This window comes from Salminus brasiliensis, chromosome 23 (genome assembly GCF_030463535.1).
Source record: "Salminus brasiliensis chromosome 23, fSalBra1.hap2, whole genome shotgun sequence".
NCBI lineage: Eukaryota > Metazoa > Chordata > Actinopteri > Characiformes > Bryconidae > Salminus > Salminus brasiliensis.
In genome coordinates this window covers 31,767,742-32,027,741 of record NC_132900.1, presented here as the reverse complement: position 1 = coordinate 32,027,741, position 260,000 = coordinate 31,767,742, and the positions used below count along the sequence as shown (strand labels likewise).

Below are 260,000 nucleotides of genomic sequence, written 5' to 3'. Positions count from 1 at the left end.
TGTGATGAGAGGAGGGCAGACGGGCCTCAGCGGTCGCAGGCCAGCCCTGCTCCACTAACAGCTCTGCTCTCCTTATTTCATTTCAGCTTGATTTTACTGATTCTGTGCCATCTTTAATGTTGCCAAAGTGAATAACCAGTGTTGCACACCAACACACACACACACACCAACACACACACACCAACACACACACTACTGTCATTCACTGATTCACTTCTTCCATTATGTCGTTATATAAGACCTCGCAATTGTCTCTGCGTTTCATTTGAGTCGACCAAATGTTCCTAATAAAATTACTAGTCTTGCTCAAATGTTCTGCCACAAAAACCTATACAATTACATCACCCCTGAAACCCTGCAGCCCGACAGAGCTCCCCAGCATGGCCAAACACTCCCGCTATGCGGCAGAACCCTAGACCCAGGACAAGACCCAGGACGAGCAAACTGGATCTCATTACTGGCAGTTTGAGAGTTACTTACGGCCACGTAATTACCCTAAACTCTCCTCTTCATCAAACCCGCCTTTCATTTGTACTTCAGCTCAGCTCCTCTGCTAAGCTAATCAGATATATATACATATATAAACAAGCTAACAGCTCGCGCGTGTTTTACTGCTAAATGCATTTACACTCTTTTAGTTTTAAAAGAACAAAGCTGAAAAGTGTCTCACTGTCTTGAAAAAGCATTTCGAATCCTCGAACCCATTTTCTGAAGCATCCACATCACCCACAGTACAGTTTTCTCGAGCCACAGCTGCAAGCAGACCAGTGAGAAGGGTTCGCTGGAGCCTGTTTACACCTGAAGGTAACATGTGATTTGTATCTTGACAGTGTCTGGATGCACTTTGACCAGATTCTGGCTCAGGTGTCCCAATACTTTTGTCCATTTGTATGTACTGCCCGTCCTACAGCACCCAGACTAATGTACGCATTTATTCACATTAAGGTGCACCTCCATAAAAATGCAGGCCTTCCCTAGGGAGAGAAGGTAAATGTTAGCTGGAACCAATCAAAGAAACAACAGGTTGGACAAACTTGCCTGGAAGGTCTACACAAATAGTGTGATAGAAATAGCCTCGGTCATACAGAACTGCTAATTGAACTCAGAAGATAAAGCTAGTTTGTTAGCTAGCTAGCTGGCTCTCTGCCTGGAAAGGTTTGAACATCACACATCAGCGTCCGGCCATGAAGCATCGGCTATTACTAATTTATCTGACCAATTACTGGTCTACTAATGCCTTTTCTGGACTGCTCTAGCCTTGCTTTGGCAGATGTGATGCTGCCATTGCAGCATTGAGCTGTTAAATCACAAACATTGCTTAGTCACACTTTCAAATACCAGGGATTTCCACAAATTCCCCACTTAGGGATTTCTTTCTTAGGATAGCTGTCAAGTCTATCAAGCATGTCTTCGTGGTAGCATTGATAACAGATGGTGCTATTTAAAGGGGCTGGGTTTAGATGGTAATCTAATCGATAAAACACATCAGAGAGTTTGTAATTATGTACAGTCAGAACCCAGTTACAGTCAAAGTGAAAGTTCAAGTTCAGTAGAAGTTCAATGGGAGATGTGAATCATCACACATATGGCAGTTGACACGAAAGCTAGTAATACTGGAGTAAGGCCTGGTATTTTTTGTGCCTTTATTAAAAGCCTCAGACACTACATTTCCAAATGATAATAAAAAAAACAATAATAATAATAATATTTTATTAAGTACTCCTATCATAAAGGTTCATTTTGTAGGTCCATCAATGGGATGGAATCACCACAGGACCACTGCACTGGAAAATATTTGGTCATGGATCATTCTCAGCACAACAGTGACACCGACATCGTGGTGGATTGACAGAACAGTCCGGCAACCAAGAACACCCAGCCAACAGCTATGGTCAGAAACCAACCCGTGATGACCATAGAGGCCTAGAGGATGAGTAATACAAATACAGAAGTGTTTCTAATAAAGTGGCCAATGCTGCTGTGCCTGACTACCATGTCGGTGTCACTGCTGAGCTGAGAATGATTCACCACCCAAATATGCTCTGGTTGAGGGGCAGCTGATGAACTGTGATGCATCTAGTGATCTGCAGTAAACACCGAACCCCTGAGCTCTGAGCCTCCTAATAATAAAACACCAGACCACAGTATTCAGCACTTGCCCTCACAGTAAACACACTACTGGATAATGTCGTGGTGTGTTTAATATTGGGGTTGTGGGTCGACCCTAACCGATGTTGAAGATGTGAAAGACCACACAGGGTCGGTTTCACCGCTGCTGCTTTGGTTTTGACAGCCCCTACACTGCTGCACATTCACTCAGACTAAAACACCACACACACTCTCAGATCAACGCCAGTCCTGACTGACTGCTCCTAACGGATTCTCTGAACAGTCTGAGCACCACATTGTCACGCCATCGGTCATATCTGTGGGCATGACTGTGGTGGAATCGAGGGCCGCTTCAGAGCAGTTCTCGTAAAAACCAGGAATTACTGATCATCTCTCATCGCTCACAATAATGAGAGGACGAAAATACCACAATGAAATCAACTGAAAAGCCATCAAAACCCATGAAGAATATTTAATAGAAGAATTTATCTTAAATACATACATACAAACAATGGGTCACAAAGCCATGATTGGCTAAAAGGACTGATTATGGCCAAAGGTCACAGTGTAGAGGAAGTAACTAAGCATACGGTCACACAGGTCTACTAGCAGTGGGAGAAATCCCAGCCTACAGGCCGTTCTCCTTATTCTCCTCATTCCTGAGCAGAAGTGAGCGAAGGCCTCTTGCTGCTCTGCTCCATATATTGATGGTCTGCAGCTCCCTGTGGAGAGTTCTTTCTTCCACACACCTGCAGATTCAGCTCCATCCTCCACACTGTGGCCTTAAGCCCAAATGCAGTCACTCCTTTTAGCCAATCAGTAACTGTATCTGCTTCGTGCCCCATTTTCCACACATCCACAAGACCCTTACTGCACTGCACCACCTCTTCTCAATCTATGAGTCCCGTCACTCACACCCCGCAGGTATTTATAGTCTGAGCATCCTCGTACATGCCTACACCAGGCTAAGCAATAACTGGGCCTGGGCACATCTAGAAGGCCAATCAGCCTCAGAATAGGCCTGATTACTGTTTAGCATGGTTTAGACCATCATCTGTCACAGAATTTAGAAGCACTGTTTAGTTTGAGAAGTCTGAGCAGTTTCTATTCATCTGAAAGACCTGCAGGAACGAGGAACATCCATTACTACTCACTCGGATGAGCTTTCAATAAGGATGTGTGAATTTATTAAGCTGTGTACAGTTTTATCTGCCCTCATATCAAACAAAGCAAGATACTTGGATACAAAAGAAGCCGTCCCCCAAACACCACCCCTCGTCTCCCTCGTTGGCGTTCCAGCTCTCTCATCTCTCCCCTTTCCTTTACACTCTTTCTCTCTGTCACACCTGCACACTTTATGGGAAGATGGCTATCGCACACTTGCTCGGCAGAGCGTGTCTTCTTCTTCTCCACCCCCCTCTCTTTCCTCACCCCTCTCGTGCAGGTATGGCACTTTGAAGACGCTCCCTGACCCTTTGTCTACCAGTGCACACAATACATGATAGGGGATGAGCAAGAGAGAGAGGGAGGGAGAGAAGGAGGCAGAAGAAAGGAGACCAGACCACACACACACCTCCACCAGATGCCAGATGACCGCAGGGAATTTGTTTATCTATGTTGCGTGATTTATGGGACGGGAAACATGAAGGATTAATGAAAAGCATATTATGTAGTGTTAATGGGTCACGAGCCCAGTTCTCCCTAGCCAGTTTAGGGACTAACCAGTGTTGGTCATAGCGGCCATCGTTGACTCTTACGGCAAGGATCAAAGTGATGTGGCTTTGATCATCGGAGAAAGGAAACCAGAGTCTTCACTTCAAAGGGCAAATCAGAGAGGAAGAATGCTTGGAGTGTGATGTGTGTGGTGTGTGTGTGTTAGTGTGACTTGCCTTAGGACTCTATACAGACGCTGTTTAGCATATCAAGATCCTTTTAAGACTGTGTTGTGCTCCATGTCTGCTGAGGTTATGCAAGTGTGGGAACGGGACTCTGTTGGTCTAGCAGGGCTGAATTTCTTGGTTTTTTTTTTTTATCACAGATGGTCAAACACAGTACAACCAGCAGTGAAATGCTTTGATATCTGCCCACTCACAGGAAACAATAGATACAAACTAAAGACAGCACACATAATACACTAAATATAAAGATAAAAACAAAGAGGTCAAATAAACAGTGTATATAGAATTTTTAGTGCTTTCAATTTACAATAGGCCTAGAACAGAGATGCCATTTACTGTAGCCCTTTGCACATTTTTGTAATGTGGATCTTAATCTCAAGTGGTAAAGAACCTGAGCTTTGAACCATTGCAAGGTTCTAGAGGCATAACTCTATCCAATTCCCAGTCCTGAGTTTTGTCATCCCTAGTAGGCATGACTCTACCTGGCTAATCAATTACATTAACTGTTCCCTTAACTCCCAGTGAGAACTAAATCCAGGCCAGATTCAAGGTCCAGATGTGAAGACCTGGTTTCTGTGGCACTGCTCGAAGAACCTCCTGTAGCATCTTTATTTTTAAGAGTCTGCTTGAGAATTGACACCTCTCCAGTTTAGTCACTGTCAACTCTCACCCACCTCTTTGAACTTCACTGGTTTGTGAATGTATTGTATGTAATATTTAGTTTATGAATGGTTTGTGAGTGGATTGTTTGTAATATTTTGTTTGTAAATTCATGAATTCACAATAATGACAATAATAAACAATGAATAGATTTACTAGATTTTGTGGAGCGCCACATGGTTCTATTTTAGGGCCTATAATAAAAGGTTATTTACTGGTTAACTGGTGATATTATTGGTGTGTGGGCCTACATACACAGTTAAAGAGTTTATAGGGTTAATCTAACCAGACAGAACCAGTGTGTATGCGCTCTCAAAATAACTAACAGTAACTGTTTGAGCAAACACAACTACTGTATCTGTACAGTAGCAGCACTCTGTTCCGTAAATACTGTTTCCACCTTCGGTTGTTGTACTGCAGTGTGTCTGACACCTCAGCTGGTGTTTATCGTATGAATGTGTATTTTTAAGACTGGAACTGGGGCTTGTGTTGTGAGTCAGCTCTGAGCTCGTCTGGCTCGCCCGATGTGCTGAGAGGTCTGGTCATGCGTGACTCATTTACTGGGCCTCAGTGAGATCGGTTTTCTAAAAAAAGAAAAGGACGATTGCAATCATATCTGTAGAGCGGCCGTCTCTCCTCCAGACTCCTCCTCTTTCTTTCTTCCCTTCCAGCTGGAGATTCTCCCTGTCTCTGTTTTTCTCTCTCTCCCTTGAGAGAAGCGATGATCACTGGGACCTCGGGACACACTCACAAAAAAAATCTGATTTAGGACTCATCTACTGTTCCATGAGACTAAAGCCCTGTGGGCACTAGGGCGGCAGGGTCGGGGTGGGTGGGTTCGTCCAGGCTCGCGGGAGTCAGGAAATTCCCCAAACTGCTGAGTTTAATTTCTCCTCAACCTCAGTGCTGACCTTCCATGACCTTGACCTTCTGACTGGAGTTCGACCAGGCTGAAATACACTTAGTTATTCAGTGTCTGCTTCTAACACCTACTAACTAACATTGCGACATATTCAGCAGCGGTAACCCTGGGGGAAATACGCAAATCAGTCATCTAGCAGTCAGTACAGACTGCTTTATAGCTGTGTGTGTGGGTGGGTGTGTGTGTGTGTCTGGAAGCCATTCTTTTCAGTATGTCATACATATCAACACTAGTAGCAAGAGATAAACAGCACACCATAAACCTGTTGACTCAAAAAGGTGAAGTTACTTAAAGTAGTTCTGCAGCAAGTAAGGTTAACTCAAGAGGATAAGAATTCAACTTAAAGCATCAATATGCAGCATTTTCCCATTAAATCAGCAGCCTGACTGTATCAGGGAGGACAGCGTCTCTAGCGCTGCTACTCCGGGCTCAGAGAGCTGCTAACTGCACTATGGAGCTCTGGTGAAGCGAGCAGGACGGCGCTCTCCAGAACTGTGAGCGTGACGCTGCGTAACCCATAGAGTCATATTAGTGTCCAATCCTGTAGTATTACTCTACCCCCTCAGTCCACATGCTGCTCCACCTTTCAGTGACGCTTCTGCAGCTCTCAGCTTGTCTAGAAATGCACGTGTACAGCCTGTCCTTTAGTGGTAGAAGCAAGAAGCAAGAGAAGCAAGAAATACCAATTCTCACATACTGCTGCTTTAATTGGGCTGATAATACTGAACCTTTTCTAGTTCTGTAAGTTCACTTCACGCTTTGATGCACAAGTTTAAGATGAATGTTTGCAAGCTGATAAACACAGTTTATGTTCATGTTACAAAAACCTGAGCGTGTTTTTGCTAGTTCCGACCGCGCCAACAGCATATGATGATTTAGGAGGAGTCTGGAGAGAGGGGAGAGAACTCTGAGAACTTTGGGTTGGAGTTCAGCAGTTTCTGCTTTGTGGTAGGAAGCCAACCCCCCTCTCTAATAAGTTGAGCCAGAAATAGGAGGTGACGGGGTGGTGGAGAGGTTGTACAGATTTGTCAAAGACACATGATCAAGGGGGAAATGGCATTTACAAGATGTTAGATTGGCAGGAAGGGCTTTAGGCATGTTCACCCTCCTAAAGTTTTGTTACTTCATAACATTTTGCAAAATAGAATAAATGTGTATTGAGTTTTTAATTGAACTTGGAGTCTGAAGCCATTGAACTGAAGCCATGTCCTAATTTTAGTCTTAAAATCTTAACTTACGTTTAACCTTTAATAGCTAAATATGCAATTAGTTAACCATATTTACCTTTTTAACATAGCCTAACCCTGCGTTAGCCACCTTAATTAGTTAAGTTAAGGATTCATCCTGTACAGAACAGACAATACAGTACATTTAAAAGCACAATTAATTTGCTGGAATCTACACTTTGGGGAGAAGTGCTTTCATGTACAAATGTCATGACACATTCAATATGCTATGTAATTTTTTTTATATTATTTTCCAAAATGTCAGATTCAATCAACACTTAGTAATTATGCTCTAAACCTGCAGAAAAGCCATATTTAGGTTTGCCTCCTGTAGAGATTTGCAACCTTGCAAAAGCTTCAACACTGATTGATCACTGGTGTCCAAACTTTCACTGTGCTTAAAGTTGTAGGACTTAAAACACCTTCCTGTACTCATAATAATAATAGTAGTATATAATAGTAATAATAAAAAAATATATAGTAATTAATAGAATAAATCATGTTGATAGTAAGCAAATACTTTAATCACTTTACAAACACTTGGAGTATATAGTGGTTAATATTCTATATGTGCAACGTATAGGATAAGTGTAAGGGTAAGCTTACAGTAGCTGAGAAATCTGATGTTCAGCAGTGACACCCAGCATCTTACTAACACTTGGAGTATATAGTGTTTAATATCCTATAAGTGCAACGAAAAGCAACAGGAAACCCACTGAGTGCAGAAGGAAAAATGTGCAAGGATGATGAACAGCCGTAAATCTCTCCTCTCACACAAATAACTGAACCAGACCTGTCTAATTTAAAGCAGTGCAGCATGCCGGACAAACAGGGAAAATATTTTGCAGATAAATAACTTTTTGTTTGTTTTATTAATTAATTAGGTCATTTAATCTTAATTAATTTCATTTGATAGAGGTTTAGTAGGGTCAACACCACACAAAGGTATTTTTGGTGCAGGGCTAAAGATCATTCAGCAGCCAACAAAACCGCTAATCAGCGTGTAAAGGCCAAAATAATACACTTTATCTGCATTGTCTTGCCTGTGGGGCCATTCGAAAGTCTTCTGGAGATCGAGTCACATGGAAACCCAGCGAAAGCCCTTCAGCTCTCTATGGGCCTCTAAGCTATGTTGCTGGGTCAGGGGTTTTCACAATAGAAGCCACATGTCATTTGGGTTTATGGTTCGGTATAAATGCAAGGGTTAATCCAGGCACAGTATCAGCTCACCAGTCGGGAAACGGCTCTGACTTTCAAAGCATTGGCTTTCAAGAGCGCACATCAGCCACGGCCATGGGCAGGGTAAGCAGCGCAGACGCCGCTCTGAGGCTCGGACAAAATGTAAACAACAATCACTTCAGTTGTATGGTCTGACCCCACTTGACCTCACTCGACAAAATGCGTTCTTCTCACCCACACAGATCATCTTCTACGAGGACAGGAACTTCATGGGCCGCTCCTACGAGAGCAGCAGTGACTGTTCCGATATGTCCTCCTACCTGAGCCGCTGCCACTCCTGCAGGGTGGAGAGCGGCTGCTGGATGGTCTACGACCGCCCCAACTACATGGGAAGGCAGTACTTCATGAGGAGGGGCGAGTACGCCGACTGCATGAGCATGATGGGAATGACCGACTGGATCAAGTCTTGCCGCATGATCCCTGTGGTACGAGCGTTCTCAGTGTGCTCTTGAGAACAGGGGTACAGTTTTGGTTCTCTAAAACAGATGTACTGGTTCTCAAATCAGTTCTTAAGAACCCTGGGGTTCTCTGACGACTGGTTTGAGCACTGCCCAGAGGACTCCTTCATTAGCGGACAGTTTCCAAACACTGCAGTGGGGTGTTGCTTTCCTAGACTGATGTATAGACTGATGTATATCCTCCTCTTCCCAAACAGCACAGGGGATCCTACAGAATGAAGATCTACGAGAGGGAGAACTTCATGGGCCAGATGATGGAGGTGACGGATGACTGCGAGTCCATCATGGACCGCTACCACTGGTCCGGCGGCTGCCAGTCTTGCCACGTGATGGACGGCCACTGGCTCATGTATGAGCAACCCCAGTATCGAGGCAGAATGTGGTACTTCAGGCCTGGAGAGTACAGGAACTTCAGAGAGATGATGGGAATGAGCGGCATGAGGTTTATGAGCATGAGGCGCATCATGGATTCCTGGTATTAAAGGCATCCCATCCCAACATTCTAGGCAACACATTTCAATAAAAAAGCTTAAAAATATAAAAAGTGTTATTTTTTCTTTTTTAAAAGGGATGTGTAATGCAATAAAAATGGCAGGTGTGGGCTAGAGGGGTATAAAGCCCCCAGCATTGAGCTGTGGAGCAGTGGAGGTGCTGTGTTCTCTGGAATGATGGTGGTGGAGCTCCATCCAGTACTTTTGGATGGGATGAGTTGGGGTGTTGGGGATGATGAGGTGGGGTGTTGATCATCATCCAACATCCTGACTTCAATAACTCTCTTGATGCCGAACGCAATCAAATCCTCACAGTAATGCTCCTCCTCCAAAATCTAGTAGATAGCCTTCCTCCCTGGACAGTAGTGATAGTCTTGATTTCAGAAGAAACAAGGTTAAAATCAAGTGTCCCAATACTTTTGTCTTTACAGTGTAGCTTGAACTTACAGTAGCTGAGGATTCTCTATCTGATGTTCAGCAGTGACTCAGGAACACCCAGGACTGTGGTGGTTGATCCCTTTCAGTGGAAAACTCATGCAATGTCCGATTAAAGCAATAAAGTGTGAGCAGTGACGTTACTGGACGAGCACAGCACTCCCACAGCGCAATTTCATTTTACGCTCAGTCACTTTTGACTACTCTACTTCTTTAATTAGCTCAATTACAAAGCGTCCCGGCATGCAGATTTGACCATGCCGTGACCCACAGCGTCTGACGTCATATATGTGTAACTGACTCCAGGGGTCATGCTTCTAAGAGTAAGACTGATATGGGATCAGGTTTTGCCTCACAGATATTCTCGATTAACTGGAGAAAGAGCAGGGTGGTTTGAAGGTCTGAAGGACGTTTTTACATTTATATCTAGAGCATTTATCAGACGCTCTTCTCCAGAGGTCTTACAGAAGAGCTTCACTGTTTACTGAAGAAGATCCTCAGCTGGTTTAAATAGACTAAAATTCAGATCCTCTAATCTTAGACTCTACTAAACACAAGTCAATATGGAGACCATAATACTCTTCTCTTCGCCTGAGTCCTCTCAGAAGAGGAGGGTCTTCAGTCTGGGTTTGAGGACAGTGAGTGTTGGACTCTGCTGTTCGGACACACAGGGGAAGTTCATTCCTCCACTTCGGTGCAGGACAGAAAAAAGTCTGGACGCTCGTCTTCTGTGGATCTTAAAGGATGGCGGGTCGAGCCGAGCCGTACTTGAAGCTGGAAGGGCTCTTGGTGCAGATCGGCTTTTGACCATCGCCATCAAGTACAGAGGGGCTGGCTGGTCCAGTCTTGGCTTTGTAGGCCAGCGTCCAGGGCAGCAGCTACAGGAAGCCAGTGAGGAGAGAACGCAGCAGAGGAGGAGCTGAACATGGCTGAACTTAGTAACGTTGAAAACGACCCGGGCTGCTGTGTTCTGGATAAGTTGCAGGGGCCTGATGGGCCCAGGCCTATATTTCAGATTGTGTTTGAGTGTGTTATGCAATTGGACCCTCTCGAGGAACACCAGGGGGCTAAGAAAGGTGGATGGAATGCGTCTGCTGGTTCTATTAGCCTTTTGGTATCACATGTTCTTTGGCCTGCCAGTCACTGGCCCTGTAGTGGAATTGATGACCACAGTGAAGGATGTGAGGTCAGTGTGGGCCCCCTTTCCGCCTACGCACTAAAAGAAAGTCGTTCAGTGAATTTACTTTCATTTAAATGTTCGTATTTTCACATTAATAAACATATGACATCAACACTGTAACTGCTGCTAGTAAGAGACTGAAAGACTGAAGGGTGCTGATATGTTTTTTATTTTATTAATGGGGTGAATGAAGTCATTCAGTGGACTTTTTTTAGTGTACTCTCTCTCTCTCTCTCTCTCTCTCTCACTCTCTCTCTCTCTCTCTCTCTCTCTCTCTCTCTCACTCTCTCTCTCACTCTCTCACTCTCTCTCTCTCTCTCTCTCTCTCTCTCACTCTCTCTCTCTCTCTCTCTCTCTCTCTCTCTCTCTCACTCTCTCTCTCACTCTCTCTCTCTCTCTCTCTCTCTCTCTCAATTCTTCTTCTACTATGTCTCCCCCTTTTGTGGGTTTCTCCCAGTTCCCCACGGATCAGTGCATTCCTTCTTTTTCCCAGTCTGTTCAGACATGCTGTCCTTTTATCTGACCGCACAAACAACTGTGTGTGTGAGTGTGTGTGTGTGTGTGTGTGTGTGTGTGTGTGTGTGTAAGCTTAGGAACATTTTTTTAGACAAAACATACTACATATAGGTGTTTCTGGTATATTATAAAATACGTTTATATACACTACATATAGGACCAATTATTATATGTATATTATAATTTATAATGGACATATTACATGTAGGTATGTACATATATGTTTAATGATTATGGTAAATACGGCCATTATTAATAGCTTCTAATACATGTATTATAGACATGCACACATATTACATACACACACACACACACACACACACACACACACACACATATATATATATATATATATATATATATATATATATATATATATATGCATATCAATTACATATAGGACCAATATTACATTTATACAACATATGATATTATCACATTTAGGTATTTAATTTTGTAATATTGTATATTTCTGAGGCAAAAACTGATATGAGGTTTTGATGTCAGTGACGAAATGGTTTTGATATGGTTTCTTGACGGCACCTGAAAATTGTCTCACACCTGCCTGCATATAGCAAAGCAGCAAACCCAGCTGTGTCCTCGCCATCCCTCACTGAAGGGGAGAGACTCTGGGGCAGCTGGATTTAAGAGAAGGGAGAGAAAGGGATGGGTGGAGGAGAAAGCTCTGAGTCATCTCCAAAAGAGTGGGGCATGTGTTTCAGAAAGAGAGTGAGAGAGAGAGACAGAGAGAGAGGCTAAAAAACAAACAAGTGGTGGCTCTAATTAAAGATGCCCTGGCAGGGGGAGGGAGACTGAGTCATGCCTGATGGCTGCTTCCTGCGAGAGGGCAGTCCGGAGGGGACGAGGGCGCTAACTTTGTGCTTATAAACCTCACACGCACACAGAGACTCACACAGATTTGAGAGCGTTTACACACTGTTATTCATAAAGATACCAGTTGGACCCCCTTAGGGCCTTTGAGGCCTTCAGAGAGGGCCGCATGATTTCTGGGAATTAGACACAGCAGCTCAGGTTTATTTTAGTTCAGTATGATGATGCTCTTCTTTTCTCTCTGTATGATTACAGTACCAGTCTTGCTGCATTATTTCTGATCAGGTTTGTTGGCAAGACAAGGGTTAAATTCATAAAACACTAAATAAAGACTGTCTACACTAACATACTACTAGAATCCCAGAGGCAGGCCAAATGAGTTCTGCACTTCTAATTAGATGTGCAAATGCACACACACAGCTTGTCTAGTCCCTGTAGAGAAGAAGTACTGCCAACAGAATAGGACCCTCTGGAGCAGATCAACATCATGACCCTATTGGCTCCATGCTGCCTAATGCCAGGCGTGGGCTAGAGGGGTATAAAGCCCCCCCAGCATTGAGCTGTGACACCTGCTCACTCACTTAGAAGAAGGCGTTCTAATAGATTTTGGAAGAACATTGCTGTGAGGATTTGATTGCATCCAGCTACAACAGCATTAGTGAGGTCAGGATGTTGGTTGATGATCTAATTGAACGATTAACAAAGCAAATGAAAAGGTTTCCATGTTAAACACTGCTGTGTAACGGCACTCATGGCTAGCAACCAAAAAATAACAGGACTTGGACCCCCCTCTGTTTGGAGCTGGACCGATCTGTATCCCAGTCCAAGAAAATTGTGAAAGTTGGCAGCCCTGGATGACCGAACTTGTCAGCTACACTGGCCTCACAGCTCCAGTGCAAAGAAGCACACTGTGGACACCAAAGATGACTTGGCTGACCGCCTGCATTTGTCGTACGGGGAAAAATGGGTAAATTTGATTTTTAGCCCAAGTATCTTAAGGGGCTACGCTACTTTTCTCTCTTACTCACACACACACACACACACACATGAGGAGGGCCTAGAAAGGGAGAGCTAAGTAGACCCAGACCTTCACGTTGGCCTGTAATTCAAGCCAGTCAGTGGATGCCTCAGCAGAGCAAAGCAGCCCTGAAGCTAGAGTCCACTTCTCCTCTGGTCTCCTCACCATGGGCCAACACACGTCTGTGGAATGGCCTGGAACACTCCTGAACATCCATAAACAGCTCTACAGAACCTCAGATGTCTCCAGCATCTCCCGTGAGCAATGCATGGACTCGTCAGCACTTTATTGGTGTTAAGGACGGCTTTCTGTGAGCTGATCGGTGGAGAATGCTTCACATTCATCACAGTTTATGTAACGCTGATGGTTCGATGGAGGGGGGTCCAGAAGGGCTTCATGAAAGTAGTGAATTCAGGCTAAACTCAAACATGATCTGCCCCATCTGTCTCTCGTTAGTTTGCTTTTACTACCTTAACACCACAAATATATGTGACGTACGTTAAGCAGCGAGAGTGTTCTTGCTGAATTTCTCCACAGAACTAATATAAACGCCGTAATCTGCGACGTAAGGCACGGGGGGGGTCCTATTTGATGAGTCAGTGGGTGATGAACTGTCTCAACCTTCTCAGACTGATAGTCCAACTATGTTGACAATGAGTGCAAAGTTTCCCAGCGTACTTTTAGTGGTTCTTCCACAAGCGCCCTACTTTTAGGCCACCCATGGAAGAGGAAGTGACATCAGGGAGGCAAGATGAACAAGTTTCTCAAGAAGCTGGTTTGACCACAATTCAAACATTGTGCACAAGTGCTAATAGACTGCACCCTTTGACACTAATAAGCAGCATCACCTTTGGCTTTTACAAGGGAATTCCAACAAAACCTAGTTATTCTGAGTAGATTCATGTAGAGGAATGTACTGTTTCAGATTTCTTTGTAGTAGAGTTTAACCCTTAAACCCTTTGTCCTCCGTACGTAGACCCCCACTTCATTACTATTCACATTTATATCAGTCTCAGAGGCCCTAAAATAGAACCCTGTGGGACTCTGGTCATCAAAACGGTTGTGAAATCGTTTTTCTGCTTTAGGATTAATAACTTCATTATAAACTGAGGGTTTAAAGCCCTTCAACGGTTCTAAGTTTAACCATGTTCAGCTCCTCTGCTGCGTTCTCTTCAACCCCTGACTCTGTAGCCTTGACACCTTTAGAGTTTACTGAGGTTCTGATATCTGGAACCGAGTTCCTCCCATTCAGTGTCTATGCCCTCTCCACGTCGGTGGCCAGCTACACACTGTGTGATTAGGGCCGGGTATGGGAGGGCAGCCAGCAGCAGCTCTCTCTAGCTATGGAGCTACACTGGGACCTTCCGCTTCCGATGGGCGCCTGATGTGAGGGATGACTGGACTTATTAAGTGGCTGCTCCCACAGTCGCAGCTTGAGCTTTAGGTTTAGCCTGGAAGAGAAGGCAGAGCTACGGAAGCCTTTTGATTGGTTAGTTGTATGCTGACGTAAATCTGACCCACTTTTAGAACTTCCCATTCCACATGGAGAGGAGAGCCATACTGGTGAAACTTTGGAAAGATCTTCATACGACTTTGTACATTTACACTGGGAGCCCAGAGGAGCCTGATTACTACCTAACTCAGATTTAGGTTCAATGGGGCTTTGAGGGGTTGGAGACCAGAAACCAGAGATCATAACTTCATTAATATATAGATTGTATTTATTATCTAACCTACCAGTGAACCTTCTACATGATTGACAGGTATGAAACTATTGGGTTTCAATGTGTAAATAAGGTTTTATTTGGGGACTATTTTGTCTTAAATAACTTTTAGCATGTATTCCTCCACCATGAATAGATAAACATGAAATCAAAAGACAAATGTCCAGGGCAGACAGTGTATTCAAAAGCCAAAGTTTTAAAGTAATAATTGGGTCTGTGAGGCAGCGTCTAGACGGATTGAACTCAGACGTCTGTCCTCTACTGCCACTGTTATGAACAAATCAGACTCTGTTAGCTTCTCTGGAACGGAGCGGTACTCTTCAGACTCACTCTGTTGACCCTGTCTGCAGCCTAATGACTGAATTATACAGAAATTTTACAAATTCAGTGGAATTCCCCTTTAAGACCTAGAAGGTTCTTTGTTTTGTGCTGCTGTGTTTGAGTGCTAACCTGACACAGTAGGAAGTTCCATGAGGCTGAGAAACCGGAACAGGAAAACACACCTCCGCACTTCATATCCTGTCTGTCGGGGGACAGCGTCGCTGTGTGAGGGTGACTGTAATGCAGAGACAAATGTTTTCTTGTCTCATCTGTGTCATGAACCGCGGCCGGTCTGCTGGCTAATAACACGTCTGAAAAATCCCTGCAGAGGGGTCATTTCCTCATGGCTTTCCTGCACACTCTGACTGAACAGTCTGGGTGCTGCGCTAACTGAGCGTGGCCTACGCGCGGCCTTTACTCAGTCTCTGTGTGGGTTCTTGCTGTGGGTTAGGTAGACCATGTGCTCTTTTGCCACTGCTCATTGCTCATAAACAAATAAACCCAGCGCTAAAAAGCACATTTAAATTACCACCACACACACACACACACACACGGCGGCTACTGTTAAGTAGCGTGAGAAATAGCGACCGCACTCCCAGATAAACGAAGCAGGATAAAAGTGCCAGCTCGGCTTCAGCGCACTGTGGGGAACTCGTGAACGTGGCCATTTTTATGTGCTAATCACTGGCAGCTGGTGATCCAACACATTACTAGCACTGCCTACACATCCAATATATGAAAATAGCCAGTAAAAAATATTTAATATATTATATTTTTTAAAAAAACTGAAAGAACTGTGTTCTCTGGAATGATGGCGGTGGAGCTCCATCCAATACTTTTGGGATGAGTTGGAGATGATGAGGTGGGGTGGGGATCAATTATCCAACATCCTGACCTCACCAACACTCTTGTTGCTGAATGCAATCAAATCCTCACAGCAATGCTTCTCCAAAATCTAGCAGAAAGTCTTCCTCTCTGGACAGTAGAGACAGTTACTCCAACAGAAGCAGGATCAGCTCTTTTTAGTAGCCTTGATTTCAGAAGAAGCAGTGAATGAGCAGTGTCCCAATACTTTTGTCCATACAGTGTATGGAATTTTCCAAGCATTTTCCAATGCTTAACCTTAAGTGTATGCAGTTGAATCGGGCCTCCACTGTCCTCAACGCGAGGTGTATCTGTGTATTTAAATGTATAAAAATACATGTCCATATATTTTCTTTTTCTTACGGGTAGCGTGGAAGCCAGAGCGAAAACAGGCCCTGCCCAGTGGCAAGGAGGACAAACAAACAGTGCAGCGTCTGCCGTGTTTGGGATGGCAGCGTGTCCGTCTCGGGGAAGGTAAGCGAGAGGTGGCTGGGTGTGGCGCTCTGCGTCTGTGGACAGATGCGGCCTCTGTGCGGCAGTGGATGCTAGTCAATGGATAATGTCAACGGGAAACCTAGGGTGGTAGTTAAAAAGACCACTCCTATTCAGGGCGTCCATCAAAAAGTGTGTTATTTTAGATTCCACCATAATATGACAGTGACCTCTCATTCCCCAGATTTGGTTCACTGACCTTTTCATAGTCCTGCAATTTGACCTTCCTCTGTTATTGTGTCCTTTTCCTTCACTTTCCCTCCCTAAGCAGCACGCATGCTCTTCCAGGCATCGGCCAATTCACTTGAATTTCTCATTTCCTGTTTGGGGTGTGTATCCTATCCCTTGTTCTTTTGCCCAACACACATCAAAGACGGCCGGGTTCGAGAGAGAGAGAGAAACGGAGGACGTTCAACTCAGAGAGCTTAAGAAAGAGACGAGATGTCACGATGTCATAGATTCAAATGTGGTGGACGTGCAACTATATCAGCCAGAACATGAATACCTCCAGCAGATCTGACTGTTTGAGGCATGGACTGCCCTCTGTATCTGGCAGCAAAACAACATGAGCAGATCCTTTAAGTCCTGTAAGCTGTGAGGTGGGCGGGGCCTCCGTGAGCATCAGTGAGACTTTGGGCGTCCATGACCCTGTCACCAGTTCACCGGTTGTCCTTCCTTGGAGCACTTTTGATAGGAACTGACCTTGACTGCATACCGGGAACACCTTACATGACCCGCCAGATGTTTTGGAGATGTTCTGACCCAGTATAATATTGCATAGTAATTGTTAATGGAAGAATACAGCAGAATACATCTACCAGTAGAGAGGCCTGGACTGTCTTGGTTTTGAGGGTATGAACTAATTAGTATGATTAGCAGAGGAGTTCGTCACAGTTCGGCTGTCTAACAGCACCACTACAACTACAACTGTTTGATGGATGTTACATCACCCAGCGCTAAGTGGGAGTTTGGGAAAGAGAGTGAGAAAGAATGGCAGTTGCTGGGAGTACAGGAAGCCTAAGGGAGAGTAAGGGAGCATGGTGTAGAGAGGGGGGCATCCAAGCCAACACTGACAGCGTTACAAAGAGGAGGAGGGTCGGAAAGGACAAAGTGAATGCAGACAAAGCAGCTACTGAAGCATGCAAGGGGGAGCCATGAGAAGCAAGTGGAGGAGGACAGGCGGGCAGAGAGGAGACGAAAGCAGGGGTAAAGATCAGGAAGGTTTACTGTTTCCCATCTTTTCTCCACATGAATTCCTGATAACCTCACCAGGCAGACGGCAGGTCTGATGAGCTGATTAAAACGCTCCCAAATCCCAAATAACGCTCCCTTTCCCATTCACCTTCACGCTGAGTCTTTACCAGAAGCAGCCTACTTTCTCTTCCACTCTGTTTGGTTTATTTACGCCGATTATACATTTAACCGGTCATTTTCTTAATCCACTTTAATGAGGCTGTGGTGCCAGACGATCTGGAGGGGGTTCCGGACTCGCTTAATCCAATAACTCTGAATCCCTGCGCTCATTTCATTCAGAATCCACATCATAGCTTAAATTAATGCTAAGTCCAGAAGTGTGCTCAAGGGAGAGAAGGATTTTGAGAGGTTGAGTGGAGGATTCGTCCCGGGTGTCCATCCAGGACAACTTACACATCCATGGGGAACCACAAAAAGGCCTGCAGAACCAGAAGGGAAGGAGCCTGGGGAGCAGTTTTTTTGTTTTACTGGTGGAAAAAAGCAGTTTTTACAGTTGGGAAGGGACATTTATGTCATTTTGCTGAGAGCTTCATGGGAAATGATGCACTGATTGTGAATCTCTACCACAGAAAGCGTTTCCTTATATGACCCTGCTCTTCTTCTCTTGTCCCATAAACAACAGTCTATAAATATACTGTATATCTATACCTGTTTAGTTGTTCTTTATAATGTATCATGATTTCATGATGAATAGACCAATAGAAATGCTCCAAAATGTCTCTGAATATTTAAGTTAAGAGGTTTTCTCTTATTAATGTTGATATTTTGGAGATTTTTCATGACATATTTATATATATTTATATATGTGTATTTATTGTTGTTGTCATGCAAAACTGAATGTGTTTAGTGCAGTGCCACTATGGCCCAGTGGTCAGGAGTTCAAATCCTGTGCTATGCATTTTTGCCATCAGCAGCCGGAGTCTGAGAGAGCACAACTGGCCGTGCTCTCTCCGGGTGGGTAGATGGCGCTCTCTCTCTTTCCTCATCACTCTTAAGCGATGTTGGCCGGCACAGGGGTCTGTTAGCTGGTGTGGTGGAGCTGTGGAGCTGGGGACCCGACACCTGCCCAGTGATGCCGCATCGACAGCAGTAATAAAAGAGGTGGTGGCTGACATCAGAGGCTTTCAGAGGCGGGTGTCAAGTCCTTACCCTCCTGTGTCGGGGGCATTGCTAGTGCTAGAGGGAATTACAACTGGTGGGTTAATTGGTAGAACCAAACGGGGGGGGGGCATGCCTGTGTTGAAGTTTTCACAAACCACCACCCCGTCACGCTCCCTTAACTAAGTCATATCTCTTAGTCGAGCTCCACCTATCAGAGGGTGCTGGCCGGTCTGAGTATCGTATGATTAAGGAATGTTTTAAAATAGCAAAAACATAAAAATCAGAGCTTAAAAAAGAGCTTATGGTTGGGGCTTTTTGTTATTTTTTCTGTTTGTTTGTTATTATTATTTTTTTATTATTATTATTATTTATATATTATGATACCTCTTATACCCTCTTTGTATGTGACTATTATGTGTTTTTTTTGTCATTTAAATTGCAAAAAGGAAAAATATATATAATGTATGAAAATACTTTGTCTTATGACTTAAAACTAAATTTAAAAAAGTTCAAATTGAAAAAGCTGTTTATTTATTTATGTTGTCATGGCGACGCCCCTGTATTTAAATCACTCCCTGATCAGACAGAGTAGCTTTTTCTCCACAATAAAACCATATTTATATACAAAGTGTGAAAAGAATATGCTCTGGCTTTTTTCAAATTTGAGCTCACTCTGTTATCTCACAGTATAATGAAAAGGTGAACCCAGTTGTTAGTCTGCAACAACCATGAGCAGCAACTCCAGCGAAGGCTGTGGTTTAAGGAGAGGCAGTGGATCCCAAATTAGAATAAAAGAGCAGCTTCTAGTTCCTGTGTATCTTATTCACTTAATCGCTGGACTATCGTGGAAATCTGCCTCTCCAAGCACTGCCCATTTGTCAGAATGGCCTAATCGGTGTGTAAACCCCACTGGACATGAGGAGTTAGAAGGTTTAGAGAATTTTAGAGCATCCAGCGAGGGTAAATACCCTGCGCTACGTCTTAAACAGCTCCATGAGAAATGTAAACAGACGCTCGAGAACCTATAAACACTCTCTTTCTCTCTCGCCCTCTCTCTTCTTCTGTCTCCCTCTGTCTCTCTGTCTTTTGGAATACAGTGTGTGTATGTGTGTGTGTGTGTGTGTGTGTGTGTGTGTGTAATAAGGCCTATATGAGGAAAGGTAAAGCGGCAGTGTTTTCAGTCAGGTATGCATTCTGTAGTTTTTTCCACTGCATCAAATTTCCACTCCCCTCCCCATCCCTCAAAACAACCCCAGTGAACTTGTGAAAGTGGTATTTCTGAGTGTTGGTTGGTTTACGTGCCACCCCTTACCACCTATAATGGGGCATGGTGAGGGACATCACAACCCCCAACACATTCATATTAACCAGAGCCAACAGAGTCCGACTGTTCTTTCCGGTTTGTTTTAGTGTCAACAAAACTGGCAGAACCGGTTATACACTAAATACATTTTTACATAATACACTATACGGACAAAAGTATTGGGACACCTGCTCATTCGTTGTTGCTTCTGAAATCACAAATATTAAAAGAGCTGATCCTGCTTCTGTTGGAGTAACTGTCTCTACTGTCCAGAGAAGAAGACTTTCTACTAGATTCTGGAGCAGAGCATTGCTGTGAGGATTTGATTGCATTCAGCAACAAGAGAGTTTGTGAGGTCAGGATGTTGGATGATGATCACCACCCCACCTCATCATCCCCAACTCCCCAACTTATCACATCTAAAAGTACTGGATGACCATCATTCCACCATCATTCCAGAGAACACAGTTCCTCCACTGCTCCACAGCTCCTCAATGCTGGGGGGCTTTATACCCCTCTAGCCCACGCCTGGCATTATTAGGCAGCATGGAGCCAATAGGGTCATGATGTTCATCTACTCTAGAGTCCTATTCTATTGGCGGTACTTCTATACATGGACTAGACAAGCTATGTGTGTGTGTATGCAACTATAAAAAAATAGCTGAATGCATTCATTAGAAGGTGTGTCCACAAATATTTGGACATTTGGACCATTCAGAGAGGTTTAAGTTTGATTTTGTGGACTAAATGAAGTCATACCGTGTTCTGAGCCTCACTGATGTGTCTGCGCCAAACAAGTGAAGATCTAGAGCTGGTGTTTTTAACAGACATTTTGGGCCTACAGACCTACAGAGATTAGATTGGTGAGTCTGTTAGCAATGTTAGCCTAGCATCTCCAGATCTAAAGTAAAGAAGCACACTTTAGGTAGCAGATATGTCCTGGTTGATTGACTGGATCTGATTTTGCTGTTGTTCAGATTGGTTTGTCAGTTCCTGAGCGTGTCTGAGAAGATGTTCTCTGTGCTGCGGAGCGATTTAGAAAGGAAATGAACAGAAAGTGAGAGGGTGGGGGTTGGGGCATGAAAGGAGAGGAAGGGCGTGACCGGACGAATCGGCATGTATTTACTCAAACAATGACTTATCTCAATTCTTTTTGAAGTGCCCATTCCTGCCCACCCCCTCCCACCAGTCCCAAGCACATGTGGTTGTAATAAATGCCCTCTGTGCTCTGTTGCCAGATCTCCAGTGGACCCCCTGTGGTCATCTTCTCATTAGCAGAGAGGAGGGAGGAGGAGGGTTCTGGATGTTCTCACCCTTATAAAACAAAATGAAAGATGTCAACACACCAGTATGTTATTAATATTCAATATTTCATTTAAAAATCAAGTCTTTAAAATACAGCAAAATACAGGAAAGGGAAAAAAGCTTTTAAAGATTTTATAGGCACTTTGGAGCATTTCTATTGGTCCATCCATCATAAAAGTCTGACACAGTATAAAGAGCAACTTCCGGCTTCCCCTCGAAGTCTTTCCTCCAGATTTTGGAGTGTGTCTTTGGGAAGTTGTGTTCCTTCAGTCTGAAGAGCCTGTGTGAGGTCAGGCTCTAGGATATTTGACAAGAAGGCCTGGGGGTTGAGATCATGGGTCTGTGCAGGCCACTGCAGCCCCCCACAACTTCACTCATCAAACCATATCTTGTCTTTATGGTCTTCTATGGCTTTGTGCACATGCAGGGACACAGTCATGCTGGAACAGGAAAGGGCCTTCCCCAAACTGCTGCCGCAAAGCATATTACTGTTAAATGTCTTAATTACAGCATTATTATTACCCTTCACTGGAACCTGATCAGGGACTGGTCCCAAAGTCTGAAAGCCAGCCCTGACCATCATTCCTTCTCCACCAAACTTCACAGCAGCTGCCAAACCTAGATTCAGGTGTCAGACCGCCAGGTAGTGAAGCGGAATCCATCCCTCCAGAGTTTCTACAGCAATTTATTGATAAATAGCCAACAATAACCAATCATCCAGTCCACCAAACACCAAACCAGTCAATGGCAGAATAAAGCTGTTTGGCAATGGCGGAAAGGATTTGGCCAATTTTGTATGGGCGCAGCCCACATGTTCAGCTCTGCTGCTCATCCCACAAATGCATGTTCCTCACAAATGTGGCTCCATTTAAGAGGAAAATTAACAGACTTTCCAACGGTGTAAGAGTTATTGCCAAGAAGCAACTAAGAAATTACTTTTTGTGCTAAGTTCAGTTCAGCTCGGGTCAAAGTAGGCATATATTATTTGTGCCACTGTTATGATCCAGCATGTTGGGCTGTGCATAAACCCAGTGTGTGTTCTGTTACATGGCTTGTGGAGATGCCCAAACTCTGTGTGTTGTTGTTTTTTTTGGTTTTTAAGTAGTGAAACTGTAAGAGAGAAGAGGAAGAAGCTAACCGAAGAACCACACCCCTGCTTTCACACACCACTACAAAGCACCGTCGGTTATTCCAGAACAGACACAGGGATGGGGTAATGTGCTTTCAAGGGCCCAGATTAACCAGCATGTCCACAAACAGCCTGTTCAGATGTGAAGAGTGTTGATCTGGTGGCCCAAACAGTGTTCAGAGTCAGGAGTGTTTACAGTGGTGGTGAAACGAACCAGACATCTGCCTCTGTGTTTAATGCCTGTAGAAGCTGCATCACTGACGGGTATCACACGGATGGGTAGTGAATGTGTTGCGTGATGCCTGAGACTGTGTGTTATGATGACGGTTTTGGCTTCGAGCATGTTTTTAAGAACTGTAGCATAAGTCTGAACAGCAGAGTCGCTCACTCACGCAGACTGAAGACCCTCCTCTTCTGAGAGTACTCAGGCCGAGTGTAGAGTAGAGTGTGTGGAGGACTGTGTCTCCAGACTGACTTCTGTATTTAGTAGAGTCTAAGATTAGAGAGGTCCTCTGGATTCTACTTCAGTAACAGTGAAGCTCTTCTGTAAGTAAAATCTGCTAAATGCCTTAAATATAAACGTAAATGTAATCAGGACAGAAATCCAGGAATTTCTAACAGTTCAATTACTTTACCTTGCACAGAAGACCCAAGTAAGTTCACTGTCTATTTGGATAGTAAATAAAGTGGCTATATTTATGTTGTAGACATTAACTATGGTTACGTCCACACAACACCCCGAGTCCAGCTAGTCAGTTTTAAGAAAACATACCTAATTAAGACCACTGAACCCTGCCCTTGAACCCTAGGCTTATTATTCAGTTATCAAATTGTCCAGTTTTCCATGATATGGGCTTTTTCATAATTGTTGCACATCTAATTATGTTAATAAATTTCACAAAAAATCTGTAAAATCAATATTAATGACTATTTGCAATAGTCCTTTTATTGTGTGACTATGACATGGGGGAAAGTGTCTAATGAACTTTGACATAAAGTCGCTTAACAAAACTGTTGCCAACATTTAATAAATAAATAAAGTAGCTTCATTATTTATACAAGGTAAGCCTTTCCATCTGGAGAAGGAGAGCTACTGTTTCACAGTGAATCAATTAACCACAGAGGCGCCGGCAGCCAGATTAACTACTGTCTTCCTTCATGAAGCGAGCATGAGCTAAACACTCTCAGTTTCACTGAAAACTGAACCAGATCCAGATGTAACGCTCACAGCGTCAGGCTGAGGAGCAGCGGACCTTTGTTTTATGAAGTCATGGAGCTCAAATGCCTGTGAGGTGAGTGGGAGTGGCCTTTGTGATCAATCAGCATCAGTACCTGACCACACTAACACTCTTGTGCATCAATGCAATCAAATTCTCGCAGCAATGCTCTGACATCTAGTGTAAGGCCCCCTGCAAGAACAATAGTAGGGGTTACTGCAGTGTTAGGTAGCATGATGTGTGCATTCAGACATGTAGAGTAAGTCCTGTAAGTCTGTAGGATGTAGAAATATCGGCTCCAGTGCGACTGTACACACCACTGAGCCTCTTCTGACAAACCAAAGCTGACAGTAGTGAATAAAAAAGTCCCTTAGAGGAAGAGGAACCTTGAGAGGAACCAAACCCATTTTAGCTTATCAGTTGTTGCCCACTATAAATATAAACTCACGCTCTCCACAGATCCTTTTGTTGGTTGGTTTTAAAAAAATAAAAAAATAAAAAACACACCATGCTGCCTGCCATCAGCAGCCAGAGCCTGAGAGAGCACAACTGGCCTTGCTGCTCTCTCAGGCTCTTTCTGAAATCAACATAAAATGTTAAAAAACATAAAAATATTTTAAAAATCCATACACCCACTTAGATTATGTCTTTTAATGTCTGTGATCTTGGTAAATGGTGGCCGGTGTGGTGTGGTTGGTGTGGCACAACAGATAACACCACTACCGGCCAGTCAGCTACCACACCATGTGGGAGACTGGGGTTCGATTCCTGGTCTGGGTGACTGTGCTGCTGCGCTACATTAATAAGAGTCCTTGGGCCAGACTCCTAACACTGCATTGGCCCTCATCTGTAATACCAGTAACCTTGTAAGTCTCCCTGGTTAAAAGTGTCAGCTAAATGCTGTCAATGTTATCTGAGAGCTCAATTTTTTGGAGTGCCCAAACTTTTGCATGGTGCTTCTTTCCCATTTCACTCTAAAATTGTAGAAAACTAAAATGATTTTGCTTAAAATGTTAAAAAGAAGGTTTGATCTTTATTTTATTTTTTTTGTGTCTTCTGGAGAATCTCTCCATCCTCAATTCAACAAGCTATTCACAGTTCCATTCATTCTGAGCAGGGTTGCCAAATATTTAGTAATAATCCCGCCTGCTCTCTGTCTCTTTTATTTCTGTAACTGTCATCCACCCACTCCGTCTGTCCCGCTCACTGCTTTCACACCACGTCGGCATCATACCTTCCTATGAGGAACTGTTTCCATTCATTTCTCTCTTCCTGTTTCTCACCTGTGCTCACCCCAGGCCCCGGCGCTTTCCGTCCTGCCGAAGGGAGTGAAAGCCGGGCTGTGATGTCACTGGGGCAGAGAGACTCACTCCTCAAACACTGGTGAGTGAAAGTTCGCTCACATTTGAACATTCACTTCTGGAGCTGTTTGATGAGGCCTGTGATTCACTCCTGCTGCCTGGCCTCTGTTACTCCGACGCGGGACGTCCCGAGTGAGTCAAACCACCAGACACGACCCCCCCCCCTCCTCCTCCCCCTCTCACCACCCCCTGTACACACACATACCCACACCAGCACCCCTTCTGTTTGGATGACTGTCTCAAACTCGTTTGGCTTTTGAGTCATGATATCAGTCCACTACAGTCCAGGAAGGTGCTCCGTCTGACAGCAGCTGTCCAAGAACTCCAGGCTCTCAGTGATTCAAAGGCTGGAACGTCTAATTTAGTCAGACCCTGGAAAAATGAGAAAGAGGTTCGAACACTGGTTAGTGACTCCAGCATTACCCAAGTACTCTCCCCCTATCCCATAACCCCCCCCCCCCCATATCACATGCCCCCAACACTGAGAGGGTGAGGACTGAAACATGCCTCCTATGCAACCAGCCACCGCCTGTATTCAACTCCAGGCAACCGCCAGATACCCAGATCTCACGCACCGACCAGCAGACACTCGTGCCAGCTAGCATCACACTGAAGTGATATGGGGAGAGAGAGAGAGCCATCTACCCTTCCGGAGAGAGCCAGGTCAATTGTGCTCTCTGTGATTCTGGCTGCTGATGGCAAAGAGCATGAGCCAGGTTTTGAGCTGTGCGATCTTCGGGACATAGCGGCAGCGCCTTAGTCCACTGGACCACTCGGAGCCAGTAGACCTCCCCCAGTTTGTTTCCTGTCCCCCTTCTCTTTCTTCCTTTCTGTAAAGCATAAAGCATCATCTTGTAAAGCCACCTCAGGATTGTGAAAGATGCTATAACAAAAAAAATATTATGAATAATAATAAAAAATAAATAATAAACATAATAATAAGAAGAAGAAGAAGAAGAAGAATAGTTATTATATTATTATTGTTGTTGTTGTTCATGTTATTATTATTATTATTGTTGTTGTTATTGTGTTATTGTTATTATTATTATTATTATTTATATTATTATTATTATAAAATGTGTTGTTTTAAAGTATTTTATCTACCTCCAAACATGTCTTATTCTATTAGCAGATCATTTTGCTTAATTATATATATATATAATTTAGCTTTTGTCAAAAAAAGGAATGCTTAAAACTAAATTAGACAAATAAAACACTTTGAATGGCTTCAATGACTTAAAAGAAGCAAAAGTAAGTTAGTAATCAGTTGAATAATCTGCTAATATTCTTACAACAATGTAAAAATAAGTTATTTCAGATATTTAGGCTCCATCTAACTCAGATATGGTTGTCCGCAGTGAGAGCCGTGCTGTTGTCAGATGTGATACGCACTCAGGCCTCAGGACAGATGCCCTCACTGAGGCTTTGTGAGCTGGCATGGTTCTAATTTAAGGTTGGGTGTTGTTTTTGCCAAGCGCTAGGTGAGGGCGGGTGTGTGTGCGTCAGATGGCAGGCCTGTGTGTGAGTAACGTTACACACACCTGCGTTACACTGACTCCCCCTGGATCCCATATTGCTTTCTTACTTCCAAGAAGTCCACATGCTGAGAGGAGCTCTACACACAGCACAAACAAGCCCCAGAGCAGCCGGAGACGCTGGTCAGCACATATGTAAACAATCGGGTCTCACTTCTGAAAAGCTCCTCAGCCTTTCAGCCCATGTTTCATGACAAAGTACAGGAGGGGGCGACTAGTGTGTGTTTGTGGTCTCACTAGGAATGTTTTGAAAGTCAAGCTACATGCTAAACTGTGAAAGTTTGCGGACACCTCTTTTAATTAATGCATTCAGCTACTTTAAGATGCACCCATTGCTGACACAGATGTGCAAATGCACACACACAGCTTGTCTAGTTCCTGTAGAGCAGATCAACATCATGACCCTATTGGCACCATGCGGCCTAATGCCAGGCGTGGGCTAGAGGGGTATAAAGCCCCCCAGCATTGAGGAGCTGTGGAGCAATGAAGTGGTGATCATCCTGTAAACATCCTGACCTCACTAATGCTCTTGTGGCTTATGCAATGTTCCTCCAGAATCTAGCAGAAAGTCTTCTTCTCTGGACAGTAGAGACAGTTACTCCAACAGAAGCAGGAGAAACTCTTTAATATCTTTAACTTCAGAAGAAAGACTGAATGAGTGTCCAGGTGTCCCAATACTTTTGTCCAAATAGTGTGCACGTCCAATACTCTTGTGTTCACTTGATCTCTCCACTCTCACAAGCTCCCATAAACTTCACTTTAGCTAATAACAGCCCTTAAGATGGCTTCCGGGATTCCCCCGAGGGGAAATGGCGAGGCCAAGTGGACGAGGGCTTGTTGAATCTGGTGTTGAAACAGGGGCATTCACAGGGAGTGTGTTCCCCTTCTGCTGCAGAAACAGACTTTAGTCTTCTGGGAAGGTTTTACATCAGATGATGGAACATTGCTGTGAAGATTTTGCTACAAGAGCATTGGTGAGGTCGGATGATGGACATGGTGACCTTAAGCTCATACAGCAAATTAGAATAGCTACATCCAATAACGTAAAGGGTGTCTAGATACTTTTGGATATTAAATAGATAGATACACATTATGATCGATGCTGAGAACCCAGACAACATGTGGGGCTCACAGGGGTGTAATGTGGGCTAGGTGGGTTCCAGGTGGGGCTCTGGGCTCTGAGTGGGTTTGTACATGCGTTGTTACTGGGACCCACTGAGCTTACCAAATGGCTCCCACTGCAGCAGCCCACCTTATACCATCCAGGCCCCATGTGCAGCGTACAACCCAGATAGGACCCATGTTTAACCCATCCTGGTTCCATCACTGACCCTGGTGGGCATCAATATGTGGGGTCAACATGGAACCCATGGACAAAACTTTCTGGTTCCCAGTTGAGCTAACCGTACGGGCCCTGCATGGACATGTCAGCTGGGAACAGCTGGTAAAAATAATGGGGTTTTAGAAAAGCATAATAATGATAGATGGTCAGGCCTGTGACCAGACTCTATAGGCCAAGCAGGACAGCCGGTTTGAGATGGTCAGGAAAAAGAAGCTTTCCACAGGCCCATGAAAAATCTGCTGTACTGAGCAGAGATGGCCACCTAGAGGCCAAGGTGAAACATTACAACAATTGTGCAAATAAACGACATTCATAAAAAAACAGGACCAGAAGTGTGTCTACCTTATATCTAATATAAATTACTATTATAACATTTAGGATCCCATTAAAAACATAGTCTTTATATTGTTGGGGGATTAAATTTTACAAATTGTATAAACCATTAAAAATAGAAATTAAAACAGGCAATAGCCAAAACTGTTCAGCTTCCATCACTCTTAGCATTTATTTTGGTCATACTGATAGACCAGTTAATATACTGGTTAACCAGCTGGCGTACCAGTACAGGGTATGTTGTACCAGTTTGACCATCAAAAACAAGCTTAGTTGGATTTTTCAGCCAGGATGTTTAATTACTAAGTTTCTCTACTTCTTCTTATTTATGTCTTGATTTCTTTGTGTGTGTGTGTGTGTGTGTGTGTGTGTGTGTGTGTGTGTGTGTGTGTGTGTGTGAGTGTGTGTGTGTGTGTGTGTTCTGCTGTGCATATGACAATAAGCGTATTGTTCACAGCAGATTTTTTTAACTAACTAAAACCTGCAGAATACAATTTAGAAATATACTACAAATCTGTATGTATTTTTCTGGTGCGTGCAGTGAAAGGATGGTTCGTTATTATTTATTTTGTTTATTATACATAATTCTTATTATTTCTATATTATTTAATAACGGTTTAAAATATTAAGGTATTTTACTATCAAACATATATTGTAGAGGTCTCAAAAATTCAAATATGTATCAAATATGAAACACTTGCCATTTAGAAAATACAGAAAAAATATATTTAATCATTTCTGGAACATGAAACCTTTTCTGCTGACTGAGGTAACTGGTGTAATGAACATGCAAGTGAAAAATATATTATACTAGATATAATATATAACTTATTAATATTATGTATGTTAATAAATGTTTATATCACAGAAGCTCTCAATTTGGTACAAATGGAAAGGGTAAAAATGTAACATTTAGGCCAACGCTGGGCCTCATGTGTGCATGTACGTATTCTTATATTTATTTTAATGTATTGTGAATTATCAGGAGTAAACCATGATCTGCATGTGGTGAATATTTTTAATACACATTATTGAATATGGATTATTTTATGGTTTAGTTTAACTGAGCTGAAGATCGTGTTTATGGAGAAAACTCTTGTTTTTAACTATTTTTGTCTTGTTTATCAGGGTTAAACAGGGGTCAGATTGAGCTGGGGTCAGTTGTGCTGTTGCTGACCGCTCCGGACGGTCTCACTGCCGGTTAGTCCGGGTTCTCTCCGGGTTTCTGGTAAATTCTGTCCCACAGGGGAGAGGAGCTGGGGGCTGAGCTGAGGGGAAATCTTTGCGACTGCAGGCTGGGGTGTGATGACCGGCGGTGCGGATTACGGCAGTGAGAAGATGGCGGAGGAGGAGAGGAGCGGCTCGGCTGAGAAACTGAAGGAGAAAGCCAACCATTACTTTAAAGGTAAAGAGGAACCGCGGCTCAGATGCAGCGGGACAGCGCTTCAGCCTTCGCTGTGTGTTTTGCGGGAGGGCCGGGGGGATCGTTGTGCGGAGCCGCGGCTGTGAGTGTGCGCTCGGGGTGGAGTGGTTAGCTTTAGCAGCGGAGCTTCTACACTGATCCGCCCGCGGCGCGGACTCGGTTCAGCGGGGAGAAGCTCCCCGACAGCGCGGTCTTCGCCGAGAGCCCTGGCAAGTCTGCGGTGTTGGTGGTTAATGCAGGATTTTGCTCAGTGATGGTGGTGATGGAGGTGGTGGTGGTGTTAGCCGATGGGCTAACCACGTCATGCTGGTTGGTGTGTTAGCTTAGCCGGCTAGTAGTCCTAGAAGTTCGATTCATTTTACTGAACCGGTTCTTTCGAACGGGAATCAAACGTTCAAATCTGCAGCTATTTGATTCCTTGTTCAAATAAACAGTTGTGTAACGATTCGTATGTATTTATTTATTAATTTTTTCATTAATATTTCTTAAAATGTTCCCTACATTTAATAAACACGTTTCTTCGTAAAACAAATTTTCCTAAGTTTAATAAATCGTTCCCTCAGTTAAAGTGCAGCCACCTCTATCTATATCCTGATGGAACTGCGATCAGCATGTTTCACTTGTTGACTCGTTCACTTTGAATAACACTAATGTCACACTATAGAGGGCAGTTTTAGTGCACAATTGGTCTAAATAGGTGATTTTTTTGGTCGTTGATTTAAATGAAGTTGTCAAACGATTCAATTTGACTCGTGAGTCGAAGCGACTGGTTCTTGTAAACGAATCGGATCAGACGATCGACTCTGAATCGCTACACTTTAGCCGGCTAAGTAGTTACAGCGTGAGTTTGAGATCGGGAATCTATCTGTAAACACAGCGATCCTGAGCTCTGTGCTGGTGTGTAGTCCTCGGAACCAGCCTGTGGACCGAGTCGGAACGTAGCTAAGTAGCGTAGCGAGCGGAGTGAGCTCCGAGCGGCTGGCATCCATTCATTCATTCATTCATTCATTCATCCATTCATTCATTCATCCAGCACATGGGAGGAAGTGAGCTCACTTTATTGTTCCACGTTTTTCTGCGACGTTCAGGCTCGTGTTCAGCATGTTCATAATACACTCTTATAAACTGTAGTTTCTGACGTGTGTGTGTGTGTGTGTGTGTGTGTGTGTGTGTGTGTGTGTGTGTGTGAGGGATTAGCCGGTCAGTGGTGCTGGTTAACAGACCGGCCTTATAGTCAGGTTACAGACTTCAGTGATGTTCAGCTTCTCTGTGTTAAGAGCTGATCCTGCTTCTGTTGGAGTAACTGTCTCTACTGTCCCGAGAAGAGGACTTTCTACTAGATTTTGGAGGAGGAACATTGCTGTGAGGATTTGATTGCATTCAGCAACAAGAGCATTAGTGAGGTCAGGATATCGGATGATGATCACCACCCCACCTCATCATCATCATCATCATCATCCCCAACTCCCCAACTCACCCCCCCCAAAAGTACTGGACGGAGCTCCACCACCATCATTCCAGAGAACACAGTTCTTCCACTGCTCCACAGCTCCTCAATGCTGGGGGGCTTTATACCCCTCTAGCCCACGCCTGGTATTGTTAGGCAGCATGGAGCCAATCTAGTTTATCTGGTCTTGCGTTTGCTTTGACTGAAGTTCAGTAATGGAGTCAGTCAGGAAGGGAGCACACTGTATCGCACTGTAGATAAATAACAGAACATTTACCAGTACATTACATACAAATACATTCATCGGTTTATTAAGAGGTCACTTTGTGCTTGAGTTTCACCCGCAGAAACATCAGAACAGTATAATGTGTAAACGAAAACTGCCGTTAAAGAAATACTAAATACAGGCAGGGGAGTCTGAGGAAATTCAGCAATATGACACTATTTTATTTTATTGTTAACAGTATGCTTTTCTAAGCATATCGAGAATTTCGTCAGTGCTTAAAGAACACTGATCAACTGCACGCTTCATTACAAACAGTGTAATTAGTCTAATGTAATTGGTATTAAATGCAGCATATTAAAAATGAGTAAAAAATCACTGTACTCAGTACGGGAGAGTATTTGAATAGTAGTTTTTAAGACTGTCTCTAACAATTTTTTTTTTCTATGAGCATGTGTACCGCAATTACCATGAAAACGTCTTTAAATATCTCAATACATATTTTTGCCATATCGCTCAACCCTAATTGCTTATATTATATATTAATAATAATAATAATAATAATAATGAAATAATAAAAAAACAGGAGTAAAATAAACAATATTGGGCAGATATAATGCATAGATATGCCCATTGCACCTGACCTTGTGCATCCTGGGACGGGACTATTGAGCAGTGCAGGCTTTGCACTGGCTAAGCTAAAGCAATATACTGTAATAAACTGAAATGTACAAAAAATAAACTTTCTGTGGCCAATTTCATTAATACCCCTTTGACACAATCTCAAAAAGTCTGCATGATATTGGAAAAGCTGACATTGCAACATATTTTTCTGCAGAATTACTCTTATTGCAATATAAAAAATACAGGAACACCAACTCACAAGATTTCACTTGGTTTTGGTGTTAATGCCATGATATTAATAATAACCTCTGTACTGATGATCAGAGTAAAATGAAGAATATTGGGATTTTCCTTTTGTATCAAACAGTAAAAAAGCAGGACCTGTTTGATTTCATGTGCCTTATGTGATATTCTCCATCAGTGATGTGACTATTGCACATGTGCACATTGCGCTGACGATGCTGAGACGATATACTGTGCAGCCCTAGTCTCAACAACGTCTCTACAGGCTTCACACCATCTCCTCCACTGAGGGTCAGAAAAGCCATCCTTCTGGCCACGCTTCTTTGTCTGGATGGACCGAAGCCCTCAGACCACACAGCCTGTCCGGCCTCGTATAATGTTCACTGTCCTTTTTCTCTAGACCAGTGAGAGCAGTGCCACAGCGGAGTATTTCTTTAATACTAGTGTTCAACAAGTGATCAGTCGGGAGAGGAATTTGATAGGGCAGCAGTTTGCTTTAGCCTCACTGTTCTAGTCCTGCTGCTCCTGCTGCTGCTGTTTACAACGAACTTGCTGACGAGCAACATCAGATGTGTGGAGAGAATCAGAAATGTCCCACCGGTCCTGGCTGTTGGCACCTTTGTCTGTGCTGAATGTTCGTTGCATCAGCAGCAGAATCATTTCGGGAGTGGGGTGACTGGCCTGTCGAACTTTAAAGTGTCTGTTAAAGAACAGAGAAGAGAGACAATGGATATAATAGTGTGATAGAAAAGTGATTTTCTGAATTTCATTTATTGTAATGCATTCGTGAGGGTGTAATGGAGTAGCAATATATCACAATATATCGCAATATTATGTTTTTCAATACTGTATCAATTTTCAAACAGTATGAATTTTTAGTTAATATGTTACAGGTGAAGATTGGTGTTAATTTGATTAGAAAAATTACAATATATCGCAATATACTAAATCATAACCCCAATATCATGATCTATATTGTATCACCAGGTTCTTGCCAGCTCAGTCCTGCTGTTATTTGGGGAACTTTAGTGACGAGAGTCACTAAAGTAATGAGAGTAACTAGTAATGAGAGAAGTAACCAAAGCTGAACTGATTGCAGCAGAAAACATAGGCTGGTAATACAACTCATGAGCATATAGCAAGGTCTTTAAACCAGTCCTCAGGACCAGTCAGGCAACAATCTTAATAATCACATTTTGGAAATGTACAGTACCAAATACAGGCTAGTAGTTTAACCCAATTTCAAACTGGCCATTAAAGATCCCTACACACAGGGATATAGTAAAAATGTGGACGCGTTTGGAGACTCTGAGGATCGGTTTGAGAACCATTGCTTTAACTGATGGACTATCCTAAGTATTGGATGGGGCACCAGAACTATAATGGTGTGGATTTGAGATGGTGTGATCTGATTCATGTGTTAATGGTTATGTTTTCAGAGAAAGATTATGAGAACGCAATCAAGTATTACACGGAGGCGCTGGAGCTAAACCCATCCAATGCCATCTACTACAGTAACCGGAGCCTGGCGTACCTGCGCACTGAGTGCTATGGCTACGCCTTGGCAGACGCCACCCGCGCCCTGGAGATCGACAAGAACTACATCAAGGGCTACTACCGGCGGGCCACCTCTAACATGGCCCTGGGCAAGTTCAAAGCTGCCCTCAAAGATTATGAGACGGTAGGTTTAATGATCGTTCACTGCTTTGACTAATTTCTACAATTATGATTTCAGAATGAGCAGTGATCAGATTTTGAGTCATAAAGACTGTTGTTTAATAAAATGAATGTACGCACCGTTTCTGGGCATGCCAACAGTCTATACCTCACGCAATATGAAACTATTGTTGGGGTCAGATGGGCTGGTCTGAGTGTTTGTAGAACTGCTGATCTCCTGAGATTTTCAGCACAACAGTCTCTAGAGTTTCTCAGAATGGTGTAACCACTCCATACAGTTGTGGAGAGCAGAAAAGCATCTCAGGATGAACAACAACTCCAACCTTGAGCATGAGCTACAACATCAGAAGACCACATTGGGAACCACATCTGTCAGCCAGGAACAGAAAGCTGAGGATGCAGTGGCTCAGCACAGGGTCACCAGTCTAGCCTGGTCTGATGAATCTGGAGTTCTGCTGAGACACACTGATGGTAGGGTCAGAATTTGGTGTCAACAGCATGAATCTATGGACCCAACCTGCCTAGCGTCAGCAGTCCAGGATGGTGGAGGAGGAGGAGGAGGTGGTGGTGTAACTGTGTGGGGATTGGTTATCGGTGCCTTTCTGCCCTGTTAACACCAATCAATCATTGCTTAGAAAATTGCTGATCATGTTCATCCCTTCATGACCTTTGGGATGCGGTAGAACGGATTATTCACAGTATTAGTTCTCTTGAAAAATCTCCAGGACTTGCGTAACTCCACCATGCCAACATGGACCAGTACCTCAAAGGAATATTGTGAACTTGTTGAATCCATGCCATGAAGAATGGAGGCTGTTTTGAGAGCAAAGGGAGGCCCTACCCTATGTTAGATTAGTGTTCCCTTAGTTGGGTGATGACTGATGGGTTGTAGAGGTGTAATGATGTATTTAACCATAGTATTGGTTGTTTTCATCTTCACAAGGCAGGATGATCTTTTTTTAATGTGAGCATTCAGGTCTTTCCAGCTGGAACACTGTTCCATTAGTGCTTTATTTAAAAGATCAGAACCTGGATTAACGAGTAAGCCGTCGATAATGCCACTTGGATCCACCATGAGGGCGTTCCAGAGCTAATTTAGTCTCTCTTCTCTTTGCCATTCTTTCCCTAAGGATAGTAAATGCTCTGGTGTGGAGGAGGACATACTGTTCTCTCTTTGTTTTCCTGGCTGCTGGAAATGGTGGAGTTCTATTTTGAGCTCAATTGGTTCTGTAATTTATTTTACAATAATTAAGCTCATTAAAGTGTGTGTGGGGTTATAGTGCACCTCTAGTTCGTTTAAGTTTTAGGTTCAAATTGAGATGTATTTTATTTTTGAGCAGTTTAAGGTCGGTTCAGTATCTCAGACAGCTTTACCTGATGAGAACATTAGGCCTTGTTCAGCAGCATCCTCCTAAGAATGTTCTGAAATGAAATTGTTGAGGAAAGTCCTAACAGAATGTCTAGGTCAGATTCCTGATGTGTTCTAAAGAGCACTGAGAAGAGAATTGATCCCACTGTCCTCCTAAACTCAACCCATCCCTAATAGAAACACTGGAGAACGGCCGAATCTTCTAGGAAACTGTGTAAGTGGGGTTTAAGAACGGTTGGTGAACATCTGAGTGTACCTAGCCAAAAAATGTCTTCACCTTCCCCCTCCTCTCTTGCCATGAACAGGTAGTGAGGGTGCGTCCCAATGACAAGGATGCTAAGATGAAATACCAGGAGTGCAACAAGATTGTAAAGCAGAAGGCCTTCGAGCGAGCCATTGCCAGCGACGAGCTGAAAAGATCAGTGGTGGACTCCTTAGACATCGAGAACATGAGTGAGTGGATCATAAAGCATGCAGATCATCTGTATGAACGGAACCGCATGTTTACTGTTCGGAGATGCATGTATAAATAAAATATCTCCGCCATCCTGCAGCAATTGAGGACGAGTATACAGGCCCTAAACTGGAAGATGGGAAAGTTACGCCAAAGTTCATGAAGGAGTTGATGGACTGGTTCAAGGAGCAGAAGAAACTGCACAGAAAGTGTGCTTACCAGGTGAGGTCAACATTTAGACCGTTGTGGGGTCTGGAATTTACAGGGATGACTTTGGGAGTTCAGTTTGGGTAATGCTAATTAATGGGGTTTATGCTACATTAGCTGTGTTAGCCTTTAATATTTAAATGATGTGCCTTTTTAAAAAAATCTGCTTTTCAGATGCTGGTTCAAGTCAAAGAAGTTTTATCCAAGCTTCCAAGTCTTGTTGAAATCACGTTAAAAGAGGTAAGACTACACTTAGTCACATGAAAGCATTTACAGGGACTCCGAGTGGCTCAGTAGTCGAATGTGTGACCACCATGGCTCGGGGGTCGCGGGTTCGAATAACGAACCATGCCGCTCTGCCATCAGTTGGCACAATTGACCATGCTTTCTCTGGGTGGGTAGATGGCGCTTTCTCTTCTCATCACTTCTAAGCAATGTTAATCGGCTCAGGCGTCTGTTAGCTGGTGGGTGAGGCTGGGGACCCAGCTGTCCTGCGATGTTGGAAGAGAGGTGGTGGCTTCACATGTTTCGTCGGAGATGTGTTAAGTCCTTACCCTGCTAGTGTCAGGAGCATACTACTAGTGATAGGGTGAGTTAATTGGCAGAACCAAATTGGGAGAAAAGGGGGGGGAAATCAAAACATATCATTTAAAAAAACTGTTTCTTTTTCCAGACTTTAAACTTCCTCTTGATGTAGAAACTTTCTTCTTTTCTCTCTCCCTTCTTTTCTTTTTTTAGACAGAGAAAATAACCATTTGTGGGGACACGCATGGCCAATACTACGATCTTCTAAACATCTTCGAGTTGAATGGTTTACCATCTCCGACAAATCCTTATGTATCCTTTCACATTTGCTTAAAGCACTTTGGGCCGATATGTATGATAATTAAGGTAAGGTGTAAACTCCAGACACCAGAGGTCCAGCCCTGGTCAGGTGAATAGTTTTAAAGGTTGTATTTGCAGCTCAAATTAACCTGCTGGTTTCAGGGGAGTCTTATTAATGCATGTAATCATGGATAGAAGTTATGTAGTTCTGAAACACTGGAATTATAGCCTCTTCGGTGAGTTGTACGTTAGCCTTGACCACGGTTTGCAGCTGTTCAACGGTGACTTTGTGGACCGCGGCTCTTTCTCAGTGGAAGTTATTCTCACACTATTTGGTTTCAAGCTGCTTTATCCAGATCATTTCCATCTACTGAGGGGTGAGTCCTGCCTTCAGCAGTACTTATTGCCTGTGAGCACCAACAACACACTCTGCACACTTGCACTACAGGGGTGCATTTAAAGCATCATTATGTAGCACTTATACCCTAAATCAGCAGCTTCAGGATCACGGTGCTGCTCCACTGACTGTATCAGGGAGGACAGCGTCTCTAGCGGTGCTACTCCGGGCTCGGAGCGCTGCTAACTGCACTATGGAGCTCTGGTGAAGCGAGCAGGACGGCGCTCTCCAGAACTGTGAGCGTAGCGCTGCGTAACCCATAGAGTCATATTAGTGTCCAATCCTGTAGTATTACTCTACCCCCTCAGTTCACATGCTGCTCTACCTTTCAGTGATGCTTCTGCAGCTCTCTCAGCTTGTCCAGAAATGCATGTGTACAGCATGTTCTTTAGGGTGACTCAAAGCACAAATTTTACCTCCTAACGGTACGGGCAAGGAACACCAGTTCTCCATACTGCTGCTTTAAACTAAATAGATACTCCAACAAAAGCAGAATGAACTCTTTTTAATACCCTTGAAGGAGCAGGTGTCTCAATACTTTTGGTACATAGTGTACATCAATACATGGTACATAGTGTATGTATTGTTACAGCCTGATTCACTTTCCTAAGAGTAATCTCCTGGTATTCCCCAGGTAACCACGAGACAGACAACATGAATCAAATGTACGGCTTCGAGGGTGAGGTGAAGGCCAAGTACACAGCGCAGATGTTCCAGCTGTTCAGTGAGGTCTTCCAGTGGCTTCCACTCGCTCAGTGCATCAACAGCAAAGTGCTGGTGAGCAATAATTTCCAGCCTGTTGTGCAGTCTGAAAGTGTGGCCTTTGTGTTTTTTGTGAGCATGCATCATCACGCTGATCAATCCTATGATGCAAGAAAGATGCAACTCCTTTCATTCCTGAGGTTTTAATCTCATTAGCAGTCACACAACAGCATGACCAGCGAAGGTTGACCAGCATAGGGTATAGTTAGATGGTTTAACCGATATACAGGCATGAGCAGCCTGACCAAGCTAGACTACCAGTATGACCAGGCTTGACCAAACTGGTTAACCAGCTTTACCAAACTAGTCAACTGGTATGATCAGTTTGGTCCAGTTGGTGGTTAAAGCAGGCTTAGGAAAGACAATAAACAATTACCTAAATCATATTTGAGCGTCAGTTTGTAAATAAATATGATAATATTCTGAATAAAAAAAAAAGGTTTATTTTTAGTGACCCACAGAATTAAGATTTAGACTTTTAGGTGTTCGGTGTCTTGGATGCCCCAGACTCAAATTTTACTCAAAAATTACTACTAAAATGACCTTTGCCTTTTCTTTATAACATTTACCTGCTGGTCAGTTTATTATTAATAATTATTTTATTTAGCCTTAGGAAAATAGATATTGCTGGGTAAATCTGAGATCTGTGCCTCCATAGACCTCCTTATTGTTACGTGATGTAGTTAAGTTTGTGGTTGTGTGTGTGTGTGTGTGTGTGTGTGTGTGTGTGTGTGTGTGTGTGTGTGTTCTAAAGACCTGTATTAAATGTGTATTAAAGACCTGTATTACGTTTCAGGTGATGCATGGAGGACTGTTCAGTGAAGATGGTGTGACCTTAGATGACCTCAGAAAGATTGACAGAAACAGACAGCCTCCAGACTCGGGTAGGAAATCATCCATCTCTAATTAGACACGCAGCTGCTTTTGCGGTTATTTAGTAGAAGGTCATGAACTCGCAGCAGAATAAGAATCTGGTTTAGTTTGAGGCTTTCTCCAGTGAGTAAGATACTGTATCTGTAAACCTGTTGTGACTGAAGATTTATTGATGATTAAATCTGAGCTCATTCCTCTTCATTTCCTTCCCCTCTGACTCTCAATCTGTCTCTTAGGTCCAATGTGTGATCTCTTGTGGTCAGATCCTCAACCTCAGGTCAGTCTGGCTGCTCTGCTAAACTCTTGCACATATACGTAGTGATGATAATAATATTAATAATAATAACACTGCACAATAGTAACACTAAACTGATTCCAATCACAAAACAAAAAGAAGCACATAAGTACTGCCAATAGAATAGGACTCTCTGGAGCAGATAAACATCATGACCCTATTGGCTCCATGCTGCCTAATGCCAGGCGTGGACTAGTAGAGGGGTGTAAAGCCCCCCAGCATTGAGCTGTGAAGCAGTGGAAGAACTTCCCTGGAATGATGGATGGTGCTCCATCCAATAATTTTAGGATGAGTTTGGGATGGTGATCAATCATCCAACATCCTGAACTCACTAGCGCTCTTGCAACTAAATGCAATCAAATTCTCACAGCAATGCTAATCTAAAATCTAGTAGAAAGTCTTCTTCTCTGGACAGTAGAGACGGTTACTCCAACAGAAGCAGGATCAGCTCTTTAATACCTTTGATTTCAGAAGAAACACTGAATGAGCAGGTGTCCCAATACTTTTGTCCATATAGTGTATACTTGTATCTTCACGCAAATTGCTAAAACTGTAGAAATGAGCTGTGCTCAGGTTGCTGAGAGACTGTATATGGTGTTTATGTTGGCATTGTTGTTGGTTGATTGACAGTTTAAATAGTTAGGATCTCCTAAACTGGATTTATTAGATGTAAGTCTTAAATGTTCCTCTAATTTGACTGACTCTCTCTCGCTCTCTCAGAACGGGCGGTCCATCAGTAAGCGGGGCGTGAGCTGTCAGTTTGGGCCCGATGTCACCCAGCGCTTCCTGGAACAGAACAAGCTGCAGTACATTGTGCGCAGTCATGAGGTGAAGGCCGAGGGCTATGAGGTCACTCACTCAGGGAAGTGTATCACGGTGTTCTCAGCGCCCAATTACTGGTACGTCCCGCTGTCCGATGATTTAGCTGACTTCAAAAATCACATAAAACCTTGCTCCATAAACCTTATTCATTTTGTTATCAGGGTTAGAGTCTCCTTCACAATTATTGGCACCCCTGGTAAAGAGGAGTTAAAAAGCCTATAAGAAATGAACCTTTTGGTGAATTGGCTTATTCTCCCAAACTTTCATTTGGAGTAAATTTATTCTGAGAAAAATAAAAACTCTCAGTAACTGTGGGGAGGGGCTGGATGTGCAGAGACGGGCTTTGCATTGCACTCTGTGATTCTGTAATGAAAATGAAAGATTATCATAAAACCTTGTATCTCTGAAATAGAAGTGGATAAGGTTCTTAATGTAATGTAATGAGAATTGATTCTTTATTTGTATTGTTCCCTATAATGAGTGGCAGTGCATGTAGTTACATTTTTATTAATTTCAACATTGTGTTAATAATGAGATCTGACTGAGTGTGTAGTACGTACTTCCACTTCTATGCACTTGAATTTTATCTGAGTGTCCGTTATCTCTCTCCTGCCTGCAGTGACCAGATGGGTAACAAAGGAGCCTACATTCACCTCAGGGGATCTGACCTCAAGCCTGAATTCCACCAGTTCACTGCTGTGGTCAGTATCATCACACTGACATTTCTGACAGTTTAATAGCAGTTAATGACTTTAATAGCAATTGCTGATCATTTCTACAGTGTTTTTACCTTCAGCGGCCCTTAAATCAGGTCCACCTACCAGGTGGGGGCACTTTTTGTATAATGACAATTCTCAACCCTGGCATGCCCTTGATGCACCTGATGGGGTTTTCAAAGACCTGAGTGTTGCTGATGATTTTACGGTATCAACCAAAAATATCCAGCCCAGCACAGCACTGGAGTGTGCAGATGGAGCGTAATCAGCAGTGATGGGAATTTCCTTTCAACTGGACACCACAGCGCCCTCTGCTGCACATCCTGTAGTTGACTTTAATGCACCCACAAACACAAATTCTGACACAAAGCAACTCGTCATGAAATATACACTTTTAATCTAAATTGTAGTGGCAACAGATCATTTCAGCAGTTGAAGCTGGTCTCTAATTTGCTGATTGTTGTTAGAACGTTGCGTTCCACTTTAACGGTGCAGCTTTTACATTCTGCTGCCAGTTCCATAATTCAGCTAAGCTGACTGAAGAGTAGCTAACTCTAGTGTTGCTGGAATGAGGGGAATCAGTTTTTATTTTTTAGCCGTCAAAACTGAGGCTGGGTATCACAGCGGATTTCCTGGATCGATTTGTTCCAATTCGCAAGGTCCCAATTCAATTTGATTTGATTTAATATTGATTCATTTAGGGATATTTCAGTTGGAATATGAAGAGATTTTCAGAGAACTAATGTTGTAAATGTACAAGGAACACTAAACCTACCATTATTAAAAAATATTGTGTTAATATTGGGGGGGGGGTGGCGAGTCTGCGCATTTTGAAGATCGATTTCTGGCTTCTATACGAATTGATTCAAATTCATTCAAATGAAGATCGATTAGAACCGAAAAATCGATTTTCTAAACACACCACTATTCAAAACTAGAACTACAGCTAAATAAAATATAATAATAATAATAATAATGATAATAATAATGATGATGATGATGATGATAAATAAATAAATAAACTTGCAGGCTGTTTTGCTATGCAGTCTTTAGCAGAATGACTGACTCGTGGTTTCAGTGTTTAGTTTATGATTTAAGTATAAAATATGTTTTGTTTTTATACATTCATTGTTTAATGGTCTAGTTTTGAGTTCATGTATCATTGAACTGGGTAAAGCATCTGTTAGTCGATGCCAGTGGTGAACGGTAACACTGTTCAAATGAATAAGAGGGATGTGAAATTTACAGCTACAACAGCTGGTATTTGTTTCATATCCCTGTTTTTAATCACTTCCAGTTGTGAATGACTTCAGATAAGAGTTCTGCTAAATAATGTAAAATATCACCAGGAAGTAAACATTCAAATTATTACATAATCACTCCTTTTACTTACTGACGTATCCGTATCACCAGCAGAACAGTGATGATTATGGGTTATTGTATCAGTCCAGTTTCTGCATTCAAACACAAACGAACTAATGTGCCAAAACCAGGATTCACTGCTCTGTTGAGAAAGATCCAGATAATCTAGTTGGTTATGATCTCAGCTTATTGCTTATGGGTGAGGAAGTTATTGTACATCTACAGCATGCGCAGATGATCTGATATAACGACCAGTGTTTATAGTAAAGTGTGTGTGTACCTAATAAACTGGCCCTAATATAATAATCATAATCTATAAGAACAGTCCAGCATTTATCCCTCAGGTGAGTGACCGACTGAACCAGTGAAACTGAATGTCCTCTCTCTCTCCGTCTCTTCACAGCCTCATCCGAATGTTAAGCCCATGGCGTACGCCAACTCTCTCCTGCAGTTGGGAATGATGTAGAGGCTCCGGGTCGTCCACCAGTCTCTCAGCAGCTGTTCCTATCTCAAGTCCACACCAAACCCTCCAGACACGTCACACACTCGTCTCATTCCTGTTTTGCACAAGCGATTAGTCTCTCGCAGGCAGGCGCTCACAGTATTCGGCGTACATGTGGTGTAGCAGGGAGAGAGCTAGAATTACAAGCTGTGAGAAAAAAAACACAAAAAAAAAAAAAACGAGTGAGGACAATTTCCTGTCCGTAAGCCCCTCCCCCCTCCAAGTGTCAGTCTTGGGTTAGAAGGAAGCCACGCCTCCTCTCCCCCGCTGCTAGGTTTTTAATTAAATAGAAGTGGTTGATTCTTCAGCTGTGGGGGATTGTACCAAAGACCGGGGACCCTGCGTACCAAACGACTCGGAGAAAGAGGACTGACCGAGAGGTCCGTTGGTCTTGCTGTCAGAATGACTGACTACCTCCGAGTTGGTTGAGACGCGATGGGTCCTGAATTTGAACCGATTTAGAAATGTCACCCCTCGCCCCGGCCTCCCAAACCAATTTGCATTTGTCAAACCCCGCCCCTTTTAAAGCTTCGTTGGGAGGGACAACAGTGTGTTCCTGTGATGCCGTAGCAGTGAAATCTTCATCCTCGTCTTCAGCATTCTGTGCTGCTTAGTTTCGTAGCCGGCCACCTCGACCCGTACGCCATCTCTCTCTCTCTCTCTCTCTCTAGCAGAGCCACATAGAGGTTCATAGGTTCCAGAAGCTGTCTCAGGAGACTTCACTCTTAATGTCTAGTAGTCCGACTGTTGTCCGTCATACAGGTGTGGTTGAAACCTCACCAGACAGCTGTACAGATTACATCGCACTGTAACTTCTCTTCTATTCCCCAGCACTTACTGCTTCACCCTTTCAGCTCTTTCCCCGCCTGTGTTTTCTTATATGGGGAGGGAGCAGTGTTGTAAAGCTCGGTAAGTGTCAGTCGTACTCCATTCCGTTGGAATTCCAGCTTCCACACGTTTCTCTCCCAACTCGCTTGACTGAAATGCACTTGAGATGTCTGTGGTCCCCTCTGTTCGTCCGTTCGTTCGTTTGTTTGTTCGTTTAGCTAAACCCTCCTCCGCCCCCACCTCCCTTCCCCTCCCCACCCCGTGTGGATTTGTGACAGATCATGGCAGATGTTCAGAAAACCCATTTTCCTCTCTTTAAAAAAACGCACAGCAGCCATACCCCCATGCCCTCGACTTTTTAGATAATGTTATACACAAATGTGTATGTATATACAGTATATACTGTAACATGAGAAATCCCTGTGTACATGTTTGGAAAAAAAGTTATTGAATAAAAAAATTCCAGTCCAGTTTCACAGTCTTGGTCTTTTTTGTTTGTAAGGAGAGGTGTCTAAGCTTGGATCGGACAAAAGCGTTTCATTAACAATCCTGATATTAGTGTTTATTTGATCTTTAAAAAAAATAAATTAAAACAATAATGTTGTATAGAGAACCTTTAAATCAAATTGTATACAGGATATATATATATTGCTTATAGCAGGTTTTTTTTTTAAACAAACTAAAACAGAACATGAACTGTTTAGCCCCTAAAACTCACTTAGAAACCTATTTTGGTTATTTTGTCTGGTGCTTACAGTACACTGATAATCCAGCAGGGGGCAGGAAATGTAGTGGATTTAATAATTTTTGTTTTTCTGTGATTTATTATTTATTTAATGCCATTAAATATATAATGTCTATTAATATATAATAATGGTTTAAGAGATCAAATATTCAATTTTTACTAAATAACCTGATTGGCATCCTTAATTCTGGCTATGTATATATATATATATACACACACACACCCCATATCCCATGTATATGTATGTTTATTAGAAGAAAGGGAACTATGTAATTGATTTCAGTTTACAGTATATTATTTACTAAGTCTGCAACAGCATAGTAGTCTAGCTCAGCACACTCTCTCACACACACACACTCCTGAATTCCCTGTTTTACTGCTGTACCATGTTCTACCTATTCTGCTGCTCTACAGCCTGTATGTTAGTATAATAATAACACAGCTGACTGGAACTGAAGACACCAGGGTGAGATGGAATAATGCAGTGTCTTAATTTAACCACCAGAGGGCAGAACACCTCTGTAATCCGTCTGAACCACCTGAGCCCAGCAGAAGCTCAGTAATTCTAATAGAAATAACAGCTACACGTTATTTTATTCATTTCTAGTGATTTTATAGTTTTATTTCATTCTAATAACACGCCCTATTTATCTGTGATGCTACTGCAGATGAACTGAGTCTCATATTTACATTTTATAAAGGTTTATGTTTTTGGCACTTGTGTTTACAATACAATACAATTCATACAATGGTATGAAAATTAATGCATATGATGTCTCCATATGCTTATTATTATTATTATTATTATTATTATATAATGATAAAACAACCGACCAGAGATTCCCACCAATTTCTTACTATTTTCAGAATTTTGTAAACTAGTCAATCAATTAATAGAGAACATAAGTCAGCAGATTAATCCATTATGAAAATAATCATTAGCTACAAATGAAATAGCTTCATAGTTCAAAATAGCTTCACCTCATGTGTAGCTTTTTTATTTATTTATTTCTATATGAGTTATCTCATCATAAAGAAAGTAAATCTACATATACTTGCATTATAAAATATAGTATATGTTTAATATATAATATAGTAAAGCATTAAATCCAAAAAATGTCCAATTTCAGACACCAAACAACCCTCATCTGATTGGCTAAGCCTGGATTGAGGGAGGGAAACTGTATCATGCCTTTAATTGTGTTGACCCGTGTTCTGTTCAGCTCAGTCAGGCCCTGAATGAAGGCCTCTTCACTGGCCTCCCTCACGCAGGCCTTCATCCATTCATTAGAAGGCTGTAAACTGTCCGGCGACAATGGGCCTCTTGATGTACACGCTTTCACTCTGGGGTTTCTTGCCCCATGCCATATGCACAGACGCGTGGGTCGCCCGGACACAATGAGGGTGCCATGCGTCGGGATGCCGCCTCCTTTATTCACACGCCACTGGTTCTTCTCCTAAACAGCTTTTTATACGCTGACCCCTGACCTGTAGAAAACACCCACAGCACATTTACATACCCCCTCAAACAAATCCCAAACGCTCGCAGGAGAGGTTCAGGCTGAGCCAGGCCGGGCCATTGTCACTTGAAAGAGAACCAGAACCAGATGCAGGTTTAATGAAGGGGGTTGGGGGGGTTGGGGGGGGGGGTAATTGACCCTCAAACTGAAGCTCTAAGCCTCTTTTCCTGATCTGATGATTAGGATGGATAAATGCTCTTATTTTCTTTACCAGTTTTTATCCTCAAGACAATTAATTGACCATGAGATTGGACTGAAAATCCAATTATGGGCTTTATCTGACGAGTCTGAAGTTCATGTTTACTAGGGTCGTCCACATTTAGCTCACATATAGTTACTTTAGCATAACAACTAATACAATCCATGGACAAAAGTATTGGGACACCTGTTTATTCACTGTTTCTTCTGAAATCAAGGGCATTAAAAAGAGCTGATCCTGCTTTTGTTCTGCTAGATTTTGGATTCGGCTACTAGAGTGTGTCCATGAGGTCAGGATGTTGAGGATGATCACATCCCCACCTCATCCCAAAAGTACTGGATGGAGCTCCTCCATCATCATTCCAGAGAACACAGCTCCTCCACTGCTCCACAGCTCCTCAATGCTGGGGGGCTTTATACCCCTCTAGCCCACGCCTGGCATTAGGCAGCATGGAGCCAATAGGGTCATGATGATGATCTGCTCCAGAGGGTCCTATTCTATTGGCAGTACTTCTTCTCTACAGGGACTAGACAAGCTGTGTCAGCAATGGATGCAGATTAAAAGATATCTGAAAGTATTTATTAGAAGGAGTGTCCACAAACATTTGGACACATAGTGTACCTAGAGGTAGTGTGACAACGTTTCGAGACAACGTAAACAGCGCCACCTTCTGGCACCGTTGTAGCAGCGTTGTAAGTAAGCCGCCCTGCTCCTCCTCCTCCTCCTCCTCCTCCTCCTCCTCGGTACAGCAGGCTGCAGGTGACAGCCCAGCCCTCCGTGACTGATGGAGTCCTCCGCCGGGCAGGTTCATTCCCCACAGCGCGAACAGAGCAGCATGTAGCCCGGCCACCAGGAGCAGCTCCACAGCCCGAGACCTGAACTCACCCCGCGCTCCTGCAGCTCACCCTCGGGTCTGATTAGGGCACAGCCATGAGTCGAGTGGAGGAACTTTGTTATGAGGCTCGCAGAAAGGAGCTGGAGGAGGAGGAGGACTTCTACCCGTACGAGTTCGACCCCGAGGAGGAGCTGCCTGCTTACCGGGACGGAGAGGAGCTCCTCGCCGCTCTTCGGCAGAAAGAGGAGGAGGTTCTGCTCGCAGCTCAGCTCGGAAAAGCTCTGCTCCTGGAAAACCGGCAGCTGAAAGAGGAGAGGGGCAAACTGCACGAGCAGTACGCGGACAGGGTGGAGGTAAGGCGGGTGTGTGGAGCAGGAACACTGCCGGAGAGCCGAGCTATAACAGAGCAATACACCTCACTTATCACATCAAAACTTTAAATACTTTACATTTTAATATTAAACAGCTGGAAAAGATCGGGTTTCTTTTCTCCTCATGGTACAAACATAAACCTAATTAACATCTAATTAACATCTAATTAACATCTAATTAACTATAACCAACATTAACACGTAGAGCAGCTCACAACTTCTACATAGCTAATTAACACCAGCTGGATTAGTCCATTAAATAGCTAACATTAGCTAGAGTAGGTAACATCTAGGCAACATTAGCTAGAGTAGGTAACATCTAGCTAACATTAGCTATAGTAGGTAACATCTAGGCAACATTAGCTAGAGTAGTTAACATTTAGGTAACATTAGCTAGAGTAGCTAACATTAGCTGGAGTAGTTAACATTCACTCAGCTCGAGTAAGCTAGAGTATTAGCCATTGCTATTAGCTAGAACATTATTAGCTGTAGAGTGTTAGCTAGAACGTTAGCTGTGCCGCAGACATTTGTTATTTACCTCTTAAGAGAGGAAATGGAAGATAATCAAGAAACACATCTAAAAAATGAATGATTAGATTTACAAACAAATGTCTGATAAATGTTAAGATAGTGACCCTTTTTATGTTTGTCATGAAGAGTGACGTCCCGGCCTTATCTATCAGTTCTAGCAATATCCATCAATACACAGCTGATTAATCAATAACCAGGTCCTGGTTTGTTTGAGGCGTGAGCTTTGCTTCTCTGGCGTTTATCTTCATATGATTTGATTATCTGAGATTGATCGTCTTTAAGACGTCAGTGTTACATCAGATGAACAGCTCGCCCGGCGCTACAGGACTGGGTGTGTAGTAGCTGAATGCATTCATTAGATGGGGTGTCCACAAACATTTGGACATGTGGCGTATTAATCCGCACAGCTGAGCGGTTGTATGGAAGTGCTTTAGAGACTGGCCTCAGTCACCCAGGCTGACTCTCCGGACTCATGGCCTCCAGACTCAGGGACTTCAGACTCAGGCTGTGACGCTCACTGAAGTACTCAGCGTCATCACGTCTGCGAGGCCACATGGCAGGTTGAGCTGTGCTGAAAAAAATCTCTTTAGCGTCGTGTAAATATCTGATATTTCTCATTAACGTTGATGTAATAATATCATAAAATTATTTACTTATTAACTTATTAACTTACTTTAAAGTCATTTTTTCTACTGAAAGTTGATTCTGGACCTGAATTTTCCATCTGTACCACATGGGTACCACAGCAACTACTTGTCATCACCCTAGCAACCACCTGAGACTCCCTAGCAGCCACATGGGGCACCACAGCAACACCCTAGCAACCACTAAACAACATTACAGTCAAAAGAAGAAGAAAACACAGCCAGCACCTAACAACTCTACAGCAGCCATCTAGCAACCTCTTAACAAAATTAGAACAACCTCCTGAATCACCATAGCAACCACCTGGTGTACCATAGCAACCACATAGCAACACCATAGCAACCAGCTAACAACATTAAAGCAACCACCTGGAATGCAATTGCAACCATGTAGCAACACCATAGCAACCACATAGCAACAGCTTCGCAACTGCCTGGAGGTGGGATCCACTGAACCTGTGCTTCCGTCCTGCGCTGCGTATTTCCGTCCCTCAGGAAATACACTTCTCTAGTTCTTCATGTTTTTTGGACCAGAAACCCACACAGATATACAAACTTCAGGGGGAAGTAGAGCGGACCTGGACCTTTAGTAGAAATATAGGAAAGCGCTGCGTGTCCTGAGTCAGCACAGCTGTACTGAAGCTTCTGTTTTTTCAGGACTTTCTGATTAATTATCCACTGAAGCCGGTTAGAACTCAACCCAGCGCCTCTGAAGTAAGACACTGAGCCACCTCTTAACTGCGGTTCTCTTCCTCAGGAGCTGGAGCAGGGAAGACACGAGCTGCGGCTGAAACTGCAGGGCTGCCAGGCTCAGTGGGAGAGTCAGGTGGCGGAGCTGGAGCGGGACGTGCGAGAGCTCAGGGCTCAGGTGGAGGGGCTGACTCGGGCCCTGAGTGAGGCGGAGAGAGAGAAGAGCCGTAACCAACAACAGCACTCAGAGATCAGCCAACAGCTCAGAGAACAACTGCAGGCAGTGAGTGATCAACTCTCTCTCTCTCTCTCTCTCTCTCACTGTCTCTTTCTCTCTCTCTCACTGTCTCTCTCTCACACTGTCTCTATCTCTCTCTCTCACTGTCTCTATCTCTCACTGTCTCTATCTCTCTCACTCACTGTCTCTATCTCTCTCACTCACTGTCTCTATCTCTCTCTCACTGTCTCTCTCACTCACTGTCTCTATCTCTCTCACTCACTGTCTCTATCTCTCACTGTCTCTATCTCTCTCACTCACTGTCTCTATCTCTCTCTCACTGTCTCTCTCACTCACTGTCTCTATCTCTCACTGTCTCTATCTCTCTCACTCACTGTCTCTATCTCTCTCTCACTGTCTCTATCTCTCACTGTCTCTATCTCTCTCTCTCACTGTCTCTATCTCTCTCTCACTGTCTCTATCTCTCACACTGTCTCTATCTCTCTCACTCACTGTCTCTATCTCTCACTGTCTCTATCTCTCTCACTCACTGTCTCTATCTCTCTCACTCACTGTCTCTATCTCTCACTGTCTCTATCTCTCTCACTCACTGTCTCTATCTCTCTCACTCACTGTCTCTATCTCTCTCTCACTGTCTCTCTCACTCACTGTCTCTATCTCTCACTGTCTCTATCTCTCTCACTCACTGTCTCTATCTCTCTCTCACTGTCTCTCTCACTCACTGTCTCTATCTCTCACTGTCTCTATCTCTCTCACTCACTGTCTCTATCTCTCTCTCACTGTCTCTATCTCTCACTGTCTCTATCTCTCTCTCTCACTGTCTCTATCTCTCTCTCACTGTCTCTATCTCTCTCACTCACTGTCTCTATCTCTCACTGTCTCTATCTCTCTCACTCACTGTCTCTATCTCTCTCACTCACTGTCTCTATCTCTCACTGTCTCTATCTCTCTCACTCACTGTCTCTATCTCTCTCACTCACTGTCTCTATCTCTCTCACTCACTGTCTCTATCTCTCTCTCACTGTCTCTCTCACTCACTGTCTCTATCTCTCACTGTCTCTATCTCTCTCACTCACTGTCTCTATCTCTCTCACTCACTGTCTCTATCTCTTTCTCACTGTCTCTATCTCTCACACTGTCTCTATCTCTCTCACTCACTGTCTCTATCTCTCACTGTCTCTATCTCTCTCACTCACTGTCTCTATCTCTCACTGTCTCTATCTCTCTCACTCACTGTCTCTATCTCTCTCACTCACTGTCTCTATCTCTCTCACTCACTGTCTCTCTCTCTCTCTCACTGTCTCTATCTCTCACTGTCTCTATCTCTCACTGTCTCTATCTCTCTCACTCACTGTCTCTATCTCTCTCACTCACTGTCTCTATCTCTCTCTCACTGTCTCTATCTCTCACTGTCTCTATCTCTCTCTCTCACTGTCTCTATCTCTCTCTCACTGTCTCTATCTCTCACACTGTCTCTATCTCTCTCACTGTCTCTATCTCACTCACTGTCTCTATCTCTCACACTGTCTCTATCTCTCTCTCTCACTGTCTCTATCTCTCTCACTGTCTCTATATCTCTCTCTCACTGTCTCTATCTCTCTCTCACTGTCTCTATCTCTCTCTCTCACTGTCTCTATCTCTCTCTCTCACTGTCTCTATCTCTCTCTCTCTCACTGTCTCTATCTCTCTCTCTCACTGTCTCTATCTCTCTCTCTCTCACTGTCTCTATCTCTCTCTCTCACTGTCTCTATCTCTCTCTGTCTCTCGATTCAGTTTAATTCAGTTTAAGACTGTGTTGACGTGACAAATCTACATTTCAACATGTATGTCGAAGCACTGCAATCATACATTAAGAAAACAAAACAAATAAAACATCTGATATAGAAATATACAATAATATTAATAAAAAAGAAAGTCTCTCTCTTTAACCCTCTTTCATTTCCACGCAGTTTCTCTCTCTCTCTCTTTCTGTGGAATAAACAATGGAGTAAGAAATTCAGCAGAAGTGTTGGCACACTGTGTGTACAGTAGTGTGTGTACGGTGCTGTGTGTACAGTAGTGTGTGTACGGTGCTGTGTGTACAGTAGTGTGTGTACAGTAGTGTGTGTACGGTGCTGTGTGTACATTCAGGACTGAAAAACACTAAGTGTGACAGACTCAGATGCCGCTCACTGTTTGCTCATGTAAGAATAGTAATGAAGCAGAACAGACAGGAAAACTAACGCTCCCTCTGTGTGTCTCTGAGACGTCCACGACTCCGGGTCGGAGCAGCCCTGCTCCCGGATTTACCCCCAGCTTTACTCCCCGCTCACCCAGCTGCACCAAAGCCGCAGCAGACAATAGATAAGGAGTGGCGTTACACAACCCTGCTGCTGGCTGAACTCACTTAAACTGCGTCAGAGTGATATTTGACAATAGCTGTTAAAAGGCCTGAGACAGACCTCCCAGATCAGCAGGGCCTAATACACTGTCCTCCCCCTGATTACATACAGACAGGTTTGTAGGACAGGGGGTTTCTGAATGTAGTTCTGAGATTCTGTATCAACATCAAGCTCGACTCGGCTGCCGGTATGGGTCAGTTTACTGTCGACACTGCAGCTCCTCTTTTTTCCTTCTTCCTTCCTGAGTGAGAGAGCATAAGCTGAGCGAGAGGAGCACGTGACCCAGACAGGAAAACAACAACTAAATACTGTATAGGTGGAGCTCACTGTGATCAAAACAGAAGCTGCAGGCCAGCACCTCCAACACCAGCAACAGCACACTGAGCCAAAACCCAAAGTCTGGGCTATTTAGCGCATATTCATACAAGTGCTTTCATAACTGTCCGCTCACATTAATGTATAAAATATATAATAAATATATAAAAAGCTAAAATAACGATCTAATCAAAATAAAATAATTATTTAATATGAAAAAAACATTTACACAGATAGTAACTAAACTGTGTAGAGATATGAATTGCAGTATATACACACATATATGCACAATATAGAAAACAACCAGTTATAATCATCTTTTATTTTAGATTTATTAGATTAGAATTATTTTCCCTCCTCTTTCATCCCAAATGGTTTATTTACTTTTGAATTTATAAAATCATAAAGATCATACTATTTAATAATCTTTTTTTAAACGTAGTAACACTGTTTCACTGGTGAATTCTGTTCCAGCTCAAAAACCTCTTAAGAAATTCATACTGTCCTCAGGTATGAAATAGTCTGAAATAGCTGTTTTGCAAAAACCTTGTATCTTCATTTTAGACGTTGATAGTTCAGTTTGGAGTTTTCCCAACAACTAATTTCAGAAAAGTCTTAGTAAGAATTTGGAGAATGAGGCCCGAGGTGTCCGGGTCAGATTCCTGATGTGTTTTAAAGCTGCTCTTGTACTGATGATCCCACAGTAAACTCATCACATCCCATATAACAAACTCTGGAGAACAGCAGAATTCTCCTGAAAACTGCATTCGGTGGGTTTTAAGGAGACGTTTTGTCTTAAGAACACACAGTGAAGAAGGTCCTGAAAGCAATTCTCAAGTTCTTCACTATTTTCCTAAGATAGTTTTTATCAAGCTGTGTGTTTTTAGTGTCATTCTTCAGTAAATCTTGAATACTTTGGAAAGAAATATCATTCTTCAGACCCAAAACAGCTTCATTATTGTATTGATTATTTTCTGAAGTTCACCTTAATTGTTTGTCGTACCCCAGCACTGCATCCTGATTACACTGTCTGTATAAACAGACCATGAACATTTGAACACTTGAATGGTTCTTTGCCTGGTTCTCTGCTTCTTCTCTATGATGGAAACGTCTTGTATATGGTTATTATAAAATGCTTTAAAAACTGGTTCACTAAAACAGGTTCTGCTGTTGTCAGGAAGCTCTTTCTCTGTGCTATATATTACCCGTCAATATCGTGTTACATTTTATGGCTTGCCATTAATGACACCAGACACTTTTTTGAGAGTTTGCACCTGAGGGGAAGAAAGAGACTTCCTTCATGTTGATGCAGTGCATACTTTAGAGACATGGCTCATGGGTACAAGGATATGAATTTAATTTAAACACTGTTGGCATTAAATGGTCATTAAGTTTAATCAGGGCCTGAGGACAGAAAAACATTAAGATTGATTGTGGGGAAACAGGACCAGGAGGAAAATCCTTTAGGGCCTGAATTAAAATGTATTTTTAGTGAAACTTAGTGAAGGCTGCAGTTTTACCTTCCAGCTCTCGAAGTTTAAGTGGCTGTAGAGTTACGAAATATTTTTCTAATATTTGATGTTAAAAAATAATAACCATGACGCATTTTTGAGATCTCACAGTAGACTGAATGGTAACCCCTGTGTCATGATGTGTATCATACTGCCAGGTTCTTGCTGACACACAGCCCTAATCTGGACAACCTGTTTTACAGCCGAGCAAGTTCAGGACAGAACTGACCAGCACAGATCTCACAGCAGACGTGGTGAAAATTGCATTGGCAGTCATGCTGCTCTCCCTTCTTTCAGCCTCTAATCTAATCTCCCAAGTTTGCGGCTTCCCAAGGTCAGTTGTTCAGAACACGGAGTTAGCAACCAAAAACTGCTCGAACTGAGGAGGACTTCTTATCTGTGTTATTATGCGTACCAGGAATAGATATGCAGTGTTAAAGGTGACAACCATCAAGGCTGAGCTTTCCGCTCTGGCAGCAGCCTTGCATTGTTGTGCTCCTGGCCTGGTGTAATATCTAACTCAGCCCCCACCCTTTAACTCCCTGCCGTCCGGCCGTGGGCAGCAGCGGCGGTGGCCGGCCCCGTGACCAGCTTTTTCCAGAAATCAAAGTTCAGGGAAGAAAGGAGGAAAAAACACGTGTTTACAAGAACTACTGGTCCATCTCCACTCCGAAGGAGAAGGAAGTGCCTCATTCGGCTGCTGCTTTCCACCATGGATGAGTCGCTGCTCTTGAAGGGGGTTAAGGAAGCTTCAGACACTGCAGACAAGGCAGGTTTGGAGATGCACTGGGTCGCAGACGTGCCTTTGCCAGACGTGGTGAATGGTGGCTCCTCGGTTTCTAAGCACGCCGTGCCTCCAGCGGTGAGTTAGCGAGCTCAGGGATGTTTGGTGTGTGGTGGCATGCTTACGTATATATGTGCTTATTGGGCTAACTGAGGTTTGGCAGCAGTGGCCAAACTCCTTATCTGGGGCAGCAGTGTGAGGGAGGATGGAAGGATGGGAGCGTGGGAGAAGCCTCCTGAAAACAAGCAGCCGCAGTGCCAGGAAAGCCGTGCTGGGCTGTACCAGCAAGCTCAGGCCCCAGAGGATCTGCTGGTGCTTTCGTTGGCCTCTCGTCCCGCAGATGTCGGGACGTTCGAGCGTCTGAGCTTTTCTGTCGCGCTGTTAGGTTCAGGCTGTTGTTTGGATTCTGTGGGAAAGGAAATGGATGCTGTTATTGCCAGCTTGTGTCAGTTTGTGTGCCTGATAGCAGGTCAGCAGGGACACAGTTCACAGCTCATTTGATGGAACTTATTTGCAAGTCTGTCACAAGCAGGCGTGTCAGGATGTTGTCGCAATTGTAAGAAAGGCTCCTACCGCTGAAACGGTGATGGTATAGTGTAAAATAAGGGCACATGCAGCCTAAAAATATAAGGGACTATTCTATAGCTCTTTAATTAGGGTTGGACAGATTTGGGATAAGGGTTAGGCTTGAAGGTTAGGATTAGACAGATTTGGGGAAATACTTGCTATTAGGGTTAGACAGAACTAAGGTAAGGGGATAGACAGGTTTGGGGTAAGCATTTTATTTACGGTTAGAATTTGGGAAATCTGGCAGTGTGATCTCTATAGGAGTTCCATAGTTGTCTCTGGGCTTTAAAGTGTTCAAGTTCTATGTGTTTTACTTGTGTTTACTTTAGTAAATGTTTGACAGGTGACTAAAAAAGTGGCACTTGGGCAAAAATTAGAAACCTGCTTTCTCACCTCTTTTAGCAATTGCCACTATAGTCTTCAGAGTGAGACTTTCCGGTTTAAAGCCTAGGAAAACCCCCTCTGATTCTGTATTTTGAAGGTGGGCGGGTCTTTTTTTCTCTTTTTCTGAGGGAAGCTAATAGAGGATAGGTCATAGATATAATATCACTTACTTTAGAAACCTTTCAGAAGACACAGGATCACAGTAATTATTTGTAGTAATAATAAATTGGAATGGACGGAAAAGACAAATACAGCCATAAAACTATACAATAGGACTTATTATTGGACGTTTTTACACCCTACACCGCACCAAATCCAGTTAACTATGACTAATCATGCTCACCTTATAATCATATATATCTTTTTTTATCACTGTTTATTCCAGAGGAACGTCTGTGGGCTTCTTTATCGCTGTGGTGGGAAATGGGAATGAGAGAACACTCATGGACGAAAACTCAAAGAGGATATACGATGCTAAGTTCTGAGAGATACAGTGCTGACTAATAACTTATTAAATATTAGTTTCAGGTTTTCAGAATGTCTGAATGGAGCTTTAATGGTGCTCTAAGTCTAACCGAGAACTATAAAACAGGCTTTATTGTCAAGGAAGAAGGTGGTGCTTTTACAAGGACAGTAAGCTTTTAATAGCTCACGTTTCCTTACTGCACGTCTTCACCACCACCTTCTAGGAAGTTTACAGAGTTCCAGGCATTCAGGGCGGTTTAAGGGAGTTCAGTCAGTCCGGAAGCTAAGAATGAAATTTGTTGAAGATCTTCTCTCTTGTTGAGTCTCTTCTTCCCTTAAATCAGATCAGTTATTCACTGCTGTGTCGTTACAGAGTCAGTATACAGAAGCTAATGCATGAGTTCAGAGCTTAGCATCTTCCCATAGGACAGAAACCTGACTTGAGACGCTGGTGTTCGCTTTTCTGTGGGAACTGTCAATACCCATGTAGCGTGTGTAATAATGCAGCTTTGGCATGAAAGCTCTTAAGCATAAAATGACTACATGATGACGGGTTCCTGTCTAGCTGAGGATTTAAAGCAAGCGTCTAAGCTGCTTCTGTTGCTGTTGATTAAGCCACACCAGGAGGTCTCCAAACTCGGTCATTCTGGAGCACTGCTGGTCATTTAACATGTAGTACCTCAGGAACAGTGCTTGCAGAGTTCAGCAATATCTGTGAAGCACTTCCAGTGTGTCTTTAATTTATTTAACCAGGGTTTCCAGAACTGGGATTAGGTTTAATCTGAAATGCTCGAATCTAGAGAAACTTGCAGAGGCATGATTGCTCACAGTGGTGGTGGTGGAGGGAACCAGATGTTCTGAAGTGTTTAATGCCTCTAAAAGCTCCTTTAAGAAGCACTATTACCCAAAATAAACATGGATACACTACCTGACGTCTGAGACACTGTTTACCAGAGATTTGAGATATTACGTATTTCATACACTTTCATATACATATTACATATATACATATTTCTTTAAACATAATTTTTTAAAGCCATCTGTGGTGTTTGCTGTTTTGCCAGCTGGCTATTATTAAATGATAAATTATAGATTGTAGATATAGATGAAAATATTGAAAACCTGTTATCATAGGCGCTGAGACCTGCCTATAATAAGAGTATAACACTATTGTGCTCACATTGACGTTAATGTTAAATTAGTAAGGTCTCTCATATCCCAATTTAACCCCTCCCCTAATCTCATTAAGAGTGGCACAATTAAATCTTAATCTTAATTAATTCTAACGACCCCCCCTACATCCACACCCTATGCTTGGTCATCTCCTCCTCTTCTTTTCTTTTCCTGCCTCCCCGGGGGGCGACCGTGGTGGGGGTGGGGAGACTACTGGGACCCCACAGCGTGTTCACTTTAACCACCATATTGAATGACCCCCAGCCTGGGTCACAGCGTTTAGCCGACTGTCCACCTCTACCACAAACTGACCCGCTGGCCTCTACCCCAACCACACACGCCCCCGCCACGCCCCAAACTGTGCCTAATGCAGCGTGATGATGTGTCACTGCCAAGACCAAGATGCCACGCTCCATCTGCTGGGCCTGCCTTTGATCCTCCACCAAGCGTGTGTGATGGGACCTGACGCGAGGTCCCGCAAACTGCTGAATCAGGCCGGCCGCCGCGGACCTTTCGCCAGACTCCTAATCAGCCGCTTTTGTTGTGGTGTTGACAAGCGAGCATAACTCTCTCTCACTGCTTGGTCACTTGGTAATTATTTATTATTTATTTTATCAGAAAAATGCCGTCACTTAGTGTCCGCACAAGTGACTGATAGAGAAACTGACTGATGGGGGTCTTAAAAAGCATCGAGCTGAAACTGAGGACCCGAGTTGTGCTAGCCGGTGTCGACCAGAGGAGGATGGGTTCCCCTTTTGAGTTCCCCTTAGCTCCTTTCAAGGGTTCTTCCACTTGTTCTGAGGGAGTTTTTCCTGCCACTGTTGCCTCTGTCGGCTTACTCAAAAGAGGCCTCGAACCTGGATCTCTGTGAAGCTGCTTTATAACTACATTCATTGTGAAAATCGCCATAGAAATACATTAGAATTTATTTTCAGTGAAGCGCTTTAGTTTTCGAGGGTTTTAGAATTTCGGAATTGATTGTAAATAAAATGGACGGTAAAAAACAAATATAAAAATCTAGCTAGTTCTAAATACTAAAATATTTGGTGCATATTTTCTGAATTATCAATTAGTGTCATAATGCGTCCGGTCATATATGTGTATTTTTTTATATTATGATTCAGAAAAAAATAAACAATAAAATTAAAGTGAATCATTTATCAGGTCCTTATCAGGTCAAAGATGTACACCCTGTAACACTGACTATTACTGGATAGCCTATAGTGTACACCAAGACTGGCATTAAATCCTGATTGGGCCTGTAGGGCCCAGTTCCCAGGGGCCTCAGAATGGTCTCCACTATTAAATCACATAGTGATGTCAGTATGTGTGAGATCATTTCTGTTTATTACATTCAGATTTTAGACCATGAATCAAGTTAATAATATAGCATATAAATATACATACATATCCATTGAATTTAATACATAACTGATGGACAAAAGGCAACAATACTAGTAAGATATGATGCGTTATGAATAATAAAACTCAATCTACTGTGTGTGTGTGTGTGTGTGTGTGTGTGTATATGTGTGTGTGTGTGTGTAGGCTATGGAGGTGGAGCGAACAGTCACAGCTGAGCTCCACAGCCTAAAGCAGGAGCTGAGAGAGCGAGGCCATCCCAGACCACAGGACGAGGAACTGCTCAACGCTCTCAGAGAACAGGTGAGAAACATATCTTCACACATCTACTCCCACACACACACACACACACACACACACTGTTGCTTCGGAGTACAAATCAGTGCACGCAGAAACCGTGTATTGATTTTCATGATGTATGGACCAATAGAAATGCTCTAATTGACATCCGCTGAAAGTGCCTTCATCATTACCACTAATCCAGCTCTCCAACTGCGAGGCAATGTGAACATTGTATTCCATAACACTACCTGTCAAAAGTTTTAGAACACCACCAGGATTTTCTGTCACTCCCAGTCAGTATGCTGCAGCTCCAGGTCTTCTTCTCTTCACAGCTGAAACTCAGACTTGCTCCAGGCTTAATCTGCTGAGATACAGGGTGTGGTCATGCGAGTCGCCCATCACACAAGCAGCTGTTGACTCTCAGAAACTGGTCTTCCGGTGCTGTTGTGTGGATTTGAGTGGGTCAGACCTCTTCTTGTACCAGACCTCTTCAGCTTCCTCAGAATTTTCTCTAAAGGAAGGAGCTCCACTGAGTTCCACTTCAGAGTTAGAAGCTGGATCTGTGGTTCTGTGTTTAGACTGTTTCTCTGGTCATTGTGGGAGCAGTCTGAAGGTGCAGTGTTGGGTAAATGCAGGAGCACAGTTTTGTATACAATTTATACAATTTAGAGTATTTTTCAGTTTGTAGTTCATTTTTTTTCTTTAAATCTTTGACAGTTTACCTTTGTACCATTTGAAGTCACTGGTCTTTAACCTTTACAGGTTATTCACTGGACTTGAAGTGCTTAAATGTCAATAAGTGTTCTAAAACTTTTGACGGGTAGTATATATCATGGATATAATGTTTATTATCAGTCAAATGCATCACAACAGTTATTACTGGACCTTGCTGAAGGACGGTATCACAGTGGTAGCACATTGATACAGCAGTGTAGATGACACACCACACCACACAGCACTAACTTATCTGAGAGCTGTAGCTAATAAGTCAGGTGCCTGCTGGACCCAGAACACACTGTGCTCTAAAGGGAGGTCATTTATTTGTGTCAGTGGTTTAGTGGCAGTAGTAATATGTGTGTGTGTGTGTGTGTGTGTGTGTGTGTCCAGGTTGCGAGACTAACACAGCAGGAGCAAACTCTAACTCAGCGTCTAGAGACAGTGTGTGAGGAGAACGCAGAGCTGAGGGACCGTGTGTCCTCGCTACACACCCGCCTGGCCCTGCAGGAACAGCAGAGTCATACACAGACCCAGCAGGTACAGTCCCTGTGTTGTCAAATACACACACACACACACACACACACACACACACACACTTCTGGTTGCGGTAGTACTGTTTGTTTTTGCATGCAGCTCAGCTGCTTACAGTTTCCAGTTATTTGGTTTCGAATAAATAACACACACGCAGTTTTCCTCTCGTGCTGTGTGTTCTGCACACTGAGACCTGAAATGCAGGATTCCATGCCGCCGTGTGGTTCTCTGTCAGAGTTTCTGTGAGCTGTGTTGGTCTGGAATCTGGTGCTTCAAGATTTCTGCTCTGTAGAGACGCAGAGTGATACCCAACATTACCTCAAAGTTGAAAAAGACAACGCAATGAAAGGGTTAAAGTGATATTGGGCAAATAAAATGTATGCAAACCCAAAAAGTAATGCTGCTGGTTAAGCTGGCTGACCAGCTTAGCTTTTGACCAGCAGAGGATATTGTTTAGTTTGAGTTGATGGTTTAGCTGTGCAAGCATGATCAACCAGGACCATGCTAAACACCTAATAAGACCAGCATGACCAAGCTAGACCAGCATGGTCAGCACGTCTAAGGTTGTTGTCTAGTATGACCAACCCTAACCAAGCTGGTCAACCAGCATATGACCAGCATGGCCAAACTGGTAGACCAATATGAGCAAGTTGGTTGTCCAGTAAAACCGACATGACCAACCTGGTCGACCAGCATGACCAAGATGGCACCTCCAACAGCACTGCTGTGTCTGATCCACACCACCAGCCCACCAGCCAAATGCTACCTGCTCTGTGGTGGTCAGTCCTGTGGTGTCCTGACCACTGAAGAATAGGTAGGAGGAGGCTAACAAGGTACGTCCTTGTTAATGCTTGCATGTGTGTGTAGTTAACAGAAGCATGGCAGGAGGTGGAGGCCGCTCGGGGCAGATCTCAGGAGCTTCAGGCTCAGATGGAGGAGCTGCAGGAAGAGGTGTCCCTTCAACACAGCGACCACGGGGACACATCCCTGCTGTCCGAAATGGAGCACAGTCTGGATGCCATGGGCTGGAGCCAGGACAAGGAGGAGGTGAGTGACCTAAACACAGCTGCCCATCATTCCACTGTTCTCGGGAATGATGGTGGTGCTCCATCCAGTACTTGTGGAATGCTTTGGGGAGTTGGGGACAATATGGTGGGGGGGTCGTCCAACATCCTGACCTCACTAACACTCTCGTCACCGAATGCAATTAAATCCTCACAGTACTCTGCTCCAAACTCTACTAGAAAGTCTTCTCTGGACAGTAGAGACAGTTACTCCAACAAAAGCTGGAGAAACTCTTTTAATACCCTTAATTTGAAGAAACAGTGAATAAGCAGGTGTCCCAATACTTTTGTCCACATGGCTTTGTATTCAAAATCATTGTAAACTGACAACATAATCAATTAAAAAGCATTTTGTGGATTGAAGTGATGAATCTGTCTGTCTGCCTAATTTTTTGGACAGTCATTAAGCAAATACCCGTTGGCTGAGAGATGGTGTCATGCCCAGCCTCGGGAACAGCTGTTTATTTTGGCGACAAGAAAATAGTACTCTCACCTTATGGAAATAAATAGAAACTTCCACAGTCAGCAGCTTAATCATTTCTCACCTTACTGTTTATTCAGTGGCTCATGCAGTGCTTTGTCTGCGAGGAGCCTTTCTAACGTGAATTTATTGTTATTGCCGAGCTCTTTATGATAAGACTGTCGTCTCGTGTGTCGGGTTTCGATTAATGCCTAACTGACGCTGGGAGTACTTTGGGTTTTAATGGAAAAAAGAAGATCCTTCCTTAACACTTGAGTCACGAGGGACTTTTGTAATGATTCGTTTAGCAACTCGTGCCTACCTCAGACTGCATGTGGCCGTGAGTCATGAGGAAATATGTATAGTGTTGTGGCTTTTACCACAGAAAATGTTTTTTTGAGCTTCACAGGCAGCAGCATGACAGCATGGTCAATGTGCAGCACTAGGGTGCTAGGTTAAGGAAATACCTTCGCTATGTGCCGTACATAAAGCAGTGTCATCCTACAGCTTAAAAACTCCTTCCTTACCCCTTTAATTAACAGATCTTACGCTTAGAAATACATCTGCAATAATGTATAGTAAAATTGTGCTCCTGGGTCCTCATTTAGCAACGTTTCAGGGTTGTTTTTCAGATGTCCCATTCAGGAAGTGGAGACCCAAGTCTCTGTAATACTGTAGAACTACATCATATTCAAAAACACTGACATGCATATAGTAACAACATGTCTATAAATGTATTAAATGTAATCTAATAGATATTGATGTAATCTATAATAGAATAGAGTAGCTGTTTATAGCTACCTATCTGTCTAGACAGCGGTAGCTATAGCTATTTAGTGCACAGTGTTCTTCAGTGAGGCTCAGTAGTGATGGCTATGGCAGAAATAATGGGCACTACTAGCTCATATCATATTATGTAAAGAGTAAATGGCTTTAAAGATATGTCAATCTGAACAACTGAAAACACACAATTCAGTCTAGCGAGGAAACGGGCGATAGGATCTTGTGCTGTGTTTATGCTGAGCTAACATTATCGTCCAAATCTGTTTACCTTAACTGGGCAACGCAACCTAGCGGTCACGCATGCTTTTCTGGGCAACATAGAGAATTTGTCTGCAATTTTACAAAAAAATCATTGTTAGGGGATGTAATGCCCTTCCTTGTACCTTGAGGTAAATGACCTAGCTTACATTTACAGACTGTAGCCCATCTACTGCAGCACAACGCCTTCATCCTCACCTCAACCTCACTCATCATTGCTCATTGGTATTTGTCTTTAGGGCCACTGTTCTCAAGACTATATTTGAGTGGTGGACTGTTCTCAGCACTGACACTGACATGGTAGTAGCATAGCAGTGTGTGTGTGTGTGTGTGTGTGTTTGTGTGACACTGGTAATCATTGAAGTGCATGAGGTAGAATGGTATCTACCAGCCAAGAGCAGCTCTGAGGTCAGAAACTGGTCTTTAAGGGAGCGAGAGGATGGGTAGTGTCTTCAGCTGTATACCAGCAAATTACAGCAACAAGGTGAGGGTTTCTAATGAAGTTAATGTCTGTTTTGTATTAAATGGACAAGTTATACAGTAAAAGGATCGTTGTAACATCTTAGCAAGTTGTGAATTTGGCACAAGCTATAGAGGTTGTGTGTTCCACTGCCAGATGATTGGTGCTGCCATTGTGCCCTAGAGGTACTTTCCCTACGTTGCTCTGGGGACGACCCTGCAGTTGGTTAAAGAAAGTCACTTCGGAAATGCAGTACTGCAGAACCGAACAGAAGAAGGCCTTACACGTCACATACAGAAGCAGTAAGCAGGCAATAAGCATCATAGAGAGGTGTTGGATGGTGACTGAAAATACTGGAATTTCATGGGAAAACACAATCACTCTAGTTTTTATTTGTTTATTAGTATTTATTCTATTTCATTAAACATTTTTAAATTAATTATTTATTTTAAATACCCAGATAAATAGCTTTACATATCACTTTCTAAATTCCAAAATTAAATTTGTATTTGTGTAATTGCGACCTAAATATCCAGCTCTATCCAGTTCACTTAACCTTATAGCAGACACTTTTATGAGACACACACAATCACAATCTTTGATGGAACTATAAATATTAATGTCAGATTTCTGTCTGATGATGTCTGTAGATCACACAGGAAGTGAGCACCATCCTGGACATGCTGCTCCCTGGCTCCACCAGCTCAGGGTCTCTTGAAAATGAAGAGGACAACCTGAAAGGCATGCTGGGGCAGCTGAAGAGTGTAGCAGAAAGGATAGTGCATGGGCAGACACTACAGGTGAGCTTAGTGGCCAAGCTGAGACACACAGCCACTCATAGACTTGAACAATGACCCCTTTTCCCAGCTGCCCTTTTCACTAAATGTCTGAAACCTGACTCCCTGCCTGCAGGGCTTTTACTGTACCATCTTCTCACATTACAGCTGGATACACTGCAGCAGGGCTTTGGTTGATTAAGCAGTTGTCATTAACCCTTAAGTTGTCTTAACCAATGCTGGGGGGCTTTACACCCCTCTACTAGCCCACACCTGGCAATAGACAGCATGGTGCCAACAGGTGCCAAAAGAGTCCTATTCTATTGGCAGTACTTCTCTACAGGGACTAGACAAGCTGTATGTGTGCATTTGCACATCTGTGTCAGCAGTAGGTGTTACTTACAGTAGCTGAATGCATTCATTAGAAGGGGCGTCCACAAACATTTGGACACACAGTGTATGTAATAAGTGGGGCATGCGTCAGCACTCTTTGTTGCTGTTGGCTTTCCACACAGTTGCCAAAAGCTTGGCTTAGGAGCAGCGGGTTGGAAAACTAGCTTAATGAGAGCGAGCTGGGGAGAGGGCGAGGGCGAGGGCGAGGGAGGCAGAGAGACAGAATAGAAAGCCATTTATATCTGGGTTACCTGAGCTCGAGCCTGCACACATCACACCCCTCCCTGTGGCCCCAAACAAAGGGTCCACCTCACATCGCCCTCGCTCCGGTGATACTGACGCGAGGTATCTGTGTTTCGCTGTGTCTGCAGGAGCTGAAGCAGCCCATTGTGGAAGAGGGGCGTGTGCAGTGTGAGAAGACAGGCTGGATACAGGAGCTGCGTGATCAGGTGACACTGGCTTGTGTGTTGAAGCTATCAGAGACGATGGCTGACGGCTTCTGACTGAGCCTTTTGTCTCTATGTTACAAAAATCCGGGAATGAGCTGAGAACGCCAGAGGAATGTCCAGACTGAGATTACAGTTGAAATTGAGAAAGCCACACTTGCAGCATAATATTTCTTGTTGTTTTTTTACAGGCCTGTTTATGAGCACACACTTAAAAAGTTGCATTAGTTTCATAAAAGATTCTGAATAATTAGTCAACACTGAATAATTGAATTAGTAGATACTGAAGTACTTGTTGAATAATAAACATACTAAATAATTAGTGAATACCGAATAATTAGTAGATACTGAATACTAAGGAAATACTGAATATAAGTTTAGGTAAATACTAAATAATAAGGAAATACTAAATAATAAGGAAATACTGAATATAAGTGTAGGTAAATACTAAATAATAAGGAAATACTAAATAATAAGGAAATACTGAATATAAGTGTAGGTAAATACTGAATAATAAGGAAATACTGAATAATTAGTAGATACTGAATGATAAGTACTTATTAAATAATAAGTAAATACTAAACATTTTGTAGGTACTACATAATTAATAGATACTAATAAACAGGTAGATACTGAATAATAAGTAAATACTGAATAATTGTTAGATGCTGGAAAGTTAAGTGTATTAAACTGATTTCCATGTGTTGCTGTTGGTGAACTAACAATAACTGATTTCCTTCCTTCCTTCCTCTCTGTGTCTCTCTCTCTCTCAGAACACACAACTCTTAGAAGAGATTGCTGAACTGAGACTCAAAGCAGACAACAGGCTGGATGAAGAGATTGTCCAGCGGGCTATAAAGGACAGAGACGATGCTATAGCAAAGTAAGTATCGGGCCGATTTTTGAGGCAACTAGATAACGCCTTGTTGTTTATGAGACTGTAATTGGGTGCCTAAAACCTCTGCCCAGTATTGTACACAAATAGACACTAAAAAGAAGTATTGGGACACCTACACATTAAACCTACAGGAGCTTTTCTGGCACCCCATTCTAAACCCATAGGCTTTAATATGGAGCTGTAACAGCAGCAGGCCTGCAGCTCTGCGGTTATCTGCACTCTGCTCCTCAGTTTGGTGTTTTGTGTGTGATGGTGGTTTATATTCTCTTCACTGCAGGAAGACGGCGGTGGAGGCGGAACTGGTGAGGAGTAAAAACGATATAATGTGCCTGAACAACCAGCTGCTGGAGGCCATCCAGCGCAAACTGGAGCTGTCCCAGGAACTGGAGGCCTGGCAGGTGAGTCACACTGGGGGCACTATTCATGGGGAGCCTAATAAGCCCCTCCACGTTTGTTCACATACTTATGTTCAAAGCTTGGGGTCAAGGTCGATTTCCACGCTGGAACTTCATGCTTCCTGTAGGATGATGAACTAACCATAAGACTCTTTAAATTAACCCTTTCAGACCTCTTTCTTTGTATTTTGCATTATGTTGTCATGTTTGACTGTGAGGTGAAGCATTGTACCTCGGATATCTCCAGCAAACTCATGAAAAACAGGATGAAAACAGTAATGCATCAGGCAGCAGAAAAAACATCCGTTCTTACAATTAAGCAAAATTTAATGGCAGTAGGTGTATTTAGTAAATGGTCCAAACTGACAAAGTCAGTCTTCCCAGGGAGGAAAAACAAATTAACACAAATCTAATAATTAAGACGCATCAAGGCTCTTGAGACAGCGTGGAGGTTTGTCTCGCTGTGATGGCTGGTCTGAAAGGACTATAGTAACACTAAATTAAGTGAAAGCATGAGATAGATGTGAAAGTATGAGATAACAAAAAATTACTGGGTGATACAAATATTATATTATTAGTTATCATCTAATTAGTTTTTTATTAATTAGTAGCAACATTAAAACTGCACTGCGCTATGCAAATTACACTGTGCTCTGTTGTCTCCCCCTAGTGGCTGCTTGACAAACATATCAAAGATTCCCTGTCAGCTGAATACAGTAGTCCATCAGAACATCTTATAGCAATGCATTTTACCAAATTATTGGGTATCGATAATTAATTTATGCAGTTATTTATTTTATAAGTCTAAAGAGATTTTTAATTTTGAACCAGTGCTTCAGTTGTTGTTGTTTTATTTTATTTTTGCTGCTTATGCTCGAGTATAATTTTGAGTACTGTACTGAGATACAGTGTCAGACAGTACTAGTATCATCTTTAAGCTGCTATTTTTACATTTTCATTGATATACTGTGTGTGTGTGTGTGTGTGTGTGTCACCCCTAAAGGATGACATTCAAATTATCATCAACCAGCAGCTGAAGAGCCAGCACCAGACAGAGCAGCAGACAGACCGGAAAAAGACTGGAGTTACCCGTCTATCTTTCCTCCGCAAGTCCAAGAGACCCTCGGTCGCACCGCCCTGCATGCCAGAGATCACCTCAGCACCCAATCAGTCACCTTGGAGAGACTGGCTCAAACTGGGCAAATAAGCCCACTACCGCGAGCCCTGGGAATGGACACACATCAGCCGCCCAGCCAGCAGTGGTAGACGGAGAGCTTCAGCATCGGCTGCTGACCACGTCTCTGAGGCCCAGAGGGTCGGGTACTCGAGCAGAGATAAAGGAAAGCCATAGTGAAAACCACTGTGCTTCTAAGGCCTGAAAACACCAGTGTCACATATTCCAATCTTCACAGAGACGGATACTGTAGATTCAGCCTTCAGCACAGCTCTTCAGAACCACCAGACTTCAGACTGACTTCTGTGAGCACTTCGATCAAATATGCTTTCATGTGGATTTATTTGATTTGTATTTATTTGAATGTTCACTTTTGACTTGTTGAAATACAAGGTAAACACAGTTAAAGGATGGAGTAGATTATAATGAGTTTCTACATATTGTTCATATCTAGAACAGTTACTTCCTTTACAGGAAGAATTCTGGAAAATTCAGATTTCACTGCAATGAATAGTTTCAGTTTCTCCAGATTATTGCTAAAATAACTCAAATTGAGTTGATGGTATTTAAACATGTTATAGAACAAAAACACTAGATTTATGACCCTCATCTGTTATTTAGACATGGGAGTTTGGGACTCTGGTCAGAAGAAAAAGCCTGCATGTTTCAGTATTTATGTGCCAACCTGTAGAGTTAGAGTTTAGTTGTGTAGTTTAATGCATTTAGCAGAAACCTCTCATCCCACTGACGCCACGCTGCAGCCATATGTTATAAAACATGAAAATATCATCCCATTATTAGGGCTGGTTCTAAGGATTAAGCCTAGATCTGATCTAAACAGCATTTTGAATTTAGAGGAATATATAGTCTCAGATTAGGCTCTTTTATGTTTTGGGACACCGGCCCTAAATATGTTTTAAGAATTATGTAGGAGGATGAGGAGGATGGTCAAGTGATCTGTAGGTGTTTTTTAGTTATGCATTTGGATGTTCTCCATATTCCATTAGGTTCTCCATTTGTACAACAGAAATCCCCAGTCTAGTCCCCAAGGCAGTCCACGTTTGTAGTCTTTTCCAGTCTTATCACCCAGGAAAAAAAGTTTCCCAAGTTTGCTGGGAGACTAAATAGAACAAAAATGAAGATTAGCTGGAAGTCGTCTGTGACTGGAATGTAGGGATGCACCGATATGGGGATTGTGAGCCGGTGACATTATCCAGTATTTTTTACTGGGATTACATCAATCTAGATTTGAGATATATAAATAAATAGAGTTACACATTCAGTAAATTAAATAAAGCACAGATGACCTGTGCTTTTGGAGTTTCAAATATCATCAGTTTAAAATATTGGTCAAATCTGAAATCTGACCAATACTGATCATTTATTTTAAGCTATTGTTTGCTGATATTTATTCCAGCACTGTTGTGCCTGACTGTTGGAATCTGAGCTCTTTGTTGTCTTTGTCTAAAAATGCCTAAAAATGACTGAAGCCCTATACCGTTTATACCTTGCTTAGTATTAGTTATTACATTATTAAGTTGATATCTGGATGCTGATAAATATACCTGTAAATGCATGTTTTTGTATTCACTGCTGAAAAACACAGGTGGATGCCTTACGTTATGAAATAAACAGACGAAACAATTAAAAATATTTTTTTTACCATTTAAAATTGTGTCTCCTGTTTGTTTATGAGGCTGATATTCTCTTACCGTTCCTGTTTACCAGTCTGGAACAGTGAAATCTGCATAGGAGTGAGAATTAATGAAGTAGACACTACTGCACCACCCCACGACCAAATCTGGAGCTCTACTGAGAAATCCATCAGAAGCTTCTGACAACGGATGATCTGCTGTTGTGAGAGGAGAAACACCAATCCGTAGTTCAGGTTCCAGACTGACCGGAGCCTCTCCAGTGGACCAGCATATTAGTGATCAAAACAGTATGTGACCAAATGTTTGTGGACGCCCCTTCTAATGATGCATTCAGTTACTTTAAGTTGCACCCTTTGCTGACACAGCAAGTTTACATATTCACACAGCTGGTCTAGTCCCTCTGGAGCAGATAAACATCATGACCCTATCGGCTCCATGCTGCCTAATGCCAGGCGTGGGCTAGAGGGGTATAAAGCCCCCCAGCATTGAGGAGCTGTGGAGCAGTGGAAGAACTGTGTTCTCTGGAATGATGGTGGTGGAGCTCCATCCAGTACTTTTGGGATGAGTTGGGGATGATGAGGTGGGGTGGTGATCATCATCCAACATCCTGACCTCACTATCATTCTTATTGTTGAATGCAATCAAATCTTCACAGCAACTCTTTTTAATACCCTTGATTACAGAAGAAACAGTGAATGATCAGGTGTCTCTTAAATGCTTCCTGCTATTATCACGCCACAAGAATATGATGTAATTAAGAAAGCAGGTAATTGCCAATTGGGGACATTTGAGGGCCTTTAACCAATACCACGCTTCACCACTGGCCTCTAGTGGTTAAGTGTGAGTATTGCACTTCTCTATTACACCAGAAGATGGCGCAATGAGAAACAGCTGGATGAGCTCAATATTCTCCCAAAGCAGCCACAGTGATCAGCCTCAAAAGTACACTATATGGACAAAAGTATTGGGACACCTGCTCATTTACTGCTTCTTCTGAAATCAAGGGTATTAAAAAGAGCTGATCCTGCTTTTGTTGGAGTAACTGTCTCTACTGTCCAGAGAAGAAGACTTTCTACTAGATTTTGGTGGAGCATTGCTGTGAGGATTTGATTGCATTCAGTTACAAGAGCCTTAGTGATTCAGGATGTCAAATAATGATCAAGTACTGGATGGAGCTCCTCCACCATCATTCCAGAGAGCACAGCTCCTCCACTGCTCCACAGCTCCTCAATGCTGGGGGGCTTTATACCCCTCTACTAGCCCACGCCTGGCATTATTAGGCAGCATGGAGCCGAGAGAGAGTCCTATTCTTTTGGCAGTACTTCTCCTCTACAGGGACTAGACAAGCTGTGTGTGCATTTGCACATCTGTGTCAGCAATGGATGCAGCTTAAAGTAGCTGAATGCAATTTATTAGAAGGAGTGTCCAAAAATATTTGGACATATAGTGTTTGTTCGTATGTTAGTTTTGGAGGACTGTGGACTGTAGGACTGTGATGTAACAGTTTTGGAGGTTTGGATTTGACCCGTTTTACAGCTCTGCTTTGGTCCTGTTTGACAAGATAAACATGGTTAAAGACTCGAGGATGTTTAAAAAAAAAAAAAGAAAAGTGAGGTTTGAGTATCAGTGATTCAGCATCAGTACTGTGCAGTGTTGCTGAAATGTGTGTGTGTGTGTTGGGAGAGGGGAGGGGTTCACACAGGAATTTAAGGAGGCATCCACTTTAGGAGGAGATCTGGGATATCTATAAAGATTTTATTGCACTTGAACTTGGATTGGCCCTTCCACCAGGACGAACCCTGCGCTTCCCTCTGACCTACATACCATCTTTCTCTTGAAGACTGACAGGTACAAGAACACTGTCCAGCTGCTGTGCCAGTTGTTTGCCGGTTACGCAACGCGGTGTGCTCAGTGTTCTTGGCGAGTGTTAACACACAGGGGCATTGGGTGTTCCAGTATGAATTAAAATGCTGTAAACAGTGAGAGGCGGATGTTACCTGAGTCAGAAGGACTTCTAAATATTTACAGACGCTGTCATCAATATTTAGATGATGGATCTGCAGCAGAACTCCCCTTGAAGAGAGACTCATCCACCAGCTCATCAGTCTTGTGGAAAACACACTCAGATAAAAACGGCAGGAATTCCGAAAGCGTGACCTGTAACCAGACTGACCCATAAAGAGCTACACCTACGTAGTTACAGGAGCGTACAGCACCGGTCATCCCCTCTGAACACACACAGGCTTCTGCCTGAGGGTCTTGAACAGCCTGTGTCCCGCCGGCGGGCCTGAAGCCCTGCCAGCCTGTACAGAGGTCCCTGCAGTTACTGAGTAATACACCTCAGTGTGTGATAGGCCCTGGAGTGTGAAGGGGTTAAACTCGGCCCATCTGCAGTCTGAAAGTCCTGCTCTCGACCTGCTCTCACTGAATACTTCAGGACTGTACCTCAAAACTACAGATAATTGTAGTGAGATCAATGAGAGATATGATCTGATTTAGAATTGGTTTATAAACATGTAATAAACACCTTCAGGGTTTCGTAATAGGAGCTCGTAATAACAAATCCAAATGTATTTAGTTATTTTTTCAAAATTAAAATATGAGAATGTAAACTAATTACTCCAAAAGTAATTAAGTACACCAAAAGTAATGTAAAATTTCATCACATCAGACCAAGCAGCACCAATCGCAGTTCTGATTGCATAAAGAACCCTTTAAAGGTCTAAACAGCTATCGCTTCATGTAGAGGTTCTTTACCAGTCGCCTCCACGACAAACACTCAGGTTCTTTAAAGCATCAAAAGTTTTCTTCCATCGCATCCAAGAACCAAGAATTTGTAGCATCTTTATTTCTAAGGTAAAGGTCCATGAATCTGCCACTGTACAGCGCATTTTACCTATGGTAGTGAACACACACACACACACACACACACACCCAGAGCGGTGTGCAGTCAGCTTCAGAGAGGGTGAAGGGCCTTGCTTAAGGGCCCAACATCGAACCCACAACCCTGACCTCATCAGCCCGGAGCTCTAACCGCTGAGCACCACTGCCCCTTTACAAACTAACATTACATTTTTCCTAAAAATAAAGATCCTGATAAAACAGTGTCTCATACTCTCTAATCCCCCCTTACCCCATTTACCCCCTAATTAATATAGAATTAATATAAACGTATAATCTAATGACACTAATAGAGCTCCAGAGTCTCTAAATCACATTTTACAAGACATTTTACTAATGATATGCACTGTAATAAGTCATTCAGATGACATTTAGCCCATATTTAAATATAACTATGTACTGTACTATGTAAGATAAAAACAATTAAGTTATAAGATAGTCCTTTATAGACAGTCATATGATTTTTACAGTTTATATATATATATAGTTTTGGTGACACCAAATGATAGATGTTGTTTTAACGCAGTTTAATGACTAACCTGAACTTAAAATGTTTGATGAAATAACAAAGAATAGTTTTTAATTTCTGGAAGAAACTCTGTTAAACAGTCTGAGGGACTTAGCACTTAGCTAGCTAGTGCTAATTATGCTAGCTAGCTATTTCCCCGTCGGACAGGCCTCGAGCAATTAGCTACATAAAGATGAAGCACATTTTCATAAGTAAGGTGAGTTTTATATTTTTAAACTACATAATCTACGTTTTCTGACCCCTGTGGGTTTTTTGCTTTTGTAAAAAATATGATTTTTTGTTCTGTTTAAGGTCCCGGGACGCACTCATTAGCTGCTAGCTAGCTAGGATAGCTAACTAGCCAACCAGCTTAAGCCTTCAAAGACCGCGCTAGCTCGTTATTTTTACTCAGTAAAACATTTTAATGGACCACAAACCACGTTTTCTACCATTTCTGTGAAAATGCTTGTGTAAGACCGTCAGCTCTGACATGTTTGCGGTTGTATGTAGCTAACCTAGCTAGCCTAGCTAGCCTAGCTAACGTTCGTAGGCTCGAACTATGTGCTAGCGAGCGAGCGAGCCGTGCTGTGTACAGCAGGTACACTGAGGCAGTACACTGAGGCAGGTACACTGAGGCAGTACACTGAGGCAGGTACACTGAGGCAGGTACACTGAGGCAGTACACTGAGGCAGGTACACTGAGGCAGTACACTGAGGCAGTACACTGAGGCAGGTACACTGAGGCAGTACAGTAAGTTTCATGGTTTCGCTCAGACTTCTGTGTTACTGTGAGTACAGTGTGATTAAACACTGCAGATCAGACATACTGCTGCACTCTCAGACATTTGCTTTAGTTCACTTTATTGAGACATTAGTGGGAAAGAAGATTGAGGTGGGTATAATGTGTATAATGTGTATAATGTGTTAAACAGCTGTATTTAAAACACATATTAAAAAATGTCTTTATTTAGGTTCAGTCAACTTATTAATATCTGTTCATGTTGATGTTCATGTTATTTAAACATGCTTTTTACAGCTAAAAAAATGATTCATCATGTTTAAAAGATGTAGCAGATAGCTAACTCAAAAAGAAATTGGTTGGCCTAATGCTAAAATGCTTAAAAATAAAAATAAAACCTATTTTTTTAATGTACAGTCAAGTTAAGAATATATGTTTCTGTTGACAGTTGTTAAATTCATATTATTAAAAAATCATTTCTGCTGTGGCTGAAACACTAATTCACCATACATGAAATAAAATTGTGTTGGATCCAGATAATTAAATCTAAAGTTGCCATAATTCAAAAACCTAATGCGAATTGTTGCCTTATGTTATTTATTTATTTTTTGTTGGCCTGATGCTTTATTTTTTGAAATGTTAAATATATTAAATTAAGCAAATTAAACAGTAATTAGGTTTGTGTGTGTGTTTACCAAACAGTAATTGTCTTGCTTGGCTTCAAAATCTACATTTAGGACATTTTCTACCATTTCTGTTAAAAAACATCGAATCCTAACCAAAGCTACTGAAGCTGTTTCTTAATTCCCTTTAAAACATGTAATAAAATCTGGAGTATAAAAGTAAGGGTATTATAGGAAACTCAGAGACAAACAACTACATTTCGCTTTGGTCTTTTTTCTGGACGCGTCCACAATCTTATAAAATAACTGGCTCCTATTTAAAGCATCCTACTAATCATGCATAATTATGTATAGTATGAAGTTGCACTGGACGCAGGTTATACTGTTTTTATATGGTTGAAAACATTGATTCCTAACTATAATCCTATTATATAATCCCAACAGCTGAACAGCCTCCAGACTTCAGACTGCTGCTTCCACCCCGGGCAGTTTAGGCTGGTCTATTCTCCCAGACCAGGTGCTGTTTCAGAACCACTGAGAAGCTGCTCCGAGCTCGGCTGTCCTCCGTAAACCCGCTTAATTTGGAAGTGAATGTTGCTCTTAACAAAGGCACACTGTCTCCCAGTCCTATACTCTAATGACTCTCGTTACCCAGCGACTCCCTGTTCCCTGCCCCCTTCCAGTATCGGTCACGTGTGGAGAGTTTCACAGAAAGCACCAGGCCGTGAGTGGAGAGTTGGGTTTCCCCGGGAACTCTTAAGAAACCCAAGTCTCTGCTTTTACAAAGAGCTGGAAGGCCAGTGTGTTTGTCTGAGCCGGTAGTAGAGACGGCAGACAGGCAGACAGGCCTGGTCTTCACAGAGTTTACACACTTCTTTAATGAGAGACGTTATTTTAAGGGGTTTAGTATTCAGTTGATAAGCCTTTCTACACTCTTATACATAAAGGTGCTATAAAGAACACCAAAAAAGTCACATAGAACCATTTTTAGGGAGATGTGAGTATAAGTCCCTTTACATTCACTTCTTTTAAAGAAGGTTCTTAACACATATGACAGATGTTTCTTTAAGGAACCAAAAATGGTTCTTCTATAGCATCAAAGAAAAGCACACTTTGCAGCACCTTTATTTTTTTTGAAGTTCTTTGAGTTAAGTGAGGCCTGGGTTTTATATACAGGAGGGACAAACCAATGATAAGCCTTTCTTCACGCCTATAAATAAAGATCCTACAAAGGGTCTTTGAGCGACGCCATAGAAGAACCATTTTTGGTTCCACAAAGAACCGTGAGATGAAAGAGATGTGAGTTTGAAAAACCGCTTTCACTTTGTTCTTTTCTGTTTACAGAACTGAACAGCTGTGTCATGTAGATGTTTCAGTGTGACGCGACTCAGTGACTCAGTGACTCAGTGGCTCAGGTGACTCAGGTGACTCAGGTGACTCAGTGACTCAGGTGACGCAGCATGTTTTGGGTCATGAATGATACATCGTACAGCACTACACCGTGCTAATCTGCTTCACACCTGTTCAAACTGGCTCAGTTGTTTCAGTTTGTTCTTCTTAGAGATAAAAGGAAGAGCGACTGGGTTTTTACCAATGTTTACTTGTCCTCAGGGCGTCCTGTATATAGAATAGGAGAAAGAATGTAGGGACGGGAGTGCCCCCCCCCCCCCCCCCCCCCTTCCCAGCCCATCATTCATCTCTTTTAGTGCCTTTTTCTGTTCTGCTTTCCGTTACTAACTCTACTAATATTTGAAATAAAAACACGTAATTCTTAAGGGAACATTTACGCTCTAGGAAAAATGGCGGGACATAGGCTTTACTTCTGCATTTATTCTGCTGCTCAGTGGTACTGAAGATTTCACTGTGACCAAGCCTGAAGTAACACATGATTATTTTATTTAATCGCAGCCACTGAGCATTAAAATTAACACAGTTATCTGATTTATCTGGTAACATACAGTTATGACATTAATACATTTTCTAAAAGCAAGATATGTATGTATCTATTATGTATTTATGTAATATACATATGATGTATATTTTAGAACATATATCATAATAATAAGCTGTTTTATGAGACGTCCTATGTCATAAATATAAAAAATGTTTTTCCAGCATTAATTAGCAAAATAGCAAAATATTACTTATAGAATTACATATATTATATTATATACATATATTATACATACATATATATATTTATATATTATATACTTATATACTATATAACTATAATTACAAGATGTTCTGTGTCCTAATTAGAAGATATTATGCAATTTTTCCTGAAAGAAAATCATAGACCAAACATAAATATATGTGTGTTTATAAGAGGTGAACCTGATCTCCTGGCTCCATGAGTTGCTACTACATTATTCAAACAGGTGTGATTACAGTCAATTGCAGGTTTACGGTCTAAGGTGTGACTTCATCTACTCTAACTGGATGTGAGCTCAAACAGAGGTAGTTCACACTTCCTCTGAAATCATCTACTTCAGCTAATTCTGCCTGGCCATGACAGTAATGTAGAGGCTGCGGTGCTGTTCAGTAGTTTTAGACATGTATAAAATATAATTAAAGAGCTGCTGATCTGCTCAGTAAAACTCTGAAATTTAGAATTAGAATAAACACTAATAATATCACTCCTACAGAAAGTGGTGGTGGTTCTCCATCACTGTGTTCATCATTAGAACATCTCCAGAGTTCTCCTCATGGAGTCTAGTGTTATTTAGAGCTCTCCTCAGATCAACACCTGGTTTGGTGGTAAATCAGGGCTTAATGATGGTAAATCAGGTGAGCTGCTGCTGATGATGATGATGATGATGGAGTTGAACACATCTTCCACGCTGTGCTGGCTGGAATGGGGCGTGTCCAGGAGAACCCTGGAGGAACCAAGCTCTGTTCTTCAGACTAGCTCACCAACAAGATCTCACTACTTTCTTCAGAATGAGAAGCTCTATTTTTATGTTCACCTGCTTTATCTGTTCTGATGAGATCTGGAGTTTCTACTGTAGAATAATGGGATCTGGGGCCTAAAGCTTCTGAACAGAGCTGTGTATCAGAAGGGTGCTTGTATTTGCTTTACTGCTCAGGGAGCTTGATGGGCTTTGTTAAGGTGATACTGATCCTGTATGATCCTGGTGAACAGGTGGTGCTGGCTGGTAACCACCCACCCTCCTCATTAATATTTCAAACAGCATCTGTTGGAAGGTGCTACTATTAAACTCTGTGGTCTTGTAGCACTAAACTGTTCTACTGGGGGAAATCCTCAGTTTTCTCAGTGAATATGAATACGGGATATGTTGTGTAATATCCTGAGATTAAAGTTTAATAACAGTATAAATTAAGAATTCTAAACTTATAAAAAGAGTTTTAATTGTTAATTTGCAACAGGAATTATTGTACGAAGGATCACAAAATGTTGGAACATTGCTGTGAGGGTTGATTGTAAGGCTGTGTGGTTTGACCAAAAATACGCATCACTTTTAAAAAAGATTTTGCCGTTTTTACAATATATCACAATATTTTAATTCATTCGCATATTATTATTTATTATTATTATTATTATTATTTTATATATATATTATTATTGTTATTATACACTGACTTACTTTACTAATACTTTACTAATTTACTGATAAACACATTTAATAATACACAACATTAAATACACAACAATAATACACAACAAGCATAGATCAAATATTTTTAGTACAAAACCGAACTAAATAATATTTAAACCGATAAACCTGTTTAAGTTTAGGATCTGAAATTTAAAAAGAGAAACATGTTTAAGATCAGTTTTATCTGATGTTTTTATTTTAACTAAATCCTTTAGTTCCTCAGTGTTTCTGCAGCGTGTTCAGAAAGTGCTTAGACCCCCCAGTAAAAGAGTGTGTATGTAGAGAGAGAAAGAGAGACGTTAAGCAGAGAGTGTTTGTAATTTACTGGGTGATTGGAGCTGAGGTATCTCACCCACCTCTCCCAAAGATCTTATAGGACTTCTAGCGTCTGCCTCTCCTCCAGGTTTTTTTACTTTAAATCAGGCTGTCGTGAAAATAGCCCTCAGCACTCAGACTTAGTTCTGGAACACAAACAAGAATCCATCTCCAAAAACTGGGGGGTTTACAGCCCTGTGGTTGATGTTTGGCATTGGGCATTGTGACCTTAGACTCACTTGCGGCTGCTTCAGAGCATTCAATTCTATTAGCAGATCTACTGTTAGAATATTAATATTTGCTCACTGTCAGGCTAAAAGCTTGCATCTCCAGTTTTTATTTTTTTGACAATAATGTGAATCTGGCAGTTATTAATTATACTGTATCAGTATTTAATGATAAATGGACCAATAGAAATGCTCCAAAATGACTTCCATTGAAAGTAATTTTTTTCCCTTTTCATGTAAAGCTGCTGTTTTGAAGATAAGAGGTTTTTGCGTAACAGCGTTGATGATATGTGTAGTTTTATCAAAAAATAAATGAAAGAATATGGGTTTGGGTTTATGTTTAGAAATCCTATTCTCTAAGTGGTATTGTGATCAATGTAATATAAAATTCAATTAAAATTAAATGTTAAACAATGCAGTTGAATAATTACTGTGACTTTTTGCCATATTATATTATTTATATTATTTGTCTAATAACCATTAAGGGAAGGTGGCTCTTAGTGTACATGAAGAATAATAAACAAACTGATCACGACACTTTACCCAAATTTATTACATTGTTACACATGATACACAAATTCCAACACACACAAACACAGAATACAAAACACCTGCTTTCTAGAAAGAAGAGAAATACAGCCGGGCGGTCTTTTCCACTGTAGGCACAGCTCGACACAAATGCTCCTCTCTGCTCGGCTGCCCACAATGAGGCCCTCACATTGTGTCTCCTGGCTTTCTTCCCACACTGCTGGGCCACAGGCCTCCCTTGTGTAAAGCAAACTACAATGTACACCAGCTCGGATAACCCTCTCTTTATTTTCTCATGTCCTCAACTTCGCCAAGCTCTCAAAGGTAAAGCAGTGATACAGGTACATTAAAACTGTGAAATACTTAAAAACAAAAGTAAAAAAAAAATAAAAAATGAAACACGCTGATCCTGTGGGTTGGAAAGCAAGCCGTTGGAGCATTAGCACTTAGATTAGATCGTAGACTTTCTCCTTAACAGTCAGTTATCTGACAGTCAGAAGCTTTTCCTAACACATTTCTCCACCACAAGCCCAGCGAAATACCTTTTCTTCCCCTCAGTGCCGTTATTAAGCTATTTTTCTTAGCAGTAACTCATTGAGAGACCTAAACCCATCTGTCATAGGCCAAGAAATACAATAATTGCAGTAAACGTTCTCCTTCATAACTGGGAGTCTGGAAGGGCACTGATATATACCCATGTCAGGAAAAGTACTACACCAAAAAGAGGTGCGTATAACAGCTCAAAGTTCTCCTCCTCCTTCCATTCATACGTAGTCTCTTCGGTCGTAGCCTCCGGGAGCTGTGGAGCGAGGGGTCGTCGAGTAGGCCATCCTGGAGGGATTGTATTTCTTCTCCTGTGGAGGACAGGAGCAGCAGAGCAGGGAGCCGCCCATCATGAGGAGGGCTGCGGCGGCCCAGCCGATGTAGAGCGCAGCCCCCAGCTCCCTGCGCTGCGCGTCGGTCAGCAGCGGGTTGTAGAAGTCCCTGATGATGGTGTTGGCTGACCAGCAGACAGGGATCAGCTGCATGAGCCCAGCCACGATGAACAGCACCCCAGCAATGATCATGACTTTGGCCTTGGAGGACTCGTCCTCGATACAGTTGGTGCACTTGGCCCCGGCGATGGACACCAGCACGGCCAGGACGGTCAGCAGGATGGAGATGACGGTCAACGCTCGGGCCGCCTGGAGGTCCTGCGACAGGGCCAGCATGGAGTCGTAGACTTTGCACTGCATCTGCCCTGTGCTCTGGACCACGCAGCTCATCCACAGGCCGTCCCAGATGATCTGGGCAGTCACGATGTTGGAGCCGATGAATGCGGTGACCCTCCACATGGGCAGGGCGCAGGAGACGATGGCCAGGAGCCATCCCAGAATGGACGACACGATGCCTATGAGCTCCAATCCGGCAGACATGGTCTTCGTTGGGTGCGCCTCGTCTCTTCGAGTAACGGTTGGATGCTTGGCCTTAGCTGGTGGAATGTCAGCCGCTTTGAGCCAGAGCCTCAGAGTCAGTGATGTGGCTCCTCCGCGAAACAAGTATCCCTTTATACTCCAGAGCAGGTAGAGGGGCGGAGTCCTCCAGGGTAGTGACATCATCCAGAGGAAGGACTTAGACACTGCTGACCTGCTTTGGCCAAGTTTGAAGAATAATATGAAATGTTATGAATTACGGTAGCCTTCAGTTCCAGGAGTTGAAGTTACGAACATACTGAACATCCATCTGTCACTGCCAACCAGCTCACAAGCCCAGTCCCAAGCAGTGCATGGTAGTACTGAAACCCTCCTTAACGTTCTGTTCCACACCTGCCAAAACACAGTCTAATCCAGAGTTATTACTGCCATTTACATTACACTACACTGTGAACAGTACAGAAAGATAGACCTTAAATCAGGAGGCTATGAAGTTTAAATGAACGTAAAACATCATTAAAACAATATGTCCAAATATTTGTGGACACTCCTTCTAATGAATGCATTTAACTACTTTGAGTTGCACCCACTGCTGACCGATTCTCTAGTCCCTGTAGAGAAGTACTGCTAATAGAATAGGACTCTCTGGAGCAGATAAACATCATGACTCTATTGCCACCATGCTGCCTAATATCAGGCGTGAGCTACAGGGGTAAAAAGGCCCCAGCATTGAGAAGCTGTGGAGCAGTGGAAGAACTGTGTTCTCTGGAATGATGGTGGAGGAGCTCCATCCAGTACTTTTGGGATGAGTTAAGGTGGTGATTATCATCCAACATCCTGACTTCACTAACTGCTATCAGATCAATGCAATCAAATCCAAATAGCAATGCTTCTCCACAATCTAGTAGAAAGTCTTCTTCTCTGGACAAGTCTTCTTTGTTTTTTTTTGTTTTTTAATACCCTTGAAGAAACAGTGAATGAGCAATACCGTCCACATTTGTCCAAATGTGTATTTATTTCAGTTGAGTGAAACCAGTTAATTTGATGAACCGACGAACCATTTTTACAGTGTACTGTTTTTATGGGTATTAATTCTAAGTGCTGTCAGGTTAGTTCCGACTCCTGACGACCGTAAAGGAAAGTGTTTGGGTCTTGAGACTCACTCCTTACTCAAAGCCCAGATAACCAAACAGCAGCTCTTCTCCTAACATATCCAGAATTAGATAGCTCCACTTCGGTTATCTGGGCTTCGAGTGTGAGGTGAGACATGATTTGGTCAAGAATCAATTTGTTTTCTTGAGAAAAGATCCGCTAAAAATGAGCAACTGAGCGACTTCCTTTACTGACCCCAATAAGTACTTTAAACGAGGGGTGGTTGATATGGCAAATTTGAATCGTATAACCATATCCATAGACATTTACATGATATACAATATGTATAGTAATAAACAAATAAATACTAATATTTCGACACACAGACAAGATGCAATATTGAACAGATTAAAAATCTAAACAGTCTATGCTTGTTGTCCATGTTAGTGTGTGTTCTTTAATGTCTGTAAGCAATTCACAATATACTGAGAAAAGCATGTTGTTTTTAATGGTAACAAAATTAGTCAATTTTGTTTGTAGCAATTCCAATATTGTCATTTTACCCATGGCTACTTTCAAAGTTATACTCTTTTTTACTTCTTATCTTTATTTATCATATTTTCAAGAACTGCTGAAAAGACTACAGTATTTTACAGTGTATAAACATATAATAATAATACCCTACCAGTTCAAGCCAGTTCAGTTGCTTGTTGCCACATAAAGTTAGTTTTTTTGTTTAAATGGACAAACCACTTTTTACAGTGTAATTACAAAATAAATGATATAGACTTTACCAGAAGTTTTTTTCAGCATATTTATTAATCATTAACGTTCTGTATACAAAACAAAACTCAACACTGAAAATTAGTAAGCCAAAAATTATGTGGTTACAATTTAACAATTTGACAAAATACTTGGAATTGAACACTGGCTGATTAAATAATTATTAGAGTTCAATTGGTTAGTACTACATCGAGCCATTTTACAGTTTACACAAAATAACAATACCATTTTACTTTTAAAATTCAATTTTTAACAAATTTGCACTTGGTGAAAATGGTGTATCAGGTCAACTTAAAAACCGTCATGTGGTAGTATGTGAAAGTAATTATAATTAAAACTATACTTTAATTTCTTGACTCTTAACTTCTTAACTCTAGACACATCACTCTTAACTCAAATGCAAAGGAAAATAAAAAGGTAAAACCAAATTTATGATTAATTGTATTAAATTTAACCCCTTCCTGCTTGTTTTAATTATCTGTGAAAGAGAAATAATCAAATAAGGGGGGTTAAGGGCGTAACTAGGTGGTAACCAAGATGCTTAGTAACAATCTCCTTTGTTTCTTTACCAGTTCAAAAATCCACTGTGCCCCTCTGTGTTTGTTGTCACAAACCTCCAATCACCTATGTTAATGAGCCATGTCTCTGAGGTGTCTTTGTCACGGGGTGGATGGTGGATCCTATTTCCAGACCTCACCTTTAGCTCAGCTCATCCTAGGTACTGATTAAATGCGTTTACAGGATGTGTAGTGATGCTCGCTCATGCAGATACTTCCAGAACCTGTGTTTAGCAGAGAGGAATTGAAGTTATGTGTCTGGACATTTTAAAGCTGACAAAAATATCCAACCAAGACATAAAGTTCATAGCAAAGTGTGTCTAATCTTATCTGGAAAGGGCTGGAGGGGTTACAGGTTTTCAGTCTAAACAAACCCAAAAGGTCAGTTTGTTAAAACTGCTGACCGTGTGCACACCTGCTTTGTTGGTTTCTACAATAAATATCATTAATAACAATTATTAATTTAAGCACAATGCCTGCTTAATGTGGTTACTAAACAGCATTTATAAATTCATATGTGTCATAATATCTTAGTATTGTCCAGACTGACTTCTGTATTTAGTTGTATCTAAGCTTAGAGGTATTTTGGATTCTAGCCAGTACAAACTAGCTAAGGGTATTTACTGAGTAAACAGTGAAGCACTTCTGTAAGTCGCTAAATGCCTTCAACGTAAATGTAAAATATCAAATATAGTAGATTGTTAATTAAATAAGTACTTGTTGTATTATTACATAGTTAATATTATAAGTTGGACCTAATTAAAAACAAGCTGAATCTGAGAGTTCAACCTAAGCAACTTAATGGAAAATAAAGAAAAGGTGCTGCCAGAGTTGGGCCAGTTTTTCCCATTTTACATTTATGAAATATACTTTAATAATTTAGATATCAACAGTGTAACTGCTGGTGATGTATTCACTGTTACAGTAGTACAGCCTGTGTAATTACACGTGTGTATCTCAATAGCTGTTACAGAATATTCGTATGTGTAATAAAATTAGGGTAACTGTATTTCTATGAGCTGCTGTTGGTTTTTCTGTTATAGCTACGAGCGTTGAGACGCTCTTGAGTCAAAACTGAAGTTGATACATATATGTAATTACACGAGCTGTACTCCTGCAATACATCCTGAACAGTGAATAGATCACAAGTAGTTGCCTTGTTATTACATGGATTGTTAATGTGTAATTACACAGTTATTAAAGAGACGTACTATCAAGAGGGACCCAGGATATGTCTTCAGAACATGTTCCTGGCTGACAGTATTGTCTTACAAAATTTATATGGACTGAGGAGGGGGAGATTATGCAGTGTTGTACAGAATGTGGGGAGCTGTTTGAGGGCTTGGAGGAGTTAACCAGCTTTTCACTCTCTGCAGGAAAATCCCTTTCAAAACCTCTAAAAGACACAAACTCCTCCAGAACAGACAGATGTTCAGCATCCTAAACGTAATAATTAAAACCATGGATGGAACTGTAGTACGCAAACAGTGAAGGAAGCCAGTACATACCATGACCTTCTTTCATGGTCTGGGATCATGAGCTTAAACCTGTGCCTCTGTAGACAGTCTGCAAATCACTTGACCTAGTCTGACCTGGCATTACCAGTAGATTTCCCCTAGTTATGCTTAATTAAATAGCCAAGAAGCAAGCTAAATCAAGCACCATTCAGGAGAAGCTCAAAGGCTCTCTTTAAACCCTGTAATCTCAGTATGTAAGCGCACACATCACTACTCTCAGAATTTACATCAGTTTCAAGGAATTTTTGGAGGTTCTTTACTTTGAAACTGTGGAGAAACATCTTAAGGTGCTTTGAGGAACCTTCAAGAAAATGCTTTTTTAGAAGAAAAAGGTTCACTGAAGGTTCCTCAATACACCTTTTAAAGGCTCCTCCACATATGAAATCAGAAGAACCTCCAAAAGTTCCTCAAGGATCGTATACTTTTAACAGCGTAGGATTAATAATCGTTAACATAAGGTTTAAGGACTTCAAATACTACCTCACCGAAAGTTGCCTGGTGCATATTTGATTTTTTTGCTCAGCTGTTTCTCTTCGTATTTGTTGTCAGTTACAGGGTCATGAAAAATATCTGCCCTTCTCCTGATTTTTGATGCACTGTTTTTGTTTAAAAGTGAAAAAGAAATCCCATAGTTCCCAATTTAGTTAAAAATTGTGGTTAATTAAACTAGAAACACCCAGGCTTAATGACTGTTAGGCCTCCACAAGTAATCAAACTAAATGTTTTGGGCCTAATGTCTCATATTTTAGTGTATATTAGTGTTTATTGAGGTGTTTATGGACTAATATCTCCTATTTTAATGTATATGAGTTTATTGAGGTGTTTATGGACTAATATCTCCTATTTTAGTGTATAGGAGTGTTTATTAAGGTGTGTATGGACTAATATCTCCTATTCTAGTGTATAGGAGTGTTTATTGAGGTGTTTATGGACTAATATCTCCTATTCTAGTGTATAAGAGTGTTTATTGAGGTGTGTATGGACTAATATCTCCTATTTTAGTGTATAGGAGTGTTTATTAAGGTGTGTATGGACTAATATCTCCTATTCTAGTGTATAGGAGTGTTTATTGAGGTGTTTATGGACTAATATCTCCTATTCTAGTGTATAGGAGTGTTTATTGAGGTGTTTATGGACTAATATCTCCTATTCTAGTGTATAGGAGTGTTTATTGAGGTGTTTATGGACTAATATCTCCTATTCTAGTGTATAAGAGTGTTTATTGAGGTGTGTATGGACTAATATCTCCTATTCTAGTGTATATGAGTGTTTATTGGGGTGTTTATGGACTAATATCTCCTATTCTAGTGTATAGGAGTGTTTATTAAGGTGTTTATGGACTAATATCTCCTATTCTAGTGTATAGGAGTGTTTATTAAGGTGTTTATGGACTAATATCTCCTATTCTAGTGTATAAGAGTGTTTATTGGGGTGTTTATGGACTAATATGGTGTAGTTATACACTTTTTGCTGAGGTTAGAGTGGAAAGGGATTCTGGATCCATGTTTGGTATTGTGACCATCTGCACAGTCTGGTCTGTAGCTGTAAGGCGCCATCCAGTGGCCCTTGGTGGCACAACAGAACACTGTGTGTACGTGATTGTGACTAAATTGCACTTTATTGAATGATATCATATCATTATCCCATCATCATGCTAAGTTATGATGGGAGAAGGAGGGCCATCCTACCATCCAAGGAGAACAAGCCTAGCTTTGCTTTCTGGGCCACGGATGGCTGTGGCATCACCAGGGAACAAACCTGCAACCAGTTATTATGCAGTAGAAGGAATTCTCTTCATAGTATCTGAATGCAAGCACAGTTCTAGAGTGATTAACCCCTAATGGCAGTCTTCTTTTCCACCAGGGTTCCTCCAGAAGTCAAATAAGAATATCAGACGCAGATGACCTTTAGTCTGGTCTGCTCTTGATGGTTAAAGTGAGTGGTGAGGATCATCATGGCCAGATCCAAATAGCTCTTTGTATTTTCACAGACCCACCCTTACCCACCCTTAAACATGACCCCTATAACAGTGACGCCCCTCTGTGTTTGTGGATCTTATGGGTGTTTGCTCATCATCATGCCTGCATAGCTTTACTACAGGGATGGGCATCAGATATGGCCCAGAAACTCAAATAATGTGCTTCCTGGACATTCCATGGCTAGAAACTGAGAATTCCACCTGGCCTCTGCCTACCCTGAACCACCCTCATTGTACTGGGGTGGCTTGGACAGTTGGATTAGGGCCCTAACAAAGACAAGCTTCTTTTATAGAACACTAATAGACCTTTGAGAGGCAGGTAGATAACTACACTGACGGAGGTTCTAACTCAGCACCTCATTATTGAAGACTTGGAGGCCTGTTTGAGACTGTCTGCCATCCTCTGTTGCACTTCTTTCTGACATACAGGAACTTTACAAAGGCAAACTGCAAAAACATAATATATTAGGAGGTGATCTCCTCTTAAATGTAGTATAATATCTAATATTCCTCTTTTTTACTTTGTATATTTATCATATTATTCAATTTATTTCTAACATATTTTTCTAGTTTTAATGAATTATATTTATTGTCTTATTCCACCGGAACATAATTTTGGTACAAGCATTATTTCTTGACAAACAATAAATTATGTTATTTCTTAGATTAAGACAAAATAAGAAAACCCTTTTAGTAGATAAAATGACTTACAACTAGTAAAAAGAATATATATATGTTTATTACCTGAACCACCTGAACATATATTGAAGGACTGTTGGGAGGAAGAGGACTGCCAATGAGAATGTTAAGAAATTCTTGCTTGTTTAAAATGTGGAGTCCAAACATACTCTTGAGAGAAGGTTGGAAGGTTAACATTTAAACATATAAAAGTATTTTAAAAAGTAACATTTTAACACATAAAACCTTAAAAACTCTAATTTTGCTTTGTTTGGCACAGTGTGATTCAGTGATGTAATGTGTCTAATAACAAGTGGAACAAGTTCCAACACTAGGGTCCAAATTCATTTTACAATGATAAATTTAATTAGATGTTTTAATAAAAACAGCCTAATACAATTTTAATGTTCAAATTCAGGGGATGTTACTGTACTGTTACAGTATTCCATTACAATGATACCTGAGTACGGTTAAAAATACAGGAGTTACAAAAGGTCTTTGCACCTCTGGTATGTGTGTAAAACCTTGATTACTTCATTATTTGTAGATTCTTTAAGCTTTTAAAAGATGCTTGCACCATTCTTCTTTTACAAACATGAGTCAAACGTGGTTCTTATATGACACTGGTCAAGGAATCATTTGTAGCACCTTTATTTATATATATGTAACCAGTTACTTAATGGTTTTCAATCCTGCTTTTAAAGACACTGGTTACAACCTCAGACTACAAAAAAGCCTGAATCACAATCTCCCACACAGACAAACATGTCCATTATTTGTTAAGAAGTAGTTTAGAATCAATGGAAATAATTTATTAATTATTTAATGGATCAGTTTAGAGTTCTTTGACCCTGAGTGGTGGAATTCTTGGTGTTGCTATATAGAACCAATTTTAAACTTATACAGGAGGTTTTACTCTAAAGAAGAAACAGTTCGCCCTGGCAAAAATCATTTAAATATTGAAATGTTTTTAATGGTGAATATTCTGTGTAGAACCATTGTCTCAACTCAGGAACCCTTGAAAACCCAATTTTTTAAGATGTATTCAGTAAATACATTTAGAAAAGGTATCAATATCCCAGGCAGCCTTGTTCATAAAACAGCAGTCATTTTATAAACAGTTATGTTTATTACACTGTGAAATACAACATACTTAAAACACAACAGGTAGATGTATTTTAATAAGAAACACACACACATATATATACTTGGTCTCAGCACCATTTAACTGTTGATTTCTAAATTCTGAGGAGAAAAAACATGAAGCAAGTGTATTTACAGTTGTTTTGTTATCTGTCTGCACAGTTAATATGCAACCACAGGGAAAATATACACAACAGCTCTTCCCAATGACCTTTGGACAACGACAGTGACCGAAAGAAAATATTTGGGCTGCAGTGACCCATATTCACGCCTCATCACATTGAAGCTCATCTCAGGTCAAAAAAGACTTGATTCTCCTTTAGATCAGGGTGTTATGATCAGTCTGATCAGATGCAGGTACGAGGTTAGACTCTTACCAAAGGTCTCTCTTAGCAAAGCGTCAACCGAAGAAAGTGTTAGCTCAGACATAGTCTCTTCTGTCGTACCCGCTGGGTGGTACAGATCTCGTCGTGGAGTAGACCATCCTGCCTGGCGGACTGTACCTCTTCTCTTCTCGTGGGGGGCAACTGCAGCACAGAATTGATCCCCCTATCAACAGCAGAGCAGCGGCCGCCCATCCCAGGTAGAGAGAGCCGCCTATCTCTCGTTTCTGCGCCTCGGTCACCCCCGGGTTGTAGAAATTCATTATAATAGCATTGGCTGTCCAGGACACTGGGATTATCTGCATGACAGCAGCGCAAATGAACGTAACTCCAGCAGCAATCATTACCTTGGCCTTGGTTACCTCCTCATCGATGCAGTTGGTACACTTGGCCCCTACGATGGAGACCAGAACTCCTAGCACCCCCAGCACTATGGAGATCACACACAGAGCACGGGCGGCCTGCAGGTCAGAGCTGAGAGCCAGCATGGAGTCGTAGACTTTGCACTGCATCTGCCCGGTGCTCTGGACAACGCAGCTCATCCAGATTCCTTCCCAAATTATCTGCGCCGTCACAATGTTGGAGCCGATGAAGGCCGTGACTCTCCACATGGGCAAGATGCAAGATATGAGGGCGACGATCCACCCTAGAGTCGCCAAGGTGACGCCCAAAATCTCTAAACCCAGAGCCACCATTCTGGACCTTTAGAAAGTGCTGCCTCGCTCTGAGAATCCACCACAGATATGAATACACAGGGTTCAAAAAGCCGAGGGAGGTTCTCGGCAATGGCCCAGTGCTTTATAACTATCTCCACAGAGGAAGGTGGAGTTTTGAACAGATGAGGTTTCGTGGTGATTGGTCAAACTTTTCAAAATAATGTTTTTTTTTCTTTTTTCCCCCAGTGCAACCTTGGCATGGAAACTTTTTTAATGATTCAATGTCCTGCCCATGGTAGATCCAGCAAAAGGGAGGTGAATTGATAACCAAGGCCCAGGGGAATCTGGTTAAAGGATAACTGGAAGGTTACACTTAAACCACAAAACGAACAAAACCTCAGAAGAGAAGTATGACCTGGGGGAGGGTCTGCAAACATGAACGAGCGTATCTACCAAGTCCATAAACTTTCGGCAATGCAGAGTGACTCACATAAAAGTGGTATACAAGGATTTTGTGCAGACAATCCTCAGTGCTTCATTTGTTGACACTGAATGTTAATGGAAATGCCTCAAGATCTGATGGCTTCCACTAAAAGTCCAGCAAACAGTCAGTCACATGACCAAACGAGGCCTGACCAAAAGTGCAACACATCTACTCTTTGAATCAGGGTCACAGAACATAAACATTTAGTGTCTGTGGAACCTAGACACCACATATTGGTTAGACAAATACACTGTCAGACACATCTATCTGGTTCCTGCTGACCTACTTTAACCCCTACTTCAACCAAAATGCTTGGTCGTTTTGGTTTCACAGCTCAGGTAGGAAGGTGTTTTGCTGGATACAGATAGTATTGTTGGATCTCTGATGGAGCATGAGAGTATTTTACACCTATATGAGATACATTACAGACTGTGGATTTATAGCTCCACTTGACATACAGTAAAAAGCCAAGTATGTCATATAAAATTGTGGGCACAGGCCACCATGAGCTTAAGAGCTTAAGGGGTTAGATGATCACCACCCATCTCATCCCCAAAGTACTGGATGGAGCTCCTCCATCATTCCAGAGAACACAGTTCTTCCACTGCTCTACAGCTCAATGCTGGGGGGCTCCATACCCCTCTACTAGCCCACGCCTGGCATTAGGCAGCATGGTGCCAATAGGTACATGATATTGATCTGCTCCAGAAAGTCCTATTACTTCTCTACAGGAACTAGACAAACTGTTTGTGTGTGCATTTGCACATCTGTGTCAGCAATGGGTGCAAAATAAAGTAGCTAAATGCGTTAATTAGTGTCCACAAACTTTTTGAACATTTACAGTTTTCTATAGGCCAAAACCTGCTGGGCACTCTTTATACAAAGTTGTCAAATTAGAGATACACACTGAAAAAACTCAGAACTGTGATTTATCCCAGAGTGAGTGGAGTGGATTTCTCAACAACACCAAAAAACAGGAATTAAGCTGGATGCTGTCAAATATCAAGCATGATACTTGCTAATTATCCTGGCTTGACTGTGTGTTATCAAAATGATCAATTTCCTCAAAAGAATATTTTTAGCTGATATTATATTTCAGTCTCTCAAAAATGCTTTTGTCCTTCAGATGAGTTCCACCAGCTAAACAAAGGAATGCCACAGCACTAAGCCACGCCTCCTCAGACCTAAATGTTAGTTTCCCCAATCAATGACGCTATTGAAGACTGGGCCCAGATAGCTTATTCACCTAGCAACAAGGCAGGAGCTTTCATCTCATGGTGGCTAGTTTCAGTTACGCACCCCTGAATTGAGGAGTGGACACAAAGGAGCAGCAGAAGGTCCCAGAACAACGGCTGCATTGTCATATCCACGCTAATTTCAGTGTGTAGCAGCTCTTTAAAAGCTGGGTAGATTTCATATGATACGGGGCACTTTGCAGAGAGCAGTCCTTGTTGCTTAGCTTAGGTAGCGTAACTTTGCAGAGTCTTAGGTTTCTTGATTTTTCTACAGTCTGAAAAGCTTGTCTGCACTTTGGAGAAGAAAAAGTCACATGTTTTAGATGGCGTTGATGTGCTGAATGTTCTCTGATAATGACTTTATTACTTTCAGAAAATGTGTTTACATTGCTAAGCCAATGTACACTGATCAGTCATAACCTTAACACCACTGGCCGGTGGTGGCAAAACATTGACATCTACCGTGGCGCCTGTCAAGGGGTAGAGTCTGAATCTGAGACACTTTGACTAGAACCAAACTGTAATGTTCTAGACGACTGGGTCAGAACATTTCCAAAACGTCAGGCGGGTCTTGTGGGGTGTTCCCGATATGCGGTGGTCAGTACCTACCAAAAGTGCTCAGAGGAAAGACAACCGGTGCAATGGTGAATTAGCAGGGCTGTGGGTGCCCAAGTCTCATTGATGCTCATGGAGGTCCCACTTCACAACTCACAGGACTTACAGGATCTACTGCTAACATTCAGAGGTCTTGTGGAGTCCATGCCTCGAATGACCAGATCTGTTGTGGCAGCACAAGGTGAACCTACTCATTATTAGGCAGGTGGTGTTAATGTTATGGCTGATCAGTTTGTACACCTGACATTTCCATTATGTGCTTTTTACTCAGCAGTTTTAGAAAAGAAAAAGAGCCATAATAGTCTGACAGTGTGTACCACAGTGCTGGACACCTGTGAGCCTTTAGGCTTATTGTCGTGAAGTAGTTGGAGAGGTTCCACCTTTAGTTCAAATCTAGATGAGATACAGTCATTATTAAAACACAGAGTCATGTACATTTCCCATTCATGAGCACACTCACTATTCAGGTGTGTACCTGTTGACTGGTAGCTGATTGGTAGACGTTCTGTAGAGCTACCTGCATCTACTTTCTACATCACGAACATGTGTTCTATATCTTGCTGTAGTTTTCTGCAAGTTCTAGCACAATTTGATGGTCTCTGCATGCATGGTGCTCACCTGTGTCCTATTAGACAATCTAGCCTTTCCTAAAGAAATACCACTAAGACCACTCAGACATAGTCCCTTCTGTCGTATCCAGTCGCAGCCATGGATTTCACCACAGAGTAGTCAGCTCTGGCCGATGCATGATTGCCCTGTCTTCTGGAAGGACACGAGCAAGACAGTATGGCTCCCCCTAGGATCAGCAGGCAGGAGGCGCCCCAGCCAAAATACAACGAGTTCCCAAACTCCCTCTTCTGGGTCTCCTGAAGCAACGGGTCATGGAAGTCCATGATGATGGTGTTGGCCGTCCAGCACACGGCAACCAGCAGCAGCAGGCCGGCCGCAATGAACGCCCCGCCGGCACCCAGCATGATGCGGGGTTTGTTGGCCATGTCTGAGGTGCAGTTGGTGCACTTTGCGCCTGCGACCGCAAGAGCAATGCCTACCACCCCGACAAATGTGGAGACCACAGTGAGGGCACGGGCCGCCTGAAGGTCCTCAGGTAGCCCGAGCATGGAGTCATAGATTTGGCAGTGCATCTGTCCCGTGCTTTGGACCACGCAGCTCATCCACAGGCCTTCCCACACCACCTGGGTGATCACGATGTTCTGGCCTACGTACGCCGCCACTCGCCACATGGGCAAGCAGCAGGCCACCATCACGCCCAGCCAGCCGGCCACGGACAGAATCATGCCCAGGATCTCCAGGCCAGCTGAAGCCATCGTCTCTGCGCCTTCGCCTTCTTTGTTCCGGGGGGCTCTGCGGACTGAGGTCCTCTGTGTCTCAGATGCAGTCCCGGAAAAAAGCCACGATATTAGATCTCTCTCGACTGGATAAAGCTTTCTTAAAAGAGACTGGTGAGGGAGGGAAAGAGGAGGGAGGGAGAGAGAGAGGGATAGAACCAGGTTCTACCTTCTTTATACTGCTAAGAAGTTTGAAGGTGGAGTCAGACCACAATGGCATCATTTTTGCACCAATATAAGAGCTAATCTAACTGTCTGTCACTTTTTCAGTCACAAGACCAAACAAAACCATATGGTGGAAACATACCAATGCAGGCGTTCATTTCAAGACTATGAATGGCGATTTTACTGCTGATATTAATCATAAAACATAATATTCATAACATAATAATTATTCAGTAATTAAACTAGGAAACTAATATGCATATATGTACTTAATATGCATGAGCATACTGTGCTTACTGGGCTTACACACAGGTTCTTGGAGGTTAAGGTTCATTTTTGTATATCCAGTATGGTTTTTAGGAATTTTGATTTATTTTGGTATAACAAACCTTCTATATCCATTTATTGTTTTACTTTTGGACATAATGTGAATCTGACACCTGTTCTTTATTTTGTCTTTGTTGTTATTTATTTTTAGCATTTCTAATCATTACAAAATTTGGAAAAATATACTTTTTTACCTGTTGTCACCAAGACATTTTAACGAGTTTTCAGGGTTGAAATGGGAGCCCACTCATATGAGCATTTCTCCCATTAACCTTGAGGGACAAAAAAAAACTGCTGAATCACCCTTTCAATAAGACACGCAGGGAGGTACAATTCCACTCTTTGTCTATGGATGGAGCAGGACCCGTTACCCGATCTCAGATTATCTTCCCTGTGTAACGGTTCAGACTTCCACTAGTTGGACTCAAAAACTCAAAAAATAAGCTGAGCTTCTAATTCTTTCGTATTTGATCAGAATAAATCTGTAACCTATATATTCTGTTATTCTTACATCAGTCTCACTTATAGGTCCAAATACTCTCCTAAATATGAAACTTTGGTGATGTAATATGAAATACACATGTGCTAATGTCCTGTAGTAAAGTATACCCTGATACAGTAAACAACTTGCATATTGATAGTAGTTTTTTTTTAAATGGTCAGTGGTCCGTGGTGGACAATACTTCAGAGTGTAATAAGTCTTGGAGTGTTATGGGGTTGAATGCTGAGCATCTGTGGTTTCTCAGGGTCCTACACATTATGTTAAGACGTTAAAAATATTTAAGTGTCATGTATTTTCAGTTTTTATATAGGACGGCACAAATTAATCAAAAAATGTGGTTGGTGTGGCACAGCAGATAACACCACTACCTGCCACTGAGCCACTGGGGTTTGATTCCCAGTCTGGGTGACTGTGCTGCACTACAGCAGTAAGAGTCCTTGGGCTCCCAACACTATATTGGCCCACCTCTGTAATATGAGTAACCTTGTAAGTTGTATCATGAATACAAAAATAAACTTTGCATTTCAAAGTAAAACTATTAGGTAAATAACTAAAAATGATAAAGTATAATAGTAATATCCCAGTTTCAGTATTTTACAGCGCTCTCATTAGCTGTATATTATCTATTCTGGCCTCTTTGTGAGCAAGAGCATGCTGGGACTTCCTGAGTAAATAACTTTATGATCTCAGCGTGTTAGACCGGGTCTGTTTAGCCGAGGCAGGTTGAAGTTTGAATCACAACAGTGATGTTGATTGGCTGAGAGGTTTTGCTTTGGGCTTTACCTTTACCAGCAGAGGACACCTAGAGGGTGCTGGGGAACTGCTGCCTTTCACAGAGACCACATATGTTTCCTATACTGAACCTGGACAGGAAATCTGATTGTAAGACTGTAGACTTTAAATAGGCACTTTTTGTCGACTCAGTCACCATGACTCTGCATTCTGTGGTAAAATTGGGGAAATGTTGGACATTACTCAAGTGACTGAATCTGCAGACATGGGGACTATTTGAGACTTGATAAGAATGAACTGTGGTATTTAGTCACATTTTTGTCTGTGGATTCTGAGAAGGCTTACAGTCCTGTCAAACATTAACTTTAGGATGTGGGTAGACAAAATAATGGAAACAAAGGGAAAACTGTCAGGTTGGGGGTTCTGGTATGCAGTCAGCAGTGACATCATTCAAGACGATATACATTCATTTTCTGAATTTACACTTTTTAATCCTTTACATAACCTTTACAGACCAAATCAGAGGTGACAGCCAATTAGATTCAAATATCAGTGCACTGAATGGTTGGGAACTAAAGTAATGTATTTCAAACCTGGAACATGTTTATGTCAGTGGATTTTTTTGTGTTTTGATGAAGATTGAATTACTGTGTTATTACTTGCTTGCTGTAAACAATTGCTGGTAGAGGCCATTATGATCATAGTGATTAACATGCTGTAAAACACTGCATTGCAGCCATCCTTGTGAGGTACCCCCCATATACACACACACACACACATCTATATATATATATATATATATATATATATATATATATATATATATACACTGGAGCTTTAGAAACATCCAAGAGTACCATAACAGTAGGCCAGGTGCACATAAAGGCGTTAAGTGCAGGGCAGGCTCTGACTTGTGAAACTCCATGCTGATTAATTTGCGTGGGAGCAGGAACCTGCTCAGCCAGTCTCTTCTGGCTACAGGTGACATTTCATTAATAAGTCACCTGCAGGGGCAGGCCAGCTTTGTACGTTTAGTCCACAAACCTGGGAGTGAAAACAGGTGCTTTAGAGGATTTGGAAAGTGTCTTCAGGCACTTAGACTCTAACGTTCTGTTTGTGGGAAACTCCAACATACCAACACGTATATAAAACTAAGACTTGTGCGCATGAACAAGTTCATCATTATGCAGCAAAAATAGCAGTTTATTGGGAAATATGCTGTAAACATACAGTCATGCCCGAAAGTATTCATACCCCTGGCAAAGTTTGACTTAAATTGACTTTTATTTAACCAGAAGTTATATTTTTGCCTTGAAACGACACAGGCATCTCCCAGGAGATAACACGATGATGTACAAGAGGCATCATTGTGGGAAAAAGTATTTCTCAGCTTTTATACACATTTGAACAAAAAGTGGCATGTCCAAAATTATTCATACCCTTTGAAAACTGTCACAGTATATGGGAAAATCCAAAGTTCTATACCATTCCAAATAGTCCAAGCTGTTTTAAAGCATCCTAATTACCCTGATTCATTGGGAACAGCTGTTTTAATCAACTCAACAGGAGAAAAACAGCAGCTCTCTGCAGTTGGTTTGTGGACAGTCATGGCTAAGACAAAGGAGCTCACTAAGGACCTGCGGCTGTGCATTGTGGCCGCTCACAAGTCAGGAAAGGGCTATAAAGCCATATCAAAATGTTTTCAAGTTCCAGTGGCTACAGTGCAAAGTATTATTAAAAAATACAAGAAGTTCCGCACTGTGGAAAATCTCAGAAGATGTGGTCGGAAGCCAAAAGTGACACCTGTGCTGGCCAGGAGAATAGTAAGAGAGGTGAAGAAAAATCCAAGGATCACCACCAAGGCCATCCTGGTGAATCTGGACTCTGCTGGTGGCGACATCTCAAGGCAGACAGTTCAACGGACACTGCACACTGCTGGGTTCCACGGACGCAGGCCAAGGAGGACACCACTTCTCCAGAAAAGGCACACAAAAGCCCGCTCGACCTTTGCAAATGCTCATCTGGACAAAGAAGAAGACTTCTGGTGTTCTGTTTTATGGTCAGATGAAACAAAAATTGAATTGTTTGGCCACAATGATGTGTGCACCATTTGGCGTAAAAAAGGAGAAGCCTTCAACCCTAAGAACACCATCCCCACTGTCAAACATGGTGGTGGGAACCTAATGTTTTGGGGGTGTTTTTCAGCCAATGGACCAGGGAACTTGATCGCAGTAAACGGCACCATGAAAAAAGAGCAATACATCAAGATTCTCAACAACAACATCAGGCAGTCTGCAGAGAAACTTGGCCTTGGGAACCGGTGGACATTTCAGCACGACAACGACCCAAAACACACAGCCAAAGTGGTGAAGAAATGGTTAGCAGACAAAAACATTAATGTTTTGCAGTAGCCCAGCCAGAGTCCTGACTTGAATCCAATTGAGAATCTGTGGAGGGAGCTAAAGATCAGGGTGATGGCAAGGAGACCCTCGAACCTCAAAGAGTTGGAGCTCATCACTAAAGATGAATGGGCAAAAATACCAGTGGAGACATGCAAAAAGCTGGTCAGCAATTACAGGAAGCGTTTGATTGCTGTAATAGCCAATAAAGGCTTTTCTATTAATTATTGAGAAGGGTATGAATAATTTTGGACATGCCACTTTTTGTTCAAATGTGTATAAAAGCTGAGAAATATTTTTTCCCACAATGATGCCTCTTGTACATCATCGTGTTATCTCCTGGGAGATGCCTGTGTCATTTCCAGGCAAAAATATAATTTCTGGTTAAATAAAAGTAAATTTAAGTCAAACTTTGACAGGGGTATGAATACTTTCGGGCATGACTGTATATAGAAAAAAAGGTTTTTAAATTATAAACTGTACGCAAAGCGGTATGCAAAGGTTTAGCCTTAAATTATATTTGTTGATTTTGTAAGTAAACAGTAAAAGATTAGAGATTAAAAGTCTTTTTGTAAATTTGTGAACATAGTTTATATCATTTGAATGTTTTTACATGCAAAAAATAAACATAACATTAAATGTTTTAAGTATTAAGTAAATAAACATTCAATTATTAAATGAAGTAATTAAACAGTAATTCACACTTAGGAACTCAACAACAAAATGTGTGATTTGACCAGGGGAGCTTAAACTTTTGCATATAAATCTACATATTTATAAACTCATAGATCATTTGGATTGTCTTACATATTAGAGTTACAGATTAGAGACACACTCATATCTCCAAATCAGCAACTTTACAGCGGATGTAAACCATCTTAACTTTCAGTGGAAGTAAGACTGTAGAAGCCTTGAAGATGAGAATGATGAGGAAGACGTTAGGATTCAGGTGCTTGAACCACATTAATGAGGACTCCGTCCTTTCTTCATCATTTGTTGACCTCTATACCTCCTTCAACACTGGGCTGATTGACTTCAATCACTCTCTTTGATTATTCACCGTGCCCTGCCCACAAGCCTTTACAACGGTACAAGTCACAAACTGAAACCCAATCAATCTGACCCCTCTCCACTCTCCGACTCAGACTCTCTCAGGCCTGAGTTTCACCAAGGATTACAAAGATCCAAACAGCGTCTTTCACAGGAAGTGACGTTAGTCAGCTTTTACCACAGTGTGATGTGTGAAGGCATTTTGGTCTGATTACCATGAGGCAGTGAGATCCTCTGCGCTGTTTAGCTCTAGAGGACGGTTGTGTTTGTCTGTATCGGTGAGTCTTGTCGGTGAGACTTGTCACGGCATGTTTCTTTTGTTTCTTTTGTATTTTTCTCTCTCCCATGTTCCCACACCAAAAAAACACATCCATCCAGCTCTGAGCGAAGATGATAGCTGTCACAACACGCACTCTAATTAACAATCTTGGTAAGACGTTTTTTCCGTGTCTAGAACTCTTGGTCTTAACCTACTCGCTCCTGTACTGTCATTATTATCATCATTTTATTATTATTGTTATTATTATTATAGTATATATATATATATAGTAGAAATTCTAATTTCAGCTGTCAACTACATTTCTATGAAGCCATTCTGACTAGTCAAGACAACACAAGACAACATATCTGAATAAATGTAGTTCCACTGCTCCACAGCTCAATGCTGGGGGGCTTTATACCCCTCTACTAGCCCACGCCTGGCATTAGGCAGCATGGTGCCAATAGGGTCATGATTTTTATCTGTCCTAATTAATTGGGAATACTTCTCTACAGGGACTAGACAAGCTGTGTGTGTGCGTTTGCACATCTGTGTCAGCAATGGGTGCAACTTAAATAGCTAAATGCATTCATTAGAAATGGTGTCCACACATTTTTGGCTACACGGTGTACATTAGCCTTGTAGCTCTAGTGCAAAAAATGAAATAAGTAACCATCAAACTCTGAGCATGTCTTGGCTGATCGACTACATCTGGGGTAAAGATTTGCTTTAATTTGCTTTACCCAGAGCATTCTGAGAGGTGGCCATCTCACATTTCGGCTGGTTTCTGATGGTGCGGAACAGTCTGCGAAAGAAGCAGGTATTCTGCTAGTCGTCTTTCTTCAGCTCCTTAATTGTGCAAATTCCTTCCCTGTGTACCTGCACACGGAACCCTATCCACTGACCCTGGGCCAAGAGAGATTTTAATGAGCTACCTTCTGAAAAAGAGTCTTTATTGTCCTAACGGCAGCTTTGGCTGCTGAACAGTGCTCTCTTTCTTTAATGAAACAATCAGTATCTCTTACTCTCTCACTCTCCTTCCCTCCTGATGGAAAAAGCCGAACCCGGCAAGCCCCGCTGGTTTGCTTTTCCCCCTGCCGCCATGCTCGCCTCACGTCCTTCCCTGGCAGAACCCCGGGCGGTGAACACTTAAAGCACATAGGACCGTTAGACTCCTGTAGATCCTGCTACTGAACCTTCAGAAAAGGCCAGATCCTTCTCTCAGGACGTTCTGTTAAAGGTCAGCATCCTTCATCATTTTCTGCACTTTCTCATGCTTTGATCAGGGCGCGTTCTCATCTGCTTTACTCTGTAGATTTAGGCCTGTTGTGTTTGTGCTGATGGCTTAGTTGTCGGGTGTGACTGTTTTGAAAAATGGAGCCGTTTCGAGAATAGCTGATAGCATATAAATAATGTCCAGTTTTATTGGCTTAAAAGTGGACTCTTTTGACGTTGGACAGTTTCAGGACCTTTGATTTAGATTTAAATTGAGGAGATTTAAAGCATAAGGGGGTTTAGTCAAGTTAAACTTGCACTGTTATTTCTCTCTTTCTTCACAACTGGGACACACCTATTCTACCTGTGTTCACCTTAATGTTCTTGACTGGGACAGCCTTGCAACATAACTTTTTCAATGATTCAAGCCAAGTAATGCTGTTCAGCACTTTTATGATGGATTTCCATCTTTTGAATGGTTTCTGCTGAAATAGCTCTTATATATATATTTGAATTGCCTCAATTATTAATTATGTCTGGAAGCACCTTGAATGCAAAAATGACTCATTACTGGGATTTACTGGATACCAGTAATTTCCATAGAAGTCCTGTAGACTCTGTCAGTCTCAGAGTGACAATTATGACTCATGTAGCAAAACACGAAACCTGAAGAGCAAGGGCAATTTGGAGGGGGGCAAGCCATGACGACTTGTGAGTGTGTCAGTGTGTGTGCTCTCTGCCCCTCCTTACTTCAAGCATATAAAAGGGGCCAGCTCCCATCCCTTGTCAATATCACCTTGTCCAAAGCGGCGCTACTCAGACTCGTCATTCTCTTGGACTAAGCGGAAAGGAGCCAATCAAGAATGGGTTCTGCTGGGTTGCAAATGTTGGGCACTGCCTTGGCCATCATCGGCTGGATCATGGCCATTGTGGTCTGCGCTCTTCCCATGTGGAAGGTCACGGCCTTTATTGGGCAGAACATTGTGACGGCGCAAACCACCTGGGAGGGCATCTGGATGAGTTGCGTGGTCCAGAGTACCGGGCAGATGCAGTGCAAGGTCTACGACTCCATGCTGGCCCTCAGCTCGGACCTGCAGGCCGCCCGGGCTCTGTGTGTGATCTCCATTTTGATCGGCATCGTTGGGATCTTTCTGGCTTTGGCTGGAGGAATGTGCACCAACTGCATCGCGGACGAAAACACCAAAGCCAAAGTGGGCATCGCATCAGGTGTCGTCTTCATTGTCTCCGGGTTGCTGTGTCTCATTCCTGTCTGCTGGACGGCCAACTCCGTCATCCAGAACTTCTACAACCCAGTGGTCCCTGGTTCTCAGAAGATGGAGCTTGGAGCTTCTTTGTACATCGGCTGGGGTGCTGCCGCCTTGATGATAATTGGAGGAGGCTTGCTCTGCTGTAACTGCCCACCAAAGAACAACTACTCTACTGCAAAGTATTCGGCCCCCTCTGGGTCCAAGGGTTATGTGTGAGAAGATAGATGGGAAGGATGCTTGGACTTTTTGGACTATTATCATTAGCTGGTGAACAAGCTGCTTATTTTGTTGTGCTGCCAATCAAAGACTTGTTAGGGCAAAGATGTAATGGTGCAACGACTTAATGATTTGTAATGGGTGAAAGTGTCTGCCAAAGTTAGGTGTGACACTTTTTCATACTTATGCTTTTTAACGCTGCCGTGTTATTATATATTTTTTTACATTGCGCTGAAAGCCTCATTTCAAATGCATCTTATTTTGTTGTATATTAAACAGCTTATCAGTTCTACTGCTTTGAACAGTTTTACATAACATCTGTTTACTCCATTATGTTATTTTTTTACTTAAGTAAAACAGAACTGTGGTTTGAATAAGTGCACACATGCATCTCTAGAATGTCCTGAAGAACTTCATGCAAACAGTAATGCAAATCATCACTTCTGACTGTCACCATAAAACTGGTTATGTAGATACTTTGTTAAAAATTTCCATACATTTAAAATGTACAAACACAAAGCAGAAATGTCCTTTCCTTTGTCTCAGGAGAAATAAAGAAGAGATGGAAGCATTACTTACAAAATGTGAACCTCATAGACTGCTGAAAGACTTCTGAGATGAGGTAACAGCTCTAAAATGAATGAGATTTAACAGGTATGTAAGTGTTAATGAAGTAAGACTGAGGCCATTCAAACCCTGTTCATTAGAAGTAACGGAGATCTTATTTAGAACATTTCTGTCATCTAGGTCTGGGAAGTTCTAGTACACCTCACTCAGGTTCTGTTCTAAGTTCTAGGCATGAGGGATGCTGATTTCAGTTAATAGCGTATGTAACGTTCCATCTTATTCATATTCAGTGTTTTGTGCACCTGGAACAAACAGATCAATCAGGAGTGGTACTCTGTCCAAACCCTATATCTTGTGGAGTCCCACAGGGTTCCATTTTAGGGCCTATGAAACTGATGGTAATTATGACAGTGATGTACTAGTAGTTATGAAAGTGAAGAAGTGTGGGTCACAAGGTTTAAGGGGTTAAAAATAAAGGTACAAGGTGGTTCATCTAGGGCAGTGGTTCTTAAACTGTGGTACTGGTGGTGCGCCAGAGAAAATAACTAATTTAATAATTAAAAATAAAATAAATAACATGAAATAAATTGTGGAAATTACTAATTAAATCAGTTTTTATATAATTCTGTTTTTATAAATAATAATAATAAAAAATAGATAATAAAATCAGTTTAAATAAAAAAAGTGAGAGACCTACTGATCACGTTTCGGATAGTTTGAGATGGGAACTGCGAACGTGACGAGTAGACGCAATGGAGTACGGCGTCTGCACAGCTCATAATATGAAAATAACACATTAATTGTAATACAATTTGTTTTAATTAAACTGATTTTACAAATTGTATTAAAATTGATGTGTTATTTTCATATTATGAGCTGTGCAGACGCCGTACTCTATTGCATCTACTCGTCACGTTCGCAGTTCCCATCTCAAACTATCCGAAATGTGATCAGTAGGTCTCTCACTTTTGGCAGAATTACTGGTAAAAATTAAATCTTCCAAAAACACTATTATATCCTGGCTGACGGTAGCAGATGCCAGGAGCAGTGAGCCCAACCCTGGTAAATCAGCCACACCTGTTGGGCAGGAGGAAGAGGATTCACTGCCCGCCCAAACAGACAGTATGCTCGTATTAGCAAAGCCGAAAAAAGTGCTCCAACACGGTTCGACGCAAGAATCCTTCCTGGGATTCACATTAAGTGGAACAGAGGAAGAACCAAGACCACATGTGCTGTGTGCTGCAATTCCCAGCAATGAGAACAGCTCGAACTGGTGCCCCTTTCAAATGACCCAGTCACTCGCAGAATTGCTGATATAGCAGATAATGTCAGACAGATGTTGATAGAATTGAATTTATTTAAAACAAGCACACACACACACACACACACACACACTTAGTTAATGTGTGCCACATGTGGTTCTGTGATACATATTGGTGGTATTTGGAAGTTTTGGTTTAATAATTGGTGGTACTTGGTCTAAAAGGTTTGAGAACCACTGTTCTAGGGCATCACTCATACAATCCTTTATTTGTTATAGTGAATGGTCCACTCCCAGAACTGAGCTTGAGGCACAGGAGAACTCTAAGGAGTGAGCTTGGGCTGGAGTTCTGGGTGGCTTCTACTGAATACGACAGGGCCAGACCCCACCTGTCCCTTTGTGACTGAGTGTAGGTGTGGAGGAAGGGGAGGAGATTCTTGGGCATAGACTAATGATGAAGAGGAGGAGGAGGAGGGGTTTGGGGCGTGGCCTTGCTGCCAACTTAGGAAATCTCATAATTCCATTTAAAGAAGCGTGCACACTGTCGTTGTATTTTGCCAACATTATTTAAAATAAAGGTAAAAATAAAGGTGCTACATGAACCCATTTTGGTTCCATAGAGAACCATATAAGTAAGAGATGTGTGAGTGGGAAGAACCTTTGAATAGGTTAATAAGCTTTTGATAGTTCTTTAAGTCTCTAAAACCCCAAAAAGCCCAATGCCCCTCTAGCCCACGCCTGGCATTAGTCATGGTGCCAATAGGTTCATGATGTTCCAGAGAGTCCTATTCTATTGGCAGTACTTCTCTGCAGGGACAAGACAAGCTGGGTGTGTGCATTTGCACATCTGTGTCAGCAATGGGTGCAACTTAAAGTAGCTGAATGCATTTATTAGAAGGAGTGTCCACAAACATTTGGACACAGTGTATATAAGCATGGAGAACCTTTTTTTAGAATCTCTACAACCAGAACCTTAGCTAATTTCAAATCAGCAAACAGGGTAGTACTCTCTATTAAAAACCTCGGCCAGCAGTCTTCTCCCGAGAGTCAGTGCATGTGTATGAGAGTGACACCCGGTGTTGATTTAAATGTATCTGCTGCAGACTGTCCCAATCTAATAGCACTGCTGCCCTCTACTGCTTACATTCAAGCTGAGCTCCTGACTCAGTTCCTGACTCAGGACTTTTCCCCAGTCTGGAATTACCCAATGGCTGCCTCAGGGGTTGCCATCAGAAAGGCCATAAACATAAATACTGCAAACATAAATAGTTTTGGGGGATGTGTCCTTATTATCCAATACCTAAAACACTGCTGTCACTCCCAGAGTCAACAGACCGTACTCAGCAGGGCACAGTGGCGCTTATTTCAGAAGTCATAACTATTGTTTTTATTTTTATTATGAGGTTTGTTTGTTTGTTTAGAGGAATAAACCAACAACACTTTTCTGCTAGAGCTTAGGGTTAGAGTGAGTGTTAGGTTTAGGGTTAGATTGAGTGTTAGGTTTAGGGTTAGAGTGAGTGTTAGGTTTAGGGTTAGAGTGAGCGTTAGGTTTAGGGTTAGATTGAGTGTTAGGTTTAGGGTTAGATTGAGTGTTAGGTTTAGGTTAGGGTTAGAGTGAGCGTTAGGTTTAGGGTTAGATTGAGTGTTAGGTTTAGGGTTAGAGTGTTAGGTTTAGGGTTAGAGTGAGTGTTAGGTTTAGGGTTAGATTGAGTGTTAGGTTTAGGGTTAGAGTGAGTGTTAGGTTTAGGGTTAGAGTGAGTGTTAGGTTTATGGTTAGAGTGAGCGTTAGGTTTAGGGTTAGAGTGAGTGTTAGGTTTAGGGTTAGATTGAGTGTTAGGTTTAGGGTTAGAGTGAGCGTTAGGTTTAGGGTTAGATTGAGTGTTAGGTTTAGGGTTAGAGTGAGTGTTAGGTTTAGGGTTAGAGTGAGCGTTAGGTTTAGGGTTAGAGTGAGTGTTAGGTTTAGGGTTAGATTGAGTGTTAGGTTTAGGGTTAGAGTGAGTGTTAGGTTTAGGGTTAGATTGAGTGTTAGGTTTAGGGTTAGAGTGAGTGTTAGGTTTAGGGTTAGAGTGAGTGTTAGGTTTAGGGTTAGATTGAGTGTTAGGTTTAGGGTTAGAGTGAGCGTTAGGTTTAGGGTTAGAGTGAGCGTTAGGTTTAGGGTTAGAGTGAGTGTTAGGTTTAGGGTTAGAGTGAGTGTTAGGTTTAGGGTTAGAGTGAGCGTTAGGTTTAGGGTTAGAGTGAGCGTTAGGTTTAGGGTTAGAGTGAGCGTTAGGTTTAGGGTTAGAGTGAGTGTTAGGTTTAGGGTTAGATTGAGTGTTAGGTTTAGGGTTAGAGTGAGTGTTAGGTTTAGGGTTAGAGTGAGTGTTAGGTTTAGGGTTAGAGTGAGTGTTAGGTTTATGGTTAGAGTGAGCGTTAGGTTTAGGGTTAGAGTGAGTGTTAGGTTTAGGGTTAGAGTGAGTGTTAGGTTTAGGGTTAGAGTGAGTGTTAGGTTTAGGGTTAGAGTGAGTGTTAGGTTTATGGTTAGAGTGAGCGTTAGGTTTAGGGTTAGAGTGAGTGTTAGGTTTAGGGTTAGAGTGAGTGTTAGGTTTATGGTTAGAGTGAGCGTTAGGTTTAGGGTTAGAGTGAGTGTTAGGTTTAGGGTTAGAGTGAGTGTTAGGTTTAGGGTTTAGGGTTTAGGGTCTTCTTTATTCCTCGATTCTGTGGAAAAACTGAAAAGTGAAGTGTTAAGGTAAAGTGAAGAACCTGTTTGTAAAACAGCTGACCTTGAGGTATTTGCTTGTTGTTTGTCAGTCCTCTGGAAGGTCATTCCGGCTGTGTTTGTGGTGTACACACTCTCCTCAGGAGCCATAGGGGTTCCAGTATCAAGTAGCAGCATTCAGGCAAGAAGAACCAGACCCCACCTTCTATAACAGCCTGAAACCTATAAATACCAGAGCTCTGCCGAATGCATATCTTTGGCTATCAGAAGAAGGTCCTCCATGCATTTGTGCTGCTCCAGTTCTGGGTTGTAGAAAGTAAAAAAGGAATATGCCGTCTCAAGGGATTCAGATCATGGGCATGATCACGGCTCTGCTCGGCTGGCTAGGGGTCATTATTACCTGTGGCTTGCCTCAGTGGAAGGTCACGGCCTTCATCGGCTCCAACATTGTGACGGCACAGATCATATGGGAGGGAATCTGGATGAGCTGTGTGGTCCAAAGCACCGGGCAGATGCAGTGCAAGGTCTACGACTCCATGCTGGCCCTTGGCTCAGATCTGCAGGCGGCCAGGGCGATGATCATCATCTCCATCTTGGCTGGTGTCTTTGGGATTATGCTGTCCATGGCTGGTGGGAAGTGCACCAACTGTATTGAGGACACGCGCAGCAAGGCCATGGCATGCCTCACCGCTGGAGTCCTGTTCGTGATCGCCGGCTTGCTCTGTCTGATCCCCGTCTCGTGGTCGGCCCATACCATCATCTCGGACTTCTACAACCCCTTGATGTCTGAGGCTCAGCGGAGGGAGCTGGGGACGTCTCTCTACATTGGCTGGGCTTCGGCCGGTCTCCTGCTCATGGGTGGAGCACTGCTGTGCTGGAACTGCCCTCCAAAAGAGCAGCAGCGTATCTACAACCCCAAGTTCTCTCCCGTCCGATCCACCGCCACTTCCAGGGAGTATGTCTGAGAGAGAGGAAGAGAGACTAGAATATCTTCATTCCACTGACTTTCAATTTCCTAAAATTACTGTACGCCGATGAATCGCGTCATTTAGATTGTTTGTTTAGGTTTGGTTGACGTCAAAACTGGGGTTTTTATCTCCGGAGCAGTCAGTGAAAATACTCTGTATTATTTTCCCTTTTGCAGCTTCTGCTGTCTCTTCGAGCTCTCATTCCATATGCATGTAAATGACGCGCTTAATAATAATGAACTGCCACCACCAATGCCATGGGGACGCAGCAGTGTGGGTATTGTGGGACAGTGCTGGTATCTGATATGTTTCATTCTTTGGAAATAACTGAATTAACATTCCAGAGAAATATATCAAATGCAGTCAAATGAATAAAATGCAGATTTTTAACATTAAAATTAATGTTTTTACACACTGTCAACTAAACATTCTGCTTTAAAGATGAATAATGATAGTTTTTACTGATACAGTATCGATATCACTGTTCATCCCTAGAATCCTGTGCTTTAATATTGTGAGCTAAAGTTGAAACAACAGATGTCAAAATAGTCTTAAAGGCTTAAAATATACTAATGTACTACATAAGGTTTATTTTTAGGCTATTTCAAATAATATACAGGTATTAGCTGCTAACATCCTTCTTCATTTGTAACATTGTATCATTGTATCTGCAAAACAGCAGCTTTACAGGAGGAGGAAAAACCTTCTGAGCTTTTAATTGAAGTCAATGTAAAGAACAGTCAGATTCACATTCTGAAGAAAAGCAACAAAAAAAAAAACATCAGAAATGGAGATACAAGGTTTTTGGCAGAAGTGATGATATGCAGTGCTCTCTGTAAACTGTCTGGCTTTTTGTACGCTTGGACGGCTGATCTGTAAGAAATAAAGATGTGTTTTATGAAATTCACTCATTTGTTTCTTGGAGTTTCTGCTGGAGTTTCTTGCTACTTTGATCCATAGAGCTTTCATAAAGAGCAATGTCTGTGTGAACTGTGTGAGTGTGAAGTAGAGCTGGGCAATATTTTATCATACTGTGATACATTTTGTTATCTTGGCACACAATATGCGTTTATGAATGTATCGTGAATATGGTCAGTGTTTATAGAGCACAGATTATCTGCATGTGTGTAATCAGTCTCAGTATGGGAGAGTATTTGGATAGCAGTTCACGCTGCTGGTGCTTTTTTATCTACATGATGTAATGTTGCGATAAATATCACATATCATTAAAAAGTCTTTAAATATCGTGATCAATGTTTTTCCATATCGTCCAGCTCTAGCGTGAAGGTCCTTCACCTTGGTAAAGAGTCATTCATTTTTATAAAGGTTCTTCACACTCACAACTCACACCTCTCACACACGTCTCCTTTACAAATACTGTTGTTTTAGTACCAAATGTGGTTCTTCTATTAGATCACTCTAATCTGAACCCTCTGTAGCACCTTCATTTTTTTCGGAGTGTTGGATAGTAGCTCAGCCTGAGTCCTGAGCTTCTCGTTTCTCTGTTTGTTGTGAGAGTGTCACTGTAAACTGATAAAGGTGTGGATCCGGTTCTCAAACCAACATGCTGCGCTAGTGGTTTCCTGAAAAGTCTCCATTGTTTACAGTATTAGATCACCAAATTCAGGTATAGTGTGGGACAGACTGTGGAAATAATTGTTCAGTTGTCTGGACAGGGATTGAGCCTAGTTCAGGACTATACAACATTCAGAAGCTCAACCATTCCTAGACATGTTTGGGGCTCAGGGTGGGTTTCTTCTTTTTCATTAGCACTGGAGCTAACGGCTAATGGGATTGGACATGTTGTGAGCAATAGTGACCGAACAGCATGTTGCAAACTGCATGCCTGAATCATCACACACTTTCCTCCGAGACCAAGACTGAGAGAGTGCCATGCTATCTCTGGGTGCGTAGATGGCGCACTTTCTCCTCATCACTCCCGTTGTGATGCTGGCTCAAATCAGAGATTAGTAAACAGCTTGATGGGACGTTATGAGAACATTTAGAAATGCTTTTAAAAGATTCCAGGAAGGTTATCTTACAGAAAGCTTATCTTTACAAAAATAATGTTTCAGGAACGCTCTGAAAACATGAGAGGTATCCCAATGTAATTAGAACATTATTAAGACCACATCCCCAGACAAAACTAACTTTATGAAAGAATCTAAAATACAACATAAATTACATTTTCACTGATAATAAAGATTTAAATAGTGAACTTCCTTTACTTTTTTATTTTCTGTCACTGCAATCTTCATACAATCCACTTTCATTGTGAACCATTTAATGCTGCAAGGTGTCAGTGCAGGTGCTAAGTTGTTTAGCTTGATACCAATTATGTAAATGTAATGGTGGGGTGGTGGTCACTGAGAATAATGCACAACTGGTTTCTGTGTTTCTGAGTTTGGTGTTTTGCAGCTTCTAGTTTTTTTTTATTCTTGATTTTGATATTCTTTGATTCCGCATTTCATTAGTCTTGCTTTTTGATGAAAATAAATAAAAAATAAGAAGCTAAAAAGAAATTATACTGTACCAGATGTTCAGAATTGGGTGGTGTCCATGGGAGTGTCCAGATTTCAGGCAGCCACTAACTGCAAAGGATTTGTATTCAGGTATTAAAGCTAATTCTTATATTTAAATTTCTGTCATGTTGTCCACTTACTTTTGAACTGATGGACTATGTAAAAATATTTGCAATCAAAGCAATTTATTTGTTAAACCCTTCTCTGCAAATGCACAGTGATAATATACAGAGGCAAAATTACAAAAACATGTGTCACTGTCCAAATGGACCAGTAAATACACCCATACCCCCAATATATACTATTATATAGTATTTTATTAGTAGTAGCACTTAGATTCGTCTCTGCTGTAAAGGTTCAGGATTTGCAGTCACAACATTCAGATTATGAAATTCTCACTCTGTTGAAACTGAACGTTCATCTCATGACTTGTGTGACTCATTAGTATTGTCTTCTCATATAGCATAATAAGACTTTAGCTCGGTGAACTTATTGATGAAGCGTGAGGTTCATGTGAAGATTTTTTAGAATGATTGATGATCTCTATCCACAGTCCCATCGTCCGTAAGATAGCTAGGTTTCCTCTCTCTGAGGTCTATTTTGCCAGTTGGTCAGTACTATCTATTAGTTGCTCCATCACATACAGAGTTAAGAACCGAGGTGAGGAAAAACACACAAGTCCTGGACCAGCATTCATATCTATCATCTTCTCAGGGCAGGGTGGAAGTGTTCCTCAGGGTAGGAGGTTCCTGTTGGTAAGATCACTATAAATAGCTTATTATTATAATTATAATATTAGCCCTAAATTAGCCCTTATTTACTTTATAACTTTAATATAAACTTTTAATATAAACCATTTTGGGTTTTTTTCTATTTTTAACTAATATAATTTGTTATTTACACTGTGCCAAATCTTGAATCTGAGATGAACCAATAGAAATTCTCCAACATGTCTTGGAATAAAATCTTTTAAACTGACTTCCATTAAAAGATATTTCATAATGAATTTTTTGTTTTTCTGTGACATGGTATGTACTTTTTTCCACCTTGGCTACCATAACAAAATTTAGTGTAATTTAGTGGAATTTGTGACCATTTCTATGTGTCCATACATCAAAAACGGGTAGCTGGTGTTCTCAAAAAAACAACCAACCGAACAAAAATGGAAGACAAAACCCCAAGATATAAGTTTTTATAGTGACGATACTGATGATATTGACGATACTGATGATGACGAATGCTAAGAACAATGGAGCCACGGTATCTGTTTGTTTAAGCAACAGTATTTGCCTTATTCAGATTAGGCCAGGCGGAAGCATGAAGGTGTTTTTGCTCATGTGTGTATTCTGAAAGCCTTCAGTCTGCCGACCCTACTGAGAACTTGTGGAATCCAGCTTGTCTGGAAGAACCAAACACATGACTCCTCCCTGTGAGATTCCTCACCAAACAGGCCAGCACTTCCTGCTTGTCTCTCAGATGGGACAGCGTGAAGGCCTCCGTGACGAACGCTCGTGGTCTTGGTTTTCACTTCTGCTGGTTTCAAGATGGGTAGGATTGCCAAGGAGGTGTCAGGCCAGACCCTCTGCTTCATCGGTTTTGTTGGGGTGTGCATCACCTGCGGCCTTCCCATGTGGCGCGTGACCTACTTCATCGGTGCCAACATTGTGACGGGCCAGATTGTGTGGGACGGCTTGTGGATGAACTGTGTGATGCAGAGTACGGGGCAGATGCAGTGCAAGATCCAGTCAGCCATAATGACCCTGACGCAAGACCTGCAGGCTGCCCGCGCCCTCATCATCATCGCCATTATCTTCAGCTTCGCCGGGATGCTCATGACGTTCATCGGTGGCCGTTGCTCAAGCTGCCTGAAGAACGAATCCTCAATGTCCAAAGTGGTCATTCTGGGAGGTATCCTTTGTATCATAGCTGCAGTGATCTGCCTGATCCCTGTATGCTGGTCTGCGGCCTTCACCATCTCCGATTACCAGAACCCTCTCACACCTGCAACGCAGAAGAGGGAGATCGGGGGCTGCATCTATATCGGATGGGGCACGGCAGCCGTTCTTCTTCTCGGAGGGATCATCTTGTGTACCGCTTGTCCACCAAGAGAAGATACATACCTGAACAACCCGAGCATGTATCCCTACCAAGGGCCTATGATGGGACCAGCTGGACCCTACGTGCCTGTCAAAACGTACGCACCCAGCGTTACGTATACAGGGACGGGAACCTACGTTCCAAACAAGCCATACGCAGCTCCGAGGGTTTACTCAGCTGTTCCGGGACAATATCTATAAGGAACACACCTGGCGTAGTGTTTAAACAGCGCTTCTTGACTTTTGTGCCTTCAGCTGTTCGAGCTGACTAGTTCTCTGTACTGTAGCCAGGATTCAGCTCGTAAGAAGAAGCTGGGCTGATCAGTGTCCATTCCTGACCTTTGATTGAGAATCAGTAGAACCTGTTTAGCAGCTTTTACTAAGATCAGCTTCCTGATGGTCAAACTGCGAATGTGTAAACTGCAAGTGTTTGTTTGTATATTTGAGAACGTCTGAAAAATGAACAGGTTTATTCTTCTATAGTTTTATATACAGTGTCCTGATGTTGCTGCACTACTTTTCATTGTTGTTATCTGGAGATGTTGTTTATAATGGGATGGTTGTTTAGTCTCTCAGACTGGGAGAACCATTTGTCAATAAAGAAAAGTCTGTATGACATCACGTGTATTTTCTCTCATTTCTAATAAAATGCAACAACAGTAATCTCACTAATAGTAATCTTACACTACCAGCTAAACCTTTGGTCTAAAATGATATCAATACATTAAAAAAATCTTAATTAAATCTTTTTCCTTTATAATTTTTTTTGCCAAACATAATCACCAACATGGAAAACTTACTTTAATGCTTTAATTTAATGATTTTCATTTTGGATCATTTCTATTTGTACATAGATTATGAGGTTCACACAATATAAAGCTGGTGTTTTTTAAATAGTATAAAAAGTGATATAGTGGGTTGTGACAACACAAAACAATAATTCAAAATAAATTATATTCATATATTCATATATATATATATAGATAGATAGATAGATAGATGGACATTATTACTGATGTGTTTCATAAATATGGAGTTCATCAAATGGCTATAAATATGGAGTTAATATTGAATATTAACTCTTATTAGCCTTGGCTTATTATTTAGTTATTAAATGTTAATGTTTTATTCAGTTAATAATATAGTCTTAAGAAAAAGTTTGGACACCCGGTCCAATTACGTGTTTATATTCTTTTCTTTTTTAATCATAATTACTGTTTATTTGCTTAATTTAACAGATTACAAAAAGAATAACATTCATTGTGAAGAGTGTAAAAGTTATGAGATATTTAATATTAAAATTATGATGTGGTTTTATTTGTTTTTCCAGGAAAAGTAATTGTGTCTAATATTTAAAGAATTATTTTAGATTTAAGATTGTTTATTGTATTGTTTATTTGTTTTCACGTATAAAATCATTTACCAGGACTGCGCAAATGTTTGCATAAGACTGTGATGTATTCAGTAGCTACAATGAAACTAATATATAACTTACATTAGTAAATATGTAAGAAGGGAATAATAGATCTGAGGCTCTAAGAGATTAAATGATTTGCAAGTTTTAAAACAAATGAAAAATGATCAAATGTATCATTTTGTTCTTGTGAAGATGCTTCAGTTTTACCTGCTGCTTCAGACGTCCTTGATAACGTCACTACCTCTCCCTTCCGCCTAAACGCAGGGGCTTTCTGCTAATGCCTTCCCTGTTCTTTCTAACTGCGCGTTCACCTCTAAACAATACCGGTGTACTTTCGAATGCCATGTGATTGATGGTAATCTCACCGAAACCCCTTTCTGAGGAATCTCGTCAGGCCTGAAACCAAACTTGTGAACTGGTTTGAGTAGCAGCCATCAGAACTGTAACTCCACCCATCCAGAAGATCCTTATAACCTGCAGACTAAAGGTAAGTTGTCATTGTTCCGCCACTGCAGCAGATCTCCAGACAAGCAGAAGCTTTCTCGCTGGTCAGTCCTCAAAAAGCGAAATGGTCTCCATGTGCCGCCAGATGCTGGGCTTCGGCCTGGCCATTATCGGCTTCCTAGGGGCCATCATTATTTGCGCCCTTCCCATGTGGAAGGTGACCGCGTTCATCGGGGCCAACATCGTGACAGCGCAGATCATTTGGGAGGGCTTGTGGATGAACTGCGTGATACAGAGCACGGGGCAGATGCAATGTAAGGTCTATGACTCCATGCTGGCGCTGCCCCAGGACCTCCAGGCGGCCCGAGCTTTGATCATCATCTGCATTGTGGTGGCTGTGTTTGGGATCATCCTGGGCATTTGTGGAGGAAAGTGCACCAACTTCGTGGAGAACGAGGACAGCAAGACCAAGGTGGCCATCGCCAGTGGCATTACTTTCATCATTGCAGGAGTGCTGTGCCTCATCCCCGTCTGCTGGTCGGCCAACACCATCATCCAGGACTTCTACAACCCAGTCCTCACCACTGCTCAGAAAAGGGAGCTGGGGGCTTCGCTCTACATAGGCTGGGGTGCTGCCGCACTCCTGATCCTTGGTGGAGGTCTGCTCTGCAGTTCCTGCCCTCCCCAAGAAGAGAAAGTCTACAAGTACTCCCAGCCCCGATCCACCGCCACCAGCAGGGCATATGTTTGATCGGGACTGGAGAACCGCCAAGAAAAGACACTTTATTCGTCGGGACGTTCCTCAATCTTTTTCTTCGTGTTGCAAGAGGATCCGGCGGAGTGGAGTTGGAAAAGATGGACATGAGATGTTTGTTGGCTGATGTAAAAGCAATTGGAAGGATCTACATAAGTGGACTAAGCTTTTCTGGGTTATAAGGAGAGAAAGGATGACGTTGTTGGAAACGAAGGGAAAAATAGTATGAAGAAGAAATAGTAGAATTATTATACCACTATAGATTGAAGTATCAGCTGTCTGTGTAAACATTGGTACACTGGTTTATACTCATTCCAGATGTAAAACCTTTTATAGTTTTTATAGTTTTGCTTATCTTTTTTTACATGTCTTTACTTATTAACAGTCTGGGGAAAAAAGAAGGACGCACTGTCCAAACAGTACACTGTTTACCTTTCAATCTTAATGTAAAAACATCTGTCTGGATAAATATATTCACCATGTCAAATGTAAAATAGCAGAGTATTGATTACTCCAAGTGAACAGTACATTCACAATGGGTTAAAAAGGAATGTTCTACAAATAACACATGATTATACAAGAAATTGTATTTATTTATACTTTAACATTTTGTCACTAAATGAACTTTGCACATTCAAATAAATTTGTTTTATCAGAAATCAGAAGTTTTCATTTGTCTATTATTGCTGAACTACGCTGAACCTCAGTTAATCACATGGATTTTCAGTATTGTATCAGACAGTATGTTGAGCCTGTGCTCTGTCTAGAATGCAGACAAGCTCGTGCAGCTGGTTGGACAACTCCTGACTAAACCGTCAAGTGCAATCTGTTCACTGGTTCTTAGCCAAAAAACAATGGTATTTATAGAACCACAACAACCACTAGAACTACCAGTTCTGCTGTGTGTGTGTGTGAGTACGGTTCTCCCGCTGGTAAAACAGAGCATTTCAGTGAGAGTTTTATAAAGGGTCAATGGTATTTTCAATTCACTGTAGGGCATTATATGTCACCATCTGCGCTTATACTAATATTTATACAGGACTTTATTAGGTTCTGCCAAACAAGCATTTAAAACATGGTTCCACCACAGATAAAACCCTACGTAGAACCTTTTTTCCTTGGGGTTTAGAAAGGTGGTGCTAGTCTGAAACAGCATTATCCTGATCAGGTTATGTTGCTGTCTGATCCGATTCGAGTCTCTTAATGCTGAGTATCAGCCGATACTGATCTGATCTGATCTGAGTTTAGATCAGACGAGCTGCTGAATAATCAGATCAGTAAAATCTCTTTATTTCAGTATCAGTTTCTATAATCAGACATTCTGGACTAATTGACGTTTCTTAAAATGATGTTTTATTGTGTTTAATATCTGATAATCCAGTCTGATCTCCTCCCTGACCAATCAGCTCCCAGCTCCTTTACAACACTGCAGTCTAATCACTTCCAGTGTGTGTGAGAGTGCGTGTGTGGTGTTACACACTCTGGACTGGTATCTCTGGTTGTTGGTCTACTGGTGTGTAATAACTGGTTTATAGTGGGTGAATGTCTCCCGCTGGTAAAACAGAGCGTTTCAGTGAGAGTTTTATAAAGGTTCAGATATTATGGTCTGTTTTCAGGTTCCACTGTAAAATAGCTCCACACTGCAGAACCTCCTTTATTTACCTTCTGAGAACGTCCGCACTGCTGCTGCAGCCGGCTGGACTATAGCGTAGTGGCGAACTGAGGACACCAGGTGGCGCTCTGAAAACTACGGTTAAAACTAAAACTCAGACCTGGATTGGGATTAAAACAGCCGATACCCGATCCATTAGCATATGCTCGTATCTGCCCTTAGTAATATAGATTGACGTTCATTTACATACTTATTTAATGGAATATGTCCTTTATGACCTTTTGACATCACGTCTGTAGTGTCACCCTGGGATTTTTTCCCAGCCACAATCAAAACAGGTGATGTTAACTGTAAATCTGTCTCCCTACTCGGATGAACAACAGCAGCTTTAGTTTTTACTGCATTTATGGCATTTTGCTGAGATTATTATCTAGAGCAGCTTACATTTGAATTATGTTTCACAGAAAGGAGATTGTGGCAAGTCTTGCACAAGGACTCATTGATTTTTAGGGTTTTATTTTGGTGGTCTTCGAGCGATGCCATGCAGAAAAATATGCAAAAAAAATCCCTTAAAATCCCTTAAAACAAGTAAAAAATAAAAAAGGTTAGAAATAATTGCAATGGTCAACCATTGAAGATTACTACAATAACCTGAAAATGGGAAATATTAGATATTTAAACTACATTTAAGAGGATTTCACTTGCTAAGATATCATTTTTGCTCTGTAAATCCACAAATATCACTTTAGACTACAATTTAGGCATGAAAGAACCACCATTGGTTCCATAAAGAAGTCTGGCCCGACATCTGACCCTCAGGGAAGGCAGTGTTGTTCTCCACTACGCTACACCAACCACTAGAATGCATATGAGTTTGTTCTTAAATCGGTGAAAACATGAAGCTGCTTCATGATGTTTGGCCTTTTAGCATGACGATATATCTATCTACTCCGAAATGTAAAAAATTTCATCCAATGGTGTCAGTAATGTGTCGGGTGTGTTATGCATCGAGGGTTTCAGGTCTGGCTCATGACCTACATCCATTGTTTGCCACCCATTAAAAACAGCTCTGATGTTTATGAGTAAAATATGATGACTGGCGGCACAAAACAGAAAGGGTGATCTTTACCTCTTTCCTTTTCTTCATCAGTTTGTACGAATCCTCAAAGGATAGTGGGAAATGTGGATTAAAGGTCAGCTCGGGTGCTTTGTCCACAAACAAAAGCAAAACCGGTACTGAAGAAGGCAGATCTGGCTGGTTCTAATAGCTGTTAATCTTTTTGAGATTCCTCATAAGAGGTTTCAACCGCAGACTCGTAAATTGGGCTGCAGAACAGAGTGCAGATCCAACCCCCACTGTCCCAGGCACAAAGAATCCTGCAAGGCTGGAATTCTTCTCGGCAGGCCCAAATGTTCTCGAACAGCACACACCTGTTTTCAACGAGCATGAACTGCAGGTTGATGGCTTTGCCTCAGACAGCTTTCACACCGCAGAACGACAGACAGCAGTCTGCCTCGAGCGTGAGCGTGAGCTTCGGGTACAGTCCATGCAGCAATGGCGTCTGTGGGCTTGCAGTTGCTGGGATGCTCCCTGGCCCTGGTTGGCTGTGTCGGGGTGATCCTAGTGTGCAGTCTGCCCATGTGGAGGGTGACGGTCTTCGTTGGTAACAGCACTGTGACGCCTCAGACCCTCTGGGAGGGAATCTGGATGAGCTGCGTGGTGCGAAACACTGGGAAGACGGAGTGCAAAGTCTACGAGTCGATGCTGGCCCTCAGCTCGGACCTTCAGGCCGCTCGCGCCCTGGTGGTTATATCCCTGGGGTTAGGCGTCGTTGGGCTCCGCATGGCTTTCACCTCTGGAAAGTGCAACAACTTTGTTTTAGATGAAAACAGCAAGAAGAAGGCAGCTATAGCCTCAGGTGTGGTTCTGATCATCTCTGGGGTCTTGTGCCTGATACCTGTATTCTGGACAACCAGCAGGACTGTTAGCGATTCCAACAACCGTGGGCTGGTGGACGAGCAAAGGTTCTATCTGGGGGCTTCACTCTACATCGGCTGGGCGGCTGGATTTCTGTTGGTTGTTGGAGGAGGAATTCTCTGCATATCATGGCCAAAAACAGACAGAATGACCAAAAACACCATCGCTCAAACACCACCTTGTGAAGAAATCCAGGTCATGGAGCAGTTATGGAACAGCGGGTAGAGCACAGTTCCCAGCCAGGTACCACCAGGACCGAGATGTTTCACACCTGTACCAAAGACTCACACCTGAAAGCATAAGAAGGACATTATGATATGGAAGTATATGATGATGCATACATACTGTATACAGATGCATGTAGATGTGAAGATAACCATGGGCAAGACTGTATTTCTCTTCTGTTGGAAAGTGGACGTTCTTTATAATTATTGGTCTTATTGTCTTATTGAATTGCTTTAGATGCGTTTTATTTTAGCTTTAATAAACTACATATAATAACATCTAAGATGTCCTGCATTAATGATAATTTACACAATAATTGTGAATGCAATTATAATGAAAATATAATATATACTGCAGTTAAGCACCAAAGACAGTGTTGTTTTTGTGAGACACCCTTTCATTTAAATATTAAATATTAAAGACATTTTAATCCCGTTCCTTTTTGGATGCAGAGGGCTGTAGGTTTCCTCCCTTAAGGTCAGTACACAACAAAACCTGTTTGCCAAGGAAAGTCTGAGTACACTCTTCCAGCCCGCCCACACCTTTACGGTACCATGTGTACTTTTAAAGACCGTTTTCAAAACTGTTACCAAAACACCACCATCCTCACACATTGATTTAAAGTTGATCAATGAATTATGAAGGCCTTATTTTTTTTTTATTTGGGAACATCAGAGAAGTAATTGTCCCATCAGCAGAACAGTTTTAACCATGTTATCAGATTTGTTTACATGGATCAGACTTGAGATGAATTCACCTTGTCTTTTCAGGGGTTTTTATAACTCAGACGACACATTTAATCTATATTAATCCATAAATTGCGAAAGAGGCTATTAGCTTCCAGGAGGAAGCTCGAGCAGTGACTCAACAGCAGCTTGCTGTGTACAAACTCACTGATCTCATTCTCAAAAATCTGGACCATCTGGTTATAGGGTGACAAAAGTAAATGGCATTTCTGATGTCAGCTATCAAGTACAGTTCTGATTCAGTGTGTTGAATATTATGCTGCTTTTTTCATTGGTCTGTAATGTAAAAAGTCTGTAAAAGCCTAGGCCAGAGGTGTCCAGCTTCATCCTGAAGACCTCCAGACCACTTTGTTGCGCCCCCTGCTTAGACTCCGTCCACACGAATCTGGGTATTTTTTTTCCCTCCAATGAAAAACCTGCATATGTATGCTAGCCCTGTAGGGGGCGTAGTTCCTCACTAGGAGAGGCACCAAATCATAACAAAGGAGGAAGAAAACCCAATAATCCCAAATGACACACTGCTCTCTAGGTAGTGTACTGTGCAAGTTGCATGTAGATGTTGTAGCTTTAATGAATTTCAGCCTGAAATATGCATGCTTTGTGATGTTAGCATTTTCATAAAGTTCCTTTTACCTCCGTCCACACCAAAATGACCAAAACATTTTAGGGCATTAATGAGATACATTCCTAGGGCCCTTGTCAATCATAGGGCCTTAGAATTGACCAAACACCCCCCCATACAATGCCCCTGCTAAGCGTCCGAATCGTTAGGTAGAATTTTGAGGGCACTACAGTCTCCCACAATGCACTCAGAATTTATAGTAAGCATCGTAGCTCACTACACTAGCTAAATGTGGACCAGAATGCATTGAAAGACCATTTATACCCTGATGGACCACAGCTGAACACTCAGTTCTGACATCTGAACATCTGACACACCATGTTCTAGTCAACACTGCCATCTAGTGATGGAACCTAGTGAGTGTTGCCTTCAAGTCGAGGGATCCTTGGATGAACCTTTCTGTTCAAAATGTGGTTCTAGACGTTTCTCAGCCCTGTTTCTCTCTCTCTCTCTCTCCTTCTGCAGGTCCCTCAATGGCTCTGCAGGTCCTGGGCATCACCTTGTCCATGATAGGCTTGGCTGGCACCATCATCATCTGCGCGCTGCCCATGTGGAAGGTAACTGCTTTCATCGGCACCAACATTGTGGTGGCGCAGGTCTTTTGGGAGGGCCTGTGGATGACCTGCGTTTATGAGCGCACAGGCCAAATGCAGTGCAAGTTATATGACGCCTTATTGGACCTAGACCCTTCGCTGCAGGCCTCCCGTGGCCTTGTAGTCACCACCATGGCGCTTGCATGCCTGGCCTTCGTGATCTTCCTGCTCGGGGCCGACTGCACCAACTGCCTGAGTAACCCACAGGCCAAAGCCCGGATTGTGGTGGCATCTGGAATCACCTTCATACTCTCGGGCCTCACCACCGTGGTGCCTGTGTCCTGGACGGCCGACTCCATCATCAGGGACTTCCACAACCCTATTGTGCATGAGGCGCTGAAGAGGGAGATGGGGGCGGCGATCTATGTGGGCTGGGTGACTGCAGGGTTCTTGCTAATCGGAGGGGCAGTTCTCTGCACCAGCTGTCCACCACAGAGGGCCAAACACTCGACCAGATACACCTCGGCAAAGTCAGGAACCCACAGCAGTTATGCTTTCAGGAACTATGTGTGAGGTTCTAGTCTTAAGATCATGAACAGAGTAAAGTGGATCACTTTTTGGCCAAAAAATAAAACAAATGTACATATTTTTTCAACTGCAGTTAATACGCTATGTGGACAAAAGTATTGGGACACACCTTCTAATCAATCAATCATTCTAGCGTGGTTCTGTATGTAATAGGAGACACCGCTGCACCAACAACAAGTCAGCTGGTGAAATCTCCTCCCTCCTAGATCTTCCTCCATCAGCTGTGAGTGGTGTTATTATTGAACAGTGGAAGAGTTTAGGAGGAACAGCTCACAGAGAGCAGCTCAGCCACCGAGTGTCTGTCAGACCACGTAAAGTTACAGAGCGGGGTCAGGGCCGAGTGCTGAGCTCAGAGCAGAGTGCAGAAAAGCCTCCAACTGACTCAGTAACTGCAGCAGAGCTCCAGACCTGCTGCTCTTAGAGCTGAGAGCAAAGGAGCACCAGCTCCAGAATAATGCTTATGGGGTTAGAATTGGACGTCAAAAAAGCTCCTGTAGGTGAAACGTGTAGGTGTCCCAATACTTTTGTCTATTCATTAATACAGTGTAAGAAAAGTCTTTGTGAAAACTGCGTATAGCTGGGTTTAAGAAGAAATGTCTTCTTAAGAACAGCTGGTGAAGACAGGCTCCATGTTTGTTAAACTGCTGAATAACCGCACGTTTCTTTAGAAGGTTCTTCACACGAACACGGTCTGACGCGCCTGAGCACAGTGTTGTCTGTAATATGCCTGCGCTGTCTGTTTTAACAGTGTTTCCTATCTGAATAAAATTTGGTTACATTTTTCATACTTGATGCCTTCACGTTTCAAGCACAACGTTGTGTCTCACAAAGAGTTCCTCACAGGACAAAAGAGGAGCTTGCTGTCACACTGACATCATTGTCTTGGCCTCTGGGTGGAAAAAAAGAGAGGCTGAAAGCAAATAGGGACTGTTTTGAAACCATGAAAGAAAAGAAAAAAAGGAAAAGTGATCCCCAGTGTCTCGGGCGAACACTGCGCAGCCTCCACACCCACAGCTGGAATCCAGAGCGACTGGTTTCCCCCTACAGTCAGTTATCAGCTCTGCTTCCTTCCTAAGCTGAAGTCGAACATGGAACGGTGGGTCGAGCTATCCAGCTTTGGGCTGGCCTTCACAGGCTGGCTTTGCGCCATCTTGACCAGGTTCTTGCCCATGTGGAATGTGACTGGAACCGTGGACAACAACACAGACACTCTTGTCTTGTACTGGGACGGCGTTTGGTTGAACTGGCAGGAACTCAGCAAAGGGAGCCTGCACTGCAACTTCTACATGTCTTTGTTGTCCCTGTCTGGATTCTTCCGCTCTTGGAAAGCCCTGCTCATCGCCTCCATTGTAGCAGGGATCTTCCCGGTACTCATCTACTTGGTAGGTTTTGTAAAGTTTCCTCAGCGCATGCAAATTAAGGCAGCTGCTGGACTGGTCTTCATCGTAGTGGGGCTGCTTCTACTGGTAGTGGTGGCTTGGGCCACTCATGCCACAAACAACAATCTGGACACCGATATTCATCTGACCACGGACTGTGGAGCAGCTCTGTACACAGGGTGGACAGGAACAGTGTTGGTTCTGCTTGGGGGAGGAGTATTGTGTGTCTTTTGCTGTAAGGCACCCCCGCCGGAACAAAGTGGACCCACACGTGGGGCAGAGCCGGAGGTACAGGACCCACTGTATGCTATACATAGCGCTGCGTTCAATCCAAGCCCATACAGACAGACTACTATGCCCATTTGAGAGAGAACACTGAATGTTTTCATGTTGGGAATTCTGTATATTTCTGTTGGAGTTTTGTACGTACGTGATGAAACACTGCCTTTCTGATCGGTTAGTCTGAAACAGCTCTTTTTGAGGACTGTAAACAAACTAAAATTCTTAATAGCCTATATAATTTAGTAATGCATCTGGTTCTGTTGGCCATGTTTAAAACGTCAAGTCATCAACATCAACTTCCTTCTGAAGAAGGTGGACGCAGCACACAGAGGCAGGAGGTTTGATCAATTTTGTGTTTTATTCTTTCATTTCTGTAAACAGTGGTAAATATTTTGGACGTTACCTCAGTAGCACAAGCTGCACTGTTAAAGGCGGATACTGCGGCACGTGTTTAAGGAAGGCAAGCTGGATAAATAAGCCAGTGTTCATCAGTACGGATACCTAATCAAAGGTAAACAGCTACTGTCTGTTCTGTCTGTTACATGTGCTCGTAATTGAATACAATAAGTCAGTCCACAGTCTGTCTTGCCGTCAAGTCCACAAATCACTTCAATTTTCACAGAAAAAATAAACCCCTTATGTGATTTGAGTTGAATTATTCCCTTGCTCAAAATAGCTGCTTTTTCTTAAACCTTTTAAGGAAGATTTACTAAAGCCTCACACAGCTGTGGAAGTTCTTACTCATGTAAATTATTAGTATACAATTATACTAGTCAACCAAAACTATTGGTCTTGAGCACTGCAAAACCAGATTCTTCAACAAATGCTGCTGAAGGCTTCATTAAACCCAGTCGTAAGTTAATAAACTGACTAAATCAGTTTCCATAGAAAATAAACCACAAAAAATATTGAATATGCGTTTGGTTAGTGTGGTGGATAAGGATGCAGACTCAGACTGGCTATTCTAGCTTCTCATCTCCTTCTTCCACATCTTTGAGGCTCAGCACCTCCACTGAGCCTTTTCCCTTTGTTTCGCAGCGGATCAGCTCGTCTATCTCCCGAAAGCAGCCCGGATCGATCAAACAGACCTAAGAGGGAAAGAGAGAGGGAAGGCATTTTAGACGTATGCTGCTGAAAACAAACTGATGGTGTAATTAAAGCAGCATTAAGCTGCATTTGTAACAGCAGCTTCAGGATCACGGTGCTGCTCCACTGACTGTATCAGGGAGGACAGCGTCTCTAGCGCTGCTACTCCGGGCTCGGAGCGCTGCTAACTGCACTATGGAGCTCTGGTGAAGCGAGCAGGACGGCGCTCTCCAGAACTGTGAGCGTAGCGCTGCATAACCCATAGAGTCATATTAGTGTCCAATCCTGTAGTATTACTCTACCCCCTCAGTCCACATGCTGCTCTACCTTTCAGTGATGCTTCTGGAGCTCTCAGCTTGTCCAGAAATGCATGTGTACAGCCTGTTCTTTAGGGGTGACTCAGAGTGTGAATTCCAGTGCATGACTGTAGATGGAATCCATGTCCAACCCCATATCTACCACTCCAGCGTTATATGGTGGATTAATGCAGACCATAATCTTTAAACATCTGTATTTAAAAGCTGTCTGCCTTCAATCAACAGCCAAAGGCCAGTTACTTCAGCTCTTGCCTGCCTGTGGTCTTCTATAGGAGTGTTTGAGGGGAAGTGAAGGTGTTTTATTTGCTTCCTAAGAACAGGAAAGTCAACAGCATGCAGACAGGTGTGTCATAAGATTAGAGGAGATTAGATTACTCTAAGATACTTGTATGAAAATTAAACAAGTTACAGGGGTAAAAACACCCTGTCAAGACCCTCACCATCTCCAGCTGATCATCAAAGTCTTCACTCTCCACCACCTTTAGGAGGGGTTTGAGCTTGTCCTTCAGCCTCCTGCCCTCCTTGGCTGGCAGGGTGAAGCGAAGTCGCATGTGAGCTCTCTGAATCTGCATGGACTCCTTCAGCTGTCTAATGACTTCAAGTGCCTAGAGGGGATCAAATTCCATTGAGATTACCTGCTGGTGATCAGGGATGGGATACGCTTTCAGTTTCTAGCTTAGATGTTGGGGATCCACATTGCACATTTTAATGACAGAAGCATAAAATGAAAATTATATATTTATTTAAAATACATTTAAACTTTTAATGTAAGTCAATAAGCCATTTTGGAGCATTTCTATTGATCCATTCATCATGAAATTTCAACACCATGTTAAGAACCGACAGATTTGAAATGTGTATAATCCCCCCCCAGATAATCTCCTATAACCCACTGTGTAAAAGTGTCAATAGGTCCTAAACATCTTTTAATCCCACACAAGCTTTATTCCAGGAAACAATGTATGTGTATGTACTAGCACTGTTTATAATGGCCTATAGGGGTGATGGAACGAATCAGCTGGAAATTAGGATGCACTGGCTGTTGGATTCAAATCGATGTTACTGATAAAGTGAAAGTCAAGAATAAATCAAACAGCAATAGAAATATGTTTAATTAATTTAAAAAAAAACAATATTACCAAGATTAGAGATGACTATTAAAAGGTTAAATATGTGCGGCCAAGAAGTCATTCAGTGCTCATCTATTTAAGTAAAGTCCCAGGAGTTCGATTTCACCTAATCCCTTTATGACAAATGATGGACATTTGGCAATCATTTAACTAATACGAGAGTAACCCGGCTGCTGGCAACCTGGTGAGGCTCTAAGGATTAAAGAGAACACCCTACAGTTAAAGTCTTGTATATTTTACAAATGTCACGTGTATAGCAGTATACACTCATGTTTATTCAGTACTGTCATTTATCTGCTGATACATTATTCATCCTTTATTCTTTATTACTGCACTCCGGTTAGGTTTCAATTTACATGTATTTATTTTATTACTGTGCTGCATTGTTTAACTGCTCCTGGCTGCTAAATTTCCTTTGGGATCAATGAAGTATCTATCTGTTTAAATTCCTTTTTTAAAGAGATGTACAAACTCAGTAGAAAATGCTTTGTTAATTACAAAAAAAATACATATTAGTAGATCATCAATGTCATTAATAATGCAATCATTTTTACACTGAGCGTTTTTTGTGTCTCCCAGGTTAAAAACAGTGTTTTATGTTTGATTAGCTACAGAAACTGTGCTCTATATAAACACATTTTCTCAAAAACTTAAAATAAACGTGAAAGCATAATGCCCACAGAGCCAGGCACCGCTGTTCCTACTGACCTGCTGCTTGGTGCTCTTATTTGCTTTGACGGAGTAGTGGATATCCTTCATGGCTCTCTCGATCAGGCTCACGGTGTACGGACGCTTGGTTTCTGGATTTACACATTTCTCTGCCACAATAGTGGCAATGTCCCGGAACATCTGCTCCAGCTGACTCTGTCGCTCCTTATCAGACACCTGAAGCTCTCCTTTAGATAAAATCTGGAAAAGGGGAAAAACAAGCACAATCATAACAACCTAAATTAATTAATCTGAAGGAGCAATACATTAGAACCTCAGTGTCAAAACAAAGCTTCTGCTACACGGATCAAATATAATTACATATAAAAACAAAATATAAATACATTCACCTCAACAGAAAAACACAGACACGCTGCATATGTGCTGCGGTAATCTGACTGCACTCAGTCACAAGAGAATTGGCGAGGTCAGGTACTGATATTTGGATGCTTTCAGTACTCCAAGGTACTGGATGGAGCTCCAGCACTCCAAGAATGCAGTTCCCCTGCTCCTCAGCCCAGCGCTGGACACTCAATATCTCTAAAGCCACACCTGGCACTGAACATTGAGCAAAGGTCTCAATATTTGTGGACATAGTGGAAGTCTGTAATACTGTAACTGTATCATGACTTCAGAACATCATCAGGGCCAGGGGTCATCACCTGCAGCACCAGAAGCCTAGTGGCCAACACAGCTGGGCAATTTCTCAGCTCATATACACCATCTAAACCTCATACACATCAGATGATCTCCAGCAGAAGGCTGTAATGGTACAGTGCACTGGTTCATGTGATTTCCAGCAAGTATCCAAGTGTGTCCCATCTCTCTCACCTGAGCGCTTAGGAACCTTTAATTAAATCAGAAATATAAACGTCTGCAAAACTACTAACAGTGGGGACTCTCCTGCTACGCTTCCCTAAAAGCACACTTACCTGTTTGCAGATTTCTGTTAAGTCATCTGTTCCAAAGGCTTTTGACAGGTCCTCCTTTTTCGCCACTTGGCCCTTTGACACATTGGTGAACACTGTGTGTGTCTGAAGTACTTCATCCAGATCTTTCTCTCTAATCAAATCAAATCAAATTTTATTTGTCACATACATAATAATACACAGTATAACTTGCAGTGAAATGCTTTTTTGACAGTCTGCACACATCAAAGCTATTCAATAAGATCTAAATTTAAACTAAACCTTAACTTAATGAAATAAAGTGCAAAAGTGCAAAAAGAATTTAATAAATAAAATAAAGGTTACATTTAAGTTAAAAAATAAAATATAAAAATATAAAAATATAGAAATATAAGAAGCAAAAAAAATAATACAGGGGAAAAACACAGCCTCAGTACAGCTGTGGAGAGGACATCTGTAAAACCAGCAGCAGTAGTAGGACATCATTTCACAAAACATTAAATTATTATAAGTTGGGGGGTAGGGCTTTAATCATATTTTAATATCTTATAATAACATTTCTGCTTTACTTTTATTCAGAATTACATTAAGATTTACTTCTAGGTTGAAACCAGCTGCTCACCAGCATGTTAGCACTAGTCAAGCAGGCATTTCACAAACAGGATTTAAGGTAAAGGTAAAGCACACACACACACACACACACACACACACACACACATATACATACACACACACACACACACACACACACACACACACACACACACACACATACACACACACACACATACAAACACACATACACACACATACACATACACACACATACAAACACACACACATACATACACATACATACACACACACACACACACACATACAAACACACACACACACACACACACACACACACACACACACACACACACACACAGCGGTGGGCAGCCAACTCCAGCGCCCGGGGAGCAGAGAGGGTGAAGGGCCTTGCTCCAGGGCCCCACAGTGGCAGCTCGCCGAGCCCGGGCATCGAACCCACAACCCTGTGATCAACAGCCCGGAGCTCTAACCGCTGAGCACCACTGCTCCTCCCAGAAAACGTAAAAACGTTAAAAAAAAACGTTTTAGGAACATTCAGAAAACTTGACAGATCAAAAGAACCAAAAGTAACGTTTTCTGAACGATTTAGCCTTTAGAACATGTTAGCTAGAGGTTAGCTACACGACAACGTCATGCCAACGTTGTAGGCACCAAAACACTGAGCTGTCACTACGTCGTTACAACTTTATTAACGTCATGCCAACGTTGTAGGCACCAAAACACTGAGCTGTCACTACGTCGTTACAACTTTATTAACGTCATGCCAACGTTGTAGGCACCAAAACACTGAGCTGTCACTACGTCGTTACAACTTTATTAACGTCATGCCAACGTTGTAGGCACCAAAACACTGAGCTGTCACTACGTCGTTACAACTTTATTAACGTCATGCCAACGTTTCAGGCACTGCAGGCTGCCGCACGCGCCCGTGTTCCGGAGCTAGCGGAGCTAGCGCTACAGCTAACAGCGGCCTGCCAGCGAGTCACTTACGCTCCTGATCTCCAGCTCATCACTTTATTCTTATAGCACGCGATCTCAAAGCGCTTCCCTGCCTTCTTCATCCGCACCACGGCCACGTTAGTGAGCCGGATCTGGTTTGTTGGAGTAAATATGGACATCCTCCCCGCTCAGCTGCGCCCGCCGCGCTTCTTCTTATGAGCCGCTCTCCGCTGAAGCTGGGCTGCTCACACGCCAGTGCTGCCCCCTGCTGGGCTGCTCACACGCCAGTGCTGCCCCCTGCTGGGCTGCTCAGACGCCAGTGCTGCCCCCTGCTGGGCTGCTCACACGCCAGTGCTGCCCCCTGCTGGGCTGCTCACACGCCAGTGCTGCCCCCTGCTGGGCTGCTCACACGCCAGTGCTGCCCCCTGCTGGGCTGCTCACACGCCAGTGCTGCCCCCTGCTGGGCTGCTCACACGCCAGTGCTGCCCCCTGCTGGGCTGCTCACACGCCAGTGCTGCCCCCTGCTGGGCTGGAGTCTGTCTAAGAACTGCGCGGAGGTGAAAGGTCATTCTTCATTGGGCTAAATGGGTTTAATTTAATTTAATTTGATTTAATTTAATTTATTATCAGAATGTTTTTCAAATATTTTACGATATGAGTTGAAAATGAAGTTTGTAATATATAACGTTAAAAGGCATACAATGTTCCTAAAGTGCAGCTTCTCTGTGATCAAAGGATCTTTAATGAAGCAGGGTGTGGATTCACAAAAAGTGTCTTGAGAAAATTCTAAGAACAATTAATATTCTAAAGAAAAATGTTTTAGAATATTTTATTTACCTTATAACAGCCTCACCCTGGTCTCGGGCCCAAACTGTAAAAGGTATGAAGGTCAGCCTCTAAAGTGAGCAGTTTAAATGTCTGAATCAATTCTACATCAGGAACATGATGGTTTCCAGCATCACGACAATCTTCTTATATTATGTTTTCTCCACCATCACTTCTTCATCTTCTTTACTGATTTAATTATTTTTGTGTGTGTGGTTCTGTTTACCTATTATTTATGCACCAATTTGGGATTTAATTCTTAGGAACTTTTATTGTTTGTATGTTTTTTTAGGAAAGTGTTTGTGAACACAGCCTCTTAAATAACTTATCTTACCACATCTGATCTGTCTTGTCGAGGAACTAACCCTAAAAGTCAAAGTTAAATATGAAGCATTCTTTTCAACATTTAAAAAACACAAAACCTGTATATTATTATTGCATATTACACAAACAGGGCATCTGTCTTTGTGCACATGTTTCACATGAAACATAATAAACAAAGTAGACTGTAGACTCCCAACTCCTCCCGAAAGTACTGGATGGAGCTCCTCCACCATCATTCCAGAGAACACAGTTCCTCAATGCTGGGGGGCTTTATACCCCTCTAGCCCACGCCTGGCATTAGGCAGCATGGTGCCAATAGGGTCATGATGTTGATCTGCTCCAGAGAGTCCTATTCTATTGGTAGTACTTCTTCTCTACAGGGACTAGACAAGCTGTGTGTGCATTTGCACATCTGTGTCAGCAATGGATGCAGCTTAAAGTAGCTTAATGCATTCATCAGAAGGGGTGTCCACAAGTATGTGGACATGTAGTGTATCTGGGTGGATACTCGGGTCTTGCTCTTTGTGGGGGAGAGTGAGTTTATGGTGAGTGAAAGGAGCAGCGAAGCTTCAGGGTCATGAAGACAGGCTGTTCTGTTTGGGGGGGTGATTGCATAACCCTGACCTCTTGCCCGCTGCACTTTGACTTTTAATTCACGTGCATTCACGACCGACACCAATCCGGAGCTGCCTAATGCCATTACAAAACCGGGGACTCGCCCACTGTGAGGACCGGCGGGTTTACGCACTTTACGTAATGTTTAAAAACACAGAACCGAGTCCGAATGACGGCACGTCAACGAATAATCGTGTGATTTTTATTATTATTATTATTATTAAAACATGTAAGTTTCGCTCAGTATCCAGTCAGACACTTAATTCGTGAGGAGTGTGAACCGCCCCCCCCCCTGCGCGCAGGATGGACTCGTCTGGCGTTGTATGTGGCGGCCGTGACGTCAGGCGTCCCCACAGCGTGTACCGCGCAGGTCAGGCTGAGGAGCGGGGAGAGCGCGCGGAGCGAGCGGGGAGCGAGGCGAGTCTCCGGGGCGTCCACACACACTCTCACACACTCTCACACACGCACACACACACTCTCACACACACTCACACACACACTTCCCACAGCGGTCCTGAGAGCAGACGGCGCTTTCTGCAGCAGCTGCGCACGGCTGAGGTACTGCACTCCGCTTGTAGCCGCTCGGGCTGTTCGCTTCACTCGAAGCACGTCGGTCCGCTTGTTGCTGTTTATTCCGGCCTTCCGAGTCCCGAGCTGGCGAGCCGCCCCGGGGCAGGCCGCTGGCCGCTGGCCGCTGGGTGAGGCAGAGGAGCGCGGGCCGGAAGGTGGTGATATGAGCCGCCTGTGTGTGTCGAGTTAGCGTAGCTAAGCTAGCTGTCTGACTAACGTCTCCGAAACGTCCCGGTTCTCCTTAGCTACCGTTTACAGGGGTTCTGGAGTAGCTATAGAGCTGCTTTAATCACATTTAGAGACTTTTTAAAGCTTTTAAAGTGTTTATTTAAGGCGTTTAGCCGCCAGACTGTCCAGTGGAGCTGTCTGTAGGTAGACTGGGGGAGCCGGCTCTGCTGATTACCTCAGATTTATTAAATCATAAACATTAGTCCAAGGCAAGGGTATGATTTATAACATTTCTTTAACTGAGGAAACTGTTAACTCGAGGGAACGAGTTGTTATTAAACCGAGGGAATGGATACTTTACTGAAATTACTCCATAATAATGAGTTATTAAATTCAAGAAACGTTTCAGTCTTTATTATTATTATTATTATTATTATTATTATTATTATTATTATTATTTGAGAATCTGACTCCATAATAATGAGTTATTAAATTCAAGAAATGTTTCAGTCTTTATTATTATTATTATAATTATTATTGTTGTTTTTATTTTTGATTTTACCTGTTTAGGCTTTTCAGCAGGTTGGAAACTGAATGTCGTGTCAATGTTTCTGTATTATTGGCTGTAGCTCTGCCAGCTTTGCATATTGCACAACTTTACAGTCAGAGAACCATTACTGTCCTTGGCAGAACATCTAACTTTAAGTGGTGATCCTTTGTTTTACAGTGTTGAGCAACAACATATCTGTAAATAAAGTGTTTATTTATATTTACGACGTTTAGCTGATGCTCTTATCCAGAGCGACTTACACAGTAACTGGTATTACAGAGGCGGGTCAGTGCAGTGTTAGGAGTCTGGCCCAGGGACTCTTATTAATGTAGCGCATTACAGTCATCCAGACCGGGAATCGAACCCCAGTCTCCCACATGGTGTGGCAGCTGACTGGCAGGTAGTGGTGTTATCTGTTGCGCCACACCGAACGCTTTTATGATGTTTATCCTGTTCTTTTGGCAGTCCTTTTCTACAGGGATTAGACGATCTGTGTCAGCAATGTGTTCAACTTAAAGTAGCTGAATGCAAGTATTTGGACATGTAGTGTAGCTAGAAGGATAGGCAGATATCTGAGGTTTTTGTACAGTACAGTATCAGATGGAAATGGCACTAAATATGTTTTAAAAACAGAAAAAAGTGAATGTGATGGCTGATTACTTGGTGGCTGAAAAGCAAAGTTGCCACAATGAAGGGAACCGTAAACATCCGGCGTGACCAAAAACCAGAGCTGTAAGATGGGCTAATTCCAAAATCCCCAAACTGTTACGTAACAGTGTGGACTTGTTATATTCATGCCCCCCCTCGCTCCTACATCTGTGAGAAGACAACACAAAATAGGAAACACTCTTCTAGGATGGCCAGATGTTTGTGGACACTGTATCAGGGTTATGAAGCACATTATTAAATATATAACTACAAATAGTGGCAAAACTAGAATAAATTATAATGTGACCATATATGACCCAACACTGTAAAGGATTCTGAAACATGACTAAGCTTAGTCATTGTATCTTGCGTAAGATGTCTGTCAGGGCTTTATGCTGAGCTCTCAATGCAGAGGGAAAAAGGAAGTGCTTTTTTTTTTTTTTTTTTTTTTTTTTTTTTTTTTTTTTTTTTTTCTTCTTCTTTTCTCCACAAACAGGAAAAAAGCTAATTTGATGGCTGATTAGTTGGTGACTGAAAAGCTCTCCTTTACAGTCCCATCAGAAGTGACCTCCAGCATCTGAATGGTGTTCTTAATTATTACCTCCATGTTATGGGACTCTCTGGGTATCTGCTCTGAGCCCAGGATAAGATATTATTTATGGTCAGGACACTTAGGCTTTTTATGTAACCATATAGTAGCCGTTGTCTTATCTCGACACTGAATAGCCGTCAGCCTTGTGTTAATGCTGGCCAGGCACATTCCTCTGAACCGGTTATTTGTTGGCTATCTCAGTGTTGGAACTGTTTAAGCCTGTGTTTTGTGGCATCCGACTTTAGTGTGAAGGTTTGGATTTCACCACATGTCCAGATGTTTGTAGACATCTGCTTGTCCAGTGTTTCTTCTGAAATTTTAGTTTAGGACTTTGTCATCTTGTCTTCTTGGCTGAACACGTTGCTGAGAGGATCAGCATTAATTGAGATGATTAGTTATGATCACAACCTCCACTCCAGCTCACGCCAGAAGTACTGGATGGAGCTCTCTTGCTCCCAAGAACATAGTTTTACTGCTCCACAACCTGTGCTGTCCTAAAATAAGCCAAAGGTCGTGACATTTCTGTTGGCAGTGCCTGTGATGGCACTGTTGGTCAAATGTTTTTAAAAGCTTTTAAAGCTGCTAAAGTTTAAAATGAGCTATTTTTAATAGCACTGTTACCTTAACTCAGCAGCTTCAGGATCACGGTGCTGCTCCACTGACTGTATCAGGGAGGACAGCGTCTCTAGCGCTGCTACTCCGGGCTCGGAGCGCTGCTAACTGCACTATGGAGCTCTGGTGAAGCGAGCAGGACGGCGCTCTCCAGAACTGTGAGCGTAACGCTGCGTAACCCATAGAGTCATATTAGTGTCCAATCCTGTAGTATTACTCTACCCCCTCAGTCCACATGCTGCTCTACCTTTCAGTGACGCTTCTGCAGCTCTCAGCTTGTCCAGAAATGCATGTGTACAGCCTGTTCTTTAGGGGTGACTCAAAGCATGAATTACATATCTAGACAGTAGGGGAAGCCCAGGAGCAAGAAATAGAAATTCTTTTTTTTCCTTCGTTTTCATCAGATATCCAATTTGCTGCCGAGATCGACAAGATGCTGAACCCTATCGTGGTTATAAAAGCTGTGTGTGTTCACACACAGGTGCTCTTTAAAGTATCTTAATTCAATAATTAGAAGGTGTGTCTGGATACTGGATCTACTGTGGCTTGTTGTTGCACTTCTTTCTGCATAGAGACTGTAAGTGACTCTAGAGAGCAGCACAGGGTGTCCTACAGAATGGTTGCCAAAGGTACTAGGCTGCTGTTGGCAAGGTGATCAGGAATTATTCTTCCCACGGTGCCGTTTCATAGACCAGGAAAAACAGGGTAAAATGCCACCGGATCAGTGAGAGGAATTTTGCTGACCCCAATTAGATTTGTCCTGAATTCTGGATTATATTACAGTAACCTAAAAAAAATAGGGTTGTGTGATAACGAGGATTTCGGTAAATGGGAAATGACACAATGGGACCCGCAAACGCCCGGCATAACCGAAAACCCGAGCTGAAAGATGGGCTAATTCCTTAAAACCTTGTTATATATGTAGACTTGTTATGTTTATGCCCCACCTCGCTTACTAGACATAAGACTTTAACTTCTACATCTGTGAGAAGACAACCCAATAGAAAACACTCTTCTAGGATGGCCAGAAGTTTGTGGACACTGTATCAGGGTTATAAAGCATATTATTAAATATTAAAAGTGTGACCATATATGACCCAACACTAATGGATTCTGAAACATGACTAAGCGTAATGTTTGACTGAAAACCAGGTCGTTGTATCTTGCGCAAGATTTCTGAGACGCGTCACGCTGAGCTCTCAATGCAGAGGAAAAAAGGAAGTGCAGAGTTTTAATCCTTTCATACCAATCAGCATGTCCATAAACATCTTACGCTTTGCCCTAATTTTATCTGATTGCTTTGAATCCGTGTTTATTTTTGTTCTGGTAAAAAGCATAACTAGACAAACTTCACCCACAGGGCTCACCTTTCCACTGAGATCAGCGGCGGTGTGAAAACAGCCATGCTTTTACTGGTATTTAGCAAGCGTTGACTCCAGGCTTCAATTTTAGCAAGCAGTAGCTGATAGACAAGCAGATAAAATGGGAAGTTGGACAGCGCCGATACAACAGCTAACAGGCCCCTGTGCTGACCAACATCGCAACATCACATGACTGTGCTCTGTCTGACTCCGGCCGCTGATGGAAAGCAGCATGACCCACTGACGTGGGAAATATTAGGGCAGTTAGACGTCCTGAAGTATAAAATTGAGGTCTGTTCTGCTCTCCTAATCGTTTCTCCTCATCTTCTTTATCGGTTTTCAAATTCGCACGTTACTTAAAATCAGCTCAGCAGTGCCTGTTGTCCGCCACACAACGGTTTCAGTGGTTTTCTGCTCAGTATCCATCACCACAGGCTTTCTCAGGGTAGTTAATCTGTAAATGGGAGCCTTATGTGCTACTGGTTTGTGAAACACCCCTAGTTGCTCATTCATGGTCACAAGAGTCTCCTTCCCTCCCCACACAATGGGGTCGGTCCTCTCCGATAGAGGGAGGAATGCAGCCGTCTCATGTTCTGCACAAAAGGACCTGATTGAAAAGACATGTGGCTAATTATTAAAAAGATGTGATGGTGTGCACGTTGAAGTTAATTTACGACTGGGTAGTGGCATGATGACCATATTTTTGAACATTTTTTTTTTTTAATAAATAAGAATAATAAAAAAGATAACCGATAAAATCAGCCAGTATGATGTTTATTTTAATCTTAATTGATGTTTTAATACAGTGCGCCATTTGTTTTACTACCTAAAATAGTGCTTTACTGACTGCTAGTGCTGATCTAGTATAGTATACCTGCAGTCTGTGATTCTTACATACTGTAATAGACGCACCGTAGTGTGTTGCTAGAGAAAGTAGGCTAGAATGCAGTAATGACTAGTTTATCTATATATTTATTATTTGGTTTGGTTTTCAACACTAAAAAATATTGCAGTCAGTTTTACTGACAAGAATAAATAATACAATAATATGTAAATAAATTAATATACCATAAAACTGTCAAATGTTAAATACATTTTGCAATTATTATTTTTTGTGGGTCATACCGTCCCCAGCCTTACTGACTGGTGATTTGTTTGTCCACTTTATAAGATAAACATAAGAAACTGTGATATGACGGTGATATAAATGTGTATATATAAATATCAGGTGAATTTCATTTAAATATGTTTCACGCTTCACATATTCTTGATGTTATTCTCGCTGATATGAATATTGGGGTAGCGATTTCATGCTATTTGAGCATAGTTTATTTTTACTTTATAAAATGACAAAGTTCTTTTGGTCTTTCAGAGCTTCTCGCAACCATGGCAGATGCTGAGACAGAGGCCTCAACCCGGCCTGAGCTAATGGAAGATGGAGAGCCTTTCTTCAGTAACCTGGACATCTTTCTCTTCTCCCTCATTGCGGGCCTGTTCATATACTGGGTCATGTTCCGCAAGAAGACTGAGGCCATCCCTGAATTTAAGAAGCTGGAAACTCCGTAAGTGTTGACCCTTCGTTAGATCTGTGACCTAAAGAGACTGACCTGAGTACTGGGGTGAGTTGTGATAACTGTGATTGATGCTGATGAAGCAGACCAGTGACTGTAGAAAACATGGACAGCGCAGCGTTTCCCAAAAGTGAAGCAAACGCAGGTCTAGCGCCTCTGCTGGCCGGTTGCAGTATGATGTATGTAGCTCCGCCCATCTCCATAATTTTTTTCTCTCCCCTCAGTAATCAAGTTTTAACCCTTACTCTGCTCTATTGTAAGAAGGCGGCTTTATGGAAGAGAACCATGCTCAGGATCCATGTTTTCCACAGTCATTGAATCAGATGCATGCCTTTTTATTTTATAAACTTAAACCAGTGGAGCCTGAATTTCCAGCCACATATTGTGAAAATCTCAACATTTAAATGACTTTCCAATCTATTTAATTATTTGTTGGCAAAATTGCAGAGCCACGTATAGCGGGCGGAGTGGCTGGTTTCATCTTCTTCTCAAATTTGGAATTTCTTCTTTTTCAAAAATGAGGAAAAAAATAATTAGGAAATTAGGTTAATGTGTGTGAATGGTCATTGTCTGAGACTGTTTTGTAACATTTTTTTTTGTGTGGACTGCAATTATTGAGAGCTTAGCAAAGGTCTTATGGTGCAACACAGTGGCACAATGCACCAGCCAGTAGAACACTAATATTTGGCAAAACTGCTAAAAAAACAAACTCTGTTTATAATAGATCTGGAGTCTTAGAGTGCAGTGTGTACTAGATTTTGTACAGATTGACCTTTTTTGCCTTGGCGCGCTTAGCTTTTTTCACAAAAAGGTAAAAAGTATTACAATTTCAGCTCAGGAAAGCTAAACAAGCTCACAGCAGCTTAAAAAATCTGAAATTGTCATATGATGGTTTATTGTCACCTTAATATCGCTCATGAGTTTCCATGTGTGAAATATGCACTTAAAAAAGTGGTCAATTGGTTCTTTGTGGTGATTCCATAGAACAGAGTTCTTCTAATAATGAATTTTGTAGTTCTTGGAGGGCGTGACACTATCTGGGCAATCAATTTCATGAACTGTTCCATTAACTTCCAATGAGAACAAAATCCAGGACTGGAGACTGCATTCAGGGTCCAGATTTGAAGACCTGGGCCACAGAAGAACCACTTTGCTTCCACAAAGAACCATGTTCATAATAGACATGTGTAAATGTGATGAACTTGTTGAACCTTGATGAACTGGATTGAAGGTTCCTCACCTTCTTTATGGAACCATAAGTGATTGTTCTGCAGCAATGCTCTCCATTTAAAGCCCCTTCATTTTTAAGAGTGTACAGTTAGATAGACATACAATACACACAGTATTAAAAGTCCATTTGAAGCTTAAGCTCAGACTCCAGAATCCTCCTGAATGTGTCAGTGTGGAGTGTTGCACTCTGATTATATATGATCTAAAAGTATACGGTGTCTTTTTCAGAGAACGTAAAGGTGAGTTCTACTAGACTGAGGTTAGGGTCAGTTTCTGGCTACATTATTGATTTGTACTCTCCCAGACCCAAAGGTCAATATTACAGATGAACTTAAGCCCTGTTTAGAGTACTGACTGCTGTTAACCCTCTGGAGTCTGTGGACTTGTGTGTCCATTTATGGGTTTGTGTGAATCTGACCAATGGACGCTCAGAAACTCGTCTTCTGCCCCTCACCGTTTATATACTATTGCATTCGTCCATTCCACGGCTTCGGTGAAGCTATGCCTTGGGTAAATCAGTTTCAAGCACCAAAGCAGTTCATCCATGTGAGTAAAGGGATGTTTCAGCAGGAAATGTGAAGAATTTCTAAAATCAGTCTTTATTTTTTCAGGATTACAGCCAGGGTCTGGGTGTTCTCTTATATTCATGTGCCTTTAAAGGCCAGTTTAGGAAGATGAGAGATGAGAAAATGCTGAGACTCCGAGGATGAATGCAGCTTATCTTGGCTCAGAACATAACCATTATGCTTTCTGCCTCACTCCTCTAGCCCTCCCCATCTGTGATTGGTCCTTCTCCTGACTTTGATTGGTCCTAATTCCTGCCTCTTTTCTTGTGAGCCCTTTCCCTCGACTGTGGTTGGGCGTAATTGCTGCCTTTTTCTTCCCTTCTTCTTCAAAAACCTTTCTCTGACTGCCATTGGTCCTAATGACCACCTCGTTTGTTGTGAGGCTGTCCCCGGCTAAATTAGTCCTAATGATTGCCTCGTTTGTCGTGAGACCTTCCCTTGGCTGCAGGCGGTCCTAATCACTTCCTCGTTTCGTCTGAGACCTTCCCCTGACTACTGGTGGACCTAATCTTTGCCTCGTTTGTTCCGAGACCTTCCCCCATTTGCCATTGGTCCTAATCACCGCCTGGTTTCTGCTGAGACTGTTGCTTTACTCTGAGTAGTCCTAGTCTCACGCAATCTTTTTTCTTCTTTTTTTTTTTTTTTTCATTTGCCACTTTAAAATAATTCTCATTGTGACTTAGACGATCTTAGGGCGGGACTTAGATCTTTTGGGCGGGATAGGTTTTCCTTTGGGAGGAGGCTAATGTAATTATCACCAGTGTTTTGCTGTGTTTTTTTTTTTGTTTTTGTTTTTGTTTTTTTGTTTTTTTTTGTCCCTTTCAAATCAGCCATGTCAGCCCACCTCCCCAAGCAAAACTAATCTGATGCATTAGAGGATCTCATGGCTTGTCTGGTTCTTCAGATGCAATGAAGCTGGACATCAAAAGCAGTAAATCCTCTTATGTCCTCGTCTTCTGCGATATTTACACTTCAGAGCACTGATGGCTCATAATGGCATATCCTGGAAACCTCATTTACTTAGTTCAGTAAACACATCTTTTAAATATTGCACACAGACATACTATACACTTATAAGCTACAGTAATAAGCTGTCTTCGTTATTGCTCAGAGCTCGTATATTGCATATATATCAATCTCTGTATAATCTGCTAATCTCAAGATCAGGTTCATTGATTTTTATTTTGTTCACATATGTGAACATCTGGTCATGTCAGAGCAATAACATGAGGTTCCTGTACCGATCTCACGGTGTACTCACTTATTGCTTGTTTATTATAGTGGGGCTGTTGGACATGGACAGAATACAGTGGATTGGTTTTTATGGCTAGATGTTGGCCAATATATTAACAGCGTGTGTGAGCGTCAGTCAGCATTTTCAGTTTTAAATCCTCTCTCAGAGCCTGGGGGTTGGTTGGAACAGGAACTGGTTCTCCCTTTTATAAAAATAAATAAATAAATAAATTATGTATATAATGTTTTTTTTTAATTGTGTTTTTTTATTTATTTAAATGTACTTGATGCAAGACCATTGAATACATGTGAAAAAGCACGCAGACATGACCACTAGCGGAGAGCATTGCTCTGAAGCAAGTCTCTCTCTCTCTCTCTCTCTCTCTCTCTCTCTCTCTCTCTCTCTCTCTCTCTCTCTCTCTCTCGCCCACTCTCTCCCTCTTTGTCTGGCTGCAGTGAAGGGTATGCAGGAAAGTTAAAACCACATATTCTCTTGGGCCTCTTAGGAATGGCTCGAGTGAAAACTTTGGTTTGTGCCTGGGTCCAGTCCAGTCCCTGCCCCCATACTGTTTCCGTTCTTGTTCCTGAACTGTGCTCGTGAAAGACGGCGCATCTTGTATAGAGTGTACCCAGCACCCCCCCCCCCCACACACACACACACACACACACACACACACCCCTCCTTTCCCCCCTCAAAGTTTTTGTGTCCCAAAATCTTGTTTTTCTTTTTTCTTTTTTTTATGTTCCCCGGAGAGCGTGAGAGTAAAAGGCCAGCCAGCGCTTTCTCTCTGCCTCGCTAAAGGTGGAAAGTTGAGCCGAAAGACAAGCCCTCCATTCTGGGTTTTTTTTTTTTTTTTTTTCCCTCCCGTCCTTCCATTCTCCGTTTGAGACCATCTCTAATTTGCTCTCGCCGCTTCCCTGAATGGCGCGGAGCCTGGCTCGTCACTGGAGGAGTCCTTTTATGACAGATGAGGTTGCCATGGCAGTCCACGTCTGTCCGTCCACCAATGGGCAGCGTGGGTTAATGCGAGTGAGGGGCGGCCGTCCAAGCGCAGGGGTATTCACTCATTATTCTTCTTCGTACAAATGCGGCAACGTTGTCATTCTTACAACTGTTGCCACGGTTACAGAACTGCAGACATTGTGCTTTTTTTTGGGGGGGGGGTTGCTTTGAGCCGGATGGAAAGAAGGGCACAAATGCTGGAAAAAGGGGGCAGGATCTGTGGAGGTCCTCTTGGTTTAGATTTTGAGTGATTGGGAATTTATCGGAGCGTTGGTGTGCGCCAGCTCGCCGGCTGCTGCTGCTTTTATGGGACGTTTCATTAAGGAGTCTTAAGTTTCTTTCCCACTATAACAGTCTTTGTGGTTGCCAGATGTTGCTGGCGCCTGTGGATGGTGTGTGTGTGTGTGTGTGTGTGTGTGTGTGTGTGTGTGTGTGTGTGTGTGTGTGTGTGTGTGGTGGGGGGAGTGAGTGAGCGAGTGAGTATAGAAAGCACAGAGCCTGCTCCTTTCGTCAGAGTCTCAGTGACGCAGGGAGCGATTTCTGAACAGTCGCTCGTACACTCTGATGCTGCTCGGTGTTCCTCTCTCTCTCCAAAGCCTCGTCTTCCCAATCTTGGCTGGTTGTCATCAGTGAAGTACAGGAGAGACGTCTTCCATGTTTCCGGATGCTGGGATAAGACTCTGGCAAGCCTGCAGTCAGGAATACTCGCCCTAGGGATGTGGGAGGACTCCTGGGTTCTTTTTCAGGATTTACTCTTCTGGGAACACCCCGTCCAGTTGTGAACCTCGCTACCATCTGCACAGTTTGGAACAGGCCTCCTTTCCTTTCCCTCAGATTTCCGCTCAGCTGGGTCTGTCCTTTGATTCGCACGATTCTTTCAGGATTCTTTCTCTCTCGCTCTCTCTCGCTCTCTCTGTAGACATGAGGAGGAAACTATTGTACACGTCATGCAAATGATGGTGATGTGTAGATGCCCATTTTTTCCCCTGTGGATTGTATCCTGTTGTGGTGCCTCTGCGCTCGTCCCGGTTCTTTGAAGCTATGGGTTGCGTGTTCTCTCTTCCGGAGGACCGGCTTGCTGCCGCAGACAGGTGGGTTATTAACCTACCGCTTTCTTCCCAGGGGGGTTCTCTCATGGTGCATTCCTGTGTGGTCATGAAAGAGGACTCTCGGGTGAAACGGTTGGACTGAGCCAACTGTTGATTCAGTGATTATGTAAGCTTGTGTGTTTACATGTAGGAGGAAACCATGTGACCAGATATGATACAATTAGGGCTTTGTATGAGCAAGAACCTGCGATGCAACACACATCCTGAGTCAGGGGTTATGGTTCAGAATATTGAGATACTGTACGAAAGAGGATATGTCGCGAAGCTGCTGTTGCTGACTCAGACGCTGCCACTATGACCCATCAGCAGTTGAAAAAGAGGCATGGCCATATATATATGGAAAATATATGTAAATAATGACTATTTTATTTTCAGACAGGTTTGATAAGTTTAAGTAGGTAAAACCTCTCTAGTAGCAGCAAACTAAAACATCAAAAACTATTGATGCAACCTACTCAGAGGACGAGTACTGTGCTGCTTTTAATCCAATTAAGTATCTCACTCTCCTCGTAATGGGAAATTGAGTAGTGTTATGCTCTGAAAATGACTTTGATAAAGTCTTTTCTCATTGGCTTCTATTGGAAGTTTTTTCCTTCTCCTATAAAGCTGCTGGTTTGCTGTTTTGATATACAAGGTTTTGGTCCAACAGCAGTGATATTGCGTATTTAAAAAGAAAAAGGCGGTTTAATCTAGACAGGTAAAGAAGTCTGTCTGAGACTGAAATGGCAAGTTCTCTTCGCAGTTCTTCTCCCGACTGTACAAACCTCTTCCTGAGTGCTCACAGTGGGCATATTCCAGAGCTGGACCTGGTATGCAAACTAATGACCATCTCTTGTCCTGTGCTGCGGTCAGTTTGGATAAACACACAGAGGTTGATGTATGATCTGTGCAGAGCACTGCTTTTATTGTCTGCACTAAGTTGAATGATTATCCAGGGATCTTTCCAATGTGTGCTTTTCTGCTGTGACTTTTCTGTCAGGATGGATCTGGATGGAGAGAGAGAACACTGAACTCTGTCATGTTCATGAAAACCAGCTTGAGACGCCTTCTGATTTGTGACCTGGAGTATGGTTCAAAGATGGGGAAACTGTGATCATGAATGGATGCACATGGTCAGCAGCAATACTCACATAGGCTGTGGTCTTCGTGAGATGGTTGATTGGAGTTAATGAGCCCAAATTGTGCACTCCCTGCACCAGTACACCGCCGCCTCCACCAGGCAAGCTGGGTCCAAGGATTGAGGATTGATCAGATTCATCAGACCAGGCTACACTTGTTCAGTGTTTGTGAGCCTGTGCTGAGCCACTGCAGCCTCAGCTTTCTGTTCTTGGCTGACAGAAGTGGACCCTGACGTGGTCTTCTGCTGTTGCAGCAGCCCATCTGCTTCGAGGTTGGATGTGTTGTACAGTCTGAGATGCTTTTCTGCTCACGCAGTTGTACAGAGCAGTTATCTGAGATACCATCAACAAGCTGTTTCCGTCTGCAGAACTGCAGAATTGCTGCTCACTGGATAGGTTTTCTTTATTACACCATTCTGAGAAACTCTGTGCTCAGAATCCCAGCAGATCAGCCGTTCTAGAAACACCCAAACCAGTACTGTCACAATATGCTCAAAATTGCCAAGATTACATGTTTTCCCCCTCATTTGTTGATGGTTGACGTCACCATTACCTGAAGCCTTTAAACCATATCTGCACGATTTTTTGGGTTGCACTGCTGCAGCATTATCGGCCAAAAAGATTATTGCATGAATGAGTAGGTGCATGAAGTTATTCAGTTGTTGTTGTTGGTTGTTGTTGTTTTTCCCCATCCAATAAAATAAACAGCAATTTAATCATGTTTTAGCTTAATTCAGCTCATTTTTGATATAGTTAGCATTTGCAAAGTAAGATCGGCTCCTGCGTTCTCTTCGCCCTCTCTCAGGCTTTCTGGTGTGAGCTCTGGACAGCTGTGTGTGTTTGTAGGTCTCTGTGAAAGACTGTTGTTGCCTTAATGCATTATGTTGAGCAATATTGCTGCCCCTTCATAATCAGGCATTCTCAGTTATGCTGCTCGTCAGATGAGCTCTCTGAGTAATTGTTGCTCTCCTGTTAAGTGTGTGGTGATCATTATGACAATTCACAGGTGGTCGTGTGGCTGGGAAATTTGGCTGTGTTGTAGAAGCCGCAGTTCAGTGGTGTTTGACTGACTGTGGTTGCACTGAAACCCTTTTTATGGCCCATTAAAAATTAAAATGGGTGTTTTTTTACAAAAAAAATGCTGTCAATTTATTTTATTTTGGTCACAATGATCATCGCAACCTGTAGAGTTAAAATACTCAATTCTAAGATCGTGCTCATTAGAGGCCTAGGTGACCTGTGTGTCACCGACCCTTGATGTGCTTTAGAGAAAACTGGCTCATTTCTTCAGTAACACATTTAACAGTACAAATGCTTTGATAAAATCTCATATAACATATATAACTGGTTCTGGGGGGTGTACTGAAATTATTCAGGTTGGAAGGTAGAAGTGTTTGCGTTTCTACATTACAAAAGTATTTAAAGTGTTTAAAATGACTTGTTAGAAGCAGGTTATGAAAACGACATGGGATTTGCAACCTTGCTAATTTTACATTCATTTTTTACATAATAAATAAACAATAAAAGAAACTATGCTCAGTCTGTCCTAATAGTTTCACCATTTCCAAGCATCAGAAATGAATAAAATATCCTATGTCATGGTCTTCTGTGCACTCCACTTGTTCATTAGTGTTCCCTTAACAGTTTGGGATCATGAAAGAATGCCCATAAAATTATTAAACTTAAGTTTGCTTGATTAAAGAAACTCTGGACATGAGAATTGATGTGTCATTTTTTAAAATTGCATTTAGTAGATTTAATTTAGTTGATTTAATTTAGGAAAATCTAATTTAGGAATTATTTTTGCTGTAGTTTTTAGAGTTGTATCCAGTGTATATAAAAAGACTGATGTTTTAAGAGCGGAATAAATTTGTATTTTAAAAAAATATATATAATAATAAATTATTTATTTATTTTTTTAACTTACAAAAAAGTTATGTTGTGATGTATTTAAAAATGATTATTATTGAATTTGATCATAACCTATTAGACCTTGTCTCTGGAGCAGTGGTTTATTTGCTCAGAAATCTGTAAACGGGCTGCAAAATGCTGGTCAACTCTTAATTCGGTTAACATTTTAATGAGCCTTTTCTATTTGTCCTCTTTAGACTTGTGTAATAATGCCAGTTTTTGCCTCAATAGCAGAGATTCTATTGTTATTGGTTTTAATCAAATGCTGTATCAACATTTATGAATATAGCTCTTAATATGATAACTAATATAAAAATACACAGCTTTACTGATCCCTGATTCTTTCTTTCAGAGCTCCAGCTGTAAGAGAAACCAGTTTCATTGAAAAGATGAAGAAAACAGTAAGCACAAATATTCAGATTGTTTTGTTTTAAAATAGAACTAGTTCTTTTTCTGTTGTCTAGATTTTTATTCATTGACATTTTTGCAAGTTTATTACTCAAATCCTCTACACTGAGCTGTTATAACAACAAAGCATTTACTTTTAATAGCCGAACAGTTTTCTGTTGAAGTTAAGCTTGAAAGTACAGTGAAGTTAGAGACCAATCACAGACATAACATTACCCCAGCTGTGATGTATTTGTTAGAATTGAGCAAGGTTGTATTAACCCTCTGTTTTTATTATAATTTCCAGGGCAAGAATATTGTGGTATTCTATGGTTCGCAGACAGGCACAGGCGAAGAGTTTGCCAACAGGCTCTCTAAAGATGCCCAACGCTATGGCATGAAGGGTATGGCAGCAGATCCAGAGGAATATGACATGGTAATATCACAATGCAGTTTTGCCCTCCACTCTCAGTTGCAAAACCTTATATCATTTTAATGGTACTGTGTGGTACTGTGTCCTACCAGCCGGTTTAAGCTCATCCGAGTCAGTCATTATTATTCCAGGTCACTGTGTGGTGTTTAATTACTTGGCAAGGCAAGATGTTCTCTCATGTTCTTTTTGTAGCTGATCTGTTTAAAAGCAAATTTGTGCCAGACCTGTTCTGTCTGTGGGGACCAGCGTTTGCTTTTGCATCTGACTGAGCAGTGTTAACTCATGCATGCCAAAAAACTATTTACTATGATTAACAACAATTTAGAAACTGTCGTGGTCATTTCTAATTGAGGTTGAGTTCTCTATAAGTATACCTGCTGTGACCTTCTAGTTGACTATTTATATTCTTACATTTTAATTATTTAATTAAATATTCTATTATGTTTTGAATATTGATTCACTAAAGAGTCACTTATTTTTATTGTATTTGTATTTATTTATTGATTGATTAATTAATTGTCTTTCAGAGTGAACTCTCTCGTTTGAAAGAGATCGACAACTCCTTGGCCATTTTCTGCATGGCTACGTATGGAGAAGGAGACCCTACAGATAATGCCCAGGACTTCTATGACTGGTTACAGGAGAGCGACGCTGACCTGGAAGGAGTTAATTACACGGCAAGTTTCTCGAGTTCTGGAGCATCGTTGTTACTGCAGACATTCAGTAATGCTAATCATTTAAGAAAACGTGGCTGAACACATTAAAACGGCAACATAGCAACATGTTATTGACCTAATACACTCTCTCATGACTCTCATGCCAAAAGAACAAAAAGATCAAGACAAAGCAGCTTTTTATGGTCTTAATGTGGTTTGAGGAATAGAAAATTGGGATCGCCATCTACACACCCTACTGCCAAAAGCATGTCATGCAGGGGTGTGTGTGTGTCTTTCTTATTTTAACAACTATGTTCTCAATCAACCCAAAAGACTCATAAATATCAAAGCTTAATATTTTTGGAAGTTGGAGTGGGTTTTTTAGATTTGGCTATCTTAGGAGCAGGTAACTATTACTGTGCAGAATTATTAGGCAACTTAATAAAAAAAAAACATACATATACCCATCTCACTTGTTTATTTTCACCAGGTAAACCAATATAACAAAATTTAGAAATAAACATTTCTGACATTAAAAACAAAACCAAAAACAAATCAGTGACCAATGAAGCCACCTTTCTTTACCATGACACTCAAAAGTCTTCCATCCAGAGATTGTCAGTTGCTTGATCTGTTTACGATCAACATTGCGCGCAGCAGAGACCACAGCCTCCCAGACACTGTTCAGAGAGGTGTACTGTTTTCCTCCCTGTAGATCTCACATTTTATGAGGGACCACAGGTTCTCTATGGGGTTCAGATCAGGTGAACAAGGGGGCCATGTCATCATTTTCTCTTCTTTTAGACCCTTACTGGCCAGCCACGCTGTGGAGTATTTGGATGCATGTGATGGAGCATTGTCCTGCATGAAGATCATGTTTTTCTTGAACGATACCGACTTTTCTGTACCACTGCTTGAAGAAGGTGTCTTCCAGAAACTGGCAGTAGGTCTGGGAGTTGAGCTTCACTCCATCCTCAACCTGAAAAGGTCCCACAAGTTCATCTTTGATGATACCAGCCCATACCAGTACCCCACCTCCACCTTGCTGGTGTCTGAGCCGGAGTGGAGCTCTCTGCCCTTTACTGATCCAGCCTCGGGCCCATCCATCTGGCCCATCAAGAGTCACTCGCATTTCATCAGTCCATAAAACCTTAAATCAGTCTTAAGATATTTCTTGGCCCAGTCTTGACGTTTTATCTTATGTTTCTTGTTCAAAGGCGGTCGTTTTTCAGCCTTCCTTACCTTGGCCATGTCCCTGAGTATCGCACACCTTGTACTTTTTGATGCTCCAGTAACGTCGCAGCTCTGAAATATGGCAAAACTGGTGGTAAATGGCATCTTGGCAGCTTCACGCTTGATTTTCCTCAATTCATGGGTTATTTTGCGCCTTTGTTTTGCAACACGTTTCTTGCGACCCTGTTGGCTATTTGCCATGAAACGCTTGATTGTTCGGTGATCAAGCTTCAAAAGGTTGGCAATTTCAAGACTGCTGCATCCCTCTGCAAGACATCTCACAATGTTTGACTTTTCAGAGCCCGTCAAATCTCTTCTGACCCATTTTGCCAAAGGAAAGGAAGTTGCCTAATAATTAAGCACACCTTATATAGGGTGTTGATGTCATTAGACCACACCCCTTCTCATTAGAGATGCACATCACCTGATTTACTTGATTGGTAGTTGGCTTTCAAGCCTATAGAGCTTGGAGTAGGACTACATGTATAAAAAGGATGATGTGATCAAAATACTCATTTGCCTAATAATTCTGCACACTGTGTGTGTGTGTGTGTGTTATATAATTATATATAATATATATAAATATATATTGTATTATAATTTTTTATTATTTTTTTATATACACACACTGTATGTAAGTTGCTGCTGAGTTTAAATGGACAAAATGGAGATCCATGTTTTTCATTAGACAAGCTTAAGGTGAAATTTCATGCTTTGTCCTGAGATTACAAGAACTTTCTTTTGGCAGTACACAGTGTTCATGAAAAGTAAGCGGCGAGGGAGGTTTTCTAGATTTTTGTTTTAGTATTTTAAGGCTTTAAGGCTTTCTTCTTCATTACTATTCCACTTCTCACGTTTCAATGTTGGCAAATCGCTCAGCGCTTATGTGTAGTTCTGGTCTCACCCCACCCCCCCACCCCCTGTGTCTTGTTGTGAAGCCCACAGTTTATGGCCTTTTGGAAAGCATGAATCACCAGAGTATGTTGTAAACAGGCAATCCATTTAGGAATTGACCAGAAGCCCCAGTGACCATCGGTAACCTTGTGCTTTTCCCCCGAAACACAACAGCTCACAGTGACATGGCATTGACACAGTGGGCGTCATGACGTCATACTGAAGTGTTGAGAAATGTGGCTTGGGCAAGCTGGCAGAAAAACACCTACAGCCGCTTATAGCGCCCTTATAACACTGACCAGCAGGATTGCACATCTGTGCATTATTCCCTCTTCTGCTTTTCTTGTTCCCGTGACTAAGCAGTTTGTGTGGAGCGTTTCGTGACTTAGCAAATATATAGGTTTTGCTGATGCGTTGCAAAACAGACATGAGTCCAGAAGCTCACTCGTCATGTGACTCGATAGCGTGTGAAAGGGCAGGTTGAGTATGGTGACAGGGTCCAAATTTTTGCTCACCTTTAGCTTACTGTCAAATGATACAGCGTGTTCTTTGGGTGTTCCTGCCACCCGTCTCTACAAAGGTTACTTTGTGCTGTAAGCATGAGGGCGGCAATAAAACCGCTGCTGCTGCTGCTGCTCTGTCCTGTGTGGTGTTTTGCTGTGAGACGGCTCAGAGTTGCGCCTCACATGAAAGTGTGCACTAGAATGCATTAGCATGCAGAGATGGGCAGCGCTCATTGAAGTCGGGCTACAAAGGAAGGGGTTTGGCTGGGTATCTGAAACGCTGGCCTTGCTTGTTTGCCTCCCCTTGCTGATACCTCAGAGAGTTTAAGTTAAACAGTCCTTAATCTCAAACCATCCACTTGGCTGCTTTCCTTGCATGCCTGCGCTCCTCTGCTTTGTCTGTCTGCTTCAGACTGGAAAGGGCTAATTCATTATACTCCGTCTGAGTTGATGGAATCTGTGAAACCTGTCAGACATGTGTTGTTGGCTGGAAATTGTGCCGCATGTACAATGATCAGCCATAATATTAAAACTACTGACAGGTGAAGTGGGAAACCATTGATATCTGGTTCCAGTGGCACCTGTAACGAAGAGGGATATACATATTAGACAGAAAGTACAGTTTTGGATATGTTGGCAGAAGGGCAAGCGTAAGAAGTAGACAAGAACCAGACTGTGATGGCTAGACGTCTGGATCAGAACCTCTTCAAAACATCAGACTTGTGGGGTATGCTCTAAAGGCGGACAACCATGCCGGTGAACTGGTGACCGGGTCATGGGTGCCCAAGATTCATTAATCACACAGGGAGGGAAGGCTAGCCCATCAGGACCAATGCCTTGTGGAGCCTTGACTAGTCAAAAGTCATTATTTTTTGGCAGCATAGAGGGGGACCTATACAATATTAGGCAGCCGTGTGGTTTTAATGTGGTGGCTGATCATTATGTATATGTCCTATTCTGAAATGTATTGATCTTGGCATACCTCGATATTACTTAGCAGGTTTAGCAGTATTTGGTTGATATATTGGACAGTGAGCATTATAGCCATACTGTACTGTACTTAAAACATAATTTAATTAAAGACATAATTTCAACCAAATATAATAAGAATTCATGGTGATCTTTAAAATGTTAGATAAAATCAAGTGGTGTTCTGAATTCAGTCTGTAGTTTTGCAGAAGCGCAAGGTTAAGATTGCCGGAACAGGAAATGAAAACCACTAGCTATAAACATGATATTTGCCAAGTCTGGCGGATTCCATAGAGATATATATATAAGTGTGTGTGTGTGTGTGTGTGTGTGTATATATGTATATGTATGCAATTTTAATAAAATAAACAAACAAATACATTCAAACTATTAAAATAAATACATGCACAAATATATTTAAAGTGAATAAATATAATAACAAAAAATGGGGGGGGGACCAACCACAGTTTAATAAGTGTATAATGGTGAAGACTATCTCTCTCACTCACGCTTACTCTCATTCACACAGGTGTTTGCGCTTGGCAACAAGACGTATGAGCATTACAATGCCATGGGCAAGTATGTGGACAAAAGGTTGTCGGAGCTTGGTGCCAAAAGGATCTTTGACCTGGGCATGGGAGATGACGATGGCAAGTAAGTCAAGAACGCTGATTGTTGAATTATCTTTATTCATATCCTGATATGGATCATAGTTCAGAGAGTTGATCAATGACGAAATGATTTGTTAGGCTTGAGCCGACTGACAGTAGTATCTGTCTACCTAGTACATGTTAGGGCTGTGTTCGGGCCAGGTTATAGAGGGGTCAGGTGATGCAAATTTTACAACTGTATAAAAACTCCTCAAACCGTGTCCCAACAATCAGCAGCCATGCTGCTCCTCTAATTGGCTGCCGAACGCTCTGAACTTTGCCATAACTGATGCCCACAAAGCAGGAGAAGACTATAAGTAGATAGTAAAGCGTTTTCAGGAAGTGGTTTACTCAGTCACTAATGGAATTAAGATATGATCAGTGATAAGACCGGAGCGGTGAAGGTCAAGCTGAGATCTGGAAGACCAAGAAAACCTTCAGAGACCTACCAGAGGCTGCTGGTTGGATTTGTTGCAAGAAAGGCAAATCAGATCCCCTGACCTTCACAGTAGTGGTGGTGCACTGTTCCCCTGCCCTAATGTGACCTTCATGGAAGAGTCATCAGACAAATCCAAGACATCCCAAGAATCTCACAGAAGTAGGAGCCAGGGGATTGATAATCGGAAGGTGTTTAGGTAATAAAGTCAGCACGCTTTAAACCACCAGAATGAAAGGCATGTCTTTGCTCCAGTGACTGCCAGCCTATAATGAGTCCCCTAAAATCATTTTCCCCCAATCCGTAGTCTTGAGGAGGACTTTGTGTCGTGGAGAGAGCAGTTCTGGCCGGCTGTGTGTGAACACTTCGGAGTTGAGGCAACTGGAGAAGAGTCCAGGTATGATACCCGTGTGTCTTAGTAATCTGTAATAATCTGATCTCTTTCTTCATTCTGTTTCTCCTGTAGCTTTTCTTGCTGCCAGTGTGCTCCTCCTTTGCTTTCTCACACATTTTGCATATTGCAGACTCAAACAGGCTACTTTTTCCACTGTGACTTTTAGGAGTGTAATGATATTAAGAAATTATCAATATATTGATATATGGAAGTATTGTGATATTATGCTTAACAATACTGTATCGTTTTTCAGAAACACAGTATTGATTATTAATGAATGGTTTAGATGTACAGATTGGTGTCAGACAGTGGTTCATTTAGTGTAGTGTTTTTAAACCCCGACCACTAGAGAGCACTACAGTCTTTAGCTCCCACTGTTCTGATTGGATAAAATGTAAACTCTTACTTTTTTTTTTTTATACTGACAGTTTTACTAAAACGTTATCGTCTCACAGTATCACAATATATCAGGATGTATTGAATCGTAACCCCTGTTGCGTGATACATATAGTATCGCCGGGTTCCTGCCAGCATTTCAACATTCTTGCAGAGTCCTTTGCTCTCAAGTGTGTGTGGCCACCCTGAATTCCCTGGTTAAACTGAAAGGCAGTGTAGCTGAGCAGGGCAGACTGACCTTGAAACCTTTAGTTTCTCAGCCTTCCAAACTCTTTCACAGGGATTTTTCACTCTGTACCTCTCGCTCTATCTCTCTGTATCTGCCGTCGTTCTCACTCTCTTTAGTTCTCTCTCGCTTTAGTTCCTTCTTTGTCACTTTGTTTCTTAGTTACTTACTGAATGTGAATGTTAAGAGGAGGTGTAGTGAAGGAGCTAGTGCTCTTTCTCAGGGTGTCTGCGGGTCCTTACGTTTTAATTAGTCTAAATTTACATATTTTTATTTTTTTAAAGCTGTGTGTGCTGTAAATCGTAGTACTAGCTGCTAGAGTACACAGAGACTTACATTTATATGTCCAATTGTTTGTGGGCACCTTCTTATGAATGCATTCAGCTACTTAAGTTGCACCCATTGCTGACGCAGCTTGTCTAGGTCCTGTAGAGGAGAAGTATTGCTAATTGAATAGGACTCTCTGGAGCAGATGACCACCATGAACCTATTGGCACCATGCTGCCTAATGCCAGGCGTAGGCCACTGCTAGGGGGTATAATACCCTCTAGCAGTTGAACTGTGTTCTCTGGAATGATGGTGGTCATAGAACGCTCTTGTCACTGAATGCTATCAAATCTTCACAATAATGCTCCTCCAAACAAAACAATAAGCAGATATCCCAATACTTTTGTCCATATAGTGTAGATATGAGTGACTTTTAATTTATTTTATCATTTCTTTCTTTCCTCTTAGCATCCGTCAGTACGAGCTGAAGGTCCATGAGGACGTGAATATGAATAAGGTCTACACTGGAGAGCTGGGACGCCTGAAGAGCTTTGAGAACCAGAAACCGTACGTAATACGCAGTCATCCCTCACACACACACGTGCGTCTAAAATTGTTTTTGTGTCACTCCGGTCATCACGACTGTGTGCTGAGATTGTGATTTGGAGAACAGTTTCTCCAGAACGAGATGCTACATTTAGCACAAATGGATAAGCCAGCAGTACTAATATGAAGACGAGATACTGGTAGGGGTGTAACGGTACGTGTATTCGTCCCACAAGGTTGTGGTTCGGTACGGTCAGTCCTGCAGAGAATACATGGTGTCCTGTTCTCAACTGGATCTTGCTAATCGTAGTTAGCAAGTGGGCGACATGTCATGCTAAGCTTGGCTCGAAGTGGCTCCCACAGGAGGCTGTTCCTCTGTCGTCTGTTTTTTTGGGAGGGTTTAACTTAAGCTTGAAAGCTTTAAGCTTTAAATGTTTAAATACATCCTGAGGGGAACAAATCGAAACACATCGTCGGTTTTGTAGCCCCTGGTGTGGTGGCAGTGGTGGCTCAGTGGTTAGAGCATTGACGATGGGGTTGTGGGTTTGATACCTGGGCTCGGCAAGCTGCCACTGCTGGGCCCTAGAGCCAGGCCCTTAACAGTAATGGCTGCCCACCACTCCAGGCACGTGTGCTCACCGTCACTGTGTGTGTTTGCTTACGTGTGTGTGTGTGTTCACTGCATGGGTTAAAGGCTGAGGCCAAATTCCATCTGTGTTCAACACAACTGCTAACTGGTCTTTCAGTGTTTGTATAAGCCCTACATAAGCGTGAATAGATCACTGTTTACCTTTTATTTCTAGTGCCTGTAGCAGCTCTCATTAAGTGGAATAAACTGTAACTTGCTCCACTTTCCATTCAAAATGACCTCCTCCCCCTGTACCAAACCGTGATGTCCCAACCGTGGTGTGAACCAGACCACTCTGTGTTACAAGTCCATTTCAGCAGCATCCATCATGTTCATACATTATTTATTCATATATATGTATATTTAAGCTTTAATAGAGATATATTGAGCTTGTTTATGGGCTCCTCTGGCTGTTAATGCTTTGTTACACCTTCCAAGTCATTAAAAAGTCTCTCTGTCTCTCTCGCTTTCTCTTTTCAGGCCTTTTGATTCTAAGAATCCATTCCTGGCTCCTGTCACTGTGAACCGCAAGCTCAACAAAGGAGGTGACCGACACCTGATGCACTTGGAGCTGGACATTACAGGGTCTAAGATCAGGTAACCTGTCTGAAGTTACAACGGTTGTTTAATCTCACAGCAGGTGTAAAAGGATATCTCTTGATAAATAATAATATGCTGGCTGGACTGGGGGGCGTCCAGGAGAAACCTGGAGGAACCGAGCTCTGTTCTTCAGACTAGCTCACCAACAAGATCTCACTACTTTCTTCAGAATGAGAAGCTCTTTTTCTCCTTTATACTGGATTTATATTCACTTCTTCTTCTTTTTTTTACATTATGACTACATGTTATAACTAAATATCAAAAATTGTAATAAATTGTATTACACATTGCACCTAGATGGACACCAGGAAGGTGATAAGCTTACACTGGATTCTGTTTGTTGTGCTGCGTTATCTTAATAGGTAGTAAATGTTTAGATAAGGTAGATGTGTGTTGTGTGATGTTGGCAACTTTTGTAACCTTAAGTGGAATTAACAATAAATTGGAATTTTCTTCACCAAACCAGGTATGAATCAGGAGACCACGTGGCTGTGTATCCCACCAATGACTCCAGTATCGTGAACAGGCTGGGGGAAGTCCTTGGCGTGGACCTTGAGACCGTTATCTCCCTAAACAACCTCGACGGTATGAAACCTGACCTTGAGCAGTTTGCCCACCTTGAGTCATTGGTCTGAGCACATGTCTGTGAGAACGTTGACTGATGTTGGTGACTTCATTCACAAAATGCTTCCATATGAGCTGATCCTTGATTTGTTTGATCTGAGGACCCTGGGTGCCAAGTGTGTACAATTTGCTTATGTAAGCAGAGTAGCCGCCTCACTGTAAACATGCCTTTAGTAATGGTCATTAGCACCCTAAATACCATAAATATAAATCCTAAAAGTGACCGAACTGTACAGCAGCCAGAAAAGTGCTCAGAAATTAAATTTTGTTTTAGTCGGCACACTTATAAACTGCTAAAGCTCCCATGTGAGAGATGTGACCAATCAGAAAGCAGTGCAGATGTAAGTAAGGCGTAATTTATTTGGGTAAATGCAGCTAGTTCCTACCACCCTCTTCATACAGACCCTACCCACGTCTGTATTTTTTCTGTACAGCTAAATCAGCTATGATTTATTTGTTTTTCAGAGGAGTCCAATAAGAAGCATCCATTCCCGTGCCCCACCACATACCGCACAGCCCTCACTCATTACCTGGACATCACCAACTGCCCACGCACCAACGTCCTGTATGAGCTAGCCCAGTACGCCACCGACCCCAAGGACCAAGAGAACATGCGCAAGATGGCTTCCTCTTCACCTGAGGGCAAGGCATGTACCACCACCTGCCTTCTGCCTTTTAGCTGAATGGGCTAAAGTATGCGCTTCATCAGGATTGTTGTGAGAATAGCCAGCTACAGGGTTTTATTTTTAAACAATGAGTGCAACTTCAAGTAGCTGCATTAATTAGAAGGGCTGTCCACACACATTTGGACATAGTGTATGTCAATTGCTCTAGAGGGAGCACTGTTGTAACTTGGGTTACCCAGACCACAAAAGTAACCCTGATAGGGTTTTTGTTAATTAATTATTTTGCTCCCGTTCAGGCGCTGTACCAGAGTTGGGTTCTGGACTCGTGCAGGAACATTCTGGCTATTCTGGAAGATTTACCATCCTTACGGCCACCCATCGACCACCTGTGCGAGCTTCTTCCTCGTCTGCAGGCTCGCTATTACTCTATCGCCTCTTCTTCCAAGGTGAGCCTTTAACCTTTCTCCACTTCCTCCATTGCGTACGTGCCAGTGTTCATTAGGTCATGCTATGTCACACTTGCTGCTAAACAGCACCCTCTTGTGGCAGGTGCACCCAAACAGCATCCACATTTGTGCAGTGGTGGTGGAGTACAAGACAAAGACAGGCCGCACCAACAAGGGTGTTGCCACCAACTGGCTGAGGAGCAAAGTGCCGACCGACAATGGACACAAGGCCACTGTTCCCATGTACATCCGCAAGTCCCAGTTTCGACTGCCTTTCAAGGCCAGCAACCCAGTCATCATGGTGGGCCCAGGCACAGGCATTGCTCCCTTCATGGGCTTCATTCAGGAACGTGCCTGGCTCAAGGAGCAAGGTATAAACAAACAAACCAAAAAAACTACTTCTGTTTTAAACAGATGGTCTAAACTTAGCACATTGCCGCTGTCATGCAAATCCATTTTTGTCTGATTTTAGTTTTTAACCTATTGTGAATCTGGCAGCTGTTCTCTATACGGGGTCACAATTTTATGATGAACGAGCCAATAGAAATTCTCTATATTGATATAAAAAATAATTTGATTTTCGTTAAGAGTTAAGTATGTTTTTTTCCAATCTTCTGTAAAAATAATTGTAAACATGAGGTTTTGCATGACAGTAGCTGAGATGTGCTGCTTAAACACTGCAAAAGCTATGTCTGGTGTGAAATCTTAAATCAGAAATATCTAATTTCAAATAGGCTGCAAGACTGTTGGAGGATAAATCGGGTAAAAAAAATAGTTATAAAACTTGAATTTTATCCATTACAGATTTAGCGCTATTTCTTAAAGCAAACATGTTTGCCAAGAGAATAAAAAAAATTCTGGATAAAATTACTTTAAAACAAGTCAAACTAATTTTAATAATGTTTACAGCCATCTGTTGAGAAAATGAGAAATATGAGCATCTATCATTAGATGTAAGATTTTTGTGGTAAAGGGTCGGTGTGAATGTCAACGTTGATGTAGTAAAGAATGCAGTTTAAAACAACCGTTATTTTAAGATTATTGGCTCAAACATAACTAACTAGCTTTGTTTTATACTAATATTTTAAATAAATTGACTGTTAAAGTGTGATTTATTAAACTAATAGCTAGAACTGTTACGCTACACCTGTAACGGTGTGTTCACTTTAGCTTTAGTTCAGATTATTTGATGAGCTCATCCGTTTGTTCCCACTTTCTCCTCAGGTAAGGAAGTGGGCGAGACTGTGATGTACTTTGGCTGTCGTCACAAGAATGAAGACTACTTGTACCAGGAGGAGCTGGAGACGTTTGAGAAGGACGGAGTGCTGACGCAGCTTAATGTTGCCTTCTCCAGGGACCAAGAACACAAGGTACTGCCGTTCTGCATCTTATTGAGCTTCTGCCAGAAACTGAGCTAAACTTTGTGTCAGGCGAGCGAATGTCACCCCAAACTGAATCCCAACCTAATTTGCTTCCGAAATGTACGACTCATCGGTTTTATTTCCATAACTCTAGGTGTATGTGCAGCATCTCCTGAAGAACAATAAGGAGGACATTTGGAGGCAGGTTCACAAAGACAACGCACACATTTACATCTGCGGGTGAGTTTCCATAGATGGTGGGTCACATGGAGTATGATTTTTACGGACCAAAAAATGAGTCACGTCAAAAGACTGATGGACTGCAGCATTGCAACGTTTTCTGCATTGTTGGATATGTTAAAAGTGAGGCTGACCAATCATAGCTCAGTTGTCATGGTTCCAGACCAAACACATGAGCATGAAGGCAGTGGCAGAACAGCGCAGCCTGCTCATAGCCGAGCACAAAAGCTTGTATGATGAGCAAGATGCTCCAACTTCTGCTGCTTATGGGTCCTGACTGCAATCACTCTCAGACTCTGCCCAGACGACATTAATTAACCCCCTGGAATGATTGTGCTCATGGGTTTTTGAAGATGAGTTTGGGTGGTTGTCATCCAACACAGTAAATGAGCAAGTGTCTCAATACTTTTGTCAATGTAATGTTTATAGTTATGGGAAGCACAGCACTGCTTAAAATCCACAGATTTGATAGTTGTGCTATAAAAGAGTAATCCTAATGTTAGATTCTCCTCAGCACCAATCTCCTGAAGAGAGATTGATTTGATTGGCTGTTTTAATGATAATAATAAATAATAATAATAATTGTATACAGTATCTTTTATACATATAAGAATGCAGCTAAGTGCTTTACAATACAATATAAATCATAAAACAATATAAACTGGTATCAATATAACCTCCCTATCAGTCACTAACACAACTCCTAATGACCTCAAAGCTGCTGAGTTGTAGTAACAGCAGGGGAACACTGATCTGGGCACTTTTCACTTAAATACCCCCTCTTTTTTTTCTTTCCAGGGATGCACGTAACATGGCGAGGGATGTGCAGACCGTATTCTACGAGATAGCAGAGGAGCTGGGCGGCATGACGCACACCCAAGCCGTAGACTACATCAAGAAACTGATGACCAAGGGACGTTACTCGCAAGACGTCTGGAGTTAAATGACTCCCCTGTGCTCCTCAATGTTATTTTATCATTTTCCGCTGTTTCGGAGGACCGCTTTAAATGTGTATGTAATCTTTGGAGTGTAGTAGAGGAAAAACACAGGCACGCAGACTTTTAGCTCACTCACTGTAGTTTCGAGCTGGTGCTCATGCTCTGGCAGTCGCCTGCAGATTCTTTCAGTGTACATACATACAGCACAGCCGTAGTGTGTGTCTAATAGGCTTCATCTGATTTAACGCCTTATGGTATGCAGCTCATAAGATGCACTGAGGGCTCGTTTTAGCTTATGTGCAGAATGCCGAATGTTTTTTATGTGGGACCATGAAACGTACACTGATTATGGAATAGTAATAGTGCAGGGCTACTCGACATAGCCTTTCACTTTATGAGTAGAAATTGATAAGACTATCTTTGCAATTAAGTACCTTTGAATTTGCGGTAGCCACTAATTTAAGTAGCCTGTTAATGCAGCCGAAAAGGTAGTGGCTTTAACCTTCTAGGCCATTATTAGGGTGAATATACTGGCTGCAAAGAAAGACTGCCTTTAATAACTCTGGAGATGCTGATTATATGTAAGTCTGTTTAGTGATGGCTATGCACTTGATGCCAGTTCTATAGTCCACTGTGCTTCACTTTTGGATTCTGCAGGAATGAATACAGGGCATCAGCGTTCACTTTGCATTTTATTTGTTAAATATTTCAGAAAAAACTCAACATTTCAGTTTCAACACAAGGGTGGTGCAGACTGGGACGGCGATCTCACACACCCTATAGGACACTGTGGCGCCTCTGGTGTCATGAAATAATGTCATTTTCATGTTTTCAGCCCTAAAGTCGGGTTGACTGAGAGTTTATCCCTGCCTCATCATCATGTTTATTTTCTTCCCTTTGTCCCTCCATTTGAATGCTGTAGCATTACATACTAAAGTCTGCGTTATGTCCTTCGTCTCATGTGTCCAGTTAAAACCACATCCTTCAACACATTTCAGAGACATGAACACACATGCTTACCCCGTCGGCTTTGTCTACAGAAATGTTGCCTGACCTCATCCACCTCAAACCTCGTTCCAGTCTCATTTTATACTCGACCACTTGCAGAATATAAGGGACTGTTGGCCTCTCAAACTTATTTGTTTACTAGTCAACTTGTGCCTTATTGAAGAAGTAGTTTGCTTTCTCATTATGAATGGAATCTGCAGTTGATGAATGAATTATTTTGGGAAAAGAATGTGATGTAAATTGGTACTGTTGCTGTTACTTATTTTGTCAGCATCATACAGTTTTATATGCAATGAATGTTTCCTATATATTACTACTATCTAGGCATGTCTTTTTAAATTAATAAAATTGAAACTGAGATTTTAATGTGGTTTTTTTTTTGTAAATTTATTTATTTTTATTTAACTCTTATTTTGTTTGTCATTTTAACATTGGGATTACCAAACAGGTGATAGTGGGGTAAGAATTTAAGTTGTACAATGGCCTAGAAATCAGAAGAACCAAGGCTATAATGTATTTAAATGTTCTGCTGTCCGATGGAGGAAGAAAAGAAGAAGAAATCTGCACTGTGGAAAAGAGCCCCAACAAAAATAATCATCCTATAAGCGAAACAAGGAGGGTTTAAATGCTACACGTCTATTAGGAAAATCTCTAGTAGTCGTTCAGGCAAAAAACATCACATTTATATTGAGTCCGAGTCGCGACCAAGACTTTCTAATAGTCAAGAGTAAGTCCAGATTAGGAATAGGAACAAATGGAACTTGTTTGTAGTTCATTGTACATTACTAGTTATGCAAAATATATTCTAGACCCTAATCTGGAAACAATTCTAATTATTTCTAGATTTATACACATTATTATTATTATTATTTGAATGTTATAGCTTACGTTCTGTCTTGAGGAACAAAATGATTAAGTGGATGGTGGCTGAGGAGAGCAGCGACCTCTTTTACACATGCAGATGTTGGTAAACAAGATCTAGGAGTGACCCTGGAGGAAAAGGCCAACAGGAACACAGCCGCCCTGGAAAATATGAGAAGTGGGCCGTGACGTTGATTGTGACGAAGCCATTAATTTCCTTTTGTAGAAACTAACAGCACTATGAAAACAAGCTCTGCTTTATTAAATTAAATTAAATTAATTCTGTAATTCAACTTAAAAACCCTAATCATTTTAGAGGCTGACCTTCTGACCTCTTCCAGTCTGAGGCCGCCACAGCGTTAAGAGCATATATTTTAATACTGATTATTGTTAAGACCAGCTTTTTATTTCTTAATGTAATAATTAAAAGATGAAGTGTGTAATATGTGTGTGTGTGTGTGGTGTGTGTGTGTGTGGTGTGTGTGTGTGTGTGTGTGTGTGTGTGTGTGTGTGTGTGTGTGTGTGTGTGTGTGTGTGTGTGTTGGGGGGTTGTGGGGTTGGCCAGACCAGCCATTGCAAGTCACGTGATCACGTTTTCTTGCGGAGAAAGGGCGCTAAGACTGTACCACTGCTACCAGAGAGGGGGGTTCTGTATTTTTTTTTTTTACATTAATATTTTTTATTGTTTACGTTTTATTAAAGTATTGTTATGAAACAGTAAATACGCAAACGTGTTGTATTTGTCGATTCTGTATTTTGCGTCAGCCCGTGGTTTATTTAAAGCAATGTAAGCCAGCGTGAGTGGGAGAGTTGGTCTGAGCCGCCGCGGGTCGGAGTTTATAAGTGCTGCAGTGGCGCTGGCTCGGGAGCGGGTCGGCAGCGGGTCGGTAGCGGGTCCTCGCGTGTTTGGGGCAGAAGTGGAGGCTTAATTTTTTATTTTCATACGGAACTATGGCCTCTGGTAAGAGCCACGGTCGTTCCTGTGTGGTTGTAGTGCTGTGTGTATGGTAACAGTGTCGTGTTTCGTTGAGCGGCGCGTTGGTTTGTTTGTATGACCCGATTAGCTGCTAGCTAGCTATTAGCATTCAGGCTAGCCCACTAGTCCGAGCCGTGTGGGGCGCTAAGTTAGCTTAGCCGGCTAACCTGTTGTTAACGATAGCTGGGTAACGCTGGCGGCTCGTTTTTGAGAACATACCGGCGTTATAACATTCTGTGAATTATTATTATTATTATTATTATTATAATAGCTCTTCTGCGACAGCTGCAGGGTTGAAGTGTTTAGGCGGGGGCTGGTTACACGGGCTGCCGCAGTGTTCGTGCCTTTCACCGCCATTTTCGCCAGCAGCGTGGCTTAGCCTTCATGCTAAAGCCCGTGCCGCCTCAGGCCTCGCCTTTCTCCTCAGACCCCGGGCTCCATCTCCGGGTGTGGGTGGGAGTGTGACCTCGCAGCAGCCCTGCTCTTCACTGGGAGGCAGGTAGCTCGCTCAGCTGTGAGCTGGACGACATTTCAGCAGTGAAGGTCTGTCGTTAAGGCCGAGGCTGTTCGCTGCCTTTGTGGGAAGAAGCTACGCAGAGCTCTCGCCCAAACACACGGAGGCTGGAGGACGGGGGTCTTCTCAGATCAGCACCTGGGGCTTATTTAGAGTCCTGAATCACTGGGGGGGTCGGTTCAGTCCAACCGAGGGAGCAGGTTTTTACCCTGAGGGAGGGAGTCACCGGCTGCTCCAGCCAGGGGTGCAGTAAGGGGCTTCGGGCTGAGGGAGGAGGTCTTCAGTCGAGGGGGAACTCGGGGTTTATTACCTGAGCTGAACAGGGTCTAATAGAGGTGGCTGGTTCGGTTTGAGGGAATGGATAAATTGATAAATGATAAATAGGGGGGTGATTTATTATATATGATTAATCTGAGGGAGGACAAAGTCTCTAAATATTGTGTTTCTCCTGTACTTTAGGGGATCTGCAGTTTGGGGCAGTCTGTGTGAATGAAGCTGGGCTGGATGTTAAGCTGTAGTGTTGGAACAGGATAAAACACAGCTTCTCTGGTGTTTATTAAAGTATTCAAGTTTAGTTGTGATGAAATATAGAGGAGGAGAAACAGGAGCCGTTTCAGATCTGGACGTCTGTTAAACCTGTGTATAGTAATTTAATATATTCCATTAACCTTTTGTTGTTTTTTTGGCCGTAGATTCAGGCTATGGGCAGCCTGGAGCCCAACAAAGGCAAGTAACTAACACAGCTTGGTGTAACTCAGATCTTATTGTTTTATTTATTTATTTATTTTTACATTAAAATGAGTAAAAATGGTCATTTTCTGTGCGTTTAATTGTTCTGGTCTTGTCTTGCAGCTATGGCTCATACGGGGGCTCCCAGGGCTATCAGCAAGCTGGGCAGGTATGTGAACATGCGAATCTTCACGGCCATGCTGTTGTAAGTGCAACCTTTTTATTTAATAAAGGTGTTCATTTAGGTTAAATTGCCCTTTGTTGTCGTCCTGCAGAGCTATGGGCAAGGTAATGGTGGTGGCTCTTATGGCACACAGAGCTATGAAGGTTATGGTCAATCAGGTATGTATGGAGGCAATCCCACAGTAGAGGTTATAAGGGTCATAACTGTCTAAATATGGTCTTCATTAATTTGTCTTTCTGTCTTTCAGCAGAAGGATATGGACAGTCAACGCAAAGTTACTCATCTGGTGGATATGGTCAGCCGCAACAGCAAGGCTATGAAAGTTATGGGCAGCAAGGCTCTGATTCTACGCCAGGGTACGATATTGAGCTTTTAAGCTGTGGTATTTTGGGCATGCATGGTTTACCTTTTTGTTCAGTCACCTTTTTTCTTTTTTAAAAAAGGTTTGCGGACAAGACTTATGGGCAACAGAGCTCTTACGGTCAGCAGTCTGAAGCAGGATATGGCCAGTCGGCGGGCTCGTACGGTAGCTCGCAGCAGGGTGGCTATGGAAGGCGGAATGAAGGTAATACCTTTTTTAGCCTTTTAAAGAGCTGTTGCCTGCTCACAGGCCACAAATCAGTCATTGTGAATATCAGTATCTGAAGCAGGAAAGCTTTTATATAGACTGCCAGGTTATCGTATTAAAGCTCGGCCAAAAGTGTTGTGGGACATTAAGGCTTCAGGTTAGTCACTGAAATCTAAGTTTTAAAATTAAATTAGTGGTTTTCATCATATTTTAAATGTTGCACATTTATTTCAAAATCTTAATGTTTTCTGTTGCAAATCTAAAGGCTTTTTAGTAACATTACATAATGAATAATGATGCAAAATAGTGTACCACCTTGGCTTTCTAATGCAGGTTAGTGTTATGTTGATCTGTAAAGGCACATTTTCACTGGCCAGCGTGATATGGCACAGTGCAGCGACCCATCCTTTGGTGACCATTTTTGTCAGGAATAGCCACTGAACTGGCATATGTAAATATATGGTCAAATCAATAGTCCAATCTTGGATTAGTTAGAAGACTAGTAGAAATCTGTTGGCAGGTTATTCAAGAAAATGGTATTTCACAGATTTGACAAATTGGTTATAATACTATAGTCGAGCAGAATGTTACTATGCAGAAATCAGCATTTTCAGTTGTACTAATGTGTCTCTTTAATGCTACACCAGATAAGTAGGAGTTACATGCTACATGCTACAAGTCTAGCTCGGTCACAGTAAGGAAAGGTGATGTCTGTGTCTCCAGGTGACAGCAGGAGGTATGGTGGCGATGATGCTGCTGCTGCTGGTGGTGGGGACAGGTCTGATGGGTACAGAGGCAGAGGGCGTGGCGGCTATGATCGAGGCGGTTTTGACCGCGGGGGTTATGACCGAGGTGGAAGAGGAGGAGGCCCATCCTTTGGTATGGGGTAAGTCCCAAAGTGTGCCCCCCTAACAGGTACTACTACCCACTGCTAATTGTTTCATGGAAATGCATGAGCCCTCACGCCATATTTTAGTTTCCCTCTTTTATGTAGATAATCCTTAATTAGTCCTTTAATTCTTTTAGTTTCAGATATGAATGATCTAGCAAGTATGGACGTAACTTGTTTTGATTAAAAACACTTTATACAGTTTTAGGGTTTAATTTTAATTATCTTCGAATGAAATCCTGGTGGGTCTGTGCAGAATGAAGTGACCAACCTTAAACCGTTTGGTAATTTGCAGTTAGGAAATCATGTTCTTGATGTCAGCCTAAAATTCAGCTCTTTTCGTACCTGGTGCCCCAGGCTTGGTTGGATGGGTCTCAACACACAGCAAGGTGCCAGATCATAATTCATCATATAATATAATTTCTTTTTTTTCTTTTTTCTTTTTTTTTTAAGATATGAAGTTATCTGGTATGTCTTGTTTCTATGCTGTTGATCCCCAACTTAATTACTAGCTTTTGGCAAAGTGTTTCTTCCCCATCTTACTGAGCAGACAGGTACGCTCGAAATGCAGCAAGAAAGTTGAGATTTAACTGGGGGTCAGCACTCGCCTCTGTCATTTATTATACTTTTACTATTTAAGAATGGTTCATTGGAGTCAGTCGCCTCATTAAGAGCTAGTCAGTCAGGTGTAAGTAGGTCACTGTTATGGCTGCCTTTACCATTTTTGCTAGCAAACCCCCTGCCCCCTCTCTATTTTGGAGAATCTCTTGTGGAGTTTAATGCCTCAGAAGCTGCAGTTCAGAATTCAGTCGCTCGCCATGAAACGGTATCGTTTGAAGTGTTGTATTTTATTTTCACATGGAGTCGTATGCTTTTGTGTTAACATGGTCTACATTTTATACTACAGGTATCAAAGTGAATGAAATTAAACTTGGACCTCAACTATTGGAGCTCATTTAAGCACACAGTGGAAGAAAATACCAGAGTGCACTCAACTTTGAGTTGAGGGCCTCAGCTCTTATGTAGACATGTAAATTTACTGCATTCCTGATATGAGGGAGCTGGGAGGGAATCCTCCATGCTCTGCTCAGTTTTGGCATAATAAGCTATAATTATATTTTTAATTCCAAAGTTTTTACCCAGCTGCCAAATTGGAAATAAATGTAGTCCATTGATTAAATCTATCAATTGAAATGTCTCTTGCAATATTGGCCCTGCTCTTTAGCCCATGTGCATCTACAGGAGACATTTTGCCTTTACAATACTGAACCATGACAGGATACAATGCACATAAGAGGGGAGCCTTGCGCTCCCAGGTTGCGACAAAGGAAAGCCATCATATCTTCCATTTTTCCTCTGCAGTGGTGGTGACCGTGGTGGCTACAAAAATTACGGTGGTAAGTGATGAGCATCAGAACTGTCTCAGTGGGGAAAAAGGAGTGAGAAAGGGAGCTTAAATGAAAAAGGAAAAACAGCCACCTCTTTTTGATGGGACAAACCCAAACAAAGCCCCTTTTTAGGTTTTCTTTTTCTGGTAATGTTCTTATTGGACTAAGATCCAGTGCTTCATTTTACTGGTAATGGTATTGTTGCATGAGAACTTTTGACCTAAAAAAAAAAAAGCCAGCGTTGTGGATGCCAGCAGTGCCTATGGGCGAAGAAGGGACACATGCTTTAGCTGAAGAGTACTTGGTGGTTTTTATCTTACTAAACACTCACAAGAACATTGGTGCTGGTTTTACGAGGTGTTGAAATGATGCTGCCAATTCAGAAAGAACTGGTGCATAGCTGTAAAGAGGCTAAAGTATCTTTTGTAGTTGGGACACCTTCATAGTAAATGAATAAGGTTATTATTTGGTTTTAATGATTAATCTTAGTTACTCATGGTTTTCTTCTCCCTTTCCTGTCTCGCTGTTTTTCAGGACCCAGAGACTTTGGTCAAAGGGATGATGCAGGTAAGCAAAGATCTAAAGCAAAATCTAATGTATAATCCAAAGGACCAAGGATCTACAGGACCTGTCATTTACCAATTTTTATTTTATCAATTTAGTTAAGTAAAAAATGATATTTTTTTTTAAGCCATAAGTTTTGAAGTTCTTTCAATTATTTTTAGCATAAGACTTATACTTTTTTTGTCGGTATTTAAGGTTTGATTTCTTTTTTGCAGGTGATGAGCAGGACAACTCTGACAACTCTGACAACAACACCATCTTTGTCCAAGGCCTTGGAGAGGAGGTTACCACTCAGGAAGTCAGTGACTACTTCAAACAAATTGGGATCATTAAGGCAGGTTTAACCAAAATTAATAATCTTGCATTTGTTTTTGTCGTTAATTGTTTTAAGGGCTTGATTCTTAATCACGGTAAGACCAGTCATTGGGCCAGTGATTTTCTTTCTGTATTTATATAATAAAATGATCAGACCAGTATTCCTAGAGGTTTCATTAGATTGTCGTGCCTGTCTAAAATGTCTTGTTTCCTTCTAGGTCAATAAGAAGACTGGCAAACCAATGATCAATCTGTACACAGACAAAGCCACTGGCAGACTAAAGGGAGAAGCCACCGTTTCATTTGATGACCCTCCATCTGCCAAAGCAGCCATTGATTGGTTTGATGGTGAGTCTGTTCTGCTGTGCTGCTGAAATAATGGTGCCAGCTCTGTACATGCTGATCTTTAACCATTCCTGGGTTTTGCTCATTTTCAGGCAAGGAGTTTAATGGTAAGCCCATTAAGGTCTCATTTGCCACCAGAAGGGCTGAGTTCACCCAAAGAGGAGGTGGAAGCAGAGGGCGTGGAGGTGCGTCACTGTTAAACACTTGTCTTGTTACCCTGCCACTGTTGATAAAAATAGCCTCGTCTGCATTAATTCTGTACTGTCTTTAAAGGATTCAGAGGGAGAGGAGGCTATGGTGGTGGGGGCGGCGGCGGCGGTCCTAATTTTGATGTCAAAGGAGGAGACTGGCCTTGTCCCAACAGGTGAATACATGAAGGCTTGATTTTAAATTACTGGTTCAGGTTTTCCTAGTAGAAAAACACCCTTGAGTGCTCTAATGTGTTGCTGTGTAGTTTTGAAAGAGGTCTGCTCACCTTATGTATGTTTGGTTTTTACAGCTCTTGCGGCAACATGAACTTTGCTCGAAGATATGAATGCAACAAATGTGGGGCACCAAAACCAGGAGACAGTTTTGGAGGTTAGTAGGAAAGCAGATGTTCTGTAGGGAGTGCCCTCACTATTAGATCTCTACCTGCTGCAAAGTACTTGAGTTTGTTGGGTGACCACTGTAAATCAGATTTGATGTGATGCTTGGTAGTTTTGATTAACATGTAAAATTCAGTATCACAAAGTTAATTAGCAAATTCTGTGTTTGGGTTCTGATGAAGGTACGTAACTTATTTAATGGCTTGGTTTTTTATTTTTTGCTTTAGGTGGTGGTGGTAGAGGAGGCTATGGCGGTGGTGATCGTGGTGGTTTCCGAGGTGGCAGAGGTGGTTTCCGAGGTGGAGACCGTGGAGGTGGTGGCTATGGTGGTGGTGGATACAAGATGGGAGGAAGGTATGATATTTTATTGTCCTTTTCTTGACTGCAGCTCAAACCTTTTATTTTTTAATTTTTTTTTGACTAAACCTGGCTTTGGCTACGCTTCAGCTATGTTCAAACTGCTGGCCCAAATCTCACTTTTAGCATACCTAGATGTTATCCAGATTGACTTCCCGATTATGATCTGGAGACCAAAAAACTACATGAAGAAAAATCTCTCCTGCTTTAACTTATGAAAGCAGCTCCTTAGCGCCTGCATCGGTACCGCAGTGACCCACGCAGATAAGATTGTAATATCTGCATACTCAAATCCCATCTGATCACTTGCTATTAATAGTGCTGTTTCACCAGATCTGATTTGAGAAACGATTTGAATTTGCCTGCAGTCTGAACGTGATTGCCATGACTGAGTGAAGGGTCAGCCTTGAAGAGCTGGTAACCCAGGCTGGACCGTATGATTAACAGTGCTCTTTTTGGCACATACTAAAAAGCTGAAACCCATTCAGATGTGTAGAACTGCTCTGGTTGAAAAGCAGATGTAATTGAGAACTGCAAAAATGCAGAGTTGTAAATTTTTGTCTGACCTGAACTTGCCTGAGCAGTCGGTCTCCTGATATTTGCAGAAGGTTGACCAGATTGGTACTCAGGAAGCTGTATAAGCACTTTCAGAGTCTAAATATCCCATCCTTTTTTTCTGTTCTGATCTTTGGCTACCTGAAGGCAAGGGATACCAAGTCATATAGACCTGCAGTTAATTGCTTGGTTGATCAACATTTAACTCAGTAGTTTAACCCTTTAAATTGAAATGCGTCATATGATGTGTTTGAGACCTGTTGTATAATTACCTTAAATTACTTAATCTAAATATAAGATCATAATTGCATGAAGTATGTTCAGTCATGTTTCTGTCCCTAGTGGGGTGTCTTATCCATGCACTGCATCCCCCAGAGAAATGCATACAGATTAAGTTTGATATTGTGAAGGCAGCTCGGAGTGTGAGGGGTTAAGCGTCTCTGATTTGATTAAAGAAATAAACCTTTCTGTGAGCAGTAAATTCCAGAGGTGTTAAATGTATAATTTTATACAGGGTGTTCATTATTTAAATAATTGGTCAGAATTTCAAAGGCTTAAGTTTTAAAGAATGTAAGTTTTCTGGAAATTTCAATGTTCAAGATTAAGGGTTTGACGCTGGGCTGCTGTGGTAATCCTCTGTATTTGCACTTTGCTTTATGAGCCTCATGGCAGTATTGTTCTGAAGGCAGTAAATGTACTGGAATATGCTCTACTGTTTAGCTCTCTAACCACTAATCTGTTCAACTCTGCTTTGTTTGCAGAGGGGAGCACAGAGAAGACAGGAGAGACCGGCCATACTAAAGGATCTGAGCAAAGATGCTGTTGCAACCAAGAATCCGGGATGGGACTGGGAGGGATTATTAGGCTAAATGAAGGGATGGGAGCGTTCCATTTTCCACAGTCTGTGTACTTTTTCTGCCAGAGCGTCTCGCGTGCTGCGTCCAGTGGCGTTCTGCTCGGAAGAGTGAATGTGAATCTACTGTTTGAGGCTTAGAGGATGGGGGTGATCTGAAACGTGGAGGGGTGGGCTAGAGGTGATTATTTTTGTTACTCCCTTTTAATTTCTCTGACTAGTGGAATTTACATTTAATGTGTTAGACTTGTCGAAGACTTCATATCGTTGTTTTGTAAGATTGAAATGAACTGTTTTACTTGGGTTTTTCTTTTGCAAATGATATTAAACATTGTTCTGATCTTAATGTCTGGCTCAGTGTTATTTTTTTTTCCTGGGGGTATGCAAGAGGACCTGTTCTCACTCTACAGGACGAGTAATGCACTGGGTGTTTAGGTAGGGTCATTGGAAAGGACAGTGGTTTTATATCAGCAGTTGGTTGGTTTTTAATTGCTGTCCTTTAGCAGCTCGCCAGCGTCAAGTGTTGGTGAGAAACTATCTTGGAGAATTTTTGCAGGCAAGAGCTTATTTTCTGTATAATTTGGTTGTGCATCAGATAATTGAAGGTCAAATGTCCTTATTTAGCTGAAGTACTGTAGATTAACGGGACTCTTGAAGAGAAATTTAAGGGACGTAGCCTTGACAGTTTATCAGATCCTTTGACAACTTGAAAGAACTTTGTTAAAGTAAAATGATTTTAAAAATTCATTTTTTTAAGGTTAATCAAATTTTTTCAATCTTCCAAATTAAATGCAATACTATCATAATGTGCCACAGGAGATCATGCCTACCTGTGGCCATCAAACTCCTAACTCCTCCCTCAATGTCTGACACTATGGCTCATCTGTGCAGTGCTCAAATGACATGGTTCATATGTGCAGTCAGGGTAATTAATTTATTTTAATATGCAATGTTTCAGAGGTGCAATTATTTGAACTGCCTCATACAGAAGGTTTCCCTTCACTGTTACTGATGCCTTATTATATTGATATATTCTATAAAACATTCACATTTCAATTCATTTTCTTTTTTATTATAGTGTTTGTTCTTGCACGATCAGTTGTAACTGTGATAACTGCAATTTTCCTCCTGGCATCAAAGTATTTCTGAATTCTTCACATCTGTTATGGTGCCGGCAGCGCTCGGAAGCTCCAGCAGGGGGCGCTGCTGTGCTGCAGGCGCTGTGAAACGCTGGGAGGTGTGGTGCTTCTCGCGCTCAGGTGTTTTGGGGTGGAGAATTTGGTCAGTCTGGTGTTGCAAAGCCCTCAAACGTTTAGAAACGTTTATATAAATGTGAAGAAATGCTACATTTACATTACATCTGTTTTAACGCGTTTTCCAAACTTCAAAACCAAACATTCAAACATTTAAAGTCGTTTTAACGTTAAGCTCCACTTTAGCTTCCTAAAACCGTGTGACTGGGGGAGAGCTGCAGGGGGGCACCCCGAGCTGCCCGCGTGTCTGGAGGCTGGGTGGCTCCTCCGGCAGCTGTGGCTCCGCCTGTCCGGAGGAGGAGGAGGTCCTCCTGCCCCTGGTTAAATGTGAGGGCCGGGGCTGGAGGACACGCCGGCTGCGGTATGAAGAGGCCGGGGGAGGGACCTTCTCCTCTGGGGTTTGATGGAAAGCGCTTGGTGTGAAAGCCTCCAGCGGTCAGTAGAAGCTGCAGGTCTGTGATGGCTCCAGTCCGGCTCCTCTGCTCCGTGTTTCTGTTGGTGGTCTCCGCTGGAAGCTCCCCGCTCAGAGACCCGCACCTTCAGCCTGCCGAGGTGGAGGTGAGTGATCTGCAGTACCGGTGTCTGCAGAGCCGAGAGCCGGGAGCCGAGAGCCGGGAGCTCTGCTCAGCACTGCGGTGCTTCAGGAGTCATTCATATGCAGAATAATACAAATATCAAGCTGCCTAGCCGAGTACCATGATTTATTATTATTATTATTATTATTATTATTATTATTGTTATTATTTATTTTTATAATTGGCCAGAAGAACAAATAATAATGATGGTCAAATAACAGAACATTTAAAGCGGTCATTGATATTACTACTATAATTTCTTCTTTTTCTGTTATTATTATTATTATTATTATTAGGCATATTTTAGTCTGTTGAAAACAGAGAACTATGCATGACCCATTCCTGTAAAGTAGAGACAAAATATTTCAGTAAATTTGAGAAAAAGTGTAAAGTCTCTTTACCTCTACAGATATTACAGATTTTAAAATTACGTCTTTAAATAATGACTGAAATGAAGATTTTCTCTACATTTTCTAGACGTGTGATCTTTTATCTTTTTTAAAGTTTTTGTTTGTGTTTGAAAATCTTCTAACTTTACTCATTTTATATGCATATATATATATATATATAAATAGTGTCAACATTTCACAGATTAAAATGTGTATAGTGTGTGTAGTGTGTGTATAGTGGGTGTAGTGTATGGATAGTGTGTGTGTAGTGTGTGTGTAGTGTGTGTATAGTGTGTATAGTGTATAGTGTGTGTATAGTGTAGTGTGTGTGTATAGTGTGTGTATAGTGTGTGTGTAGTGTGTGTAGTGTAAATATTCTGTATTTCTTATTTTGTGTATTTCTGTGTTTTTACTGCCGTGAGGGATTTTCACTCACCTTTACACCTGTGTAACGTCATGTGACAAAGAAACCTGATTTGATTTGATTTGATTATAAAAGCACATCATTTAAACCATCATTTGCAAAGTTAATAAAATGGCTGTATTTGCATTGTAAAGATGACCACGGCCGTAAAGCAGTGTGAGCTGCTGAGGTCCTCTACGATCCACCACTTCACACCAAACCACCCTGCAGACTTTTACACCTCAGCGGCGGCATCGCGCACACGCTCCTGACCAACCCAGATTTAATTGGGATTAAAGAACAGATCTGAGGACACAGATTGAGCCGTGATCTCCTCCCGGGAAACCGTTTCATCCCTAACAACAATACTTTAAATGAAATTGCAGGTGGAGAAGCCATGGCCAGGAGCAACATCTGCTCTTATCTCCTTTTATTAGGCAGGTTTGGGTGGTCTGTAGGAGCCTGCACTGTTGTCACCAAGGGCTACATGGAAATCGCATGAAAGGACTTGTCTTTGAGGCGGGAATGGAAAATGCTGAATATCTCATAAAATAAGCAGAGTCATATAGGAGACATGCTGTTGTTGTACACATATTACAGGTTGAGAGCGCTTGGTGGGGTGGGATGGGATAGGGGGCTGCTGGATTTCCCCTGTGGAGCAGGCTGGGCATGATTTAACCACCCTGTTAGGCTCCATGTAGAGAAGAAGTACTGCCAATAGAATAGGACTCTCTATTGGCTCCATGCTGCCTAATGCCAGGCGTGGGCTAGTAGAGGGGTATAAAGCCCCCCAGCATTGAGGAGCTGTGGAGCAGTGGAGGAACTGTGTTCTCTGGAATGATGGTGGTGGAGCTCCATCCAGTACTTTTGGGATGAGTTGGGGATGAACACACACCCAGAGCGGTGGGCAGCTACCGCAGCACCCAGGGAGCAATGTGGGGTTAAGTGCCTTCCTCGAGGGCACCTCAGCTGTTGATGCTGATCCTGGGGAGCAAACCAGCGACCTTCTGGTCCCAAGCCCAACAAGAAACCACACAAACATCATGCACCGATCAACCATAACATTAAAACCACTGACAGCTGAAGTGATGAATCCTGATGATCTGGTCCAGTGGCTGCTGTCTGCCGAGGGGTGGATCTACATATTAGGCAGCGAGTGAAGAACAGTCAGTTCTTGAAGGTGATGAAGGTGAAAAATGGACAAGTGTAAGAATCTGAGACACTTTGACAAGAACCAAACTGTGATGCTCTAGACAATGACTGAGTCAGAACATCTCCAGAACATCAGCAGCAGGTCCTGTACAGGGTTCCTGGTATGCAGTGGTCAGTACCTACTAAGGAAGTGTTCTAAGGAAGGACAGTCAGTGACTCATTGGCTTATTGATGCTTATAGAGGTGCTTATATATATTTTATTAATTATAAGTCTTGCTCAGATGTCTTGGAGTAAATGAGGGGAGATTCTGTGGGGAAGCTGAGAGTATTGTCTGTTTCTGTGCAGGGATTTCTCGAGAGGTATGGATACCTTCATGAAGAGGATCACATGCACAGTGTAACTGAAGTCAAGTCAGCCGTCAGGTAACACCATCATCCCCTCAGTTTATATAAAATACTAATAAGTTCAGACTGGATTATCAGATATTAAACACTATAAAACATTATTCATATTCAGAAAAGTCTCGACTAAACTAAATCAGTCAGTCCAGAATGTCTGATTATAGAAACTGAGACTGAAAATAAAGAGAATTTACTGATCAGATTAATCAGCAGCTCGTCTGATCTAAACTGTGGATCTGGATTATTAATACTCACACAATAATGGAGGAAACTGAGCACAATAAAAATGCCATATCCTGAAGTCCCTAAACTTTTGACAGGCTGGGAATACGGTACGTATCATGTTCTCTCTCCATTTTACACTAATCACTGAATTAGGCCTGTGAGCGTTTACGCTGGCCCACACAGCTGTAATCTAATGACAATTATTTACGCTGAAACTTGTGCGATTAGGCAGAGTCGAGCAGTTCATACCCTGCCTCTGCAGAGGAAAGACCTCCATTTACCCTGTTGTGAAACCCTGTGGTCTTTCCCAAGTTGCTGCATTCGCAGGAGATTAGATGGAGTAGGACGTTAAAGTGGTGCAGATTTCGGCGTACCCAGGAGGGTTTCAGCGTACAGGCGTGGTTTTACACTCTCCAAACTGATTACACGTTATTAATTATCATCCATCTTGTAAATGTTCAGGCCGTCAGGAGCTGTTCATTAGGTTATTATTGCTGTCCTGGTTCATTATTATCTAATGTTCCTGATTCATTCGGTCTATTTTAGTATCTGTTAAACCCCAAAGTCAGTCCGCCCCACTGCCGATTCAAAAACTCTGATAACCCAGAACACTGACCAAAATAATTCTGTACCAGTATCCCAGCCAACGGGTGCAACGAGGGATAGGTCACTTCCAGGTGAGCAGGCCCCCATCATTACAGCATATCTTAATCTCAGATGGGTCCCAACCAGCCCCTGTATGGAATATAATGGGACCCAAATGGGACCCATGCTGAACCCCTCCTGTTCCCATCACTGACCCTGGTGAGTATCCATATGTGGAGCCAATGTGAAACCCAGGGACAAAACATCCTGGTTCCCAGTTGGGCTCCCCATACAGACCCCACATGGGCGTGTTATCTGGGATGTGGTAACCAGTGTATGGTTTCTCTACTGGGAATGGAGTTTGTGGTTTGGGTGTCTGTTCTGATGCCGGTTTGGATATATTTTACATCTCGAACCAGAATGGCATTTTATTTATATTCATTATATGTATTGTTGGGCTTTTGGCCAATAGCTTAACTGTTAGTACTTATTCTACTTGTTGAATTGCACTATATCTCCACTAGCTTTGTCTTGTATATTACATATTGTCAGAAGAATGTTGTTAACACTGGTCTATATAAACGTATATTTATATTATACATGTTATACAGCAGTTTTAATAAGTCACTATAAATAATAAGTCATTTAAATAACCCAGTGGATGCAGGTGCATGGAGGTTCTGTTGGTTTTTGCAGGGAGTTTCAGTGGCTGTCCCACCTTCCTGTCACTGGCCAGCTGGACAGTGCCACCCTGGTGAAGATGGCCTCGCCGCGCTGCGGGGTGAAGGACAGGGGTAGTCACGAAGCCTGGGCACAGAGGGTCGGCTCCGTTTTCACAGGCCAGAGGCGGCAGCACCTACGCAAGAAGCGCTACACTCGACCAGGTCAGCATGTTTTCCTCTGATAACTAAAATACTGTACCTTCAGTTCTGCCACTGAGTTTGTGGAGCCAAGATGTTTTTCAGTCAGGACCTCCAGCAACATGAGGAAACTGAGGGAGTTCCACAGAGCCCTAAAACTGAGCTATTAATTAACCTTCTGCTCAATACTTTAAACAATTGCATCATATTCGTTCATATCATATCCTTTTGTATTTCTATATGTATCATATATATATTATTCTCACTCAAACCCAACCTAACATCCAGTCATCCAGACGCAGCTCGCCCTTCATCCCTCGCTCCAGGTTAATGAAGTCCAAAGGAGATGCTCTGAAACAAGGGCCGGGTGTGTCCCATTGTAAAAGCTGATGACTAACATCATGGGGAGGAGTAATTACTACCCATGCTCAGATGGTCAACAAAGAAGACACGCTCCCGTACCTGCAGGGCCCAAAACATGCACACTCACACACACACACACACACACATAAACACTCACACACACACACTTTATACAGCTGACACTGTCCCACCGCCCGCCTGCACTTTGCTGAAAGTCCTACACTGAAGTAGAGCTCATAAAAGATTGCTTCTCGGGACGCCCTGTGTCTGGAATTCAATCTGCACACTGCTTTCACTCTGCAGGCTGCCATAGACCTCTGAGGATGTGTTGTCATTTGGGAGTTTGCGTTATTCCCACAGGGGGAAAAAAGATTTTTCCCTTGGCTGTTATTGGATGCTTATTAGGGAGTCAGATTACATACTGTGTATAAATAATATGTATAAAAACTGTAAATTCTCCCCTCGTCACTCTTGCGATTTGTAATTCACCAGGAATGCAGCAGCAGCAGCTTGGGTTTGTTCATATTCGTGTCGGTACCTGATGCCAACCATCTGTTCTTACTGCTAAACAAACCAGCTTTCTTTGGCGTGTGCAGGCTGTGCTTTCTTAAAGGGGACCTCTAATACTGTGTCCATAACTATTGCACTCTAAGACACTAAATCCTGGTACTCATAAATCACAGCTTGGTTTAAGGCTCATTCATGCTCAAAGGTAAATACGTATATGGGTGGAACAGAGCAGTACCACTGAAAAGCGCAGGGACAGCGTAGCCAGCAGTTTGGAAAAAGCTAAACACGACCACGGCGAAAATACGACAGCTGATAGTTCGAAATCATAAACATCTGTATGACGTTACATCGCCGGGTCACAGGGACGAAACGTTGCTAACAAAACAGCTGGAAGGACATTGGACAGGAACTACGTTACTTTTTTTTCAATGACACTTTTGACTCTAAACTGCCCCCTAGTGGATGTATTTTCATTCATTTATCATGTAAAGGGAGTATGAAGGAGCCTTCACACTGCAGTATGGACCTTATGATTTGGCATGCATTCTGTATAACGTGAAAAACCCTCAAAAGCACCCAGCTACTTATTTTTATTTATTTTGAAAAGGCAATCCTGCAGCTTATGGTCTGTTCCACCTAGTGTTGTATGGCGCCCCCTGAGGGAGTCAGTACAGCCTGTAGAGTGTAAACGTTAGCATGTTCCATATATTTTTTGACAGTGGAGCTCTGAGGCCTTGCTGGGATTTGAACTGATGACTCCTCACACTTGATGAGCAGCAGTTAGACCGTAGGGCCGGTCTAGAGCTGTGAAATTCCACTACATAAAAGCACAGTCCTGAGTAAATCTACCTGCCCTTCTTTCTCAGACCCAGAAATGTACACGGCTTCACAGCTCAGGAGTAAAGGAGTCAGGAGTCTGAGAATAGAAAGGCCTCCCTCCATGTTATAGGGGGCGCTCTAACCTGCAGCTGGGAATACACAGTGAACAAATTAAAGGGGGAGGGGCTACAGACTAAACATCCTCCGCAATATTTAATCAGTTTCAGCTGCAGCTCATTTAATAAGGATTTTGAGGTTCAGTACGGATTGTTGATCAAACCGAGGTGCAGAAATGTGAGTTAGGAGAACTTTAGACTAAACTAACTAAAAAAATACTCTCTATCAGTTTAAGTTGGACTGACTTTACGTAGTTTTCTTTGCTCCATTTTTTTACTTTTACTTGAGGGAAGTCTTCATATACAACCCATAGATTCACTTCAGTCCAGTTTCTCCTGCGTACTGGAGATCCGACATGCAGGAGCTCCAGCTCACCTTTATTAAGCTTGAAGAATTTCTCACGTGTTTTGGGAATTTGACCGCGGGTCCTGTTCATATTTACAGCCAGCATTCCATCGTCCTTGTCCAGGATAAACAGAGAAGGCAGTGCTTGTTCTGTGAGTGTGCGATTGTGTGGTGTGGTATGCTTGCCGTTTGTAAGGAGGTTTGAGGATGCAGTGCAGTCCGTAAGTAACTGGACACAGTTCCTGTTGTTTTGGTTCTGCACTGTTTGAATTATGAGGTTAAAGTGGAGAAGGTCCGGTTTGGATGTTCTGCTACTGGCTGCTGCTTGTTTGGACTCGTTTTGAGGATTTTTATGTGTATACACAGTATGGACAAAAGTATTGGGACACCTGCTTATCTATTGTTTTTTAAAGTCTGAAGGGTATTAAAAAGAGTTTATCCTGCTTTTGTTGGAGAACTTGCCTCTAGGCTTTCTACTAGATTGTGGAGGCAGGATTGCTGTGAGGATTTGATTGCATTCAGTTGCAATAGCCTTAGTGAGGTCAGGATGCTGGACGAACACCACCCACCTTATCCCCAATTCATCCCGAAAGTACTGGATGGAGCTCCACCACCATCATTCCAGAGATAGAGATTTTTATGCAACTTAAAGTAGCTGAATGCATTCATTAGAAGGGGTGTCCACAGACATTTGGACATGTAGTGTATTGTTATATGAATAGGAATTATTATTTACAAGCTGCAGTGATTAAAGCATGAGATGTCGGACTCAGCGGATGCTATACAGTCAGACTGTGTGTTACTTCTTGCTTCGGAGCCGAAGTTTTGATTGCCATAGAGGCTCTCGCTGCTGAGCTGCACACTAGGAACCATCATTACAAGCACTTTTGCAACTGTAATTGCTTCCATGAAGGAAGTCATGGAATGTTTTCAGATTCAACATGCTCTCTCTCTCTCTCTCTCTCTCTCTCTCTCTCTCTCTGTCTCTCTCTCTCTGTGTCTGTCTCTCTCTCTGTCTCTCTCTCTCTCTCTCTCTCTCTCTCTCTCTCTCTCTCTCTCTCTCTCTCTCCCTCTGTGTCTCTCTGTCTCTCTCTCTCTGTCTCTCTCTCTCTCTCTCTCTCTCTCTCTCCCTCTGTGTCTCTCTGTCTCTCTCTCTCTGTCTCTCTCTCTCTCTCTCTCTCTCTCTCTCTCTCTGTGTCTCTCTGTCTCTCTCTCTCTGTCTCTCTCTCTCTCTCTCTCTCTCTCTGTCTCTCTCTCTCTCTCTCTCTCTCTCTCTCTGTCTCTCTCTCTCTCTGTGTTCCCTGAGGGGTTGGTGTTAAGTGCTGCGGTTAGATTGCTGCCAAACTGCCCCGAGAATCACCTCGCTTGGCTTGGAAACGGCTCCGGTCTGTTACCACAGCATCTGTTTGACACTTTGGGCTGATGTCGGTTGCACCAGGGGTGCATTCACACACTCCTTATGTTTTATAAATGTTGAAATGCATGAGCATAGAGCAGCGGCCCCACACCCCGGTCCTGGAAAACGCTCTGAAAGGGAACAAAAAGGGTTCTTTAGAGTTCTGTTTCAGAAAAACCCAGTGGGTGTGTTAACCAGTGGGTGTGTTAACCAGTGGGTGTGTTAACCAGTAGTTTTGGTTGTAATGGGAGGGGTTCTGGTTGTTGTGGGAGGGGTTTTGGTTGTACTGGAAGGGGATCTGGTTGTTGTGGGAGGGGTTTCGGTTGTAGTGGGAGGGGTTTTGGTTGTAGTGGAAGGAGTTCCGTTGTACTAGGAGTAGTTGTGGTTATAGTAGGAGGAGTGGTGGTTGTACTGGGAGGAGTATTTGTTTGGAGTGGGAGGACTTTTGGTTGTCGAGTTAGTCTTGGACAGATGTGTTCACACTTAAATGATCTCAGAACGCCTCCTGAAGTGGTTCAGAAAGAGGTGTTGGTTGATTGTACATGTGAGGTGAGGTATAAGATTAGATCACAGATTGTTAGAATTCTAGTTTGGGGTTTCAACATATCCTAGAAATTTAGAGACCTTTTTTATCTAGAGGCTTTTTTTGCTTTGGAAAATAAGAAAATACAAAGAGATTAGCATCTTGTAGTAAAAAGTGCGTATAGTGCCCATGTGTGTAAAAGCAGCTGACACTGAGGCCTTTAATACGCTTACTGTGTGTATGTATGTTGTCAAATGGAGAAGTCCTGAAAATGGTGTTCTACAGAGAGAGTGAGCCCTGACTAGATAACGATTGTAACCGTGAGAGAATATAGACATGTACACACCACTCCACAATCCCAGTGTACAGAAACCTGCTTCCGCTCCCAGCAGGAGCCATGTTTAGATGCAGTTTTAGAGGATGTCATCACTGAGAACATTCCTGTGGCCTCATCATCTACAGCTGGCTCTAGGCTTTGCACACCCCCTACACTCCTATCGCCCTTGGGTTATGGCCCGCTCTTGGTTTATGGCCTAGTATCCTCGGGGACCCTGTTCCATATCTGCACTTCCCTCATAGCTTTATCTCAGGACCTCCCTCCTGTAGTCCTGAGCTCTTCACTTCACTGTGCACAAGTTGAATGTGCACTCTAGTGTTGTTTCCACCGGCTTGTGGAAATTGAAAATGTGTAAGAAATGTTTGCATCAAATCTTTTTTTGCATCAAATCTTTATTTGTTTTTGTGATAGAAATAATCTGTGTAATGATTATAATTTCCTGAAAAAATAATGAAATGACAAAACATTTTTTTACAGATCCCTCTTATTATACTCCACTGACTCATGACTTACAATTTTTTAAATCATATTTTTTAATTAATTAATTTATTTATTTAATTTATTTATTTACTTCTGTCAAATCTTTTCTATTTTCTCCCAGTTTGGTTCTGCCAACTAACCCACCCGTTTGTAGTTCACTCTGGCACTAGCAATGCTCCCAAATAAAGAGTAAAGACTCCTCCGATACATGTGCCATCTTCCACTGATGCGGCATCGCCGGGCCCAGCTCTACCACACCAGCTAACAGACGCCTGTGCGTCTCTTTAAGAGCAACGAGGGAAGGGAGCACCATCGACCCACCCGGAGAGACCACGGCCAATTGTACTCTCTCAAACTCCGGCTGCTGGTGGCAAAGCAGCATGGCTCGGGATTCGAACTAACCCTAACCCTAACGAGAGAAGAAGTACTGCCAATAGAATAGGACTCTGTGGAGCAGATCAATAGCTATTGGCTTCATGCTGCCTAATGCCAGGCGTGGGCTAGTAGAGGGGTATAAAGCCCCCCAGAATTTCTGGATCACAAACTCTCCCCAAAGGTATTGAATGATACTTCATCGCTCACACTGGCGCAGTCGTCTCTGTGCCCGTCTGCATTCCTTCAGGACTCTCGTCTGTCCTTTTAATTATTAACTTGGTTTGACATGTATTGTCCTGCTGTGTCTCCCAGCAGCTACACCCTGTAATGAGAGAAAGGGCGTTTCTTGTGGGTGGGACACCCTTTAAAATTTAAATATGACTTTAACACAGTCTCTTTTGTGCGGTGGTTGCACTGGCACCACACCCCCCCCTCTGCCCTCACCCTCCCTATATATCCAAGCATTGGTAGACACCTACTTTTATGGCGTATCTTCTGGTATCTTCTGAAATGAAGGGTGTTCACAGAAAGTTTCTGCAATAACAGCTCTACTCTTCTGGGAAGAGAACACTTTACACTGGATGTTGACAAACACCACGTAACGTATTCCAGAGGTGTCGAATAGAGCTTCATTATACCAGAGAAAGCAGCTCCAGTGCTCCACAGTCCAGTGCATTTCCACCTTAACTCAGCAGCTTCAGGATCACGGTGCTGCTCCACTGACTGTATCAGGGAGGACAGCGTCTCTAGCGTTGCTACTCCGGGCTCGGAGCGCTGCTAACTGCACTATGGAGCTCTGGTGAAGCGAGCAGGACGGCGCTCTCCAGAACTGTGAGCGTGACGCTGCGTAACCTATAGAGTCATATTAGTGTCCAATCCTGTAGTATTACTCTACCCCCTCAGTCCACATGCTGCTCTACCTTTCAGTGACGCTTCTGGAGCTCTCAGCTTGTCCAGAAATGCATGTGTACAGCCTTTTGACGTTTTGACTGTAGGGGGAGCTCAGGGGCTAGAAATGATGTGGGATCATGCAGTGAAGCACAGTGGCAGTACATACAGCTGAATTAACTAATAAGAAAGGGGTGTCTGGATACTTTTGGACATATTGTGCACCTAATTCTGGGTCTGTTCTTTCTGCCCCTTCTTACATGCACAGTGTTCTTGACAGGCTGTTGTCACCCCCCCCCCCCCAAATAAAGGCTGTTTATTTGCAGTTATGTAGTCAAGTAAGCAAAGTAAATGATCCAGGGCCATGAGTCCGTTTCATGAAGAACTAAGGAGGCCATACCTCATAGACAAGTGTGTCATTTTGATGTTTGGGAAGCATGTAATTATGTTTCCAGTCACGAGAGCTCGTGCACATGTTGAGCAAATTGTTTACAGATCCTCTGTGAGCAGCTCGTCTTGGTTTACACAGCTGAGAGTGGACTGTGGCATGGCCTACGAGTCAAAGGAGCCCAGGAGAGAGACGCTCAAGTACCACGCTTGACCAAACACACTGGCCATATGACGCAACTTTATGACCTAATACTATATGTCCAAATATTTGTGGACACCTCTTCTAATGAATGCACCCATTGCTGACACAGATGTGCAAATGCACACACACAGCTTGTCTAGTCCCTGTAGAGAAGTACTGCCAATAGAATAGGACTCTCTGGAGCAGATCAACATCATGACCCTATTGGCTCCATGCTGCCTAATACCAGGCGTGGGCTAGAGGGTTATAAAGCCCCCCAGCATTGAGGAGCTGTGGAGCAGTGGAAGAACTGTGTTCTCTGAAATGATGGTTGTGGAGCTCCATCCAGTACTTTTGGGATGAGTTGAGGATGATGAGGTGAGGTGGTGATCATCCAACGTCCTGACCTCACTAATGCTTTCGTCACTGAATGCAATCAAATCCACACAACAATGCCCCTTCAAAATCTAGTGGAAAGTCTTCTTCTCTGGACAGTAGAGACAGTTACTCCAACAGAAGCAGGATCAACTCTATTTTAATATCATTGATCTCTAAAGAAACAAGTAATTAACAGGTGTCCCAATACTTTTGTCCATATAATGTAGATTGTCTTTGGGTCGTTTTTGATCATTTGTGTTGATGGAATTTGGCCTCTGCGTTTAACCCATCCGTGCAGTGAACACACTCATACACACTAGTGAGCGAACGTGCCCGGAGTGGTGGGCATCCATCGCAGCGGTGCCCAGGAAACAGAGAGGGTTAAGTGGCAGTTTAGTGAACCCGGGTATTCGAGCCCACAAGCATATCATCAATAAACCAGTACTATAACCACTGAGCCACCACTGCAGAAGGTCAAATAAATAGTTAAGGGTTAAATAAAAAGGTTACATTTGCTTTGAATTTTTATATGATAATATAGTAAAGTAAAGGTCTGGTCTAGTTTTCCTGTGTCCATTGTTTTGTAGGAGAGAAGTGGTACAAGCGTCACCTGACTTACCGCATCATGAACTGGCCACGGCACCTCTCGCCGGGTCCCGTACGGCTGGCTGTGCAGACAGCCTTCCAGCTTTGGAGCAATGTGTCCGGACTGGTCTTCCAGGAGGTCAGCGAGGGTCCAACAGACATCCGACTGGCCTTCTACGAGGGAGAACACAACGATGGAACAAGCAATGCATTTGATGGTCCAGGTACGAGTGACCCCCCATCTAATCTGAATACCACTGGTTTGTATTGGCTACCGTATCCATACTGTAAAATTCACATATTTAGGCCTTTAATTCTAGAATACGATCCACCCAGTGGTCATAATCATACATTTGATCATAGGGAGGCTGGGCCTACATTCGTCATTTAAGCATTTATTTACCCCACCTCATCCCAAAAGTACTGGATGAAGCTCCACCATCATCATTCCAGAGAACACAGTTCCTCCACTGCTCCACAGCTCCTCAATGCTGGGGGGCTTTATACCCCTCTACTAGCCCACGCCTGGCATTAGGCAGCATGGTGCCAATTGTGAATTTCCCCACTGCGGGACTAATAAAGGACTATCTTATCTTATCTTAATAGGGTCATGATTTTCAAGCCTCCAGCTTTTGAGTCTTGTGAGTCCTTAGAGCTGTGTCCTCGTCAAATAAAACAGCTCAGTATTCCCTTCTACAGTCTACAGTACAGTCTGAGGTCTGTTAACCCAGTTTCAGTTCCACATGTGCATCACCTGGGGTTCATTAATAAGAAAAACATCCCGCAGCTGAGTCGTTTCAGAAGGAAATGTCTGGTATGTTGTAATCAAGAACAGTTAGAACAATCACCGGCTCTTTAAAGCTCTGTCTTCTCTGCTCTTATTTCCCAGGCGGTGCCCTGGCACATGCTTTCTTCCCATGCCGGGGCGAGGCTCACTTTGACAAGGCGGAGCGCTGGACCCTCAACGGCCACAAAGGACATAACCTTTTCCTGGTAACCGCCCACGAGATCGGTCACACGCTGGGATTGGAGCACTCCCCTGTCCGTCACGCTCTTATGTCGCCCTACTACAAGAAGCTTGGGCGCAATCTGCTGCTCAGCTGGGACGACATTACAGCCGTGCAACAGTTATATGGTAAAAATATCACTTGTCTTCTTTTACTTGCACTACATGGACAAAAGTATTGAGACACGCTTCTAATCAGCTACTTTCCGGTGCATCTGTTGCTTGTAAGATCTTCATAAAAAAGCTTTCTCAGTAGAACAGCGCCCATGCCCAATGCCAGGAGGGGTATAAAGCCCTCCAGCTTTGGGCTGTGGAGCAGTGTAACTGCATTCTCAGGAATGATGGAGAACCACTCAACAACTAATCATCCAATATCCGTACGTGACCTCACTAATTCTCTTTTTCTATGTTGGCTGAATGCAGTCAAATCCTATCAGCAATGTTTCACACTTGGTGGTCAGCCTTGCCAAAGGTTTCCTAAATAATTCCCTAGAGTTTAGTGGAAATCTGCTAGCTTGTTTATTTAAAGGGTCCATATCCTACATTTTATTGTATTTTATTCTTAGATTTTTTTCTATTTACAATGTTTATGCTGTTTTCTGTTCTAAAAACAGTCAGCAGCCAATCAGAACAGAGCTTGTTTACATATATTCCAGTCTTAAAAGATAACTAAAACTGCATTTTTAATAATAAAGGCTGGGAAATGGTCATATGTTGGGAAATATAATGAAATGTTATAAATAGACCTGTGAGACCTGTGTAAACACTGTGAGATTACTTAGTAGGGAAGCAGTTTATTTATGGACAGTCAGAGGCTGAACCATTTCTACTAGAGCTAGGCCATCAGTTCTAACTATAAATGGCAAAGTTCTGTGAAAAGTAAGTGAAAACCGAGCTTTATGACGATGTTGAATTTCCACCTGTCAGACTTCTATGGCATGTTAGTGCTAAGGTAATGCTAAAGCGCAAAGCTAACATTGTTTGGCCTTCTTAGATTAAACACAGACTTTTGAAGGTTAAAAGATCATTGTTTTATTTGAAACGTGCACCAGACTGAAACATGCATTTACCCTGCTGTTGTTGTGACTGAATCCTGATGTGGCCGACGACTGTTTTCATAGGCTGTGGCATATCTAGGACTTCCAGAAGTGCCATTTTTCTAACAAAAGTTCTCCCATAATAAATCAGACTGCGATTGGTTTATTTCCTCTGTCGGTTTCTTACGATGTTGAACAATTGTGTACATTAGGTCTTCAGTCCTGCCCCTGAAGTCCGAAACAATGGGAGAACTCACTTGTTTCTATCTACCGAGATACCACAGAGAAAATCTGGACAATTTTAATTCTTTTGTTTCCATCAAAGTTTTATTTTAAATACAATTAATATGCAATAATTATTAAAAAATACAAAAAAGTAAAGAAGATAGGAGCCATGTATATACACGGTCACAGAAGCTTTATAATTCATCTTCTCATAACTCAAAATGAAGGAACGGAGGCGATTTGACTTGACTGCTAATTTAAACTTTGTTCAGCTGAGCGCTCTGCACACAACCCTGCCGCAAAGCCCATAAAACCCAACGGAGCTTTCTGTGTGCAAAACAGTGAGCTAAATGTGGCTTTCCCACAGAAAACTACTGTAAACAGCCCAGTCTCTTATGTGTAGTTAAAGCATCATTATGTTGCATGTCTATTTCTGCTACTCCGGGCTCAGAGCGCTGCTAACTGCACTATGGAGAAGCGAGCAGGACAAAAATTCATTTAATTATTACTGTAGTATGACTCTACCGCCTCAGTCCACACGCTTCTTTACCTCTCAGTGACGCTTCTGTATCTCTAAGCTTGTCCAGAAATGCATGTGTAAAGCGTGTCCTATAGTGGTGGCTCAAAGTGCAAATTACACTTCCTGACTGAAGGGGGAGCCCCAGAGCAAAAAAATACATAAGCTCATGTAACAGTGCTTTAATTACAGTTACAATTACAGTTATTCACACTATCAGCCTTTATGTGAGGACAAGGTTGTGGGTTCGATACCCGGGCTCAGCAAGCTGCCACTGTTGGGTCCTTGAGTAAGACCCTTCACCCTCTCTTGGCTCCCCGGGCGCTGCAGCAATGTCGGCCCACCACTCCGGGAATGTGTGTTCACTGATCACTGTGTGTGTTTCACTGGCATGTGTGTGTGTGTTCACTGCACGGATGGGATAAAAGTAAAAGCCAAAGAAGAGCAGCATCCTTTCTATCCTATTCATTTTTGGGGCTGTATCCCAATAGCTTGGACATAGACACGTCCCTGTTCCTTCTCTATAGGCCTAGAAAGCCCTGAGGGTTCTCCACTCTGGACAAGTTACCTGCCTTTTCTGCAAAACACAGCAGACGGACAGTCAAACTCAACTGTTCACAAGCATCCATCAGGCAGGTTTCCACATGCACTGCCTGACGCGTCCATCTGTCAGTCCTCCAGCTCTTGTGGAGGAATGCACACCTCTACCTGAATGCAGAAGTCGGCTCACACATCTAAACCTGTTTGCTTCTGGCTTGGCAGCGGGAGCACACTGTTACTGGAAGCGCTTCTGCTTTCCACAAGTCCTTCTAAGAACAAAGGCTGTCTCATTTTTAGCAGAGGAGGATGTTTGAGTGTGCTCTTGGAGAGCTGGCACTATCAGATGGATTCAGACAATGCTCATCTGATAAAGCGCAAAGATACATTTTAGGAGATGTCTGGGCTGTGAGTGGAGATGTCTTGAGAGTTGTAACTAATGTAGTCTGTTTTGCAGTAGGTAGTCTGTACAGCACTGCAAAAAAATGTCTTAGCAAGTGAAATCCTTTTAAATGTAGCTAAAATATCTGACTAATATCTGCTAAAATATTCACATTTAGAGATTATTGTAGTAATATTATTAAATGAATGAACTTGTTTCTAACTTAATTTGACTTGTTTTAAGATGTTCTGTCTACTAAAAGAGATCATTTAGCTTCATTTAAGAAAGATAAGTCAGCTTTTATTATGAAAGAATGCTTATTGCAGTGGAATGAGACACTTTCAGTACTTTTCAGTTCATACAACTGCTTCTAAAATAGTGAAAATATGTTTGTAATAAGTTGAATAATATTTTCATTTTCCTACAACAATGTAAAAATGAGAAATATCAGCTGTTTCAGTTTTATTTCAGAGGATTTCACTTGCTGAGATGATGTGCTGTTTGAGATGGGGCTGTTTTCAGGGACGCTTGTGCTGTAATTGTAAGACTGAGGCGTGTGCACTAATGAGTGGTAATGTGATGTCTCTGGGACATGCACAGTCCTGACTGTGATAGCTCTTTCTATTTTGACTGGCAGAAGCTTTAAACACAGATTGCCATCATGAAGCTGAATTGCCTTGAGTGTTGTGAATCACTAATCTGCAGGGTGGGCGATGCGGCAGAAGGAATACAACACATTACATGAAGACATTTTCATGAAAGAAGATATTTATTTTATTTATTTTATTGCAGAATTTCATTTGTCTGTAAAAGTTCAGCAGTAAATCAGTACTGCTGCTTTAGTAAACACGCAATAATGCAAAAACATGTAACACCAAAGACAGCAGTTAATACCAAACAAGGTCAAAACAAGAAACTATTTAATGTTTAAACGATTGTTTGCTTTTGAAGGGTTGATTTTTGGCTACAGACGAGGAACAGAAACCATTAAATGGTTCTTTCCTAAACGGTTCTATGTAGAACCACATAAGTCAGTTGACTTGCCATTTAGTCTTGTAGCTGTTATATATTTACATTCATGGCATTTAGCTGACGCTCTTATCCAGAGCGACTTACATGATTACTTATATTACAGAGGTGGGCCAATGCAGTGTTAGGGGTCTTGCCCAAGGATCCTTATTGGTGTAGCGCAGCATAGCCACCCAGACCGGGAATCGAACCCCAGTCTCCAACATGGTGTGGTACCTCAGTGGCAGGTAGTGGTGTTAGCTGTTGCGCCACACCAACTATAAGTCTATAGGATGTATTTATTGAGTATTATAAGTTAGTTAGTTTGATGATAGTTTGATGAATAATTAGTAAATATGACTTGACTTGATACCTTGATAAAATGCCCAGAGGTCTATTTACAAGCCTATTTACCACCCTGTTATTTTTCCTCAGAATAAAACACACTAACACAAAAACATCAACTATAAGCTCTGCTCTGATTGGCTGGTTTTACATCACTGGCGGGGGCTCACAGGCCCCCCCAAATATTATAGCATAGTTTTACCACTGTAATAAATTAAAATATATATATTCCAGAGTCTCACAGGATTGTGCTGCTGTCCTCTCGCTGTGTCCTCTCGGTGAGATGTGCTGTTAGGAAGCTGTAGAGATTGTAGCTGGTTAGCTTTTAGCCTAGCTTTTCCTTCTGATGTGAGTTTAGCTAAGGGAGTCCAGCTGGTTTTTGAGAGAGTGGACGATGGGGAAAGATGGGAAGAGACCGGCTTACCTCCCCATCTTGCTTCCCTTTGTGACGGGCTGAGCTTGAGCTCCTCTTCTGCGGAGACTGGTACAGGAAATGCTGTGGTCGTGAGTTCCAGTACTGGTTACCGCAGCAACCTGTATTCCCATAACTAGCAGGTGTGGAGGTGATGAGCTGCTCTCCAGTTTCAACAACACCATATTCTACCATGTCAGTATTATATGTCAAAGTTGTGGGTGTAAATATAACGAGCCAAGACTGTGATGTAACAGTTTGTGGGTTTTGGAATCGGCCTGTTTTACAGCTCTTTTCTGGTTCTGCTGGAGGAGTTTGAGGTTCACAGTTTCTCACTTCCATCTACTGATCTTAATCTTCCAGAGCAGCTTTAAGAACCATTTAGACATGTTTTAAAGATGTTTGGCAAGAGGATTCACTATTCCATTCCACAGTGATACAAACCAGTAGGGACTATTAGGAACCCTTTCTTGCTGGGATTGTAGGAAAGAACCATTTAGTTATTAACCTTTTAGTAAAAGAACCATTTAACCGATCAGCTGGTGCTCTGAAATGTCATGGTTCTGTTAATAACCATTGTATTGACCCTTGGAGGTGTAGGGTAGAAAAACATTTTAAAATGGTTCTAAATAACATTAAAACTTTTGTTCTTTGGTTTGAGACAGACTCGTGATTTGGTATAAGAAGGGAACCATTTCTAATGAGTTTTTGTAGTTCTACAAACGTTGCCTTTACCACAGAACCCTTTTTATGATTCTAAGGGCTTTTTGTATTCCCTGTATACCTGTTCTGATCATCAGTATCGCCATGTTTTCTGCAGTACTCAGAGGAGAGAGAGAACGAGAGGAATTTCCCACCTCACTTTAGGCCGTGCTCACACTCGTGTGGCCTGCAGCCTGTCGGAGCTCGCCGCATGCTTGCTTCTGATGCCTGTGGGCCTCCTGTCCTTCCTGGGTCTGAGGCTGACTGGGGGCTGCGCAGTGATAACAACCAGGCTCTACTCCAACCCAGACAGCTTTACTGCTACCTACACACACACACACACACACACACACACACACACACACATGTTTTATCTGACCTCTACTAACTCTCCTGGGCACTGTCCTGAGGAGCTGATACTGTATCACACACACACACTTCCTCCAGCAGTGTACACAGTCAATACACACACTTCTGAGTCTGACCTCTGATAACCCCTCATGAACACACTATTGAGAAGCTGATACAGCACACACACACACACACACACACACACACACACCAGTCACATGACTAAAATACTTTCCTGGAGTGGCCAATTGAACTATATGTCCAAAAGTATTTAGACAGTTAGTGAATTTGGCAACTTTAATAGACCCACATCATGGAAAACCTTCTTGGAAATGTGGTACTGTGATGCGACCCATTAATTGAAACTAAGCTGCAGGAAATGACCCACTTTCAATGAAAGGTTTTTGTGATGTCACAAAAACTGATGCCATAACATTAAAAACACTAATGTGAAGTTAATAACTCTGGTTCCAGTGGATCCTGTCAAGGGCTGGATATATTAGGCAGCAAGTGAACAGTCAGGTGTTGAAGCCGGAAAAATGGACAAGTGTAAGAATCTGAGACACTCTGACTGGAGAACCAGAACTGTGATGTTCTAGATAGATGACTGGGTCAGAACATCTTCAAAACATTTGGCAGGTCTTGTGGGGTGTTCCCAGTGTGCAGTGGTCAGCACCTTCCAATACTTCTGAATGAAAGGACAACTGGTGGGCACCCAAGGCTCTCATTGATGCTCATGGAGGCCCCAAACACCTCACAGTGAATGTCTGAAGGTTTCCCGAGACCACAGGCCACCTTCAGAGGTCTTGATGGGTCAGAGCTGGGATGGGTCGGAGGAAGCGAGGTTGGAAGTGTGTGCTTATGACTGATGGAGCTCCACGCTTCTTTGCTCTGAAGAAGTTGGAGTGGTGCTTGTGATCCAGAACTTATCATCCAACATCAGTCCCTGATCTTACTAATGCTCTCATGGCTAAATGCAATCAATTCCTACAGTCCTACAGTTCCAACATTTAGTGTGTAGAGCAGTGAACGAGAGTGGCAAACTCATTAATGAGCATAATCTTAAACACCTTATCTAACAGACATATTCAGTTCTGTAGAGTCACCGACTTAATCCAGTTCATCCACAGACGCAGTATCTCTAACAGGGTTCTGGACCTTCAGGAAAACAGTGGAAGTGAACTATATCCTGTGGACTGCAGACATATCCAGAGTTTAACCACCCAGAACCAAACACGAGACATGCAGTCTCCATCTGGAGTAACAGCTCCACTCTCCATATCATCAGCCCTGTGCCGGCCAGTCCCAGAGTCTCGCCACCAGCAGCTCTCCTTTGGGGATGGAGATGTTATCCGTGGCTAAGACAAATGTTTGCTCTGCCTTTTGCAAACAAAATGGGTGTGCGGCTGTCCCGGGCCTTATCAGAGGAAGCATTGTGTTATACTTTGCTTCTCACTTCCGAAGATATTGAGGCGCTTTCCTCACCCACTGACGTTCCCAAACATAGTCCATGTTCCCATAATACACAGAAGTCCAGAAATGGCTTTTGGGTTGGAGAAAGGAAAGAACTTTCTCGTACTTTAGTTTTGTGGTGAAGGAAAGGCCATGAAGATGTTGGTGTTGGTGGAAGCAATGCTGCACAGTGGAGTAGTGCACCACCTTCCTGACCCAAATTCATGCTGATTCTTGGGAGTCATTTTTTTGGGGGGGGGATTTGCCAGCATATGATCAGTTCTCTCTAAATGTCAGGTGTCACAAAAGTATTGAGACACCTGCCCATTTGTTAGGGCATTAAAATGAGTTGATCCTGCTTTTCTTTGAGTAACTCTATCTCCTGTCCAGGGAAGGAGCATTGCTGTGAGGATTTGATTGCATTCAGCAACAAGAGTGTTAGTGATGATCACCACCCCATCTCATCATCCCCAACTTCCCAACTCATCCCAGAGCTCCACCACCATCATTCCAGAGAACACAGTTCTTCCACTGCTCCACAGCTCAATGCTGGGGGGCTTTATACCCCTCTACTAGCCCACGCCTGGCATTAGGCAGCATGGTGCCAATAGGGTCATGATGTTTATTGATCTACTCCAGAGGGTCCTATTCTATTGGCAGTACTTCTTCTCTACAGGGACTAGACAAGCTGTGTGTGTGTTTGCACATCTGTGTCAGCAATGGGTGTGAGTTAAAGTAGCTGAATGCATTCATTAGATGGGGTGTCCACAAACATTTGGACATATAGTGTAGTGTATTTACAAGTTGTCTTTTTAGGGTTGTTTTCCCACAGTCGCCTCCCTGTGGCGCCTCCCACAAACTACACACAGCAGTTTCCTTTAGTCCTCAAGAGATTGCAGACATCATCCATGTCACACACTCCAGATTTGATGCAGAGGTCTAAACCTGTGTGTGTGTGTGTGTGTGTGTGTGTGTGTGTGTGTGTGTGTGTGTGTGTGTGTGTGTGTGTAGGCAAGCCATCTGGGGGAGCTGCGGTGCAGTTGCCAGGCCAGGCTCTGAGTTGGGCCATGCAGGACTGGGAACTAGCTGAGGAACCTCATGGTACACTTACTCAGCCACACTACTGCCAGGGCCTGTTTGATGCCATCACCATGGGTAAGATAATATTGATCATACTGATTAATAATAATAATAATAATAATAATAATGATATTAAAGCAATGATTCCACTGCACACTGTTTCACCCCTCACTCCAAATATTTCCTTCTTTAGAGTAGTGTCAGTTCAAACACTGTAGTCCATGTTCCTATAATAAACACAAGTTCATACACTACATGTCCAAATGTTTGTGGACACCCCTTCTAATGAATGCAGTTAGCTGACACAGATGTGCAAATACATAAAAAAACAGCTGCAGTAACACTAACACTACTCCCTGCTCTTCATGGTGTGTTCACACACTGATCCTGCTCCAGCCACGGTGAAGTCGTAGCATTGCAATGTGCAGCTAGCTCCCCTATGTGGTCTCCAGCTGTACTCACACCGATCAGCCATTTAAACATTTACACCACTGATGTGAGGGGAATAACTGATGATCTGGTTCCAGCAGCTTCTGTGAAGGTGTGCATCTTCATATTAGGCAGCACCAGGTGATGAGCAGTCAGATGATGAAGATGATGAAGGTGCTGAATCAGTTTGACAAGAACCCAACTGTGATGTTCTAGACAATAACTGGGTCAGAACATCTCCAGAACATCAGGCAGGTCCTGTGGGGTGTTCCCTGCAAGCAGTGGTCAGTACCTACCAAAGGTGCTCCAAGCAATGACAACGACAGGGTCATGGGCATCCAAGGCTCATTAATTCATGGGCCAGAACTGTTTTGGTGGCACAAAGGGGACCTACACAATGTTAGACAGGTGGTTTTAATGTTATGGCAGAGTTTTGAAAGCACCAGCGTTATCCACTAGAAGACTAAATAGAAAAAGCTGGTCATTCATCTAAAAGCAATAATTTCACCACTACGGTCCGGGGGTCTCAGGGTGGGTAGATGGCGGTCTCCCCCTCATCACTCTTAAAGCGCTGTTGGCAGCATAGGTGTCTGTTAGCTGGTGTGTTGGAGCTGAGGACCCGCCGATGTTGCATCGGCAGCACTTCGGAAAGAGGTAGTGGCTGACTTTACACAGGTCATGTGATCTGTCCTTACCCTCCTAGTGTTGGGAGCAGAGCTAGTGCTAGGAATAATTACCCCCACTGCATTAAAGCGTTCTCTGCGCTCCACTTACGAACACCGCCCTGATTTCACATGTTCTCATATGGTCACAGATGGGAACGGGACAGTGCTGATCTTTAGGGGTGGGTTGTTCTGGACAGTGTCATCTGAGGGGATCACAAGCGCCCCGTTTCCCCTTCAGCAGCGCTGGCCTCACCTCCCATTGGCCATCGAAGCTGCTGCCTTCTCCCCATTGGATGGAAAGCTGTACTTTTTCAAAGGTGGGTTTTTCTCATTGCTGCAGCTACATCTCACTCCACGAACAAAGCAGGGGGTTTGCCAGGCCTTGAGAATCATGCAATCGTCCAAGACCCTCTAAAACGACAAAAAAATGAAATCCTTGAATTTTTAGTGGTTTTAACTGATAGGCCAAAATCCAGAGCGGAGAAAGTCTCCTCTCCTGTTTTGTGAGTCTGCTGATAATTTTATACCCAGCATTTGTTGTCTGTTGTAGTTGTAGTGCAGATTTTTGCTCACAATGTTTCTCGTGGGTTTTTTTATGTGGTATTTTCGCTCTTTTTAGTGTTCTTTAAGATAAGATAAGATTCTTTAGTGTTTTTCTCTCCCTCAGGAGTATTTTGAGGCTACCACTGTTAATAAGAACATGTTTTAATGACTTTTTTGATTAAATTAAATAAAATTAAATAAAATTAATATAAATATTAAAATAATATGTTTTAATGACTTTTTTGATTAAATTCAATACAATTACAATAAAAACAAATCCAGAAATGTTTAAACAAAATAAAGAAATATTAGACATATCCAGAATGAGGATTAGATTAGAGGATTACTGTTGGCATGGTCCAAAACTGAGGCAAATTTAAGAATGATTATTGTGATTTACAGTACTTTCATTTCATGTTTAATTAACTGATGTATTTAAAACATCACAGTCTACAGTATGTATGAGTATGTTTACTCCTTATTTCCTGCCAGGTAAGCGAATGTGGCGGTACTCTGGCCCTGACCTGGACCCCGGCTTCCCCAGGAAAAGCAGCGAGAGCGGCCTGCCGCGCCACCCAGACTGCGCCCTCTTCTACAGGCCTCTGGGCCGCATGGTGCTCTTCAAAGGCTCGCGCTACTTTGTGCTGAACCTGAAGACTCTTCGCTCAGAGCCCTATTACCCCCGCAGCCTCGCAGACTGGAAGGGGATCCCCAAAGGGGCTAACGGGGCGCTGACCAGACCAGATGGCCACCTTTACTTCTTCAGAGAGCAGCAGTACTGGAGGTTCGACCCAGGGAAAGTGCGGGTGACTGGAACCGGCCAGTGGGCCGAGACGCTGGAGTGGACCGGCTGCCCCAGGTCTCCCTCAGAACAGACTAATGACACACTGTGACCAACAGAGGGAGCCAGTGAGGCGGGACTGGTGTTGGTTTGAGGGGCGGGGTTAGAAACATTGGCACAAAGGAAGAAAAGGAAAACTTGAAGAGGTCATTTTCATTTTCACAGCTATTTTAAAATGTGCTTAAAGAGTTAATAATGTTATTATTGGTTTCAGCTTCAGTAGTTTGGTTAATTAATTACAAACACAAACACTATTTTTGCTTTTGTTTTTTATATAATAAAATAATGTTTGTGTTGGTTTTGCAGGGAGGGACACTTCTTATCCAGAAGGGAAAAAATGTCTAGCTTCTATAATAAGCTCAAGCTAAGAGGTGTCCCGGCAAGCCTGGGCAGGACTTCTACTTTCTGAACCTGAATTTTCCACTTAACTGTTTCTAATCGGAGGTTGAGGAAAGGGCCATGTGCAATTCAATAAAAAGTGTGGCAATATCAACTTATCTTAGCCAATATCAATCTGGCTTCATGAATGCCATTGTATGGACAGGCAAACAGCACAGTCTGTTTAGTTATTCCTCCTGTGTAAAGAATCAAAGCCTTAAATGTAGATTTTTACTGTTTACAACAGTGGTCTTCAGAGCACCATGCCAGCAGAAGGACAGATCTCCAACATTAGCATCTTTACATTAGCACCTCCTCAGCTATAATCTGGCGTATCTGAAGTAATGTGAGGTAGCTGTCTATGTTATTGTGTGTGGTGTGCATCCGTGATCAGGCTAAGCTGGTAATCTAAAGCCCTTGTTGAGGTGAGTTTGGAGTTGGACAGGCAGGTGGTCAGTGAGAATTGTATGGAAACCATTTCTTTATGGCGACTGTAGAGGAAGTAGAAGCTAAGGGAATATATCAGCTGTAAAGTTTAATTTTGATATTATGCATTTCCAGCTTCTACAGAATGCAGAATCACAAATATAGAAGGTAAGTCCCTTCACCATTTATTCTAAAACCCCTCTCATGTTTGGCAAAGGCGTGTTAATGCAATACTTAATTACAGTTTAAGTACTTCAGCTGAGACACTTCACTAATAAAAATGTTCTGAATGAAAAGAAAAAAATGCTAAATTTGCTTTTAAGTTTTAAATACATAAAGGTACAAGTCAGTGCTAAAAATCTAGAGCATCATTATTGTTCTATAATACTGAGGTTCATTCTTCTAAAATGTAGGTCTGATCTCCCAACAGACAGAAAATATTAACACTAGTACACATTTTCTTCACTACTGGTTTTTATACTTGTAGCACTTGGAGACTTCGTCTAGATGCTACATGCTGATTGTGTGTGCTCAGAATATTAAATGAATTAGTGTTATTTCCCCAATACAGAAGTGTTTTACCATGAACTTATAAGCATCAAAATATCAGAAAAGTGCAATATCTGCCTTTTATATGTTTAATAACACTGTTATTAAAAAAGGAAGCTTCAGAGCTTGGAGTCGAGTAATTCCTAACAGGTCGCTAAATATTTTGCTTACAATAAAACTGGGCTATTTTCAACTTTTTAAAAAATCATCTTTGTATCTTTGAGATCTTTAATCATCTCCTGTGTTTTAGTGTTGTGTACCCCTATCAAACTTGTAAAATCTGTGTTTTTATAAAAAAATATTCACTCAATTTAATAAGAAATTAAACTCACTCAATCAAAGCAAACTCTGCTTTGCTCAGACAGGCAGGTCTGATTTCTGCAGGAGTCGTTTTCTGCAGTCAGAACAGCAAAAATCCAATCAAATTCAATTCAGATCTGTGGACCGGATCTCTGGGCATGCGAGTTACCTTGAGTATTTGTTGTAATGCTTTGTGGATATGTGGATATACGAGGAGCTGCAACAACAGTCTGACCAAACAAATCAGACTTGGTCACCTGAACCTTGAAAGGAGGGCACTGAAGTGGCGCACTGAATACATTCCTGAAGAGTGGCTTTTAGTTGTCGTGAGGTCAGAAGTTAACATTCCTAGTTCCTAGATGAAGAACTCATCCACTTGTTCAGCAGGCTCTGGACCTGCTAGTGTCAGTGCCACTTGCTCTGGTGGACCCCTCAGTGCCTCTGGAAGGCCCTGTCCGAGGTCTCTGGCCAGCGTCTCCAGCGCAGATGCTCCCACGGCGGCGGGCCTTTGAGTCTGGGGGCTGACGGTTCGGCCCGTGTCCACGTTGGTCTCCGGCTCCTCCTCGTCCTCCTCCTGTTCCTCCAGCAGGAGGCGGGTGATGGAGGGGTTAACGGACAGGGCAGCGGGGCTGCTGCGCTGGGAGGAGTAGCAGGAACTCCCTGGAGGGGTGCTGCAGGCACTGCCCGAGCCCAGGCTTTCCCCTCCTAGTCTCTGGACTCCAAGGGAAGCGTCCGAGGGCAGCTTGGCCAGAGCGCGCTCCTTCAGATGGGACAGCCTGCTGAAGGAGCCGAGAGGAGCCGAGTGGAGCTGGGTGGGCACGGGGCATCTTAGGAGAGATCGCGAGGGCAGACTGGGACAGCTGAGGGGAAATGCTGAGGTGAGGAGTCTGGGAGGCTGCGCTGCTCCTTTCACCTGTGAACGGAAGGTAAGAATTAACCCTTTGAACTTCAAGAGCTTCAATGGGGAACATGCATTCAGTTCAAAGCTCAGTCTCACAGAAGAGTGTGTACAGTAGTCTAGACCCATGTGTATGTAAAGTGTATTTTTGCTTACAGATTGTTTTTCTTATTGTGCCTTTTAGACCCAAGTATGCAAATGACATCTGCGCTGATTGGCTGTCATGTATTGTTATAACTTTCAGTGTGAATGGGTGTGGCCAATCCGCTGTGGGCTGTTTGTGACATTATAAAAACTTGAAGCTTGCAGCTCTGCAATCTGGTTTTAATATTTAGTCAAATTCAGCTGTGCCGTGAATGAACACGGTATGAGGGTATGCAGAAATGTTCGTAAGTCAGCTTCACATACTGACCCATTCCTGAATGTGGCTTCAGCTGAATCCAAATCGAGCATGAACGTGTGACACAGTGGAAAAGAAAGCTTTCCATTGACCAGATTTCCAAAAATTATCAACTCATTACAGACATCTGCCTCTGTAAAGGCAGCAAAGTCTTCAGTAAGTCTTACTACTGTGTTTGAAGTGGACTTGAAATGTGTTTTTTAGTAAATCAGAGCATGAATGCCTGCAGCGAAACTCCAAACACACTGATAAAATATCGTCCAAGTGGTTGAGGTTTGTGGCGAGAATCCGTCTTGAAATGCACTTCCATACGTTTTTCATGCTTGGTGCTGAGTTCCAGGTCCTGCGGTGGGCTGGGGTTCTTTGTGGGGATGTATCCGTACTGACGCATTTCCAAGGATTCCATCCTTTTTCCATCCCGGAAAGCTTTGAAGAGACACAACTGAGAGGAACCGATGTGGGGTTCATCCCTGCAGACCCACTACAGACTGTTCGGTAATTACAGCTCGTCATCCAGCGCTCTGTGCCTCCTCAGGCCAGTTAGGATTGTTCTTGGCAGCTCGGCCCGGGACGAAAACCGCTGCAGCCTCACTCTGGCGAGCCGTTTACCATAAATCCCCATTCCACAAGACTGCATATTTACATCAGAGAAGAAAGGCTGTTCGGGGTTCTGCTCGAATCCCTTTCAAAGGGATGGTTTTATGTCGGTGGGACAGAAAGCCTGAAAGAGGGGGATGCTGGGGTACAAACAACAATTCTGGCTGCGACAGTAGGTGGTGATACGCTCTTCAGCAGGACAAACATTTATAGCTGGTTGGGTTCACTCTAGTGACACAGAGATTCAGCAGTACAGTGAGAGTCTGTCAACACTGTGGTTATTTTACTGAAGGGAAGGACGAAATGTAAAGTAGAGGAAATGAGTCACACACAGAAAACCACCACAGTGCTCAGTCTTTGGTTGCATTAATAATACTCTCAAACCCTTTACCGCCTCTAATGTGACTAAAGTCAGCCTAAGACAAACTTCTGAAATCTCAGAATGTGACCAGTACTATGGTGTACACTATAGGGACAAAAGTATTGGGACACCTGGTCATTCATTCATGTTTCTTCCGAGGTCAGGATGTTAAATGATCACCACCCCACCTCATCCCCAACTCCCCAACTCATCCCAAAAGTACTGGATAGTGCTCCATCTCATCATTCCAGAGAACACAGTTCCTCAACTGCTCCACAGCTCCTCAATGCTGGGGGGCTTTATACCCCTCTACTAGCCCACGCCTGGCATTAGGCAGCATGGAGCCAATAGGGTCATGATGTTGATCTGCTCTACAGAGACTAGGCAAGCTGTGTGTGTGCATTTGCACATCTGTGTCAGCAATGGGTGCAACTGAAAGTAGCTAAATGCATTCATTAGATGGAGTGTCCAGAAACTTTTGTCCATACAGTGCATCTACATATACGGACAGCAGGAACACTGTCCGCACAAATATTGAGTTTTGGTATCAGCCCACAATTCCCACGCTGAAGTATCCCTAGAAATACTACACAGCTTTTTAGATACTTACCTGAAAGAGGATCTTGTTGCCATCCAAGTCTTCGGTCTGCCAGCGGGTGGCGCTGATAGGTGAACAGGGGTTTGGGAGCAGGGGCACCAGCTGCCCAATCTCACCCACCCTGAACTGCAGAACAGCAGAGTGGCACGGCTCGACCCTAACCCCAGGGGAGAGCTGCTTAAGGGCGAGCTGCAGACTGAGCCCCCTCTCGGCCAGCAGGGTGAACCAACAGAACCCGGCCTTCTGCTCCTCTGCCCTCCTCCTCAGGATGGTCTCGTACAGCCTCACGGTGTCCTCGTAGTTATCGTAGCAGCTGTGCAGCGTCAGCCTCACCACTTCCCCTCCACAATGCACCGGCCGCACTCCCCACACCGGCATGCCCGTGCCCAGGCTGTAGAAGTCCCGGCTGGGCAGCAGGTATGGCCGCATCAGAGCGCTGGTGGGCGCGCTGGAGGAGCTGATGTGGACGCCCTGTCCCATCCTGTTCCCACAACTCTCCGTGTGGTGGTACTGCCAGGGCGGACACTGGAGGAAGTCCAGAACTCGGAGGATGCGCTCCTCCCCGTACGACTCGTGCAGAAACAGGGTGACCGCCAGGGACGGGTAGCCAGCCACGGGCGGCAGGGCGTAGTCACGCACGGGACAGGCACGTTCTGACACGTGGAAGAGGCGCAGGCCGGGACACACCCACTTGAGGAGGCGGTCCAGGGTGTGCTGGAGGAGGAGAGAGTCTCCAGGGTTGGCCAGCAGGTGCATGGTGACCAGCGGGGGCTCCTGACCCGTGCCCGCCATGAGGTCAACTAATGAGAACGGGCACAAAGAGGCAGAGGCGGGGAAAAGGGGGAGGATTATAGAAAGTGCTGAAAGCATAAAAACAGGTTTAAAATTGCGGCTTCAAGCTGATCACCGCAACATGCTGCGGGTTTTACCTTGGCGTGACTGACTTGCATAAATACTTAATCCAATTTAAGTACGGCCAGAAACTGTACTTACTGCTGCTGCAGGACATTTTGCTGCAGTCTGATCTGCAAGTCAAGACAAACAGATACATAGATTAACAACATCAATAACAACAACAGGCCTTATTCACCAACCGCTCTTAAAAGACTTCTTAAAGACTTAAGACTTCTTACAACCCACTTCCACAGTTTTTATAAATATTCTTACTTTCTCCAGTGTTTCTATTAGGGATGTTTTGAGTTTAGTGAACAGTGGGATCATCATTATAAGAGCAGAGCTGTGAACAATTCTGCTCCTTAAACACATCATCAATTCCTCATTCCTCAACAACTCCTTTAAGAACATTCCTAGAAAGTTTTAGCTGAATATGGCCCAGCAGTAGTCGTAATAATAATAATAATATTAATAATTATTATGTAATATATAATATAATAATAATATAATAATATTCATAATAATACATACAAAACATCTCAGGAAATATATGTACATGTATCACAGCATACTGTCTTACATCACTGTATTGTGAGTAGCAGCTTTTTGTATAATTATTTGTATAATATATTTTTTATGTTTATTTAATTTTAATGAATTATATTAAACTTATATAAATTATATTATACATTAAAAATATAATTATATATTCATATTATTCTAAGTCAGTTCTGAGCATTTCTATTGGTCCATTCATCCAGAAAATTTGAGATACACGTTTCTCATTGGACAGCAGCGATAAATAGACAATAATAACGTAATAATAATGTATTCTTTTATCCATAATTAGCATGGTCAGTAATTACTAATAGCAATACTTATTACTAACTTTTTAATAGTTTGTAATTGCTCTGTAACAGTATTCAGTCCACTGTGTTTTTAAATAGGTGGCTATGGTTAGCTCGCTCTAATAACAGGTAGCTAGGATAACAACGTTGTGACCGAGTGTTTGATTGGAATATAATAATTAGCTAATATAGTTTAATATAATATAAGTGTCTCGTTGTTGGTAAAAGGAATATAGATGTATATAAATACAGCTCTAGGTGAGTAAAAGTCGTGTCTGTGGCTCATTGATCTGGAGTCGGTAAAATAAATGAGCTAACTCCAGTTTTAGACCTGAAACGACTCCTGAGACTGTTTATAAACCTCTCTTTTATTCTTCAAAATCCATTTTTACACTTTAATACAATAAAAACACAACAGAAGACAGCACGAGTTCCCCCTTAACTCGGCTGAGCTCTGCAGCTGCTCCGTCGCCCCTCCTGGAGACCGTAAACACACGCTAGCATCCTCGCGCTAGAGCTAGCTAGAGCTAGCTAACTCACCCTGCGGTCTCCGCGCCGGAGTCTGCGGCCTCATCCTCCCCTCGGCCGTGGTAAAGGGAAGGTTTGCGCAGCATTATTCCACCATTTATTCGCCCTTCTTGTCTAACCTTGCCGTTAAGTCACACGCGAACTTTCCATTGCGGGATGAAACGAGCCGAGCCGCCTCGGGTTCCTGCTGTCCGCGCGCTGAAGTTATCGAGCTCGGGGTTTGGGGTTTCCCCTAATATAGAGAACCCCCCTATACACACAGCTCCATTCCCGTCGCTTAAAGGATAGATTAAAAGATTTACTGAGGTATAAACTCTCTCTCTAACAGACTACGAGATGCAAAGCCTCCAGCACAGCTCCCAAAAATGAAGGATCCAGCTGAATGGGGAAAGGGCACCCCCAGGCTCTCAGGCTGGGAATTACAGTGCAGACAGATGGCTGTCAACCCACGACTGACTGGGACAAAAGGGCAGCAGACGGTCCTGGAAAGATTTTAAGGTACAAGCAGGGTGACACTGGTATTATTTATTTTAGACATTGTCTGCTAGATTACCCCCACACCCCCCACACCCCCCCCCCCATCCCCCCCTTCTCACAGAGTCATTCTGAGACCAGGGTGCCTTTAGAGTCCACAGCAATAGTGGTGCAATAGAGATCAAGCTTTAATTTATCATATATAATATCAATAATATAACATATAATATATATATACATGTCAATCAACCCTTATTCAGTCTTTACCCCTATACAGGGACGGACCGGCCATCTGGCATACCGGGCATTTTCCCGGTGGGCCACTGTGCTGTTTGGGCCGACAGTCCTGACACTCTTTTTTTTATTTTTATTTATTTATTTTTTTTATCTAAACTTATCACAAAAAGTAAGGAGTTTGTGTTTGGTAGATTATTTCTTAGTTGCTTCTTGGCAATAACTCTCACACCATTGCAAAGTCTGTTAATTTTCCTCTTAAATGGAGCCACACTTGTGAGGAACATGCATTTGTGGGATGAGCAGCGGAGCTGAGGATGTGTTGCGCCCATGAACAGCTTCTCCACTCACAGTGGACAGGACCATGCAGGAGACCCTGCGGTAAACTGGACTGCTTTCAGAACCCAAAACACTTAGGCTATGTGATGAGGAGGCTAAAGCAACTCACCCCCTGCTAAATCTGATCAAATGATAAAGATAAAGTCAGTGAAAGTCGCTACTGATGTGTTTGGTCTGTGATTACAGGTATCGTGATGAATGTAGTGATATAGTATCTGTACCATATGGTCCAGCCCTAGAATCCAGCACACTGATTTTACTTACATAGATTTTTTTAAGGGAGCACAGCATACTGTTAATAAGCATGTTGTAATTATTGCTTAATTACAAGAGTGCTGAGAGTTAGGAAGTCTAGCACTCGCCCAGCACCGCTGTGGCGGCTCCTCCAGCGGGCCAGCTTTAGCCTCACATCCATGTTTAAAGTAGCTGCTACCTTTAGCTTGAAAAGGTTTCTCTAGTGGACAGGGTGTCTGTAAATCGTAAAGGTGTAAACACTGATCATTCAAGACTGTGATGTAACAGTTTGGGGGTTTTGGAATTGGCCTGTTTTCCAGCTCCAGTTTTGGTGCTGCTGGATGTTCGTTGGAAGGAGGAACAGCAGCGTTACAGGCTCCCAGTCTCTCACGTCCGTGAGCTCAACTCTGACTATCCTACTATCAGGAGATAAGTAGAGTTGAACATTATAAGTGATGTTATTTAAATTAAGGCAAAACGCTGTTGAGCTTTTATTTAATATTGATTAGGTGTCGTTTCCTCTGCTGTCGGGGCCCATAAACCCTCTTACGTCAATAAAGGTCTTGTATGGTTGGTTTGTAGTAATTTTACTGAAGGCATTTCGTTAAGTGAGGAAAAACAGATGTTGGAAGGCCCAGCTTTAATACATGCAGGGTGGCCACCAGCCTGGCCCGAGATATTCCACACCTATTATTATTATTATTATTATTATTATTATGCTATTTTGGCCCCCAATAATAAAAGTTACAGGGATTCTTTTGTAAGAGTAATATATAAACACTCCAGCCAACACAACAGTAAGTAGAGATGTAAATAAATAATAACAGATTACAGATTGTCAGACCTGACTGTAAAGAACTTCTAGAAACTTCTAGAAATGTCTCATTCTCAATGCAAAAGAAGACCCAAAGCAGCAAATCCATTTATTTTTTTTCCTCCTTTTTCTACATTTAATAATGATGAAAACAAGGCCCTGTACAGTCCACTTCAGTGAGTACAATAACAATTATTTTACATTTTTTACACATTGAGACATGGTGCTCCAGAAGTTCCTTCTTTTGCTAGAAGAGGAAAAAAAAAAAAGGAGAAAAAAAAAAAAAAAAAAAAGAACTGCATTGGAAGGACCTCCTACAAAAAAGCTAATGTCTAAATTTTACATTTGGCCATGCCAAATCTGGAAAGAAATATGAAAAAAAAAGGGGAAAAAAGATGATCAAACCACTTCTTTAATAAACTTTAAGAAAGTTCTTCCACCCCTCTTCAGAAAAGGCATGCTCCGAAAGCAACTACTATGGCTCTTCGTTACCCAACGACAGCGTCCTCCATTTTAAAATCTTCTGCAGGCAGCCAATAGTGTTAAACGACCTGTACAACCAACATGGTGCCACAGACTACAAACACGTCTACACAGACATGAGGGAGGGGGAGCTCAAATAAAAGTCTGGGAAGGTGTGCGTATTTCATCCTGACCTGAATGGCCTTTGGAAGCCATCCCACGCTGGAGAGAGAAAAAAACCCAAAACAAACAAAAACAAAAACAAAGCTTCACTCTTCGTTATTTGGGCACTTTTGTTGTCGGATTTGCAGGTCAGGTTTATAGGCTTCATCGCGACTCGATCACAGTTCTCTCACAGAGACGGACACCTCGTCTACAAGCCCAGAGCTGAATCTGATCCAGCTCTGTGGGGCTTCGGAAGGCTTTTGTGTGAATCGCTAAGAGCTATTTAAAACGAGTCCGTACAACAGGTTAAAGGTTAACTTCTCAGTTTTCCCCCAGTAGCGATGAAGAAGAAAAAAACAAAACAAAAAAACCTAAATAACCTCCCAGTTCATGCGCATGACCAAGTCCCAGAAATAATGCTCCCTTTCACTCCACACCAGGTTTCGCTTGAAATTCACGCCACGTTTATGCTACGTAAGTGTACACTTTGCGGTCTTCCGGCGTTCTTGCCAAGTATTCCCTCTCAATAAGTCCTTCAATGCGCTTTTTAATGACCACAGGACTGGGGAGGAATCGCGCCCGCAACTGCTGAGTGACCTGCAGAGGAATAGAGAAAGAAAACGTTGGGTGGCACTGATAAGGAAAAAAATCTTTTTCTAAAGATAAAACCTTGGATAAAAACCTTTGCATATACAGTTTATATGAAAAGTTAATAAACCTGACATTACAAATAATATTTAATAATAATAATAATAATAAAACATAGATATTCTATGAACTCAATGGATATATTGCTGATTATGTATAGAATATTTCTACAAATACAACAAAAATTCAGTAAAGCAAAAAAATCACAGAATGTCAGTCACTGTGTTAAACACAATGAGACCCAGAGTAAAATGTAAAAAGGGTAAAATCATGTAGATAAACAGGTCCAAACAGGCCCAAACTAAACGTGTACAGACTCTTACAGTAATACCATCTGTGAATTCTGGATGTATATCCAAGTTTCCTCTGAAAATTTGTTCTGGTTTCATGAACTGGTTTCTGAGTGTTTCTGAATACTGGGTTATGTGTGTAGGTCAGAATTTACACCTCCCTCTTCACACCAAAACACACAGTATCATACTAAAGCATGTAAAAAGCTCACAGTGAGAGTAAGCCCCCCCAAAAATAAACAACAACAAAAAGCCCTCCATCTCTCCATGTAAACTTTTTTCTGCACAGATTTATTAGACGTGCACTGCAGGTTTTGTGAATAAAATATAGCCAAATCTACAGTGCTGATATTTTCTGTTCTATTTTGTATATTCAACCCAGCTTCTCTTCACTGGTCATATTTATTAGGCTATAGATGTTTTTATTTAGGTCAGAAAGCCCATCTGGTTCCAACAACAGAGAATCACACTGTATTAATGATACTATAATATCCAGACTGCTGGACGTTTTTAGGAATGATTGCAAGTAGCCTCTCCATCGGTCATCATTATCCAGCCTAGTTTGTTTACTACCGAATAGGTCATAGATGATTGGCGCTGAACACAAAGCTCACAAAACTCACATTTTCATTAGCAGCGTTCGCTGATTGAATAAAAAAATACATCTTTGTCAAGAAGTAAAGAGTCTATTATAGTTAAGGTTTTTATAGCAAAAAAAATTAGGGCCAAACATTGTCCTGGAGCTACAAGGTTTATAAAGCTATGAAAATCCTTTTGGCTGTCATAGTCCTCTGTTGTATAAACCTTGTATCTCCAGTAGAAAACTAAGAAGCATCTTCAGACACCAAATATCTTGGCTGATTGACAGTTTATAAAACGTTTATAAACATGGTGGAACCGTACCTCTGCTACTAGCACATTGTGCTGCATCTTCTTTCTGGACTTCATGATGCGGACGATTGCCGCTTCGATCTCGTGCTTCCTGTCGTCATCCACTTTTTGCCGCGTCTCTTTCCTCTCTGGGTCCGACTCACCCTGCTTAGCAGCAACTGTGGGACCAGAGAAAACACATGAAATGAGGCGTGTAAATTAAAAAGTTAGGATTCAGTTGTGCCACTTATATAATATATATTATAAAAACTATAAGTGTTTTTATTGACCATTTCCTGCCCGGTGAAGCACTAAATCCAGGTAAAAAAAGACTCATTTTGCTCTCCTTTTAATAAAACACACAGTTATTCAAAGTACTGACAACATGCTGAGATGATAATTATCATATAACTATAAAAAAATGAATGAAATGAATGTGACCTAAAATACTGTTATGATTATGCCCTCGTTTTGTTTTCTATAGTAGGGTTGTCCAATGCTGGTCCTGCAGATATACCATTCTGGAGAGTTCAGATCTAACCAACACACCTGGCTATAATATTCAGAGGCTCCTGAAGGCTTTCATGACCTTAGATCAGGGTTGGAGCTAAGCTCTTGCAGAATGTTGGCTCTCCAGGACCCCCCCCATTCTACATTAAGCTGTTAGAACAGGTTCATTATAAGAAGGGTATACTCGAACAGTACCTGTCTGAATCTTTACTCTGTGCAGTTTGGAGGTGAACTGGTCGTTGACTGTAAATACATGGCCGTTCTCAATCTCCTTAGATTTGGGCTCCTTAGTGAGGACTCGTTGGGTGGGCTTCCCACAGGCTAGAGACTGCAGTGCCCGCACCAGTTCTCGCTCCGGGATGTCCGTCTCTTGCTGGATCTCCTGCAGAGACATATTTTAATATTTCAGAAGCAGAACATGTAGGCCTGTCACAATAACTACTTTTTAGGACAAAATATTGGTCCCAGAAATAACTGTGATGAGTCATAATACACTTAAAACACTTTTAAAGAGTAATAAACCTTTAATTATTTTGAATTCAGACAATGGAATTGGAATATAAAAAAAAAGTTTATATAACTTAAATAAATAATATATAATTAAAATAAAAAATTAAAAGTCAATAAAATAGACACAAAAAAGTTCAAAATAACATATATAAAAGTGAGACACTATGTGGACAAAAGTATTGGGACAGTTGAAGAAGTATCAGAACTCGGTCAATGTAAATACCTCAAAGGTTGACTTCTCTCGGTTGTTGAAGAGCATCAGGATGGTCATCTGGAAAGTTGACACTTGTAAAATGTGCTTCCTTGTATTGGAGCCTGTCACCTGGGCACCACCCACACCCATGTCGGAGCCATCCTCCTGGTGTGGAAAAGCATGATGAAGATGGTTAACAGAAAGCAGTAATAGGGCTACGCATTTAAATGACCTGCCCTGACTGGGTCATTTTACTGATGCATGCAATTCTGTCTGCGATCGACGAGTAAAGTCACGGATACCTTTTTGATTGGGCCGTAGAAGGTGGCGTTGAGGTCTGCAGAGCCCATGTGGTGCTGCAGTGTGAGCTGCCTGCCACTGTGTTTGGCTAAATAAAACCTGTAAAAACCCAAAGAATCAACACATCACATCCACTGGACTATACGCTCTACAGTCCCAGGACAAAGTGTAAGGTTGTAATGATGGGCCAAAGGCCATCTATTAGCCTTACATTTCGGGCATGTCCTCAATTTAAGCTGTTTTTCCCCCCGCATGTAATGTTGACAATTATTGTATTCTTTAAAAAACGACCATGGTTTCTTTACATATCAATTATAATTATAGGGTTTTGTCTTTATATTCTCAGATATTCTTTACATAGTGATCCCTATATTGTCCGTTCCTCACTGCCAGTTATCATTAATCATCCGTTTCCAATATCTGTCCATAACTCAGAACTTCTAGCTACTGACATGTACGAAGTCTTTAAAATGTCATCTAACGTTAGATGAAACATCTGAACATCTTAATAAAACATAAATAAATAAAATAATTATTGTTAGAATGATAATATATATTATTATTATTACAAATCAAACATGTTTGTTGGATTCATAAATAAAAGATCATTCACAATCTAATACATAAATTTACGTACCTTCTAAACACCTCAAACGCATGTCTTGGTGAGGGTGGGATATTACATTTGGGAGTGGCTGACTGAGTGGGCCAGTAACCCGTCGTCAGTACCCTCACCGTGAGGTCAACACCACCCAGAGACACCTAGAAAGAGAAAGGTCACTGCTCAGGAATCTTCCTACAGTACAGATCACTGACTCCACTACTACTCTGGTTTTCACGACCTGATCGGATTCAGTGGCGACACTGTATTCACTTTTTTTTTCTTACCCCTGTCGACTGTAGGTGCTGGCGGAACTCGTCCATGGTTGTGTTTGAGATGCTCATGTCCCTGAACATACCTTCCAGTTTGGATGTGAACTGACAGCCACACTCCGTCTGCAAAAAAGTAAACACAGCCAGACGCAGACATCCAGCCAGACATAAGACGGCAAGAATTATTGTGCTACGAAGGCCAAACTGATCTTTGATCAGGTTACAGTTGCAGTCTGGCCCAAGACTGGATATGTCTGTCGGTCCTCCAGAGGGCACTAGAGGGAGGGAAGGTTTTCAGAGCGCCCCCTGCTGTTTAAGTTCAAAACTGATGGTAAGTACATATAAAGCCTGGTACACACTACAGGGTTTTGAAAATCCTAATAGATTTGAAAACTGCTGCACATCCCACACTAAACAACGGGTCTCTTATATCCAACTACATCCAAATGATGCACATAAACTGAAGTCCTACACCCAAAGTATTGCGTGAAGCTGCATAGAAACTGAGCATCTAGCTGGCCAAGTTGTTGTCTGTGCTTTTATGTTCAGAAAAGCTCAAAATCAGAAAAAATGAAACATAACGACTCTTTGGATGAAGTTCAGGTTGGGAAAACGCACATATTGTGTTTTTGGTACGTTTTGCACTGAGATCTGGACGTATTTAACATGTTTAAGCAAACTTTTATAACATAAGCTCATACAGTATTAAGCTTGTTTGTTGGGCTTTAGCGCTATGTGCCCACACTGTTTTATTCGTCATGTATTTAAACGATTACGAATCTATTGGCTGAAGCGTCGCACACAATCATAAAAATCAAACAGCTTGGGAGCTTAATCTGAAGGTTTAGGACTGACTCGTCGTGCCCTCACACTACCAGATAATCCTTGCAACATATGCTTCCGATTCGCCCTTGACACGGAAATCATTTCCGCCAGGAAAATTTGGGTTAAAACTGGGCTAAAAATGGCAAAGTGTGGCCCAGCCTTACACCAAAACTCTACACCTGAAGCTTTTACCATTTCTGAAACCAACTGATTATACAAGTCTAGCCAGGTCCCTTTCAGCTCGATCTGGAAGGAATATATGGAACCACACTGGTTCACTTCTCAGGATGCTGACAAGTTATGCGTTTCCCAACAACGGGCTACAGAATCTGTTATCTGTGCAGATGACGTCACCATCAACATGTTTACATTTATATGTGATAGTCTGACGCTGCACTACAATCTTCACAGTTACATGCATCATCACACTGGTCTGATAATACACTATATTTGTAGCTAGTGTACTTATTTGGTAAACCAAACTGCCTTAATGAAAAAGGAAAAATACTTGATGCTGATCAGAAACGTCCCTATGACCAAATGAATGGTGACTCAAGCAGTTTTGAAAGCAACCAGCAGATGGAGCTATTCTGCACTGTCCCTCTCCATAGGTGTTGAGGTGGATGAGGACTGCCAGCTCAGCAAAAACTTGCCTTCAGCTTTGAGATCATGTTCTTCTCCGAGTCGTCAGACACACTCTTGTTAGTGAGAAGCCTCCTGGCAAGGTGCTGTTTGTAATAGCGCTCAAACACGTCCTTCTCCTGCATGAACCTGAAGAGCACCATGGCTTTATCCAGGATGGACTCCACCTCTTGCTCTGTCAACTAGAAGAGAGTGAAAGAGTCTGTGAGTCTGTGAAAATGCAGGCAGACGTCATGGTACACCTATCAGCCATAACATTAAACCCACTGCCAGGCAAAGTAAATAACACTACACTGATCATCTGTTTGTAATGGGGAATACATATTCAGCAGCAAGTGAACAGTGGGCTCTTGAAGGTGAGGTGTTGAAGCAGGAAAAATGGGCAAGCGTGAGAATCTGAGGCACTCACTGACTCGGTGGTGAAATACAGAAAAATAGCCTAGTCACCACATGATGCCCCCTTTGCACAGCCTCAAGGTTTAGTGAAGAGAAAAGAGCTGACTCACTCCCTTCACGCCCTTCTTCAGCTTGTCGTCAATGAAGAGAGAGAGGTACTCAGGTGAGCGGGGGTTCAAGTTGAGGAAGTACTCAAAGTCACCAGCTATGGTCTGCTTGAACAGGCGGTCATTGTTGAAGGACTCCTGCAGGAAGCGGTCAAAGCGAGACTTCAAGTCTAGTAAGCCCTGGATGAGAGTGAGACAGAGAGAGAGAGAGAGACAGAGAATAAGACACTGGACCACACAGCTCAAAGAGCCAGGAGTAAACATGAGAAATTAAAAGCAGGACAGTTTAAGAAGAAACTTTCTATATCAGGACCCTTCGAGGGTCTTTACGATGGTGCTGGTACCTGGATGTAGTCAACTGGATTCTTGCCCTCTCCCTCCTCAGACACCAGAGCCTTGCCTTGCTCCCGCAGGTAGGAGCTCATGCACTCACACATAGTCTTCAGACCATTTGGCACCCTGCTGAACAGCTTATACATACACGCCAAGTCTATACACACACACACACACACACACACACACACACACACACACACAGTATGCATGAATAGAATACAATGAAAGAACTTTCCCCACTGCTGTTGCTACCTCACCCTTACTATGATCGCCAATACCAATATAGAGGGCGGGGCTGGATGCCTCATTACCTTTTGGCATGCAGGGCTTCTGTAATGTTGCATGCACGATTTCTCTGGATGAAATCTGCTTTACTTTTTGGAATCAACCACATTTAAAACGCTGCTGAGGAATGTGGCTCACTGTTTAGATAAGCAACAGGTCACTGCTGCCCGTTATATTTGTGCTTATAAACACATGTATAACCGTTCATAAGCTCTTTATAAGGAGGGGGGTCTCATTATAAAGTAGCACCGTAAAATGTGTAAATTAGATTTTTTAACAAACCATCACCTTCAGAAACGTCTAAACGCTAAGCTGCTGATTAAATATGACATTATTAATTGTTATCGCATGACTTGTCTGAAAAATCCCTGAAAGCCATGCAGAATAAATCCTCTCAACCCTACCTTCCGTCTTTCCATTCTTGAGCATGTGGACGAGGCCAGAGTTCTCCATCTCTACGATGGTCTTCATGTGCTTTGAGATGAGTTCCCGCTCCACCACTTTCACGATGGGCTCCTCTGTCGACTTGTCCAGACAGTGCATGACTCGCTCAATCTCTTCGTTTATCCGCGCTTCTACCTTCTTTATGTACACGCTCGCGCTGTTCTCCGCCAAAAACTTCTGACTCTCCATCTGATGGCACAGAGAAAAGAATGATGAACTAACTGGAGAACTAGCTTTCTACTAGCTTTCTACTAGATTCTGGAGGAGCATTGCTGTGAGGATTTGCCAGCATTCAGTGACAAGAGCATTAGTTAGTTAGATAGTGAAGTCAGGATGTTGGATGATCACCACCCCACCTCATCATCCCCAACTTCCCAACTCATTCTAAAAGTACTGAATGGAGCTTCACCATCATTCCAGAGAACACAGTTCTTCCACTGCTCCACAGCTCAATGCTGGGGGGCTTTATACCCCTCTACTAGTCCACACCTGGCATTAGGCAGCATGGTGCCAACAGGGTCATGATGTGTATCTGCTGATGTTTATCTGGGTCTGCAATAGGTGTAACTTAAAAGTAGCTGTACACATTCATTAGAAGGGGTGTCCACAAACTTTTGTACATACAGTGTATGTGGGTCTACGAACCTGAAAGAATTCTGCAGACATTTCTAAAAACGGGGCCTCGAAGTCTTCTTCATACACCGACCGGCCTTCGAGGCCTAAGATCATTAACATCTGGCAGGCGTTACGTATGGCTCCCCTGAAGAAGACAAAACATTCAGTTAGATCTTCTTTAATACCATTACTCCCTCTTTAACATGCTACAGTTCTTATTCAAATAAAATTTGTAGTTTTGGTAAAGGAAAGAAATTCTTTAGGATTTAGGCATGCATGCTATGAGCCTCCATTACTAAAGAAGTGAACTTCAGACGGTCACTGTGTGTTGTAGGGCTGTGTATTGGCAATAACCTGGCGATTTGATACATATCACAATCCAGGGGTTACAGTTTGATAGACTGCGATATATTGCGCTGTACTGTAAACATGGCGAACTGTCGTCTTGAAAATTTTGTTTACAATGGAGTAAGGAATAATGGCTCAAGGCAAAATACAACACTAAGTGAACCACTGTCTGACATCAATCTGTACATCTAAACTATTCATTAATAATCAATACTGTGTTTGTGAGAATCGATAAAATATTGCAAAACATAATATCACCATACTTCCAAACAATCAATATTTTCTGCTGGCCTTAGTAGTGTAATGAACATGTAATTAGAAAATGACCAATTTAACAACATTCATATCAAAACAGAGGTGCCAAGCCTAAACATACAAATAAAATGTAAATAAAAATGTCTAAATAAAATAAATAAAACAAATGTGGTAAAATGTCAAATATACATATATACACAAAATGTACATTATTATTTATTTATTTATTTATTTTTAAATTGAAGTATAAGTAAATCATGATCTGTAAGGGGCAACATTTTAATGACACTAAATAATGATTCAATTAATGTTAATTGAGCTAAAGACAACATGAAAAAAAATATGCTGTTTAATGACTTTCAGACGGTTCATGTGCGCTGGGTCAATTTGCCCCAAGAAAGCTATTGCTGTTCCTTACAGCTGAACACAACAGGAGGGTTAAATACCTGTGATACAATTAAACTTTTAAAACACTGTTAAACAGCCCATTGTTTTCTCTACATATGTTTGTGTTCAGTTAAATATAAGATTTTTATGGGAATTCTACAGATTTTTCTATTGAATTAGAAACGTTCTGATCCATTTCCAAACTAGTTCACTGCACTAACTGTTCAGATGTAAACAAAACAAGTTCAGACTGGATTAAAGCTGAAATAGTGAGAAACTTCATTATAAATGAAAAAGTATGACTGGACTGGGCCTCTGTAACTGAGCTTTCTGAGCGTTTCTGAATGTTTTTTAGCACTGGACAGCAGATCAGCTCACCTGTCCACCACCTCGCCCTTCCTTTCCCGGGCGATCATATCTAGCAGCGTTTGTTGCAGGTGGTCCCGGATGCAGCCGTAGCGGACCACCTGGTCCCGGAAGATGATGAGCCCTAGATTATAGACATTTTCCACGTTGTTCTGCTGCACATAAACTCGGTCCTGTGGGTGAGGGGGAGAGGTCCTTCAGGATCTCAGTCAAAAGACGATGGTACGATGACGTTCAACCAAACAAGCAACACACCGAGAGGAACTCACCATGTACATCAAGATGTCTCGAATCATCACCATGGCTGTTTGATGGTCATTCCAGGCTTGGTTCAAGGTTTGAAGAAAGTTGTTGTTCAGAGAGTTTAGTACATCATCCCGCACCTACGAGAGTTCAAAGATATACACAATTATTTATTTCAATATAAAAAAACAATCAACAATATGCCCCAAAGTAGTCAATTCAGCTACTTTAAGGTGCACCTACTGCTGACACAGGCATTCAGCTACCCACGCCGCCTGTCTAATCTCCAAAGATAAGCACTACCAACAGAATGTTGGTAAGGCATGTGAGCCTGAGGGCGTTTTCAGACCTAAAAGTCCAGAACGAAGGTCCAAACCATGGTTGTTTACATATGATCCGGATAGTTTTGGTTCCACTTTTCAATTATCTAGCGCTAAACTGATATGCATCATAGACCAACGTCCCGTCCTCATCATCTACATGGGCTACATCTTTCTATACTTGACGCTAAACTAAGCCAGCATCCAGACCGAAATCACTGCCTTGGGTGGAACTAAGAACTCTGGTCCTTTGGCCTGGACCACGGACCTGGACAACTGAAAAGCAAGAGGGTTCAGACCAAACAAGATGGGTGTGAAAGCACCCGAAGGTGCTTCATCCAACAGATCATCCTACATCACTTCCTAACCTCATTAATGCTCTTGTGGCTGAATGCAATCAAATCCTCACTGCACTGTCCCAACACCTGGCATAAAGCATCCCAAGAGGAGTAGAGACTGTTCCTGCAGTAAAATGTGAGACACACTGCCAATTAACCCCCCTGAAGGAGAAGGAGTCCACAAACATTTGGACGAATAATGTATTCTGAGCGCATTGTTCAGCACAAAGACAAACATCCCTCCAGAACCTACTGGGTCAAAGGAAGGAGCTTCTACAGACTGCAGTTTATACATGAGGCAGCATCAGATCTCTTTCCGCCGAAACGGCTGATGAGGCAGGCCCGAGGCAGCTGCAGAACTGCTTAACGCAACGTCCCAAACACACGAGGAGAGCCGGGTCTCACTGTACTGAGCTGTACCTCGGCTCCACTCTCCACATCACCTTGTTGATGAGGTGCTCTGTGACGACCTCCCGCAGGCCTGTGTAGAGCTTCTCGCCGTGTTTGTGCAGCACCATGGTGTAAGCGTTCCTGTACAGCTCCTCGAAGCTCAGGCCGCTGTTGTTCTTCCGCTGGATTTCCTGGATGGCGTTCTTGAGGAGGTCCCAGATGTTGTTGACGTACTTCTCGTCCATCGTCATCTGAAGCAGCAAGTAGGAGAGAGAGATAGCAAAGAGGAGAGGAGGAGATTATATTAAATATGAAGCAAAATACTGTTGTTATTTTTAGCTAACATTTAATAAATCTATAAGCCATCTAAAAATATTCTATTAACTGGTTCTGGTTAGAAAACAAATAACAGCTAACAGACATTTAACAAATCTGGAGCCGTTACTGGACTTTGCAGCATTTTTCATTAAAAATAACCATTAAATAACCAACATGTTCAATGATGCTGTACTATAACTGAGCTGAAAGAGTAATCACTTTTTAATCAGAATTACAGGGGCTGCCATTAAAATAGCCTGAAAATGTACAAAAATTACATAAAAAACACCTAATATAAATTAACACATTAATTTTCTGCTGATGACCAATTTAGAAGCCATCAGTTATGCGTAGTGAAGTCCAGCCAAGAACCTTAAAACACCCCGCCATCTGAGAAACACATTACTACTTAGCATTTACCTCCAGTTATCTTGGCTTTTAATGTTTATAAATTTAAAATAATAATAATAATAATAATAATAAACAACATTACAACTGCTTTTCATATATATTAACCCTGAGGATTTTCTCATGTAGGATTACATTCATAATTATATTTGACAGATGCAAACCATTAATACAAGTCAATAAAACTGTACTCCAGTGTAAAAAGCTCTGTACTCCAGTGTAAAAAGCTCTGTACTCCAGTGTAAAGTACACTGACTTGGAGTCTGTCCTTTAAAACCACACTATTCAAAAGTGCCGCAGTTCTGTTTAGCGGTGAGCAACATAACAACACAGACATAAAGAGAACGCTGACCAAAAGCCTGTTTGATTAAAGTGTTTATTGAATGTAGTTTATTGGAGAACAGTTTGTAATATTGCTGAATGAAGATCACTGTCCTCCACTGAGTTTGGAGAGTAGTTTGTAAAAGTGCCACCGCTGTTGGTTCGGGCTATAGGGTAGGTGTTCTTTAAGCCATATTGCCCACACCTAAATTCTGTTGACTGACAGAAGACACTAAGGGTCTGTACTGTTTCTAAAGCAGCCCCCCCATATCAGGGCTTTTACAGAAATGACCTACTGCCTATAATTCGTATTGTGTAATGCTGGGCTATATTAGACAAGTATTATATTCCATTAAATAATAATAGTACTTTTCCTGTAGGAAATGAGTCTGTATTAGCTTTTTAATCCTATTTTGTGCACTTCGCTTATGCCATCCAGGATCAACCGATAACTGTAACTTACATCATTCACTGGGTGCTTTTGAGGGAACAGTTGAGGAACATGTTTTTGTCTGATTATACATTATTGTGAAGATGTCCATCAAAACGTCTAACCTTGTAATGATGTTAATTTAAAAATCTGTCACTGTGATAGAAAATAATATTCAGGAAGGACTGTGACATTAGGTAAATTATGGTATGTTGTGCCCCCACTGTGAATTATCTCTTTCTCTCTCTCTCAGTCCTCTTCGTCCCTTTAGGGACACAAGGCTTTCTGTTCCTGTCCATCTGTCCAGACACATCATTTCAGACCGTCTAAACAGCAAAACTTAAGACAAAAGTATATCGAAGCCCAATGAGAGAAACAGGTACCAAAACAGTGGCGAGATTCACAGGAATTCTCACTCAGCGTAACATCTTCTGGAAAAAGTAGGCCAAATACCTTTAAACGAACAGATAAATGAATAATGACTGCGAGTAAAACTGTTACTGTATATGGTTTACATGGAGACCCTATCAGGGTCAAAAATAATACCTAGAACTTCTCTCTAGTTAATAAAACATAATTTTCCCCCTCAATTAAAATCACTCACTCTGTTCACCTCCATCTGTTCAAGCTCCATACATTGATATTGGTGCATGATATTGGTTTCAGCACTATTATAGACATACAATATTAAAGACTTACCAAACAGATGGGACATTTATATTAGATATATTTTGTTATTTTATAATCCTCATAAATAATTGGTGTTTCTATTGGCAAACGGTTTGTTTCCAGTAGTTTAAGCATTATTGTTCTCTCTCAATACTTTAGGGTCTCCATATAAATTATATATATAACAGCAGCTGTTGCTCACAGCCATTATTCACTGCCTCATCTGTTTATTTAGTGTATTATAGTTTATAGTAGAGTATTTTAAGAGTATTTCAGAGCAAAGGATGAATAAGAGTTTAAGTGTTTGACAGTGAAATCTATAATATAGTGCTCATAAAACAGTGGTGTTGCTACTGCAGACTGATTCCAGTGTTTTACTGTAGTGTGTCTCCAGGACCTGACAGGTAACTGCAGTGTAGGTCAGCACTAATTTAATACTTAATCATAAATACTGAATTAAGTCATGCTTAGTAGCTGGTTATGGTTTACAGTATTAGGTAATGAGCTATTTTCTGTGGAGTATTTGCTCTAAAAAGAAGATAACATAAGTAAACAGTCCCGTCCAAACAAGCCATGTCAGGTCCAATACGTATTTCTAGCATAGAGTAGCTCTCAGGAAACACAGGCTCGCTCATTTTAACGCTATTAACACTAAATTCAGACGTTATCTGATGGTATTATATAACTTACAAATATCACCATACCACATTTTATCAATCCCCTGCAGAACTGATCTACACAGAGCAACTAAACTCCTGTTATGCGCCGATATGTTTGTGCTGCCGAGCTGATAGCACACATAGCTAAGGGCTAGGGTGGCGATGCGGGTCCAGAAAGCAGAAATCCACCCCAGGATTTGGTGGCAACCGCCTGAGCAGCGGATCTGCAGCGGAGCTACTCGGGCAGTGGGAGCAAAGTCCCGGGGTGGAGTCTTACTTTCTGGACCCGGATTTGCCAACTCCGGCTAATGGCTAGTGAAATGTTCGTCTTTTAACTGCGTTTAATGCGTCACCCAGCATTTCAGCTCGGGTTTTTCCAGTTGGGTGAAATTTTAAAATGAACAACAGTCTTATGAAAACATGAGCATTATTCGTGTAATAATAAGAATTGAATAAGAATTGAATATCTAGAGCCAGAAGTCTCCGAACTGCGCAAGTGAGCTAACTCCGTTAGCCTCCTCTGCAGGTTTTTATTACATTACTGGGACCAGGCTGAACAGTGAGGCACTGGGATGAGGTTTAAACTCGGTTTAATTCCACACAAGTCGACTGGAACTTTCCTGTGACCTTCGCGGAAAGAGCTGACCACTGCGATAGCTGGTCGAATAGCTGCTTATGAATGTCGGTACCATTCGCACTAGTTCAAGAAATCGACATTAAAAAACACACAGACACAGAAGTGAGGGTCACACAGCTGGCTAAATGATACCAGGTCGGTAAAAGCTGTCAGCTGGAGAGCTGTATGATGAAGTGACTTAATGGACACTCGGGTGCTACGGCTGCATTCCTAATTCTGTATTTCAGCTCACTCTTGGATGGGTGACAACATTTATATGCACCCTGCTTAAGAGCAGCCGGGCCTTCAGGTCTCAGCCCAAAGACCGCATCCTCGGAGCTCGAGTGAAGGCCTCGCCGGCTGCGGGCTTCCAGCCGCCGGTCTGTACTCACAGGAAAGGCTCGTATCCTCATCTTGGTGTCCTTTTTGGTGCCGCCTTTGCTGAGATTGGACATGTTTGGCTGCCTCCCCGGTGGTCTCCGCGCTCACATGAAAGACTTGTCCTGGTAAAGGGTAGGGGGGTAAGTCCGTGGAGCCGATGATCAGCCTCCACTTGACCTTCTTTAATAACAGGAGATCCCAATAGTTTGGGACTTGTTGACAAGCGCCTGCTCGGCTCTGCTGCTCTCCAATGATGGCGGACGGTACACACACACACACACACACACACACACACACACACACACACACACACACACATACAGTGTGAACCTCACTCACTGCAACACATGCTAGAAAAAATGAGCTCTTACTGCATTTACTATTAACCCCCCTACTCCAAAAATTACCACCCTGTTAAATATGAAAAACTATAATAATTAATAAACAATCACCTAATCCTGTAATAGATCTTTAATCAACTGAAGTTCTTGTGAACATGACAAGTTCTGAGCTTCTGTTGGCTCTTTATGGCCTGTGGGACTCATTGATCTGCGCTCATACATCTAGTTTTTGAGTAATCAGAGAATACTTGCTTATTATTTAACAATAATAAATAATCAGATATTGTGCTATTTATCATTATTTCTATTGGTGCCACAAAACAACATGCTTTGTGTTTCTGGTAAATTGGCCGGTATGATTTTATTAGTAAATAAAGGACGTAAGCCCAAATTACACAACTAGAAAAGTGCATTTCCCTAAAAACTGAATTATGATTAAGGTGAATCTGTCTTCCAGGCAGTGGTGGTTGCTATGGTGTTGCTTAGTGGTTGCTAGGCAGTTGCTAAGGTGTCCCAGGTGGTTGCTTAGGTGTTGCTAAGTAGTTGCTATGGTACCCCTTGTGGTTGATAAGGTGCTACTAGTGTATTTGTATCATCTGCACACGAGAAGGGTGCACTGCTCATTAACATGGAGGAAACCTGCATGAACTGGAGGCTCTGTTCTTCAGACTAGCTCACAGACACGACCTCACTACTTTCTTCAGAATGAGAAGCTCCTGGATTCATGTTCAGCTGCTTTATCAGTTCTGATCAGATCTGGAGCTGCTACAGTAGAACCCTCTCACTGCTGAGAGACGGGGGTACAGGGATGGGATCTGGGGCCTAAACCCTCTGATTAGTGCTGTATATTTTATTGATGGCGAGTCTGTCCCTCTTTTGCTGCAGATAACAGCCTCCAAGCTTTACTCGGACTGCGTTCAGGTGAGATGATCAGTGTGGTCAGATATTGATACTGATGATTAGTTCTGCACTCCACCTCATCCCAAAGATATCGGACAAGCTCCATCACCCAGAGACCCCCCATAGCCCAGTGCTCTTAACCTGCTCAGTATTCCCACACTGAGCTCCGGCTCCAGCTCCAGCTCGTGGCACTATAAGCACACCTCACTGTTCACACTTCACACTGAAGCTGTAACCCTCCTTCACTCGCACCGTGCAGCTCGTTCATATAGCCGTGTGATGTTCTTACTCCAGGGGCCGGGGGTTACAGGTTCGATCCGAGCTCTGTTCACAGTCTGAGATGATGAGTCCTCCCTGTCTGCGTGGGTTTCCTCCAGGGACTCCAGTTTCCTCCCACCTCCCAAAGACACACCTGGTAGGTGAATTGCTATGCTAATCTGCTCCTGGGTGTGAGTGAATGCATCCTCTCAAATGATGAGGCTTTAATGAATTAATTAGGATCCGTGATCATTAAGAAGTGTGAATGCTCAGGTTAATGATCGGCTTTGATTTGGGACAGCCAACATCTTCCAGAAATACAGTCTCACTCGGACCAGCAGCTGGTGTTGCAGCCCTGTCCTGCCCCTAGTGGGCGTAGCTGTTAATTCCCCACATAGACAGAAGGTCCGCAGAGGAGTGAACCTTCAGCTGCTGGCGGCTGTGTAGGTAGTGAGCTGGCCTGAAGAACAGAGCTCAGTCCAGCCAGCACAGCGTGGAGGATGTGTTCACCTCCACCATCATCATCATCATCATCATCATCAACTCCAGCAGCAGCAGCAGCAGCATTAGCTCACCTGATTTACCATCATTAAGCCCTGATTTACCACCAAACCAGGTGTTGATCTGAGGAGAACTCTAAATAACACTAGACTCCATGAGGAGAACTTTGGAGATGCTCTAATGATGAACACAGTGATGGAGAACCTCCACCACTTTCTGTAGGAGTGTTAATGTAATGTTAATTAATGGATTTTATTATATTACGTTTTTATACTATATATATATATATATATATATATATATATATATATATATATATATATATATATATATATATATGTATTATTATTATAATTTTCTTTAAATATTTTTTTTTACTGTTGTAGGTGCCTAATATATTAGCATATATATATGACATATATATGACATTTATTGTTATTATTTTTATTTGTACATGTATTTATTATTATATTAGTTATTATAATAATAATAGTATTATTATTATATTAGTATATTTTTTACTTTTACTGTTTACTTACTGTTGTAGGTGCCTATATATATATATATATATATATATATATATATATATATATATATATATATATTAGTATTTCTTTTGTGTGTGTGAGAATATATATATATATATATATATATATATATATATATATATTCTTTTTTTTTTTTTTAACCACAGTACCAAGACCATAGGGTATAGAAAACAGCATAATTATCAATGAAACTGATAACATGGCTAAATAAACTAATTGAATTGTCTAATTTTAAATGCCAGGAATGATGTGGAAAAGTGTGGCTTTGTTTAGAAACACGATTAATAATGGCTTAATAACTTATATCACCACATATCTCCTAAAATATTTTATATTTATTTCTAAAGACAGTTTCATTAATATTTTTTTAATTCTGGTGCTATATATATATATATAATATAATATAATAATAACCCATATATATATATAATATAATATAATAATAACCCATATATATATGTATAATGGGTTCGTGGACAGTCTGGGTGTTAACTAGCAGTTGTGTGTGTGGAGTTGTGTGGAGTGTGCTCTCGGGGTGAGAGGCTGGGGGGGTTGGGGTTTGGGGGGGTTGGGGGGGGGGGGTGATGTCTGTGCTGATGGAGATGAGAGACTCTGCTCACATGTGCACGAGCCGCGGAGACCAGCCGAGACTCCCCGCGCGCCCAGTTGAGTTTGTTTCTGAGGAAGGCAGAGGGCTTTTCGTCCCCCTCCGAGGCTGGATTTCACACACTTTGGGCTCTATGTCTGTTCTGGCGGAAGATAAACAAGGGAAATGAGTCGCGTTTCCGTAATGCGCCAAAACCCAGCCCGCTGAAGCACGGCGGAGAGATGGTAAGATTTAATTACCAGTAATTAATACTGTTCATTATTACCCCCCCCTGCGCTTTACCTATGTGTATTTATATATGTAGTCAGATATTACAGCCTGCGTTTTCTCTCTATTGTGTCTTTATCGTGTTTTAGTGGCTCTTGTGCATCTTTATTATTTTTATTTCCTGTCAGGAACATTATTCTATTCATGCCATTTTCTGCAGACCTGTATTGCTGTGTGTGGTTGTGACCCTGCCTTATATTTCGACAGTACGGTTTCATCAACACGTGCTTGAAGTCGCTGGTGATCGATAAGTTTGGAGACGACACATGGGATAAACTCAGGTGATGCTCTTTCACTGAACGGGCGGCTGGCTGAAACGCCTCTTAGTGTCCACCAGGTGGCAGTGATGGCCACGGCATCGCGGACTGCCGCTGCAGAGGCGCCGCTCAGATAAACTAGCAATAAATAAATAAATACACAAACAGATTTAAATATTTTAATTAAATAATCTAGTTCTTAATACCACTCTTAATGTCTTTAAAAATACAATATCGAATTTAAAATGAGATTTGAGTTAGTAAAGGATTGTTCAATATGAAGGCGATCAATAAATATGTCAGGAATATTAATCACAATATTTGTATTGTCTCAATGTTTTGATGCAGTTAAAAAAAAATGCTGTCAAAAATGTTTTATTCAGAATGTGCTGCACTAAATCCTGTTAAACAGCAATAGTTGTGATATTCACATTGAACCACAGAGAAAATTAAGTCATTATTACAGTTGATCAGTGAGACTGATTAAGACAATTTTTACACATAAATACGCATATAAATCTTACTTCCAGTGCTTTATAAGAGAAAGAAATATTAATATAGATTAATATAGATATAGAATACATTTATTTAATATTTTTTTGCCACAATATGAGATCATTTCACTTGCTAAAATGTTATTTTTGCCATGTGTAGTCGGTTTGTGGTTGGATAATGTCAAGAAAACTGCTGTTTTACAGGGACGCAGCCGGTGTTCAGGACACCTTCATGACTTACGAAGTGTACAAAGACGAGATTACCGTACGGCTGGTAGCTGAGGCCTGCAAGCTGCTTGGTAAGGCACACTTTGCAGCAAAAGAGAACTGATTTCATAGTATGAGTTTATTGGTTCACACTGTGCAGAAAATTAACCAACTGTAACTTATTTGAGTGCAGAGATTTAGAGATTTTAGAGAGTTTTTAATGTCTGTATGTGTTAAAATATTTTTTGGGGGATGCCTAAAAGCTTACATGGAAGATTATGTATATACAGAGTATATGCAGTGGCATAAGCAAAAGTTTGGGCACTCTGCTTGCCATCAGCAAGCATCAGGTGTGTCGTTGGCACGTCCTCCCCACATCACTCCTAGTACTGTGATGTTGGTCAGCACAGCATCTGTAAGCTGTCGTATGGGACTGCATCAGCGGCAGTTGGAAATGAGGGGGTGGCCGGCTGTGCACCTCTTCAGGCGCTTTGAGGAACCATCCAGGAACCTTTTTCTTCTAAAAACCTTTTCTTGAAGGTTCCTCCACACTTTCAAATTGAAAAACCTCCAAAAGTTCCTCAAGGATCTTACATACTTATATAAGTGTGGATTGTATTAATCTGAGCTCTGTCTTAAAAAGACAGATTCTTGTGGATGTCTCTGTTTAACTCTCTGCCTCAGACCCCTTCCTTCTTCTCTGTTAAAGGTGTAGAAGCTAGTGTGGTGCTGAGACAGTTTGGGGAATACTTCTTCGAGTTCTGTAAAAGATCCGGCTACGACCACATGTTGCGCACCCTGGGAGCAAATCTCTTTGAGTTCATAGAAAATCTGGACGCTCTGCACGGCTATCTCTCCCTCTCTTACAAGGTGAGTGCCGTCCACAGGGGCGGGTTCAGAGAGGAGCGTTCACTCGTCTTTGTCTCGAGGAGAATTTTAATAATTGGCTTTGTTTTGTATCATATTTGAACGGAATGCTAGACCTAAAACTAGGTACTGGTACTGCCAAGAATTTCATAATGGACTTTATGATGACAATATTGTTTTAAATTCAGTCGATTTTACTTTTATTTTTTTGCAATTTTTTTCTTTCAGTTCTCCATAATATGAATCTGACAGTAGTTCTTTATATTGCGTCAAAATCTTACGATGGATGGATAATACATTATTAATGTAATATCCATTACATTATATTATATTGGATATTATATTGGATATTATATTATATTGGATATTACATTATATTAATGAAATTACTGCACTGCAATCACTTTTTGTAGTACTTCTTATTATATAATTGGGTTATATTATGTATATTATAGCTGTATTTATTAATATAGCTGTATTCATAGTCAGGTTTACTGTTTCCTATTTGCCACTTCTTACTACTATTTTAAGTGCCTTTAGTATGCTGCTGTAAAAACTGACTTTCCCCGTGGGATAAATAAAGTGATCTATCTATCCATCCATCCATCCATCCATCCATCTATCCATCGAAATGCTCCTAAAACAGTGCTTCTTTTACATTGACTTCCATTGGAAGTTGAGGACTAACAAGAGTATGACTAAAGTAAACATATTGCAAGTCTGAACTTGTGTTGATTCAGTGAACAATAGTCTATAGTTTATTATATAGTCATAAAATGATATATTTAAATATAAATGTAAACTTGCATCACTCCCAAAACATCAAAACAGTTTATCCTTAATTAATTAATTAATACATTTACTTGAGAATTCACTGTTTAAATGATCTTCGCTTCTGGTTGCAGGAGATGAACGCTCCATCATTTCGTGTGGAGAAGAACAGTGACGGCACCATGCTCTTGCACTATTACTCTGACCGCAGGGGCCTCTGTCACATTGTCCCTGGTGAGGACATCTGCATTTATGCTGCTTTGGGTGCCAAATTATTTGCACAATTTTAGCCTTTGCAATACTGATATTGCAAAAAGCTGAAAGATATATTATTTCACAAAGTATTTTGTGTTTCTGTGTGTGTTTCTATGTGTGTTTTGATAAAGCAACACATTCAATTATGCACTGATTTTGCAGTTCAACTCATTTAATGCAGTCTATAAAATATGAAATAAGGGATTATTTAGAGGAATGAACTTGTCAGTAGATGCTCTGGAACATTTTGAAGTTTAAAGAACCTTTAATTTAACTTTTATTTAGTTGTATTATCTTAAGGGTCACAAATGAGCCTCCACCATGTTTAACAGCAGATTAAACCCCTGAATGTTTTTTTCCGTTTGGGATTGAATGACTTTATTGAGTAGCCCCCCCCCCCAAAGACTAACATCAGCAGCAGATGCAAGTCCTGGGTTGTATCAGTGAGCCTTGGGCGCCCATGACCCTGTCACCTGTCGCTGATGCCCAGTGTTCTGGAGATGTTCTAACCCAGTCGTCTAGAACATCACAGTTTGGTTCTCGTCAAAGTGTCTCAGATTCTTACGCTTGTCCATTTTCGTGTAAGAATCTGACTGTTTGTAGATGTATGTAGATCCCAGCTCTTGACATGAGCCACTGTAGATAAAGATGTTATTCACTTCACCTGAGAGTGGTACTAATGTTATGGCTGATGTTGCATGTGGAGAAATATTGAAGCCAAGCCTAATTGTTTGTTAATTATGGGTTTAGGCATCATTGGAGCCGTAGCGAAAGACTTCTTCAACAGTCGGATAGAGATGGAGATTGTGAATCAGATGGAGGAGGTGGAGAGAACAGGGAAGAAGGAGCACATCGTTTTCCTCATAACCCAGCGCCCAGCCTTCCCAGCCTTCCCAGACAAAATCTGCAGCAAAAACACAACTTCACCTTCCCAGCGGGCTCAGACCTCAGGGTGCGGACACAGCGCAGTGCTTATGAACAAGCAGGTGAAAAAGGGCATAGGCTTGCTTTCCTTCAGCCTTGTGTATCTGAACACTGTGTAAACTCCCCTGTTCTGTCCAGTATGACCCGTACTTTTCTGTACTCTGGTGGGAAACAGCTTTCATGGAAGTCTGAACAAAGGTGATGTTCCACTGTCTCTATAATGTTGGGGTCAGTGTAGGATGAGTCTTTCAATTTCAAGCTGAAGAAGTTGATTTAAGGGTTTTCTCTGATGAAAACGTGGCGTTTGCTCATTTAAAGGAAATAATTTTTTTCCCAATTTTCCAAATGCCCAACCCACTGGTTAGTACTCTCCCCCCAATCACATGTACCTATCCAGACACTGGGAGGATTAGGACTGGCACACGCCTCCTCCAACACATGCGCAACCAGCCACTGCCTCTTTTCCAGCTGCCACCATCGGCTAGCAAATGCTCTGAAGTGGTATCTGCTCTGAGAGATATCTACCCACATGTAGAGAGCAAGGCCAGTCCAGAATCCTTCAAATGCACAAATAAAACGCAGCCCTTATTTCTGCAAATTTATAGGATTTAAATTACATTGTGGTACTAGAGTTTGTAATGGAAATAGAAATTTGCAGTGCAATGTTTAACCCTTGTGTTGTCTTAAGCATCTTCAGGGTGAAAATGACCCTCCTCATGTTTAACTGCAGAGAAAACCTTTTTTTCAGCTTATATTTTGTGTGTATTTTGCAATTCAAAAATTTTAACATAATTTCTACACATCACTTATCCTGTCTATCTAGGAGGTGGAGAAGACGAGGCAGATGAAGAAACTTACATGTGCTGCACGGAGGAACCACTGGGAGACAGTCAGGAGCTTGGTGCAGCTGGGAAAAGGTAAAAGCTTTGTCTGTTTTCTTGTAAACAATCAGCACTTGATTTGTTTTGTTTTTGAATGTTTTCTTGCAGTATGTGGAGTACATACATTGTTTATTTATGCAGTTCATTCATACTTCATATTTAATAATCATACATTCACATTACATGTGTATTTTAATGTTCAGAAATAATAGAAGCATAAATATGAGGCCAAACCTGGTCAGATCTAAAGGTTGGTGATTATTATATAATTATAATATCATGATGCATTATATGTATAAACATTTTAGTGGACACTTTTACTAAGGAATGCATTCAGCTTCTTTAAGTTGCACACATTGTTGACACAAATGTGCTAATGCACACACTCTCACAGCTTGTCTAGTCCATGTAGAGAAGAACTGCCAATAGAATAGGACTCTCTGGAGCAGATAAACATCATGACCCTATTGGCACCATGCTGCCTAATGCCAGGCGTGGGCGAGAGTTAAGCTGTGGAGCACTGGACTCTTTTGTGTTTCTTCTCAGGTAAACTTTTGAGGGGATTTGAGCCTGTGTATCCTGATGAACTGTGCATAGACCTGAAGACTTTCTGCAATGCCTTTCCTTTCCATATTGTGTTTGACGAAGACGTAAGACATCATGACTTAAATCGTTCATCATTAATTACATTAATTTAAAAGAATATGATGGAAATCATAGTGTAGTACTAAACCTCCAAATCCTCAGTATTCTTTGTCTGTCCATCCATCTAGTTAAGAGTGAGGCAGGCAGGGGTGACGGTGCAAAAGATTGTGCCTGGACTGCAGACCATGGGGATTCAGCTGGACCAGTACTTCACCATCCTGCACCCAGAAGTCACCTTCACCATCGCCAGCATTCGCAAGTTCATCAACAGCCATTTTGTTCTGCAAACTCGTCGAGAGATGATGCCCGAGAGCTGGAAAGACACACCTATGCTGGAGCTCAGAGGTAGGAGCTGCACTATATGGACAAAAGTATTGAGACACACTTCTTAATCATTGAATTCAGGTGTTTGATTCAGTTCCATTATCACAGGTGTATAAAATCCAGCCTCTAGTCCTGCAGTCTGTCTTTCTTCCACCCATCAGTGAAAGAACGGGAGGTTCTGAAGAGCTCACTGAACTCCAGCATGGTTCTGTATGTAATAGGAGACACCGCTGCACCAACTACAACAAGTCAGCTGGTGAAATTTCCTTCCTCCTAGATCTTCCTCCATCAGCTGTGAGTGGTGTTATTATTGAACAGTGGAAGAGTTTAGGAAGAACAGCTCACAGAGAGCAGCTCAGCCACCGAGTGTCTGTCAGACCACGTAAAGTTACAGAGCGGGGTCAGGGCCGAGTGCTGAGCTCAGAACAGAGAGCAGAAAAGCCTCCAACTGACTCAGTAACTGCAGCAGAGCTCCAGACCTGCTGCTGCTGGTAGAGCTGCAGAGGGGGACCAGCTCCAGATTAATGCCTGTGGGTTTAGAATGGGATGTTGCACCTGTAGGTGAAAGTGTCCCAATACCCCTATTTCTCCACTTTGTAACCTGAAATGGTACAGCATAAGATTATGTAAACTGCCATTATTTCATAAATGAAATTAATGCAAATAATTTACATCTTTATCTGTATAAAAGCAGTGTTGGACAGACTTTCCTCTTCTCCACCTCTCTTGTCTCAGGTCAGATGTTGTGGATGGCCTCTTTGTGCTGCATGCTGTACCAGGCATCCCCTTTGCTCCGTAGCCTGCAGGAGCTGGAGGAGAGGCGGATGTACCTGTCGGACATCGCCCCGCACGACGCCACGCGCCACCTCATCCTGCTCAACCAGCAGCGGCTGGCTGAGATGGAGCTGTCCAGCCAGCTGGAGCGCAAAAAGGAGGAGCTACGCCAGCTCTCGCAGCACCTGGAGCAGGAGAAGCAGAAGACCGAGAACCTGCTGTACGCCATGCTGCCCAAACACGTGGCCAACCAGCTGAAGGAGGGCAAGAGAGTGGAGGCAGGTGAATGAGATGGGGAGGAGAGGAAAAGGCTGTTGTAAATAGATGTTCAGTGTTGGCTGTCGGCTCCACCATACCATTAGGCTCTTGAGCGAGGCCCTAAACCCTTTCTGCTCCTGGCGGCTCTTACACATGGCTGCCCCTTTGCTCTGACCCTGGCTTTCTCAGCTGAGATATACGTTAATAGGTGCAGCTGTGGCCTCAAGGTTAGATAGATAGACAACAGGCCTTGCACAAGGCACCTAACCCCCAACTGCTTTCTGGACGGCGTAGATCCAGGCATGTGGGTGTGTGTATGTGTGTGTTCACTGCACGGATAGCTTAAAGGCGGAGGTCGGTTTCCTTTGTGTGCAACGTCTGGTTTCTATCAACACTGCTGTGAACAACCCTGAGTCAGCTCTGAGCTCATCTTAACCATTTAATCATGTAGACATTTCGAAAAATAGGCGGAGTTCCCCTCAAACAGAAAGCAGCAAGTCATTCCGCAGACTTGTGTTATTACCAAGATGAAGACACGTCCTCAGTCATTTGGGCGAGTGCTCAGATCTGAACGCAGTCTGGAAAGTCTTAATGAAGTGCAGTGATGCCGGCTGTTTCCCAGGCTCTGCCGCAGACTCATCTATTTTTAATAACAGCAGGCAGCTCGTCTCTGAAGTTCTAATACGCTGTTGGAAGCCTGCGGTTCTTAGACACAAGTTTGAAGAACTGAACTGAAAAACACTCCATGTACTCAACAAATATAAACTTGCCTACTGTACTTACTCCGAGCACAAGCCACAGACATTCACAAGAAACGAGGGCTGAAGAGGTCCCTCATATTGCAAACATGTCTTTATTTTTAAGAGCTGTATTTGAGTTTTTGTAACTAGCTGAAGATTATTATTATTAATTATTTAATAATAATAATAATTATTATTAATTATATTAATATTAATAATAATAATAATAATAATAGAATTAATTAAATAAATAGGAACATAAAATTTTTGCACTGCATGCACCAGAAAACTACATACAGATTACTAAGTTTGAAATGACTTGAGTAAAGTTTTAAAGGCAGAGTGTAAAGAAGTGAAACAGTTTTGTGGTTTATTTAGTTTGGTTCGTTTAAAAAAAAACTGATTTTTTAAATGTAATGTTTTTACAAATAGTTGATAATAAGGTCAAATAAACACATATTGTATGGCAGTTATTTACTGGTTCAGACTTTTAAAGGGTTAAGACACAGATGAAGTGATGTACAGTGACTGCTGTTTGAGCATAGCCGAAGGGAAGCACAGTGTCACTCATAAAACCAGTGTATAATAGATGCAGTGCACACCGCTACACCTATCCTCAGGTACTGTGCTTTACTTTGCAGGTTTTATTAATAGTTTTTCAATGCTGTTCTGCTCTCTAGGTGAGTTTAAGGAGTGCACCATCCTCTTCAGTGATGTGGTAACCTTCACCACCATCTGCTCACAGTGTGAGCCTATTCAGATCGTCATCATGCTTAACTCCATGTACCTCAAGTTCGACCGCCTCACAACCGTTCACAATGTTTACAAGGTAAACCCATGATTTACTACAGTCTTGAATTTTTGAATATTATTGTTTTGTTTATTGCCACATGCTGGGTTAAACCCTTAAATACCGTATGTACAGCAGGACCACAATTTGCTCAGTCTGGTTCTGGTTTCTCTTAACTACACTTTTCACAGTTGAAATCAATGTAATAGGCCCTAAAATAAAACGCTGTGGGACTCCATACACATATATGCTAAATAAATAAATAAATATATAAATTCACACTACTTCATGCATAATTATAAATAATAGGTCATAAGAATAAGTTAATGTGAATAACCAAACAGGCTGGGTGAGTTGATCCCAAAATAGATGGTCACTTAGTTTCAGCACCCAGTTTTTTACTTTACCTGTAATTTTACTTTTTTATGAAGTTAACTACTCTAACCTAACATGAGATCAATGAAATGAAAAAAATATAATTTTATTAATATGTATGTATTTTCTCTGATTGTCACAGATATTATGATATTTGTTCCAACTTGTAAAATGACAAACGTTAGAAAGTACATTTTTACAGACGCACAATAAAGCACAAAGTACAAATCATTACACATGAGAAGTGGTAAAATTAATATCTACCTGAAAATGTAGTAACGACTATATTATTCGACTATAAACCAGTTACCAGTGACCTTCTGATAAAACAGTCTAACAAACTTTATAACTTCATAGCAAGTAAGCAAGTCAAAATGAACTAATGCTAGCTAATTTCTCCACATTGACAGTTTTTATTATGTATTTTTTATGTAACACAAATAAATGATATTTAGTTTCTCATCATGGAATATAATCAACAACAGTCAACAATTATATCAGTTGTTTGAGTCGCCGATTCTGATGATAAATGCATTGATCTCACAGGTTGAAACGATAGGTGATGCCTACATGGTAGTGGGTGGTGTACCGATCCCAGTGTCCAGTCATGCAGAGCGAGTGGCTAACTTTGCCCTAGGAATGATTATGGCTGCTAAAGAGGTCACCAACCCTGTCACAGGAGGCCCCATTCAGGTGAGAAGGGAGTCATTTCGAGTGGTTAGATGTGAAGTGGTGTATTGTAGAGAAAGGTGCAGACTCCAGTAGAACCTTTTGGTTGACTATCAGTAAAACACCATGTATTCTAAATTATATGTTAATGTTAATAATGGTAATCTCATTTTCTTTGGGTAACCCTGCATGTACCTCTCCTGCCCGGCTTCTCCAGATTCGGGTGGGCTTGCACAGCGGCCCTGTACTTGCAGGTGTGGTTGGGGAGAAGATGCCGCGCTACTGCCTGTTTGGTGACACGGTGAACACAGCCTCTCGCATGGAGAGCCACGGCCTGCCTAACAAAATCCATGTCAGCCCCACCGTGTATCAGTGAGTTTCAGTCTCAGTTTAAAGCTGTAACTCACCTGAGAATGGGACATATGGGGAATAAAGCTAGTAGTGGTTAGTGTTCTGGAAATGAATTCAGTAGGGGTTTGTCATGAATTGCTGGGTGAGGAAGTAAAAATACATCAGCCTCAAGGTAACAGTTAAACTGTTTTTTGATTTTCAGACTTACAATCAATTTTAGTTATAATACTCATTAAAATGTGCTTATTTAAAAATTTGACAAGTGAGATATTGGTTTAAATAATCTATATAATGAAACATTGTACTGGTTGTAAACAGACATTTTGATGCATTCAGCTGACACAGATGTATAAATGTACTGCCAATAGAATAGGCAGTATTCTAGAGCCAATAGATAAACATCATGATCCTATTGGCTCCATGCTGCCTAATGCCAGGCGTGGGCTAGAGGGGTATAAAGCCCCCCAGCATTGAGGCCCAGCATAATGTGTAAAGCATGCTCATACATTTCAGATGATTCATTAAACCTGTACAAACCTCTTGTCTAAATGTTTTCTTATTGTCTGACAGTTTAAAAAGCTGGTAATTTCTTCAGCGTCTTTGCTCTTTTAACTTCAGTGGCTTGAAAGTATGTGGAATAATCTCTGTTGTGGCCTAGACATATTTGCATATTCAGTGTTTTTAAATAATGTAATTGTTTATTTGTGTAATTTATGTTAATTAACCTTTTTTTGTTTTTATATAAATTTTAGCACGTTATTCAATAATTAAAGTACATTTGATTTTCATTCAGGCAAACTCAAGATGCATAAGACTGCATATAACCACGCTTGAGCCTTACAACCCCTTATCTTTCTCTGTGCTGTCTCTCCAGCGCTCTGCGGGATAAGGGCTTTCAGTTAGCGGAGCGTGGGGAGATCGATGTGAAGGGTAAAGGCAGGATGCGGACCTATTTCCTCCAGAAGAACCTGAGAGCCACAGACAGTGAGATCATGGGCCGCTGGACAAGGGAAGCTGGCTCAGGCCAGGAGTCGGTTCTGTCTAGTCATGACTGCAGCTCGGAGTTACCTGCTTTTAGACCATCTTTGCGAGGTACCGCGAGTTTCTGCTCTTTTGTTTACGAACACAAAGAAATACTTCAGACCTGTATCCTAATACTGAATCCGAACAACCAATGAAAGTGGCTTGATTTTGTTTTTTTAGGGGATTTTTCACATTTTTGTCAGTCCTAGTTCCCTCCCACTAGTTTGAACGTCCCCTATGAACAGTCAGTGGAGGCTGCTGTACCTCTCTAGTCAACACTGGACAGTGGGCATCTTAGGCTCAGGATCAGCTACAAGAGTGCACATCAAAATAGCTCAATTCGCTGATCAGAAGGGGTGTCCAGATACTTTTGAAATATAGTGTACCTTTGTTGATGCTTCATGGGTTGTGCCACATGTGTCATTTTTAAATGTATTTAGTAAAGCTACACTCTATGTCCAAAGGTTTGTGGACATCCCTTCTAATGAATGCATTTGCCTACTTTACGTTGCACCCATTGCTGACACAGATGTGCAAATGCACACACACACAGACACACACACGGCTTGTCTCGTCCTTGTAGAGAAAGAAGTACTGCCAATAGAATAGGACTCTCTGGAGCAGATCAACATCATCACTCTTGATGTCCCAATACTTTTGTCCATATAGTGCATATTGAGTCTCTGTCTCTCTCCACTTTCCTAAAGCCATTCAAAGCAATGACAGACGGCCCACTGTAGCCATGCGGTATGGTGACAGTTTGACTGAGGGTGAGCCTCCTGCCCTGTTTACTGAAGCCCTGCCCAGTGCTAAAAGCCTTACAGGTATTTTATTGCTTTCTATATGAATGTAACTCAGATTAGCAGTGAGCCACTGGCCAGGTGGTCTTCTTCAAGTTGTAGCTAAAAAATGTGTTGTTGTTTTCAGATCTTGTTTTCCAGATATATTTAACTAGTAATTTAAGGCTAGTTAGTTGTAGTTAAACAGTTTATGGTGGTTTGTTGTGTGTTTTCCTAGCAGAATCCTTTAAGAAAACCATGTGACTACGGATACAAAATGCAGAGAAGACAATAAAAATAATAATAATAATAATTGTGGGCAATATGTAACAATATATTTTAGATATTAAGAGACCATATAAACATGTCTCACAGGCCAGATATGGCCTCAGGCCAGAGGGTTCGGACGGCGGTTATGAAGGGACAGAAGGGCCTCAAATTAGTGCTGGACTGTATGACCTCAAATCAGTATCACGAATAATTGAACATTTAACCTCAGTTACAATTAACGAATATTAGAGAAGCTGCTGGAGTTGCTCAGTTGGCTCTGTGTTTGAGTTCGCCTCCATGTTGCTTCCATGTCATAGACTGGACGAGGAGGAGTCACCTGGCTACACATGCTGTAGTATGTTTTTAAGGGGACAGCACATGAACACACACACAGTGGGGGAAGTATTAACATAAATAATTAAATAAATAATTGACATAAGCAAGATTGCGCCAGTTAGCGGTTCTGTATGCCGGTTTAGTTTAATTGCAGATTAATTGCCCAGCCCTACTTCAAACCTTTTCCCAACCTCTCTAGTGAGCCAGAAGACTTGAGCTTATAGTTCTCCCAAGCAATGTCCTATTATGGAGCAATGTGTGTCAGAGTCCATATAAAAATCTGATAAATTCCACTGATATGGTGTATGCATGATCTAGATATATAAAAATCTGACTACGGAGTGGCTCATGTAGGCCCAAGATGTTCCTATAATCAGATTACTCACGTGCCTCTAAATGAATTAGATGAACTTTGCACAAAAATATACTCACTGTGTTCCTCAGCCCTTATAAAACAGAGCTTCATTCACGAACAGGCAAATCCCAGGACTCTGAGAGCTATGGCAGTCTGCACAGTGGGAACAGGTCTGAAGATGAGCCATTCGATTTGAACGAGGCCGTCCGCCGTGGCCCAGACGGAGCTGACCCTCCACCAGCTGCTGCTCACAGTAAACGGCACGTCTGTAGCAGGTTCTGTGTGGTGGTCTAAAAAGGAGGATAACTGTGACCTGACCGATCGGCCAATGCTGACGAGCCAGTATATTGTAACAATATTGAAATTAAGAAAACAATTCTCTATTCTTTTAAAATCTTTTTATTACAGTAGCAGTGAAGTATTTTATTTTTAGCTGAAGGATTTTATGCTATTTTTGTCAATGCACGTTTATAATTCTTCTTTGTAACACTGATAAAATAGGGCAGATGATTTATTAAATGTGACTCATCACAAATGCTGAGCAATCGCTATTCAGATTCTGCTTCTGTTGAAACAAAGAGATTTTTCTTACAAATTTACACCTTCCAGGTTTTACCTTGAATTAATTTGGATATACAAGAGAAGCAAGTAAGTACACAGCTGTGATGATCTCAGGTGTAGTCTCTGTGCATGTCAAATTTACATGAGATGTACAGTTTGTGACTACAGACAACGCTGCAAGTTTGTAAACAATAAATAAAAAGAAAAACAACAAAAAATAGATCAGGTGCCAAAACCCAGTTTTGTCGAAATCGCACCGTGCTCCAGACTTTTTCTTCTGTTCTCTGCTGCCATTGTTACCAACTGTACGCTCCAGGATGAAGGTAGAAAACTCCTCTCCACTGCAGTGTGCAGGACTCTGTAAAGGGACTTCAATTTACACCAAATCTGACCTAATTTAACTGTGTTTGTGTTTGTTTACTTTCAGAGACCAACCAAGAGATCAGAACAGTTTAAACCAAAGTCTAAGTTGATTTAACGCACTGCTATATAATATTGTGTATACCAAATACAGTCGGTATAGAGTGTATAATATGTACATTATGTGCTTTATACATGTAAACTTTATCACTGATTAAACAAAAAATAGAATATTAGGAAATGAAGTCACAGTAGTTTGCAGACAGATGCTAAGAGTAAGGCTCCTTTACAGAGTGTGATGTCACATCATGTGACACTATTTGCAATTTTTTTCAAACCCTGAACTTCCTCTGTTCCCCTTTCAGCAGCAAATCGGATCATTTAATAGGGAATGCCACCCATGATCAAAATGTAAATACTGTATAAATCAGTCATTCAGGGAGTGTGATGTGAAATGCTCCCTCAATGTCAGTAGAGTTTAACATGGAGGTGAAAGGAAACCAGACATCTGAGCAGTGAAACCCTTATAAAAGCTACTTCACAGAAAGTTATTACCAACTGTGGTTCATTGCCTGGTGTCTGGTGCGTGAGACCAGCGGTGGAACTAGGATCCTACGCAATGTAAAAAAATAAAAATAAAAAAATAAAGAAATAATGTGACTCTCCATATAAAAACACATTTTATTCAATAAAAATATTATTTTGTAATTTGCTTGTTTATTTGCTTTTTATTTGCATATTTCCTATTATTTGCTATATCTCAAACAATTTAAAGTTTCCAAGGCATGCTACTCAACACACCAGCATCTAACATCAACTCCCCAGGCACTGCAGCAATAGCTGCACACCACTCAGAGCATGTATGCTTACTGTCACTGTGTGTGTATTATCATGAGAGTGTGTGTGTTGGTTCACTGCATGGGTGGGTTAAAGACAGAGGCCAAATTCCATCTGTGTCCAACACTAATGGTGAATATGGATGTCTTGTCTTGTCTTGGTGTAGGGCGCCTAATTGTGGCAGTATTTATGTGGGAGCCCCCAGGAGTGGAGGGGCAAGTGCAGGGCAAACGGAGAACAGTACCTGAAAGAGAACACTATACATGTTTCAGGTTCCCATCAGCAGCACTGTAGATAAACCTGAGTTGGTAAGTTTCTCTACAGTACACCATTTCACACCAAACCCCCTCTCTGAATGACTGTTCACGTATGCAGATTTTGGGAAGTAATTTCCCTGTAAGGCTCTTCAAGCAGAGCATAAAGTTACATCACGGTCAGTCACGTGCAGAGGCCATGTGGCTTCACGGGAATCTGACCTGCGCTCAGACCTGTGGACACCTGATCCACGTGGGAGGCTGGAGATAGGGCGCTATTTTATTATGATTATTTAAGACCCATATTCGGACAGACCCAGTGATATGCCACTTCCTGTACTCTGGCAGTCCACCAATAGGGTGTGCATTATTTTCATGTTGAGGAAGTAAAGCGCAGGCAGTCATGTTACAGGAGCTGGGATCTGTGGAAAGCAGGGATGGCGTCTCACTGGAAGGAGACTGTGGGCAGAACTAGGTCGCTGTGCTCAGATGAATTTGGGGAAACCAAATCTGTAACCAGAGCCAGAACCGGGAGGTTGAGTGTTACAAATCAAACGTCAGCCTGACCCGAAAACACGGGCTGCAAGCAGCGAGTTAGGCTGGGTGACAAACCTCCTCTCCGTTAACTTTCACCAACGCTTTTGTGTCCTTCTCCTACCATCAGTGTCCTTGTCCCACCATCATCAACCTTCTCCCGCTATAAGCGTCCTTCTCCTGCTATTATGAGTCTGTTTCCACTATTGCATTAAGATCTCGTGAGCTCTGCTCAGGCACGTGGTTAGCTAGCACAGGCCGGTTGGTGTAAATGTCCTCCACGGGCAGTAGGAAGGTGACCGTCTTCACTCTGGCTCTGAAATGCAAATGAAGCACTTGTGTTAAGTGCAGTGTCCCTCAGAGCCACAATACACAGCTACCTAAGATGATGCCTATTCACTGTATGACCAAAAGCATGTAGAAAACAGTCGTTCTGATTAGTAAAGTCAGATAATTAGATGCTCATAGGGGCTCTGTATTGGCAATAACCTCAAAATATGATACTTATCACGGAACAGGAGCTATGAATCATTATATTTAGTGATATTTTGCCATTTTTTTTGCCATCAAATTTTAGGAAAAGTGTCATAGTATAAAATCATACCATCATCTGCTTAAAATCTATAAAAGTAAAGTTGACTTTATATCCAATCAGAACAGTGGGATCTAAAGACGGAGTACATCACTGCCCACTAGTGGTCAGGGTTTAAACACAACACTCAATGAACCACTGACTAACACCAGTCTTTAATCTACTAATTTTTGAGAATCGATACAGTACTGCAGAACATAATATCGCAGTACTTTGATATATTGATTCTTTTTTCATACTCCCCTAGTTTGAATAATTTCCATAGAAAAATTTTGGTAATAGCATGAGTTGCACTTGGGCCTAATTTCAAGGTCAAATGCCAAGCATCAGCAAGAGGGGTATAAAGCCCCCCAGCTTTGGGCTCCGCAGCAGTGGAACTATGTTCTCTGGACTGATGGAGCTCAATCCAGTGTTTTTGGGATGGGTTGGAGTGACGTTTAGGGTCCAGAACTAATTATCTTACATCAGTACCCGACAATAGCAGAGATTGCTGTTCTAGACGGGAGTGGGCTGAACCTGAAATTTCATTCCTATGAATATATAATGTATAATAAACAAATAAATGAATACAAATGTGCACCTGGTTTGGTTGACGCACTGTTGAAGCGAGCGCTTGCTCGACATCGTTTCCTTGACGCTGCTGCTGTCTGCTGTGGTCGGTCTGCTGAACATGCTGCCGCTGTTGCCGCTGCCGCTGCTGCTGCCGCTGCTGCTGCCGCTGCTGTGGTTTGGTGCATCGCTCTTTTGCTGAACAGTAATTGTGTTGGAGGAGATGGAGTACCTCCGGACCGTCATGATGATGTTTTCTGATGAATGAAAGACAGCAGATCTATTCTGTGAAGAGCTGCCTTTACATTTCCACTATTAATTACTTACTATTGCATAACCATTAGTGTCCCTTCAGGTCATGTGATCTTAAATACTAATTACTAAGACAATTATAATCTTAATTGCTAGCTACCAATTTTAAAGAAAAGAGGACAAATTAATTACAACCAGTGCAGTCTACACTAGGAGGGATTGTGACGATTAATTAACAGTCGATTAACGATACTTAAATAGGTACTCAGGTTCTCAGGTTATGTCTTTATAAGTGCAGTTTATTAAGCAGCAGTTAAGCTAACACTTAATGAACAGTAAACTAACACATGAACAGATAATCAGTGATTAATAATAATAATTAAAAAACTATTACTAATAAAAAACATACATTAGATATTATTCTAAATAATAATAATATAAACTAAAATAATGAAATGGCCCTAAATTGAGTCCAGTGAAACATGTGATAACTACCCTATCATGAGTCATGAAGTGGGGCCTTCATGGCCTTCATCACACCAGCGAGCCTTAGGTGCCCACGACCCACCTGTTGTCCTTCCTTAGAGCACTTTGATTCATTTAAATTCAGTGAATCAATCGATTCGATGAGAATCTGATGTAGTAAATAAAACCTGACATAAAAGATTCTCTTATCTTTAAATTTAAAAACGTAATTTTTTAAGACTTTTTAATGGAAATAAAGTAAATACAATAATTACATATATATATATATATATATATATATATATATATATATATATATATATATATATATATAGCGGCTGTGAAAAGTTTAGCCTGCGTGAATGTTTGGAATCTGAAATACAGCATTCTAATACTTCTGCTGTTTTGTGGACCTTTTTTCACTGATCTGATCTAGAATTATTTTATGTGATATTTGACGTGTTTAGTTGGTTCATGAGTTCATCACGGTTGTTGTAGTGGCTGTTACAGCTAGCCCCTCCACCTGCTGTAATTAACGGCACCTATAGTGTAACCCTGTGTTCACATTAGTAGACAACAAGCCGTGTACATCACCACAAGTTTGTCTGTTGTGGGTGTGTCCGAGGCCGCTCATGTTGTCAAGGCTCAGCTTTCAACAAAAAAAATATATAATAGCCAAAACAAATACTGTAAATGTATGTGATTTTTTTCATTGAATGTGTGTATGTTTCCCTGTATATCAGCACAGATGAATCATGTAAAATGGTAAAAAAGGAAGAAGAGGTCCGCACTCCTTAAAATAGGAACGACACACAAAGGTCAGAGAGCAGAGGCTGGTGACCTCGGACCACCTTGAAGAATCTGCATCATAATTCATTTGTATAAAGTTGAGAAGATCTCAAATCTGTCTGATGCGTGTTGCTAAATTGCAGCTACAGTAGGAAACTGCGTACTCTCTTAGGGAATGACTGTCCACTCTGTCGCCTGCATGGTGAGTTGTAACATTTGCCTTATTCACTCTCCACTTTTTATTTACGTTTTTGATTTTTGATTTTATTTAATTGTATTTTTTTAAATTAATATATATATTTTTTTTTCATTTTTAAAATATTTTTTTTATGTTGTTCACTCTTTTAATTAAATCTTATTTACCCTACTTAAAACATACATACACAGTTTTCACAAAGATTATGACATTCCCTGTTTTATTTTCTTATTAGGGATATGTTTAGTTTTAGAGTTTAGGGATAGCAGAGTGGGATGATCATCATTATTAGAGCTGAGCTGTGAACAATCCTGCTGTTTAAACACATAATTGATCTGACCTTGACTTTCTGTTAGGACTTTCCTCAACAACTCCGTTAAGAAACTTCTGAGGATGATATTGATGATATGAGGGCTGTTGTTTACAGCTAAATTGTTTACAATGAGCAGTTGCTGGAGAGAAAGTTGAGATTTCCCCCTAAAGTTTATTTAATCATATATTAAATAATTAAAAATTAAATGTGTACGCTGTGACCTGCTCTCCCCTTTATAGTGTTTCCCCCTAGTTAGAGTTTTTAATGCTGTGCTAAAATAGCAATAAATATAGTACAGTACAGTACTGGCAGCGTTGCAGTGCTGGCAGTAAGGCTGCCAGTAGTGTACTGTACACCTGTACACCTGTAGATTTTTCTTCTTAGTAATTAGAACTCAGACCAAACCAGTCTAACTGCAGCCTACCTTTGTATTGTGCTTCCAGTGCCGGCGCTGAGACATTCCTCCTTAACTGCGCACTGCTGGAGTTCTCCTCTCCGGGTTGGGGCTCTGCTGGTGCCGGCAGCTCTGACCCAGGGTCGGGCCGGCTCAGCTGCCCTCTCAGAGCCCTGTTCTCACTCTCCAGCTTCTTGATCTCGCCCTGCAGTTCCCGGATGAGGCTGGCCAGGCCACGACCGCCCTCCATGCTTCTTTAAGGCGTGCCGGCCTTGGGCCCACACTGCGGCGTCCATACACCTACAAGGGTCCTCTCATTTTTGTAGCTACGTCCCAATCTCGGCGGCGATCTTGTCCCGGGGAGATTATGTCGCCTTTCAGCAGTTATACAGCCCGCGGGCTTCGGGTGATCGGCCTTCGGGGACGCGGGCCCATGTTTTATTCATCCCTCATTGCTATTGAGTTTCGCCCCATCGTTTTGTTCAGCTGGGCTTCGCGGGGATCTGAAAAAATCTCCGCCCCAAAGCAGGCCCAGAGCACGCTGCACGCTTTTGTTTAGGCCGCGTCGCTCACTTTCCACCAGTGCAGAAGAGGAAAAAACCATTAAGTTTTCAGCGGAACGCACCGATAAAGCTGAGCGATGGCACTGCAGGTAACTGATGCTTTCTCAGGCGCCTGAAATATTCATCAGCTCAGTCAACGTAAAGCAGAAGTAAATCTAGGACGATAAAAACACTGCATGCTCACAACAGATGAGTCCCTCAGGAGCTCACAGAGACGATCCTCACTGCTACAAGAAGAATGACTTCTCGCTATCATGGATTCCCTGGGGTACTGTCCATACATCTGCTCACACACACTATGTTATATATGTTATGTGAATAAAAGTATTGGGACACTGCTCATTCCTTGTCTCTTCTGAAATCAAGGCTATTAAAAGAGTTGATCCTGCTTTTGTTGGAGTAACTGTCTCTACTGTCCAAAAAAGAAGACTTCTAGATTTTGGAGGAGCATTGCTGTGAGGATTTAATTGCATTCAGAGACAAGTGCATCAGTAAGGTCATGGAGCACCATCATCATTCAAGAAAGCACAGTTCCTCCACTGCTCCACAGCTCAATGCTGGGGGGCTTTATACCCCTCTAGCCCACACCTGGCATTAGGCAGCATGGTGCCAATAGGGTCATGATGTTTATCTGCTCCAGAGAGTCCTATTCTATTAGCAATACTTATAAACAGGGACTAGACAAGCTGTGTGTGTGTGCATTTGCACATCTGTGTCAGCAATGGGTGCAGCTTAAAGAAGCTGAATGCATTTATTGAATCATCACAGGATCACGGTGCTGCTCCACTGACGGTATCAGGGAGGACAGCGTCTCTAGCGTTGCTACTCCGGGCTCGGAGCGCTGCTAACTGCACTATGGAGCTCTGGTGAAGCGAGCAGGACGGCGCTCTCCAGAACTGTGAGCGTAACGCTGCGTAACCCATAGAGTCATATTAGTGTCCAATCCTGTAGTATTACTCTACCCCCTCAGTCCACATGCTGCTCTACCTTTCAGTGATGCTTCTGTAGCTCTCTCAGCTTGTCCAGAAATGCATTACTTATCCAGGCAGTAGGGGGAGCCCAGGACCATCTTGGACCCCATCCACCCACCACGTGTGTAAGAAAAGCCAGTATTTGAAAAGATACTCAGTCAGCCCTCATCTTCGGCCTCCAGTGCTTTGAGCAGAAACCTAAAATAAGGCAGAAAGAACTAAATTCTCCAGATCAAATGAACACAGAGCTTTGGCAAATGTAACACAGATGTGTAATCAAAGGGGACCAATCACAGGCCTGTAATTGCCCGTAATTAGCACCTTTGTTTTTGTCATACTGCACTCCTAACAAAATGTTGCACTAACACGGCCCTGTCCACTGAATATGCATTGGTCAGAGCGGCATTAAACCAGGGGTTAAGGGCACTGCCCTATAATGAGAGCGCAGGAGCAAGAAAATGAATGAAAAAAGAGAAAGGTGCGTTTGATTCGACAAAGAACACAGCCTCACACACTAACATCAAATAAAGACGGACAGCAAACACACAATGGCTAAAATCGCCGGATATTAGCGTGAACACCTATGTGCGCTCACTGTCCTGACCGCTGATGCATTCTTGGATGCTTTCCATTTCAAATGACATGCATGCAAATGTACACCCACACATCAAAAACAGCAGATTTCAGCCAGTTGAAAAAGCCCTCTTTTGGTTGAGCTGTGAAACAGTCGCAGATAAAACACAGTGTAGCGAATTGGTGGAAGTGTATTATAGACTGTTGAGTCAATTCTTCTGATTATTAGATTGCAGTATATAGCCATAACATTAGCACCACTGATGAAACAAAAAACATTGATTATCTTCATTGATTATCAGCACTGGATCTACATATTAACCTGCGACAGGGTCCTGGACCTAAGGCTCACGGATGCGCATGGGGGCCCTGCCCACCTCACAAATCTTCAAGGACTTTAAGGATCCACTGCCAATGTTAGTCTTGATGGCAGGTAGCAGAGGACACCTTCAGAGGTCTTGTGGAGTCCACGCCTCGACATCAGAGCTGTTGTGGCGACACGAGGGGAACCTACCATGTTGGCTAGGTTAACTTGGTATCACCTGAGGTCTCCTGAGATGAATAGAAGCTGTAATAAAGGTAAAATGTGGACGCGTTAAATTCTGAAGCGTCTGATATTATATTCCGTTGTTGAGGCTTTTCTGTTATTTTCTGTAAGTTTTTTTTATTGCTTTCCTCTGAAGTTTTGGCACCAAATGAAATAAAACATATTCTCTGCTTTTTTTGCACAGTGCTGTAGTTGAATGCTAACAAGAAATGGCAGGTATTTGTGTCTTTGTTAAAGCAGCAGTATATAAGAATTAGTATTTTTGCTCATGGGCTCCCCCTACAGGTGGAGGGTGTAATTACCTGCTCATTTTTGAGCTCCCTCATAATAAACGTGAAGCATCACTGAAAGGTAGAGCAGCATGTGGACTGAGGGGGTAGAGTAATACTACAGGATTGGACACTAATATGACTCTATGGGTTACGCAGCGCTACGCTCACAGTTCTGGAGAGCGCCGTCCTGCTCGCTTCACCAGAGCTCCATAGTGCAGTTAGCAGCGCTCCGAGCCCGGAGTAGCAACGCTAGAGACGCTGTCCTCCCTGATACAGTCAGTGGAGCAGCACCGTGATCCTGAAGCTGGTAGGTAAAAATGCTCCATACTGCTGCTTTAACTGAAGTAACAATGAAGAACATCAGAAATATTCTGACAGACTGAGGACAGACAAAATATGGCAGCAGCAGGGAGGGCTGGTTAATTTTACCCTAAATGAAACACGGCACCGACACTATCAGTGTTGTTTTGAATCCGGTCGAAAAGATGCGCTGGCAACAAGAGACACCCGATTCCCCTGTGTTTTCCCCACTCGCTATGAATCATGCATGACTCTGTCTGTGGGAGAGAGAAACCTTATCAGGCTAATGTTAGGCCCGCTGTCCGTGTCCAGAGTGTGTGTTTGTGTGTGTGTGGCTGGGGGGGGGATTAGTGCATATAGTGATGATGGCAGAGGTCATTGTGAGAGAACTGGATGGAGGATTTTCAGGCACTTTAACCATTCCTAGATACGCCAACCATGTCCTGTGCGTTAGAGCTAAACTGCAACCAGCCAGCCAGCACCAACCAACAGGTTCTCAACAATAGCTGTAACCTCTGTGCATTCAGAGCGCATTCGGACGACAGCGTCTCACAGCGTTTCTCATCTAACCCCTTTGTATCCCGTATACCGACATGCGTACACATGACAGTTTATCAGGTTTAACCTACTTAGATATAAACCCTGCACAGGGCCCCACTGTGTCAGTGATCACAAGGCCACTTAACCTGCTTTCTATGGGCCGCTCTCTTGCATAAGGCTTAGCATGAATTAGTAAAAAGCCACTCTGTTTGGTGGCCACTCCATGCGCAGTAATTATAGCAGTGAAATGGAAAAAGAGTTTAGAGAAGCAGCTCTATAAGATTTCAGCTCCAGGTCAAAGCTATCCGTCACACACAAATCTGCCAGGACTCTTCAGAGCGCATTGTGCATTCACTGGACACACTGCAGCGTGCTGGTTACTTGCAATCTGCTGTGAACTTTCCATAATAGGCCTGCTGCAGTTAAGTGAGCGACCCACCTGCTCTTCTGGTCATACGGACACTAGATTATAATTGTAAATACAGAAGATTTACTCTTAAGCTGGGAACCACTGGTAACCCTTAAGAATATTAGATCAAGGAAGCATCTAAAAAAGCCTGGCATAAGATAAGTAAGACAGGTGTAACTATGATTACCTTGAGAATAGAGACTGAAATAAATGGATAATGATCTGAAGCACACTACACCATCTGTACACTACACCATCTGTACACTACACCATCTGTAAAGTATGGTGGAGGCACTGTTATAGCTGCCATGTACAAAATCAAATCACATTAATTGACGTCACATTACACAGATGTAAAGGTGAGTGAAAAACTTGTAAAATATTTAACAAATAGAAAAAATAGAAATACCAAGCTGTGCTTGGCTGGTATAACGGTAATACTGTATATCACTGTATTTAAAAATGTTGCCGGTATCTCAACATTAGGATGTGTCTAATGTGTCAGATTGCTGTTCTGTGTCTATATGGTCATTTATATAATAGAAAATATAAAATCTACGTGGACTTAAAATCTACGTAACTCTTAACTTATCTGCCGTTACTAATAGTACCATCATTAACTATTACTACTCTCATTACTCAGGCCATCACTACTGATTACACTAAATTATACTCTACCATCATTATATATATATATATCTTAGTGGTTCAGTGACCTTAATCAATAATTTATCAATAGTTCTGATCAGAGGAGGACGGGTCGGGTCCCCTTTGTGAGTCTTGGTTCCTCCCAAGGTTTCTTCCTCCAGCTCTGAGGGGGGTTTTTCCTCTGGCTGCTCACCGGGGGTCTTAAGTGTTCATATCTTCTTATGTTGTTGATTTCTTGTCTTTTTACTGATTGTGTAAAGCTGCTTTGTGACAACACTAGTTGTAAAAAGCTATACAAATACATTTGATTAGATTAGATTAGATCAATATCTAGTACACTGCCAAATAAGCTCATTCCCCCATGTGCATTTATGAGAGCCGCAGGGTGGGGGCGCTGTGGGAAACAGGCTCACCGTGTAGGGGTGAATTTATCGACGCTGCCATCCACTGAAAGACAGACCAAGCAGCCCTGGACGAGCCAGTCTACTAAACGAGCCTGAAACCAGTGGAAACCAGTGGAAACCAGTGGAACCCCTCATAAAGACCCGCTCCCTCGACTCTGCGCGCTCAGGTAAGAGGCTTTACTCTCGAAACGGGTGGATTTGAGCCTCAGGTAGCCGGAACGCGGCCTGTGCTGGGGTGTTTAGCCTGCTGGCTGACTTAACTAAGCCTGGATATCGGCTCCGAGTCCAAACCCAGCAGAACCGGCCTCTCCTTTCTGTTAGTCTCAACACCAGTCGCTCGACTTCGCTCTCAGACCCGAGTTTTGATGGTCAGCACTTGTGTCGGGGTCAGTGCTGCTCTGGGCCGTCTGACACTCTGAGGAGCTGGAGCGCTAGCTGAGCTAGCTCAGCAACGGCTAGCTCAGCAACGGCTACAGATGCAAAACTATGAGGGAAAAACCTTTTAAATTAGACAAATTTCAGCTTTTTTGTTCTTCCAACAGCTCTTACAGACACATTAGTCACCTGTGGTTTGAGTTATTATCGTCTAAACGTTTATAAAAGGGTTTTCTGTGAATTAGTTCTGTGAGAGATTTAGCTAATAGCTATCCCGCTAGCTAACTATGCTAATGCTAATCAGCTTCTCTCCCCGGGTTTGGAGCTGTTTAACGTTAGTAATGGTCAAATTGATGGTTTAACATTTATTGAATTATTGATTTAAGACTGTGCAGTGTTTTATTTGTCACCTTGTGTGAAAACTGAACCTTGAATATGGTCATTTGGTCATTTTTCAGTTTTACTGAAGGCAGGATGAGGCTGTATGGAAGCGTCCATACCGACATCCAACAATGAGGCCTTCTGTTTATCTACTAGCGAAATGTTCTTAAATTGAATTAATTTAATTGGATGTAAGTAAATATTAATTTCAGTAAAACAAATAATAATTTTATCACTAAAAAAAAACAAAATTATACAAATCCATGGATCTGTAGAGCTTTCCGATGTTCCCCTAATTTTTAAAGTCCTTTTCACATTTATTCCAGTCTCCAAATCCATAAGCGAGAGAGAGAGAAGGTCTCCAGCTGAACCCGGTCAGTGATCCTGTTGCTCCTCTCAGACTTTGAAGTGGAAATCAGCCCCTCAGTAGACTCCCCTTTTCACTCGTCCTTCTTCACCTACCTCTTCCTTTGTCCTCTTCTATCTTCTCTGGAGCTACAGCTGGAGCAAATTACGATTAACCAGTATAATAATTCAAATCTAACACCAGTTTTCCCTCAGATTAGGAAATCGAGTCAGGGTGTGTGTGTGTGTGTGTGTAATCACAGTCCGAACTCCCAGAGCGTCTCCTCTGCTGCAGATCAGCTTCATCTATCAAACATGAGAAATATATTAGTGTCAGAGAGTCCTGACCCTCCTGCTGCGTCTGTGGAGAAGCCTGAGCTGTTAGAGACGGATCCCAGGGCCAACCCTGGATTTATCACAGCCTCCGAAGTGCTTCTCCATCAAAGCCAGGCTGACCTCTTTGATGGACTCTGCTTTGAAGTCAGTATTTACAAGCGGCGCGACCTCTTGAGGGAATCTGATTAACACAGAAATGAGACGATATCAGGTCACAAGGTCAGAAAGTCAAACCAGGTTAAAGCGGTTCAGTGCAGGGTTGTTTCTGAGGATGCCACAAACCCACGAACAGATTCTTTAGTATGCAATAAAAAAAGACAACAACAAAAGGATAACCCTCCTTTTCTATAAATAATATTTAACATTGTATTGCATTAATTCCTACTGGAGCGTATCTGTGTTTATCTTGGCATAGTTCAGTAATGAGAGTTCAGTACGTGTGCATAATTTTATGGGGTGGCCAAACTTTTGCATGATCTCCTAACCCTTTTCGGTCAGAAATTCTGCAAATCAATCATTCATTTAATTCGCTTAAAATGTGGAAAAGGTTTTTATAGTTTTATCTTTAACTTCATGCCTTATGTCGACCAGTTCAACGTCGGCTCTCTGATTTGTTCACAGTTGCAGAAATCTTTACTTTAGGGCTAATTAGAGTTGCACAATATATCAATATAAAATGAATTCATAAAGGTCTCATTTTATATGACATATCTACCAGAGGCAGGTTAGATTTGTCCAATATTATTTATTTTTATTCCAGTTTTCAGCTCTAAGTGCATTATTATTATTGTCACATGGTGGATTAGTAATAGTAGTATATTTTTAAATATGCAATATAAATATATCTAGCACAAAAGATTTATACATAAAAACAAACCAAGTAAAATGTAAGAATATTTTTCTTTTTGCAAAAAAGAGCTATAAGAGTTAAGGTTAATAATCTTACAGGTTTTTACTGAAACAAATGCTGAAATTTTTATTAAATTAAGCATTTGGCTCAGCTTTAGATTGGAACACCATGTTCTTCTGAGAATCCACTGTAAAAAAAGTGTTTTTATAGTATAATTTTTTTTCTGTTCTAAAAAGAATGGTGCTTTAAATAGGCCTTTCAATGAATCCAGTTTCCAGTCCTGGATCTTGTTCTCGGTGGATGTTAACAGTTAACATAATTAGAGAAGTTCCGACCAAGGTATTTCATAATGTCAGACCTAGCACGGCTTACAAAGTCCAGGATTGGAAACTAAATTCAAGGTCCAGATTTGAAGACCTCTAGTGCAGAAGGAACACTTTTGGTTCTCCCTCTCTGTGTGAAGAATAGTTTACAGATGATTCAGTTGATGTTCTGTACCAGTGCAAAGGTTCTTCACACTCATCTCTGCTACAAACATGGTTCTTTATTTTATATATATATATTTTTATACACCACCTGTGAGTGTGAAGAACCTTTACATTGGTAAAGAACATCAACTGTAGGTTCTTCAGATCTCTAAAAGAACCAAAAGTGGTTCTACTACACTAGAGGTCTTCAAATCTGGACCTTGAATCCAGTTTCCCGTCCTGGACTGTAGTTCTCCGAACCTTTTGGAAGCACCTTCGTTAAGAGCGCTGTTACGACCGAGGAACAGTAACCCAACTGCATTGTGGTAGTTACACACAAGACCGCGTGTGTTATGGCCTCACGCATGGTCATATATTTCAGACTGAACACCCGGAGTCGTACCAGCATCACAGACTGATTCGGTCGTATCAGAAATAAACAGATGAATTCAGGCTGTTTGAACCGAACAGGCCACAATAGGCTTTTGTCGCCTCATTTCCTGAAGGCTGTGACGGACACTGTGAAGGTGGATTGTGATCACACGGCACCACTTCACACACGTCCTTTCACCAGGCGGCTGAAAAGCCCAGCAATTATCTATAATTACGGCGTCTCTGAAAAGACCGGGGAAGGAAATTAACAGCGCACGGCTGGATAATAGCTACAGGCGAAGCTTCTCAATGGCAACAATGAAACGGAGAATCTGTTGATCCGGTCTTTAATAATACAGATGTAAATGTTGTGTTTGACAGCGCAGAGTGATTCTGAGGGTAGAAAGTCTGCGTCTCTGAGAGAACAGGAAATGACAGGGTTTTGGTGCAGCAGGGAGTTGAGATCTGGGACAGAACTGGTTAAAATGATTAAAAACCTTGTGCTTATAGACTGTATATGCTATAGAGTCACTAAGCACCCTGACTTATCCTCTGAACTACTAATCCGTGCAGTTATTTGTTCAGCAGTAGTACAGTGTGTAAAATCATGAAGATATGGACCAGCAGCTATAGGCAATGTTCACATCAACCTTGAAAAAATGGGATCTGTGATTTTGATAGTGGCCTGATTGTACTAGTTTGGATATTAAATATTTTAAATTAAATTTCGATACCAATCCGATATCATTGTTGACATAATAAACACCTATACTTCACCACGTGGGACAGACTTAAAGCATCAGGATTGACTTAAACATTACTTTTCTAACTTTGTAAAACAAACCAGATGTAAATGAACTGAATTTCTATTTATTTATCACTAAAATTAGTAATTGTATAGCTAATTTTGATAGAATTGGGGCGATATATCTGATTATAGTGTAGGATCAATGCATCCCTAATTTCTAGAACTGCTGATCATCTATGATTTTCAGCACAATAGTCTCTATAGAGTTTCTCAGACTGGTGGAATAAAGAAAACCGATCCAGTGAGCAGCGGTTCTTCAGTTCTGCAGATGGAAACACCTGGTTGATTAGAGTGGTCAAACTGGGTGGAGCTGACAGAAAGGCTTCAGTAACTCTGATAGAACTGCTAGAACAGCTGAAGACCACATTGGGTTCCACTTCTTTCAGCCAAGATCAGAAAGCTGAGGCTGCAGTGACTCAGCACAGCCTCACCAACACTGGACATGTACCATGTACTGGACCAGGTAGCATGGTCTGCTGAGAAGTTGAGACGTGGTGCTGGAATACACAGTGTTGTTTTGGGGTGATACAGAAGGTAGCTGGCCAGCTGATATTTTTGTTTGGTTTATTCTGGCTCAGTTGAACATTTGTAAAATGTTAATAAATATCCAAACTTTTTTTTAATTTTTTTCCTTTTAATTTATCGAAAACGAAAGAAAAAAACATTTTTTGTATATATAAAACAAAACATTTTAAATATTAATTATTCTTATTTACAATTTAAAACAATACAGGAAATAATAACAATATCAGTCATAGAAATGTTATAAAACAGTAACTTTCCATTTGCAAAATGTGAGCGCTGGGACTGGCGAATGTTAGGATACGACGATGCTATTCTGAACAAGTCTACATTCATACAGGAACTAGAGGTGTGTTCAACAAGACTAGCGGAGAGACACTAGAAAAATGACAGATGATGATGCCCTTAAAACTCCTAAAATTCCTAAATCAGCTTACAATCTACTCATAAAAGATTCACGACGGGTTGCGGTAAATGGAAAAGCCCTGTAAGAAGTTGATCACAAATCGGTTTTGCTTGTTTGAACACACCTCAAGCTAATTAAGGTCACTGTTTTCTAGAGGAACAGGGTCTAGGAGAGAAGGCATATGTGAAGTGTGTGTGTGTGTGTGTATAAGCGGTGTGTGTCTAGGCTGGGATGTACTTAAAAGGATAAGGTGTATCCTTTAAGGACCAAAAACAGAGCAGTTCAGCTGTCTGGTCTGCGTCATCCACAGGACTTCAACCTCTGACAATGAGAACAGGTTCTGTCGTCCAGAACTTTCCACCTGCTTCCATTGTGGTTTTGCACAGTTTGTTAAGGTCCGTACTGGCAGCAACTCTGGCGGTGAGGGCTAGGAAACCATTTGGGGTCGAAAATGCAGCAGTTTCCAGAAGATAACTGGCAGATCAGAAGGTGTTGTTGGGTCGGTCCGTTCCTGACTGTCTTGTATGTGGGATCTTTACACGGCAAAGAGAAAAAGACAAACACACATTATTTAACATGGGGTCCATTCCTAATGCATGTATCGTACAGCAGGGGTGTGCCTAGGCCTTGGTGACTGGGCTGAAGCTGGGCCTTTTTAAGGCATCATTTTTCAGCTATTCAATTAAATGGTTAGCAATATTGTTGATGGCTTAGCTCCACCACACAAAACTAACCAAACTTTTCTAAAGTAGAAACAAGTATCAGTCAAAAGTTTGGACACTTCTTGATGATGATAATGACACTATTTTATCCCCCTCCCACACACTGGGAACACATGGGTATACACCATAGTTGTGATGTGGGGGGGTTGTTTTCAAGTAGGCCTAAGTTGTAGGTGTGAGTGTGAGATACACACACACTCATTTAGCAACAGCCTATGTGACCAAATCTGTTCCTTTTAGTTTAACTTTCAACTTGGGCCTACTTAAGCACCCACTACCCCCCCCCCCCCCCCCCAATGCCATGACATCAGAACTATGGTAAATACCTGTGTAATGACATTCACATAAATGAACGTTCTCATCCCCTTAATTATTTATTTATTGATTTTTAGTAAATGACTCCAATGTATGGCCTAGTAGAGCACAGGCGCACCCCTGACATTCAGTATATTCATTCTGTTGTTGAATAAAATATGTTGCTAATATTGTCATTACAGAATTATAGTACTTTTAACAGAGTTTATCAGTTTTGGATAAAATGTCAGTTTATTTTTTAGGCTACATTACATTACAGGGTTGAAATGTTGAGAAGCTTCAAGTTTTTGTTGATCTTCTACTTCTCAGTCGTTTGGTTGCATGTAAAGAGTCTGTACTCTTCTAGTCGTTTTTTTTTTTTTTTTTTGGTACCACAGTAATGGAAGGCAACCAGATTCCGCTATTACAACACAAATGAAGACGGAAAGCTCACATCGGAGAGAACTAATGGCTGTAATGTGAACGTAGCCAGATGCCTCACAGGTGAGACGAGATGTATAAAAGTATAACAAATGGGTTTTCTCATCTACAGGTAAGCTGATGGTTCGTCAGTAGAGTGGACGTACGAGGTTTGGAGGCAGTGGAGAGAGAGAGGAGCTGAGGATGGCTGAGCGTCTGCTCTTAGAGAGCTGAAGGGATGGAATGACAGAAAAAGGCAGAACAAACAACAGACAGGTGAGTGTTTGTTTAATGAGCACAGGACTGAAGATATGAAAACACTGTAGGGAAAATTATTTTAACTTTTGAAAAGTAGGTTAATTAGTTCAATTAAATACCTTTTAAAAACACACAAGTTGCACAGTGCAAAGCAAAGAGGGTGTAGACTAGAGCTGAACTTATCAGGACCTTGTCTTTCACTTTAGATTTGAAAATAATTGATCAAATATTCATAGGCAAATTTTTTTTCCTTAAAATTGTACTTTGTTCTAATATTACTATAATCAGATGTCTTGAAAGGTGCTTATGAATAAATTATGGTTGTATTGTAAATTACATTAACCTGATTTGATTAAATGGCATGCTTGAGTCCTTACTGTTTTAGGGTTGAGGTCCATCATGCTCCGGATCAAAAATCTGGATATGTTACAGCTCTATTTTAGACCACATGTGGAACACAGTCCGGGCCAAAACATAGTGGTTTAATGTTTTTCCTGCTTTAACACCTGATTCCACTCATTAGCTAATTAGGAAGCCTTTGATCCCTTAAATCAGTGGTGCTTGAGCAGGAGAAACACTACACTGTACAGTGCTGTGGTCTTCCAGGAATGCAGCTTGACACTTCTGGTTCACCTGGATCTGGTTTGGGGACAACTAAACCAGAATAAATTGTTTTTTCTGCTATTTCAAACTATTACAAATTATAAAAAGCACACATTGGTTTTACACATCTGATCATTTTCTAAGGGCAAGCCAGAGGATTCGAACCAGTGACCCTGATCATAGTGGTGCTCCCCTTAAAGTGCTGCTAATAATAACGTTTCTTACTTTTACCTGAAGAAACAACTGACAAAAAAAAAAAAAAGCTTGATTGGTGAAGCAACAGATGCTTAAAACATCATTGAGTCAATGTGTGCTTTTAATAATGTGTGATCATTTGGAAAAGCAAATTTAAATCATTATTTAGACTAAACCTGCTCTCAAGGAAGATACAGTTGTATGCAAAGATTTTAGTTTGACCTCAGATCAAATGACAGGTGCAAATGAGATATATATATATATATGTTTTTCCATTATTTTCCAGTAAGCAAATAGTGTTTGAAAAGAAGCTGAAAATGCCAGTTTAGCTTTACCCAATAATACACCTAGTGCCTCTATTTTAACCAGTTTGTAATCTAAGGGGTAAAATGTTCATAATATATAATGTATATAGAATTTCATGCATACAGAACATCTTCCCATTTATTTATTTATAAATAAATAATATCCTGTTATGTCTGATTATTCCTTTGATGTTAAAGACAACATCCAGTCCTGCACGTCTTTAAAAATAAATAAATAAATAAAATAATGATGATTTGAACCTGACTGTTCAGATCTTTGGCATACAACTGTACTTTGACGCTAAAGAAATATCTATTTATTCTAACAAAACCTTGTCCGGTATTTTTCCTTATCTAAGTAAACCAATTTGTGGGGAGTCCCCTAACTTTTGATGGAATGCGTTTGTCTTTGGACAGGAGAAGTCGATGGCTCAGTGTTCCAGAGTACAAATGAACAACAGTGAAGCTGAAAGGGCAGAAGTGAGCTAACAGACCTGCTCGTTCATAACAGCCGACAACTCGTTCAGCATGTCTCTATAGTGAGCCCTCATCTCCTCCTGGTACTCCAGCTGGTCCTCCTTTATTAACCGCTCGTTCACGTCCAAAGCCTGACCGCATGCGTCTGCAAACTGCCTGCAGGGGGAGACAGAGACAGGAATCTTAGTACATGCAGCCACGATGCACTTCCCTTTGAAAGCTCGCCTTGAGTTAGCCCAGAGTGTTTACAGTTCTCAACCAGCATAAGTCCAAATGTTTGTGGACACCACTGCTAATGAATGCATTTAGCTACTTTATGTTGCACCCATAGGTGTGGGCTAGAGGAGTATATAACCCCCCAGCATTGAGCTGTGGAGCAGTGGAAGAACTGTTCTCAGAAATGATGGTGGAGCTCCATCCAGTACTTCCAATACATCCTGACCTCACTAAATGCAATCAAATCCTCAAAGCAATGCTCCTTTAAAGTCAAGTAGAATGCCTTCTTCCCTGGACAGTAGAGACAATTATTCCAACAAAAGCAGAATAATACCCTTGAAACAATGAAGCAGATGCCCCAATACTTTTGTCCATATAGTAAAGCTTATGTAATCCTCATTAAAGTAAATCCGGTGAGCTGCTGATGGAACTGAACTGGGATCTAGCCAATACACAACCCTACTACATATAATACAGCACTGTACATTTTCTCATATGTAAGTATTGAATAGAAAGGTACCTGAATATCTCTTTGAGCAGCTTGACCTGGTTGTCTGGGTACTTCTTGGCATTTTTCTCCTCTAAAAAGGCTCGGGCGTAGGCCATGGGTCCTGCGTTTACCTGCAAGTTAAAAGAAATATTCTATTCAAAATATTCTAACAGAAAATCTGCTTGTTTAAGGGCATCAATCTTAAAACAGACACTTAAAACTGCAGCTAGACTCACATCAGAACTGGCTTATTTTTACCGGTACGACTCTGAAAAACAGCCATACACGGTGGCTAGACGAAAAGCTAACTAGCTACAATCTCTTACAATCTTGGGCTGAAAGGACACTTCAAGAGGACAGCAGCACAATCCGGTAAGACTGACACACCATACAGATGTTTATGTTGGCGAGTGTTACCTTTACGCTGACGCTTCCCTGTAGCTTGAGCTGCAGTCGGATCATGTCCACCTCAGCCATGCTGCAGAGCTGATTCAGCTCAGACACTTTGCGGCTCATCTCGTCGATGGCCACCTCGATGGGGTTCATCTCTGTGCTCTGCTGCTTTACCACCTGGATCCGTTTCTTCAGGTATGGGAATGTTGAACTTGCTGTTAAACAATTAATAAAGTATCTCTTTAGCATAAATGAGTCTGGACTCATTTGATAAGGCATACACTGATCAGCCATAACATTGATTATCTACTTCCGATGGCTCCAGTCAAGGGGTCTACATATCAGGCAGCAAATGAACAGTTCTTGAGGAAATAAAGGCATAAGAATCTGATACACTTTGACAAGAACCAAATTGTGATGTTCTAGACGATGACTGGGTCAGAACATCTCCAAAACATCAGGCAGGTCGTGTGGGGGTGTTCCCAGTATGCCGTGGTCAGTACCTACCAAAAGAGCTCCAAGGTAGGACAATCAGTGAACCAGTGACCGGGTCATGGGCACCCAAGTCTCATGGAGTTCCCACCTCACAATGTGCAGGACATAAAGGATCTGCTGTTAAGGTTAGTCTTTGTGACGGATACCACAGCAGGACATCTTCAGAGGTCTTGTGGAGTCTGTGCCTTGATGTGTCAGAGCTGTTTAGGTACCCAAGATTAGGTGCATGGTTTTAATGTTATGGCTGATTGGTGTATGAGAGAACAGGATCATTTCTATCAGATTCTAATCACCACGTATGGAAACATCTATGTTATTTGCAGATTTCTGAACTCACTGGTCAGTATGGTCCGTCTCTTGCACTGCTCCTCCACATCGCCGTGCTTCTTGCCGGAGAGAGTGAAGGGCGTCTCAAACACGAAGCGGTTGATGTTGTGATGCCGCTCGAAGTCCGTCTTCTTCTCCTGCTGCTCTTTCTCGTCGAAGTAGGGCACCACGTACGTGACCTGGATGTAGGCAAACCTGGGGTCTAGGTCTTTGGGGTTCACCTGAGCCCAAACAAACATTTAAAGAACAGGTGTGAAAGGAAAGTTAGCATCTAACACATTAACTGCAGGGTTATTATTCTGTATAGACACAATTAACTTATTACATTGTCTTGAATCAGGACGTGGAAGAAACAATTATTAGAAATTAAAAAGGTAAAAAGTTACCCAACCCACACGCCTTCTCTGTCACATGCTGAACTACCCACTTTTTCTCTTCCAGCGGTCATCAATTCTGCGTCACCAGGCAATCAACGTGCTCAGAAGACAAGGCCGGGTACCAAGCTCTGATACAACGGGATGATGACCCGTTGTATGAGAACAGATCTGATGATCACCAGCAGATGACCAATAAAGTGATCATCATAGACTCCAGCTGACCTGGGATTTGAACCAGTGATCCTCAGGTCATAGTGGCAGTGCCTACAATCGTATGGCTATATTTCTTTTTTTTTTTTTTTTTACATTTTATAAAATATAAAAATGTAATTGGTTACCTAATTAAACTGTGGTTAATTACATTTAAATTTACTTGACATTGTGTTCAACAGGTTCTAGATACCTGCTTTGTTTCATTTTGATGCCAAAAGAAGACCAAACCAAAGTAAAAGTGGTTAGAGCACTGTGCTCAGAGCATCGGGCTATTAATGACAGGGTTGTGGGTTCGATAGTTAGGCTATAAGCAAGGCCCCCACTGCATAAGTGTGTTTACTGCACAGATGGATTAAAGGTGGAGGCCAGATTCCCTTACAAATGGTGAATGAGTGTCTGTGTCTTGTCTAAGAAAGAGTCACAGGCCAAGTAAGTAAAGAAGCCTCACCTTGTTGGAGTCTTGGATCATTTTGACATTGTCTGCTCCAAACTTGTCGGAGTAGAGTTTGAGAAGACGCTGAGAAATCTCTGAAAGTCCCGTCAGCTTCGGCTCCTTGTATATAAACTCCTTATTTTCCTCCTCTTCAAAGAAGCCCTGTCAAGTACACCACTGTTAGAGCTGCTGTATCTGTATGTCTGTGGGCCATCCTGCTTGAACCTTAGTGTACACTGTCCTCAGGTGGCAGCAATGACAATGACATGCTGTGGAAAGCTCAACATAACCTTCATTTTGGCTTCTTTAGTGTGGTTGTAATATGTGATTACTTTGATGGAAGCACATCAGCACTCTTTCTCTCACATTAGAGTAGAATCACCTGTAAGTTGAAGCAGTTAATACACCTGTAACACTGCTATTAGTTGGGCTGTAATGATTATAGGACGGCATACAGTAAACCACAATTAGGGGTTAACAGCAAACTTTAAGATCTATCTGAAAATCTTGAATTCTTGTGTTTGAAGTCAGTCTTAACTTAAAACAATGCAGCAACTGATAAAGTCCTCCTAACATTATTTTTTACTTTTTATTTTTACTTCTACGTCTCAAGCTGAGCCTCAAAAACATTAGTACATGAGTTGCAGCTGAAATGGATTATTATTGTATGTTTAGTCTGTGGCTCCTCCCCCTCATTTTGTTTACAGATGCTTGGAAGAAAAGGCTGGGCCCAGTACAGACACCTAGGCCAGCCAAAATTGCTTTGGGAGTGATGACGGGGGAAATCTTGGAATCCCAACTTGCGACCCCCGGGTCATCAATTTCTCTACTGTTTATTCTCATTGGCAGGTTATATCGTCCCCAGACTGGGAGGCTTTTAACAATTGAGTGCTGTGGTGTTGCTAGGATTTGAACAGAGGACCTCCTCATACTTGTGCTGCAGTTAGATCGAAGGGCCGTCTAGAGCTGTGAAACTACACTACATAAAATCACAGTTCTAATTAAATAAATAATAATACCTTCTCTTCTTTCTCAGACTCAAATGTACACAGCTTCACAGCTCTAGAGTGGAGCGACTAGAGTGCCTACTTGTTAAGAGACTCAGGAGATCATAGGTTCAAATCCTATCAACACCACAGCCCCCTCATGGTTAGGAATCTCTGAGAATAGGAAGGCCTCCCACCTGCAGATGGGAATAAACAGTGAACAGATTGAGGGGGAGTAGCAGGGCTGGGTGATATGATAAAATACTATTTTTGGGGCTTAATTGTTGACTAAACTGAGATGCAGAAGTGAAAAAAAGTGAGTTAGGATAATTTAGACTGGACTAAATTAACGAACTGATGCAGTAACTGATTACAGAGTTTTAAGTTGGACTAACTACATTTTTAACAGGTACGGTGTCATTGTTCCACATACATAGAAATGCTTAGGATTAGGTGTAAGGAAACACGTGGAAGAATACAACGCAATACGTAATTACATACCATACATCACAATGCATGTATGTATGTAAAAACAGTCAAATATTAGCTCTTTTGGGGAGAGTGGGATGGTTAAGTCATTTAGAGGAGGCAACGGGAAGAAAAAGACTGGAAGTAAACAGAAAGAACTGAAGACTTACCGCTGCCTGATACAGAAAACCAAAAGGAAGGGGAAAAAAAAAAGCAGACGAGGGATTTAAAGGAACTAGTGTCTGAGATGATCCTTACTGACCATTATTCGAACCCACCCAAACAACAGTGAGATCATGGACATGGCACTTCTACTCAATGCAGAACAACACTCAACAAGCCGGGACTCAGTTCTGGTTTCTTAAACATATTACAGAATTGTAGGATTTTGCTTATTGGTAGTGCTGAAAAACAAAGCTACTGTTCTGCAGAGTTTCAGACAGACCAGGGAGGATATTTCACAGGGCAAAGATTTATACGCGAGGTGGATCCTTTATTAAAAAAAGAAATAAAGAAAGAAATCAGGATCGTCTAACAAACAAAGTCACTGGGATTTGTATGTAATTACAGGAAGAATAGCAACCCTAAAACAGAGCCTTGTGGGATACCATATAAAAAACAAATCTCTTTTAAACAAACTATGAAATTTGTGTCATGTAAGATACAACCTAGATCTAAAATCATGGTTTCTTTTCTGTCCATTGCATGATGAGTTAACTAATAAGTTAATGTTTGAATATTATTATTAGGTTAATATTATGATCATAATATTGTTGATTCTAAAAGGTTTGACTTATCTGGCTGACTGAGCAATATCACTTCATCTACAATAATCAATTTAGTTTTTTGTTTGTTTGTTTTACACACAAGAGCGATGACTATTTAAGAAAGCTTTCCTCTCTTACAGGCTTTGATTAGGCCATCAGACTGACTGTATGACTCACCTGTCCATAAAAAGCTACGCGGTAATATCGCCCAAACAGACGCTTCTCTGAGTTCACCACCTCCGTCACCTTCAGGTATGAGCGGTGAATGTCATAGTACAGCTCCGACAACCTCTGTGTAACACACACAAACACACACAGCTTGTTTATTTCAGAAATGTCCATGAAATCTTCAAAGGGTTCTTAAAGCTCACCTAGAAATGAACCTCTCACCTTGAAGTCTCGCCTCTTCTCAAAGACTGCAATGACGGGCTTGTTGATATCAGCTATGAGCTCGTGCCTCTCAGACTTCCACAGATAATCCACACACAGCTCCAGCTGTTCCACCAGCGTGTCCTAAAGGTCAGACACAGAACAAAGAACACAACAGTGTTGTGATCAGTTCTGTAATTCTTACATTTTTAAATATTTGTTACATTTCATTTGAATTTCTATTGATTTTAATCTACTTTTAAATATCTTATAAAATCAGTGATTTCAAATATGGAATATGCATATTTTATTTAACATTCTCAAGCACTAGCTATTGAAGTACTTAGCGTTACGAAGCTTTTGGTAAACGTGTCCCTGAACAGTGTGATTTACCTCAGTGTAAGGTGTGTCCTGGGTGCCAGCGTCTTCCTTCATGGCTCCCTCCTCCTGTACGTTGGGGGAGATGTTCATGAAGGCAGCCCAGCCCATGCTGAACGAAGCTGCACATCACAACATAGAACAGCAGAAGTGAGTTGAGTAATGCCAAAGTATCCATTTAGATATCTGATAACATTAGAAGCCTGGTCCAGCCATTGTGTATTATTAAATATTATATTAGATATTATTTAAAAGTGTTTTTTTTCAGAATTAATAGATCAAATAATTGAATATATACATATATATATATTTTCCTCTAGCATTGTTTAATACACAATATACTGTACAACACACGATAGGTATAGTGAATATCCACCATATTTATCATATATATTTGCATATTCCACTATTTCTAGTCTACTTCAGTCTAGAAGTCTTGTAATAGAACATTTACCTGTTCTGTGATGTATAAATATTAAGTGTGTGACTTTGGTTGGTGTTACTTTTTTTTTTGTCAACAATTTTCCTTTGTCCTCCCAGTTTGGTAAAGCCAGTTATCCCACCCTTTCCTAACTCCTAGCACTAGCAGTTCTCCCGACACTAAGAGGATAAAGACTTAACACATGCCTCCTCCGATACGCCACCCCACCAGCTAACAGACGCCTGTGCAAAGAATGAAGGGAGAGAGCGCCATCTACCCACCCGTAGAGAGCACGGCCAATTGTGCTTTCTCTGTATGGCTCGAGATTTGACCACAGGGCCATGGTGGCATCATTTTAGACCACTGAGTCACTCCGAGCCCCCCCGCAGTTGGCTTTTACAAGCCTATTCACCACCCTGTTATTTTACCTCCGAAAGAAACTGAAAGAGGGCTGCTTTTATTGGCTGGTTAATGTTCTAGGCTAGCCCGGCTTAGAACTGTACCAATAACGCTGTAGTCAGTTTCTCTTGTTATTAAACTGCACCATGGTAAGCACAGTTTTCCACTCTAGGCCGCCTTCAATCATGTTTTCCAACATTCATTATCTGATCACGGCTGCACAGAAATCTGAACCACCTGAACAGACGTTCACCATCACTCTGAGACTCGGAGCTAGCATGCTGTTTCAGCTTTTAAAGGAATAGTGAGGCCATAACAGTGGGAGGGGTGTGTGTGTGTGTAATGAACTGGTAACAGAGAGGACTGGTGGTCGAGTGGGTTTGTGAACACCAGCACACACAGTTCCACAGTTTGAACACAGTGTATTTGTGCACAGCAGAAACCACAGCAGGTTCAGACCAAACACACGTGATGCAGCTGAATCACAAACACGACTTTAAATGCATACAGTGCAAATACAGTGCAGGTGCTCGCCTTCTCATACCGTACCTCGGTAGAACAGCAGTCAGATCTGTTCGCTGCCAATCAGCAACAGTAAACTGGTCAAAACTACAAACTGACTCGTCCACATGAATCAATTAGTAGCACTGACTCAGGCCACCACGGTACCGAATACAGCACTACCCAAACATCTGAACAAACCTGATTCAGTGTATGTTTACACTACATGTCCAAATGTTTGTGGACACCCCTTCTGATGAATGCATTCAGCTACTTAAAGCTGCACTGTTTGCTGACTCAGATGTGCAAATGCACACACGCACAGCTTGTCTTGTCCATGTACGGAAGAAGTATTGCCAATAAAATAGTATGAATGAGCAGGTGTCCCAATACTTTTGTCCATATAGTGTAGCTGAAACACATTTCCTTGAATTTAGTGGAAGAATGAACCATAAAAACCTGTGAACTCAAAACTCAGGTGTATAATAAGCAGGTGCTTCATTTGTTATGGCGGTTGCTAATCGTCTGTACGCTACTCAAACTCAAGCAGATTGGTTAGCTCCCAGTCCAGGTGGTGCAACACACTCAATTCCCCAATGGGGTGTACAGTTCTCAGTAAGGAGGCAGAGGAACACTCACTTTCTCCTTCCCGGGGGGTTAGTAAAGGGCAACAGTTAATTACATTAGGCTCCTCCGTGCCAGCACTTGAGATCCGCGCCTTTTCAGGCTTCCAATAACCTGTGATTATAAAGGGGCAGGAGGTTTAACTCATGTTCACTTACATCGGTCGGGCTCTCAACTACTCAACTTAGCGCATGCTCTACGGGCAAGACGCGACAGCAGAGAGAGAGAGAGAGAGAGAGAGAGGGAGAGAGAGATAGATAGAGAGAGGGAGAGAGGAGGTGGGATCCTCGAAGCCATGCTGAATTATAAATCATGCCAAATCACGACTATATAAGCATGCACACATGCAAAAGCCAGATCAAGCCTAATCACAGCAACGAGCCTCGTTATCAATAATACTGTACATATTACGGCAATAGGCAGGCAGAGGAAGAGGAAATGAGGCAGGTCAAGGCAGGTCGAGGCAGGTCAGTTCACTGGAGAACACGCAGAAAAGCTCCACAGCAGGAGATTATGCTTCTAGAAGCAGAAATGTCGTGAGCTTCTAACAGGCAGTGCATGGATGATTGTAGCCAGCAGGGGGAGCTCACCTCTCCTCTTCAGTGACTCCGCTATGAGGGCAGAGATGTGGATGTAGCACATGGCAGCCTAAAAAGAAGAGCGACAAGACAAGAGTCACATAAAAATACAGACAGAAAAGCTCCCAAAGACCTGCGTGCTTAGACCACCTCAGGGGGGCGCTCTGAGAATCAATCAGCCTTTACTTTCACTCAGACAGCACACTGAGAGCGACCCTTATTTTCAGTGTAGCTGAAAGATTTAAAATAAATAAATAAATACATAAAATCAACAGAGGTAAATAAACAAGAACCTAAGTTAACCTAAATTAAGAACCTAAAAACAATCAGGATAATAGAAAAATAAATCAAGATTTAACCAGTAAGCAGATACAATAAAAATAAATAAAATCTTCTGAAGAAATTAATAAGCTAAAGTAACAAATAAAAGAAAAAGGGAATTATTAAATAAAAAGGTAAATAAATCTGAATTCTGATGCAGCGCCTTGTTTAGCTGTCCGGCCAATGAGGTAAAGACCTCCCCCCAGGACTGCGGTCACCTAACAGGGGCACTAGTGTGAGGTGACCTGAGATTCTCCTCTGAGTTTAATCCATTAGATATTTACAGACCCTCAGTTTGAGCTAGATAGCTTCAACAGTCGTGTGTGAGAGGAGGATTAGTGAAGTAAAAATTTGCATTCAACAATAAAACTCTTAAAACTGGAATATTAAATCTATCTGACACAAATCAAAGGGTGGAGTGACCACACTGACCAACACTGACTGCTAGGTGATCCTCTAAAAGCATGTAGGTGGTAATTTGGGTGCACTGGGCCTCTTTCACCAACTGTTTTATGCATTACTGGATACACGGCGGTTCTTGGCTAACTCCTACCTCGGACAGGTCTCCACTGCGGACGTGGATTTTGGCCATGCTCTCTAGCCAGGTGCGCCGGAGCTCGGGGGTGCTGGCGTAGGAGTTAGCCAGGCTGTACTGCAGGTCCACCAACATCTCAGGATCCTTCTCGTGCTCCTTCATCTGCGAGGTGGCCATCAGGACAGTGCGGATTCGCTTCGTCAGGTCTTTCACCTCCGCTGGGAACGACGTGTTCTGAAGGGTCACAGAAGAAGGGGGTTGGACTTCCAATAGCAAAAGTGGAGGAATTGTAATATTATTAAAATGGC

At 42.1% G+C, this 260,000-nt stretch overlaps 20 protein-coding genes and 1 pseudogene across 33 annotated transcripts in view; 14 read left to right on the top strand and 7 right to left on the bottom strand.

The window, feature by feature from the left end:
* The first annotated feature begins 8,108 nt into the window (after positions 1–8,108).
* On the top strand, positions 8,109–8,994 carry LOC140545572 (gamma-crystallin M2-like). Its single transcript, XM_072668406.1, has 3 exons — positions 8,109–8,117; positions 8,237–8,479; positions 8,710–8,994. Exons 1-3 carry the CDS (start codon positions 8,109–8,111, stop codon positions 8,992–8,994), a joined length of 537 nt encoding a protein of 178 aa, XP_072524507.1.
* Positions 8,995–29,520: 20,526 nt separating this feature from the next.
* On the top strand, positions 29,521–43,783 carry ppp5c (protein phosphatase 5, catalytic subunit). The gene is made up of 13 exons (XM_072669096.1): positions 29,521–29,669; positions 33,664–33,909; positions 35,580–35,723; positions 35,825–35,946; positions 36,106–36,171; positions 36,670–36,768; positions 37,028–37,133; positions 37,788–37,930; positions 38,712–38,799; positions 39,025–39,065; positions 39,804–39,982; positions 40,525–40,606; positions 42,387–43,783. The coding sequence occupies exons 1-13, from the start codon at positions 29,570–29,572 to the stop codon at positions 42,447–42,449; spliced, it is 1,479 nt and encodes a 492-aa protein (XP_072525197.1). The 5' UTR covers positions 29,521–29,569; the 3' UTR covers positions 42,450–43,783.
* Positions 43,784–46,563: 2,780 nt separating this feature from the next.
* LOC140545851 (BICD family-like cargo adapter 1) lies at positions 46,564–68,337 on the top strand. Its single transcript, XM_072668862.1, has 10 exons — positions 46,564–46,965; positions 48,916–49,131; positions 58,215–58,331; positions 59,418–59,564; positions 60,426–60,605; positions 63,234–63,383; positions 64,124–64,201; positions 64,972–65,081; positions 65,374–65,494; positions 66,495–68,337. Exons 1-10 carry the CDS (start codon positions 46,708–46,710, stop codon positions 66,696–66,698), a joined length of 1,581 nt encoding a protein of 526 aa, XP_072524963.1. The 5' UTR covers positions 46,564–46,707; the 3' UTR covers positions 66,699–68,337.
* Positions 68,338–77,872: 9,535 nt separating this feature from the next.
* Positions 77,873–88,100, bottom strand: LOC140545999 (claudin-3-like). The gene is made up of 3 exons (XM_072669113.1): positions 87,543–88,100; positions 86,560–86,565; positions 77,873–79,199 (listed from the first exon to the last, which is right to left on the bottom strand). The coding sequence occupies exons 1-3, from the start codon at positions 88,017–88,019 to the stop codon at positions 78,546–78,548; spliced, it is 1,137 nt and encodes a 378-aa protein (XP_072525214.1). The 5' UTR covers positions 88,020–88,100; the 3' UTR covers positions 77,873–78,545.
* Positions 88,101–90,985: 2,885 nt separating this feature from the next.
* On the bottom strand, positions 90,986–91,639 carry LOC140545524 (claudin-9). Its single transcript, XM_072668306.1, has one exon. It carries the CDS (start codon positions 91,637–91,639, stop codon positions 90,986–90,988), a length of 654 nt encoding a protein of 217 aa, XP_072524407.1.
* Positions 91,640–99,172: 7,533 nt separating this feature from the next.
* Positions 99,173–99,793, top strand: LOC140545522 (claudin-like protein ZF-A89). Its single transcript, XM_072668304.1, has one exon. The coding sequence runs from the start codon at positions 99,173–99,175 to the stop codon at positions 99,791–99,793; it is 621 nt and encodes a 206-aa protein (XP_072524405.1).
* A 4,852-nt stretch (positions 99,794–104,645) lies between these two features.
* Positions 104,646–105,281, top strand: LOC140545746 (claudin-4-like). Its single transcript, XM_072668712.1, has one exon. The coding sequence runs from the start codon at positions 104,646–104,648 to the stop codon at positions 105,279–105,281; it is 636 nt and encodes a 211-aa protein (XP_072524813.1).
* A 4,069-nt stretch (positions 105,282–109,350) lies between these two features.
* cldnf (claudin f) lies at positions 109,351–110,223 on the top strand. Its single transcript, XM_072668710.1, has 2 exons — positions 109,351–110,070; positions 110,158–110,223. Exons 1-2 carry the CDS (start codon positions 109,351–109,353, stop codon positions 110,221–110,223), a joined length of 786 nt encoding a protein of 261 aa, XP_072524811.1.
* Positions 110,224–111,887: 1,664 nt separating this feature from the next.
* LOC140545744 (claudin-4-like) lies at positions 111,888–112,514 on the top strand. Its single transcript, XM_072668709.1, has one exon. The coding sequence runs from the start codon at positions 111,888–111,890 to the stop codon at positions 112,512–112,514; it is 627 nt and encodes a 208-aa protein (XP_072524810.1).
* A 3,170-nt stretch (positions 112,515–115,684) lies between these two features.
* Positions 115,685–116,292, top strand: LOC140545523 (claudin-4-like; annotated as a pseudogene).
* Positions 116,293–118,173: 1,881 nt separating this feature from the next.
* cldnj (claudin j) lies at positions 118,174–118,806 on the top strand. The gene has a single exon (XM_072668431.1). It carries the CDS (start codon positions 118,174–118,176, stop codon positions 118,804–118,806), a length of 633 nt encoding a protein of 210 aa, XP_072524532.1.
* A 1,035-nt stretch (positions 118,807–119,841) lies between these two features.
* LOC140546013 (claudin-4-like) lies at positions 119,842–121,179 on the top strand. The gene has a single exon (XM_072669129.1). It carries the CDS (start codon positions 119,910–119,912, stop codon positions 120,564–120,566), a length of 657 nt encoding a protein of 218 aa, XP_072525230.1. The 5' UTR covers positions 119,842–119,909; the 3' UTR covers positions 120,567–121,179.
* On the bottom strand, positions 120,822–126,403 carry sbds (SBDS ribosome maturation factor). The gene is made up of 5 exons (XM_072669128.1): positions 126,219–126,403; positions 124,656–124,785; positions 123,724–123,924; positions 122,326–122,490; positions 120,822–121,570 (listed from the first exon to the last, which is right to left on the bottom strand). The coding sequence occupies exons 1-5, from the start codon at positions 126,344–126,346 to the stop codon at positions 121,442–121,444; spliced, it is 753 nt and encodes a 250-aa protein (XP_072525229.1). The 5' UTR covers positions 126,347–126,403; the 3' UTR covers positions 120,822–121,441.
* A 1,875-nt stretch (positions 126,404–128,278) lies between these two features.
* Positions 128,279–157,000, top strand: porb (P450 (cytochrome) oxidoreductase b). 4 transcript variants are annotated; one of them, XM_072668912.1, is made up of 16 exons: positions 128,279–128,348; positions 133,805–133,994; positions 142,526–142,574; positions 142,868–142,996; positions 143,521–143,670; positions 147,778–147,902; positions 148,642–148,731; positions 150,086–150,184; positions 151,272–151,388; positions 151,858–151,976; positions 152,481–152,662; positions 152,938–153,087; positions 153,191–153,458; positions 154,312–154,457; positions 154,603–154,688; positions 155,487–157,000. In XM_072668912.1, exons 2-16 carry the CDS (start codon positions 133,819–133,821, stop codon positions 155,629–155,631), a joined length of 2,031 nt encoding a protein of 676 aa, XP_072525013.1. In that variant the 5' UTR covers positions 128,279–128,348; positions 133,805–133,818; the 3' UTR covers positions 155,632–157,000. The 4 variants fall into 4 exon arrangements, with proteins under 4 accessions (XP_072525013.1, XP_072525012.1, XP_072525014.1 ...); XM_072668911.1 differs by having other exon boundaries at positions 128,285–128,489; XM_072668913.1 differs by lacking the exon at positions 128,279–128,348 and adding an exon at positions 128,603–128,656.
* A 1,351-nt stretch (positions 157,001–158,351) lies between these two features.
* Positions 158,352–166,665, top strand: taf15 (TAF15 RNA polymerase II, TATA box binding protein (TBP)-associated factor). Of its 2 annotated transcripts, none has more exons than XM_072669088.1 (16): positions 158,352–158,456; positions 159,678–159,711; positions 159,838–159,883; positions 159,990–160,056; positions 160,149–160,254; positions 160,342–160,463; positions 161,190–161,352; positions 162,718–162,752; positions 163,278–163,310; positions 163,523–163,641; positions 163,841–163,970; positions 164,060–164,152; positions 164,241–164,331; positions 164,467–164,546; positions 164,782–164,908; positions 166,228–166,665. In XM_072669088.1, exons 1-16 carry the CDS (start codon positions 158,447–158,449, stop codon positions 166,265–166,267), a joined length of 1,296 nt encoding a protein of 431 aa, XP_072525189.1. In that variant the 5' UTR covers positions 158,352–158,446; the 3' UTR covers positions 166,268–166,665. The 2 variants fall into 2 exon arrangements, with proteins under 2 accessions (XP_072525189.1, XP_072525188.1); XM_072669087.1 differs by having other exon boundaries at positions 160,146–160,254.
* Positions 166,666–167,945: 1,280 nt separating this feature from the next.
* On the top strand, positions 167,946–193,031 carry mmp28 (matrix metallopeptidase 28). 2 transcript variants are annotated; one of them, XR_011978296.1, is made up of 9 exons: positions 167,946–168,130; positions 170,439–170,515; positions 172,001–172,188; positions 179,854–180,075; positions 180,741–180,986; positions 188,837–188,980; positions 190,149–190,316; positions 191,035–191,529; positions 191,690–193,031. XR_011978296.1 is itself a non-coding variant. In XM_072669044.1 (8 exons), exons 1-8 carry the CDS (start codon positions 168,032–168,034, stop codon positions 191,433–191,435), a joined length of 1,545 nt encoding a protein of 514 aa, XP_072525145.1. In that variant the 5' UTR covers positions 167,946–168,031; the 3' UTR covers positions 191,436–193,031. The 2 variants fall into 2 exon arrangements, 1 of the variants encoding a protein (XP_072525145.1); XM_072669044.1 differs by having other exon boundaries at positions 191,035–193,031.
* fam124b (family with sequence similarity 124B) lies at positions 192,062–198,521 on the bottom strand. 2 transcript variants are annotated; one of them, XM_072669045.1, is made up of 4 exons: positions 198,173–198,521; positions 196,884–196,915; positions 195,903–196,690; positions 192,062–193,949 (listed from the first exon to the last, which is right to left on the bottom strand). In XM_072669045.1, the coding sequence occupies exons 1-4, from the start codon at positions 198,244–198,246 to the stop codon at positions 193,392–193,394; spliced, it is 1,452 nt and encodes a 483-aa protein (XP_072525146.1). In that variant the 5' UTR covers positions 198,247–198,521; the 3' UTR covers positions 192,062–193,391. The 2 variants fall into 2 exon arrangements, with proteins under 2 accessions (XP_072525146.1, XP_072525147.1); XM_072669046.1 differs by lacking the exons at positions 196,884–196,915; positions 198,173–198,521 and adding an exon at positions 196,820–196,876.
* Positions 198,522–200,357: 1,836 nt separating this feature from the next.
* cul3b (cullin 3b) lies at positions 200,358–215,437 on the bottom strand. Its single transcript, XM_072668744.1, has 16 exons — positions 215,187–215,437; positions 211,427–211,624; positions 210,352–210,465; positions 210,095–210,255; positions 208,757–208,871; positions 208,072–208,300; positions 207,391–207,536; positions 207,050–207,226; positions 206,555–206,725; positions 205,092–205,199; positions 204,841–204,965; positions 204,206–204,302; positions 203,934–204,068; positions 203,396–203,582; positions 202,724–202,869; positions 200,358–201,479 (listed from the first exon to the last, which is right to left on the bottom strand). Exons 1-16 carry the CDS (start codon positions 215,247–215,249, stop codon positions 201,348–201,350), a joined length of 2,304 nt encoding a protein of 767 aa, XP_072524845.1. The 5' UTR covers positions 215,250–215,437; the 3' UTR covers positions 200,358–201,347.
* A 2,877-nt stretch (positions 215,438–218,314) lies between these two features.
* On the top strand, positions 218,315–236,129 carry LOC140545780 (guanylate cyclase soluble subunit beta-2-like). 2 transcript variants are annotated; one of them, XM_072668754.1, is made up of 16 exons: positions 218,315–218,554; positions 218,805–218,878; positions 219,553–219,647; positions 220,265–220,425; positions 221,328–221,427; positions 222,199–222,434; positions 223,196–223,289; positions 223,800–223,903; positions 224,027–224,243; positions 224,958–225,278; positions 226,675–226,823; positions 227,706–227,852; positions 228,046–228,200; positions 229,054–229,271; positions 229,910–230,026; positions 231,064–232,571. In XM_072668754.1, the coding sequence occupies exons 1-16, from the start codon at positions 218,552–218,554 to the stop codon at positions 231,234–231,236; spliced, it is 2,364 nt and encodes a 787-aa protein (XP_072524855.1). In that variant the 5' UTR covers positions 218,315–218,551; the 3' UTR covers positions 231,237–232,571. The 2 variants fall into 2 exon arrangements, with proteins under 2 accessions (XP_072524855.1, XP_072524856.1); XM_072668755.1 differs by lacking the exons at positions 229,910–230,026; positions 231,064–232,571 and adding an exon at positions 236,090–236,129.
* On the bottom strand, positions 233,675–237,288 carry LOC140545781 (putative coiled-coil domain-containing protein 195). The gene is made up of 3 exons (XM_072668757.1): positions 237,069–237,288; positions 234,661–234,886; positions 233,675–233,804 (listed from the first exon to the last, which is right to left on the bottom strand). Exons 1-3 carry the CDS (start codon positions 237,286–237,288, stop codon positions 233,675–233,677), a joined length of 576 nt encoding a protein of 191 aa, XP_072524858.1.
* Positions 237,289–246,812: 9,524 nt separating this feature from the next.
* The window catches only part of dock10 (dedicator of cytokinesis 10), a 90,861-nt gene continuing 77,673 nt past the window's right edge, over positions 246,813–260,000 (bottom strand). For 6 of the 7 annotated variants that reach the window (XM_072668877.1, XM_072668872.1, XM_072668871.1 and 3 more), the window contains 13 exons: positions 259,711–259,926; positions 258,849–258,906; positions 258,274–258,372; positions 256,329–256,435; positions 255,957–256,079; positions 255,744–255,857; positions 253,361–253,507; positions 252,333–252,543; positions 251,525–251,715; positions 251,138–251,238; positions 250,419–250,557; positions 248,731–248,793; positions 246,813–247,660 (listed from right to left, as the gene is read on the bottom strand). In XM_072668877.1, the coding sequence (XP_072524978.1) occupies positions 247,610–247,660; positions 248,731–248,793; positions 250,419–250,557; positions 251,138–251,238; positions 251,525–251,715; positions 252,333–252,543; positions 253,361–253,507; positions 255,744–255,857; positions 255,957–256,079; positions 256,329–256,435; positions 258,274–258,372; positions 258,849–258,906; positions 259,711–259,926 (1,620 nt within the window). In that variant the 3' untranslated portion in view covers positions 246,813–247,609. The remainder of the gene's footprint in view (positions 247,661–248,730; positions 248,794–250,418; positions 250,558–251,137; positions 251,239–251,524; positions 251,716–252,332; positions 252,544–253,360; positions 253,508–255,743; positions 255,858–255,956; positions 256,080–256,328; positions 256,436–258,273; positions 258,373–258,848; positions 258,907–259,710; positions 259,927–260,000) is intronic. The other variant, XM_072668875.1, reaches the window with a different exon arrangement.

Bases quoted from the DNA above. Each gene is read 5' to 3' on its own strand.
- LOC140545781 (XM_072668757.1), bottom strand. From the start codon at position 237,288: ATGGAGGGCGGTCGTGGCCTGGCCAGCCTCATCCGGGAACTGCAGGGC. The intron at 234,887-237,068 runs GTAGGCTGCAGT...TTCATTCATCAG, and splicing joins ACTGGAAGCACAATACAAAG to AAAACATCATCATGACGGTC. The intron at 233,805-234,660 runs GTGCACATTTGT...TTTGCATTTCAG, and splicing joins CAGTGCGTCAACCAAACCAG to AGCCAGAGTGAAGACGGTCA.
- LOC140545522 (XM_072668304.1), top strand. From the start codon at position 99,173: ATGGGTTCTGCTGGGTTGCAAATGTTGGGCACTGCCTTGGCCATCATC.
- ppp5c (XM_072669096.1), top strand. From the start codon at position 29,570: ATGACCGGCGGTGCGGATTACGGCAGTGAGAAGATGGCGGAGGAGGAG. The intron at 37,931-38,711 runs GTGAGCAATAAT...ATTACGTTTCAG, and splicing joins GCATCAACAGCAAAGTGCTG to GTGATGCATGGAGGACTGTT. The intron at 40,607-42,386 runs GTCAGTATCATC...GTCTCTTCACAG, and splicing joins TCCACCAGTTCACTGCTGTG to CCTCATCCGAATGTTAAGCC.
- LOC140545746 (XM_072668712.1), top strand. From the start codon at position 104,646: ATGCCGTCTCAAGGGATTCAGATCATGGGCATGATCACGGCTCTGCTC.
- cldnf (XM_072668710.1), top strand. From the start codon at position 109,351: ATGGGTAGGATTGCCAAGGAGGTGTCAGGCCAGACCCTCTGCTTCATC. The intron at 110,071-110,157 runs GTTTACTCAGCT...TTGTGCCTTCAG, and splicing joins AGCCATACGCAGCTCCGAGG to CTGTTCGAGCTGACTAGTTC.
- taf15 (XM_072669087.1), top strand. The intron at 161,353-162,717 runs GTAAGTCCCAAA...TTTCCTCTGCAG, and splicing joins GGCCCATCCTTTGGTATGGG to TGGTGGTGACCGTGGTGGCT. The intron at 164,909-166,227 runs GTATGATATTTT...CTTTGTTTGCAG, and splicing joins GGATACAAGATGGGAGGAAG to AGGGGAGCACAGAGAAGACA.
- porb (XM_072668912.1), top strand. From the start codon at position 133,819: ATGGCAGATGCTGAGACAGAGGCCTCAACCCGGCCTGAGCTAATGGAA. The intron at 148,732-150,085 runs GTATGATACCCG...CTTTCCTCTTAG, and splicing joins GCAACTGGAGAAGAGTCCAG to CATCCGTCAGTACGAGCTGA. The intron at 153,459-154,311 runs GTATAAACAAAC...CTTTCTCCTCAG, and splicing joins TGCCTGGCTCAAGGAGCAAG to GTAAGGAAGTGGGCGAGACT.
- LOC140545572 (XM_072668406.1), top strand. The intron at 8,480-8,709 runs GTACGAGCGTTC...CTTCCCAAACAG, and splicing joins CTTGCCGCATGATCCCTGTG to CACAGGGGATCCTACAGAAT.
- LOC140545780 (XM_072668754.1), top strand. The intron at 219,648-220,264 runs GTAAGGCACACT...TCTCTGTTAAAG, and splicing joins TGAGGCCTGCAAGCTGCTTG to GTGTAGAAGCTAGTGTGGTG. The intron at 228,201-229,053 runs GTGAGTTTCAGT...CTGTCTCTCCAG, and splicing joins GTCAGCCCCACCGTGTATCA to CGCTCTGCGGGATAAGGGCT.
- LOC140545524 (XM_072668306.1), bottom strand. From the start codon at position 91,639: ATGGCTTCAGCTGGCCTGGAGATCCTGGGCATGATTCTGTCCGTGGCC.
- fam124b (XM_072669045.1), bottom strand. From the start codon at position 198,246: ATGCTGCGCAAACCTTCCCTTTACCACGGCCGAGGGGAGGATGAGGCC. The intron at 196,916-198,172 runs GTGAGTTAGCTA...CTTGACTTGCAG, and splicing joins TCCGGCGCGGAGACCGCAGG to ATCAGACTGCAGCAAAATGT. The intron at 193,950-195,902 runs GTAAGTATCTAA...TTCCGTTCACAG, and splicing joins GCAACAAGATCCTCTTTCAG to GTGAAAGGAGCAGCGCAGCC.
- LOC140545851 (XM_072668862.1), top strand. From the start codon at position 46,708: ATGAGTCGAGTGGAGGAACTTTGTTATGAGGCTCGCAGAAAGGAGCTG. The intron at 49,132-58,214 runs GTGAGTGATCAA...GTGTGTGTGTAG, and splicing joins TCAGAGAACAACTGCAGGCA to GCTATGGAGGTGGAGCGAAC. The intron at 65,082-65,373 runs GTAAGTATCGGG...TCTTCACTGCAG, and splicing joins AGAGACGATGCTATAGCAAA to GAAGACGGCGGTGGAGGCGG.
- mmp28 (XM_072669044.1), top strand. From the start codon at position 168,032: ATGGCTCCAGTCCGGCTCCTCTGCTCCGTGTTTCTGTTGGTGGTCTCC. The intron at 180,987-188,836 runs GTAAAAATATCA...GTGTGTGTGTAG, and splicing joins AGCCGTGCAACAGTTATATG to GCAAGCCATCTGGGGGAGCT. The intron at 190,317-191,034 runs GTGGGTTTTTCT...ATTTCCTGCCAG, and splicing joins AAAGCTGTACTTTTTCAAAG to GTAAGCGAATGTGGCGGTAC.
- cul3b (XM_072668744.1), bottom strand. From the start codon at position 215,249: ATGTCCAATCTCAGCAAAGGCGGCACCAAAAAGGACACCAAGATGAGG. The intron at 207,537-208,071 runs GTAGGGTTGAGA...GTGTGTGTATAG, and splicing joins CAAGAATGGAAAGACGGAAG to ACTTGGCGTGTATGTATAAG. The intron at 204,966-205,091 runs GTAAGAAAAAAA...TTCTCTTTCTAG, and splicing joins AGCACCTACAGTCGACAGGG to GTGTCTCTGGGTGGTGTTGA.
- LOC140545999 (XM_072669113.1), bottom strand. From the start codon at position 88,019: ATGGTGGCTCTGGGTTTAGAGATTTTGGGCGTCACCTTGGCGACTCTA.
- cldnj (XM_072668431.1), top strand. From the start codon at position 118,174: ATGGCTCTGCAGGTCCTGGGCATCACCTTGTCCATGATAGGCTTGGCT.
- LOC140546013 (XM_072669129.1), top strand. From the start codon at position 119,910: ATGGAACGGTGGGTCGAGCTATCCAGCTTTGGGCTGGCCTTCACAGGC.
- sbds (XM_072669128.1), bottom strand. From the start codon at position 126,346: ATGTCCATATTTACTCCAACAAACCAGATCCGGCTCACTAACGTGGCC. The intron at 124,786-126,218 runs GTAAGTGACTCG...TGATTTGATTAG, and splicing joins ATGAGCTGGAGATCAGGAGC to AGAGAAAGATCTGGATGAAG. The intron at 123,925-124,655 runs GTAAGTGTGCTT...CCCCTTTTCCAG, and splicing joins TAACAGAAATCTGCAAACAG to ATTTTATCTAAAGGAGAGCT.
- LOC140545744 (XM_072668709.1), top strand. From the start codon at position 111,888: ATGGTCTCCATGTGCCGCCAGATGCTGGGCTTCGGCCTGGCCATTATC.